Source organism: Canis lupus, chromosome 6 (genome assembly GCF_003254725.2).
Source record: "Canis lupus dingo isolate Sandy chromosome 6, ASM325472v2, whole genome shotgun sequence".
Lineage (NCBI taxonomy): Eukaryota > Metazoa > Chordata > Mammalia > Carnivora > Canidae > Canis > Canis lupus.
This window is the reverse complement of record NC_064248.1, coordinates 21375598-21589587: the sequence shown is the minus strand read 5'-3', so window position 1 is coordinate 21589587 and position 213990 is coordinate 21375598. Positions and strand designations below refer to the sequence as shown.

General features: G+C 44.2%; 1 protein-coding gene, 2 long non-coding RNA genes and 1 pseudogene across 5 annotated transcripts; 2 read left to right on the top strand and 2 right to left on the bottom strand.

The window, feature by feature from the left end:
• Positions 1 to 15398: 15398 nt before the first annotated feature.
• On the top strand, positions 15399 to 100762 carry CACNG3 (calcium voltage-gated channel auxiliary subunit gamma 3). 2 transcript variants are annotated; one of them, XM_025416161.3, is made up of 4 exons: positions 15408 to 16649; positions 89055 to 89138; positions 93868 to 94008; positions 99681 to 100762. In XM_025416161.3, the coding sequence occupies exons 1-4, from the start codon at positions 16439 to 16441 to the stop codon at positions 100190 to 100192; spliced, it is 948 nt and encodes a 315-aa protein (XP_025271946.1). In that variant the 5' UTR covers positions 15408 to 16438; the 3' UTR covers positions 100193 to 100762. The 2 variants fall into 2 exon arrangements, with proteins under 2 accessions (XP_048967238.1, XP_025271946.1); XM_049111281.1 differs by lacking the exon at positions 89055 to 89138 and having other exon boundaries at positions 15399 to 16649.
• A 550-nt stretch (positions 100763 to 101312) lies between these two features.
• LOC118354983 (uncharacterized) lies at positions 101313 to 136190 on the bottom strand. 2 transcript variants are annotated; one of them, XR_004816540.2, is made up of 4 exons: positions 135847 to 136190; positions 107044 to 107181; positions 105650 to 105738; positions 101313 to 103118 (listed from the first exon to the last, which is right to left on the bottom strand). It is a non-coding gene; the product is annotated as an uncharacterized LOC118354983 (long non-coding RNA). The 2 variants fall into 2 exon arrangements; XR_007411232.1 differs by lacking the exon at positions 107044 to 107181 and having other exon boundaries at positions 101314 to 103118; positions 135843 to 136190.
• LOC112679067 (U6 snRNA-associated Sm-like protein LSm3) lies at positions 132338 to 133491 on the bottom strand (annotated as a pseudogene).
• Positions 136191 to 153296: 17106 nt separating the features above from the next.
• On the top strand, positions 153297 to 183526 carry LOC112640228 (uncharacterized). Its single transcript, XR_004816539.2, has 5 exons — positions 153297 to 153727; positions 158179 to 158392; positions 172707 to 174240; positions 180890 to 180998; positions 182955 to 183526. It is a non-coding gene; the product is annotated as an uncharacterized LOC112640228 (long non-coding RNA).
• Positions 183527 to 213990: the final 30464 nt, after the last annotated feature.

Here is a 213990-nt window from a genome sequence, read left to right as displayed (position 1 = left end):
CCCTGGCCACCAACTCACGGCAACCAGGGAGGAACACTGAATAGGCACCACATAGCTGGTCCCAAGTCAATTCTCAGAGCCATGAGAGAAAATAATAAATGACCGATGTTAGGAACAGTTAGTGTGCATTAGTTCCTATAAAAAATCATCAATCTTTGGGTCCTGGCAAAAAAAATAAAAATTAAAAACATAGAAATGAGCTGTTTGACTTGTATGATTTGACTCCAAACTGAATAGATTCTAATCCTACAAAATCTTGTCTGGGCAACTCTCCACTTGCTTCTTTGACAGTGCTTTTAAATTTAAGTAATTGGGATGAAGATGATGAAGATGATGTTGATAATTTGTGCTTCTTGAGGACTCTGTATGTATTACATAGAAAACTAAGGGCTTTACCTACATTATTTCTTTTTTTCTCTCTCTTCACCTTCCTTTCTCTACACCTTCTTCCTTACCTTTCTTTCTCTACACCTTCATGGTATTGTCAGCTTTTCAGATTTGGAACTATGCTCAAGGAGTTCAATTGTCCGAGGCGCACAGTTAGGATGCAGCAAGACCAGGTTGTCATGGATTCCCAGGTCCAGCATGTATGTATTGAGCTACGATGTGCCACAAGCTGTGCAGAGAGCACAGATGAGGTTCGTGCATGCAGACTCCAGGGCAACAGGCAGGTGATAAGGAAACAGACAAGCAAGCAAGTCGATAAACAACAGCATTGCCAACTGTGACCCTTGCTAGGAAGAGTGATGAGACTGGTAGTAAAGAGCTGCCTCCAAGGAGCAGCTTGGGATGCTTTCAAGGAAGAGGTCTTTGAGCAATGTGACATGGCCTCTACATCATGTGACCCTGGAAAAAAAGCATCCTGAGCAGCAGAAATACCCAGAGGGGAGCCAGGGTTGGGTAAGGACTTGGCACATTTCAAGAAATGAAATAAAGAAGCCAATTTTGAGGTGAACAAGAAAAAACAGATGAGGACAAAGAGGGAGGAGAGGCCAGACCTCACATGACCTTCTTGGCCAAGGTTAAGAATGTAGGTCTGTTCTAAGAAACATGGGAAATTTGGAAGCTTTCATTTTTTGATTGTGTAGTGACATGATCTGGTTAGTTTTTTAAAAGTGGCATTTCTGACTGTTCCATGGACCAAACCAATGGGGCAACAGGTAGGCTGAGAAACCCTACTTGGTGTCAATTGAAGAGCCTCCAGTTGTACTAAATAATCCTGAACTGAACTGAACATCAGATCCCTGGGATCCAGGACTTGAATCGCTCCGCCTGACCAGGGCACTCTATCCTGAGTGATAGTTCTCTCTACTGACTCAACAGGAGATCGATGAGACAGTATGTGGAAGAGCCCAAAAGACAAGGTTCTGAATTCAGGACAAGAGAGTGGGCCAGGGGCATGGCAGGGAGAAGGTAGCCATAATAGTTTCCAATAATTAAAAAAAGGAGAAGAGGAGGAGGAATATTAAATATAATAAGCATCCGAACCAAGGAGTCAGAAAAGGAAGTGAGGAGTACCATGTGCAATTCTATGCTAGCAAACTGGAAAATCTGGATGAAAAGTTACCAGCATTCTTTCCAAGTATAATATAGTCTAAATAAAGTAGCGTAGTGGTTAAGAGCGCAGGCTCCCCCATCAGATGGATGTGTGTTCAAATCCAGCCTCCACTGCTTACTACCTGCATGACCTCGGGCAACACTCAATATCTTCCCTTTTAAAATGAGGATAAGCAGAATGAGAAGCATGCAGAATGTATATGAAGAAAGGTCATCCAGGGAATTTAAAACAAGATCAGATGAATGGAATCAAAGGATTATTTCATAATGTCGGTTCTTCCTAAATACATGTATGGGTTTGATGCAATCCTAATAAATATCCCCATACAATTAATTTTGTATTTGCTGTATTTGTTTTCCTTTGGTGGGAAGGGGGAGAATTTGACAGAGTAACTCTAAAATTCAACCAGGTAAATAAATAGCCAAAAGAGCCAAGAACTACTTGAAAGTGGAGAATAATTAGGGGACACAGTGAATACAGATACTAAAATGGACTATAAAGTTTCAAAGATGAAAAAAGCATAGTACATGTAAGTCCTAAAACACAGATCAATGAAATAGAGCAGATAGTGCTGAGACAATCTTTCATGTACCCAACTTTATTAGATAATAAATCAGCTACAAAAAGGCAAGATGAAAAAATATTCAATGACAGTGGGACAATTGATTAATACTTGGGGGGAGGAATAAATAAAGTAAAATTAAATTTTCATCTTGCACTATACATCAATGTAAATTTCAGATTGATTAAGGAGTATGAAGCAATTTAAAACTTAATTGAAACTAATAATCTAGACAAACTTCTGGGGACGAAGGCAACTTGATCACAGGCATCTATCTGGTCCTCCTATCTCCTGGATTCTCATTAAAAAAAAAAATATATATATATAGACACGTATATGTAGACACATTATATATAGTTATATATGGATTTACTTATTTTTTAAAGATTTATTTATTTATTTTAGAGGAGGAAAGGAGGGCCCGAAGGAGAGAAGGAGAGAGAGCCCCAAGCAGACTCCACATTGAGTGCAGAGCCCACATGGGGCTTGATCTCAAGACTCTGAGACCACAACCCAAGCCAAAACCAAGAATCAGATGCTTAACCAGCTGAGCTGATTATGGGTTTATTTCTTTATTTTTAAGATTTTTATTTATTTATTCATGAGAGACACAGAGAAAGAGGCAGAGACATAGGCAGAGGGAGAAGCAGATTCCCTGTGGGGAGCCCAATGTGAGACTCCATCTCAGGACCCCAGGATCGCGACCTGAGCCAAAGGTAAATGCTCAACCACTGAGCCACCCAGGTGCCCTTGATTCACTTATTTTTTAAAGAGAGGTAAATCTGTGCTGGCAATTATGGAAGGCTGTCATCCATATATTTGAAACTTTAAAATATTCACACCCAATATGATATGGATGAGACTAAATTCAAGTGTATCTTTGGTGGGTATCGGGGGTCAATAAGAAAGGAAGAAATCTTTCATTAATCTGATCAAGAAGAAGAGAGACAAGATACCATTAAGAGTAAGAGAAATCATGGGGTGCCTGGGTGGCTCAGTTGGTTGGGTGTCTGCCTTCAGCTCAGGTCATGATCCCAGAGTCTTGGGATTGAGCCCCACATTGGGCTTCATGCTCAGTGGGGAGTCTGCTTCTCTCTCTACCCCTTACCCAGCTCATGCTCTCTCACTCACACCCTCTCTCAAATAAACAAGTAAAATCTTTTTTAAAGAATTAGAGAAATTAGAATTACCATCTAGGAAAATCAATGAAAATAGCAAGATAATATTATGCATAACTTCATATGGACTAGGAAATTGGAAAATTTTGGATGAGATAGCTTATATTATAGGACAGTATAATATATATAGTATAGATGGCCAAAAAAACTGATTCCAAAAGAAGAATCAAAAGAGCAAATACAAAACGGTGGGAAAAATTGAAAAATTAGCCAGAGAACAGCAGTGGGCCCGGTTGGTTTCATGGACAAGATCATACAATTGGGCAAATCGATGGGTGCTGGTGGACTCCATCCTTCCGTGTCTCTGCTTTGTTCTAACCCAGGGGTCTCACTGGAGCCAGGCAAGTGACTTAGAAGTGGTGCAGGTGGAGGACCACAGGGAAGGCTGGGATCTAGGGGAAGCTGAAGCAGGTACCCCTCATTGGAGTGGGCAGATGCCCTTCTCTTCCAACTAATTGCCGGCGGGAACGTGGGCCCACATTCAATTCACTGCAATGCAAATTGTAAAACCAGGTGGGCACAGCCAAACATTAGCAGACCAGCGAGCTACCAATTTACAGGTTCTCCTGGAGACAACTCCAAAATACAGACGGCTTGAGGAGAGGCGACCTCCATACCATTGGAACCATTTTGAAAACTGTTTCTTGGAAGAAATGATGCCTTGAGTTTGTCCTTCGAGGTGGGACATTTCACTGAATAAATTTGCACCAGGAATGAGGTAAGCCAATTGCATAAGACAAAATAAGATTTCATGTTTTACCTCAATCTGAGCACCTCTCGGGTTATGGAAAAAGGAAGTCTGGATTATTTTGAAAACATAATCATTCATTCATTTATTCAACAAATATTTTCCACTACCTACTATGAGCTGTGTGCTACTATAAGCATGGGAATAGAGCGGTGCATAAAGTAGAAAAAGTCTGCATCCATGAAACTTTATGTTCTAAAGATTGTAAAAATAAACAACAGACAGAACCCAGTGCCTTCTGGTCAGTTTCAACGGTAAGAACCTGAATTTTGGGGATCCCTGGGTGGCTCAACAGTTTAGCACCACCTTCAGCCCAGGGCCTGATCCTGGAGACACAGGATCGAGTCCCGCATTGGGCTCCCTGCATGGAGCCTGCTTCTCCCTCTGCCTGTGTCTCTGCCTCTCTCTCTCTCTCTCTCTTGAATAAATAAATAAATCTTAAAAAAAAAAACAAAAAACCTGAATTTTGGAATTAGGACTCACTCGTAGGCATTCAAAAGCCCAACCCAGAAACAATATGATATCTGAGACTTCCTTCAAAATAATCCAGGGAGGAGCGATAGTAGTGGAACATAGAGATGAAACACGATGGGCCATATGTCAGTAATGGCTGCAACCAGTGGGGGGTAGTACAGGGGCACTCATTCATTATATTTTCCTCCCCACTTTTATGCATGTTTGAAAATTTTTCATAATGAAAGTGTTTTTAAGTTCAAGTCCATCAACATCAAAACTTCGACCTCCCATTCAATCCAAACAAAGCCTTTTGCTCTCTCCAGATCCAGCCTGGCCATGAGTGCTGGGCCTCCCTTGCAGTGGGAGGAGGAGGTTGGGCCGTCCTTCTCTGCTCTTCCTCTTTCTCTGGTTGCTGGCTCCTCTGGGACTGAGGACTGGGAAGGGGTGAAGGGCAGAGAGCAAGAAGCAATAGCCAAAAGCCATCTTACTTGGACGGTGTCATGAGTGGTAGCTGGTGATGCTCTGCTGCTGGCACCCGAATGCTGATCTCTTGTGTGAATGGTCCCACGAAGAGAGTTTGAGCTCAGGGACTTTTCTCAGTATCCGTACAGTGCTCAGTGCATCTTTGCAACACCACACCCTGGTTGTCCAGGCTGCCTTTCGGGTGTCCTCTCTCTTCACCCTGTAATGGAGAGGCTCCAGCCAGCATCTTGCCTTCGTAGTTCTCCAGGCAGGAAGAACCAACACCATTCAACACATGCCAATTTCTCTCAAGTGCTCCCTACTGGTGCTCTGCTCCAGCCCACACTTAGTTCCAGGTGCCAGTGTAGAGCATCTGCAGCTCAGCAAGTACTGGCCAGGAAGTGCGGTGTCAGTGTCCCCTCTTGCATATCCATAGTCCCTCCAATGAGTTGATTGAAACTCTTCTCATCTGGATTGATATGTGAGAGCCATCCCTTCCCCCACCATGGAGATGGGACAAAAAGAGCCAAAATAGCTTTCTCTTCCAGGTCCCACTATTTCCCCCACCTCATTGAATCTCACTCTTCAGTCCATATAGTCTAGATGGGAGTTATCAGAGGCAGAACTGCAGGACCTCTCTGGCCATTTCTTCATGATCCTGGGGGAATTACCTGGCAGCTCTTTAGCTTCCCATTCCCAGATACAGGAATTATTTCATGCTTCTTGTTTTCAGCCTTTAAGACTTTGGTCAACATTGCAAGCCATAGGAAAAGTCCTAAACCACATCCTGTTCCAGATTCTAAGATGTCCAAAGGGATATTAAGCCTCTTAGTTATCTATTGACGTGTTTATCTCACCTCTCAATAAAGATGCTTTTTGAATCTTTAACTGCCTCTTGGATCATTTTGCTTTCCTAGTGCAGAATTTTTGTGGAAAGTGATTAACCATGTAATAGTTACCGTTTGTTATTCTGAAGGCAGTAGATTAAAACTAATCTCATTAAGAGGGCTGGCTTCTTTGGCATCATTGTTTTATTTATAGCTACAGCTGACATTTATTGAGCACTTCATATATGCCAGGCACTGTATGTGTTAAGCCTGTATGTGTATTATCATACACAATCCTCATTATATAATAAGGAGCTCATATGGACCAAAGATATAAGTGCTATTATCTTATTTACAAGGAAAGTGTGGCACAGTATTCAGTAATTCTTTCAAGGTCACAAAGCAAGTGATGCAATTAGAACTTGAGTCCAAGTTTCAACTGACTCCAAACCCATACTCTCCACTAATTCTTTCTGCCAGACGCCAATCAAGTATTCGGTGCTTCTGTCCCCAAAACCTGTTTAGGATGATAGAACAAAGGCTCTTTCTCCCAGTTTTCCTAGCAAAGTTTGTTCAGGACACCATTTGGAGGCCTCTATCCTGAGTCTGATAACCTTAGTCAGATCTTGAGGGAAAAGACAGTGCTCTTCCTCCACATACCTCAACCTAGAAGGTGGGAAGGAGAGCAAACGTCCTGGAGAAGCTTGGGGACAAAGGACTCGGCTATTTTCTTGTTATCTTGCTGGTCTATGCTGTAATTTCTATTCCATGGAGCAGGGCCAAGGTTCTGATGCCACACACACACACACACACACACACACACCCTGATCACATCATTCCCTGCTAAAACATCTCAATTCCTCACTGTGGCCCAACTCAGATCACTGGATCTGAGGTCTGCATCTTCATCTCAGCCCTGTCTTCCTATAGCCTGGGCCACTCTTAGACTCACTCTAAGAGGAAAAAGTCATAGTCCTTAGCAACCCTAGTCTGAGATGCCAATACTTCTAGCCTGAATTAAAGCAATAGCCTTCTAATTTGTCTCCAGACCTTCACTCTTGCCCTTATAGAGTCTACTCCCTCCATGGCCAGAGTGAAATTTCCAAAGAATAGATCAGATCATCTTATTCCCCTGCCTGAAATCATGCAGTGGCTTTATGCTGTGAAGAATACCTGTTTACCCTGGCCCCTGGACTACATAATCTGATCCCACCCCACCTCCTTGACCTCACTTGCTATGATTTTTCCTCTTGTTCATGAGATTCCCACCACGCTATCCTTTCTGTCCTTCAATGAACCACATTCATGCTCACTTTAGAGCTCACTTTAGGGTACCTGATAATCCCTCTGTTGGGGGTACTTTCCCTAATCCTTTTAGGGCTGACTCCTCTAGCCCTGACTTTACTCAACTTAGTCACTTCATCAAAATGCACTTCCTGACCATTCTGACAGTCGTCCTTCCTCCACCACCAACAATGGTCAGATCCTATCAGATTACCCAATTTTATATCCTTCACAGATTTTACCACTACCTGCAATCTTTGTTGTTTAGTTACATGATCGGTGGCTGTCTCTCTCACCTAGAATGGAAGTCTCTGAGGGGCAGAGAGTCTGTGTTGTTCACTGCTGTATCCTCAGGAGCTATAGCAGGACCTAGCAAACCAGTAGATCTTAGGAGATAGTCTGTTGAATGATCTAACATGGCTAAAAGACCCTGTGTGATCTGGTATCTTCTTATCTATAGTGCACCTTGGACATCTATCCCATCATCCCATATATCCCATCATCTATTTATCCTTCTTCTGATAACAGCACCTTGATTTCCTCTGAAGAATCAGCCCTTTATCCCACTCTCAGGCTACATGAATTAAGGTGAGGCTGATCTTCCTTCTTGTGTGTCCAGGGACAGAAAGATAGTCCAGACCCCAAAATCAGTGAATCTCATTTCCTGGCTACCACAATGCAGTGGTTATGAACAAAACAGGACAATGAGAAACCTCCCCCAAGACCCTTACTGTGACTACTGATGGAGAAGTGCCCTCTTTCTTCTAGGATTGCTCAACTGGAAAGAAGCAGGCCATGGTACCTGAGAAGAGAGCGAGTCTAAGAGTGGCCCAGGCTAGAGGAAGACAGGGCTGAGATGAAGATGCAGACCTTAGATCCAGTGATCCATGAGCATATCTACTTTGCAATCACGTGCACTGATTGATTGCTTTTGTTTGTTTTATATGCTTGGTGTTGGGCTTCTGTCAACTGTGACTAGAAGCTTCATGACCAATAGACTACTTCTCTAATTTCACTTCTTGTCATCTGTATAAATTGGGATTTATGTTCATCTGCTAAACTTGAAAAGGGATGAAATAAATTGAATCTATTTTTGTCATGTAATAAAAATTTTGGAGATAAGCAGTCCTGGCCTGGAATAAGAGTTCCATTTAAAAGCAGAGACGGAGGTACACGTAGCAGTCAAGGTTCATAGAAATTATCAAATCCAATTGAGTAGGGATGACAAAATTTTCTCTTTCCTGAGAATAGGAGAAGTTTCCTAGTAAGCAAGGAGGAACTCCCTTATATCCTGCTTTCCACCACCCTTCTTTCTGGGAGATTCTCTTTGGTCCATCTTTCTCCCTGGACTCATGTGAAGTGGAATAAGGGAGGACAAGCTCTCAGTTGAGCTCAAGAATCTTTTAGGGATTTTCTTGTTTCAAAGTTTAGTATTCAGAGGTTGCTACATATCAAGCTTGAGAATTACTTGGCAATACAGTTCCTCCGAAAAACTAATAGGCTTCAAATATTTTCTGGAAGAGTATTCATGGCCAAACTATACATAATATTCTGTACATAATATTCTGTACATAATTCAAGCATGAAGAGTCAGCCGCACTGACTCCACATTATACACTTCTTTCATTCCCTCAAATTCATCAGGTACCATCTTTTGAACATGCTAGCCCAATTGCCTGGAACATAATTTCCCCTGCTCTTCACTTGGCTACTCATCCTTAAGGATTCAGTTTAAATGGAACTTCCTCTGTGAAGCCTTCTTCAATGACCCTCAATGACATTAATTGTCCCTGACCTACACTTCCCCTCACAGAGCACTTGTCAATCCTTGTTTTCTCAGGTAGAGTTTCCTAGAAGCAGAGCCTGAGGCAGGATTCAGATATAGGTAACTTATAGAAGGAGTGATCTTTAGGGAAAACCCAAAATGGAGTATGGGGAGCAGCATTAGGAAGGCAGTGATTCTCCACTTGTGATTCCTTAGCACCATTAGCTTCACTCAGGAACTTACTAGAAATGAAAAATTTAAAGAACCATGCTTGAAGCTCAGGGGGTGGAACACAGGGATCTTTTGTTCAGCCGGTCTTTTAAGCAATTCTGACGTACACTAAAAGTTCGAGAACCACAGGGAAAGGGGACAAAGTCACACAAGGGTGTGGGCCCAGGCAAATTCTAGCCCTGGTGTAGCCCATGGAGGACTCTGGAGTATCAGGTGCACCACGTTGTCCCTCTGGCAAGAGGACAGCCTTTTGCAACCTTGTTTCAGCCACTCATTGACTTTAGGCTGCCTCTGAGTGAGGGTCTAGTAGTTCCTTGGGTACAGCTGCTCCTATCACCTGAGAGCAATTCTCCCAAGAACGGGCAGCTGAGAGCAGGCATCGGGGCTAAAGAGCTCAAGATTTGGGTATAAACACACTGACTCAGTAAAGGGGATCTGGACTTCTGGGGGTACCAGCAGCAACTACTACAACTGTGTCTGTCCTCTCTAGTAGACTGGGAGTCCCAGATGATCGAGAACATGTCTGTCTTGCTTATTACTGACTTTGCAACGCCTGTTGCAGTGTGTGAAACATAATGATTCTCTTTATGCAATTAATTGATTAATCAAATGATAATTGAGTGTCTACTATATTCTGGGCACTGTTCCAGGGTCTTCTAATATAAACGTGAACAAGACAAAGCACCCGTCTTCCTGGAATTCTTTTGCTCTAGTTGGGGAGATGACGATAAACACAGAAACTTATATACAGTATGTGTCTACATATGCAGAGGATAATGTCAGATATTAATAAATGCTACGGAGAAAAACAAAACAGAGTGAGAGGACAGAGAGAGGCACAGGGTGTTATTTTGGATAGAGCAGTTAAAAAAGGATTCTGTGAGAAGGTGACATTTGAGCTATGAATGAAGGAAGGGATTGAACCAAGAGACTCTCTGGTGGCAGCAATTTTTATATAAATGCAAAATTATTTCAAAATAAATGTGTTTTTTGTTTGTTTGTTATTTTTGTTTGTTTTTTTTACAAAAAGGATATCCCAGAGAAGAACATTCCAGGCACAGGCAATAGACACATGGGTCACAGGAAACACTGTACCGATAAAGCAAGAGGTGGCTGAGAGAGATGGACAGGTGGCCAGCTGCATACTGTTTTGTTTATTTTTTAAATTGACTTCAAACATTTATCAAAGTATACATGCACAAGATTTTTAAAAACCAAATAGGATGGAGGGCCCTGACTGGTTCCAACAGGCCCATCTCACTCCTATTCATCTCCCCAAGAGTTAACCACAGTTACGCATTTCTGTCTTAGCTCACCTTGCTTCATCCCAAACACAGTTATGGGATACTTTTAGTTCCTCTGTTGGTTAGCTTTGTCACCTTCAATAACATGCTCCAGCCTCTAGTTCTCCTTTCATCAACTCCAGGCAGTATATTTGGGCTGTTGTCCTTATCATATCAGGGTGTCACATCCGTGCCATTGCACCCCCTTCCCCCGTTCCACCATCCTCTGTCCCAACACCTTCGTATGCAGTGGGAACAGCGCTTGCAAGCACTTGGTGTCAGAGAAAGAGAACAGGGGGATTCAGTCACTGAAAGGTTGGCAAGGCTGGAGTTTAAATACTAATGGGAAGATGAGTTTCATAGCTACATTTCATTTTCAGTGTTTTTTCTATAAGTTGAGTCTGAAGGTAGAAAACTAATAAATAGACCATGTGAAAACATTAAGGAGAAACTACAACATGGCAGAGGCTAAGCTGCTCAGTCTGTGTCTGCTTGGTTTTCACCCTCTCATTCACTGACACCCATGTGGTGCCTGTACTTCAGGCAAGTTGAGAAAAGTTTTTATCTTTTCACCTTCATCCCTTGGAATAAAGGCATAGACAAAAGGTGAAGCTGGTTTGGTATCACTGACGCTTAGCCCCGTTCCACTTCTATCAGAGGGCTCCAGTATCTTCAGAGCCCTGCTATCCCGCCATGTCGTCTTCTCACTCATGATCCTGTTTAACTGCTCAGCATCATCATAGAGTGGCTCCAAATATGAATCACATGGACTTTTCGTAGTAGTCTTTTAAGATGTTACAAAAATTCCTCCTACTTGGAGAACTTTCTTTTCCTCCCTTCCTTGGTTCACAGTGGCTGGTCCTGATAGCCATGTTTGTACCGCATGGCCCTGTCTCCATGATGACAGCTGGCTGGACCAAGAAATGGCACATGACACGAGCTAGACCAATCATTTGCTTTCCTGGAGATTTGAAATTGGGACCAAAACTTTCCATTTAAGTAGAGATGATGTAAAAACTCAAAGGGCAGGTTTTATCCTGAAGATTGAAGAATAGAGAAGGCAAAACAATTTTTCTCTTTAAAAAACAAAAAATGGGAACCCTGGGTGGCTGAGTGGTTTGGTGCCTGCCTTTGGCCCAGGGCGTGATCCTGGAGTCCCAGGATCAAGTCCCACATCGGGCTCCCTGCATGGGGCCTGCTTCTCCCTCTGCCTGTGTCTCTGCCTTTCTGTGTCTCTCGTGAATAAATAAATAAAATCTTTTAAAAAATAATAAAATAAAAAACAAAAAAAGGTTCACTTATTGATTCCAGACAACGAGAGAGCAGGTGAATGTGAGCAAGCAGGGGAAGGGGCAGAAGGAGAGAGTCTCAGGCAGACTCTCTGCTGAGCACAGAGTCTGACCAGGGGCTTGATCTCACAACTCTGAGATCATAACCTGAGCCAAAATCAAAAGTGGGATGCTCAACCAACTGAGTTACCCAGGTGCTCTGGTAAAACAATTTTTCTCAACAAAAAAATGAGAAAAGAGGCAGAGATGAAAAAATGAGGTGACTGCCACAGCTCCTGGTGGCTTTTATTTTAACTTCTTGCTGAGGCCTGATTGCATCTTTGCCCTAAGATTCATTGAAACATTACCATATCCTTATAAAAAATCCCCCAATTTCCCAAACTAGCTGCAGTTTCCACTGTTTACAGCCAAATGTAATAACGAGAGACCCCCTACGACACAAGGGACTCCTTGGGGGAGAGGAATCATATCTTCATGTTCTCCAAAGTACTAAGCCTTGCACATAGTGGCCACTCAAGAAGCATTTATTGAATTGAAACGGCTGTCATTAGTCCTTCCTGAATGACACAATCACTTTCAGGGTGCATTGACCCTTCCTGTGCTGAGGGTGACTCCAATACATAAAAGGATACACAAAGGGAAAAAAAAAAAAAAAGCAGGTGTTTCATGCTGGCTACTTCACTAAGAGTCCAATAAAAAAAAAAAAAAAGAAGCCTTAATAAGAGAATCGAATATCAGTTTTAAGCATTTCAATGCCTCCCAATCTCCCACCACAAAAGTAGGATCAGAAAGTAGGTTTGTCAGCAAAAAGAGAGCCTGGCCCCATCACTGCAAGAAGATCACTGCTTTGAATCTCTTGGGTCCCGGATCGATCTGGTGAAAGAGCCCTCTAGTGGTAGAAATGAGCAATTAAATCTAGGCTTAGCCGATTCCACACACCCCGGTACAGCCGCCTACACATTCAATTGAATGAAAGGATGAGGTCACCCCCTAGTAAGTTGGGAGTCATCATGGGGAACCAACCGATGGCCTCCCTACCTCCGCACTCCCACTCCAGACAGGTGTTCTGACTTGCTCCAAATGCAGGTTCAGGACTTCCCACGTTCTGTGATCAGCTTTGGCCGTGAGCAGAAGTTGCAAAAGGGTAATCCTGCCTCATTAAGCCAAAGGCTCAGTACAACGTTCCATCTTATAACAGATGTCCCTTTCTCGCCTTCAGAAAAACTGTCTACATCCTGACCTACAATGATCACCTCCATCTGCGTGAGCTCCTGACCCTCCTCCCCCTACTCCACACTATCCTACTTGGTTACCCAATTCCTTATGCTGGACCTCCTGGGTACAGCACCTTGTTTCTCCGGGTTTATATTACAGAGCTGTGGAGGTGGAGGTGAAGCTGCTCTCATTTTACCACAGGTCTGGTGAATGGAGTGACTGGAGCTCTACTACTCTCCCTAAGCCCAAAGCCCAAAGCCCATTGACCTTCCATCTACATGGTCCTGCTTTGAGAAAAGACCTTTCTCTTCCATGGCTGTTTTGGTCATTTTAAGATTATTTTACATTATTTAAGTTTCTAAGAGGAGGGAAGGAAAATTTCACTAATTTAATAACACCTCCCAGGAAAGACCAACTTTATCTCCAAGTTACAGACATTTTTTCTTAAAAAAAAAAAAAAAAGTCAAAGCAGAACATTTTACAATTTTTTAAAGATTTTTATTTATTTATTCATGAAACACACACACACAGAGAGAGAGAGAGAGAGAGGCAGAGACACAGGCAGAGAGAGAAGCAGGCTCCATACAGGGAGCCCAACGTGGGACTCGATCCTGGGATTCCAGGATCATGCCCTGGGCTGAAGGCAGGCGCTAAACCGCTGAGCCACCCAGGAATCCCCCAAAGCAGAACATTTTAATAAGAAATAAATTTTCTCTTTTAAGAAAAAAAATTAAGGGGATCCCTGGGTGGCGCAGCGGTTTGGCGTCTGCCTTTGGCCCAGGGCGCGATTCTGGAGACCCGGGGTCGAATCCCACATCGGGCTCCCGGTGCATGGAGCCTGCTTCTCCCTCTGCCTGTGTCTCTGCCTCTCTCTCTCTCTCTCTCTCTGACTATCATAAATAAATAAATAAATAAATAAATAATTAATTAATTAATTAAAAAAAAAAGAAAAAAAATTAAGTAACTTATAGAAGGCCTTGAATACCTTCCCCTCATTGTCTCCTGTTCTTTGGGGATAAGGTTAGCCATGGTTCTGGGCCCGAGTTTATCTGTTCCACTTTGGTTATGTGGCAGATTTTTCATATTTCTACTTCCTGCCCATAAAACAGTACTTGTGAACCATGACGTATGCATATGCAATTAAATGAATGTAGGAGCACAAACATACACTATACCTGGACACGAACATGCATGCCCACCCATGCACACAGCCATGCATTTGCAGTAAACATATCCACATGGTCCACAACACTGCCTACAGGTACAAACATATATTTGCATACATCCTTTTCTTCTGCAACTAATTCGCAGCCATTCAGAACTCATAACTATATTGAACACAGTGCAGGTTAACATGTAAACAGTCACACCATGACTGTATATTCAAACCTATGTATGCACAGGTATGTTTATTTAACACCAAGAATCAAGTGACCTGAACACATACACACACGCAAAGTAACAAAGTCACCAAGAAGTTGTGATCTACATCTGAGAACTCTTCAATACATTGCTGCTACTCAGTCTTCTCTATAGAAGCTCACAGAGCCAGAGATGGCACCAGGGGACTATATGTGTCTGTGATTACCTTCCATTATATTTTTGTCCAGTTCAATAACACTCAAACATGACAGTTGGCAGTGGAAACATTTCAGAAACAACCCAAGCAGCCTCAATTCCAAACACCGGGCCTCTGGGTATCCCTTCTATTATGCCGTAGGATAATAATAATAATAATAATAATAATAATAATAATAAAGCCATTCTGTGGACTATCCCTATTCAACTCAGTATATATGCCATGTATATGCCAGAACACATAGTAATAGACAGATGGTCAAGTGCTGATCCTTTGCAACATCGACTATTTCCAAAGGGAGACTCTCATTAGCTTTCAAGTGTGCAATGGCATTTGCACTTTGGACTAACAAGAAAAGCAGACCTAACTTCACGTGCTCCACGGTCTCACTTAGAAAAAGATGTTGACGAATGAACATTCCAGGGACCTTTGGAAAGAACCTGACATTTTCGCGGACTCTCCCACCTTGAATCCATCAACCTGCAGTCTACACAAATATAAGGATGCTGCAATATATGAAGTGGATTCAGATACCAGCATCTCACAACCTGTCGCCCCGAATCTGTGATATGCGTACAGCAGAGTCTACATACACACAGCTCCTTCTGTCTTTTAGGAATACATGATCATATGTATATGAACAGTTCCGGGTCTGATCTGAGCACGTTGTCTCCGGTGTAAACCAGAGCTCCAGAAAAAGGAGGGTAGACATATTGGCTTGTTTTCTGGGGAACCAAATTGAGACAGACTATACACAGATGTGCCTGTGACAACACTTTTTACCCGCCCAAGTGAGACACAGATCCGTCGCCCGGAGTCGCCGGTCCCTTTAAGAAGACTCGGTGTTCCCCAGTGGGCTCCAGCGGAGCCCGCAGCAAAAGGCAAACTTGCCTGGCTCGGGGGTTGGGGGGCGGGGGGGGGGGGGGGAGCCGCGCTGGGTGGGAGCTGAGAGCGCGCCAGAGTGCGCTGCGGGCTTCTTTCCCCTTCCCCTTTCCTTAACCCTTCCGGGAGCGGAGGAGCAGGGTGATGCTGCAGCGCCGACGAGCCGAGCCGGGGCGCTGACTGCCCTGGGCTCCGGAAACTTTGCGCTGAGCGTGGGATTGACTAGGCAGAGCCGAGCCGGCTAGCTGGCCTGGAAAGGGACGGGGGGAGGGCGGCTGGAGGGAGGTGCGACCCTTCAGCACCCCAGGTCTCAAGCCCAGGGGCTAGAGAGGCGGGGGTGCAGCAGCAGCAGCAGCAGCAGCAGCAGCAGCAGCAGCAGCAGCAGGAGCGGAGCTGTCCCTTCAGCACCACGGACCCAACGCCTGGGCGTTAGGGAGGCGGAGGCGGGGCAACAGGCGGGAGCTGTCCCTTCAGCACCGCGGACCTCTGCCCTCCGATGAAACCGCCCGGCCCCCTCCCCAGGACTCTGTCTTTTCTCCAGTTTGAGCGGGGGTGTCAGGAGCAGGCGGAGAGCTTTCCTGGGAGGCTGGGGAAGCAATGAACACTCTTCTCAGCGACTCGCCTCCCAGCAGTGCTATTTTTTGCCATCCGCCCTCACCCCCAGCACACGCGCTCGCACACACACGCACGCACGCACACACACACACACATAGACCTCTCTGGATTTCTTTGCCTTGAGTCTCCCGAGGCTGTGAGGAGCCAGGCGCATCTCAAACCGAACTGGCAGCTCCAGGCTCTGGAGCCATGCCCTGCACGGACCCTCATCTTTACCAAGCTCCTGAGGAATGAAAGGAACCCAGGGATCCTCAGAAGGCAGCAGTGATGTGGACCAACCCCCTGGAGCCTGCACCCTTCCAAGGGCCATAGGCGACCCAGGGAACCGGAGAGAGCTCCAGACAGGAAATCCCAGCTTTCCTAAAGTCTCTGTGGATGCTGACAAAAGGAGACCCGAATTTTTGGAAGAGCCTGCCCTAGGTTACCCAGCTGCAGAGTGATTTTCCCCTCTGGCATTGAACCTACCCCTCCAACCCCCAGCCATCCAGAGTACCATGAAGAATTATGAGGATGTGTGACAGAGGTATCCAGATGTTGATCACCACTGTGGGAGCCTTCGCAGCTTTTAGTTTAATGACCATTGCAGTGGGCACGGACTACTGGTTATATTCCAGAGGTGTGTGCAGGACTAAATCTACAAGTGATAATGAAACCAGCAGGAAGAATGAAGAAGTAATGACCCATTCGGGGCTGTGGAGGACCTGCTGCCTAGAAGGTATTTACAAATTCTTCTCAATGGCCCCAAATAATGCAGTTTCTGATATTCTAATATTCCAGTAGGTGTTTGGGGAAATGGAGGCAGTGATGGGGAAAGATGAATAGTTTGAATTTTTGCTGAGAATGTGCAGATGCCCAGATTGTTCCCAGCAAGACTAATGCTGTGTGGGATGAAGAGGTTTGGTCTTGTTGGTTGTTTTTGGTTTAAGCTTCATGAGATGAGATTTTGTGGCACTCTAGGCAGCTTCTGCAGTTGAGCAAAGTCTTCAAATCCAAAATTCCTAAGCATATTGTGAATTGCTTTGATTTGTGGCTTGAGATGGGGTCTTTGGCTCTGCTTTAATTGCATTTTAGTGGTGGAAGGGGAGGGAAAGTGAAGGAAGAAGAGAGAGGAAGGAAGAGAGAAAGAGAGGGAGGGAGGGAGAGAGAGAGAAGAGACAGAGGGACAGAGACAGGCAGACTGTGACCTAGGCTGGCACATTTTGAGCTATTTCCTTATTTCTAACACAGTCTTAGCAGTTTCTTCTGAGTTTGGTCTAAGTAGATATTTTCATGAACTTACATTGCCAACCAGACAAACGTATGTGAACCCCTACACACACACATTTTAACAAAACTTCTTTATTAATACATGTTTCAAAACAAAACTGAAGTGTTCGTATTTGGTATCCACCTGTCTTCTTTCTTAAGTCCTCTCCAAACTCAACAAATATATTTCCATGACATTTGCATACGATTGATTCTCCAAAAATTACAGCTTCTAATTTTAAAAATTGAGAATTTGCTCTAAATTATGATGAAGAGGGCAGACCAATTTTCAGAATGTGAAGCTCTTGGTTAGACTGTCTCACTATTAAACTCGCTTTCACTACACAAGAAGTCACTCTCAGCATCACTGGGCAATGACTGAATGTCAGTGGTAGTAAATGGAAAGATAGAGAAGAAAATCAAAGCTCTTTCAAGCTTATGTGCCTGAGGGAAGGCACTGGATTAGAGGGGCAGAAGGGAGTTTTATCAGGCTTCTGAGGAATCTGTGAAGCTTGTTACTGTGATGAGCAAGGAAATCTGGGTTTCCTATATGTTCCCCTCTCCTGTTTGCCATTGGTTCTCCATGCCTGCATTCCCACTGGCTGGCATTTGTCAGGGCTTTTTGAGAACTTGCATTTATGTAAATCACTTAGGAAATCATGCTATGACATCACTTGCTAGTGTAATATTGCATCATTCCCTGGCCTTCTTCCCATGTCCTGACACTCTGAACAACTGCTCTCCCGACTGTAGCACTACTACAGTTGATTCTGTTTCCAACACAAATTTGCAACTGGTGGGAATCCCAGGTAGGAAAAGACTACTTTAAATGCAACAAGAATCACTGTACTTGAAGTCAGAAGACTTGGGTAATGCTGCAAACTATCTGTGTGACCTTGGCTAAGACATTTGCCTACTCCAACCCTTTCTTATCAATCTGGGAAATGATTACTTTGGAATAGGTGATCATGAATTAGCACTATCCAAAGCTCTTATTTTATCCAGTGTACCAATGGAAATTTTAGAACAATTATTTCCCAAACATTGATAAAAATCTAATATTTGTAATCATTGGTGATCAGATATGGTGAAGTCATTTACCTTGGGGAAATTCTATAATTCCCTTTACTCTATTGACAACAAAGAATTGAATTACCTTCTGTAAAGCTGTGATTTGGTGGATGCTTTGTTGTCTATATGGTTCTAGGGATGGCATAAAAAATCTGAGCCAGACGAGGTATATATGTAGATCGTGTTTCCGTTATTTCCAGTTCTTCTGCACCTCTTGGAACAAAACCTGGGAATGTACAATTAAAAACCAAATTTGGCTTCCCCCAATAGGGCCTAAAATGCCTAAATCCTTTCTCAGAATTTCTCAACTGATGGTTTCTCTTCTCTCCAACATCATGTCCTACACCCACAGTTTGTACAAGGAATTGGAACCCCACCCAGGCATTCTGTGGGCTTAGTGGGAGAAGTGAGAATTTGAATCAAGATGGAACTGGATGAATCTAAGATATGTTCTTGGTCAGGTGAATTCTTTTGAGAAAATATGTTGCAGTCTTCATACAATTTGACTCAGCCAGGTTTTTGTTTTTGTTTTGTTTTTTACATTTTTTGAAGTATTATATACAGTAACTTTAATGAGTCACAATGAATCTTAAGCTGTATGCACACCCATAGAACCAGCACCTAGATGGGCCTGGCTGGAATCTGAAACCAAGATTTTTCTTCATGTACTGAATATATCAAGTGTTCAAGGAATTTTCAAGGAACCTCTGATTTCCTGCATGCAATAGGCAGACCCCATCCTCTGGATTAAAGGTGTATAATCATCTCTTATTCAGTATATCCCGTCTCCTAGAGTCTCAACATCATCATTTTTCTGGTCCTTTAGAGTCAAAGGATAACTGGAGGTCTTATAGCTCAGTTGTTTTTCTGATATCAAATTAGCAAAGTCTGTTCACCCATACTTTTTAAAGAGCCATGAGAGAATGTGGCGGTTTTGTCCAAAAGAGAATGGTCAGGAGGGACATGACAGCTGTCTGAAAATATCTGAAGAGTTGTCATATGGGAAAGAGATTTGAAATGTTCTATGTGGCCTCAAGGGGGTAGAAGTAAGAGTGAGAGGAAAACAATTTTTGCCTCAGTATAAATGACCATGCAATGTAGAATAGGGAGCTTTAGGTGGTATGGGTTCTCCACCACCAAAGATATTCAGGAATAAGGAAACTACATCAATGTTCCCAAACTTGGCCAGTCATCAGAATCACATGGGGAGCTTTAAAAAAAAAAAAAGATAATTAGGCCTCACAACTAGATTCTCTGCTTCCGTAGGTCTGTGGTGGATCACTGGAATCTGAATTTTCTGAAACTCCTCCAAGCAATTCTGATGTTTAAGCTAACATATATTAAGTATTTACAATGGAGCTGGCAACAATTACATGTGTTAAGAAGGATCACATCACTCAAGCAAGAGAAGGGTTTTTTATTTCTTTAACTCCCCAGAATATCATTTATATTTAGTACATATATAATTGCTAGCACTGTTCTAACAATTTTGAAAAATTAACTTTTTCCTCTTCAAAGGAGCTCATTTAAATCAGTATTATTATTATCCTCATTTTATTGGTGAAGAAACTGAGCCTTAGAGAAATTATATGACTTGCCTGAGGTCACATACCTAAACCCAGCAGGCACTACCTCACCTAAGCCATGTTGCTTCTGGGAGCATTTGCTAAGAACATGAATTCGTGCTCCGGTGGATAGGTTGCTACTGGTACAAACATTAGCTTGTGAGAATGCCCAGACACATGGGTTTTTCCATACAGAAGCTTCAGGTCCCCGAACACTCAGCATGCCTGTGCAATGTCTGCAGGGGTGCAGGCGACATCAGACAGGAACAAATTCAGAGACAGCAAAGGACAGATTTTGAATGAAGAAACAATCGACCTATGTAGAGACACCCACACTCAGAAAGCAGAACGAATGCCTGACTCATTATCTGGAAAGCACACGAGGCATTCACAAAGTAGGGTCCCAACTTGCTGTGTGTTTTCAATGGCAGCATGTGGATTTGAATGAGAACATGCTCAATGTATGGTTCCCTCATTAAGAAGACCCCTTGAAGTCCTAGACATGAGCAAAGTGACGTATTTACATCATGGAAAGACCACTGGCCTGGTAACAAGGAACCCTGAGTACTCATCACACTTCTGTCACTACGAGTTATGTGAATTGTGCATATATCTTCCTCCTTTGGGCCTTAGTTTATCCAATTCTGAAATGAAAGCTTCAGATAAGATTAGGAGTAAACAAATCCAAATGTCCATGTGGACAAGGCAGGTAATGTAGCAGTTGAAACAAGCATTTCACTGTCCTCTTAACTCAATTCTGGGGGTAGGGGGTTGGAGAAGTCACTGCACTTAAAAAGATACCTGGTAGCTGAAACACGGTCTCAGAGTGGAGAACAATAGAGAATAGTGGGGCCTGAGGCAAACCAGAGAGCACAAGCCCCTATCCAAGGGACAAATGCTATGTGACTTGAGTTGATTTTTACTCTTGGGAAACGTGTACCAAATTTATCCCGATATTCCAAATATTAAAAAGCCAGGTATAAAATCTCTTGATTTTTAAAATGTGGGCAACTAAATTAACTTTTTAAAAACACACTGTCTGGGACATTTGGGTGGCTCAGTGGTTGAGCGTCTGCCTTCTGCCCGGGTCATGATCCTGGGGTCCTGGGATTGAGTCTGGCATCGGGCTCCCTCCAGGGAGCCTGCTTTTCCCTCTGCCTGTGTCTCTGCCTCTCTCTGTGTGTCTCTTGTGAATAAATAAATAAAATCTTTTAAAAAACTAATGTCTTTTAAAAATATATAAATAAAATAAAATTTAAAAGTAAATAAAGACACACTGCCTGCCAAGCCAAACCTGCCTCATTGTTGAATTTGACCCATGGGCTGCCAGTTTAAAGGTCTTTTTAATCCAAGGGTCTGATATTTCCATATTTTATTCCTGAATTGTTCTCCATTAGCCAATGATCACTTTTTCAAATCATTTTTTAAGAAAATACTAAGAAAATAAAGTCCACTTAGCTTTTAGGACAAGGAGCTTAAAATTATGGAAAAGAGTCTCAATAAACTGCTATTTCTGCTACAGATGGGCCTGAATGGCATCAAACATCTGTCTGAAAAACTGAAAAAAAAATTAGCCAGTCATTAGAAGTTCCCCCATATTTCCAAATCTCCAGATGGTTGACTCTTTTCAGCCAGATGGGGTTGCAGCTTTATTTATGTGTTCAGAAGCCTTCGGGGAAGCTGCAGAGATGTGATTAAGGACACGGATAAGAGAAGGACATAACATTTGTTGAGTATTTCCTATGTGCCAAGCCCTGTGCTGGGTGCTCTCACATGGTAACTCATATTTTTCATATTTCCTATCTCCCTCCAATAGAAGATAAGGACAGGGATCCTTGTCCATTGGGAGCACTGCTCTACCTCCAGAGCTTAGGAACACTACCAAGTAGTCACTTCTCCACTCCTAGATCTGATGCTGCACTTTCCCTTAGACGTGCGTGCAGAATGCTCTTTCTTCCCTACTCTTGACCTCCTCCCTGTTCCTTTCCCTGCATGGTTCCTCTTTGCCTCTAAAGCCCAAGAGGCAAACAGAGGAGAGAAGTGGACTGGAATCTTAAGGCAGGATGTGGGTGAATGACTATGCCTGTGTTTGTGAGACCAGTCAGGACTGGGGAGGTGGCAGAGGTTGAGGTGTGAACATGATAACATTCAACCAGAACATGTCTGTATAGCCATATTGCTTGTTAAAATGTTGAAATACTTTCCTACTTCTTGGTAAACAGCATCTGGCCCAAGTCCCCAATCAACCCTCCCCCTCCCGCCACCACTATAGTTACCCTAGCCTATTCTGGAACCTCCCAGACATCTATGAGATTTTCCAGTAAAGAGTTAAGACCTGACCCAGCAGGGGCCATCAGGATCCTGGCCCAGCCCTATGGAAGCATCCATTCTGACTGGCTAGTCTCACAGTCCTACCTGTGATTAAATATTCTGAATCTTATTCCCAGTTCTATCATTGGTGGAAAAGACCTACTCCTCTGTTTCCTACCTCAACTCTAGCCCCCTGCCTTTTGACTCTAAGATTCTACCCATTTGAAGAAGCAGATGATTTGAAAATAATTGTTTACTTTGTCACTTGAAATTTCATCTTCTGGATTAGAAAAAAGGCAAGTGATCAACATTCCAAGGTTGGGGAAGCAGTGTGGGTTATTAACATGGTGACGTGTGTGGGTTACTAGCGTGCATCAAGGGAAAAAAATACGCAAAGAAAGGGGACTCTGTCGTTTGTTCTCTTAGAGCCATGTCTGACAATCTTACTGAGGGAGTCATCTGATTCTTTGGTGGAATGTAATTTTATTTGTTTTATTATAGATAAAGGGCCAGTGGTATAGTTAGATGCTACTTGTAGAGAGCTTGGAAAGATGCACATAAATTTGCTCATTAGAGGTGCAAATTATTTCTGCTCATTAGAAGAGATAATTTCAAATGTTGTAGATTTATTGCCACCCTCTAGGACATGAATCAGTTTTACATCTAACTTGACAATCTTACTTCAGAATTTTTTTCCTGAAAAATATATATAACATCCTCCTTTGAACTAGCTTTGTCATTCTGCTAGTTCTCTCATTGATGAGTTGAATAAAACTTGACATGAGCGCATTGTATATTTTAGGAAAATTATGTTTCTAACTATTTAAAAATTATACTCTGACATGTGGAAGCACCCCCAGTGAAAGCAATGTTTCTGAGGTTAAAGAGAAGCCCACAAAACTCCAAAGTCGTTTTGCTTTTTCCTCCATCCACACAATCCTGCCAGAGCCCACTTTTTCATTATAGGAGCAAATGGGCTTTTAGTCATTTATGAATTGGTCTCTGACCACAGAGAATATGAGACAACAGCAGGGGTCTTGAGGTCAGGTAGACCTGGGTTCTTAGCTGGATCTTGCCGTTTACTGGCTGCAAACCCTCGGAAGTTGTTTCACCGCTGAGCATGAGTTTCCTTACCTGTTAAATGAAGAAACACAGCAGCAAGCACTTACAACTTTTTCTACTTTTGTACTTATTGCAACTCCTTTATTCCTTCATACCTCTAAATAATGCATTGACCAGTAGTTCTTAACTCATCCTTTTTAGACAATATCCATTTTCAAAGACAAATGGCAAGCTAGCTTTCTTATACCACCTTCCTTTTTCCCCAAAACTTGAGGTTCCTCAGTGAATTACCTGTGCCCCAAGAAGACTCATTCACAAAGATTGAGGGTGCCTGCAGAAAAGAGAGACTGGCATCACATTCCTGGGATGGACGCTGCTTGTGTGCCTACTTCAGTAAAGAGGCTAAGACAGAGGGAATGGCAATGGGGCAGCCTTTGTGGAATGGGGAAGTTTGTAGGCTGTGTGGATCTGGTGGTGAATAGCTGAACTTGAGCCATTTGGTCATTATCCCATCCAAGAGAGCAGCCCATTAGGCAACAAGACCCTGGTCAGAGCTACATGATGTTCGTGAAGATGTTGCCCTGTCTTGAGAGTTGGCCCCTGTTCCATTCCCCAAACCATGAACCTTGGCCCAAAGCTGAGTCCATCCAAAGGGAGGAGGGCCTTTAAAAAATGTTCACAGGGTGTTGTATGGTTCAACTGCAGGTCCAGCCGCATGGGGACATGAGTTGCCAGTGACAGAAGCCAAAGTGGGATGGAAGAAAGTGAGTCAGACTCAGATATTCCACACTGGGGAGAGAAGTTGCAGTGGGAAGGTCCCCTAGGGCTCTCCAATAATCAATGCTTGTGTCTCCACAAAAAAAGTCAACATGTCCCCTGCCACACAGAGAACCTGATGATCAGTGTTAGCTGGGAAACTAGTAACAATAAACAGTAAAGGTTTGCAACATCACACAGCTAAGCGAAGTGACATTTTGGCCTTATTTTCTTCCTGCTCCCTGCCACAACACACTGAAGGTGCTAGAACCTAAAAGGGGGATGCGCAGGGATAGTGCATTGCAATATGGAAGTTTTAACAGCCAAAAGTAAGTAGAAAGTTATGATCTCCGCCCAAAATATCATTAAGGAAATGAGAGATTGGATATAACACAGTTGAAAGCTAAAAATACAGCCGTTAAACATTCATACTCCACTAATTTGAGATTCTTCAATAAACGGTATATGTCATCATATGTGGTCTCTAAAATTCTAAAGTTGAAAACTCAGTGGTGTATATCCACTGTGATAGATAACTGTATCTCAGCGGTTAGCAAACTATAGCCTATGGGCCAAATTCAGCCTATTGACTATTTTTGTACAACCTACAGACTAAGAATATTTTGTATATTTTTAAGTAGTTGAAAAAATTAAATAATCTCCAATAATGTTTTGTGACATATAAAAATGATGAGAAATTCAAATTTCAGCATCCAAACTTCTGAATGTTGCCAATAAAAATTTTATGGAAATTTGTTTTCTCTCTTGTTACATATGTATAACATATAGTATCCTCAGTTTTGCTGCTTGGCCTGCAAAGCCTAAAATATTTACTGTCTGGCCCTTTACAGAAGAAGTTAAGTTTGCCAACTCCTGTTATATCTCACTGGAGAGGCATGGAGGAATCTATAATAACATTTTATTTCTAGAAGTACCCTTTGTTTTCCCAAGAATATTGGTTGTTGTGGTGGTGGGGGGTGGTTGTACTCTTCGTCTTTATCACAGACTCTTCGTCTGAGCAGGGATTCTGTGAATCCTCTTCTCTTTCCTGGAAAACATGCACTTAGCCCTTTGCCCAGGTAGTTCTTCTTTTCTTCCTGAGACAAGGAGAGGTTGAAAGAAAGTCAGTGAGATCCTTCTCTCATAAAGGGCTCCAGGAAAATGCACCCCCTGCCCAGGTACACAGGGAACAACATCTGTCGGGGCTGGCAAGAGGGGAAAACTTTGGGATCTGGTGTTCTGATGACAATGAACAGGACACTAGAGACAGGGTGAAGTAGACTTGATCAGACATGGTCATCGAGTAAGTAAGGGTAAAGAAATTGACATCCCCAAAAAGGAGGTAGTTGGTATTGGAAGCCTACATAGAAGTCCTCCTCTATTTGCTCCATGGATGAAGTGCCGCATGCTTATGAAACTTCAAGAAAAATATTATGGAAACGGGTGCTTTTATGGAGAGAGTCTCATCCTCCGAAAATGTTAAGAATCACTAATGTAGAACCTAGGGCAGAGATGAAAGCTGGGATGACCTTAGGATCACCCAAACATAGGTGGGAATTGAAGACGTGAAAATACACAAGAAGTGACAGAGAAAACCCAATGGGTATGAAGAGGAAAAATAGCAAAACCCTAAGTGGCATTGACACTTTGGGGGGCAGGAAGAAGAGGAGCTGGTGAAAAATAGAAAGGAAAGCATAGATGAAGAAAAGGTTATCAGGATTTGATTTGCATTTTAAGGGTCTACAGAGGCTTGCTCCAAAATGATGTTGATGAACAGCAAAGTCGGGGCTAGTAGCTCTCCAGCCCAAGAGGTCTGCATGAGAGGACTCACTTCCAGGGCAGGTCTGCTGTTCCTCCTGGAATCAGTAAGCAGGTGACATATCCTTATAGGGGGCTACTTCCAAGGAAGCTGCAGGAGAGGCTGGGCCATGAGAACCCCAGAAAGAAGTGCCAGGAAAATAATAAATAGCTGACAATTAATGAACACCTTCTGTGGGCCAAACTATGATTGCTAGGGCAGAGGGAGCGTTTATTTCCAGACTAACCCCCGAGCATGCATGCATTTGTCTGTTTGTTTATCCATCAGACACGTCCTATATACCAACCACTGTTCTAAGTGGGCACTTGGCAAATATCATTTGATCCTTGTTACATCTTTAGGAGGTAGATATTGTTATTCTCTCCATTTTACAAATGAAAGAACAGAGACCCAAAGAGCACATAGTAAGAGGCAGATCTAGGCTTCCAACCCTACCCTGTGCTGCCTTTCATGACTGTACTCCAGGCACTTGGATGAGCACTTAGTGTAACAGATGCAACTCATAATAGCCCCTTTCTACTAGTAGACTTGCTCCACCCACAGGGAGACTGAAGCTCCTAGAAATGAAGTAGCTTGTGCTAGATCGCCTGCTAGTGTGATCTCCAGAAGCTTCACCGTAAACACCACAACAGCACTACCTTAATAGAAGGACCTGGGCCTGATGAGTGGGTCTCTGTCTCTTCCAGCCTGCTCACTCCTCTGTCAAGGAGGGTTTGGTGGCAGTCACTGGCTCTGAGCCACTCAACAACTGGAATTTTTGTGAAAAATAATTATCTCAACCTTTCCCAATTTCTATTCCAAATCCAGCAAGGTCTGGGGAAAAAATGGTGAAGCTAACAAGATTTAGATATTGTAACACTGAGCTACTGAGAAACACCACCTCTGGAGATCAAATGTAAATTTTCTTTAAATGGCAACACCAATCATTTGGAAGTGAAAAGAGCAGAGTTTCTTAAGGGGTTTCTGATTAGATGCAAGTTGAGCAAACCATTGGAGATTCTTGCATTTTCTATATTGCATTTGGGTGTCTGCAAACTTAGGGATGCCATTAGGTTCGTGGCTATCTCACTTCCCAAGGAGTAAACTTGGCCACAGCATTTGTTTCACTTCTTTGAGCTTTTGGGTCTGTGTCAGGCAGTAATCAACTTCTGGCTTAGGGATCGCAGCCTGATACTCAGGCAGCACTCAGAGAGTCAAAATCATCTTTGAAGAACGCAAATGCCCACTAGCTATGCAATAGACCAAAGTACTACCAGGCCTAGTTCTTGGAGACCTTGGACTTGCAGAAGTCAGAAGTGGACAAGTGGGATGAGTTTGGAACAAGCGAAGCCTGACACTATACATCTACCACTTAACCTGCATGTTGTAAGAAATATCAAAAATCTTGTTGCCACCCAAATACTCTACCGACCATATCTTGCTGAACTGGTGCATAGTAGATGCTCAATAAATATCCATTGAATTTGTTGCTTGAGCTTCTCCTAGTGAACCCACGCTAATCACTACCAATCTCAATTCTGGGCTTAAGTGCTAATAAACCATTCTAAAAATAATATACCCTATAATCTCTGCCGTAACTATTGGTAATTCAGTAGCCTGGATTTTGAGGAAGTCTGACTTCACAGTCTCGAAAACCTCAACATTATTTGTCCATCTCTTATTTTCCATTTTTTTTCCTCAAAGACTACCCAGAGTCGTTCTGTAGTCTCATTTCAAAATTCCCTCAATACTCTGGGTACAAACTTGGGGAAAGAAAAAGTAAATATACGTTGTGTGGACATATTGTGGGCAAATCCAGCAGACACTGTTTCTATTCCTTGTGCTTCAGATTCTATATATATTTGGTTACCTGCATGTTTAGGAAATGGAATCTCCTCTACTCTGTATTCTGCAGCATATGCTATTCAGCATCATGCAAAGCTGCCTTGGAATACAATAATACCTACCTGTTAGAATGATTGCAAAAATCATGGGTAACTGTGGAAGCATCCTCTACCATCTCAACTATTATAAAATTCTACTGGCACCTGTGGAAATTGGTTTTGGCATGCAGCAGTTAATACAGATGCATTATTTACAACAAATCGTTGTGACCCTTCGCAAATTACAGGATGGCAAACCAATTAGCTGTTTATCAGCTTAAAATGCCTTAAAATATATACTTCAAGGAAGTCCTGGTTTTTCAAAATATTACTTTTCACCAAAGATAAATCTGGCTTGTGATCAAAATGCTCTCAGTGTTTAGAGAAAAATAAAAAGATCAAATCAAGAGGCAATGATGTTAATCTGAGTCAAAGGTCTGCTGCACAGCATAATAATTGCTCTGCTCTGCTTTTTCACTCTGTGGTGAGTGATGGCTTAGCTCCTGAGCACTGGGGAGATGGCAGGGTTAGGTTCCAAAAGATAATAAGGTCTGAACCAAGGAAAATTCAGTCTGGGCCACCCCCAAAGATGATTTTCCAGTTTTATCCTGGGGGCTGAGCTGCAGTGTCATCCCTTTGGTTTAGGTAATGGACAGTCCCAGCCCAGGACTATGGACTTTCCCCCAAACTGTCCAAAAGCTCGAAGATGCACTGGAGTGCAAAGGGGGATGAAATTATAAATAGTGTGATTAAGGTAGGCTTCCTTGAGAAGATGACATTTAATTCCAGATATAAAGGAGATGAGGAACCACACCAGGTGACTCTCAGGGGGAAAAAGCATTCCAGATGGGAAAAAGCAGCAAATACAAAGGCCCAGCCAGGGGTAGGACATGGCTGGGGTGTTCAAGGAGCAAGGGAGCCAGTGCAGCTGAAGAGGATGATGAGCTCAGAGGAGGGAGCACGTTGGTTGAGGGGGCTAGACCCCAGATTGTGGAAGGCCTTGAAGGATGTTGTAAGAACTTTGACTTTGACTCTGAGTGAACTGGAAGGCTTTGGATGCTTTGAGCCCAAGACTGACATGGTCTTGAGTTAGCCATATCTAGGTCTTCTCAATGAGTTACTTGCTGCTTGACGGAAGGAGTGCTTTGTCCTGTGACATCCCTTGCTTCCCACAGGCAAGAACTTCATCTCTAGTCTTTAATGTTTCTGCCTCATCTTGCCCTGGTGTTTTTTTTTGAAGACTGGGCACAGTGGAACAGCATCCCTTCACCATCATCTTCCTTCTGCCCCTGAAAACAAGCCCATGGCCTCCCATTGTTTTCAGTATTGCATTTCTTACTGTGAGGAGATGAGGGGATGACAGTGTCATGGGAGTTTCTGATGTTTATTGAATTTTACAAAGTTCTTGGACTTGTCCTTCCCGGTGGGCCACCCCTCCTAACTCAGATTCTCATCCTTCTCCAGCTCAGGTGACATCCACTCCCATGCTGGTCCCCCTTCTCAGAGATCCAATAGGAGGGGTGTGAAGTGAGTGATTTGCATCTGGGGGAACTCCAGCCTGGCTCCTCTGCTCTCTATGTCCTTACTGAGCACCTACTAAGTGCTAGACATGCTAGGTGCTGAGGATTCAGCAGAGAATAAAAATCTTTGTTAAGTTCAGAAATGTAGAGGGAAAATGCTGAGAAACTGCATCCATCTGAATGCAGCAGGATACTCCTGGAACATGAGGTAGGAGTCCTGGATTAGTCAGGGTGGGAGGAGGCTTGCCACAGAATGTTCTCTTAGGGGCTTACATGTCTCCAAAGGGTCTGGCCTACAACAAATACCCAAAACATATTTGCCAAATGCACTGAAAGGCCGTATAGGTTACACAGAGGAGAACTGACCTCTCCTAACTGCTGGAGGCTGGAATGGAAATGAATTCAGAGCTCCTGGTTTCTTATCCTTAAGCAGACAGGAAGGAAAACAAGACAATAGCCTACTTCTAGGAATCCATGGAGACAAATCGAGTGACTACACATTTCTCTTTGTTTAAATTTTTAAGCTCTCTTAAAAAAAAAACACAAAAGCCTGGATATTTGATTTTTGTCATGCTTTTTCAGTGGCATATTTTTCTTATTGTATTTTCTTAAAACTCTTTTAACATAAAAGTAATACAAAAACACATTCTAAATATAAACTTTTAAAACAAAACAGACAAGGCAATATTTCCTCTGTACTCTATCTATATACTCATCCCTTGCCCCCAGATAACTGCTACTTACAATTTGGTGAATGTCCAATAAATATCATTTCCCCATCTTTCTGTTCTATACTATCAAAGAGATTAGAAAGGGTATATTTTTCTCTTCCAGTTCAAATTCTTCACAATTTACTGAAAAGCTTTTAAAAAGTATCATTTAATTTATTAAGACATTTAATCATGCACATTATTTTTAAAATTAAATCATGTCGAAGGGCTTTTAATGACAAGCATGTGTCTCAGGGGTGCTTATGCCCTTTCACCCCAAGTTCTACTGCTCAGAGCAAGGGTTTTTTTTTTTTTTCCTTTTTAACCATTTCTTTTTTTTTTTTTTTATTGGTGTTCAATTTACTAACATACAGAATAACACCCAGTGCCCGTCACCCATTCACTCCCACCCCCCGCCCTCCTCCCCTTCTACCACCCCTAGTTCGTTTCCCAGAGTTAGCAGTCTTTACGTTCTGTCTCCCTTTCTGATATTTCCCACCCATTTCTTCTCCCTTCCCTTATTTTCCCTTTCACTATTATTTATATTCCCCAAATGAATGAGAACATATAATGTTTGTCCTTCTCCGACTGACTTACTTCACTCAGCATAATACCCTCCAGTTCCATCCTCGTTGAAGCAAATGGTGGGTATTTGTCATTTCTAATAGCTGAGTAATATTCCATTGTATACATAAACCACATCTTCTTTATCCATTCATCTTTCGTTGGACACGGAGGCTCCTTCCACAGTTTGGCTATAGTGGCCATTGCTGCTAGAAACATCGGGGTGCAGGTGTCCCGGCGTTTCATTGCATTTGTATCTTTGGGGTAAATCCCCAACAGTGCAATTGCTGGGTCGTAGGGCTTTTTAACCATTTCTGATTCAATTCTTCCAGTGGTTACATCTATTTCTCTAAACAACATATTTATCCTCTGTTTCTTGATTTATAATCTATTGACTTCCTGCCATAATAGGTGAGGATTTAGTTAAATCATTCACCCTCGGTATTGATTACCTTTCCAATTTCTAAAAATAACATAAATCTTTATTAGTTTTCCCATCTACCTTGAGTAGGATGTCTCAACTTCCCACTTTCTAGAATGATGCTGTCCACATTCCCCTTTCCACTTGCCCATGCCCATTAGTTGTATTTTTGCTTTTTCTTTGTCAAGAATTCATTCTGTTTCCATTTGATTCTGTAACTGTGCTAATGCCTCCCATGTTGGGGCTATGGGTGGATTCTGAAGTTTGAAAGCCAATGAAATTATTATGATCAGGTAGAGAATGTTCAGTGCAAAGCTAAGTTGTTTTCTAGGGCTTCATTTTTCTCTTTGTGGTTTCTTTTTTTTTTTTTTTTCTCTCTTTGTGGTTTCAATGTCACAGTCTCCTAGCCATTCAAAAAAACAAACAAAAGGTCCAAATGGAGTAATTTTGTCTAACACTTATCCAGTTGTTCAAAATCATGCCGTATATTTATTTGTGTCACTCTTGGACTTTTTGGTAGAGTTTTCATTTTTCCTGGGGTTTCTGAGTGACTCAAGGGTTTTTTTAACAGGTCATTTGAGGGCAAAATAAATATAAGTCCTGTTGTGGAGGAAAGAATCTTCTGGGGAATCCCTGGGTGGCTCAGCAGTTTAGAGCCTGCCTTCGGCCCAGGGCGTGATCCTGGAGACCTGGGATCGAGTCCCACATCGGGCTCCCAGCATGGAGCCTGCTTCTCCCTCTGCCTGTGTCTCTGCCTCTCTCTCTCTCTCTCTCTCTCTCTCTCTGTGTCTCTCATGAATAAATAAATAAAATCTTCAAAAAAAAAAAAAGGAAAGAATCTTCTGGAAAAATTGTACCTCCCCCCCCCCGCTCACCCCCCCCCCCTTTTTTCTGTTTTCTCAGTACAGTATAGTAGTTAAGAGCTCACCTCTACGGTCAGATTGCTTAGGCTCAAATCCCAGGTCAACAATGCATTACAATGCACAACAGTGTAACAATGCTACTTCACCTCCCTGTGTCTCAGCTTTCATCTGTAAAATGGGAGTATTATTTTCCTACTCATAAGGTTGCTATGAGTATTTGATGAGTTAATATTTGTACAGCACACAGAACAGTGTCTGGCATATACAAGTACTAACTTGGTGTTGGTTGTTACCATCTTCTTGTGACAAGCAGATTGGACTGAATCTGCCCATCTACATCATTCTGCCCACAGCAAGGAACCCTTCAGGACATGGTTACCACCATTCTGCTTAGTCCCCCAAAATTTTCACATCTTTGCTCTCTGGGGGCAAAGCCAGTGATACAGCTGTTGGAGACCCTACTAGAGAATCACATTCACAGTCTCTAGTCACATGTCTTAAGCTTGATTCTTTTCATACTGGTTGCTGAAGTGGTCCAAACCTTAGGGAACCTGTATTCTAGAATATCCCCCAGATAAGCCACATTAAGGAAAGATTAGCCCTTAATAAATAACAAGAGCAATTGCATACCGAGGGCTTACGTGCATTATCTCACTTAGTTGTCTCAAGAACTCCATGGGGTATTATACCCATTTTGCTGATGAGCATATGGAACTCAGGACAGTAACTTTCAAATTATCCCACTAGTGAGTGGTAGAGGTGGGATTCAACCCTGAGTGTTTCAAGTCTGAGAACTGAGGTCCTTAACGCTGATGTGATAGCAGTGTTCTCAGAGCATGTTCTGTTCACCCTGGGGGGACAAGGAAGTCCTCCCAAGACCATTTCACGGGGGTCTACAAGGTCAGAACTATTTCAGAGTAGTAATAAGATACGATTTGCCTTTTTCATGGTGTTGACATCTGCACTGATGATGCCAAAGCAGCAGTGGGTGACACTGCTGGAGTCTGAGCTCCAACAAAAACAGTGGCACCAATATACACTAGTTGTCACTGAATTCATTACTGCCACTCACTCACAGTGAAAGAAAATGCTACTTTCTTTTTGAAAGGTCCTCGGTGAAACAGTAAAAAAGTATTAATCTTTTTAAATTTTATGACATCTCGTACTTTACACATAACAAAATGGGAAGTACACAGAAAGCTCTTTGGTGGCAAGCCAAAGCATACCGTTGGTCTCTAGCACAGCCACTTGTGCAACTGAGTTGCATGCTGAACTAGCTGCATTTTTTCCATGAAACACCGTATTTACTTGAAAGAATGACTGACAGGCAAATTATGGTTATTCAGGCTTGGATATTTGGCAGATATTTTCCCGAAAATGAGCTAAGTGAGCCTGTCACTTCAAGGAAAGCCACTGATGGCATCTATTGCCAAGGATAAAATTCAAGATTTCAAATGAAAATTGCAATTTTGCTTGTGTCTGCCCCCTTGAGTGAATGTGATTTTTTTACATTGTGTCATGAAATGTGCCAAAATGGAAGACCTGTATAACTCAGTGAACCAATTTCCCAAATGGCCAGTGTACGATGTTAAAAATTACCCCCGTGTAAAAGATTCCATCAAGATATAGCTTTAAAACAAGGATTTTAGTGTGCAAAAGAGCATGAAAAGTTAATTAATATGGTTTCAGATTCCTCATTGCAACCAGCCTTTAAAAAACCATTGCTTGTTGAGTTTTGGTGTAGTATCAGAGAAGAATGTCCACAATTCTCTTCAAAGGCTTTCAGAGACTCTTGTCTTTGTCAACCACATATTTGTGTGAGGCTGGGTTTTCTTCCTATGCTTCAACCAAAACATTTGGCAGCAGATCAAGTCCAGAAGCAGATATGAGAATCTGTCTTCTATTAAGCCAGACATTAAAAAGATTTGCAAAAATGTAAAATTAGATACCACTCTTCTACTTTTCTTTTTGGTTTTGGAAAAATATCGTTATTTTTCATATACATATGTTATTTACGTTAACAGGCAGTTGGGTTTAACATTATTTGCAAATGAATTTTAAAAATAAATATTTTTAAGTTTTCTGAGCTTTATTTTCTGGAACTGGAAATATTGGCAAATATAACCCACGTTAACAACAGCTCAATAATTTGCACAAATATAAAGGAGTCCTGGGACGAAAACCCTCAAGAATCCCTGCTACCAGCTATATTTTAAATTCTGTTGACAAACTTCATTCAAATGGTTGAGGAGACAAACTGAAGGAGCCATTTTTGTTACTTTGGTCAGAAGATTTCCTTCTAGTTCTTGCTTATCTTCCCTGCTGGGAGATGAAAGAGTCCCTTGCCATGTTCCAGTCTCTCTGCTCTGAGTTCTCTTTAGCTGCAACTAAGCTCCACCATTGTTCTGCCATCACTGGCATGCAAAAGGCAACGTGAGGTTCCAGCAAGTGCTGAAAGCAGTGCCTTTGATTAAAATGCAACCCTGCTGGTATAAAGTCTGACAGGGCCCGGAGGATTCATCGCGCCTTGTGTCTTTGTTCATGAACACCAACAAAGCTCAACCATGACTCCACAAAGAGCTGCAGGCTCAGGATCTGCGGAGAGATGCTTCACTTATGAGACAAAGCAAAGTGCAGGAAAATGGTCAAGGTCAATTCCTCAGGTTTTTAGTGGATGGGGGCTTGAATTTATAAACTTTCTACCCTCTGCCTATAACTAAAGAACCCTGTGCATGAAGATGGAGAGCTTAGGGAAGGGAGGTGACTGCCAGGCTGCCATTGAACAGGCATTTCTTCAGACCAGAAGCAGAGAGAAATGAGAAGTAGAAGGAAGGCTTGAGGATGTTGCCAGGAATGTCTGTTCTTGTTGGTCTGTTGGTTTGCCACCCCCTCTTTGGGTCGTATTCTGATCTGCTTTCTGGGCTACCATGGAACTCTATCACTCCATCCTCCGTCCATGTGGCTTGAGTGGAACTGACTCCAGCCTGGCTCTTAGGATGCCAGGAATGACCCAGGAATGACCTTGAAGAATATCATGAGGTATCATGAGTTCTTATACTAAGGCAGTGGTTCTAAACACAGAATGGTCTTGTTCACCAGACATTTGACCATGTCTGGTGACACTTTTGGTTGCCATGACTTAGGTGAGGGTGTGGGGTACTATTGGCATGTAGTGGGTGAGGCCAGGGATGATTGATAAACATTCTGCAATGCACAGAACAGCCCCTCACAACAAGGAGCTAGCTATCCAGCCTCTAATGTCAACAATGTCAGTTGGGGTTGAGAGACCTGATTGGAAGATAATGGGAAGCTATGGAAGGCTTTTAAGCAGAGGAGTGATATGTTCTGAACCGATATTCATAAAGTATAGTCAGGTGCCACGTGGAAACAGATTCTAGAGATTAAAAGTGAAGCAGAGAGAGGGGTTCAGTCAGTTAAGCATCCAACTCTTGATCTCAGCTCAGGTCTCAATGTCAGGGTCATGAGTTCAAGCCCCATGTTGAGCTCCATGCTGGGCCTACTTACATAAATAAATAAAATAATAAATAAATAAATAAATAAATAAATAAATAAATAAATAAAATAAAAATAAAAGTGAAGCAGAGAGATAAGCCACAGGGTTATTGCAAAAACCTCCAGTAATAGAAGACTCAAGAAGTTTGATATGGAAATTATATTTTATTTTCTAGGTTTTTTCTAGGTTATTAATTTTATTTATTTGAGAGACAGTGAGAGAGAAAGAACATAGCAGGGGAAGCAGCAGAGGGAGAGGAAGAAGCAGGTTCCTTGCTGAGTAGGGAGCCTGATGCGACCTGGATCCTAGGACCTCGGGATCATGAGCTGAAGGCAGATGCTTATTAACCAACTGAGTCACCCAGGCACCTCTGTAAATTATATTTTGTATATATTTTGCATGATTATATATTCCAAAAATTACATATTTGGAAATTGTCAGTGGCAAAGGTAGAGCCTTGGGTATGAATAAGAGCCTCCAAAAAGTCTGCAAAAAATAAGAGAGCCAAAGGCAAAGTCCTTCAAACATCCATGTATAGCAAGTTAGGTGACAATATCTAACATTGTTTGAGAGTTTATGTGCCAGCTACTATGCTATCATTTACACGATCACTTTTGTTCCTTTGGACCATGCTTATCATCTCCAGTTTGCACATAAGAAAACTTAGGAACAGAGAGGTTAAATAACTAGCCCAAAGTCACACATCTAGTTATTATCTGAGACAGAAATTGAACTCACAACAACACAACTCCATGCCTTTTTCCTTTAACCACCAAACTGCTGCCACCCTGGGCTGAGAAGCACCTTCCAAAAGAAAAAATTACAACTCTCACAAGAGCTGAAGGATGAAAGGGAGTTAGAGAGATGGACAAATGAGCTAGTATTCCAAGAAGAGGAAAGAGCGTGCATGGAGGCCTCAAGGCTAGAGAGAACACAGCTTCATAGAGAAAATCAAGCATTCAGTAATGGCTAGAAAAGGGTATAAATTCACAGGTGGGGTGAATGCCAAGAATAACAGGGGCCATGTCATGCAGATCTGTGGAAGGTATATTAAGTTTATCCTGAGAGCAACAGGAATCCTTTGGAACATTTAGAATGGAAGTTTAAAAATCTGACATATAAGGTTTTCATTTTTGAGGCTCATTCTGGCTGCTGAGTGGACAGTTGATGGGGGAGAGGGAGAAGAATACTTGAAGGCCGGTTAAGAGTCCTTCATCCAATAATCCAGGAGCAATGCTGGATTTCCCTATTGGGGAAGTGACAGTAGTGACAGAGACATTGGCTGTCACTTTGGGAGAGGCTTAAAAACTGGAATCAACAGACTTCCCTCTTTGTTGTACGTAAGGGGCAAGGGGAAATGAGGTCAAGGGACTCCCGTATTTCTGGCATTAGCCTTTGAATGGACGGTGGCACCTTCTACTGATGGAGAATTTGTAGGGGGAGCTGGTAATTAGATTTCAAACATGTTGAACTTGCAGCTTCCCATATAACATTCAAGTAGGGGTGTTAAGAGGGTGACTGGATACACTAATCTTGAACTCATAAGGGATGTTTTATCTAATTACTTCCCCATAGTCATCGCTGTATTTTTTGATCAGGAAACAGTAGAACATGTACATTCCAACCTCTGCTATTCTATTACAGACAGCAGTATAAGGTTATTAGATGAGGCTCTGTGTGACAGAGTAACTGATATTAAAAGTCTGAAGGCAACACCAGGAGGTCATCGCCAGTCTAACTGGGCACAGATAGAGTTTATTGGGTCATGGAAAGCAAGCTGTGTATACCTATTGTTTCATCCCCTTTCCTTCCATTTCTGACTTATCATCTGATTTGGGGTGAACATTAAAGAATCTATTCATAAATGGTGACCTTTTGAAATTTGAAATGATGGTTTCAGCTAATTTCCATCCCAGCCCTGGGGCCGCTGCTTGAAGGTCATGAGCGTGAAGCTACTGACTTGTATCTAGTCCGTGCTCTCCACGAGTATTTGGAAAAGGGCAATGTTGTCTTCATTCTTAAAATGCCCATCATTTGGATGAAGGATCATCATTCATCATTCTGTGATCACACGCTGAGGGTGAAAAACGTACTGAGTGCCGAGTTTGTGTTAACAGCAAGACCCAATCTATTCTGGTGAATTTGGGAGCATGTTGTCTGAGGTCATAATAGTACAGTAATACTGCTGTATCATGTAGAATTAATTCCATTGTAAGTGACAGAAAACCCAATTCTGATTGACTTAAGAGAGACAGACAGAGACAGAGAGATCTCTACTGGCTCACATAACTGGATAGTAAAGGTATGGCTTCACACAGGGATCAAACTCACAGGTACACTATTTCTCTTACCATTCTTTCTCTGCTTCTTCTCTGTTGACTTCATGTCATAGTAATGGATGAATGTTGGTTTGTAAACAGGCCCCCACACCTGGAGGGCAAAGAGAGGCCTGAGAAACAGTCAGACCACTCCAGATTGGAAGGTGGTGGTTTTGACAAGCAAGGGAGCTACATACAGGGCTTGTCTTGAACAGCCGCAAGACAAGTAGTTCTCTGCATCCTCCACCAGAATCTTAAAAGTTTACAGAGAGGCCTTAACTGGGGTTTAGTCACGTTGTCAGTCCAGATGGTCTCAATACCACCTTACTCTCTGAATGCTACCTCCTTGCAAAGGGCTCCCACTCTGGGGACAGTAGTAGAGCATACATTCCAAGGATGAAAGTGGGGGCATGAGGAGCTTCCAATTGCCTGGGTCCAGCTCATAGGTCAACCTGCAACCACGTCCTCTCAATGACCTCCTCCAAAATTGAAAGACTCAAGGATACAATATGGATAATTGCAACCCTCGGGGCTATCTTCTATGCTCGAATCGGACATTAGGGCATGAGTTTCTTTTGTAGCAAGTAAAAGTCTCATTGCATTTCATTGGCTCTGATTAGGTCACATGTCCATTATTGACCTAATCACTACAGACCAGGGGTCTCAAAGGCTGATTGGCTCAGGGCTGTGTCTTGTATTTTAACATTGGAGTAGGAGAGGCATAGACTCCAGAGAGAATTCTGATGATAAACAACGAGTATGCATTGTTCTAAGTAGTATGCTCCTTGTAACAACCCTTTGAGGCACTTACCATTGTTATCACCCTTCTCATGGTGGGGAAAGCCAAAACACAGTGAGCTTAAGTAACTTGCCCAAGGACCCACAACCGGTAAATGATAAGACCAAGATACAGAGAGAGGAAATAACCTTTCCAAGATGCGCAAGTAGATGATGGAGCCCCAATACAAATTAAGGCAACCTCTCACTACAGCCTGGGCTTTTGACGTTAAATTAGGATCCAGTTACCAGATGTTTGCTATCACTCAACTCTTTAGGTTTACAGAGGGCTCTGATATATGACTTCATTTTTCCTCACAACTTTAAGAATGATGCAAGACTTGGGAGCACTACCTTCATTTTCTGATGAAGAAATTGAAGTGCGGGTTGAATGGTTTGCTTGAAGTCAAACGTCAGTGCAACAAGAACTAAAACCCCATGCCAGTCGTTTCTGACCCTGCAATAATGTAGGATTAGGGTTTAATAAATGCTGAGGAAGCCACAAAGGGCTGGAAACTTGTATTGGGCTCATAGCAAGCTGATCCTGAAGACTTTACCCCTCTGCTGCCATGTTACTTCCCTTGTTGTGTTTGTTGTAAGCAGATAGGAGAATCCCAAGAATTTGGACACAAGGTTGCCCTAGATATTTAGACAGCTAATTAAACTATTTATGCATTATGAGATAGTTCAACCACATGAAGTTGAATTATGACCTTTATCTTTTATTAAATCCACACTCACACGTAATAGATCTGTATCTGTTTCTGGATTTCTATTCTTTTCTTTTAATCTTTGTTTCTATTTCTGAGGCTCTATTATACTGTTGTTTGAATTAATATAGCTTATAAGACTCTTCATACCAGAAGGGCATGTTCTTTTTTACCATGCTTCTTTATCAACCTCTTCTCAGTTCTAATGTTTTGATTTTCCCTGTGAATTTTCTGATTATTCTATCAAGTTGCCAGAAATATTGGAATATTAATAAAAAATTTAATTAATAGAGTTATTCGGGCACAATTGACCTCTTTTGAACCTGAGTCTTCCCCTATTTAAAAACACAATATATCTGCTATTTATTATTTACTTCTATGTCTTTTAGAGAAGTTCCATTTTCCTCGTTCAAGCTCATGCATTGATTGAGTTCATTGTTTGTAGGTAGGTTTTATATTTTTGGTTACTAATGTTAATGGGTGGTGTTTCCCAAGATATTTTCCGAGTGGTTAATATTACAGGTATCCGAGGGACCTATTGATCTGTAATGATCTATTTCTTAGTGGTGTCGGCTACATTATAATTAACTTAATTTGGTTTTCCAGGTAAACAGTGATCTCCTCTGCAAATAATAGTACTTTTTCTCCCCCTGCTCTTTCTCTTTTGAGGTTTAGAGAAGAATAGTGTTATATAGTGGTGGTGCTCGAAGACCACCTGGCCTTGCTCCTAACCATAATTGTAATGTCTTGCAAACATGTTTCTCAAAATGTGGTTGCAGATTTGTATATAAATCCCAGAACTTGTGTAAACCTAGTGATCTGCATTTTAACAAAATCCTGGGAGTGATTCCTGTTCCCCCGAAAGTGAGTAACTACTCCAGGGTTTCACCAAGAAGCCCAGCATTTGCTATTGGTTTAAAATGTTTTTGTTATCATACTATGGAGCTTTCCATCAACGTATAACTAAGAAAGAATTTTAACTGGGTATGGAGGTTTCCATGTTTGGATATCCATCGACAGACATTGCAAGCTTTTTGTCCTTTGGCTGGCTAATTGGTGACGTTAATGCATTTCATATTAGCAAACTATCATTCATTCTTGTACAAAATCTTTTTTGAGACATAGTTTATCTTTGACAGTGCTGAAATAAGATATGCTAATAGATAATTTAGATAATAGATAATAGGGTTTTTCTCTATATTTGCCGATGAAACTTGCCTTCTTGTATGCTCTTTGTGTCAAGTTTGGGTATCAGAGTGGTAATAGCTTGATAAAATGATTTTCTATGCCGTGAACTAGATTCCACAGCATGGTGTTTTTCGTATAAAACCTTCTGGGCCTGGGGCCTTTTCGAAGGTAGTTCTTTGACAACTTCTCTCATGTCTTACATGTCTATAGCAGGTCTTTTTCTGGAGTCTTTTTTGTTATCTAGAACATCATTTCACTTCATAGAAAAATAAAAATGTTTTAGTTCAGAGTTGAAAGTTGTTATTGCTTATAGTTTCTTTCAAATCTATCTCCTCCTCCTCCCATTTTCTCATTTTTGTCTCCAGCTACATTATAGTTGATGCTGCTTCTTCCAGGGCTGTGCCATTAAGTTGTCTTTCAATCTTCAGTGTTTAGGCTTTGAGTCTTCAACTCTTGCTGGTATTTTAGGTATTTTTTAAAGAAGTTGCTTGAGGGTAGCTAGCCAAATGTCATTTTGAGCAACACGTTTTTACTCTTGGGACTTTTTAATCCAGATTTAAATTAGCATCTTGTTCAGGTTGGCATCTCTTAAGGTGAAGAGGTCCTTTTAGGGACCCCCAACTGTCACCCAGAAAAGTCACTAGACCTCCCAGCTAAGTGTCATCTGCCACGGTGATTGACTAGCTTGCCACTTCAATTTTCACAGTCTTTGATACGATTACTGAAAAGGAAAAGCTGAAGAACACAGCTCTGTGGTAAAGAATTAACTAAGCATGATCACCATCAGAAGGTTTGTCTGAGTGGAAACTCACTTTGAGTTCAGTGAGTTCCTTGGGAAGTCAGACCCCATAACACAGGCAGAGTCAATGTTCACTCATGTTCTTCACACTCATTGAGGACTTCCTCTGGGTCAGGATAGCCCCGAGCTGGTCTGAGACAAAGAAAGCTGAAATGGTATGACCGCTTTCCTCAGGGACTTCGAGTATCAAGAAAATCCTTTTTTATATGATCCCCTACAGCATATGGTTATCTCACGCTGTTATTATTTTCTTATATCTGCAAATACAGATTAAATTCTTTCTTCAAAAATTATAAGAGCGGGGTGCCTGACCGATTCAGTCAGTAGAGCATGCAGCTCTTGATCCACATTGGAGTGTAGAGATTATTTAAATAAATAAACCTTTAAAAACTTGTGTTTAGGGGCACCTGTGTGGCTCAGTTGGTTAAGCATCTGATTTCAGCTTGGATCATGATCTTGGGGTCCTGGGGTTGAGCCCTACATCAGGCTCCCTGCTCAGTGGGGAGTCTGATTACCCCTTCCCTTTCCTCTGCCCCTCCCTCCCCCGCTTGTGTTTTCTCTATTTCAAGTGAATAAATAAAATCTTAAAAAAAAAAAAGCCCATGTGTTTACTTTAAGCAGTGAAACTATCTAAAAATAGAAAAAGAAGTAGTAATATGCCCTGCTTAATTCCCACCCTGCCCCCTCTCTATTCCACTCCAGAGTAACCAACGTTAATAGCTTAGATGTGTTTCTTCTACATCTTTACCCTCAAAATGCATACATACATGCACAGGGTTGTGGGAGGGATATTGTTTGATTTTAAAAATTGAATCACACTGGAGATACTAGTCTGCCACTTGCTTTTTTTTTTCCCTCAGTATATCATGGAAATCTTTCCACTGATCTAACTCCATCTTTTTAATGGTTGCATAATATTCTACAAAATGGCATCACTTCAGTGTATCCAACTATTTCTCTCTTGATGAGCATCCACCTTGTTTCTGGTTTTGTTTTGTTTTCAGGCATTCTTACACATGTGTTCTTACATTCTAGTGCTTTTGGTTTTATAGGCTACCTACCAAAAGCAAGACTGCTAAATTATAGAGGAATGAGGTTATGATCTTAATAGATATGGACAGGTATTATCCTGAAAGACTATAGCAAGGGTATGTTTATCAGGCAAATGTCTTAATTTTTAAAATAAAATACCCGCACACACACAAAAAATTCAAAGAGTTTACTTTGAAAGGTAAGGATCCCCTAAGGATGCCTGGGTGGTTCAGTTGGTTAAGTCTCTGACTCTTGATTTTGGCTCAGGTCACGGTCTCAGAGTGGTGAGATGGAGACCTGTGCCCTGCTCTGCACTCAGCATAAAGTCTGTTGAGATTCTCTCTCCCTCTCTTTCTGCCCCTCCGCCTGCTCATGTTCACCCTAAGTAAATAAATGAATAAAAATCTTTAAAAATAAAAGAGCAAAAAGAAAGGAGACTCACTAGAATGGGTTGGAAACACAAATATGAGCCTGGGTTTCAATTGTCCTTAGCACCCTCTGTTGTCACCTCCTTGCCAGCCCCCAGGGGGTACTGCTCTGAAAACAATAGAAACAGCAAAACCATGTACTGAGTGATTCCCATGTCCTAAGCTAGTGCCTTAAGGGCATGTTTTTCATTTTACCCTCATTGCCATGTAAGAGATAGATCCTATTAATTATCATCCTCACTTTATAGAAATGAAAATTGAGTCTTAGGAAGTTTAAGTCACTTACTCACGGCCACACATCCAGTAGGTAGCAGAGCTGAGATATGATTCCCATTCTCCATGGCTGCAAACCTGGGCTCTTAATCACTGTGTGGGATTTCTTCCAAGGATTCCATTGCGGCACTGTTTCATCAGAGCCCCAAAGTGATACAAACATCAATGTTCACCTTGAACCATGGCAGGGACCAAGCCCTGCCTCTTACTGTGAAGGAAGAATGCTCCACTATCAGGAGTTTGAACTGATCTTTACCTCCAGATAAGGCCTTCCTTATTCAGAGGAAACTGAGTGAGCTCCCCGGACACTAGGTTTGCTTGCCTCTACTCACAACACAGAAGCCAGCTGTCTTTTCTCTCCCTCTCTCTTTCTTTTTCTGAAGCAATTAAGAAAAATAGAAACCGTTGGTTTCACATCTCCCCATTCTCTCCTGACAGCCAACAGATAGATAGTCATGGTTAAAAATGTAGACTCTGGACTCAGAATGACCTGATTAGAAACCACTTTGTCATCCTTGGGCATATGCCCTGAGACTCTCTAACTTTCTGGTCTTCCTGGAAGCATAACCATCCTACTCAGGGTCTTGCCTTTCCTATTAGAGGATCACCTCCTTGAGTACAGGTCAATGTCCATGCCTCTTGTCTCACAGGCCCTGAGAGAACCTGTATCAAACTGCAAATATTGATTCTCAATAATTAACTTCACTGATGTTTTAAAGTAAAGTTGAGGGTAATATGGAGAAGAAAACTGAATTCACATTTACTGAGAGTCTGTGTGCTGGGCACTGTGCTGGAAGTTAATAAACATTAACTCAACTCTGCGAAGTAGACATAGTCATTCTCATTGTACAGAGGAGAAAAGTGAAACTTGATGGATCAGTCAAACTTGCTAAGTTTGCAGAGCTAGAAATGATGGTGGTGGTGGTGGTGGTGGTGATTGTGATGATGGTGATGATTGTGGTGATGACGATGATGGTGATGATGCTAACAATGATGATGGGAATGAGGATGGTGATGTGGTGATAGCTATTGTTTATTGAACTTTTGCTGTGAGTAATCATGATGCTAAGACCCTTGTTCTCTCATTTAATCCCCACAAAATCCAACAGGTAAATCCTATTATTATCCCCTTCTACAGATAAGAGAACCAAGATCCTAAAAGATTAAGTGACTTGTTAAAGGCATTCAATTAGTCAAGTATTGGGGCTGGAATGTAAATACAGGCCATTTTAATTCCTTAAAAGCATTTCTTCACCTTACTTGAGTAGTGAAGGCCTTCATGGCAATTATTCCTATTTAAACATTCAGCTTTTTGGACTACTCTCAAATGGAGTGTCGGGCAGCTATGCCAAAGGCCAGGCCTCTGGAAAGAAGAAACCAGATTCCATTTCTGCCTGCCTTCATCCCTTCATCTTTTGGGCTCTGTGGGCAACACTTTCATGGCAAGATTCTGCATCCTGTCTCGTGGTCATACGTACCGTCTGTGCTTGGCACAGCCGGCTGTCTCCATGGAACATCTGTGGCTCACTACTACTGTGAGTGATTCTATTTTCCACACATCTCCAGCTCGTTAGAAAGCAAGCCTCCTATTTGTTGGTGGATGTTTGCAATCTGAATCTGAAACACTGCAAAATGATGATTGAGCTGATTCACACTGGGGAAGAGTCTGTGACACATAAACACACGCGCGCGCGCGTGCACAGACACACGAGACACCTAATTAGTGAGAGTTGAGCTGGCACCTGATCCAATAGGGTCTAGTAACTTTGTCCACTGAGGGGCCATCTGGCTCCTGGTGACAGTTGCTGAGCTGGGAGCTTTTCATGCAGTGATGGTGGTCCTCCCTGACCAGGGCTGTGCTCCAAATGTCCTCTGGGCCACCCAACCAGCTGAGGTGTCAGTATTTTAAAGAAACACACTCACTGCTCACCAAAGGTAGCAAGAAAGCTGAAATAAACATCCACCCCAGCAGACCCAGGGGTCTACAGAGAGGAAAGAGCTTCCCCCTCTCCTCTATGAATATGCCTTAGAACTTCCTCAACGTTCCTCTCAGATTTTCCACTTCTGGTCCTTGGCCAAATGCAATCTTTAAAAATACACACTTGGCAAGAATCTGCAAAAAAATCCCTTCAGATTGTTATGTGATGGTGGGGAAAAGACACATTTTTTTTAAACTCTAAAAAAAGCACCTTAGCATTTGTAGGCTTTTATAATTCTGAAACAGCTGAAATGCTAAAACTTTCAAGTTGGCAGGATTGAAACTGAAATCTGCAAAGCCGGTTCAATTTGACAAGAGTGGGAGCCTTGCATTTCAGAGGGTTTTGATGAGCCTGTGGGCCTGAGCCATCAACACAATAGGTGGCCACCCACTCACAGGGAGCCCTTCATGCCTGGGTCCCTGTCTCCCTTCTAGCTACCTGCAGAGCTCACTGTCAGAGACACTCCTGGCTTTGTCCAAGAAGGCTGCCCCATTGCCCTGGTTGCTGCTGGTAGCTTAGCAGAGTGGGTAAGGATTCATTCCGTGGAGCCAGACCACCTGGTTTTGCAGTCCTGATTCCACTGCCTATAAACTGTAGGACATATTCAAGTTACTTAATTCTTCTATACTTCAGCTTCCTTGTCTGTAAGATGGGACTAATGACTACCTAATGGGACTGCTGTAGGGGCTAGGTGAGTTAAGTATTGAAAATGCCTTAGAACAGTGTCAAGTATATGGGAAGCATTCACTAATGTTGGCTATTATTTATTAGCAGAGAAAGCTCCATCACAGAGAAAGATTTGGGGCAATGATGAAGAATGACCAGAAGTCTAGTCCTGGGGAGGTCAGAGAGGCTTAGAATCTAGCAAGTCAGGAGTGAGGTTAGGACAAAAATCACCATAGATGGAATGTAGACCTACTATGTGTCAGAAGCTTTACTGAGATTCAAGAGTAATATTTAATGTATTTGTTGAATGGTAACCATCTTGTTCCAGAAAGGATTTAAGGGGGTTTTGAGGTACACAAAAATAAGAAAAGATAGGTCCAATGTTTAAAATTGGACTAAGAAACAAAAAAAAGGGAACAGGACAGAGCCAAGAATGAGAGTAGAATGCACCTCACGACGAACTACATTCTTGCTCAGGGTGGTTTATAAAGCTGCCTGTGAACCAAGCTTCCTCTCAGCCCCTTGACTAGGGGAAGCCTGGTGAATTGCAAGCCCACAGTGCTCAGAATATGGGAAACCCAGTAGCTTAGCCGACCTGCAATCAAGCTGACCTGGCTCATAGGCTCTGTGGTTTGTCCCCGGGCAAATTGCTTCATCTCTTGGAGTTTGTGTTTCTTCAGTAAAATGGGGATAGTAATTGTAGCCATGATGTTATTTTGAGAGTAAAATGAAATATCATAGATCAAGTGCTTTCATAGCACTGGCCACTTACTTAATAAATAGTTGCTACAATAAATAACTTTTAGAACATAGACACATACCACTCTCCTTGGTACCAAGATCAGATAAGAATGTCTTCCTTCCTAAGAGGATGATGTTTCATATAACAAAACATGGGCTAATGGCAAAACCTCAATGTGGGCTGAAGGCAAAACCCCCAAAGCCACAGTGCTTAGTGCTTAGGAGCATGACAGAAGCATGAGTTCAAGTCCTGGCTCTGCCATTAACTAGCTGTGTGACCCTGGGCGCATGGCTTCACTTTCCTGGTAGATGGGTCCTTTGTCTGTAAGTGGGCAAAATAATAATAACTCCCTTACAGGGTCGTGATGGAAATTAAATGAGATAATAATTGATAAAGCACTTAGCAAAATTTTGGTAGGCATTTACCACCCAATGACTCTGGTGTTTTTGTTGTTGATGTTAACACTGTGTGTCATCCAGCATTAGTCCGGCTTGATCCAGAGGGATATTCAGAACACTTGGGAGGTGGGTGGTCTGCATATCCTGAAACCTTTGCCAAATACTCTCCTCTCAACCGCACTTCTGTACTTCCCGTAACCACCTTGTGACAATGCACTTGAAGACCTCGCTCTCCAGCAAATGTTCAAGAGCAGCTATTTTATCTTATCAACTGAGTACAGACCATGAGGCTTAAATAATCAAGTGAGGGGTAAAAGCAGTATCCTGTAGGAGAAGAGGATAAAGGGCCTTATGAGAACCTGGGCCTGAATGAAAGGCCATTTCAGTATTCTTCTTTAAAAAATGGTGTTGGTGAAAGCCAGGTGTTGAGTTATTTATGGCTTAATGGTCAGAAGCATGCCATTGGGGGGGGAACAGACATTTCTGGGTTCGAGACCTGCTTCCACCATTTACTGTCTGTGTGGCCTAGGACAAGTTGCTTAATCTCTCTGTGCCTCAGTTTCATCATCTATTCAACAAAAGGGAATGGGCAATAATAGCGCCAGCCTCGTATGATTGCGATAAGGATTCAGTGGATGGGCACATGTAACACGCACTGAACAGGGGCACCCAGTAAAGCCAATCTAAGTGTTAGCTGTTAATATCACGGTTATTGACGAGGTAAGGGGGCGACAGACAGACGAGACAGGCTCCTGGGCACAGGTGGAGCGGATAACCGGGTACGCGGAGGTGGAAGGCATTCAGGATGAGCAAGGTGGCAGCTAAGTTTAGTGCTGGAAGGGAGGAATTTGAATATGTATGAACTGTCCTCCCGCTGTGCCAAGCAGCTCAATTTTTCAATCACTCCTCATTGGGAGTCATGAATGGGGAAACAGAGTCAGCAGGAGCCCCCCTGCAGAGTACAGCCTGTGCCTGCTTCCTCTGTGTTCTGGCCACCAGCTTCCCCAAACCCCTTTAGGGGACCTCAGAGAGACCTCCCTTCCCTTTGTTAATGAAACTACCTGTTTAGGGGCAATGGATCAGTAGGGAGCTGGGCACTGATTCCTTTCAGACATAGACCAGGCCTAGTTTGGGGTCAGAGCTTGTACACAACCAGAAGTGGAAAAGAAATCCAGGCTGATTTCCTGTCATCATCCTCCAAACTGGTATTCCTCTATGTCCTGCCCTCCCCTCTTCATCTCTCCCCCATCCCCATTCCCCAGGCTCTCTTCTCTGTCCCTCTTCTCTGGTTCCCTCTGTATCTCTCTCCCACAAATCTATATTCAGTTTCTGTCTTCCAAAAAGAAAAAGTGAGTAGGAGGACAAATTGTTTAAAAGCAATGCAGCTATTTTAACAAAATGCTTTTTCCTTTGAGTCAGTCCTAAGAAATTTGGGTACAGTCTAAGCCAGAATGAACCAAATAATAACCCTAAAAAAATGAAATGGATTAGGGAAAAGAGCCTAAACTCCCGAGACAGGATGGGCAATGGGGAGGGACAGAGAAGACGTGACTCCCATGTGTTGGAGAGGAAACCAAACCAGGGTGTTTGAATAGAAAACCGGAAAGCTGGCAGGGAGAAAGTGAAACATTAGTTCCATGGTTTGGATATCAAGTTTATTCCATGCTGAACATCTGGTTCTCGAAAACATTGAATGATGGTGTAGACCTGGTTTTTCTGAGGTTGGCCACTCTGAACACGGGTTCTCATCCAAGCCAAGAAGTACTTGTCCCTTGGGCTTATTTATTTATATATTTTTTAAAGATTTTTTTTTTATTTGAGAGAGAGAGAGTGTGTGCACATGAGCGGGAGCAGGGATGGAGGGAGAGGGAGACAGGGAATCTCAAGCAGACTCCTCGCTGAGCCCAGAGCCTGACTTGGGGCTTGATCTCAGGACCCTGAGATCATGACCTGAGCTGAAACCAAGAGTCAGACGCTTAACCACCTAAGCCACCAGGTGCCCCTGCCCCTTGAATTTAAAGATTCTGGAGCTGTTGAGAAGATATGTGAAGTCTTCACTGTTAGTAGAGCCAGAATCTTAGCTCTCAGCTGAGCTCTGGCCCATCTTACTCTGTGTCCTGGCATAAATCGTGCGCTTTGGGGGGCACTTCCTTCCTTCTTGACAGAATGAGAAGATTAAATGATCTTAGGGTCCCCAGCTCTCTCATTCAGCCACAGGTTCTCTTGTCACTCTACTGAGCCGGATAGGAGCATAGACTTTGTAGCCTCTCTGCCAGCATCTGAATCCCCCTCTATACCTGGTAGCCGTGAATCCTTGAACAAGAGACTGTGAAACTCTCAGGGGTCATCGGTTTTCTCATCTGCAAAATGGGTGACAGTAGGGTGATTTACTCCACTTTCCTATCCCACCCCACTGAAACAAGTATATCAGAATGCAACTGAGAACAGAGACTGCCCTAATTTGTAAAGATAAGAATACTTCCTTGGGCACCTGGGTGGCTCAGTGGTTGAGCATCTGCCTTTGGCTCAGGTTGTGATCTGGGGGTCTTGGGATCGAATCCTGCCCAAGTCAGGCTCCTCATGGGGAGCCTGATTCTCCCTCTGCCTATATCTCTGCCTCTCTCTCTGTGTGTCTCTCATGAATAAATAAATAAAATCTTTTTAAAAAAAGAGTACCTCCTTTGCCCATTTCAGAACTTACACAATTATCGATAATAAGATTCTCGTGATACCCTCCATAACCAGTTGGGAAATAGTCTCCAACTCCCATCTGGTTCCATTTAAATTTCAGCCTGAGAAAGCTGATGACCAGAGAGGCAAATCTACCTGCCCAGCATCAGCCAGCAGATGTTCTGAGTGCCGGTGGAAAGCACGAAGGGAATCTAAAGAGGAGACGTTCTTCTTCGCCCCCTGACCTTACATCTGATTCCGGGATCCCTACTAGAAACAGGATACATGGAAAAGCAGAGCAAAACAAAACAAAAACCTTGAGTCAAGAGCGTTCCAATCCTCTTGCCTCTTATCCCAACCATCTGATCCCTGGCTCCCTCCTCAGCTGCAGCAATGTGTTTCCATAGAAAACCGCGCTTGCCTTATCTCCCTTCGGAGAAAATTTGCTGTTTCTGAAAAGATACATGCTTCCCACAAACAGTGCTGTGCACCTGTCATAGGTCCAGGAGCAGGAAGGCAAATCTAGGTAGTGAAATTGCCTCCTTTTGCTTATCTGCAAACTCTTAGCTTAGATAGGGCATCGGAAGAAGACACCAGAACATCTTGCCTCTAGGCAGCTGGGCCAGCAATCCCCTTGGCTTAGCAATGAGAAATCCCCTGAATTAGCCGGGGTGAAGGGACACAACACCACCCCTGCTGGCAGCAGAGCCGCCTGTACCAAAGCCGCGGGGTTCCCAGCCGCTGTTCATTAGTGCTGCCCACAGGCCAAGGGAGAAGTCTGTCTCCTCCGCTGGGCAGAAGGTCCAGGTTCCAGGGCACTGGAGGGGATAATTGTCTTCATAGCCAGGAGATGCTTGGCAGGGAGGTCAAGTGACTTTATTCATTCCAAAAAAGTCTAGGCAGACGATGGTGATAAAACCATATTGTCCTTAACTCCTGGCAAAACAAACAAATGAATGATGTTTTGGAAGCAGCAGGCTGTGGCAGAAAGAACGAGAGGGGTCTGAGACCTGGAATCTTGCCAACTATGAGTTGTGTGCCAGTTTATCTGGCAACATTAGAAAAAATGATTCTTGCCTTGCATATTTCATCGGGCTTTTATGACAATTAAGTGGGATACTAGGTATAAAAGGACTTTGAAAAATGTTTCATTCATTCATTCATTCATTCATTCATTCATTCATTCATTGAAATAGAGATGAGTGTGCACTGGATGCCAAGCACTGAGGATGGAGCTGTGCTAGATGGCAACTGCCCTCACATGCAAGCGGTGGAGGACAGGTGTGCCATCGCCCCCTGGGCTGAGGAATGGTTTCTCAGGGGTGCCCCCCAGGGGCCAGGTCCTAGCAGTTCACCTGCCAGTTCAGCGGGATGTCCAGTTTCTTTCCTTAGGTCCCTTCTAAGTCTTCAGGTTGCTGCCTGGGGTCCAAATGGCCAGACCATCTTTCTCCAAGCCACTGCCTGAACTGGAGCCCCAGGAGATTGCTCCTTGGAGGCTACGATGTGTCACAACTGCCACCGTGGATTCTCACTTCAGCAAGGATCCCCATTGCCGAGCCACCCAGCCTGCCTCCCGGGACAGGAAAATCCCAAATAATTTCTCAACTTGCTACTCTTGGCACTGATGGCAGCTAGATTTCAGTCTCCAGAGACAGTGGGATTTCTACCCAAGCTGCTGGGATCCTTTGAGGTGTGAATTTTTTTAAAAGCTGACATTTATTGAGTGACTTAGCAGTTTCTGGGCTGGGTATTATTCTGAGCATGTTTCATACAATAGTTCATTTAATCCTTAAAACAACTCTAAGAGGTAACTGTTACGATTAAACCCATTTTATAGGTAAGGAAGTTGAGGCTTGGAGAGGTTAAGTAACCTCCCAGGTCACCCTATAAGTGACAGCTTCAGGATTTAACCAGAGTCATCACCTCCAAACACCAAGCTCTACTGGAGGAGCTGAGGAGGAGAATTTTGCAAGAGGTACAGCACCCCAAAATAAGACCTACAGATCTTTAGATTCAAGTTCAAGCCTGCCCTCTGGATGGCAAGGTCAGGAGTGTTTCCATCCTCCACCAATCTGTGACTGTCTTTCCTCTGGGGGGGGGGGGGGGAAGAGTATGGGAGCGTGTGTGTGTGTGTGTGTGTGTGTGTGTGTGTGTGTGTGTGTGTCTTTCCTTTTCAATGGCCTCACTTCTGGTCTTGTCTCCCTCTACCCTCGGGGTGGCTTCCATCTCGGATCTGGCTTACCTTCCCACACCAGCAGCTGGGCCAGCTTGCCCCGATAGGGTTCTACAACTTTACATCTTTGTCTCCTCCTATAAATCTGTCCCCTGAATTTGCAGCTTTCCCCGAACCACAGATCAACCTCAACTGTTTCTCTTGCAGAAAACAAAATTAAACCTCTTCCTCACCAGACTCCCAGCTGTGCACAAAAAATTAATCAATTACTTTTGAGATAAGAGCTGCAAAGGAGAAGCTCAAGGGGGTGGTGGCAACACTCCTGCTATCTCTGAAGACACTTCTGAACTATTCTCTGGAAAGGGAGGTTGAGCTTGCAGGGGATGTGTGCTCATCCCAGTGGGTGTTTCAAGAACTACAGGCTCCCCTGGAATGTGTCTCTCTCTCTCCCTCCCTCCCTCCTCTCTCTCTCTCTCTCTCTCTCACACACACACACACACACACACACACACAGATACACACACACACATTCTCTTAAGTGATGATATTAAAGTATTAACCCTCCTCATTCCTTGGTGTGCATGACAACTACTACTGTGTCTGAAGAATGAAATTAGCTTTCTATTATAAAACCAGGATTATTAGAATCCATGGAAGGGAGGAGGGAGGGGCTACCTGGGGTGTATGTGAGTTACAAAAGTCCCAAGGAGGTGAATGCTCTGGACCAGAAAGGACTTGATTGTTCATACAGAGTCTGCTGGTCATTTGGGTCTGCAAACGGTCCTTACCTGCAATGGCCCCTCACACAGGAACTGGAGCTGGGCGGTGCAGGTGGCAGGGCAGGCCTCTGTCCTCACTGCACAGGGAGTGCATGAGCCAGGGAGTGCTCCAAAGCACCAATACCACCCCCTCCTCCAGACCCCCTTAACCCTGAGTCCTAGGCAACAGCTTGTTTTGAAGCGGCTCAGAGAATTGTAATGGGCAGCCGGAAGGAGGACGGCTGTGCTACAGAAAGCAAGGCCTCCAAAAACCAAAATAGAAATCCACTCAACTTAGAACTGTAAACGAGAGAGGACACGGAGCAAGCGGAGCAGAAGATGCACGCGTCCATCCATTCACTCACTGGCTCACTCAGCAAGAGTGTTTATTGAGAACCTACTGCACGCCAGGCAGCTTGGAGAATCCCCCAGACTCAGCAACCTGAACAGATGGAAAGCTCTAGGAGAATCGTCCAAGAAAAGAGCCTAGACATGACAGGGTGAGACGATGGGCAGATCCTTGCAAGGTTCTAGAACCTCTCCACCCACGTGAGCCATTTTGTTCTGTTTCCCAGACGTGTTCTGTAATAAAACCCATGCACTGAAAAGGATCTCCTTGTGTTTTTTCTACTGGCCCTGAGAAAGGGAAAAACCGAATTTTACCGCAAAGCTGCTTGTCACAGTGGTCAAGTGGGGGTTCATGGCCTGGACCTGGAAGGCTATGTTTTCTTTTCTCAAAAACAACAACACACACATATATATGTGCATGTATTTAATACATATATCAACATATACATATTATATTTGTATATAAATATACACATATATGTATTTTATGTATTTTTTGCTATAAGAATCATGTATTATTCACTATTAAAAAACTTAGGAAATAAAAGAATTAATTTGAAAGTAACAACTAATAATTAAACTCATATTCTCCTACCGCAGATACAACCCCCATCAGGTAAATATATTTGTTTTCTACTCTGCATACCTATCCTTTATTTTTAACCAGAATGAGATTATAACATAGATTTTTTGGAATGTATTTTTATTTGCTAAAGCATCCTGTTCATCTTTTCTATATCAACAAATGTTTTACTTCATCATTTAGTGACCAGACAGTATTCCATTTTATGAGCTACCATAATTTAGTCAGCTTGTTGTCTGTTATTGTGTATTTAGTTTGCTTCCAGTTAAAAACCATACATACACACATATATCTTTGTAAATAAATTCTTGCGCATGTTCAGAATTTTTTCATTATGATAGAACTGCTGGAACTGAGAGCACTGAGTCAAAAGATGAGCATATGTTTAAATAAACTTCCGACTTAGCATAGTTTTCAATTTATAGAAAAGCTGCCAAGATAGTACAGAGAGTTCCTGTATATGTACATTCAGTTTCCCCTGGTGTTAAGCTCTTACATTAGGATACATTTGTGGGGCACCTGGGTGGCTCAGTCAGCTGGCTTTTGATTTCAGCTCAGGCCATGATCTGAGGGTCATGGGATGGAGCCTGTGTCAGGCTCCCTGCTCAGCAGGGAATCTGCTTGAGATTCGCTGCCCCTCCCTATCCCTCTCAAATAAATAAGATCTTTTTTATTTTAAAAAAAGAGGGGATCCCTGGGTGGCTTGGCGGTTTGGCGCCTGCCTTTGGCCCAGGGCATGATCCTGGAGTCCCAGGATCGAGTCCCGCATCGGGCTCCTGGTATGGAGCCTGCTTCTCCCTCTGCCTGTATCTCTGCCTCTCTCTCTCTCTCTCTCTCTCTCTGTCTTTGTCTAAAATAAATAAATAAATAAATAAATAAATAAATAAATAAATCTATCTTTAAAAATAAAAAAGATACATTTATTCCAACTAATGAACCAATATATTGACACCTTGTTAACTAAAACCACATTTTATTCTGATTTTCTTAGTTTTTACCTAATGTCGTTTTCTTCTTCCAGGATCCCATCCAGGACACCCAGTTACATTTAGTCATCACATCACCTTCGGCTCCTTTAGGCCGTGGCAGTTTCTCAAACTTTCCTTGTTTTTGATGGCCTTGGTGGTTTTGAGAAGTATGGACCAGGTATTCAGTAGAGTATCCCTCAGTCTGCTTCCATGTATGTTTTTCTCATGATCACATCACAGGGTGTGGGATTTTGAGAGTGAGACCACAAAAAGTCCATTCTCATCACGTTGTATCCAGGGTGTGTGCCATCTACACAACTTGTCACTGATGACAAGTCGACCTTCATCGCCTGGCCAAGGTCACTATTTATTTCATACTTTGGATTATAATCCATTACTCCACTATTTATCTTGTTGCTCAGATGGTCCCAGCTTTGGCCACTGGGAGCTCTTTCAGGTTGGCTCTTATGTCCTCTTGATAGACCCCCATTGGTTGATATCTTGAACATTTTCTTGTTTCCTGGCCTATTAGAAGCTCCAGGTTCATCTTATGTGTTCCCTGCACCAGCCCTGAAAGAAGTCATTTCTCCAAGAAGCCTTGGTTCCCTGATTGGAAACCAAGATCCGGGTACTGGTTATGCTCACTATACCAGCATGCTGTAGCTTCCAGGTCTTGCCAGTATACAGAGCTTGGAAGTGTATGTGTGTATACAAACCCGTGTGTATAGATACATCTAGAAGTATTCCTATATTTCCCTGTCTATACTGATATTAAGCTACATGACTTTATTGTTATGTCTCCAGTACCATAAGGTTCATCCCAGCCTTCTCTCTCCTTGAAGATAACCATATCTTAGAGTCTTTTGATTTGTATGGCCATGTTGCCTTTCATGAACTTTTTTGGGGGGGAAGGACAGGAGGGCGAGAAGTATGCCCTGAACCTATTTGCTGCCCATCAGGCTTTAATGAAGTCGGTTGCACACACACAGAGGGTGGAATGATGCCTCTTAGGATAACATTGCTCATGCTATTTGAGGGACTTACAGTCCTTTTTGCTCAAAGAGATCAAAATCTGAAAGTACTTGTGTGCACGACTCATCCACTTTGAGAACGAGAGACCACTGGCATCAAAGAACTCTGGGTGGAAAGCTGTGGTTATTTCTACATTTATTTCTCACTTTGTAGGCTCCTTTTTTGAGCTATGACTAAGATCTTTGATCTGAGTGGCTTCCAAACTGCTTTTAAGTCCAGATGAAGAGTTAGTCTTTTGTTCCCAACCTGTGGACCTGGGACTTCATGGGGCAAGCGATGGACTCTGGAATCTGGAGACAATGGCCACAAAATCAGGTGCCTACAGAGCCAGATGGGTTATCACGAGGGAAGCAGTTAGGGGGAAGATGGCAAACCAGAAATCACATGACCCGATATAGGAATGTGTGTCCCTTGTTGCCAGGTCCTCTGATTTTTTTGGAAGAAAGCCAAAATTCTAGATTTTTGTGTGAACCCCTGAAGTTTTTAAATGTTGGCTATGATTTCCAAAATGCAGTAAGGGCCAACTAAAATATGTCCTCTGGGAGGATATGACTTTCAGAACCCCAATCTGGGACCTTGGTTTTGTACTCCCTGGTTGCTAGAAAAAAAAAAAAAAAGGCATCATAACTCAATTACCTGGGGATCCCTGACCATCCTTTTATAGTAAAAAAAGGGGTCCCACACACTACAAAGTTTGGATAACATCGAGTTATTTGTCTTGCAAAAACATCCACTTTTCTTTCTTTCCTGGATCAGTGAGTTTCCAGACAAATTGGGATCTTTTCTCTGGAGGTTGAGGGATTAAGCCTGGAATGTTACCAAACCATTGGAGGCAGAACAAGCCAAGCCAGTCACTTCTTTAGCAGTGTTGGGAGGAGTGTGGTGCTCCCCGGCCCTGCCCAGCACAACATGGTCACAGAGAGTGTGTGTGCATGGGAAGACCTCCACCCGCTCTGTGCAGGTGTAGCCTTCATCCCCCACAGTCTTCATGGCATCCTTTGCTTCCCTGGCTCATGACTCTTTCCAGAACTGTGGGGATTGGTTTGAAGGCATTGCCCAAGGCAGGGAGTAGGACTGGGGGATTATTATTCATCCAGCAGGATCAGCTGTCCAAACAAAAATCATACTTCCTTCACTCACCCTGGTGTCTCTTTCACCCAAGAGAGCACTATCAGTTGTCAACAAAAGAGTTGAGACATCAATGATCATTTTCTTATGGTTTAAAACAACTGTACACTTTGCTGGTTCTCTGCACTTCCCTAGACCTCCTACCTCCTTTCTGCTCTGCTGGGGGCATAGATCTGGGTCTGAAAGTCATTACTTACATGAGTTATTCCTCATGGAATAGTTCTGAGTATCTATCTAGTGAGATGACATAGATGAAAGCCTTGGACACTGTAAATTTGTAATCTCTCTCACACTTTCCCAATGCCCACAGCCCCTGGGACCTTGGGCAACTGGAAAAGCAAGAGAAGTCACTCAGCCTTCCCCCTCAATTCCTTTATCCCTTATCTTCCAGCGCCCACTCTTTTCTCCCTCCAATCCATTTTCCGCATTGTCGCCTGAGTAATCTTTTGAAAACATCCAGAAGGTCATGCTATCCTCCTGCTTACTATTCTCCAATGGCTTCCCTGTACTCTTTAAAAATAAGCCTCCTTATCACAGCCCAAAACCTTGCTACTCAAAGTGTGGTCCTTGGACCAGGAGCGTCAGCATCACCTGGGAGCTCGTTAGCAATGCAGCTCCCGAACCCAAACTACTGAATCAGAATCTGCATTTTAACAAGATCCTCTGGTGAGTGGGATGCACATAAAAGTTTAAGAAACTCATGTGTGGGCTTCCAGGCTCCACACCAGGGGCTGTCTCCCATGGTTGCACATTTAATCACCTGGGAGCTTTTTAAACACACTCGTGCCTGGGCTGCATCCCACTTTGGGTGGGGGTGGCTCCAGGCACTGGTTAGTGTTTTTAAGATTTATTTACCTATGTTTTTGGAGAGAGAGAGAGCAAGCAGGGGAAGGGCCAGAGGGAGGGCGAAAGGGAAAGAAGCAGACTCCCCACTGAACATAGAGCCTGACATGGGGCTCGGTCCCAGGACCCTGAGATCATGACCTGAGCCAAAATCTAGATTCAGATGTTTAACCCACTGAGCCACCCAGGCGCCCCCAGACACTGTTGTTTTTGAAGGCTGCCCAGGAGGCTGTGAAGTACTGCTCTGTCCCTTCTGTCCCCGCTCCAAGCTCCAGCTACCTTCCCATTGTTTCTCCCTTACCTCCTCCAGCCACAACCAACCCTTTTCTCACAGTCTAGCAAGTTCTGGGGTCCCTCAGCCTTGCATTCCTGCTGCCTAGAAAGCTCTTCTTGAGGAGGTCGCCTTATCATTTAGGAAATCTACTTGAACGCGAACTTCTCAGGGAACCTTCTCTGACTCCTCACACACACACACCCCTGCCAGCTCCGTACCCCGTTGCCCCATTTGCTCTTCTCCACGGCATTCATTGCTATCCGCAGTCCACTCGTTTCTGCATTAATTTGCCTATGGCATGGCTGCTTTCCTTCATGAGAATTTCAGTTTGGGGAAGACAGAGACCTGGTGGGCTTCAGTTACCATCAGGGCTGGATTCAGAACAAATGAAGCATGTGCTTTGGGCCAGAACACGTGGGGGAGTGGAGAGAGAGAAAAGCTTTTTAAAAATGAGATTTGATATTTCAAAAACTGACCAGAGTAGTCATCACGGAAAAAATTAGAATGTGTTGTACTTTCATATACATATGTTAAGGAGAGTCGTTTTTCTAATTGCACATGGAAAAGGGTACCATCATCCTTTTAGGACTAGAGCTTTTAAATTGTCAAACTTTAAAAAAAAAAAACCCAAAGTGAAATATGAACACAGAGAAATGCATCCCACGCATACAACTTAATGCAGTTTCATAAACTGAACACACCTGTCACCGGCACCTGGCTTAAGAAAGGGCATCTGCTCAGCCTCTCTCCCGCACCGTCTGGTCACCACCAGCTCTGACTTCTAAAAGTGGACACTTTGTTTTTGGAAAGTTTTCAGCCAATGTCATCACCTCCAAGGCCTGGTGACTAAGCAGTGCCCGGCAAATACAAAGATGACTGACCAGTGTCTGTTAAGTCAACTAGGGCCTAATTGATTACTTTCCTCCTATCATCTCATGTACACCCTTTCTGGGGAATCCAGAGTGTGGCTCTCGGAGTCTGAACTAATTTGAATTTTTTAAAAGAGTTTACTTACTTACTTGAGAGACAGCACAAGTATGAATGGCGGGGGGGGGGGGGGCAGGGAAGAGGGAAAAGGAGAAGCCAACTTCCCGCCGAGCAGGGAGCACAACATGACACAGGGCTCCGTCCCAGGACCCTGAGATCATGACCTGGGCCCAAGGCAGATGCTTGATCGACTGAGTGACCCAGGCGCCCTTGAACCAATTTGAACCAAAAAAAGTAGGAGGCTCAGAGCCAACCTGTCTCCTTTTGGACGCCAGGCAACAATGGCACATTTTTGAGGTCCAGTTGGTAAGGAGTCTTTTGACGGAACCAACCAGGCAAATTTCCTTTGGTGCCTGCCCTGGTGCCGTTCAGCTGTGTCTTTGCTGTTGTGGGGATTATCACTCCAGTGGGCTTTTCTCAGAGTCACTATGCTCACTGCCCTTTGATTTCTTTGCATTTGACTGGGGCTTATTTAGCCCCATGGAAGCTCGGGGTTCCTATTCTTCCTTCTAGGCTTTCGCTTTCTCCCTTCTGGCTGATGCAGCTGCCTGCCATGCTGAGCAAGGCAAAAAGTCCGAATGGCAGTTTCAGAAGCAGAAAGGTACTAAACCCTGGTTTCCCATGTTGTGGGAGTGTGGGGCAAAGGGAGGCAGGTGCTGACCCCAAAGGGCTGGTGACCACCTGTTCGTCCGCGGCTCTTTCCCACCACTGGACTATTAACTCTGCACATGTACCTCCTCCACCCCCACACCTTTCTTTATATGGCCAGTTTCTTCAAAATTCAGCCGTCCCTGGCTGTGAGATGCTTTCCCGGACACCACCCTCCACTCCATGCCCCCACCACACACAAATCCCCAGTTCACTTAAGGGTGGTGCTCTGTGCTATCTCAGGCATAATAACGCCCTCTCCTAACTCTGCCAAGCCCTGTGCTACACTCCACCTGCAGCCCCCCATCAGCCCTCACCCCAGCCCTAGGAAGCCCTCCTGGCCTCATCTCTCCTTTACAGAAGGGGAAAATGAGCCTCCCAGAGGTTGACTTACCCAAGGTCTCTCAGCTAGAAAGCGGCAGAGTCAGGCTGGGCACCCCAGTCTGTTTGACCTTTGTGGCAGATGCTAGGGTGCACCTGCACGAGCTCCCCCTCAGCTCTCCTCCTCCCACTGCTGGGATTGCACCTGCTGACCCAGCCCGTTTGCAACTGAGCCACTGTCCCAGAATTACCCTATGCCTAAGGGAGCTGCCCTGGTCCAAGGTCACACACCCTTCCCAGAGGCATCCCGCATCCAGCGGCTGGTCAAGGTGGGGATACAGGGGCCTGCTTCCTGGCCTTCATTCGGGACACTCTAAAATGCCTTCTCCTTCCAGAATCCCCATGGAACTGCTGAGTCCACATAACAACCCCATGGCCATTCCGCTCTCCCTCTCACTCCGCCACCGCTCAGGGATTGTTCCCAAGAGCCCACCCCAATAAACCCCTGGCATACAAGTCTTCCGGAATCTGTGTATTCAGAACACAAACTGCGACAACTCCCAAGTCACACACTAGGCTCTGCTGGAAGCTGTGCCCACGCCCTCTCCGTCACGGTACCCAGGGAACAGAGAAGGCACAGAGCAACCCAAGTCCTGTGTTTCTCCATTCCGCGCACCTCTTGGAAGCACGAGAGGCCCCCTTAACACATACAACAAGATGCTTGTAGGACACAGGCAGCCAGGGAAGAAATTCTGCCTGGGGTGTGACAGGCAGGGGGCTCTTGTCCCCCGGCGGTGGGGGGGGAGTTCATGGCATCCTTCACTTTTTTTTTTTTTTAAGATTTTATTTATTTATTCAAGATAGACACAGAGAGAGAGAGAGAGGCAGAGACACAGGCAGAGGAAGAAGCAGGCCCCATGTAGGGAGCCCGATGTGGGACTCGATCCCAGGATTTCAGGATCATGTCCTGGGATGAAGGCAGGCGCTTAAACTGCTGAGCCACCCAGGCTGTCCATCCTTCACTTTTCTGACTCAGGACTCTACTTCTTGGGGCTGGTGCCATCTCCTGAAAGTGGGAGTGGGTTGCAGAGGCGTGTTGTCTCCCACAGCGCTGGACCTACAATAGAAGGGTCTCTCTGTGTTGGGGCCTCATCCGCCCCGAGGGGGCAATGAGCTTGCCAAGCATCTACCTCCTCTCTGCCCTGAACTCTTGACTTGCTGGCGGACTCTTCTTTGCATCTGCAACTCCTGCCAATGGGACAGAGCCTTTGTCTTTGTGGACACTCAGGAAATGCTGCTTGAATGAACAGATGAGCCAGGGACCCAGGAGGAAGGCCAGCAAAGGTGTTGGGGGTTAGATGCCGGGTCACCCCGGACCACCCCCCATTTTATCCTGGTAGCAGCTCAAGCCCCTAAGGGCAAGTGCAGATATTTCTTGTTGCTCGGCGGCTGGGTGTGGCTGTCTCGGAAGACCTGCTCTTCTAGTGCCTGTAGCTGCCAGGGCTGGGGCCCAACACTCGTTTCCCCCTCATGTGCTGTCTCCTCTGTACCACCTGTGCAAGATCGAGTCTGTAGCCTGGTATTTTTCCGTTCCGTCCATCCTCTCTACAAGCTGTCCTTGTAGGCTGGGCTGTGTCTGTACTCTTACATCTTCTTGTCCAGCCCTGAGCCCATTGTAAGCACATAATTGGTTAATATTATCAGTGGTAAAAGCTCATCGTTTTTAAGCATTGACTATGTGCCACCGGCCGACCCACCTCTGCTGAATGAGCTCACTTTACCTTCATAACAGCTCTATGAATCCTTATTCTCATTTTGTAGCTGTGGAAACTAAGGCACAGAGATGTCAAGCAGCCTGCCTGAGGGCACACGGCTAAGGAAGCAGTGGAGTCAGGCTCGGAGTGCAAACGTTTAACTGCTGCTCTGCATCTCTCCACCGTACACAAAGTTAAGGCAGAGGTCAAAGGACTAACGAAGGAGCGTGTAGGGTAGAAAAAGAGGGCACCAAGCAAGTATTTAGTGCCTAATGGGCTAGCTACTTTCCCGTGCTAATTCATGTCTTTTTCTCCCGACACCAGCAGCATCAGGTAGGGGGGAGGCTCAGAGAGGTTAGGTAATTTGCCCAAGATCATCACAGCAAGCATCAGAGCTGGGATTCAAGCCTGGGCTTCCTGATACCTGTCAGAGCAATTTCACTCTTTACTGGAAATTCTGGGCCATGAAACATTTTCAGCAGAAGAAAACGACCAGATCAGCTTCTAGCTCAGGCTCTGACCTCCTGGTGAGCCAGCATATCACTCCTTTGTCTTGGTTTTGTGCACACTCCCTAACACAATGCCTGTTGAGTGAGCAGATGAATTACAGTTCACGTACTTTCACGCAGGGGTGCCTGGTGCCTGGTGGGACTTCATAGAAACAGTGCAAGAACATGCTGTGTGAGTAATGATTTCTCCACGAAGCAGGGAGAGTGATCTTCAAGAGTAAATCAGATCATGTCCCACCATGAATGGCAAGGAGGGCATCTCTGAAGAGGTGACATTTGAGCTGAGTGGAAAGATGAAGTCAGCCATGTGAAAATATAGAGATGTGTTCCAGGCAGACAGGATGGCATGTGCTAAGGCCCTGGGGCAGTGAAGAGCTCAGTGCATTTGCAGCTGGTGTGACTGAAGCACAGCGACGAAGGGGCTACACAGTAGGAGATGAGCTCTGGAAGTTAGAAGGCATCAGATGACAGAGGGACCATTGGGCCTGGTAGGAACTATAGATGTGGTTCTAAATATGATGGGAAGTCACGTGAAGTGGGTTTTCTCTGTAAAACATCACGATGGGCAGGAAAAGAGGAAAAGTTGAAGCAGGGAGACCTTGTAGGTTCCTGGGGCCATCCAAGTAAGGGATGCTGGTGGCTTGGGCCCACGTGAGGAAGTAGTGTTCCCAACAGTGACCTGCCTTGGAGATTGATGGAATCTGCTGACAAACTGGATGTTTGAGGGCAAGGGTATGATACAGGTCATCCACATTTCTGAGATCAAGAAGACCCAACTGTGAAAGTAGTTATGACCTACACAGTATTGACTATGTGCTTGGCTCTATTGTAATCACTTACCCCCGATGTCACGTTTACTCCTCAGAACTACCCGATGGGATGGGTAAGGATGTTATCCCCATTTTACAGACGGGGGAAACTGAGGTGCAGAGAGGTTACATGACTTTCCCAAGGTCACACAGCTAGTAGGAGGTGCTGCAGAGATTTGAAACTGGGTAGCCTGGCTCCGGGGCCCCTACACTGGAATTTCACCTTGGATTCTCCTCCTCAAGGAGGAAGCTTCCCAAAGCAGGGGACTTTCTGGACTCCTCACATCCTGCTCTGAGATGTTCAGTCAATGCACACAGATCAGGCCATTGGAGCTACTCTCCTGAGGGTGATATTCCTATAGGGGATGAATACTGAGGACTCCACAGCCTCTGCTTCCTGGGCAGCTCTCCAGCATGCACACAGGGGACCCAGATCCTTAGGGCATTCTCATGCTGTTTCCCTTGCATACGTCAGCCACAGAACACTTGAGTTGCCTCTTTCAGCCACAGTATGGGGCAAACATTAAGAGCAAAAGCTCTACAGATAGACCCAAGGCACATTACTGGCAAAATGGCAACAATGTTAGTATCCCATAGGGTTATCATAAGTTAATGTCTGTACAGTGCTATTTAAAAATGCTCAGTACATTTTTTTAAATGCCCAGTACATTTTAACAGCTTTTTAAGTATGTGATTAAAAAAAAAAAAAAAATGGTTGGGGGTGGGAGGGGCACAGGGAAGAGAGAAAGGCTTCTCCAGGACAGGCCTGTCGTCCACAGACCAGTATGTTTCCAGCATGATCAGTCATCATGTCTGTCTGTCCCGGGACTTGACCTATTTGGAAGTTGATTTGGAAAAATGTTAGAGTCGGCCTTCACCAAACTGCTCTAAATATATGAAATCAGAGTCAACAAGAAGGAACAGGGAGCTAAACATTGGTGGCTTGGGCAGTGGGGAAGCCCAGTTTAGACTATAAACCATGGCCTCCTGTTCCGGGGCTGCAGGTGGAAACAGATCAGAGTGTGAACCCAGCACACTGGGCCAGTGTCTACACTTGGATGGTCCACGATCCTCCAATCGACCTGTCCATAATTGAGCTCAGCATCTCCCCCCTCCCCATCAAAACAATCTACAACCCTCCCCGACTTTGCTGAGTCGCATAGCAAGGAGGAGTATAGCGTCCCAGTCTAGAGTTGGGCCCCCTGGTTCGATGCCCAGCTCTGCCACTTATTAGCTGTGCTTCCTTGCATGAGTCACATGCCCTCTCTGTGTGTCAGTTTTCTCATCTATAAAAAACTCGGATGAAAACAACAATATGTATCTACGGCACTCTTGGAAGGATTACATGGAAGTGTGTTTCTAGCACCCAGTAGGCACTGAATAAATAGCAATCACAGTGTATATAACGATTTGCCTTTTTTAAAAAAAATAGTAGTAGCTAAAATTTTCACAATTCTAAGAATTTTGCATATATAAACTCATTGATTTCTTGCAAAGACCCCCTGAGATAAATCTGTATCTCCAATTTATGGATGAGGAAAATGAGGCTCAGAGAGGTAGAGCAACCTGACCAAGGTCACACAGCCTGGGTGGCAGGGTCAGAGTTTGAACCCCAGCACTCTGGCTCTGGAGTCAAGGCTCTTGATCCCTATGTTAGGAGAGGTTCCTTTTCTTAGCACTTTTATGTGTTTAAACCTCTATTTTTGTACTCTTTCAGGTTCGGTGAAAAGATGAAACTGGCCAAAAAGATAGATCTAGTATGTGTTCAATGCCCCCAAATGGAGCTCCTCTCTGGTTGCCTTGTGTGGGCTATAGGACTGGCAGTGTAATTTATGGGGTCTAGAGCTAAATGAAAATGGGGAGTTCCTTGGTCAAAAAAAACGTGAAGAATTTCAGGGCAGTGAGAGCAGAGCATTAAACCAAGCCCTGGCCTGTTCTAAGCCCCCGCACTGGGTATGGACCCCCTCTGCCCCCAGGGCAGCCCAGCAGCCGGCTCACCCAGGGCCTGCTAGGTGAGCGGCCTTGTCCTTCTGCCCCCCACTCCCCGCCCCTCCCCGCAGCTCTCCACCCCCATCCTGTGCTTGCACCACACTGATTTGAAAAATGCAGGAAGCCCTGCCCTTGTGGACGAATCTGGAGACCAGGCTCTTGCTCGGTCTGAGCCCAGTTCTTTCCCCCAGGATTTATTAGCCATCAGAATGTTCTGCATGTGTGGGTGCCACAGCCCTCACGTATAGATATATATGTCCCTGTGTTCCCAACGACTCCCCAGCAGCCATGTGGCAGCTTCATTCTGAAACCCAGCAAATTCTCCAAGGACTCTCACAGCTGCCCGTGCCTCCCCCTCATCCCCCTCCTCTCCCTCCTTCTCCCCCTCCTCTCTCTCTCCCTCCCTCTCCCCCTCTCATTCCTCGCCCCCCTCTTCCTGCCACCCACCCCTGTCCATTTTCATGGCATTCGGAAGCTGCCTCCCACAATCAGGGAATCCAGGTAGTGACAGCAGGTAGGAGCCGGGGGCTCTGGGGCATTATGGTGTCTGAGAAGCCACAGGCCCCATGCACGCCAGGCTGTGAGCCCCTGCCCCCCCCCCGCCCCCCACACACACACCAGGAAGCTGCACTGATCTTTACTCTCTGGGGGGGGGGGGACCTCAGGGAAGCCCTGGAACAAGGGAGTGGCCCACCTGAAGCTCTGGCGGGAAGCCTGCAGCTCCAGGCTGATGCCCGCACTTCCCCTAACTCAGCATCCCCAGCCTCATCCCGAGGCCCCGCAGAATTATTTTTGGAACACTAGTAATTCAACAAGTCTGCACTGAGCGCTTCCCCCGGGCCAGGCCACATTGACATATGGTTGGTTCGCCTTGTTTCTTTGGCCAAGATGTATCCATCTCCGTGCCCTCGCCCAGACATTCTGGGAGAAAGATCCTCTCCAAATCCCAGGAAGGGGGACGTTTGGACTTCTCAGGTGTATTTCTTCAGCTGTCAGAACACATCTGTCACTTTATTTCCTCCTACTCTGATCACCGCCCTCAACATCCCCAGCATTAAATGCTAATTGAGAACATTTATTGACCATGTACTATGTGCCAGGGTGCTCAGTGCTTCGTGGGCCTTCTCTCATCTGACCCTACAGGCACACCTGGGACACTCGTCCTCTTCTGAGGAAACGGCGTTTAGAGAGCGTAAGTGGTCCAAGTGACACAGGGAGCCAGGCGAGAGCGATAACTTGAGGCCTTCCCCACGTGGATCTTGGGAACCCTTTGGACCTTGACGCCGCAGGGTGTTAAGAGCAGGCACAGCCATCCTTTCCAGTCCCTGGCAGGAACCCCCGCCTGGGGATGCCGCTCCTGGAACACGACCGCCCCCACGCCGTCCACATCAGTGCCTTGGCTGGGGACCAGGCCCAGACTTTCCTCAAGCCCAGCCCAATGCCCAGCCCTCTAGAAGCTCCTGTGAACCCTGAGTGCTCACTGCCCTCTCCAAATGGATTCCCCTCTGTGCGTCCGTGCTCTCTCTCCCCAGTGAGACAAAGCTCCCGCGGGAAGGTCCTGGCCCGCTTCCTGACGTCCCCCACAGAGCCAGCATGGTGCGGGCAGCCTTGTTGCTCACTGGGGCGACAACTGATGGAGCCGTCTGTGGCTCCATTCTGCTCTGGGCACCTTTCCAGATGGCCTCCCAGCAGCCCAGCTGAGACACCCCAAGATTCCACTCTGCCCCCAGATGGCCCCCAAGTCCCCAACTTGACCTAGGCTGTGCCTTGTCAGGCTGTGCCTTGGGTCCTGGGAGCGAGTAACAGTTCTGCCCAGCGTGTCCGGCCTCCCCCAAGGTCTTATTATGGTGGCCCACGGGGAAGGGAAACAAACAGACCCAGGTTCAAATTCCAGCTCAGCTACCTGGCTGGGTCTTCCTCCGATCACTTCCTTCACTTCCTTGAGCTGTAGCACCCTCACCAGTGAGACATGGGTCAAAACGCACAGGAACAAACGTAGCAGGGGAAACGCCTCACACAGTCCTGGGACACAGACACCACAGGTAGGGCCAGCTTCCCAGACTGGAACGAGCCCTTCCCCTGTGAATGAAGGGCTCCCCCAAGGGACCTACTGATGCCCAGTGATCATCATCACCATCATTATTGTCCACAGAGCTTCTGTCCCAGGCCCCTGCTAAGTGCCCTGTTTATATGATCTCGTTTATTTGGCCACGCCAACTTTCCAGTTGAGAAAACTAATGCTTAGAGAAACTGAGAAATTTGAACGAGGTGAGGTTGGCACAGGCAAGAAGGGGGTGGGCAGGTTTGGACTTGGGGTTGGCTATTCCTGAGCTTGAGCTCTTAACTACCAAGCTATCCCACCAGGCTGGTTCTCTCTGAGGCCACTGGATGACACCATCATATTATAGAGGAATCAGATGATGGGAGGTGAGGCAGGGAGAACAGAGGGGATGGGTGCCCTCCTCTGCCTGCCTCAGGGACCACAGCACAACGTGGAGGGGTCCCTGCTCGCAGGGGTGGGTGAGACCCCAGAGCAACAGCCCTGGAGGGAACACGAATCTCCTCTTTCTGCTCAGGCCAAGGAGCGGCTCTGGCAAAGGGAGGCCTGGAGAGACCACAGCCTGGTTTTGGCAGATGGAGTGTTCCAAGGTCTGGAAGCCCAAAGAGACAGCACAGCCCCACCACCCTGGGCTGGGGATCCTGTGTCGTAGACGGCCCCCGTGGCTGTAAAGAGCTGAGGGGCTCCTCTCCAGGAGCACTATCCAAGCAGTGGGGACGGGCGGCCCAAATAGTAAGATCCTGGACCAGCAGCAGCAGCATCTCCCGGGAGCTTTGGGCCTTGCTCCAGACCTGCTGGCTCAGAATCTCTATCCGAGCTTGTACTTTGACAAGTGCTCCAGACGATTCTGTACCCCCTGAAGTTTGAGAAGCACTGCCCTTGAGGATTCAGCCTCTGGGCCTTTGCACATGTGAGCCACCCCACCACAATGCCCTCCCTCTCGTTGTTAGCGAGCCTGGCTTATGTTCAGCATCCTGCCTCAGCTCAGACACCCCTGCAAGAGGCTTCGCACCCATCCCACTGTGACTGGAGGTCAGGGCCTCTTATCTATTGCTGAGACTTTGTCCTGAGGGAGGCATCTGCACTGCCCACCCGTGATGGAAGGTGGTTACCTAGCCCCTTCCTTCTACCAAGGGGCTCCCCAACAGCCCACCAGCAGGAGGCTCCCAGGCTCCCATGCTTCATTCAGGTGGCACCTACCTTGCCTGACGCCCAGTATCTGGCCAAGGCACTAAATAACATCCCGCCACATGGTGAGAAAGCTATTTGCTTTTCAATTCACAGCATCTAGCTGGAATTTAATAACATCACTTTGTTTCCATTGTATTTATTTTTGCAATGGACTTCTATTTATGGCCAGCGGTACTCGCTTTCCATTTACAGTCGGGTTATAAAGTTTCCTTTGAAAATAAATCTCAATTTTAAAAAAAAAGTGAGTTGATTTAAAGAGCAATTGAGACAAGACAAATACCCAAACACAGGATAAAAATACACAGAGAAAGGGCTAAGAATGGAAGAATATGAGGTTTGCTGTAGCTGTACCTCTAGTCTCTTCCTCAGATGCATTTCAGGAATGAGAACGGTAGGATTTCAGGAAGGTGCTAGGGGACGTCTCCCGAAGGAGGCTAAACCCCTCTGGAAGGTCAGATAGACACATGCATCACTCAGCAGCAAACCTTGGAAATAGTTGCAACAAGTGAGACCATGAAAGACCACAAATGCTTTCCCACATCAGCTCAGGTCACGTTCTGCTATCTGATGAGTCCACCATGTGACAACCTCACGGTTTTGCTCAGGGCTGCTTGGGATTCAGAATTCTGAATCAGGGATGGTAGCCCTCGGAAAGGATCCTCAAACAAATCCTAGCTGGGAGAGAATGAGTATTTCCCCGCGCTAGCTGCTTCATTCCGACGATTATACCCATTTTCCAGATGAAGAAACTGAGGCCTCAAGGGGTTAAGTCACACAGCTAGCACAATGGTGGAACCCGAATGGGAAGCCAGATGAGTGGGGGGTGGGGAAGCCAAATGGCCCAGAACCCACACAGAGCCACCCTCGTGCCCTACTGATAACTCCCATTCTCCTACTCAGCATCATTCCTCGGGTGAGAAAGAGGAGACACAACCTCCAGGTGCCCCAGAGAAATGCAGCCCGGCCAGCACCTGAGAACAGCTCTGTGATCTTATCAACGCTTCTGTGGAACTCTGGGGCACCCCTGGGTCCCCGCCAGAAACTGCCAGGAGGAGCTGTAAGCTTAGTGGCCATGGTTTCTTTCACCTCTAACCTGTCTCTCTCTCTCCCCTTTAGTTGCCATGTTTATCGAACACAAACCCCACACCAGACAGTGAGTGATCGGTTAGACATTTCTTTACACGTTACCTCTGCTTTTAGAAAGTTTTTATATTTTAAAAATATAGGAAAATGGAGCCAGAAAAGCAAAACTTGCTCATAGTTCACTTTTAAAAATAGAGGCAAAAGTTGTCCTCCCAATTCTGCCAAAAATTCGATCCCTTCTTCACCCCATAGAGATAACCATTGCTGAAAGTAATCTTCTCAATCTTGTCCTATGCCTACTGAGACCCATCTACATCCGGGTCTGTATTCATGACAATTCTCTATCTAAACCAATGTCCACCTATTTAGCTGTCAATCCCCAAAATAACCTATGTACAGCTGCTCAGGTGGTGTACTGCTCAACTCCTGGTGCCACCATTTACATGAACTGCCTTATAATCAATTTGCACATATTTTTTGCCTGCACAAATGAAATGAGATCTTGCATACTGAAGTGCAACTTTTAAAAAATACACCCCTTTATGGATATCTTTCCTGGTCACCCATATAGTCAGAGTAATGGGTCCCTAATAGTCCACAGCATGATGTACCTCAGTGAATCCAACCCTTCCCACCATAAGTTTGTTTATGATTGGGGCACTGGGTGGCACAGTTGGTTAAGCATCCGACTCTTGGTTTCAGCTCAGGACATGATCTCAGGGTCATGAAATTGAGCCCCACATCGAGCTCTGCACTCAGGGTGGAGTCTGCTTGAGATTCTCTCTCTCTTCCTCTGCCCCTCCCAATCTTGCTCTCTCTCTCTCTCCCTCTCTCTAAAATAAATAGGTAAATCTATAAATTTTTTTTTTGTATAAGCTGTTCCCAAGCTTTCTAGCCCCTACTCTGTCCCTTCAACACTTAGAGCAACCCTCCGAAGATGGCATCATTATACCCATTGTAAGCTAAGGAGCTAAAGCTCAGAGAAGTAGAACTTGCCTGAGGATGAACAGCTAGTACGTGGTAGAGCCAGAAGGCAATCCCAGGTTGCTGTGACTCTATGTTTACATAAAGCACATGATACCGAACATGGATCACAGCAACTCTCATTAAATCAAGATCATCATAAATATCAACTCCTCCAGAGAGAGATCTTATCTTGGCCTGGAAGTGCAAAGGAAAGAGAACTAACCTTTATTAAACACCCAGGACGTGTCAGGCACCCTCGTAGATGCTTTATATACAGTATTCTTTTTATTTTATTAATTTATTCATGAGACACACACACACACACACACACACACACAGGCAGAGACACAGGAGGAGGGAGAAGCAGGCTCCATGCAGGGAGCCTGACGTGGGACTCAATCCTGGGTCTCCAGGACCACACCTGGTACTGAAGTTGGTGCTAAGCCACTGAGCCACCCAGGCTGCCCCATATACAATATTTTATAGAATTCTGAGACAACAACAAGGCCTTTTAGAAGGATATTAGTGGGGGTGCCTGGGTGGTTCAGTGGTTGAGCGTCTGCCTTTGGTTCAGGTCATGATCCCAGGGTCCTGGGATCGAGGTCCACATCAGGATCCCTGCAGGGAGCCTGCTTCTCCCTCTGCCTATGTCTCTGCCTCAGTCTGTGTCTCTCATGAATAAATAAATAACAGCTTTAAAGAAGAAGAAGAAGAACTATTTCATTTAAAAAAAAGATACTAGTGTCCTCATTTATAGAAAACTCAAGTTCAAGCAAAGTAAACCACTCCACAGGAAGTGGTGGAGCTGGGATTCGAACCCACTTCTTTGCTTCTACTTCTAATGGATACAGACTGCAGCCCACAAACCCAAGTGTGCGTGAATGCAATTTCAATCTTCTGGCAGTGACCTTAGAGCCTTAATTTCCTTCCTACACCTGCCTCTTGCCCCATCTCCTTTCCTGGTACCGCTAACCAGACCAGTCCCACGGGTGGGAAACTCGGACAACCTTGATGCCTCTTGTCTCCCTCCACATCCACCTCCCTGCAAATCTTGCCAGCTCTGCCTTCAAAATACAGAATCAGCCAATCAGCTTCTCCTGCCTCCTGAGCTGCCTGTTGCCCCCAGGCCACCACCTGCCATCAGCCATCCATGGTTGTCACCAAGGACTGGGTGGCCCCAACTGCCCCCGGTTTCATACCCCCTCTCCCCCTCCCCTCCGGACCATTCTCCACCCAGCAGGTGGCCTGAGGGTCATTTAAAAAGGGTACATTGGGTTGTATCACTCTCCTGCTCAACCTTCCTCCCCGAGCCCCCACCCCATAAAATCTCAGTGCCTTTCCATGCTCCACTAGTTCTTGTCTCCTCCTCCTCCTCCTCCTCCTCCTCCTCCTCCTCCTCCTCCTCCTCCTTCCTGCTCCCTTCCTGCTCCCTTCCTCCTCTCCGTCTCTCATGGCCCCAACTCATTCCCACCAACGGCACCAGTGTTTCCTCTTCCTCTTCCCCCTGCCTTAATGCACTTGGCCCTGATTTGGAAAGGAGCTGGCTCCTTTCCCATTCAGCCCTCGGGCCACACGTCCCTCTGAGAGACACGCTCCCAGATTGGCACCCCGAGCCCCTCATCCTGCTTTAAATCCTTCATAGCTCTGACCACTGTCTGAAATCATTGGTTTAGTTGTCCTCCTGTTCCCTGCAGGAGGGTCCCAGGGTGCTCTCTGGGTCATGCTACAGCAGTCACAGAGCCCAGAGTGGTGCCTGCCATTAGTAGTTAGGGCAGCTAGTAGCTATTTACTGAGTGACCTGAGTGAATGGATTTCTGTTACAAGCCCTGCTCCATTGGAGGAGGGGACAGGAGCTTCATCACAGTCAATGTCTTTCTCTGAAGGGCACCTAAGCTCTGAGGGGCAGGAGGTGTGGGTGCATCTGGTCTGGGTCATCCTGTAGCCATCATCATCTGCTGAGATAGTCGCCATCCCTGGAGCAAAGCAAAGGATGATAACAGTAAGGGTTGGAGAGCATCCACCAATATATCAGACTAAGTCACCCACCACATCCCTTGCCCTGCTTCATTCCTCCACACGCTGGAGATGAAGCACAGTACAGCTCTGCTCCTGGGGGATGATGCTCAGCGCAGCTCCTGTGCCAGGACCAGCAACCCACAGTCTGCAAGTCACCAGGTCTCATCACTTCATTTGATTCCCAGAGCAAGCCTGAGAGGTAGGAAGGGTAGGGTGGGAGATCTGCATTTCACAGACAGACACCAAGACCAGGAAGGGTCATCTGAGTTGTTAGGTTTGCGGTGCAGGTCTGGGACAAAGCCAATAGGACTTTTTGCTCCAGATCTGTTTTGCTCTGGAGTCCACTGGCTTTTTCAATGGGTAGCCTTTCAGACAGTTGCCGAAAACTGAAACCACAGAGCAGTGATGAGAGATCAAATCCTGATGAATTTATCTGAGACCCTGGATCCAGCCGTGCCTGAATCAGCTCCACCTCCTGGATATATCAGTAACAGCTGAAATTTGGTAGCTGCTGACTGCCAACCTGGTCCTTTCGGCTGGAGGCACATTCATTCATTTATGCAAGAAATTTTTAAGAAAGAAGTAAGAAAAACTTAGAGTAAAAGGAAGAGGAGCTTTGGATTCCTAAGGATGATACCCTTACTTAATGAAAGAAAAGGGTCCATGCTGGGCATAGACTGAGAACTCTCATGCCCCAAGAAGACCCCATGGAGGTATTAGGGCCTGGGAGAGCCTGGTTACTGAGCCCCTGCTTAGCTAGTCATGAGATAGCACACTCAGGGAGTCAGCAGGACCTGCATTTAAGTTGTGGGCACTGCTAATTTGGCAAGACACTTAACCTCTCTGAACCTCAATTTATACATTTGTAATAAGGTCATAACAAGAGCTGACGTCTTTCAAGTGTGTGGTATGAGGAGGAAACAGGATAACACGTATCAAACAGTACAGTGAGTGGAGGAGAGAAAAAGAGGCCATGGCAGGATAGCAGTACATGCAGGACTCAGCAGTCAGATTCTGGGTTTGAATCCTGAGTCGGCCATAGATCAGATGGGCCATCTTGGGCAAGTTACTTATTTCTCTATGATTCAGTTTCCTCATCAATAAAATGAGTATATAATAATAGTAGTAGTAATAATAATAATAATAATACCTATCTAATAGGGTTAGATCTAGGGGTTCGTGGGTGGCTCAGTCAGTTAAGCATCTGACTCATCCTCTCAGCTCAGGTCTTGATCTCATGGTAGTGAGTTCAAGCTCTATGGTTGGGCTCCACGCTGGGCATGGAGTCTACTTAAAAATAAATTAATTAATTAACATATTAAATCTAAAGTTCTTAGAACTGGGCTTGGCACATAACAGAATCTCTCATGTCATTTTTTTATTTTATTATTACTCTTTAATTCATGATTATTATCTCATTATTTCATTCTCATTATTATCATTAGTTACGTAGTCAGCATTTGATATAGAAATTATGGTCCCAAAGAGGTGACCACAAATTTGTGAAAACTCTTCAGTTGCAAACGATATAAACCCATCTCAAATAATCATAAGCAGCCAGGGCTGCTGGCTTAAGTAACTGAAACATCTAAGGACTAACTGACTTCAGGCATAGCGGGATCCAGGGGTCCAAATGATGTCATCAGAATTCAGACCTTCAACACCTCTCAGCTCTACATTCTTGCCTTGGATTCACCATTGAGCCTGCCCTCTCCGAGAGGAAGACCTTGGAAGCTCCAGCCTACTCTGTAGCAACCCAACGGGAAAGAACGTTTTTCTTTCACAATAGCCCCAGCCAAGCCTCCAGGACTATCTTCCCCTGCACCAACTAGGTCACGTGACCATCCCTGCCTGACTCAACACTCTGGTTAGGGAGGTGGAATTTGTTGATTGGCTAAATCTAGGTCATGTGCCCTCCCTTCAGCCAACCACAGCAGCCAGGAAAATATGGGACTCATTGGTAATGCCCACCCCTGAGAGGACCCCAGGGTTGCAGCCACCCGCTCGTGCTGCGTTGGAAGAGAAGTGGTTCCCTGTGGTGGAATCAGGGTGCCCTTAGCAGAGGACAGGAGAATGGATACGCCTCAAGCAGCAAGGACAGACATACCCTCCAGAGTACTGGTACTGACTAGTGACCTCAGCCTCTCTGACCATCAGACAGGGACATGCCAGGATCTCTCCCCACGGCCTCCTGGTCCAGAACCCGCCTAGCTCATGACCCCTGATGGTAGGCTCCAGGCCTGAGGCTGGCAGGCCATACCCAGGGGACAGGAAGGAGGCATGGTGAATATGCTATGAGCCTGAGCATGCTCCTCAGGAGGAACCATACATGTCTCTTAAAAAAAAAAAAAAAAGCCGCAGTCCTGGGAGAGGGAAGAGGGTGAGGGGTAAGCCGAGGGCCCAGGCTCTCAAAGGCTCTGGAATAAAAGGAGGGTCTCAGCCAGTGAAGAGATGCCAGCACGAGAAGCTTTGAAAAGAATCTAGATTTGGAGGAAATACTCGATACTCATCCTTTCATTTACTTATTTGTTTATTTAATGACCTTCTGTGTGCCAAGCACTGTAAAGACAGCAGGACACAAGATGAAGATGCGTTCTTGGAATTTATAGTAGTGTAGGACAAACAGACATGTAACTAAACCTATAGTTATTTATTTATAATATGCTCTCCCCCTAACAAAAGCATAGAGTGCAGTGGAAGCAGGTAATTAGGTGGCATCAGCCTGAAGACATGCTTATGATAAGATCTTACAGACAAGGGACGCCCGGGTGTCTCAGCGGTTAAGCATCTGAGTTCAGCCCAGGGAGTGATCCTGGAGACCCGGGGTCGGGTCCCACATCGGGCTTCCTGCCTGGCGCCTGCTTCTCACTCTGCCTCTCTCTCCCTCTGTGTCTCTCGTGAATAAATAAATAAAATCTTTTTAAAAAATCTTACAGACAAATAGGAATAAATCAAATAAAGAATGGATAGAAGAATGATCTATGGGGCAGACAGAGAAGAGGTGCAAAGGCCCTGAGGCAGGTGAGATAAACAAAACCTATGCAAATGGAGTGTGGGTAGAAGCAGCTGCAGGTGGGCGAGGGCCAGATCACACAGAACCACACAGGCCAGGTTAACGACTTTTGTCATTATCCCACAGGAAGCCACCTTGTCTGAGATTCCCTCGGATGCAATGCACAGCAGACAGACATTCGAGAAATACTTACGAATGACCTATTTCGAATGAGATGTCATGGGAGATGTTTGAGATACAGTGGTGCCTCTATTCTAGTGAAGGAGTCAGAAAATAAGGCAATAAATATAAATAATTAGCACACTCATAAACAATCCTAAGCTCTATGAAGGAAGTGACTGGAAGTATTCAAGGCAGACAGAAGAGAACTAAATGCTAAGAATGAGCCAGGCCAGCTCTGCCAAGGGCCGGGAGAGAGTGGTCAAGAGACAGGGCAGCAAATGCAAAAGCCTCACAGACGTAAAATGCATGTTAGAAGAACAGTACAGAGACGAGCAGAGCAGGAGCCGTGCTTCTCAAACCCCTGCACATTGGAATCATCTGGTGGAGCCTCTCAAAAACACCAGGCCACATCCAGAAACTCAGATGCAGCTCTGTGGTAGGGTCCAGCCTACCGCTCCTTCTGGGGTCAGCCAGGACCGAGAGCTGGGCCTGGCTACTCAAAGTGTGGTCCACGGCCCAGCAGCATCAGCAGCACCCAGGAGCAGGTTAGAAATCTCAGAAGGGGGGCAGCCTGGTGGCTCAGCGGTTTAGCGCCGCCTTCAGCCCAGGGCCTGATCCTGGAGACCCGGGATCAAGTCCCACATCAGGCTCCCTGCATGGGGCCTGCTTCTCCCTCTGCCTGTGTCTCTGCCTCTCTCTCTCTCTCTCCTCTCTGTATATTCTCATGAATAACATCTTAAAAAAAAAAAAGAATGTTAAAAAAGAAATCCCAGAAGGGGCAGAAGCTCGGGTCCTCCACTGGACCCCCAGGTTCAGAACCTGCCTTTTCACAGGACGCCGGCTAGTCCTGCACATACTGAAGTTTGAGAAAGGCTGATCTAGAGGACAGCAAGAGGGAGAGCTGAGAGGAGGAGTACAAGGTGCAACGGCAGAGAGGAGAGAAGGGCCAATGGGTTCTGCTCTAAGTGTGTGGTTTCATTCCAAGTGCAACATGGGCACACACACGCCCTCACCAGCCCACACATATGTAGTCACACCCGCACCGAGACCCCTTTCCATTCTCTGCTTTCCTGGAATGCATTTGCATTCACCTAGGCTAATCCCAGATGCCCCCCCTCCGCTTGCACCCCTACCCCATCACACACTCTGCTGCACGTGCTCATCCCACCCAGAGACACCCTGCCACACCTCCATCATACAGCTCAAAAAGACTCTGGTGGGTGAGAGTGGGCCGGGGAATGGGCAATCTAGAAAGGGACACCCGCCTTCTTTCTCCTGCCCCAGGCCCTGAGCCGGGCAAGGGGCCGGGAGGGAAGCTCAGACGCAGGGCAGAAACCACGATGTCCACAGAGGTTGCAAGGTTACCTTGCAGAACTAAATCCCAGTGTGGTGTTTGCTCAAAATGCCCGAACTATTCCTGGATGTCAGGTGCAGTTAATGGTTGCCATGGCAACCACCCATGCTTAATGAATAGAAGAGAGTAAAAGATGCTGGATAAATGTCAGGGCCTGGGATGGATTTGCTTGGGAGCAAATCTGTTAGCGCTGAGCAGAGCTGACCAGTGAAGGTTGAAATGAGCAGTTCAGAGTAGCGGGAAACAGATCCAGGAGGCTCTCTCTCTCTCCCTTTTCTCCATTTAGCAGAGTCAGAATGGCGCAAAATGTCAAAAAGCCTGACTTTCTATATTCACAGTTTAGCATAGGCTCCAATGTTGTAGGTTTGATCTTGCAACATGTTTACAGAGTTTGTAAGGGCAGAAATCTGAGCCCATCTCTCTCAAGAGTTAAAAGATACCACTTTATTTTTTTTAATATTTTATTTTTTATTTATTCATGAGAGACACAGAGAGGAAGAGAGAGAGCAGGAGAGACACAGGCAGAGGGAGAAGCAGGCTCCATGCAGGGAGCCTGACGCAGGGACTCGATCCTGGGTCTCCAGGATCACACCCTGGGCTGACGGTGGCACTAAACCGCTGAGCCACCTGGGCTGCCCAAAAGATGCCACTAAAAAAAAAAAAAAAAAAAAAAAAAAAAACTCTACTGGATTACTGTTTTTTAGTGAAGTGCCAAATCAGTGCTGAAAAAATAAACTTTTGGAAAGACAATGCCAAGAAGATGAGAAGACAAGCGATAGGCTAGGAGAAAATGTTTGCAAACGACACATCTGTTGGGCAGCCCAGGTAGCTCAATGGTTTAGCGCCTGTCTTTGGCTCAGGGCGTGATCCTGGAGACCCAGGATCGAGTCCCATGTCGGACTCCCTGCGTGGAGCCTGCTTCTCCCTCTGCCTGTGTCTCTGCCTCTCTCTCTCTGTGTCTCTCATGAATAAATAAATAAAATCTTAAAAAAAAAAAAGACACATCTGTTAAAAGATTGTGTGGGTTTTTTTAAGATTTTTTTTTTATTTATTTGAGAGAGACAGAGACCATAGCAGGGGCAAAGGGAGAGGGAAGAGCCCCCCGCCCCCGGCCCCGACGACATGAGGCCTCATCCAGGGACCCCTAGATCATGACCTGAGCTGAAGGCGGACACTTAACCGGTCGAGCCACCCAGGCGCCCCTGATAAAGGATTGTTAGCCAAAATATACAAAGTCTTTAAACTCAGCAATAAGAAAATAACCTGATTAAAAAATAAAACAAAGACCAAATCAAAAACATCATCAATGAATCAAATAAGTCATAAGTCAAATAAGTGTATGAGATGGTGCCCCACGTCATATGTCATCAGGCAGTGCAAATTAAAGCAAGATACCTCCACACATTTATTAGAGTGATCAAAATCCAGAACACTGACAGCACCAAATGCTGGCAAGGATGTGGAGCAACAGAAGCTCATTCATTGGGCGCCTGGGTGGCCTAGTCAATTAAATATCTGCCTTCGGCTCAAGTCATGATCCAGAGTCCTGGGATTGAGCCCCAAATTGGGCTCTCTGCTCAGTGGGGCATCTGCTTCTCCCTCGACCCATACACCTGCTCAAGCGTATTCTCTCTCTCTCTCAAATAAATAAATAAAATCTTAAAGAAACAAAGAAAGAAAGGAAAGGAAAGGAAAGGAAAGGAAAGGAAAGGAAAGGAAAGGAAAGGAAAGGAAAGGAAAGGAAAGGAACTTATTCATTGCTAGTGGGAAAGCAAAATGGAACAGCCACTTTGGAAAACAGTCTGGCTAAGTCCTTCCAAGCTAAATTTACTGCTACCATGTGATCCAGCACTTACACACCCTGGTACTTACCCAAGTACTCTTTGGTGTTTATGTCCCTATAACAACCTGGACATGTATATTTATAGCCGCTTTAATTTATAACGGCCCAGACATGGGAACAACCAAGATGTCCTTCAGTAGGTAAAGGGAACGATAAACTGGGGTCCATCCGATAGTGGAATATTATTCAGCACTAGAAAGAAATGAGCTATCAAGCTATGAGGAGACATGGAGGAACCTTAAATGCATATTGCTAAGACAACGAAGCTCATCGGAAAAGACTGCATACTGGATGATTCCAACTCTCTGACATTCTGCAAAAAGGCAGGACTATGGAGATGGTAAAAAGAACAGTGGTTGCCAGGGGTTGGGAGGATGCAGGGATGAGTAGATGGAGCATAGAGGATTTTTAGGGCAGTGAAACCACTCTGTGTAATGGTGGTACGTGCCATTGTACATCTGTCCAATCCATAGGATGTACACACAAGAGTGAACCCTCACGTACCCTTATAGACTTTATGTGGTGATGATGTGCCGAGTTAGGTTCATTGATCGTGACAGATGCCCCACTCTATTGGGGGTCATTGACAGCAGGGAGGCTGTGCAGGTGTGGGGGCAGAGGGCCATGGGAAATCTCTGTACCTCTGCTCAGTTCTGCTATGAACCTAAAACAACTCTTTAAAAACAGTCTAAAGAAGATAAAAAAAAACAACCTTCTGAACCCCACACCTCATTTACATGTTACACACAGGAGTTAGCGAGCAAAGGAGGGGTCCGCTCATGAGGGATAGGTTGGAAGTCTCACACTGAATGTCCCTTGAGTGTCAATGTGTCTCTGTGACCGTAAGCTCACAGCGGGGATCAGGGACTCAGAGCTGTGCGGTGCTCACTTGCTAGAAGACCGCCAACAAATCTCATACATTTCCAGCCTCAGATCTTGTACGAGGGAATCTCTGTCCATAAGCCCCTCACACCTCCAAGCCCATCTTGCTTGTCCTCCAGCCAAGATTTCAAATAGAAGCCACGTTCTTTGTGTGTGTGACGATGACTGTGTGGCACCTGGCTACAGACGGTGGCTCTCAGACTCTGATGTGCATTAGAATCTGAGAGGTGCTTGCTAAGAAGCATGGATTCTCAGACTCTAACTATGCATCCTGTAAGGGGCACAGGAATGCACCCCTCCATCTTTTTCTCTTTTTTTAAGATTTTATTTATTTATTCATGAGACACACAGAGAGAGGCAGAGACATAGGCAGAGGGAGAAGCGATACAGGACTCAATCCCAGAACTCTGGGATCACAACCTGAGCCTAAGGCAAGTGCCTAACCACTGAGCCGCTTAGACATTCCCTCCACCACCACCCTTTTTTTAAACAAGGGCCCAGTTGATTCTTACACAGATGGATCCAACTTCTCCAGGCACCTCTGGAGGAGAGATGTCACCGCCTCAAAGCAATAGAGATGAAGGGGCCACAGGCCTCTCCCCCAAAGCCCCTGCCACAACTACGGCCTCCTCTGTGCTATGGAAACAGGAAGAGTTCTTGACTCCTGTGAGGGCCGACCAAGGCAGGATTAGGAAGGTTTGCAGAAGCTCACAAGTGATTATGGTGACCACCATCCTCCTAGATAATCCACCATTAAAATAAAAACACTAAGCTATTCAATTAGGTAGATAAACACACTTCTGATTTTTTTTCCCATGTTATTTCAGTGCGCTTTGGTAAAAGTCAAATATCAAGTAATTTCCAGTTCGCATTCTCTTTCTGTACCCGTGTTTTGCTGGTACCCCAAAGGCATGCCTCATGGGCCAATCCTGCTCCAGTGCCTATGCAGTTCTAGGTGCTATGTTGGGTGCCATGCTGTGAAGGAAAGCCAGAGGACAGGATGGTAGACCAGAACCACCTCAGCCAGGATGGATGGGGCTCTGGGCTCCGGGACTGGCTAGGACCTGAGCTTTGGGCTAGGCTGGTATTCCAGTTGGACCTGCAGTTAGCCAAATAATTAAGAACCAGGGAAAGCATTTTACCCCAAGCCCCCCCAATGGGCTGATCAAGCAAAGTGCCCAACACCAGCCTCTTCAGAAATAAAGCAAGCCTATCAACTGGGTGCAGAGAAGGACAGGTGGCTCCCATAGTCCCTTTCTCCTGGCTAAATTTTCTGTACTTGGTTCCAAGACAGGACACTCTCTCCATCAGGCATCTCTCTGTGTGGATGTGGGAGGACTCTGGCTGGCTTGCCTTTCCACCCCCAGTCACCAGCTACTTCTTCAAAGGGTTCACTGTGGCTTTCAGGGACTCCTCTGAGCATGCACTCCATTCCCACCCCTGTAAGCCGCTGGTGTCCAAAGAGGTCTTTTAAAACTATAAATCTGACTGTATTTCTCAGCTACTTAAAGCATCATCTGACTCCTTCACAGACCTGCTGTCCCCCTACTTACCTGTCTTGGTTCCAGAAACGCATTGAGCATCATCCTTCCCTAGGGCCTTTGCATATGTGATGCTCTCTTCCTGGAGAGCTCTTTTCTCTTATCTCCCCATGGTTGGCTTCATCTTGTCACTCAGGCCACCTTCTCGGAGGAACTTTTCCTGTCCACCCAATATGATGATTGTCCCTCACTGAGTCACTCCCTCCAAGGTTTATTATTTCCATGATACTGAACACTTTGAAATTACCTTTTTCTTTTTACAGAAACTTTTGTTGCATTTATTCTTTGTTCATGGTAGGTCTCCCTGTTAGCATATAACAGCCTTGGGGCACCTGGGTGGCTTAGTCAGGTAAATGTCTAACTCTTGATTTTGGCTCTGGCCATGATCTCAGGGTCGTGGGATTGAGCCCCATGTCAGGCTTCATGCTCTGCACAGAGTCTGCTGGAGATTCTTTTTCCCTCTCCCTCTGCCCCTGCCTTGCTCGCACTTTCTCTCTCTAAAACAAATAAACAAATAAAAAAAATATACTTCACAGCCTGGAGATCCAGACCTATCTAGTTCACTGATAAACCCCAAGTGCCCACGACAGAGCTTAATGCAAAACAGGCACCTCAGTAGACATCTGGATCAGGATGTGCACTAACGGCAGCTCAGTAACATCAGAAGAGGATGTTTCTTCCTACTGAACTCACTGACTCCTTGGTTCTCTTACTAGAAGCCGTGAGCTGTAATTGTTATACGCCACATGCTCCATCGTGCTCAGACTGATCAGGTTAGTGCAGGGTCCCCACTATCCAGAAATTCATTACCCAAATCCCTACACATGGTAGGTTGCATAGACAAGGAAATTCTATGTACATTAATGGCCTCACCACTTATAAAACCAGGCTCAACGAAAATACCCTTCCAACCCCATTCCACACACACCCCCACCCCATGTCCTACCCTGTAATTCACAGTCTTTGTCTGGCAGCCTCTCTCTGATCGCCAGTTCTTGTCAACATGGGACAATCCAATGCAAATAGAGGCAAAACGATTGCAAAGTGAGATTGCGTATCTAGCAAAATACACAGAGCTTCGTGGTAATGGACGTGAGGAGTGACGTGCTATGCCAGCCGTGGGTCCCCTGGAGCTGGGAAGAGGGACACCCATTAGCAATGCAAGAAGGAAAAACCAACAAAGAAGGATGATGTGCTAGGCACATCCAAGTGATTTGAATATCAAAGGATTAAGAGGAGCTCTTGAGAGAATGATGACGTACTCAAATATTTTTTGCAAAAAGGACCTACTTTCTGATCCTGTTGTGAAAGTCAAACTTTACAATCCGGCTGGGAAAGTGAAGGATTTCATGTGGGACTCTCATGTGATTTTTATCAGGAAAAATTATGTCCTCTTCCCAGTGAAAATCAACACAGTTTACTCTCTTGCTTATCCCAGTGCATAGTTGGAAGAGATAAGACAAAAGAAACATGTTCTTATAAGTGATGGTTTCGTTTTCAAGATGAAAGTGGAAGCACATCTTCAAACATCATTATTTACTATGAAATTAAGGTCCCTACTTTGAAGGGGACTCACCTGACGGGCGGTAGTTCTCAACCTCAGCTGAGCAGTTAGATTCATCTGGGAAGCTTTGAAAACTTTGATACCCAGACGGATTAAGTAGGAATCTTGGGGTAGAACAGAGAGCAGCAGTGTTTTCTAGCCTCCACCCCAGTAATTCCAATATTCAGCCTGTGTTGAAAACCACTGTGTTAAACTCTGTAATAAACACCGGCTGTTATACCAAGAACCCAAACATTCTTACAGTCAGGCAGTTACTTTTGCTGTCTGAAGTATTCCCGGTGCGTAGACAAACCTGATGTTTGTTCTTTCCTGATTCCTCAAGGCAAAGTCCTCACAATGGGGACCTAACAAAAGACTTCTGTCTCTGGACCCAGTGCTCTGGTCTCTAGTTAGCCTTGGTTTTGAGCTCTGAGCTGGACTTTGGGAGTTTGCAATATGGTTGCCCCAGCTGGGCTGGTGGATGTGATGGGTGCCAAGGTCCGGGCACTGGTTTTGGCAGGGTTTCTGGGCTGGACCGGGTTCTGGGCACTGCCGTTGGGCTGGATGCACTGGCTAGGGGTGTCCACCCTCACGCTGAGCACATGGTAACTGTCCAGAGACTATTCAGAAGTGATGTCCCTTTATTAGCTTGAGGGGTGCCACAGCCACCAAATTCTGCCCCAGGACCATCAGTGTGGGTTATTTACAGTCCAAAAGAGGCAGATGTGGAGGGTCTCATCTAGAAAGTTCTGCCGATGTTGGAGGAAGGACATTCAGGGGACAGCAGCCCCTCCGAAGGGTCTCCCTTCAGGACTACAATCTTGAGAAGGTCGGGGAAGTAAAGTAATGCTTCCCCACCCCAGTCTGTCTGCTCTGGATCCAGTATTTCCAGACTTAAGCCCAAAAACACTGAAGCAGAGCTGTCTTTAGATGACCCAGAAAAGCTCTATCTGGCCCTTGCCCAAACTTGGCATAGCAGGTGGTTTAGGCTTGTTCTCTCTACAGTGTGACCCGGTAAATCCGCCACAATAGGGCCCTCATTCACCCCGCTGGCCTCCCTTCTGTTCCTCAAACTAACCAAGCTCATTCCCACCTCAGTGCACTTGCAGCTACCTCCGCCTGGAGAGCCCTTTCCCTGACTCTTCGCATAACTGGCTCCTTCAGTTCATCCAGGTGGGAGCCCAAATTTTCCCCACCAGTACCACCACCATCACTACCACCACCACCACCCTGCCCCAAATGGCTCACCATCTGCCCCTACCCCATGCATGATCACCATCACATCATCCTGTTCTGTTTCCTTCAAAGCCCACAAGGATCTTTTTCATCTCTTTACGAATCTATGAACTCTCCCCAATGAGAATGTAAGTTCTGAGGCCCAGAATCTTCTGCTTTGGCCATTAGTAAATTCCTAGTGAAGGAGAGGGGTGGGAAGGACTAAGGTGGAACCAACCGGTCTTCACACCTGCCCTACCTCAGTTCCCACTGCCTTACCATCTCTCCACTGGAACCACTGGATCCACCTCCTGGACCAACCACCACTGATGCTCTCAACATCCTGGGTTACTCTGTGTTCTCAAATGCCTTTTCCTCTCCCACTCAACAACACTCATGCTATTGCACACTGCCTGAAGCAACGCGCCTCCCTTACTTGACGATCTTTTAACTACCCTTCAGATCTCAGCGTAGACATGATTCACTCAACATTCAGTTAACAGAAATCACTCTACCAAGTAACAGGTGAGTGAATTTTCAGGGATGAGGGAAATGCTTTCACTTTCAATCTTATGCCTTTCTAAATATATTGTTTGAATTTTCCATCTATGAACACCTCTATTTTAATTTAACAGGGATTATCGGAACATGGGATAATGGACTGCTTCTTCTTTTCCCCGTGATACTTCTCTGCATTGAAAACTATTCTAATCAATGTTATTCTTAAATGTCAGTACCACAATGACTTAATTATCACCGCTTCCTTGTGTCATTTAGTATCTTGGAAGAAGCCACCTGACTGAGTTCTTTCATTCATTCTAATGTTTTCTCCAGCAAATTGCCTTGAGCTTTCCAAATAGAGTGTTCTCTCACTTGGAAAAAAATGATAATTTTGTTCTATTTTTTCTATTGCTTGTAACTCTTTATTCTGTTTAATTTCTTCTTGCACTAGAACTTGTAGAACCATAGTAAATAACAGAGGTGATGGTGAGTATTCTATCTCACTCTTGATTTTAATTGGAATATTTCTAGAGTCTGACCTTTTATTTTATTTAGAGACTTATTTATTTATTTAAGCGAGAGAGACAGAGAGAGCACGAGCGAGATGAGCAGAGAGAGAGAGGGGGAGAAAGTCTCAAACAGACTCCCTGCTGAGTGTGGAGCCCAATACAGGGCTTGATCTTGCGACCCAAGCAGGACACCTAACCAACTGAGCCACCCAGGAGCCCCTCTAGGGTCTGACCTTTTAGAAGGATTTTTGGTTGAGAGGAAGTCCCCTCCCCCTTATGAAAGACATGTTCTTCCATTGTCTGAGCCAGAGATGAACCATTGGCATAATCTTTTCTGTGCAGAAAACCAGTCTACAATTTATTCACTTCAACATGTCAGGAACTCTGCCCTGGCTCTATCTGCCATTCCAGACCTCTTCCTAGGGTCCCGGGATCTCATGGTCCTGGGGTCTGTGTGTTCTCTCCTAGCTCTAACATCTGCCCTACCCTGTCTTCCCATCACCTTTCTCCTGTTACCACCAGTTCTGTACCCAGACCAACCACCACTGTTCCTCCTCCTGGTTGACCACATTGCTGGGTTCTGCTTCTTTCTGCCCCAGGGCCTTGGCTTAAACTGTGTTGGGGTCTAGCACTTGTCCCTGTGTCCTGACTTCATCTTTGCAGGGTATATGTTTTCAACATCTCTCTTGGTTCTAGCCTCTGCAGTTTGTGGGCAAGACCAACCCCATCCTATTTTTCTTAGATTTACTGAGATGGGGAAATACTCCTGAGAAAATGTAAGTGAGAAGAACAGCATGATCTCAATTTTATAAAACCATTTGTGTGTGAAAGCATGGAGGGGGGAAGAAAGTCTGGAAGGAAATATACAGAAATGCTAAATAGTGGTTATTTCTGGGAGCTGGCAATATGCTCCTTGTATGAATGGCCAAGTTCACTTTTTGATGAGTATATGACTTGTGATGCCAGCAGCTTCGTCTTCAGCGTGGAGTCTTCCTCGGGGAAATTCTTGATTCCCTTTCATTTTATATTGCTTTTTTAAATCTCATCATGGCACCAATGTGTCTCTTCTGGTCCTAAAATACCTACCAAAACCAATGGTAGTAATAGCTATAATTTATTGAGTTCTTACTATGTGCCAAGAGCTGTACTAAGTGGTTTACGTCATTGTCTGATTAAAAGAGTACGTGCTGAGAATACCGACCGACAGTCTATCTACTCTTAGAGCCTCAGCTAATTCTCGTGACAACTCCACAATGTTGTTATTATTACTATCATCATTCCATAGAAGAAACTGAGGTTTGCAGAGGTTATTTGCCATAGGTACCTCACGCGCCATAGGGCCAGGTGGGGAATTTGGCCAGCTGGAAACTTTGTGCCTGGTCTACAGGGGGCTGCAGGTGCCCAGCTGCAGGGGACTGTTTATACATGGAAATGTGGGACAGAGTTCCCCCTCTTTTTAAGAGAAGCTGCAAATGAGGCTTTCATGTGACAGATCCTGAATTTTAAATTGCAGCAGCATATTGATTTTTTAAAAAAATACAACAAGATAGGCATTAGAACACTGCAGGTAAAAAAATAAAACAAAACAAGCAAAAACACCAAACAAAACATCCCATGACCCAGATTTGCCCTAGACATTATGTCCTTTAGAAGAACCAGCCTGGATTATGTCCTCTGGCTCCCGGAAGGCCCAGCCTCCCCTTTTTTGTGCTACCTCCCAGGACAGGGCTCTTTAGACCACAGATCAGCAAAATTTTCCTCAAGCAGAAAGCAAATACTTTTGCCTTTGTAGTTTCTGCCATAGAGAGTCAGCTGTGCCATATTGGGTGGAAGCCGTAAACAAATGGGTACGGTTGTGTTTCAATACAATCTTGTTTACAAACACTGAAATTTGAATTTCATATAGTTTTTTGCATGTCATGAAACGATATTCTTCTTTTGCTTTTTTTTCCCCAGCCATCTAAATATGCAAAAACCATTCTTAGCTCAGGGGCCTAAGAACAGGTGGCAGGCTGCTTTAGACCCTAAATACTGGTGAGACTTTCTCCAGGAGCTTCTGATGTTTGTGGGCTCTAAGCTCTAGCTTCCAGCTGACCTACACCACATTGGGTAAGGCCCTTTTCACAAGCAAATGCAGGCATGTGTGAGGCTCCTTATTCCCAGGTGGTTCTGACTGGTCTATCTTGGCAGTGTTCACATATCATCTTCAGCTGAACCTTTTCTTCCTATGAAGAAAGCCTCTGTGGGGCACCTGGTGGCTCAGTCAGTTAAGCATCTGCCTTCAGGTCAGGTCACTATCTCAGGCTCCTGGGATCAAGCCCTGCATCCATCTCCCTGCTCAGTGGGGAGTCTGCTTCTCCCTCTCCCTCTGCCCCTCCCCCACTCATTCTTGTGCACTCTCTCTCTCTCTCTCTCAAATAAATAAAAAAAAATTTAAAAAGAAAGCCTTTCTGTTGTATGTCAAAAGACTAACAATAGTTGGTCCCATAACCAACCACTGCCTTTGCCCTGCTGGGTGGCCGGCCCCCAGTGTAGATCATAAAAAAACCATTAGTTGATGGGAACTGGTCCACTGGTCCAGTTCATTGTCACAATCAATAGCTGCAGACAGACCACAAAATTATCATAAAGCCACCTGGCAAAGGACATTTCGGGAAAAGAGTGCAATTCACAATAGTGGTTAAGAACTTTGGTTTTAGAGTAGGGCTGAGTTCCATTTGAGCCTGCCACTGATTGCTGTGTCCCTTCACTACACCTGTTTTCTCACCTGTTAAAAGGGATCAAGATACCACATAGGTATCTCATAAGACTGGTTTTTTTTTAAGATTTTATTTATTTATTCATAGAGACTCAGAGAGAGAGAGAGAGAGGCAAAGACAGAAGTAGGCACCATGCAGAGAGCCTGACGTGGGACTCTATCCAGGGTCTCCAGGATCATGCCCTGGGCTGCAGGTGGCACTAAACCACTGTCATAAGGCTGTTTTGAGAGCTATAGAGGATAAAACACATAAAGGTCTAGGATGGCACCTGGAAGGTGGTATGGGCTCAGCGTGTGTAACTTAATCTGATCTATTATCTAGCTAGCTGGAAGGGAATGGGCTTTATAAACTAAGAGGAGTATGTAAATGGAACTCTAAAATCTAAACAAGAGGGGTGCCTGGGTGGCTCTGTTGGTTAAGTGTCTGCCTTCAGCTCAAGTCATGATCCCAAGGTCCTGGGATCAAGCCCATCATCGGGTTCTCTGCTCAGTGGGGAGCCTGCTTCTCCCTCTACCTCTGCATGCCACTTCCTCTGCTTGTGCTCTCTCTCTCTCTCTCTCTCTCTCTGTGTGTCAAATAAAATCTTTAAAAAAAAATAAGATCTAAACAAGAAAAAAATGAAGTCCTTTTTTTCATATCAGGGAAGAAATTATGAGTGTTTCTTCCAAAAATATCCTTGAGTCCGCAAATCTTTTCTCCAGAACCCCTCTTCCTGGTTCTGAATCCATTTTTTGCCTGGTAGGCAAAGAATCAGAACTGAGGGGATGCTTCACATGTTGCACCGCATTTATTGGGAAATGCCTCTGGCTTGGAGCCTACTTATAGCAGGGGTTAAACGCGTGGTACTCATTATTATAAGATAATTATTGACAGAATAGTAATGGCTGCCATCCATAGTGCAACAGTGGAAACCACAGGCTTTGAAGCTTGGATTCAGATATCGATTCTTCTCCTCTCCAGCTGCGATACCTCAATCTCATCTGTGATCTGGGTTACCTCATCATCAAATGTCAGTATTAATAGGCCCTACCTCCCAGTGCGGTGGACAGGAGTAAATGAGAGAAGGGATGTAAGTTTTCGGCCCTGTGCTTAGCCCACTGGAAGCATTTAATAAATGCTGGCTGCTATTACGGCACACCTAGAGTTTTGCAAAACTATCTCATCTTCATATATAGCCTTATTTAATCCTTACAGTAGCTGAGCTGGAAAAAAAAAAAAAAAGGCTAGATCTGCATGATCAGCAGTCCAGGACACCACCCTGCCCCTCCCCTCCACACCATGTTCTCGGACCAGGACAAGAACAATGATGTATAATTTCATGCTGTGTTATGGTGAGGAGTTCTGAAATTGTTGTCATTTATAAGAACTGGCAGAGCCATTAGATGCCCCAGAGATCAGTTAATTGGCTAGTTAACAAACACCCACAAGGATTATCAAACACCCAGAATGATTTAAGTCAAACTGATATTAAAGAAAGAAGAGGAAGCAAATGCTGGCAGTTTCCCTAAGATGCACCTGTGCATTCTGTGAGGGAAGGGGTGAGGGGACAGTTCTGTGTCAGATATGAGCAGTATCAGGGACAGTGGGCTACTCCTGAATCTATGCCCGGGGTCGACACCTGGGAGTCAGCAGATCTTGACTAGAACGCTGGCTCTACTACGTAGTATGTGAGCTCAAGCAAAATTCTTATGCCTGGTTTCCTCATCTGTAAACGGGAAAACTAGTAGATACGAGTTCCATTTCCTTCTCCTTTTTTCCCTCACCAATTGGTGGTGGTGTGGGGGAGGATAGATAAGAGAAGACAGTCCTCATGATGAATGATTGTGTTCGTAGCTATCTGCCCTTCTCCGTAGATTCCCAACATGATGCAAAATCTAGGAAGCAGATTTTCTAGGAAATAAAGTCTTCTGCTTCTCTCTTCCTTTCTCCTGTACTGGTCTCTCATTTGCGCCCTAGGACACATGCTGATGAGCCAATGTATGCACAGCCCGCAACAACCAGGGAAGGATCTTCACTGGGGGGTGAGGACCCAGGCTCACCCCAAGGGCTCTGGCTCTTCCCACCCCCCCCCGGCTCAAGCCCAATTTGTTTCCACAGGGGCTTTCCGAGGAGTGTGCAAGAAAATCGATCACTTCCCTGAAGACGCTGACTATGAACAAGACACAGCAGAGTACCTCCTGCGTGAGTCCCCACTTCTGGGTCTCCTCTGGATGGGGTGGGGGCGGCCCTGCAGTCACCCAGCTGCCTCTGAGGCTCCTTGGTACCCACCCCTGGAAATGGATACCTCCAAAGGAGCTCCCGGGGACCTTCGCCACTAGGCAGAGACATTCAAGTGATTTTGATATCTAAGTCTTTTTAATGTCAATGAACTAGAAATAGAAGGGGGAAAGTGGGTAAGTCAAAACTGAAAGATTCTTTTTAGTCTGCTTAGGAGAAAAATCTAAGGAGTTTTCAACTAGAATACAAGTTTTCACCTTCCAGAGAGAGCTGAGTTGAGGTGCTAATGGGTGAGGTGCTAATGGGTGAGGTGCTAATGGGCACGGTCCTAAGGGGCAAACCTCGGTAGAATAAACGCAAACCCAAATTCACCTCTCTGCAGTTTCAATCCCATTGTGGCAGGGCCAGAGTCTTCCTGGGGTTATCCCAAGGTTGGTAACCTGGATGCGACATGGGACTGTCATAAATACACACGGGAGGCAGCAGAATGTGGTGGCTTAGTGCAAGGGCTCTGGGTTCTGGTTGACCTGGGCTTTTAGCCCCGTCTGACTCTTTCCTGGCTGCGTTAGACCTGGGTCAAACTGCTTAACCTTTTCGTCTCCCAACTGTCTTCATCTAGTCAGAAATGGAGATGATAACATCATCCACGTGATGGGCTCTTGGAAATTAAATAAGCTCACGCACATTACACTCAGCCCAGGGCCCCGCGTGGAGTCAATGAAGCAATTAGCTTCATTCTTTTTTGTTGCACGGGCCAAGCAATAGCAAAGTCTAGCTGCAGGTATGGCCTTGACGTTGATCCGGGCACAGAGGGACCATGGGACTTAGTGTCATCTACGCGTAACTTCTTCAACAAGAATGTGTGTCAGGTTCACTCAAAAGAGAATTTCAAAGGACTGACTGATTTACTCTGAGGGAATGTCATATGCAAGGTTTGCCTCTTTGGGTTTTTGTCTTTAACCACTCTAATAAATAAAAACTTCAAGAAAGCGTCCTGTTCAGATTAGGTTTGTAACTCATAGCCCAAGAATAGTGGTTTTAAAATTACAACCATTTGCAGCCCTGCTCAGCCCTGTTAGTCTGCAGGTGGGCTGTAGGTCTATACGTGGGCCTTGAACCCTATAACCACATAAGTGGTAGTAGGGTCAAGTAAGAAAGTCATTTTTGAGGAAATTTTTAAAACATAAATATACCATTTCTCTTTTTCTAGTCCTTATGAGACTACTGGGATTTACCCAAATGCCTCCCAGGATTTGTACCAGCTGCTCAGAAAAACGTGGTATGGGGAACACAGGTCACATTTAGAGATGCTGGCTTTCTACTTGGACCTCCTCCGAAGAATGGCTTTACAGTCATGTCCAGTGGGGTTTTACCAAGTGCCCATCATTTGTCTTCGTTTTCTTCCCTGCTTTACTGAAACACTGTGTCGTTTGCCCTGTTGGAGGCGAAACAGAGCTTTAACTTCTATTTCACAACTCTCAGCATTGATTTTCAGTTCTTCACTGATTTTCAGTTCTTCCCAGAGGTGGATTGCTTTTCTGACAATATATTTTGCTCCCCTCTGGGAAAGTGCGGTCCTCGCTGCCATCCCATGGTCCACGCATGCTTCACCATTAGCCACAGGACCAGCCAGGGGCATGTTCCCACAGGGCTCTCTGGCCCCTCCAATGTGTGAGCTACCAGCTTCTGTGGTGACCATGTTGTAGTGGGACTGGGACTCAGCACATTGATTTTTCTGCTGTTTCCTCATTCTCAAGTGCTGTCAGGGCAGGCTACAGCTTTGTCATACAGCATAAGGTTTACTGGCCCATCCTATTGACGAGACACTCTCCATGGTATAGCACTGGACTTAGCCAGGTCCTGCTCCAATGCCTGCTCCAGGTAGAATTATAATGAAACAAGCTGCACCCCTAACTCCTAAGACTTCAACTTAACCCCAGATGGTTTGCAGAGAAGAAACAGTAGACGAAGGAAGGCAAAGAAGGGAAGGGAAGGGCAGAGGGGGTAAGACAGTAAAACCTTTTTATTCTGAAGCTACCATGTGTCCACTGAGCTAAAATAAACATAGAGTAGATCACACTGGCTTGGCAAAAATGGCAGCAGCAAATGTCCTGAGGCAGGCACCTGCAACCATGTATCTCATTTGTGGGGTAAAGAGTGAGCTCTGGCCACCAGTCAGTTGCCACAGGGTTACTGCAGCCACCTTCACACATCTTATAGCCACACATTTCAAATTTGTGCTTTTATAACCAACCCGGTTCAATAGCTTCAGATGTTCAGATTGTTTCCTTTGGGCATAATCATATTTTAATCATACTTTGGAATTAAAAAGACTTTTTGGCTACTTTTAAATCAATTATACTCATTACATTGAATATTGGAGCGATTCCTGCGAATACACAATGTAAAGGAACGCTTTAAAGATTTGTTCACATTTGAGTTCATTTGAAACCACTGGAGGCAGATCAACCCCTGATATTTGTGGGGTCCTGGGGTCCTGGGCTGAGGGTCCAAATGGAAACCCATAGGTCATATGTGTAAATGTTGAGAAGTTATAAATAAGCTATGTCTGCAGTTGGGCTCATGTGCCCACCTAGGACCCCAGGACTCCCCTCCCCAGGGATACCCCTCAACCTAGGGACTAAAGGTAGCAGAGGTCCAGCCTTTCCCAAAACTTCACCATGGAAGCAGAAGGATGGGGAGGACCCTTTTATCAGGCCCTGGGTCTACCCGGATGCCAACACTGGGTGATTTGGGATGGCTATCTTTAAGCAAGCAAAAGGACGCTTTCATTTTCTTCTCATTAAGAGAATATCACCCCTGCGTGCCATCAGACCCTCACCCCACTCCTCCATCTCCCCTCCCAGGCAACCCTGTTAGCTAAAGCAGTTAACAGTCATAACATTATAAAAAGAGGTTGGCAGTTGGCACATAAGCACCTCTGTGCAATAGGGAATAGAAACAAGGAGTTGGGTCACCATGAATACAGGACTTGAAAGCCTTGAACTTTTGGCTTTGAAACGTCTAACGCCAAAAATGAACTTGCAACACTTTCTGCCACCCACTATACCTGCACGTGCCCAGTGGCATTTTGGGTGCCACCATGGGCTCAGCGGCAGAGCACAGACATGGATGTGGTTCTCAGCTCTTGTCGCCCACCATCCACTGCCAATTCAGGTGGCTTTACCTTAGAAATGTATCCACAACTTCTCACCATCTCCAGCCTACCACCCCGGACCCAGCCAGGCCCAGCTCAAGTCTGGTTCACACAGCCCTTGCAGCCACAAGAGCTCACCCTTCCAAGAGCCCTCACAGAGTTCAATGTTCTCCTGTCCCCGTTTTGAAATTTTTAATAATTTTGGAACAAGAGGCCTTACATTTTTGTTTTGCACTGGGTCCTACAAATTATGCAGCTGTTCTGCCTGTCAACTCAACTGGCTTGTGAGCCCCATGAGGCCAGGGACTCTTCTGTATACCAATGAACACAGAATTTAATTCAACTGGTATATTCTGGTCTGGACATACCAGAAAATACCCTTATATACTGGTTGGGCGAATACGGGGATCCGCACCATAGGACCCCTCCCCCAGAACCTTAGGACCTCTCCATGATGCTGCAACTGAAGAGTTAACTCAGGAGCCTCCAGGAGTTGCTTCAGCCCCTCAACCAGCCTCTACTTTGAACAGCAGCACCTGTGCCCTTGTGGTTGTTACACATTTCCACTGGTACCCCAGGACCCAGCACAATGCCTGCCTTCATTCACTGTTGAATGAATAAATAAATTCATTTGTTCACTCAGTGACTGAGTGGATATTGAGTATTGCCAGACCCAGTACTATGCAAATGTAGGTGCATATTGGGAAAGGTTCTGCATTTTGGTGAACAGCGTGTGATCTGATGGGAGTCTCTGGATGCAGAACTGGCACCGTAATTGGCAGGGTCCAGTGCAAATGAAAATCCCAGGCTCCTCAGTCAAAACACAGGCAAAAAAGCTTTTTCTTCTATTCTTTCTTTCTTGATCTGTTATGATACCTTTTATCTGCTATTCAATGTCACACTCCCCCTGGAGGGCACAGAGACACTCAAGGGGTAAACGCATAGCTTTGCAGGTGCCTGGAGCTTGCTCCTAACCCTGATTCTTCCTTTGTTCATGCTCAGCCCCTACCAGGAATGAAGGCTGGCAGTGATCATTGGTTGGGGCAGGAGAATGGGTAGCTAAGGTCCCATCGCAAGGAGAAGGGAGAGTGGGCAGGTGGAGAGATGACGGGTGGTAGGGTCAAAGCTCCAAGCCCCCAGTGCATGCTCCATTGACTCATCAGACTTTACTTATAAAACATAATGCAGGGGGCACCAGTGTGGTTGACTGTGTGACTTTCGATCTCAGCTCAGGTCTAGATCTCAGGGTCATGAGTTCAAACCCTGCATAGGGCTCCACGCTGAGTGTGAAGCCTACTTAAACACACACGCACACACACTTTGAAGATAAAATGATTAAGAATTTCAGGATGGTGACTGTAGAGCATTAGCCTCCAGCACAGGGCCCTGAGCTACCATACTGGTCTCACACCCACGTCAGATACAGGCTCTCTCCTGCTCATGTGCTGTTTTCCCCTTGGGCATCCCATGCCTGGAGTGGGTGGAGCCTGGGGCTGGCCAGAACACAGATGGAACCTTCTCCCCTTCTCTCCACAGGGGCTGTGAGGGCCTCCAGTGTCTTCCCCATCCTCAGCGTCACGCTGCTCTTCTTTGGGGGGCTCTGCGTGGCAGCCAGCGAGTTCCACCGAAGTAGACACAACGTCATCCTCAGCGCGGGCATCTTTTTCGTCTCTGCAGGTGAGCATCTGGACTGAGATCCTCACAGACACCAAACCCAAGCCCAGGCCATGAGGACAATGCTATGCTATTTAGGATTCTGTGCAGGGAAAGAGCTAGAAAACACTCAACCCATGTTTGAGTCAAAGACTTCCATTAGACCCAAAGATGCTGACATGCTAGGGTGGCATGATGGAAAGGCAAGAGGAGATAGAGTGGCAGAGTCAGCTCAGAGACACAGAGAGGCTGGTTAGTAAGAGTGTGAATACAGTTGACCCTGGAACAACACGGGTTTGAACCGTGAGGGTCCACTTATACATGGATTTTTTTCAACAAATACACATGGTCATGTAAATGTATTTTCCCTTCCTTCTGATTTTCTTAGCACATTTTCTTTGCTCTAGCTTACTTTATTGTGAGAATATAGTATAGAAGACATACGACATACAAAGCATGTGTTAATTGACTGTTTGTGTCTGGTAAGGCTCCCAGTCAACAGTAGGCAATTAGTAGTTAAGTTTTTGGAAAACCAAAAGTTAAACACAGATTTTTGACTGGGCGTGAGGGTCAATACCCATAACTCCCCTGTCATTCAAGGGTCAACTGTCTATGCTTGCATATAAGGGGCAGGGGGCATGTGCAGCCTACGAGAGACTGTTCAGTATATTTTAACGGGGGTCAGCTTTCTGTTCTTTTGAGCACATTTCCATATGTCTCTGGCCCTTTGAGACTTGGCACAGCTTTCCAAGGGCTCAAATCCTCATATTGTTCGAGACGTCTCTGGGAACAGGGTAAAAAGCCAGCAGCCCCAGATGCTCTCCAGGAAGACCCCATAATCAATAGCTGGCCTGACCAGAAGGTGGCAAGAGGGATGAGAGACAGTCTTAGTTCACAAAGGGGTCCCAGGCTCTACCTTTTCTCTCCTCCATCTCCGACCCTCCTCCTCCTCCTGCCTCATGTTCCTCTCTTCCCCCTAGATTTCCATCCCTCCTTCCATCTCTTTACCATCCCTTTCCACCCTCACCCCTCAATCAGTGTCATCTGGATGAATGCTTTAGAGAAGCAAAGAACAAGGCAGGGTTGGGTGAAGAGGTTCGACTATGGTGGTGGCCTTCAAACTTGGCCCAGTGAGACTAACTTGGCCAACTATTTATTGGGATGAGAGCAGTGGGAAAGAAAATAAAATGGTGGGTAAGAGGGGCTTACCCTTTGGATGTGAATTCTGACTCACCTGTCGAACCTTGAAAACCTTTCTGACTCCCTATACTCTGGTTTCCTCAACTGTACAATGGGAACTAATAACAGTATCCACTTCATGCTGTTGTTGGAAGGAGTCTGAGCATAAGAAGCACAGTATTATTTTCTTTTTTTTTAGTTAGTTTGTTTGTTTATTTGTTTGTTTTAATCTCTATACCCAATGTGGGGCTCAAACTCACAACTCCAAGATCAAGAGTCGAGGGCTCTTCAGACTGAGCCAGCTGGGGCATCCCAATATTATTTTCTAGTATTGGAAAAGCAAAACAATATAGTTCCAAAGTCTGAGGCCCAGACCCTGCCCCTCTAAGATCTTGCCCCATTCCTTCCCCCACTGCTTCCCCTTCTGGGAAATAAAGAAGCTGGACTGAAACCAGCTCTGAGTCTCTGGGCAATTCCAGCAACAGACCAGGGAGAAAGCTGCCATCTTGCCATGGGGATGTGGTCAGCCCAAAGGTGGCCGTGGGCCCTGACCACGCTCTGTGCAGACTGATGGTAACAACTGGCCAACTCGGATTTGTGTGGCTTTGAGGCACTTTTTAGTCGCTGGTGGCCCATCCACACCCCCTGGGCTCTGACTGACCTGGAGGATAATGCATTGTGCTGACACTCGGGTTTCCCATACAGGAGATCATTATTTTGTCCCCCAAGGGGATTGTCAGGAAGGAGCATGTCACCAGCAATTTTTTTCTCACAAGGGGTGCTCTGAGAGATGGTAGGTGGATCAGACACATGAGAACTGCAAAACATGAGGGGCAGCCATGAAAGCCCTCAGGGGACACCAGAAGCTTGGGGTCTGTTCCTAGACACCCCCCATCTCCCCAAGGAACCTCAAAAAGCTTCGGTTTTTCCACCTATAAAAGTTTCAGAAGATCCCACAGTCTCTAAGGCTCTTTTAATTCTAGCTGTTCTAAGGATCTGTGGTTTGGGCCAAACAGTCAAGAACCATTATTGAGCACCTAGTACAGGGCAAGCACCGTGCATAATGGTGAAAAGCATGAGCTCTGAAGCCAGGCCGCAAGGTACAAATCTTGGCTCTACTACTCCCCAGCTTGGTAGCCTTGAGCAAGTCTCTTAACCTCTCTGTGACTTAGTTTCCTTATCTGAAAAGTAGGGGTAATTATGGCCCAGCCCCTTGAAGCTGTTAAGAGGCTAACATGAGTTGGTACATGTAGAAGGCCTAGGACAGCACCTGGCACACAGTAACTGCTCACTTCATCATAGCAGCTGGTAGATACACTGCACTATTTAATTCTCACGCCAACTCAGTTCACTTACTCATTCAGTAAATCTGCACTGCACTCTTGCTATGGTCAGGGTCTGGGCTAGGACATGGGGCCATAGCAATGAATGAGACCAGCCTAGATCTGTGCTCATGGAGCTGGCAGTCTGGCATCTGGGAGGAAGTGATTGCCCACCTACATCTCATTCTTCCTAAAATCTATTACTGAAATCTAAATCCACCATGGCCAAGAGACAGTCCTGGGTTCAAATCCCACCTCTACCATTTCCTAGCACTGTCAGTGTGGGAAGTGATGTATCTTCTCTGTGGTCAGTTTCCCCACCTAGAAAAGAGGGTTGGGGGCACTTGGCTGGCTCAGGAAGGGCATGCGAATCTCGATCTCAGGGTTGTGAGTTCAAGCCCTATGTTGGGTGTAGAGATCACTAAAAAATAAATAAACTTTGAAAGAGGGTTAACTTTTTTTACGGCAGGTCTGTTGCAATAATTGAGATGGTGCCCATTAAGACTTTGCACAGTGCCTGGCACGTGGTAAGCGCCCTATAAATAAATGGCAACTCACTTGGCTCCCTGCCACCTCTAACGTGGTCTGACATCTAAGTCTCTCTTTGAATTGTTCCCCCTCCTCTCACCTCATCAAGACATCCTTTAGGGGGGCAGCCCTGGTGGCTCAGCGGTTTAGCACCCCTTTGGCCTGGGGCGTGATCCTGGAGACCCAGGATCAAGTCCCAGGATCAAGTCCCACGTCAGGCTCCCTGCATGGAGCCTGCTCCTCTCTCTGCCCGTGTCTTTGTGTCTCTCTGTTTCTTGTGAATAAATAAATAAAATCTTAAAAAAAAAAAAAAAAGACTTACTTTAGGGGCTTCCCAAACTTTGCCACCAAAATTTCGCTGCTGGCAGAGGAGAAAGAAAACGTGGCCCTGGGGAGTTGAGGGGCATCGCTAGAAGCCGCCTTCAGTGAGCTGAAATGTCTTTGAAGTCTGTCTCCCATTTACACTTAAAAATTTATGTGAATTCTGCTCTCTCCTCCTTATTATATCCGTGTTCATTTTAATATAAAAGAATGTGTCTTCCCTACTAATCTTCCAGCCGAATTGACACTCCAGAAAGAGGAGCAGTGTTTTATCCTGTGGTCCTGCAGCCTGACACAGGGCTGTCTGTGTTAGCCCCCATATTTAGAAATAGCTCAGTGACTAGAACTCACTGCCCACCTGCTGGGCGCCTGCGCAGGATAAGCCAAGGGGAGACAGGCAGAAGCAGGCCCCCACCCTGCCTTCTGGAAGCAAGCCCTAGATGGAGAGTGGCCAGAGATCATATTCAAATACTAACTCCCCTTAATGCCTGTGCAACCAGCCAGTCAGAATAGCACTGGAGCAGAGTCCTGCGTCCCCAGCAATGCCTGGCTTTAACCCTTTAGTTGCTGGACTGTGGAGAGATCTTGGGGACCCCCGGGCAGAGTATGGGGCAGTAAGACTGAAGGAGGAACACAGGCGGCCACTGGATATGGTTATTTACCAGCTGGTGCTAGGAACTGTAATGAGGGCCAGCCTCCATTTAGCATCACCTAAATTTGGAGACAAGGAGGTGCCAGCTGATATACCAACCTCCCTGAGTCATTGTTGGTATCAAGGCCTAGATGAGGCCCTTGAAGAAGAGACAAAAAGAGACGTTCCACCTTTGGAATAGTTATGTGAGAAAGATGGGGTGCCTGGGGGGCGCAGTTGGTGAAGCATCCTACTCTTGCCTTTGGTTCAGGTCATGATCTCAGGGTCATGAGATCGAGCCCCGTGTCCGGCACTGGGCTCAGCAAGACTCCTGCTCCAGATTCTCTCTCTCCCTCTCTCTCTTCACTCCTCTCCCCCCTCCACTCACTCTTTCTCAATAAATAAATAAATGAAATCTTTAAAAAAGCATAATGTGAGAAAGGTGGTTAGGGATAATCACAGCCCCTGGGCTCTCAGGTTCTATTGCTTTCTTACCACTCCCTAGAGAATCAATTCACCTCCGAGTGTCTCCTTCCATGCCTCTCCACTGGCACTTGAGGGACGCTAGATCTGGGGGCCCTGCCCACTTGGGACTGCAGCTGCATGCTCCCCAATTCCCAAACGGCGGTTAATCTAAAGCCTTATCTTATCCTCTGCAGATAAAAAGCTTTAGGAAGCTACTGTTCTTTCCCCCTCGGGTTCATTAGTTCCCCAGACAGCAGGGCAGACCCACCTATGTCCACCAGACAGCTGCATTTAGACTCGCCATAAGCACGTCCAGCTCCATTATTCACATCTTTCCCCTTCTCTAAACCTGTTCTCTCTGCTGCCTCTTACTTTAGCTCAAGATGCCACCAACCTCCTCATCAGCCGTGCGAAAACCCTAGCAGGCCATTCTCCATCTCTTCTCGCACCCTATAGTTTTGCATCTCCCAGCGCAACCCTAGCCAATGTCACCTTGTCTTCAAACCCCAGTGGCTTACCTATTCCATCTCCCTTTGCTCCCGAGACATTTTATATGTGTCTCTGATAGAGCCCTTACTGTATTTTGCTCTAATTACATTTATGTGTCAGTCTCTCCTACTAACGGCGAGCAACTCAAGGGCAAGGACCTGTATCTCCTTTCATTTTACTATCCTCGTGATTAATTGCCAAAGAGTAGGGTGTTTGGTTTTTTTTTTTAAGATTTTATTTATTTATTTGAGAGAGAGAGAGAGAGAGAGAAAGACTGAGAGCATGAGTAGGGGGAAGGAGAAGAGGGAGAAGTGGACTCCGTGCTGAGCAGGGACCAGAGCACGAGACTCCATCCCAGGACCCTGGGATCGTGACCCAAACCGAAGGCAGACACTCAACCGACTGAGCCACCCAGGTGCCCCCAACGATTAGGTTTTGATGGAATGAATGGCTTGTAAGAGAAAACACATGCATCCTGAGCTCCCCCACACCTGCTGTAGGAATAGGGTATATTCTGTAGCTGAACCAGGCCACCTGGGAGTGAGCAGAAGAATTCCTCATTTCCCAAGGAACAGACCACTCAAGAAATGGGTGAGACCATGCAAGAAATGGCCGAGAAAACCCAAATGGGTTGGGTTTCCTGGTGATAAATCCATTCTCCTGTCTTCCTGTTCCTGATCTTCTACAAATCTTTCAAGGCTCAAAGAGACAGTTCCCTCGGAGGTGTATAAAAGATGTCTTTTTCTCTTCCCTTCTCCTAGGGTTAAGCAACATCATCGGCATCATAGTTTATATATCAGCCAATGCTGGAGACCCTGGGCAGCGTGACTCCAAAAAAAGCTACTCCTATGGCTGGTCCTTTTATTTCGGGGCCTTCTCTTTCATCATCGCAGAAATTGTGGGAGTCGTTGCCGTGCACATCTATATAGAAAAACATCAGCAGTTACGTGCCAAATCCCACTCGGAGCTCCTGAAGAAATCTACCTTTGCTCGCCTTCCACCCTACAGGTATAGATTCCGGAGGCGGTCAAGTTCCCGCTCCACGGAGCCCAGATCCCGAGACCTGTCCCCCATCAGCAAAGGCTTCCACACCATCCCTTCCACTGACATCTCCATGTTCACCCTCTCCCGGGACCCCTCAAAGATCACCATGGGGACCCTCCTCAATTCCGACCGGGACCACGCTTTTCTACAGTTCCACAATTCCACGCCCAAAGAGTTCAAAGAGTCGCTGCATAATAATCCAGCCAACAGGCGCACCACGCCCGTCTGAACTTGACCTCTGCCCTCTGGCCTCCACCCCAGCACAGCGTCGGGGGGCAGCGTACAGAGGCGGTTTTGAGGTTGCATGGCATGGTCTTCGTGATGGTATTACTTTTTACAAAGAATGAAACCAAATGGACTCAGCCCTCTCCCACACTCGGCCCCTGGCCCTCGGGTCCTAACCCCCCCACCCCTCCATACCTCTCCGCCCCTGGTTCCTCCCCGACTTTTCAAGCCAACCCCACGATGTCATTTCTCTCTCTGTGTATCTGTGCCAGATGTTCTCCTCTCTTCCTTCTTTACTGGAAGGACCTGCACATTCTTCCCTCCTTGGAAGAGGACTTTACTCAAAGTCACGGGTGGTGGCTGGGGGGGATCCCCGATTCCCCAGGCGCGTGCAATTGTCCCCATTGCCCACTCACACAAATCCTCGGGACACCAACCGCCCAGGTGGCCCTGAGGGAGGCATTCACCTTTACGTGTTAGAAAAACATGACCAGAAATCAAAGATGTCAGAGCCCCGAAGCAGCTAATGTAATAAGCACTCATGTTATTAAAGGTTTTGCCTTGTTGTAACCAACCAAGCTGGGGGTGTTTTGTTTCTTCCGGCTTCTTCCTGCACAGACTCGCTGCCTGCTACAGAACTAGCTCACCTGTGTGTTGGAAGCTGAGTTTTGCTCATCACACTCTAACCACCAGGAGGCTTTCCCCGACACCCCATCACCCCTTGAAACCAGCAAAGTGCCCCCACCAATGTCAGAGTCGGTGTGTCCCTCACCTGAATCTCTGGGGTCTAGCTGGGGGCAAGCATGTGTTAAAAAATTTGGCTCTGGGGGCACCTGGGTGGTTCAGTTGGTTAAGCGTCTGCCTTCAGTCAGGGCATGATCCCAGAGTCCTGGGATCGAGCCCCACATCGGGCTCCCCGCTCAGTAGGGAGTCTGCTTCTCCCTCTGCCTCTGCCCCTGCTCATGTGTGCTCGCTCTCTCTCTCTCTCTCTCTCTCTCTCACTCTGTCTTTCAAATAAATAAAATCTTAAAAACAAAAATCTGGCTCTGGCACCCAGTAGCTCTAGGACCTGGGGCAAGTCCATCTAATCTTCAAGCCTCGATCCCCTCATCTGTAAAATGGAACCAATGTAAAATGGAACTCCAATGTAAAATGGAGTTGTGAGGCTCAAATAAACTGCCACATGTAAAATGAGCAGCATGTTGTAAATAATCAATATATATAGTTTTATTTTTGGGAGGTGTTCTAAGCAGAGTGAGCATGATCTTAGCTTGGGCTGCTATAACAAAACACCATAGACAGGGTGGCTGAAACCAGAGACATTTATTTCTCACCATTCTGGAGCCTAGGAAGTCCAAGAGCAGGGAGGGTGCCAGCCCATTTGGTTCTCCGTGAGGGTGCGGATGTCCTGATGAGTAGGGGCTGGTGGCGCAAGCCAGGGAAGACTTCACCCGAGGCAGAACAAGAGGCAAGAGTTTATTGAATACACTGCAAGGGAGCAGCGGGCAGGACAGCAGAGGAGAGCCTGCCTGCCGTGAGGCCGTGGCGAGGAGCCACACTTACGAGGCAGAGGGAAGGGGTATGGGGCAGGTGGGATCCCCCGTCTTTGGTAATCTTAGGTTGGCTGTAAGTAGCCCATCGGTCGGTTAGGGCCTATGGCTTCATGAGCCTGTTTGCATTTAGCCTGGTGGTCATGGTGGGTCCTTTTGCCTGGCTCAACTTTCCACAGTTCAAGGCCCTTGCAGGGAGGGCTTTCTCCTGGCTTGCAGGCGGCCACCTTCTCACTGTCTTCCTACGACCAGAGGAGGGCAGTGCTCCCGCTCTCTATCTGTCTCTGTCTCCCTGTCTCTGTTTCTGTCTCTCTCACTATCTGTCCTTCCTTTGGGAAGCCACCAATCCCAGCGCAGAGGCCCCACCCTCTTGGCTTCATCTACTCCCAGTGACCTCCCAAACACCCCATCTGTAAAACTATCACAACAAGGGGTAAGGATTCAGCATATGACTTTGGGTTGGGGTGGGCTTGGGAGGCACAGCTCAGTCCACAGCAAGCATTACTGCGGGAAGACAGAAGCCAAATGGGAACTGTTGAGGGGGTAGAAATAGTGGGCTTCAAAGGTGCAGGGGAAGTGGGGTGGGGAGTGGAAGGACATTTGAATATTTTGACTATTCCATACCAAAAAGCACGGCTTGTTTGTTTGGCCCGTGCCTCCCGATTCACACTTCCAGAGAGCACCCCCACCTAGGGCTCCAGTTACCGCAGAGGGCACGGTAGGATGCTGAGAGCTCACACTTACCTAGCATTGCCAGGTGCCAGGCTGTGTTCTAGAACTGTACACATCCTCTCGGGATAATCCCCTAGTTTCCAAGGAAAAGACTGAGGCAAGAGGGGTTACATGACTCGCCCAGACTTCATCCCCACCAGAGACTGGGAGCCCCCAGGGAGTGAGACACTTGCTCACCCCACGCAGTCACTTTGCCTGCAGAGCGCAGACGCACACCCATTCATTTCATTTAATACTTAAGAGTCATTGCGTGCAAATCACACTCACGTACATCAAGTTACCTCCTCGAATCCTTAAAACAAGCCTGTATGTGGTAGGAATTCCTCTCCCCATTTTGGCAAGCGATGACACAAGCTCAAAAGAGAACATGTCTTAGGTGCTAATGAGGAGGACTGGCACTGACATACCCAGCCTCGGCTCCCTGATTTGAGTGACTCCCTCATCTTCCAGCATTTTCCAGACCTGTCACCACAGCACCACGACCCCTGCGAAGTTTGTCATAGGCACGTGCCACATCGGCAATTATCTGTCTGACGTTTTTCTTTCAATTGACTGTTGCTTCTTACTTCAATAAGCGTATTAGATAGTGAACTTGATGTCACCACTTTAAAAGGAAAACTGGAATCGCTTGCCACAAGCGAGTGGCACCTGGGAAAATAAATACAATAAAAACAAAACAATCATGCCGTCTTTTCGCCGCTGCTGCCTGATTTTTGTAAAGAGGATGCAACCAACGTGTCAGGGAGACGTTAAAGACACGCACCAGAGGAGACGCTTCCCCCGGCTTCATCCGAAGGATCCAAGGAGCACGGGAAGTGAGTAGCTTTCCCTACTAACGTCTCATCCCTCGCTTTGGGAATCGGGGCTCCAGGCACCCTTGGAGAGGGAAAGAGCTGAGACATGAGCAAGCAGGTGATGAATCCTGCGGGGTGGAACAAAGTGTAACTCCCACCCCCACCCTGCCACCCTGGTTCGTGCAAATCTGAACCAAGACTTTGTCAAAAAACAGGGCATCTCAGGAAGCAGATGGGGATGGAGAGAAAAATCCCAGGGGCTTCATTAGTAGATGCCTGCTCTGGACAAAGTATCAAAGACCAGAGAGCAGGAGGAGTGAAGTAGGCACTGATCCCCTCAGGAGGGACCCCCTGCCTGCCCCTCCCGCGGCCCGCACCATCTAGGTCTGCTCCCTGCAAGCCTTGGCACATGCGGCCTCTGCGGCCTCAGAGGGTTTTTGCTTGAAGCCTGCTCAGCTGGACCTAGCTGGCTGGCATCAAATAAATATTAATATTACCACTCGCAGTTTGCAGCCAGGATCCGGCCAACCCTTGTCATTCAAATCCCTGTGAAGAGTATTCATGGTCACTGGGCCCCTACTCTGCATGCCGTGAACTTCACTTATTTTGTTTTATTTAATCCTCACTTTTGAGGTAGGTACTATTGTTCGACCCACTGGCTAGATGTTGAAACTTGCCAAGACACAGCAAAGCAGGTATGCAACCCCATGTCTGCCTGGCTCCGAAGCATACGAAAAAGGGATGCCTGGGTGGCTCAGCGGTTGAGCGTCTGCCTTCGGCTCAGGGCATGATCCTGGAGTCCAGGATCCAGTCCCGCATCGGGATCCCTGCATGGAGCCTGCCTCTCCCTCTGCCTGTGTCTCTGCCTCTCTCTGTGTGTGTCTCTCATGAAGAAATAAATAAAATCTTTAAAAAAAAACACTCGAAAAAGCCACTCCCTAAGTTATGCTGGTCACACTTCTCAAATCTCTTGCTCCGTTACTAAGATCCTCATGTTCTGTCCCAGGTGCAGCTCCGTTTGCCAGGAAATATAAACAGGGGGCTCTAATTTTGATGGAGGCTCAAGGAGGAGGTCTGCCTAAAGGAAGAGTTAGAGTTAGCCAAGCAAAAAGAGGGACGTGTACAAGGGAAAAGAGCAGCAGGTGCAAAGGCCCTGGGACTGGGGAGACACTCCACCCCCACCCCAACCCCTATCCCACAAAAACCAGCAAAGCTGGAGCTCAGAGTGAAAGAGAAAGTAGCATCAGATGAGTCTTAAGGGAAAGCTAGAACCAAAGGATGTAGCATCACAGGCATGTTAGGGATGTTGAATTTGGACCCTAAGCACAATACATACAATCTGATGTGTATTTTTAGACGTTTAATAAGTTAGGCATCCAGTGAAGTACTAGTTTCTTGACTCTTATCTTTAGAAATACTTCTCCAAGAGGGGCACCTGGGTGACGCAATCCGTTGAGTGTCTAGCTCTTGATTTTGGCTCAGGTCATGATCTCAGGGTCCTGGGATGGAGGCCCAAGTCAGTCTTTGAGCTCAGTGGGGAGCCTGCTTGAGATCCTCCCTCTCCCTCTGCCCCCCCACTTGTGCTTGCTCTCTCTCTAAACTAAATAAATCTTTTTTAAAAAACAAAAGGGGAAAAAAGAATGCTTCTCTAAGAGCTTGTATCATTGCTGCATTGTCCAGTCTTACAGACTTGACCATGAATTGGACATGAACTTGCCCCGGAGCACACCTGGCTAAATCACAGATTATACCCTATCTGCAACTAGCCAATCTATTTATAGGGTGGCCAGTGGTTAGGATTTGTGACTTGACTTTAAAAGGTAAACTGAGCCAACTGGATAATCTCTGCTGGGAATTGTAAGAGACACAGAAAGCAGTTGCTAGTTGGCTAGAGGGAGCAGAACAGAAAAGGTATAAGGAAGACTTGGGGCTGGAGCAGCAACAATGGGCCAAACTTGAGGAAAAAAAAAAAAAAAAACCTGCAAAGGCTTCCCACTGTATGTAAATAAAATCCAAATTTTTGCCATGGTCTCCAAGGTCTTGCAATATCAAGACCTTATTAATCTGCCCAACTTTATTCCATCATTTTTCACCTTGCTGCCTACCCTCCAGTCAAGTGTCCTCTCTTTTCAGTTCCCTGATCCAGCCAATTATATTTCTGCCTCAGGGCCTTTGCAACTGCTGTTCTCATTGCTTGAAATCTCTTCTCTTTATACGGCTGGCCCTTACTCATCTTTCAGATGTAAGCTGGTAAGTCACCTCTTTAGTGAGGGCTTCCATCACTAATTCCTGACCGAAGATCTACATTTTTTTTTGGTAGAGTCCATACTTATTCCCTTGATATTTCAAAAGTCTAAAAACTTTTGTGTGTATTTGTTTACTTACTAGTTCCGTGAGAGGAGCATAGCTGACTCTTGTTCTCCACTGTTGTCCTCTGTGCCAAGCGTGGAGCTATTCATCTAGTGGATGTTCCACTATGTGAAGGAAGCAAGTAGAGAATGTGAATGCATTAAGAACTGCTTAAAGGAAAGCCATCATATCATGAGGAAAGAGTGGCTTCCTTGATTTCTGGGAGCATCTTGCCCCCTTTTTTGGGGGAGAGTTTTTCTATACCCCTTCAGCAACTTCCTTGAGCAAGCCCGAGTGTGTCTCTGTTCCTAGATACCAAATGAGCACTGACTAGACCCTGTGCCTCTGGAAGCTTCCAGAACTGAGGAATGCCCAGCCATATGGGGACAGCTGAGAGTCCTTCTTAGGGACAGCAGGACAGCTGGAGCAGAATGGCATTTAGTCAGGATGTTTATACAAGGGAAATCAGCACCTCCGAGCCAGTTCAGTTAGGAAAGAGCCAAGACAGAAAAAGAACCAGGGACCAGAAACCAGGTGATGGTGTCTGAGGGCTCACAAATCATCAGTCCAGAATCCAAGCCACCATAAAGGCCAAGTCACCAGAGCTGAAAGCAAGGAACTCCTGGGTGGTAGATTAAATTTGTCGAATGCTAATTGCCTCTTTGTAAATAAAAGCAAAACTAGACAAACAAAAGCCAGTTTTGAGATGTATGTTCTGGACTTTATGGGTCCTTCTCTGATGTTTTAAATAAGAATCACTGAGGGCGGGGGATCCCTGGGTGGCTCAGCGGTTTAGCGCCTGCCTTCGGCCCAGGGCGTGATCCTGGAGACATGGGATCGAGTCCCACATCGGGCTCCCTGCATGGAGCCTGCTTCTCCCTCTGCCTGTGTCTCTGCTTCTGTCTTTGTGTGTGTGTGTCTCTCATGAGTAAATAAATAAAATCTTAAAAAAAAAAAAAAAAAAGAATCACTGAAGGGTGCCTGGCTGGCTAGTTGGTGGAACATGCAACTCTTGATCTTGGGGTCATGAGGTTAAGTTCCACGTTGGGTGTAGAGCTTACTTAAATGATAATCATCATCATCATCATCATCATCATCATCTTTGGGCTGCAAGTAACACCCAATTCTAACTCAAATAGCTTGTATTCTTAAAAAAATTATTTATTTATTCATGAGAGACACAGAGAGAGAGAGAGGCAGAGACATAGGTAGAGAGAGAAGCAGACTCCCTGTGGGGTACCTGATGCAGGACTCGATCCCAGGACCCAGGATCACAACCTGAGCCAAAGGCACACGCTCAACCACTGAGCCACCCAGGTGTCCCTTAAATAGCTTGTATTCTTTAGATAGTCAAGGTTATCTATCATAGAAAACAACCCAGATGATTGTTATCAGAGGATTAACCCAACAAATCTTAATTTCTTGCTCACACAAATTCCAATGTTGGTATGCTTGCTGAGCAGCTCTCCTGGATGGCTCTGCTCCAGGCCATAACTCAGGAAACCAAATTGCTTCTGTCTTGTAGTTATGCCATCTTGTGGTTCCAGGGTCGTCCTAATGTTATCCACCTGGGTAGAGGGAGTGAGGGGGACTTTGGGTGTGGGGTGAGGAGGTGAAGGATAGTGCACCTAAACTCAATTGCCCTAACCAAGAAGTAACCCACGTCATGTCACATTCCATTAATGAGAACAAGTCACATGGCTTAATCTGGACTTCAGGGAAGGGGATGCTGAAAATGTCACCCATGGTTGGAGAGTGTCTTCTGTCAGGATGCAAGAATGTCTGGTCCCCTTCGAGGTCCTTCTAGCCAGACTAAGGAGTTAAGTGGACATGAGACAGATTAATAGGAGAAAATCAAATTTAGTAGAATACGTACAGGGAGTCCACACAGACATAGAAAATCCAAAGACAGTCGGGCAAAATAAGGTACACATATTATTCTGAAGTGAGGAAAAGGAGGTAGAGGTCTGGGACTTTAAAGGGGGTGAAAATGTGATTCACAGGGGCATGAAAAAGAGCATGGGTGTGGTAAACAACTGTTTCTGGATCACTCAGAAACAGTGGGACATAAAGGACTTTGACTGAACAGATCATGCTGGGTCCCTCCCTGTCCACCATACCTACTTTCCATCATAATGTGCCCATGCATGATGTTAACTCTCTTCCTGGAGCAGTTTCTCCATCTAAATTCTTTCTAGGCAATTGTGGGGAGGTAAAGAGCTTTTCTTGAATCTTCTGGATTCTGATTATTTTTAATTCAAAATAGTCTCCATTCCAAAGTGGCCTACCTACCGTGGCCTCTACACTTCCAGGTAAGAACTCTATATAAGATAAGATATGCCTGAATCTTTAGCAGGTGACTAGTCATCTCTACCATACAACTTAGGAAACTTGTATCCTTTGTAAAAAGAAATTCCCAGGGATGCCTGGGCAGCTTGGTGGTTGAGTGTCTGCCTTCGGCTCAGTCGTGATCCCAAGATTCTGGGATCGAGTCCCACACTGGGCTCCCTGAAGAGAGCCTGCTCTCCCTCTGCCTATGTCTCTGCCTCTCTGTGTGTGTCTCTCATGAATAAGTAAATAAAATCTTAAAAAATATATCCCAGATAAAGTGATCCCAAGATTAGCTAATTCAGCAGCTCAAAGATTAATTCAAGGACCCAAAATCTTTTCAACTTTCTGTTCCCATCCTTAGTCCAGTATATAATGTATCCAAATACAACATCCAGCAGGAGAACTGCCTCTTTTCTGTGTGTCATTAGGAGTGAAGAAATCTTCCTTAGAAGCATTCCCTTAGACTTTCCCAGCTCTCCAGCCAGGATGGGGTCACACAAATGGGGTCACCTATCTGTGTATGCCTAAATCCATCGCCAATAAGGGGGATGGAATCACCAGGAGGGACCAGGACCAGGGTTCTCAGTTCGAATTGCACATTAGCATCACCTGGAGGAATTTTTTAAAAATACAAATATCTAGACCCCACTGCAGAGATCCTTATTGGATTGGTGTGAAGTGAGCCTGACCAGAAGTCCCCAACTGATAGTTTAAGGACTAAAGTCCATTCGTATTCTTGTGTAGCTTGATCCGTAGGATGTCTCTAAAAATTGAGAATTTAACAACAATAAAGCAAATGGGGCAAATGGTAGAAACTGGTGACTCTGGTTATAGGATATAAGAACTCTTTATACCATTCTTGGAATTTTTTTCTATATAAGCCTGACATTATTTCAAAATTAAAAGTTACCATAAAAAGAGGAAAAGTAGGAACTTGCACATAAAAGCCAGTATCTTTGGTTTCTTTTGAAAATCGGAAAATCTGGGGAAACTGGGCTTGTTTTCCTGCAGAAAATAAAAAGCAGGCCTGGGTAGTCTGGCCCACCCCTCAGATCAAGTACATCCTATGGCAAGGGCCTGAGCATCGGTATTGTTGTCTAGAGCTTAGGTGAATCTGCCAATCAGGCTTGGGAATCACTTCCTGAAGTCTTTTTCATTTGCATCTGTCTTCTTCTATCCTGTTCCATCCTTTTCCAACCTCTAAGTATAGCTTGGCTTATTTTTTGCCAAACGCAGCACCTTACACTTGCCCACACTGAAGCTCATCCTTGGCAATTCCTCTGCCCACTCGCACAGCCTGGTGAGATCTTCCTGCAGCTTATCACCAGTGGCTTGGCATTTCACTACCTGGCACAGCTAAGTGTCACCAGGGAATGTGGGGCTCACACCCCTCACTCCTCCAGAGCAGTTAGGCAAATGTCAAATAAGACCAGCCCCAGCACTGACACCCCACTGTTTTCAATTAATTAATTAACTAACTCATGACAAACCAACCAAGTCTCTGGTTGCAAGCAAAAGAAGCCAACTGTGGTTAACTTAAGCAACAGAGGAATTTCAAGGAGGAAAATCAGGGCTTTGCTCCAGCTGTGCTGTTGACATTTGGGGCTGGATAGCTCTTTGGGGGGTGGGGAGGGGAGATGACTGTCTTGCGCAAAGGCTGTTTAGCAGCATCCCTGGCTTCTACCCACCAGATGCCAGTTGCACAAATCCCCCTCCCCCTCCCCCCAAGTGATGACAGCCAAAAATGTCTCCAGACGTTGCCAAATGTCTGGGGTGGGGGAAGGGGAAGTTAAAGTCTCCCTTTCCAAAGGGAAAGCCAAAGATTCAAATTTTAGGAAAAAATGTGGCGATCTGAATCATCCTAGGGTTCTAGACGGTAAGGACTAATAGATGGTCGGGTTTGAATCCTAGCTGTGTGACTTTGGACGAGTTACTTCACTACCCTATACCTTAATGTCCTCTTCTGCAAAACCAGATCATCAGGATAGGTTGGGTTAGACGGTGGAAACAAGAAACCCCAAGATATCAATAGCTTCAAACACACACTACGTGTCTATTGTGGTCAGCCAGGGCTCTGCTGACCCGCTCCAGGAGACCCAAGCTGGTAGCAGCTCCACCATTTAGACATTGCTGGTCAATGGGATACGATGAAAAGAAAGAGAGGTGATATGCTAGCTTAAACGTGCTGCCTGGAAGTGATACACTTCATTCCAGCTCATAATCCATTGAACAAAACAAGTCACATGGTTCTACTGAAAGTGAAGGGGGACAGCAAAGTGAGAACCTACCACATCCCTAGAGGAAGAAGCGGAAACATGCATCGCTAAGCAGCATTAATGGTGGACACAAGTAATGATAATAACGACTTTATAAATGTGTTGGGAAGGGAAAATACTTAATACGTACAAACGTCTTAAAACAGGGCCTGGTATCTATTAACTGCTCAATACACACTAGCTTCTGTTATTTATTAATTCAGCAAGAGTTTATTGGGTGCTGTAATGGTGAGTTTTATGTGAATAAAGCAATTATTCCATCAAACTTTAATGCAGGTGTTGCTGTGAAGAAATTTTGTAATGTGATTAATGTCTATAATCATCTGACTTTAAGCGATTTATTCTCCAGAATCTGGGTGGGCCTGGTACAATCAGTTGAAGGGCCTTAAGAGCAGAAGTGAGGCTTTTATTTTTTAAAACTTTATTTATTTATTTGACGGGGTCAGGGTTGGGGGGCTGTGTGGAGAGGACGGACTGAAGGTGAGAGAGAGAATCTCAAGCAGGGTCCATACTGAGTTTGGAGCCCAATGTGGGGCTCCATCCAGGGCTGTGAGATCATGACCTGAGCCAAAGTCAAGAGCTTGCCACTTAACCAACTGAGCCACCCAGGCACCCCAGAACTGAGGCTTTTCCAAAAAGAAATTCTACCTGTGGACGGCAGCATAAACCCCTGCCCAAGAGCTTCTAACCTGCACCTCATAATGGCCTGCCCTCCTGATTTCGGAGTCGTCCAGCCAGCCCCACACTCACATTGCAATGAATCTCTTCATAGCTTTAACTCTTAACATCCTGTTCCCTCCCTGCCTCTTCCCCTCTCCCTACTGCTTTGTTAAAAAGCATAAATTCGCCACTTCTGGCGTTGACTCATCTCTGGTTTCTGACCTTTCTGTTCTGACTTCCAGCCTCCTTGACAGAAGTTTCCTGGCTTGACTCACAGGTCCTCATCCTCCCATTTCTTTCTGTCTCCTGCTGCTGCTCATCTCTTTAGAAGTCTAGCAGTTTCTTCCTCTGTGTTGAGCATCCTGAGGGCTAACATGGCTTGGAGGAGCAGAAATTTTGAGCTCCTTGAACTTGACCTCCTTTATCTTTGCCCCCCAAATCGCCTCCCTCCACCCAACCTCACTTTACAGTCATTAAAACAGACCCAGTTCAAGTCCCTGCCCTGTGACCTTGGCCAAATTGCGCCTGATACTTTAGTTTACTCAGCTGCTAGAAGGGATCAGGATAAACCAACTCAAAATATGCCCCACCCCCTTAGCATACAGAAGGATTATTTTGAGCTGAAGGCAATCAAGAAACAGCAGATTTAAGGGAGAAAAAAAAAAAAAAAAACAACTCTACCCTCCCCCTTTCTGCCTAAAAGCAGGGCATAAATTTCCCTTTGTGAAGCTGTCCCCCAACTCCCTATTCCCACACCGGGAAAAGGAAATGATTCTTAACACTGGAGGTGGCACCAACTTGAATCAGTATAAATAAATCTTACTGAAATAACACTAACATTCCATTAGTTTCCCCCATGTATTTAATTTCTCACAATTTACGGCCCTTTGAAGCCCAAACCTCCTTCCTTTTTGTTGTGTCACTTCTCCATAACTTTATCACCCTTTGTGAGAATGGTATATAAGCTCTCAGGCCTAACCACTTTGAGTTTTCATTCCTTTTCTGTGAGCTCTTGGTGTACATGAAACAAATTAAATTATAAGCATCTTCGTCTGTTAACTTATCATCATCAGTTTAATTTACATGACCCAGGTACAGAAAATAAGAAGATAGAAGAAAGCTTTTCCTTCCCTATCCTCCAAAATGGAGATAACAGTAGAATCCACCTCACTGGGCGAGGTGAGGACTAAAGGCGATGCTCATGTGGCACTTAACACATGACCAGCTCATAGCCAGTGCTTGAGAAATGCAAATATATTATGTTGTTACCAATGCTAGTCCTATCCACCCTCAGCCCTAGTATCCTTGCCCCTTAAGGTCTCAGGACGATTTAAAGAAGGCAAAACAGCTCAGTTGCGGAAACTTAGCAGATTTTATTAACCACAAGGAAGCAAGCAATCCCCACTTCAAGTCTCAGGAAGGGGAATTTCTAAAACTCAAAACCAACTGTTTTCTTCCAAACCCCCTCTCCCACCAGGTAATGAGACCCTTCCATTCATCAGGGAGCCAAGGGAGCCAGCTTCTCTCTCCCTACCTCAACCCAGAGTCTCTGGCCCCCCACAGCCAATGTGCTAATATCACCGCCCCAGCAGAGGGGGATCCACAAGAAGACTTGTGCTTTGAAGCGACTCATTTTACCTACACTTTACACATCAAGAGGGAAGAGGACAATCATTATTGGCAAGAAAGATAGGAGTAGCAGCAGAGGTCGAATATTCTGAAGCAATCAGTTGGGACAACATAAGGAACAAAAGGAATGACATTATGCAAATGGCAGCCATTCCACCCTTGAGAAGATAATGTCCTCTCTGAACACAAAGAAAGACGGTTAAAGCAGCCCAGTTCATTCCAATTCTGTTTGAATAGTAAGCTTCCTACTGATTAATATTAGGCCCGGGTAGCATCAGTTCTCTGAAACATTAACACTTTCATATTCCTCAATAATTATGTTAGCTTCGACTGTATTAGATTTTAAATATTTCACAACATTGGGCCGGAGTCTGTACAGTAATAAATCTCACATTTCTCCAAAATAACTCAGAACTGGGTTGAGCCTTATACGGCTCCCCTATTAGGCAGGTTTTTCCCTGTGTAGCCTTTGAGGTCTACCAAAGCAGAGGACGGGGCTTGGGGGTGGGGGGGGCGGTGCGTGTTGGTCTTCGATTAGTAAGTCAATCCTCAGGGAAGCAAATAGTGAGTGGTCTGATTCTGACTAGTTTAGGAGAAAGCAAGCTATAGCTACATTGGAAGAATATGTCCCCTTTGTCCTTGCACCCCTCATCCATGGGGCCAGGACCCTACCTTCTTTCTATGTCGAGAAACCAGAAGAAAGAGATCAGAGCTCATCCCTCCCCACCAGCCAGAAAGCAGAGGCCAGCAGCCACCAGAGTCGGCAGCTCAGGTAGCTGAGGCTTGATTATTTGCTGGACAGGAAGAGGAGATTTTGAGAAAAGGACATCTGGGGACATAGGCAGGCATCAAGAGTGGGAGGAAGTAAGGACAGGATTGAGGGAGTTAAAGAGAAAGCCGGAGGGCCCAAGGTGGAGTCACTTGCAACCAAGACCTAATTGCAGATTCATCCTCTCTCCAGAATTTTAAGCCAATCGATCTGGGATTTTTCTGATCAGCACCAATGAGATTATCTGTAACAAGGGCTCTCCATCCCTCATAGTAAAAAGAGCTAATCCACCTAATGAGCCACCCTTCCCCCTAAGGGAAGGTGACCTTGCCCAAAACCCTTCTTTTCTGTTGCTAACAGCTTCCATCCTTCCCTTCTTCCTATAAAAATTTTCCATCTTGTAGGACTCCTTGGAGCTCCACTCTACTTGCTGGGTGGAACACTGCCTGAGTCATGAATTACTTAATAAAGCCAATTAAATCTTCAAATCTACTCAGTTGAATTTAGTTTTTTAACACTTGAGAAATAATAAATATAGCCTTATTATGCTAAGGACACAGCAACCCCTTTCTTGACTTGGATTTTAATACAATGCTGCCCCATATTTACTGAAAGTGCCTCTTTTACCTTCCAGATACATTATTTTCAACCTGGGCTAAACATTAGAACCACCTTAGGAGTTTCAAAAAAGAGAGACATGCCTATGCCCTGTCTGTAAACACTAAGCATACACTTGCCCAATGTCCTGGTAATTCTACTTGCAATGATATGCCCAAGAAAAACAAACACCCAAAAAATGCGTTCTACCCAAAGACACATACAAAGTGACCCAGGAGCTTTTATTATGATAGTCAAAAATGGAACACAATCAAATTTCTGTCACAAATGATGTGGGAAACAAAGGCAGAAGAAAAAATATTACATTTCCTTACTACCTACAGCCCATTGACAAGTCCTTGAGACAGGTAGAGTGACATTCCTCTAGGGACTCAACCGCTTCGATGTTGACACTTTGCTAAGGACAAAAGCAGCAATCCTAGCCCGACCCTCAGGATCCTGTAAGTCTGCTTTATTTATTATTTTTTTAAGATTTTATTTATTTATTCATGAGAGACCAGAGAGAGAGAGAGAGAGGCAGAGACACAGGTAGAGGGAGAAGCAGGCTCCATGCAGGGAACTCAACATGGGACTCGATCCCGGGTCTCCAGGATCACGTCCTGTGCTGAAGGCAGGTGCTAAAGCGCTGGGCCACCTGGGCTGCCCTGTAAGTCTGCTTTAACATGTAAAAGTTCCTTTAGAAATTTCCTTTAGGAGACAGAACATGAGAGACTCCTAACTCTGGGAAGCAAACAAGGGGTGGTAGAAAGGGAGGTGGGCGGGGGGTGGGGGTGACTGGGTGATGGGCACTGAGGGGGGCACATGATGGGATAAGCAGTGGGTGTTATATGTTGGCAAATTGAACTCCAATTAAAAAATTAAATAAATAAATAAATAAATAAATAAATAAATAAATAAATAAAATTTCCTTTATCTCCAAACCCCCCAACGTGTTGACAATCATCCCCCAAGCACATGGCCCACCCATACACGGTGGGTCTCATGACTCAGGTTTTATTAGACAGTAATAAACGACCTTCTCTCAACAATAGCTAGCCCCTCAAGGTCCTGGAAACCTTATTTCCAAAATTCCTCAGAGACTTACTATCCCTAGCTCTTTCCCAATTTTAAGTACATAATGGGCCACTCCTTATGACCCCCAGGCAGCTCTTTCTGCCCACAGGTCCTGTCTCCGGTGCTTTGATAAAACCACCATTTTGCACCAAAGATGTCTCAAGAATTCTTTCTTGGCCATGGGCTAAGAACCCTAACGTTCTTTTCCTACATCAATAAATAGAATGGATTGATGTATTGGGGCATGTTCAATTAATTGAATGAATTACTGCTGCCCCTGCCAGGTAGATGAATCTCACAGACATTAAAGAGAAAGAAGCTAGATCTAAAAGAATGTGTGGGGATCCCCTGGTGGCTCAGCGGTTTGGCCCAGGGCATGGTCCTGGAGTCCCAGGATCAAGTCCCAGGATCAAGTCCCAGGATCAAGTCCCAGGATCGAGTCCCACATCAGGGTCCCTGCATGGAGCCTGCTTCTCCCTCTGCCTGTGTCTCTGCCTCTCTCTCTCTCTCTCTCTGTCTCTCATAAATAAATACATCTTTTAAAATTAATTAATTAATTAATAAAAGAATGTTTGTACTGCATGGCGCCATTTATATGAAGTTCAAAGTGCAGGCAAACCTAATCTAGGTGAGAGAAATCAGAATAGTGGCTCCCTGGGGTGGCGCGGGGCACAGTTACTCCCTGGGAAAGGCATACGAGAGCTTGGGGGGTCTGTGGGGGGTTGGTGCTAGGAAGTTCTATAGCTTTATCACGATGGTGGTACATGGATATATATTTCTGTAAAAATTCATTAAGCTGTACACTGAAGATTTGTGTATCTGTGTAATATAACTCCACACAAGTGTTTATAATATTAGCAAAATTATATAAAATACAAAATGTCAATCTATGTCAGGACTCTTCCCTGAGAGTCTGATTCACTTGGCTTTGGGTGGGGCCCAGAGAAGGGGATAATTTAAGAGTCTGGGGATTTTTTTTTTCCCTTTTCCCCCCAACTTTATTGAGCTATCATCTACATTAACCCTGTGTAAATTCAAGGCATACAACCTAATGATTTAATATACGGCATACGTTGTGAAATTATCTCCACAACCGGGTTAATTAACACATCCATACCTCGCATAGTCAACATTTCTGTGTGTTTGTGTGATGAGAACTTTTAAGATCTGCTCCCTTAGCAACCTTTGAATATACAAAACAGTCTTGTTAACTGTGGTCACTGTGCTGTGAATAGCAGGGAAATCTAGTTTGAGAATTCTAACCCCGATGAATGGATTTGTGCTCAGATAACTGCTCTCGGACCCTGCAGACTCCCCCTCACAATCCTGGGAAGAAGCAGGGAGAGTCTGGGCATGTGCAGGAAAATCTGGTCAACTGGATGGAAGGAGGCCATTTGGCCTTGAGGCTTAAGAAATTTCTGGCTCCCCTGTATTCCAGATCTTATCGTCAGCTGATCTGTGAGCCAAAAGCAGTGAGCAAAGAAGGAAAAAGAGCAGTAAGGGCAGAAGGGACCTACCCCAAGGAAGGCAGCCTCTGTTCCATTTAACCTTTCTCTGCATAAGAAAGCAGAAAGCCCCTGAGAGAAGAACCAGCCTACCAAGCGCCAGGGCCTGCTCCACCATAGTTCCCAACCTTGGCTGCCCATTCACATCATCTAGGGAGATTTTCTTAAAAATCCCCAATGCCCAGGCTGCACCACAAAGCAATCTTATCAAAATCTCAGGCATCAGCATTTTGTAAAGCTCCCCAGATGATTCCATTGTGTGACCAGAGTCGAGAACCACAACCCCCGCCCCCCATGAACTCCATACTAAAGCACAGTGAGGGATCCCTGGGTGGCGCAGCGGTTTGGCGCCTGCCTTTGGCCCAGGGCGCGATCCTGGAGACCCGGGATCGAATCCCACGTCGGGCTCCCGGTGCATGGAGCCTGCTTCTCCCTCTGCTTCTCTCTCTCTCTCTGTGACTATCATAAATAAATAAAAATTAAAAAAAAAAAATAAAGCACAGTGACCTTGGCCACCATCTGAGAATCCGACCCAGTTCCGTTAGCTTGGAAAGAGATGGACACAGGAATGATATCCAGCTGAAGCAGGAGAGCTTATCTTGTCTTATCGAGTCGAAGAATGAATCTCGCGGACAAAAAGGAGTAAAGCGATAGAGTTTTATTAAGCAAGGATACAGAAAAAGCTCTCAGGAGTAAGAGGGGTCCAGATAGGGTTGCCAACGCAGACCTCCACCAACAATCCTTTATTTAGAACTGACCGGGGATTGTGGCCTTACCATTCTTGTGATGTCTTGGTTTGAGTAAGGACTGGTGATAATATCCTTAGTGGCTTATTTCTTCTGTGGGGTCTGGTTATTCTTTGTTGGTCACAAGATGACTGCCATAGGAAGATCCCACCTCTGATGCCCGGGCAGGGTGGTCTGGTGTGTTCCTTTATCTCTGATTTCCTTACACCTCAGCATTTCTGGGATTTCTGTGAGCCTGATCATGTGGCCCTCTACTATCCCCACCTGCCCCTTACTCAGTGAGACCCTTCAGATGTATGTCGGTGGGTCATATACTTGGGGGATGATGGCCAATGTATATCTTGGGGGGCGGGGGAAGGTACTGTTAAAGGAAGTTTCCAAAGGAATTTTTATATGTAAAAATAGACTTACAGGGTCTTGGGTGGGGTCAGGCGAAGATTGCCTTTTGTCCTTAGCAAAGTGTCAACATCCAGGCAGTTGAGTCCCAAGAGGAAGGTCATTCTGCTTGCCTCTAGGACTTGTCAATGGGCTGCAAGTCATAAGGAAATTTAGTAATTTTTCTTCTGCCTTTGTTTCTCAAATCAGTGAAGAGACCTCCTCCCCATGCCAACTCTGGAAAAGGTGCTAATTTAGGTGTTGTGCAGTTGGAACATACACCGTCTTAAGGGCCCTACATCTTGCGGCTGGAGGGCACAACCCCATGAGCCACATCTAGTGGGCACGGACATTTTTCCACTGTGTTGGATTATTCTATCATCAGCCTATTTAGACTGTGAGGGCCATGCTTCCCAGAATCACCTTCGCTGTGTGGTTCCAAGTTAGAGCTGCCACAGTGAGGCTGTTGGGGTGTGGGAGGCAGCAGTGAAGCAGTAGTGTCGAAGGTTCCAGGCGGTGAGACAGATACAAGAGTGCTGCTGGGTCCCAGCTCATCCCTCTGCTCTCTCCATGCCACATCTAGTCCTTCTTGAACTCCAGCCTTGCTGACCCACAGGGACCTGATCCATCATCGGATGCTTCAGTGTAAATTCACAGAGGCAGCAGCTCCAATGCGCCTACAGCCTTCCATGTGTTTCTATACCAGCCCCTCTATGGTCTCACAACTACAGCCGGACAGGACCGACTTCCAGGCTTCTCTACAAGCTCTGACTCGTTCACCTGTGTCCATGCTTCAAACGAGCACCTTTTCTTGGATTTCCCTACACCTTCTTTTGGACTTTTATTTCCCCCCAGATCATCCGATAGTTGGGTAAGGTCAAATTCTTATCATTTCTGATAATCCAGCTCTCATTGCGGGGCTGGTTTTCTGATTCCACCCTGCCAGACACTCCATAGAAAGGCAGAAGGGAGCCTCCCAAGGATGTCGGAAATGTTCTAAATCTTGATCTGAGTGGTGGTTACATGGGGTCTATATATATACTTAAAAGCTCATCAAATCTTAAGATGCGTACACTTTCCCATTCACATGCTGCATCTTGAGAATTTCTTAAAACAGTGACTCAAAAAAAAAAAAAAAAAAGTGACTCAAGAGGCTTTATCAGCCAAGTAAACAAATTAAAGCGCAACAATACAGAGATTGAATGCAAGCCCTCTGGGGCACCTGCATGAACCACAGACCCCAGCCCTGTGCTTGCTCACGTTCTTCCAGACCCCAGCCACACCTCTCTCTGCTCCTCCTGCTGCTGAATATGTAACAGCCCTTCCAAGGTCCCCTCCGCCTGCTGGCTTTGACAATAACAGATCATGATTACAAACGGCTTTCGACTGGAGAAAGATCTTTGGTCTTCATTAAGGTTTATTTGTGACTGTTCCAATGGTGGTTTCTGAGAGAAGAGAAAGAATGCCGATGGCAATTAGGCTCTCCTAATTGCAGTGCTCACTGATTGCCTGTATTAAAAACATTTGAGGAAGTGTAGCAATTAGAGCTTCGGGAAATATTTAAAAACAAAGTGAAAAGAGGCCTCTAAGTGCAAGGACACAGAGGCAGCCAGGAGCCCCTTGCCCAGCTGGCGTGGACCCTGAGTAACCCTGGACGTCTGGGCAGCTCACCCCCTGGGATGATGGCCATGATGGGTCCAAGGAGAAAGAGATATGTTTCCACCCAGGCACCCTCCAGAGCTGGCCGTGAATCAGCCCATATAGAAATGAGGCAATTTTACAAACAGGATAATAATGTCGGGCATATATATATGTATGGAATGTATATGTATGGAATATATACAACCAACCAACCAACAACATTATTCCTATTTTAAAGGTGAGGAAACTGAAGTTTTCGTCTGCAGAAAAGGTACAAAACTTTCCAAGGTCACACGCACAGCAGGTAGCAGACCCCAACTCAAACCCAGGTCTGCTTGATCTCAAGGCACATGCCCATAACCAGTACATTATTCTATGTCATCCTCAGTCCCCAAACCCTGGATTCCTCTAGCCGCCAGCACCCAGTAAGAAAGACAAACTTGCTTGTGAGTTCACATCACCACATCCCACCAACTCTTTACCATGTCTCCCTCAAGAACCTACTCCCAGACACCAGACTAGGTCAGAGGCCCCCTTGGTCTCTGTCAGCCCTCCCCAGCCTCTCCCCACAAAGCTCCTTGAGCTCTAAGCGTTTCTCCACAACTCTTGCCAGCCAGGATCAAGGACCCAAGGTCTTTCATTTGTCCTTGGAGATCTACCTTGCAGAAGTTACTCATGCTCATCACTATTTATGAAACATGTTTACTACCATCGCCCAAACTTTCTTTTTCCTTTGGCCTCTTGGTCCCCCACTACCCTTACACTAGAATGTAAGCAACAGGAGGGAAGAGATTTGGGTCTATTTTATTTCCTGGTATAATAACCCCAGCACACAGTAGGTGTTCAATACAGTTGCCAAATGAACGAGAGCTTTCTCTTATCCAACCAGAAATACGTCCTCTACATTCTCCCAGGCATGTCTTGGTACATGATGCTTTCTTAATTCCCAGAAATGCATCCTCTATGTTCCTTTTTATCAATCAGTTGCTCTAGATTCATGGCTTCATGCCTTCTAGCCTAGCCCAGATAGATCCGTATGGCCACTGCTAGAGCACAAGAAGCATTTGTACTTCTAAAGCCTGATCTGTAAGATGATGGTCTCTATGTCACTGTTCTAGTGCCACCCCAGGTAAAGGTGTTCTCAAATTCACCTGTGCAGTGCACTGAAGAAAAGCAGTTTTACCACATATTGTACTATGTCCATCAGGAAACAAGATTAAAACTTTATTTCCATCTCCTAATTGGCACTGGCACCCCAAGAGAAATACTGGCCCATTAAGTAAGGAATGCTAATTGCTTACTCACCTCCTGCTGACAGTGATGACAGGCTTGGTTAAGGGTTTTTATTAAGGCCCATTAAAGGGAAGACAATGTGGCAAGCTTCTAGGTTGCTTGGCAGGGAGAGACAGCATATAGATGCTGAGGGGTGCGGTGGGGTGTAAGGTGGAGGAAGGTGCAGGTGAATGAGGAAAGAGGCTTGGGGGCTGGAGGGCTGTTGTAAGATTAGATTGGCTATGAGTAACACAGATCATGTGACTTAAATAGTTTTGAATTTGAAATATATTGTTAATTTAAAACAAATTTAATCCTTACTGATTAATATACCACATTCTAAGCTCTTTCTGTGCATTGTTGCATTTATTTATCCTCATGGCAATCCCACCAGGCAGGAATTATTACCAGCCCCATTTTAGGAATAAGGAAAGTGAGACCTAGAGAGATAAAGTAATGTTCAGAGTCCCTTCACTAGTCTATTTCTATAGCATATCTCCCGAACATTATATTAGGAGAATCAGGACTGAGAGCCTAATGGGCTTTATGGTGTCTGGACGTTTCTCTACCACCCATGTTGATTCAATCTGAGAATAACTTGGTGAATACCTACGATGAACTAATTCCATGCTCTGTACTCAACACCTAAGTAGAGAAGGGAACTCATGTGACAAACTAAGTATAAGCACCCATATCTGGTTTACCCTCAAAGTCCATGAAAGAAATCTATAACAGCATGGGAAAACCAGAAAGTGTCATCAGATGATCAGAAATGTCAAGTAAAAGTTGAAAGCAGGGAAGCAGACAGCACCATGATAAAGTGGGATGAAACCACCACCAAAACCTGCAAAAGAATCTCCAGAGAAGGTATGAATGTGGGGAGAGGGTTCCAAGCTGCATCTGGATAGAAGATGGAAGGGTGGGCCCAGGAGTACTTGTCATGGTGATTAACTGGGGAGATAAAATGAGTATATAAGCCCTGGTAGTAACAATGAGATGCTTACCAGATGAGAGTACTCATAAGTAAGATGAACTGAAAAAGTTCCACACTCAAATACACTATGGTGGAACCATCAAGAATAAAGAGAAAATCCTAAAACTTCCAGAAAGACAAGAAGTTCACTTAAAATCACTGTCCCTTGTCTGTCTCCTGCCTGTTTTTATTTTTAATGGAAGAGACTTTAGATTATAAATATATATGAATAGAAGATAAAGAAGCTAAGGATATGAGAGGGCATCATTCATACAGCATGATGTCTGCTAAAGTGGATTAGATTGAGAAAATCTTCTCTTCCTCTATAGCAGGGGGAAAATTCTAAGCATGGGTGGAGATGCAGCTTAGTTTCAGTGGGGATGGGCAGAGAATTGAGAGACATCATGCCCTGTTAACCTCTGCCTCTCTATTTTGAATAATTACTGAGTGTCAAGCACTGTCCTTTTTTTTTTCTATTTTTTTAAGTTTTATTTATTTATGATAGTCACAGAGAGAGAGAGAGAGAGAGAGAGAGGCAGAGACATAGGCAGAGGGAGAAGCAGGCTCCATGCACCAGGAGCCTGACGTGGGATTCGATCCCGGGTCTCCAGGATCGCGCCCTGGGCCAAAGGCAGGCGCCAAACCGCTGCGCCACCCAGGGATCCCAAGCACTGTCCTTAATACATTATTTCTCATTTGGATCTCAAAACAACCCTACACACAGAGATTAGGATAAAATACAGTGAATTTGTCAAAGGAATAGTATCTAAAACATATAAAGAACTCCTACGAATTAACAATAAAAAACAAACAACTCAATTTTTTAAGGAGTAAAAGCTATGGACAAAATTCACAAGAGACGATACACCAGTGACCCATAAGCACATAGAATTGTGTTCATCATTATTAGCCATCACGGTAATGCCAATTAAGATCTCAATAAAATGTCATTTCAAACCTATTAGAATGACTGAAATAAAAAAGACTGATAACTCCAGAGATCAACAAGGATATGGAGTAACTAGCACTCTCATACATTGCTGTGAGAAGGCAGAGCAGAATAAAGAAAACAAACAACAAAGAATGTAGAGTAGTGTGACCATTTTGAACTATTTGGAAGTTTCTTATAACATTAAATATATATCAACTATGTGGCCTAGAGATTCCAAGCCTAGGTATTTACACATGATATATAAAAAATGTGACTACCAAAAGATTTGCAAACAAATGTTTATAGCAACCTTATTCATAATAATTACAAACTGGAAACTGTTCAAAATGTCCATAAAGTGAAGGATATAGATCCATCAATGGATAACAAATTGTTGTATGTCCACACAATGGAACACTGCACAACAATGCAAAGAAATAAACCACTTATGCCCATAACAACATGGACACACCTTAAAATAGTGTATTGAATAGAAGAAGGTAGTTACAAATGAGAACATACTGTATAATTATTTTTTTAATTTTATTTACTTATTCATGAGAGATACAGATTGAGAAACAGACACATAGGCAGAGGGAGAAGCAGGCTCCCCACAGGGAGCCTGTTGTGGGACTCAATCCCAGGACCCTAGGATCATGCCCTGACCCAAAGGTATCTACTCAACCACTGAGCCACCCAGGCATCCCTGTATAATTGTACTTCTTTGAATATAAGAACAGACTAAAACAATCTTTGGTGATAGAAGAAATAAACTGAGTAGAAAATGATACAAGTGAACTTTCTGGGATGACAGAAATGCTTCATACCATGTTTTGAGATGATTGTTACTCAAATGTATGCAGTAGTCATAACTCACCAAATTGAACACTAAACACCTCTAAATTTTTTCTATATAATTTATACTTTAAAAACACATTTTTTAAAAAGCCCTAAGAGTTGGGTGAAATATCAAAGTTCAAAGAAGTCAAGATTCCAACTTAAAATCACACAGTACATGAGTGGAGTGGAAATTGTAACCAGATATGACTGATTCCAAAGCTCATGATATGCCCCAAAACAACTATGTTAAACCATTTTAAAACTTTTCTGCTAGGGCAATTAGACAAGAAAAAGAAACAAAAGAAAGCTGGACTGGAAAGCAAGAAGTGGAACTGTCTCTATTTGTAGATAACATGATCTCATATATAGAATAGAAAAGTCCTAGAAATATGCAAAACACTATTAGAACTAATGAACAAATAAAGCAACATTGCAGAATGTAAGAGTAATATATAAAAACAATTATAAAGGGGATTCCTGTGTGGCTCAGCAGTTTCGCGCCTGCCTTTGGCCCAGGGCGTGATCCTGGAGCCCGGAATCGAGTCCCGCGTCGGGCTCCTGGCATGGAGCCTGCTTCTCCCTCTGCCTGTATCTCTGCCTCTTTCTCTCTCTGTCTCTCTCTCTCTGTCTATCATAAATAAATAAAAATAAATCTTAAAAAAAACAATTATAAAAAACCTGTTATATTTCTATACAGTAGCAATGAACAATCCAAAAATGAAATTATGAAAACCATTACACTTATAAGAGCATCAAAAAGAGGGGTACATGGGTAGCTCAATGGCTAAGCATCTGCCTTTAGCTCAGATTGTGATCCTGGGGTCCTGGAATCAAGTGCCGCAGGAAGTCTGCTTCTCCCTCTGCCTATGTCTCTGCCTCTCTCTCTTTCATGAATAAATAAATAAAATCTAAAAAAGAGAGAGAGCATCAAAAAGAATTAAATAGTCGGAATAAGTTCAATGAGAGAAGTGCAAGATTTGTACACTGATTACTGAAGAACATTGTTGAAAGAATTAAGGAAGACCTAGAGAAACAAAAAGATAGCCCATATTCATGAATCAGAAGACTTAATATTGTTAAGATGACAATAATCCCCAAACTGATTTACAGATTCAGCACAATCCCTATCAAAATCCAAGATTTTGCGAAAATTGACAGGCTAACCCTAAAAATCATACAGAGAATCAAGGAACTCAGAATAGCCAGAACAATCTCGAAAAAGAACAAAGTTAGAAGACTCATACCTCCTGATTTCCAAACACACTTCAAAGTTACACTATGAAGGCAATGTGGTACGAGCAAGGAGGTAAACATATAGATCAATGAAATAGAATTCAAAAGGGCTAATGATAAGCCCTTACATTTACAGTCAATTGATTTTTGACAAGGACATCAGGACAACTCAATTAAGAAAGAATAGTCTTTCTTGTTTTATTTTTAAGTCATCTCTACACCCAGTGGGGGCCCAAACTGACAATCCCAAGATCCAGAATCATATACTCCACCAACTGAGCCAGCCAGGCACTACAGAAAGAATAGTCTTTCAACAAATGGTGCTGCAACAACTGGATAGCCACATGCAAAAGAATGAAGTCAGAGAGAGGCAGAGATACAGGCAGAGGGAGAAGCAGGCTCCATGCCAGGAGCCCGATGCAGGACTCGATCCCGGACTCCAGGATCACGCCCTGGGCCAAAGGCAGGCGTGAAACTGCTGAGCCACCCAGGGATCCCCTTTATAATTGTTTTTATATATTACTCTTACATTCTGCAATGTTGCTTTATTTGTTCATTAGTTCTAATAGTGTTTTGCATGTTTCTAGGAATTTTCTATATATGAGATCATGTTATCTACAAATAGAGACAGTTCCACTTCTTGTACTGACACATGCTATGACATGGATCAGTGGAGAAACATCATTCTAGTGAAAGAAGCTGGTCACAAAGACCACATACTGTGTGATTCCATTTATATGAAATATCCAGGATAGACAAATCCCATCGAACTAATAGATAGAAAAATTAGATTAGTGGTTGCCAGGGACTGGAGGGGCGGGGGGTGGAGGGGGTGGGGAATGAGGAGTACTTGCTAATGGGTATGGGCCTTCTTTTTGGAGTGATATAAATGTTCTAAAACTAGAGAGTGGTAATGATTGTCCAACTTCATGAATATAATAAAAAATCATTGAATGATACAATCTGAAGGGTTGAATTTTTATGGCAGGGATCCCTGGGTGGCGCAGCGGTTTGGCGCCTGCCTTTGGCCCAGGGCGCGATCCTGGAGACCCGGGATCGAATCCCACGTCAGGCTCCCGGTGCATGGAGCCTGCTTCTCCCTCTGCCTGTGTCTCTGCCTCATTCTCTCTCTCTCTCTGTGACTGTCACAAATAAATAAAAATTTAAAAAAAAAAAAAAAAATTTGAATTTTTATGGCATGTGAATTATATCTCAATAAAGCTGTTATTTAAAAAAATTCATCTTCTGGAGAGGAGGGGAGGATGGGGATGGGATAGTGATTATTGAAGGCTTGAAGTGAGTAATGAGGTTTGAAATCAGTGGCAGGCATATAATAGGATTGCCGAGCAGTGGTAAGGCCCTGTCTGAGACGTAATACCACAAAATTGTAATGGCACCCATCTGCATGGTTGGGAGCATCTCACACCTGTACATTCTAATCTATAACCCACAAGCTCAGCAGTACCAGGCATTAGAGGAAGACCCCCAAAGTGGGCACCAAGTCTGGCAGCATCCAGTAGGAAGAGCTGGGCATAGCCCCCTGCTCCTTCCTGCCCACATCCCAAACACCCCTGTTTTCACACCCAGCAAGAAGAAAAGCTGAGGATTTGGCTAACTATTTCTCAAGTGGAATTTCTAGAACAAAATATCTCCCAAACCTGCTGCCTAAGCATCAGGCAAGGGATGGAATAAAAAGAAAAAAGAAAAGGAAGGCATTTTCCTAGTAATTAAATCTGAATTATTCACAACCTGTTAGACACTTTTTTTCCTCTGATGTAGAATAATACATTTTCATTTCTCCCCTAAGCCCTAAATGCCTTTGCAGTCAAGTTGAATTGGGGGCTGAGGACTTTCACTTTACAGAAGGAGCCAGGGGCATAGACCATGTTCTCACCTCTGTCACCAACAGACCCTCCCTCTGTCCAGCCCCCACCCTCCTACAGCCGCTCAAAGGGGCCAGTTTTACCTACTGCCCTTAATCCTCCCCCCTTTGATTAATTCCTCCAAGGCTTGTATATTATGAGGGTTCTTTAAATTGTTGCAAGTGACCTAGTTTCAGCTAACTGAGGCAAAGTGGGGAATTTATTGACCAAAGTAACTAAACCTTGTGAAGATTAGGGATGCAGCTGCCTTCAAGGAGAATAAAAGTGGGGCCTCACCTACCCCCTGCTCCTATTGAGCACATGACTGCCTACCCATCCCCACCCTCACTGCCACCCCCCCCCCCATATCCCCAACACACACACAACCAATTGGGTGGTACTTTCTTTTTTCCAGACCTGTTTTCTCCATGAATCTGAAAACATGGCAATTTGTAGTGGCCAAGCCCATGCCTCGTCATCTTCGCCCAACATCTTGTAGTTTTAATTCAGAAAATTGCAAGGAAGGCTCGGATTTTCTCAGATCTGATGCCCTGAAGCCAAAGGGCAGGCCGTGTTGTGACTGGCAATCCCCATTAAAACCATATTGTTGGAATGGGAGCAGGAGTAGTTGGTCTCAGAAAGGAAGCAATGGTCTCAGTCAGAAAAGAGTCCAGGGCAAGCAAAGCTAAAGATGGGCAAATCCATGGCAGCCAGATTCCCACAGCCTAGTGCAAGGAGCTTGGGGGGGTAGAGGCAGAACTCGAGTCACTTACAAGCCACGTGATCTTGGGCTCAGTTTCCTTGTCTGTAGAATGGACAGAATAATATTTTCCTTATATGGATGAGTATACGAGGAAGCACAGAACTCTGTTTCTTGGTGACGAGAGCTGCCAAGTATGGAAGGGGACATTGAAATCTACCCCTGTTTGGAAACGGCTAGAAGGAGATGCATCAGGCTGGAGGTGAGGAGACTGGGTAGAAGGAGAGGGGGGAATGGAGTATTCCAGGGAAGTTAGGACCGAGTCTAGCAGTGGGAAGAGGTGGTCAGTGGCATCTGGAGTAATTGGCCTCTTAGTTAAGGACAAGAAAACAGAGACTGATCCAATGAAAGAAGGGAGAGGAATGTTCTAGGTAAAGATACTAGCACACAGAGAAATGCCAAAGTGAGGAAAACATAGTGCATTGAAGTTGCTAGAAGTAGTTCAGTGTGGCTAGAGCATGGACTACCTCTGAGTCTCAGAGGTGAACAGGGACTCAGAAAGTAACTTTTCCAAGTCATGGTGGCAGCTCTGAGCTTTGTCCAAAAGCAGCAGAGAAATGCAGACAGTGGAGCAGGGAAGAAGTATGATCCAATTTATGATTTATGCAAGTGAGATGCTACTGTATATCGATTGGAAGACCTAAAATTTATTTATTTTTTTTAAACTTTTTTTATTTTATTAATGATAGTCATACAGAGAGAGAGAGAGAGAGAGAGGCAGAGACATAGGCAGAGGGAGAAGCAGGCTCCATGCACCGGGAGCCTGATATGGGATTCGATCCTGGGTCTCCAGGATCGCGCCCTGGGCCAAAGGCAGGCGCCAAACCGCTGCGCCACCCAGGGATCCCTAAGACCTAAAATTTAAAACATAGGGGTGCCTGGGTGCCTCAGCAGGTTAAATGTCAGACTCTTGATTTCGGCTCAGGTCATGATCCTGGGGTGGTGAATCGGGTTCCATGTGGGGCTACGCTCAGAGTGTGGAGCCTGCTTGGGATTCTCTCTCCTTTTCCCTCTGCCCTCCTTGCTCACGCTTTTTTTTCTCTCTCTCATTAAAAAAAAAAAAAAAAAAAAAAGATTTAAAATATAGACAATAGTGAGTGTTGGCAAGGTTGTGGAGCAACCGGATGTCAACTGGAATTTTCCGGTACAGTCGCAAACTTTTGGTTTGCGGTGTCTTCTCTGACACAGTGAGATTCTTGAAGTGAGCAAGATTTCTGGCTCATCTTTGTAATCCTCTGCCCCAAGGTGTGCAACACCTAGCTCAGTGGTTCTCAACCTTGCCTACGTCACCTGAAGAGCTTTTTTAAATCCCTGGGCCCAAGGTGCCTGGGTGGCTCAGCCGGTTAAGTCTCTGCCTTCAGCTCAGGTCATGATCCCAGGGTCCTGGGATTGAGTCCCTCAGTGGGCTCCCTGCTCAGTGGGGATCCTGCTTCTCCTGCTCCCTCTGCCTGCCACTCCCCCTGCTTGTGCTCTCCCTCTGTCAAACAAATAAATAAAATCCTTTGGGGAAAAATAAATAAATAAAAATAAATAACTCCCCAGCTGTACCCAGACCAAGTCTCTCTCTACAGGTGGCTCCAGGCAGCAATACTTTTTCTGAAACCCCCTACGTTGCTCTGACGTGCAGCCAAGGCTGAGAATCCCCGATCTACCTCGTTACTTATCACAGTGGTTCTCAACCCTGGCTGCACAATGTCATCACTCAGGAGCTTTTAAAATATACAAACGCCTGGGCTTCACCCCCAGAGATTCAATATTAATTGGCCTGGAGTAGGATCCTTGTATCTGTATTTTTTAAAAACCCTCCAGGTGCTTTTTTTTTCTTGAAGTTTATTTCTTTAAGTAATCTCTGCGTGCAATGTGGGGCTCAAACTCACAACCCTGAGTTCAAGAGTCCCATGCTCTAGCCACTGAGCCAGTCTGGTGCCCCTAAAAGCCCTCCAGGTGCTTTTAATGTGCAGTCAGGGTTGAGAATCATCAGCTATGTAAAGCATTTTAACAAATGTTCACCAGTGACTTCAATCAGTATTTCCATTCCTGCCTCCCTTCTGGCCCCTACCCCTATCAACCCAGTGACCTCCTGCGAACATCCTCCTACTTGAACTCAGTACAGCCAAGACTAAACTTGATCTCCCAGCATGCCTTGCAGGCCAATGAGGGATCCACACCTTTCACTGGGACAGAGGTTCTGGGAGCTGGGCCCAGGTTAGGGAACTACTATTCCCCTGTGGCCGAGAGCAGAGAACAAAGGGTAACAAAAGGGAGTTTTGAGGATGGTGTGAGGCTCAAGGAGCTGAAGAATGAAGTCCAGTTGAGGGCACAGAGTTTAATCGCAGGCAAAAAAAAAAAACAAAAAACAGGAAAATAGTTACAAGTGAAGGAATTTCAGCCTCGTAACCTCATAGGCACCTCCTAGGGACTCAATAAAAGCTTGGTGAAAGAAAGAAACAAATGAACTGGAGGAAGATTCTGGAAGTGTCAGTGTGCCAAGCCTGGCAGACTTTACATGAAAAAGTTAATGGCATTTGCTCACAGCGGGAGTTCTCCATTTTACCCTGCAGAAGACTTCTCTGGAGAATCTCCAGCCGCGTTGGCCTCCTCCTCTTCCTGTGTCACTCCAAGCCAAGTGCTTCCTCAGAGCTGTTGTATCTTCTGTTCCCTCTGCCTGGTGCACTTTTCCCCCCAGATATTCGTGAGATTTCTCTTCAGGTCTTTACTCAAACTTCACCTTCATACTTCCTACCCTCTTTCCTGGCTTGATTTTTCTCCCTAACACTTCTGACTATCGAGTATGCTATATATTTTACTTAACTATCGTGTCTAATCTCGTGTTTCCCTGTTAGCTATAACATCCATGCAAACAGGGATTTTTGCCTGTTTTGTTCCCTGGCATATCCAGAGCCTAGAACAGTGCCTGGCAGACAGTAGACCCCTAGGAGGTGAATGAATAAGTAGAGCAGTTTAAAATTACAGACTCTGTCCCCAGAGATTATAACCCAGCAGGCCCAGGTAGGGTCCAGGAACATACATGTGTACCAGGTGGTTCTACAGGAGGTGGCTGGAGGCCGCACACAAAGAAACATTTCTTAGAGAAAGAACAAAAACAGGGCAGCCATGGTGGTTTAGCGCTGCCTTCAGCCCGAGGTGTGATCCTGGAGACCCGGGATCGAGTCCCACATCAGGCTCCCCGCATGGAGCCTGCTTCTCCCTCTGCCTGTGTCTCTGCCTCTCTCTCTCTCTCTCTCTCTCTCTCTCTCTCTGTGTGTGTCTGTCATGAATAAATAAATAAAAATCTTTAAAGCAAAACAAAAACCCATGGTTTTGTCTGGACACAGCTCCCTTGACAGAACAGGGACAGCAGGAGGCTGAGACTTAAGGGCTCAGGATCCTGGCCATCTTTACCCGTTTCTTTCCTGTGCTGAGACACGTCTCACATCTGGTGATTTGGCAGAGGGAAGCGAGTGTGTGCAGGAGGCAGGGATGTGGGTGGCCAGCTCCTTGAAGGATGCCTCACTGTGAGAGCCAAACTGCACTTCTGGGCAAAGCCCCAGGTGGAAGAAGCACAGTTCCTGCCGCAGGACAGGGCCTTCACGAGGTAGGAATCTGAGCTTGGCAGAGACTAAGCTGGTACCACACAGCAGCACCCTTTTTGCCAAAATCCTGTTTGGACTGCCAGGTTCAGCAATGCTGCTAAATGCTTAACAACCAGCTTAGGTCAGGGGTCAGGGGAAAAGGGAGTGAGGGAATGCATGCATTACAAACCTAAGTCTATTATAAATTTTACTGGTCTAAAGAATGTGCATCACATGCTTTGCAAATAATAATAAGACATCTTCATTGAAAATGACCCATAGCCAATGGTTTCTTTTTAAAATTCGGTTGTGAAAAAAAATAAAATAAAATAAAATAAAATTCAGTTGCGGTAAAAACATTCAACATGAGATCTGCCCTCTTAACGGATTGTTAAGCGTACCACATGACATCTTTGTCTAGAGGCACAATGCTGTACGGCAGACCTCTAGAACATTTTTCATATTGCATAAGTGAAATTTTATACCTGTTGATTAAGAATTCCCCATTTCCCCTTTTCTCCAGCTGCCGGCAACCACAATTCTATTCTTTGCTTCTTTGAAGTTTGACTGTTGTAGATGTCTCATATAAGTGGAATCACGCAGTCCTGGACCAGTTTATTTCACTTCGCATAATATCTTCCAGGTTCCCATAACAGGGTGTAACAGGATTTATATATTGCATTGTTGCATATAGTAGGATATCCTTCTTTTTAAGGCTGAATAATACTCCGTTGAATGTATATACCATCTTTTTTTTTTTTTTTTTTTTTTGTCCAGTCATCCAGTGATGGGCATTCAGGCTTTTTCCACATCTGGGTTATTGTGAACAGTGCTGCAGTGAACATGGAAGTGCTAATATCTCTTCAAGCTCCTGATTTCACTTCTTTGGGATAAATACCAGAAATTGGACCGCTGAATCATATGGTGGTTCTATTTTTAATTTTTTGAGATACGTCCATACTGTTTTCCATAGCAGCTGAACCATTTTACATTCCCAACAACACTGTACAGAAGTTACAATTTTTCCACCTCCTCACCAATGTCTTTCAATTTTTTTTGTAATAGGTGTAAGCTGATAACTCATTGTGGTTTTGATTTGCATTCCCTAATTATTAATGATGTTGAACAATTTTTCATATGCCTACTGGCCATTTCTTATGTCTTGGGAAAAATGTCTGTTCAAGGTCTTAGCCCATTTTAAAATCAGGTTATTAGTGATTTTGTTCTGGAGCTTTAGGAGTTCCTTATATATTTGGAATATTAACCCCTTATCAAATATAAGGTTTGCAAGTATTTTCTCCCATTTTGTAAGTTGCCTTTTCCCTCCATTGATTGTTTTCTTTACTGTGCATTTCATTCTTTTGGAATACTTCTCTTGTATCTGTGGCCAACCTGTGGTTACAATTCAATCATGATGTCACAATATTTTGTGTTATTCACAGTGTAACTGCTACAAATATAACAATACACTTTTTTAAAATAAAGATTTTATTTATTTATTCATGAGAGACACAGAGAGGCAGAGACATAGGCAGAGGGAGAAGCAGGCTCCCTGCAGGGACTCTGATGTGGAACTCGGTCCGGGAGACCAGGATCATGCCCTGAGCCGAAGCAGACGCTCAACCACTGAGCCACCCAGGCGCCCCCATAACAATACACTTTTATGTTTAATCTGCATTATTAAAATTTTCTCTATAACCTTCTAAAGTCTAGACATTTAATAAACAAAACAATAAAACAACCTCTAATTTGAAGAGTTGGCTGATTTCCATAGCATGACTACTCCACTGCAGCTGATTTCAAGTGATCAATACAATGTCACTGAATTCACAGTTGGCAGTTGCAAGAGATGCTCCATAGTACCCCATCTTATATTTCCACAATATTTATGTGAATATATGCCAAATAATATATACTGTGTGTGTTGTATATAAAATATACACATAGAAATGTTATTTATATACTTCGAGAGCATGATAATAGCAAAATGTAAAGTTATCTGGAAGCAGTAAGTTGTTTTTTTCTTTTAAAGATTTTACTTATTGATTCATGAGAGACACAGACAGAGAGAGGCAGAGATACAGGCAGAGGGAGAAGCAGGCTCCATGCGGGGAGCTTGATGTGGGACTCGATCCCAGGACTCCAGGATCACGTCCAGGGCTGAAGGCAGGCACTAAACTGCTGAGCCACCCAGAGATCCCTGGAAGCAGTAAATTTTGAGTATTTATTACCTTTTTCTGTGATCACATTTATTGGAAGGATTGGAAAAAAATTAAAATGCCCTTTAGCTTCAGAATTTTTGAGTTATCTGCAAATTAACTCATTTCAGAAGAATCCTTGGTCATTTCTTAATATTGAAATTTACACAGGGTTCTCTTTTGAATGTCTTCTACATTTAAAGAGGCAATCATACTACATCTCCTATATTCCATACACGATAAATTCTTTGTTTCAGCCAACTCTTAATGGATTGGCAACTAGTATAATACCATCTCCCGGGACCAAAAGCATTGGATTATTCCATTTTGTTGATTTATATATCTCTTCATGTTTCCTCATCAATTTCTATAGTAGTCACAGCTTCTTCCCCATCTCCCAATACCATATTTAAATGCTGATCATAAGCATGTAATCTGCCTCGAAGCTCTCTGTCATTTCTCATTTTCACATAAATTTGCTCATCCAGGCTGAGCCTGATGAGATCCAGGGACTCTTCCACAGTGTTGGTAGTTTGTTGCTGGTCCATGTCGTCCACCATGTTTCAAACCTATTTATTTTCTTTTAAAATATAATTCAGGGGTTCCTGGGTGGCTCAATCGGTTGAGCATCCAACTCCTGATTTCAGCTCAGGTCATGATCTCACGGTTGGGAGGTCAAGCCCCACGTCTGCTCTGCAATTAGGGCAGAGTCTGCTTGTGGTATTCTCTCTCCTTCTCCCTCTGTTCCTCCCTCCAACTGCTCCTGTGCTCTCTCTCTCTAAAATAAATATATAAAATCTTTAAAAAAATAAATAAATGAAATATAATTCAGTTAGGGGTGACTGGGTGGCTCAGTCAGTTACGTATCTGGCTTTTGATTTCAGCTCAGGTCATGATCACATGGGTCATGGGACCAAATCAGACATGGGGCTCCATGCTGAGCCTGGGGCCTCCTTCAGATTCTTTCTCCTTCCCCTTCTACCCCTCCCTGCTCATACTCTCTCTCTCTCTAAAATAAATGAATAAAATCTTTGAAAATACATATATATAATTCAGTTAATCATAAGTTTATATAATTTAATTGTATATAAATTTATTCTATTTATATTTAAAATTTTTAATTTTAATTTAATATAATTTAGTTTTTAATAAAGGCTGTAACAGCCAGCCTTGCAAAAATCCTGAAGATTTAACCATTTCCTCTTGTGAGCTGGTACAAGCAGGCAGCGGCACACCCCATGACAGATCCAGCACTGAAAAGGAATTCAGTCATACATTGGTAGGCGCCCAGATCTCACTCACTTACAGGACCAAGGTAGATTCACTTTAAAGCAGGCTGGGAGGGGCACTTGGCTGGCTCAATCGCTACAACGTTTGACTCCCCACTTCAGGGCTATAAGTCTGACCCTCACGTTGGGTGCAGAGATTATTTTGAAATAAAATCTCTTAGGGACTCCTGGGTGGCTCAGAGGTTGGACATCTGCCTTCAGCTCAGGAAGTGATCCCAGAATCCGGAATCGAGTCCCACACCGGGCTTCTTACAGGGAGCCTGCTTCTCACTTTGCCTGTGTCTCTACCTCTCTCTCATGAATAAATAAATAAAATCTTTAAAAAAAAAAAAAGATTTGAAATAAAATCTTTTAAAGAAAAATAAAAGGGCAGGGGGATCTGGGTGGCTCAGTCAGTTAGGTGTTTGCCCTCAGCTCAGGTCTTGATCCAGGGTCCTGCTTCTCCCCCCTCCCTCTGCTGCTACCCTTGCTTGTGCGTGCTCTCTCTCTCTCTGTCTAATTAATTAATTAATTAATTAATTAAAATATTTAAAAAAAAACAATGGGAGCCAGCATGCAGATTTGGGGTTGGTAAATGCTCTGGTATTCAATAACCATATTTTTCTCATTGTATTTCTCACCCAGGGCTGGCCATTCCCAAGCCTAGAGAATGGCCATGGGGTTAGGGGCCCCAAGACTGGGTTCAAACATCTATGCACAGTAAAGGAAGAAGTGGCAGGGGCAACTCAGTTAGTTAAGCCTCTGCCTTCAGCTCAGGTCATGATCCCAGATTTCTGGGATAGAGTCCTACATTGGGCTTTCTGCTCAGTGGGGAGTCTGTTTCTCCCTCTCCCTCTGTCCCTCCTTCCTACTGTGTACTCTCTCAAATAAATAAAAAAAATCTTTAAAGAAAAAGAAAGAAGAAAAGGAAGAAAGGGGATCTCACTCTATAAGGTATGTGTTGTTTTCTTAAGGTAAAGTAGAAGGACAACTCAATAAAATTATTGCATACCCAAGAGATTTTTAGGAACTTAAAAAGCCATTTGTTCTATAATCCAGGTTTTCTTAAGAGCATCTATGAAGAGGGATTCCAGGCTGGCTCAGCAGTTGAATGCTGCCTTTGGCTCAGGTTGTGATCCTAGGATCTGGGATGATCGAATCCCACATCAAGTTCCCTGTGGGGAGTCTGCTTCTCCCTCTGTCTATATCTCTGCCTCTCTCCTTGTCTCTCATGAATAAATAAATACAACTTTTTAAAAAAGAGCATCTATGAAGAAATAAAATGGCTTCAGACTTTGGTATTTTGGAGATAAATGGTCAGAATTTGAAAGGAGAATATCAGAAATTTGAGGATGAACAGAGTCAGCTTGACAAACAGGTTTTATATTTATAGTCAAGACAGAAATGATAGGAATGCAGGAAGAAAAAGGAAGAAGACACCTGCATCTACAAACAGTGTTAGCCCTACCCTGATAAAAGAGAAAGGAACCATCCTACACAACCAAGTTCACTTGAAAAAGTGTAGGAAGCAGTCCAGAGGAAGCAGCATTGGGTTCTGCTTCAGGAATAATGGTGGTGGACAAGAAAGAATACTTTTGGTACTCCCAAAATAGAGAAAACTTTCTGAAGATTTTGAAAGTCAAAGAATTCCCAAGGAGCCTTAGGTGAAGGTCTGTGTGGCAAAGAGCTAAGACCTTTACCAACAGCCAGCCCCAACTTACCAGCCATGTGAGTGAGGGAGTTATCTTGGAAGTGGATTCTCCAGCCCCCACTCAAACCTTCAGATGACTATACTTTGGTCTGACCTCATGAGAAGATTCCATGCCAGAATCACACAGCTCATCTACTCCTAAGCTCCTGACTCACAAACACTTGTTGAGATAGTGAATGTTTAATTACCATCAATTTATGACAATGCTTATTGTTATTAAAAAAAAAAAAAAAAAAAAAAAAAAAAAAAAAAAAAGCTAAGGAAAAGCAGAGATGGAAGGCACACTGTTCTTTAGAGGCTCCTGAGGACACAAAAGCTCTAGGCTGGAGAAGTGTGGGGAGGGTGGGGAGAGTGTCTCCAGTTCAGACAATTGTGACAACAGGGAGGGGTCCTTAGGGTGGAATGCAGAGGCCCAGTGAATTCCAGAGCAGTAAACAGTTGTTCAGGTCTACCGGGGAACTTGTGATGCAAGTTTAAGATGGGGGTTTGGAGAAGAGCAGAGCCAGCAAATTTTAAGGAAAAATTAAATTTCGTAAATGCAAAGCATGCTGGTCATGAGACAGGGTATAGAGTCCATTTCAAATACCCCTCAACAAGGTTGGTCACATGGTTGGGAGATTATTTTCCCCTATGACAGTGTCCTCAATATCCTTTTATAGTGTATTTGTCCCTGGTGAGTTTTATCTTTCTTTTTTCTGACTTCCCATCTGCCCCAATTTGGTCCTTCCAGTCAACCTAGTAGCCTTTAAACTGTAGCAAATAGCCTTGTGATTGATTAACCTTTCTTTGTACATCTACAGATTGTGCATTCTTTCCTTGAAAGGACAAAGCACTTCCACACGGCAGGAAACAAAAACTAGACCCACTTGCACAACCCCTAGGCACTTAGAAACCAGACCAGCCCCCTTGCACAACATCTGAGCACCGAGATAACATCTACAGCTGACACCAGTCTGCACGTAATCAAGAAATGTTAACAGGCCACTGTACTGCCTTTACTGATTAACTGCCTTAAACCCCTTCAAAATTCCCTGGGCCAGGCAGAAATTCCAGAGTTGACCTTTGGACAATAGTCCACCTTCTCCTCAGGTGGCTGGCTTCCTGAATAAATAAAGCTCATCTTCCTTTCCAGTCAAAACTCATCTCTTGAGTACTGGCCTTTGAGTAAAAGGCAGCAGAGCATGGGGTTTGGTAACAGTAATATGGGTTAGGTTCTGAGAGATTGTGTGAGTGAGTGGAGCAGTGCTTACATTGTGAACTACCAGGGAGATCCCGTCCATTTCCAGGATCTATCTGTGCTTTGGACCAGGGCAGGCACTGCAATAATCTTATTTGTCTAGTCCATCCTCTTCCTCTGTGCTTGTGTATCAGCAGCCATAGGTAGGTATTTAAATTGAAAGTAATTAAAATTAAATGTAATTTAAAATTCCATTTCTTGGTCCCACTAGCTACATTTTGCAGGCTCAATGGCATTTAAGCTCAACGTTCTATATCAGCGTTTCTCCACCTTTTTTTTTCACTATTACTTTCCCAAGAGAAGACTGATACTTCTTCCTCTGGTTGCTACCCCATGAAATTTTAATAACACAGATGTACTATATCTCTGAATATGTACTATCTGTATACCTGTACTTCAAACATAAAACCAGCAGGATTTCCCACCCCACCTCCAACTAGGAACCAATATTTTCCCCCTAGGAGGCAGTATGGCCCCCATAGAGAATCATGTGTCATATGAACAAGGGCCAAGATTAAGGTGAGGCACCTAAGATTCAAAATTTAAGGAGGCAGGGCTTCTGGCTGGCTCGGCCAGTGGAGTATATGACTCCACTCAGTGTTGTGAGTTTGAGCCCCCACTGGGTATAGGGATTACTTAAAAATTAAAAAAATATTATATATATATATATATATAATTTACATATAAAATAAATAAAATAAAAATAAATAAATATTAAAATAAATAAATAAATAGAATAAAAATAAATAAAAAGATTTTATTTTAAGTATATATATATATATATATATATATATATATATATATATACACACACATACACACACACACACCCAGGCACTACATATAAATATATGTATATATGTAGTGTAGTTGGTTGGGCATTGTACTCTTGGTATCAGCTTAGGTCATGATCTCAGGGTGGTAAGATAGAGCCCTGTGTCAGGCTCCATGCTCAGCACAGAGTCTACTAAAGACTCTCCCTCCTTCTCCTCCTGCCCTTCCTCGCTGCATGCTTGCATGCTCTCTCTAATAAATAAATAAATCATTTAAAATACACACACACACACATTTTTTTTTAATTTAAGGAAGCATTCAATCCCAGGGTGGTACAAGTAGAGGGTCGGCTTCTGAAAGTAACAGCCTCCTTAAATTTTGCCTCCTACTTGCCTCAGGTGCCTTATCATTTTTCTAGTCCCTATAGGAACATTTCCATCATCATGGAATGTTCTATCAGATTAGAATTTTAGAAAGTTGGAACCAAGAGACTTGGAATTGGAGAAAATCCATTTGGAAGAGCTGTAGTTTAGCCCATGAACACATCCAGGCCATATGTGAGTAGTTCTTGACCCTGGGTGTCCATCAGAATCATCTGATGAGCTTTAAATCTCCTAGTGCCTGGCCCTGCCCCAGGCCAACGAAGCCTGAATCTCTAGGGATGGGCCTGGTGATGGGGCTTTTTCAAGCTCACAGATAATTCTAATGTATAACCTGGGCTGAGACTCTGCTGTGAGTGCAGAAGAAAGAGCTGGCCATATTTAAGCGGTAAGAAAATAGGAGCTTTAATTACTCTGTGGGAATAAGGGATTACGTTGATAAAAGATTTATAGTGTGAAAAATGTGGAGTAGTGGCATGTCTAGGGAATTTTATGTCATGAGCATTCCATGGTTTGGACCCTGTTTATTATATTAAACACTCTCTGGAGGGTCTGCCTGGACACTATAACTGAACTCCACTGAGATGATAATTAACCCACAGAGGATCCTAGGTCCCATGAAGAATATAGTCTTGTGTTTAATTTATTAACTTATTTCCTGACCTTTTTCAGCAAATTCTGGGGCCAATGCCAAAGATACATTTTTAAAGGGCTCTCATTAAATCTGATGGTCACTTTTCATTGGGTCCAGATAAACAGCATGGAGAAATTGCAGTGACTGAAGTCATGGGTTGAATTTTTATCTCCTCTGATAGGTAACCAAAACAATACCACCCTTGGTTGTCCCAGGTCTGATTGTCAAATTAACTCCAGTTTGAAGGAGTTAATGCAGTTTGAAGGAGTTACTATGCAAGAGGGTATTTGAATTCTAAGTACCATCAAACATCACCTTCACCACAGGCCCACCTCCAACACACAGTCATGCACGCACATCTCAGAAGGATGAGTTTTATGCACTAAGACCTGGGTAGTACAAGCACCAGGCTATTGTGGGGTGATATGAAGAAGAGAGAAGTGAGAAGCACTAGCATTCACTTGGTATTTTCTCTTCTCTTTGGATCCTTATTTATGGATCCCAATCTTGGTTTATTTCTCTGTGATCCAGGTTATTAGTGGGTTAGGAAAGGGCTCCAAGCCCTCTCCTAAGTAGAGGACCAAGGGGATCCAAAGTGGGACGGAGGAAAAGAAGTCCTGAAGTAGGTTATTTAGGCAAATGGTATGCTAGGCTCACAGGCCTATCAGCCTAACTCAACAAAGCAATGACAATTGGAGTCTTTGGCAAAAACTCTCATTGTAATAATAAATAATTCCCCAGAAAATTTTCATCTATGTCTGCAGGGAGTGAGGAGGCTAACCAAGTACGATAGTCGAGGATTTGGGTAGAGGTTCATTTTCCAGCTTTCTCTTAATCATCTCCCCAGATAAAGTACAGGTATCGGTGGCCTTGTATGCCTTAGCTTAGAGGGGGTTGTCAAGGAAACTAAGAATTTGAACATTTACACACTTCCCCCAGCTCTCCCCAAAATCTGTTGTTCCTACTGTGTTCCCTAATTAAATGAAAGCGATCTTCATCGACCCCATCACCTAAGTTCAAAATCTTAAGTCATCATAGACAATTTCCTTTCTATCAGATGCTTTAAGGTCTCTTGATTTTCACTCTTAAACACCTCCTCCTTAAAACAGACAAACAAACAAAACAAAACAAAACTGTAAAATACCTCTCTTTTATCTATTACTGCCATATTACTTCTGGCCACCGTCATCTCTCTTCCACACTTACAACAGTCTGTTTTATTTAATCTTTAGTGTTATAATTAGTGTTAACTGCATAAAATATGAATATATTATCATTCTTTAAAAATTCAAACAATACAGATAATCAAAAATTCAAGATGTAACCATGGTAATCAGTCGGGAGTGTTTTGTGTATTTTCTATGCATATCTACACAGAAAAAAAAAACTTACTATTTTTTGTATGTTGTGTTTTTTTTTAAACATGAATGGTGCCATAAATGGTTTTGCTACTTCCTTTTTTCACTTAACAATATGTCTTGGAGATTTTCCATGTTGGTATATACAGAACTACCTAATTTGGGCTGCTACATAGTATTCTGTGGTGGGTTAGGCTTCCTCTAAGATAACTCCTTTCCTGGTTTCACAGCTTTCTATAATCCCCTCTGTGATCATTGTGATTAATAGCAAGAAATATATATTTGGCCTTTGTCCTGATTCCTGGCACAAAGCTCCTAAAATCCTTGGAATTTCCTGTGATGACAGTAATCAAGGTGTCTTTTGTTATATTAATGATGTGACTTTGGGAAAGGATTCAAGAATGGGGGCTGGTTGCCCAGTGAAGCCAACCATGTGATTAGAGGATTAGAAGTTTCCATCTTACCCCTGCAACCCCAGCCTCTTACCCTCCACCTGTGGCCTTCTGAGAGGGAAGAGGGGCTGGAAGTTGAATTAATCACCAACGACCAATGATTTAATTAGTCATGGCAATGTAATTAAGCTTCCATAAAAACTCAAAAGGAGGGGCTGAGTCGGTTAAGCCTTTAGCTCAGGTCATGATCTCAGGGTCCTGGGATCAAGCTCCAGATTGAGTTCCCTGTTCAGTGGGGAGTCTGCTTCTCCCTCTGCTCCTCCCCCTACTTGTGCTCCTTCTCTCTGAAATATATAAATAAATCTTAAAAAAAAAAAAAAAAACTCAAAAGGACAGGATCTGGAGAGCTTCTGGGTTGGTGAACACATTGAGGTGCTGGGAGGGTGACACACCCTGAGAGGTCATGGGAGCTCCTTACTCCTTCCCACATACTTCTCTTCCAACTGGCTCTTCCTGAGTTACATTCTTTTATAATAAACTGGTGATCGAGTACATAATATGTTCCTGAGCTCTATGAGCCACTCTAGCAAACTAATCAAACCCAAGCAGGGATTGGTGAGAAACCTCTGATCTATAGCCAGTCAGTCAGAAGCATAGGTAACTTGCTGGACTTGTGGTTAGTTTTCTGAAGGTGTGAGATAGGGGGCAATGGTGTAGGACTGAGCCTTTAACTTGTGGGATCTGATGCTACCTCCAGGTAGATTGTGTCAGAATTGAATTGAGTTGAATGGTAGGACAGTCAACTAGCAATGGGAATTCCTTGGTGGTTTTGGAAAACCCACACATAAGAGTTGGTGTCAGAATCATACCCTCACTTTGAGTAACATGTTTCTGTCCAACAGGACATGGCAATGTCGAAGCAATGTCACTTCTGAGATTATAAGGGATTATGACTTCCATCTTGCTAGGTGACTCTGTCGTCTGCTGGCTTTGATGAAGTAAGTTGCCATGTTGGAGAAACTCACATAGATAAGAATAGGTGCCAAGGACCTGAATCCTGCCAATGATTATGTAAATTCGTTTAGTAATGTATCCTTCCCCAGTTGGCTCTTCTGATGAAACTCTAGCACTGGCTAACATCTTGATTGCAACTTCTAGGAAATCATAAAGCAGAGTATGAGGTTAGCCTGTGCCTACAATCCTGACCCACAAACACTGGAAGATGATAAATGTATATGTTTTAAGCTGCTAAGCTTTGGGGCAATATATTACACAGCAATAACTAACTAATAGACATGGTATGGATATACCATATTTTACATAACAGTTCATATAGAGTCTTTTAAGTGGGATACCATCATATAGTCTTTTAAGTGTTTGAATCACTTCAGCTTCTTCCAGAAATACTTTATAAAGCAGAAATCTGATCATGTTATTATTCTGCTTCAAAATTTCATGTGATGTGAATAAGGAGGTTCTAGCGAGGTGGCCAACTAGGTAAACATCCCCAAACTCTCCCATTTGCAATCTGTCCTTGAAGTAACGTAAACACCAAAATAAGAGTTCTGATGGAAACTAGGTATGTGAAGTCAATGGTTGTTCTGAGAGCTCCAGAGGAGAGATGGGTATAGGCCTTCCTTTCTTGGACCAAAGCAAAGATTTTATGACTCCTTGAGAAGAAGAATAGTGGACACGGGGTTCCTGTGGAATGTCCTTGGTGGGGATTGCCCTATCTTGCTGATACCAGTAGACCTGAAATGGAAGTATAATTTGGGTTAATTTTATCTGTTTGAGTGAGTGAAAGAATATCTATCCCCTTTTGGATTCAGACATAGGAGAATATAGCCACCCCATCCCCACAACCCACAATGGAGGTAAAAGCATTTATGGGCTCATTTCCTATCAATCCACACATATATAAAAGGGAATCATTTCAAAATGATAAAGGTTATTTACCAAAAGCCAGCAGTAACTTCAACATTAAGCTGAAATCATTTTCACCAAAATCATCATTCTTAACACTATTTTAGAGACCTTAACTAATGCAATACATTAATTGTTACTTATTTTTATTAATTAAATACTCCATATAAATATTGGAAAAAGAAGAGACAGAAACTGCATAGTTTTCACCCAATATAATTGTGTATTTAGAGAATCCAGAAAAACTCTACCAAGAACTATTTGAAATAATTACTTTGGTAAGGTAAGTGATAGTAGTTAAATATACAAAAATAAAGTCATCACAATCCCTTATAAGAATGAGGCAGAGTCAAGAGAAGGAGATGTGGTAATGAAGACAGAGTTTGTAGGAATGCGCTAAGGTGCCAAGAGCCAAGGAATGCAGGTGGCCTCTAAAGCAAGAAAAGACAAGGAAATGGATTCTCTCTTAGACCCTCCAGAAGGAGCACAGCCCTGATGACTGAAGCCCTTGATTTTATTATTTCTTTTTTTCTTAAGATTTTATTTATTTATTAGAGAGAGAGAGAGAGAAAGTATTAGCATGGGGAAGGGCAGAGGGAGAAGCAGACTCCCTGCTGAGCAATCCCAGGACCCTGGGATCATGACCTAAGCCAAAGGCAGACATTTAACCTACTGAGCCACCCAAGCACCCTAATTTTGTGATTTCTGACCTCCTAAACTATAAGACAATCAATTTGTGTGGTTTTTAAGCCACTAAATTTATGGTAAGTTGTTACAGCAGCAGTAGAAAACTAATATATCATTTATACTAATGATAAAAGCTATTAAATGGCTATGAAAAAATTATTTATAGAAGGTACATGATTTGTATGAAGAACATTAAACTATTATCGAAGGGCATAATATAAGAGCTGGAAACAAATACTACATTTCTGGGTAAGAAAACCTGACACCTTAAAATGCTAATCTTTCACAAATATATATATATATAGTCGGTTAATATATAACTTTAAGTAAGTTGCAATCAGAATTTCAAGAGAGCTTGTTAGGGGAAAGACAAGGGGAATAAGTGGCTAAAATTGTTCTAAATTTCAAATGTAAAAAACAAGAATCTGAGAATAGTCAGAAAAATAATGAAAAAGTAGAGAGTGGTAGGATTTACCTTACCAGGTGGTAAAATTTATAATAAAGTGATTGAAATAAAAATAGTACCATATACTAAAGAGAAATGAGGTTCTGATATTGTACCATAATTTTATAAGATGCTAATTTTGAGAGGAGCTGGATGAACAGAACATGGGACTCTGTACTATTTTCACATCTAACAGTATGTAATGACTTTCAAATAAAAACTGCTATTTTAAGATAATACAAATAGGGACACTTGGGTAGCTCAGTCAGTTAAGCATCCAACTCTTGATTTTGGCTCAGGTCCTGATCTCAAGGTCATGGGATATAGTCCTACATCAAGCTCCAAGCTAGAGATTGCTTGAGATTCTCTCTCTCTTCCTCTCCCTCTGCCCCTCCCCCCTCTGCTGGCAGGCATTCTCTCATGCTCTCTCTTTAAAAAAAAACAAAAATCACAAATAATAACCTGGGAAGGGAATGGAATCTTTGTGAAACATGTGGGTAAAGATTAACAATTACTAATACTCAAAGAGCTCCTACCAATTGACAAGAAAAAGACAACTGAATGGGAAAATGAGTAGGGAATTGACAGAAGGAAAGAGGCAAGTTGTCAGTAAGCATATGGTAAGATGCTCAGTGTCTGTACAAGTCAAGGAAATGCGAATTAAATCAATATAGCCTTTTTATACTCAGTGTATTTGCCAAAATCTACCATTGAAAGGGTGGTACTGTCCAGGTTTGCCTGACAATGTTGAGAAATAGGAATTGCTACAACCTGTTTAAAAGTAATCTGGATACATTTATTAAGATTAAAAATGCAGGGGCACCTGGCTGGTTCAGTCAGTAGAGTGAGCAACTCTTGATCTCAGGGGTTGTGAGTTCCAGTTCCGTGTTGGGTGTAGAGACTACTCAAAAGAAAAAAAATCTTAAAAAAAAATTTTTTTTAATAAATTATTTTTTTATTGGTGTTCAATTTACCAACATACAGAATAACACCCAGTGCTCATCCCGTCAAGTGTCCCCCTCAGTGCCCGTCACCCACTCACCCCCACCCCCCGCCCTCCTCCCCTTCCACCACCCCTAGTTCGTTTCCCAGAGTTAGGAGTCTTTATGTTCTGTCTTCCTTTCTGATATTTCCCACACATTTCTTCTCCCTTCCCTTATATTCCCTTTCACTATTATTTATATTCCCCAAATGAATGAGAACATACACTGTTTGTCCTTCTCTGATTGACTCACTTCACTCAGCATAATACCCTCCAGTTCCATCCACATTGAAGCAAATGGTGGGTATTTGTAAAAAAATATTAAAGGGGTACCTGGGTGGCTCAGTTGTTAAGTGGCTGACTCTTGATTTCGACTCAGGTCTTGATCTGAGGGTCTTGAGATCAAGTCCCACATCAGGCTCCATGCTGGGTGTGGAGGCTGCTTGAGATTCTCTCTCTCCTTCTCCCTCTGCCCATCTTCCCCAATCTAAAAATAAATAAATAAATAATAAATAAATAAATAAATAAATAAATAAATAAATGCAAACATCCATTGATATAGATATCCTGTATTTGGGAATCTATTGTTGAAGTGAACCTCAGTATACTCAGATTCATCCTCAAGGAGTCATTACCACAATATTTTTGTAACCGCTAAAAAACAGACAACTTGAATGTGCATCAATAAGAGAATAGTAGAATAAATAAACAGGTTCAATCTAACTTATTTAGAAAAATGTCCCTATACTGTGAAGGGGAAAGAAGCAATTTCCAGAGTCATGATAATAGTACCATCTTCATACCATTTTTGTAATCCACCCCAGATCAAATAAGCAAACCAACCAAATCTGCATAAGACTCGATCACTAAGCCACAGCTACCTCCAGTATACAGAGGGCAGAAATCATGATCCTTTTTTAACTTTTTAAAAAATATTTTATTTATTCATTTAGAGAAGGAGAGTATATGTGTTGGTGCCTGAGTGGGGGGAGAGGCAGAGGGAGGCGAGGAGAAAGAATTTCCAGCAGATTTCCTGTTGAGCACAGAGCCAGATATGGGGCTCAGTCCCATGACCCTGAGAGCATGACCTCAGCTGAAACCAAGAGTCAGGCACTTAACTGACTGAGCCACTCAGACGTCCCATTTTTTAAATTTTTCTGTAATTTTTTGAACTCTTTAAAATAAGCATGTATTATTTTAATTCTTAAAAATCTAATAAGGGGCACCTGGGTGGCTCAGTCTGTTGGGTGACCAACTCTTGATCTCAGCTCAGGTCTTGATCTCAAGATTGTGAGTTCAAGTCCCCATTAGGCTCCAATCTGGGCGTGGAGTCAACTTAAAAAAAAAAATGAAATAAACATTGTTGATGTCTCCCAATTGCCTGCAGAGGGCAAACTCCTCAATGTCACATGTAAGGCCCCCATGGTCTAGCCCCTGCCTCTTCTATGATCTCGTCTCTTTTCGTATTCTTCCCATAGTCAACGTTTCACCATACCAATCTGCAGTGTGCTAACTCCTTATGGTTGCCTAAACATGGCACCATGTAACTTCTCTCCCAAACCTCACATACTCCTCCTGAAAAGTGACTATTTCTCTTTTCCACCTAGTAAACTCCTACTCATTCTTTAAGACCCAGCTTAAATGACCTCACCTCCATCCTGTCTGTACCTCAGTGGCAATATTTGGACTCTGTTGCAATCATCTGAGTGTATATGTGTGTCATATCTGTGATGTCACCCTTCGTTGTGCTTGGTTGGCATAACGTTTTTAAAGCTGAATGAATTAAAAACTAATCGAAGTGATGTTTTACAACTTCTGTGGTTTTTGACTTGATGATAAGCATCGTTCTGGCTGCATTCTGATGGTTTATGCTTTTGATGCGCCAAGGTGGGTACAACACTTTATAACTAGGCTAATACAGTTTGATCGAATATTCTGTCAAAGGCTGAGACACCTGCAATCATAGTTTTCTAAGAGCTAGAATTCATTTTTAGCTTGGGCTCAATTCCTGAATAGGGAATAAAATGTGAATGAGAGAATGCAGTTGTGCTGCTGTGAAAGTTCAATCAGTAATCCACTTCCTTTTCTCTCCCCCAGAAGCTGTGTCGTTTCAGTCCTGGGCCTGTGTGGGCTCAGCCCTATCAAAGCTCTTCTCTTGCTCTGCTCTGAGTTGCACAAAGGCTGACTCTGAAAGCCTGCTTCTCTAGGCTCTAGTCCCCACTGACTGCTAGCTGAGCTCAGCTGATCAACAACAAGCCCTGGTGGGAAGATTGGAGGTAGGAGTTAGAGGGGAGAAATCAGGGTATTTGTCTCCCTCTCTGCTTCAATCAACTGCCTTTCTTGCATCTCCTCTGTGCCTCTCTGCCTGTATGGGACACCCCTGCCCTTATGCCTTTTCTTTTGGGTGCTCTGGTTACAGGAGGCTGCAGTTTTTACATTGCCTCCTCCCTTTGTCTTCACAGCCTAAGACAGTAGTGGCTCCCTGCTGCTGTTAATCTCTGGGTTACTTGGAGTGCCAGTTGGCCTTTGTTGTGAAACAAACTATCCCAAATGTAATGATTTAAAACAACCACCATTTATGTGTAGCTCACAATTCATGAGGTAGCAATTTAGACTGGGATCAGCTGGGCAATTCCGCCTGGTCTTGGCCAGGCATGCTCAAGCATCTACAGTCAGCTGCCAAGTCAGCAGGGGGCTCTACACTGGCAGCTGGCTGGCTATCATCTGGGTTGGTGGTGGGTTCATGTGTCTCTCAGCATCCAACAGTCTAGCTCAGGCATATTCGGAAGGCAGCTGGTTCCAAGAAAGAGTGGGGTAATAGGAAAAGCCTCTTGCGTCTCAAGTTTGGAACTTGTGCAATATTACTTCCTCCCAAAGAGTCAGGATCTGCCCAGATTCAAGGGGTAAAGAGACTCCAATTCTTGATGCAAGAGTAAAATGTGCAGCTACACCTTACCATGATCTCTCCAACATTAACCAAGTCCTGGCATAAATTTCCTCTGTATTAAGTACTGGAAGTCATTACTGTTTCCCTAGTTAGACCCTGTGTGTATGTTTGAATGTGTTTGGGAGATAGGGGTTAAGGAAAACAGGAAATATCTGTTTCTAACAGGGTCCCTTTGGATTCATATTTTTCTAAATGTCACTTGCCTGGGCTTTTTTTTTAGAATATGACAATAGGCATGATGCTAAGTACTATAGGCCATGCGGGGCAGAGCAGTGCACAAGACATGGTGCCTGCCTTACATGACTTAACATGGAGTGCATGAAGAGCCCAGGCAGTGGCATGTAGGGTTTAGTTTAGGAGAAGGAAGACCGCTGTGATGGTAACTCGGTTCACAACCTAGTGCAGGAGATTAAAAAAAAAAAAAAAAAAAACAAAAAAAAAAAAAACTTTGGTAATGAGGTTTTTTGGTCTATCTCTATAACCTAGAAAGAAAGTTCCATGAAACCTCAGTCACTCATCACTGTCACTGTGTCTCCTCTGCCTAACAAAAGACCAGCACATGGTAACTGGTAGATAAATATTTACTGAGTGTAGGAGTGAAAGGTCTTTACACAATGCTAACAGAGCGCTGATGAGAAAGAAGGTAATTCTGAGACCAGGGGAAAGCTTCATGAGAACAGATGATTTCTAAAATTTAGACTGAGAATGAGTTGTTAAATTTTGGCCACAGAGAAGGGGACTGGAAGGAAAACCAAAAGGCTAACATGAGCAATGTCAGGAGTGTCCGGGTGGGCTAACTTCCTGGAGAGGAGACAGCTGCTGTAGGGGTCATCCTGGTATGAGCATCACCCCCATGCATACCCTCAAGGCTCATCAGTGCTGTTGCTCTGAGCCCATCGCACTGAGTGTTCTGAAGTAATTTGAGGCCTGAACTACTCAGATTTGGCAAAGGATAACTGCACTGACTTTCAGGCTTCTGTAAAAAGTCCCCCTCAGTATAGCTGGGGGCAGCTCTACGTAGATGGGTACATTGTGAGTTTGGACACACTCTTCCTTGTAGTTTGGGTGTTTTTGAATGTGTGCCCAGAGGCTGCTGCAATAAATCTCTTTTTAGAATCTAGGCAAGCACACAGGGATGGGGGAAAGCCAGAGGCAGTGGAAATGCCTGGGGAAGGGGGGTGGCAGTTTGGTTGACAGAGGACATCTGGACCAGGAGAAGAGGGATCCTGGCAAGAGTCAGAGCTTTTAGCTCAAAGACCTTCACTCAGCCTGCTTCTCCAGCAGAGAAATAAATCAAATCTTTCTTTCTTCTTTCTTTCTTTCTTTCTTTCTTTCTTTCTTTCTTTCTTTCTTTCTTTCTTTCTTTCTTTCTCCCCAGAAAAGGCCAAGAAAAGCTCCACATAGGATAGCACAACTCAGCTGGGAGACCCTCCACATAGGCTAGCACAATCCAGCCCCCTGCGGTAGACCCGGCAGGATGTGAGATCATTTAGAGAAATGGAAATGTTAGCAGTCAACAGTTTCAGTTGAAGCCAGTGCTTCAAGTTCAAGGTAATTCAGAGCTTTACGTTCTCAGCCTTGAGGCTTAAACCTTAGACTGATGTTCAGTTTCTCTGCCAACGTCATGCTGCCAAACTCTATTCCTTCTTAATAGTGTCCCTAACCTACTGCCCTTTAGGTTTTCTGTAGATTAGAGATTCACAAATTGGGTGGGGTTTCTGGTCTTATGCCAAGAGACTGAAATCAGAGATTGGACTAAATGAGGGGGCTGAAGAATGGTGCAGAGAACAGAGTGGAGTGAGCATGGCTTCACTGACCAACCTTGTTCGGAACATTGGATGTGGTTGCTTTGGGCATTGCAGGCAGCTCCCCTGGATAGCTCTTTGTTTGTTTGTTTGTTTGCTTATTTACATGAGGTGATTTCTTAAAAAAAAAAAAAGAAAGAAAGAAAGAAAGATTTTATTTATTCATTTGAGAGAGAGAGATCATGAGCAGGGAGGAAGGGTAGAGGGAGAAGCAGACTCCCCACTGAGCAGGGACCCCAATGCAGGACTTGGTCCGATGACCCTAGGATCATGACCTGAGCCAAAGGCAGACACTTAACCAACTGAGCCACCCAGGAGCCCTACATGAGGTGATTTCTAAAACAGATTATCATACCTTCCTCTCAGAAGGTAGAGCTACACAACTGTGTTTACTTCATATGGTACCCAACTGATGTTCCCTTTTTTATTATCTGCACGAAAGCAAGAATAGACAACTATGGAAAAGGAACACCACGAATAGGAAAATGACCTGAAAAAGAGAAAACCTCATTTGTGAATTTTTTATGTGAGTAGAAGCAAGGAAGAACGACTTTTCTGTGGTGGCATAAAAATAAATAAGTGGCTTAAGCTCAAGAAAATCTCCTAGGATCTCTTTATTTTCTTTAGAATAAAGGGATAAAAATTCTTAGAATACAGATAAGAGGGATGCCTGGGTAGCTCAGTGGTTGAGCGACTGCCTTGAGCTCAGGTCATGATCCTGGGGTCCCGGGATCAAGTCTGGCATCCAACTCCCTGCGGGGAGCCTGCTTCTCCCTCTGCCTATGTCTCTGCCTCTCTCTGTGTGTCTCATGAATAAATAAATACAATCCTAAAAAAAAAAAAAAAAAAACCAGATAAGAGACATAAAAGGTAGTATTTGCTATCCAAAATATATATATAATAGCTATTTCAGAATAGCTATTATAAACTATTTCAGAGAACAGAAAAGCCAGAACTGTAGCATTCAGCAATTTAGCATAGATTTTATGAGAACAGACATCAGACTCAAGAGATACCCAGGCTTGATTCTGAGCACAGGTGCTTATCACGATGTAAAGTTGGACAATTTCCTTAACCTCTCTGTTTCAGTTTTTTGGTTTTATAAAATGAGTTATAATAATAGAATAGACTTTTATAGGGTAGTTGGGAAAATCATGTGAGGTGATGTTCATAAAATAATTTGCATGAGGCTAATACATAAAAATCACTCAATAAATGTCACTGGTTAGGGGTTGAATTGTGTCCCCTCCAAAATTCATACATCAATGTCCCAATCCCTTGTATCTCAGGACATGATTATATTTGGAGATAGGGCCTTTAAAAAGGCAATTAATTTTTTTTTTTTTTTTTTTTTTATTTATGATAGTCACACAGAGAGAGAGAGGCAGAGACACAGGCAAAGGGAAAAGCAGGCTCCATGCACTGGGAGCCCGACGTGGGATCCGATCCCAGGTCTCCAGGATCGCGCCCTGGGCCAAAGGCAGGCGCTAAACCACTGCGCCACCCAGGGATCCCAAAAGGCAATTAAGTTAAAATGAGACCATTGGAGTAGGCCCAAATCCAATCGAACTGGTGCTGTTATAAGAAGAGGAAGTTTGGCCACACCAACACCAGGATGCATGCAGACAGAGGAGAGGCCATGTAAGGACACAGCAAGAAGGTCACCATCTGCAAGTCAAGGAGAGAGGCCTCAAGAGAGACACCTTGACCTTGGACTTTTAGCCTCTAGAACTGTGAGAAAATAAGTCTCCAGTTTAAGTCCTTAGCCTGTTTTGTTATGGCAGCACTAGCAAACAAATACATCCTCTATTGTTATGGTTTTTTTGTAAATGCAGATGAAAAGCTGGGGACCCCATTGGGCTGTTAGGGTTAGGGTTTTCCATACCTACAAAGTCTTCCAAACCAAATGTACAGGGGAATCCAAAGTCCACATTCCTTTTCCACCCTGTCACATTGGCCAAGGCACTGCAGAGACCCTCACTATATGACTCGAGGGGTTTCTGGTTTCAGCGCAGGGCATGTATCTCTTTAGAGATCAGCTGACAGTTGCTATGAGTCAACAGCAGGGAAGTCCCTGAGATTCGAAGACCTGCTTCCTTCCCCAGCCCCTAGCTCATTTGGGCATGCTGAGAGCATGTCCCCCAAAATAATGAGGCTCTTTCTTGATTTGTAAATCATCACACTTGCTCCTTTTGAAGGTCAGAAGGTCAGATTCCCACCAAAAGCTGCCACAGATGTGGTTTTAAAATAGTCCCTTCAGAAGCCCACAATTAAAGCCTAATTGCACATCCTTGCCAATTAGTGAAGGAGTTGCCCTTTCTAGTTATGGCAAAGTCCCCAAAATTCCATAGTCTGAAAAAAAAAAGTTGTTTGCTCTTCCCTTCTCTCCCAGCAACCCACTCTTTCTTCAATGGCAGAGACCTCAGGAACCTCTGGCATTATCTGTAACCTTTGAAAAGTTGCTTAACCTCCGATCCTGATGAATGACCTATAGGCTGGTACTAACAACACCTGTCATTTGAAGGATCAAATAAGATCACTCATTCATTCATTCAACCAATATTTATTTATTTTTAAAGATTTTATTTATTTATTCATGAGAGACCCAGAGAAAGAGGCAGAGACATAGGCAGAGGGAGAAGCAGGCTCCATGCAGGGAACCCCGATACAGGACTCGATTCCAGGACGCTGGGATCATGCCCTGAGCTGAAGGCAGAGGCTAAACCACTGAGCCACCCAGGTGCCTCACAACTGATATTTATTGAGTTACCTACTCTACACTCAATTCTTTCATTCAACAAACATTTACTGAATATTTGCTTCCTAGCAGCCCCATGGGGATAGAGCAATGGGTAATATCTAGGACGTCTCAGCTCCCACCAAGCTTACCTTCTGGGAGGGAGACAAAGAACAAGCGCAGACAAATCAGTGAGATAACTTCCGATGGTGACTTGATAAACAACAATAAATGCAGGAAGGAAATGGGAAATAACAAGGTGCAAATAAGAGGTGGTATGTCCTAGTAGGGTTCTCAGAGGTCTGAATAAGTTGGGACATGGGAGGACCTGGGGAAAGAATGTGTCACCAGAAGTGGCCAAAGGAAACCACAGGGGCAGAGGCTCTGAAAGATGTGTTTAAGGAATAGGAAGGAACAGAAGGGCAGAGGAAGTGAGGGGGTAGAGGTCCAGGTGAGACTGGAGAGATGGGCAGAGGCTGGTTCATATAGGATCTTCCAGGACTCAGTGGAAAGCATGGAAAGTTTTTCTGGTCCATACAGACCAAAGAGCTACACCACAGTAACTGAACTTGAGTTAAGGCAGAGAGTGGGTGTTTGAAGATGGGGTCTGAGATCAAGCAGGTCCTCTTTGGCTGGGGTCAGAAGTTCAGATTTAATTCAGGTTGTAACACAGTAGTTCTTTTTTTAAATTTGTGGTTTTTTTTTTTTTAATAATCTCTAAACCCAGCATGGGGCTGGAACCTACAGAGTTGCATACTCTACCAACTGAGCCAGCCAGGAGCCCCACTAATGCATTGGTTCTTAACATTGACTACACACTGAAATCACCTAGGAAGCTTTAAATAAATGCTGATGTCCGGGTTCCACCTTCACCAATTCTGGGGTGCACCCTGGCATTTAGAGTTTTTTTTTTCCTGAGAGAGAGAGAGCACACAAGCCAGAGGGAGGGACAGAGCGAGAGGGAGAGAGAGTCTTAAGAAGGGTCCATGCTAGGAGTGGAACTCAATCTCATGATCCTGAGATCGTGACCTTAGCTGAGATCATGACCTGAACTGAAATCCAGAGGCAAACACTTAACGGACTGAGCCACCCAGGCACCCTGGGGATTTTTTAAAGCCCTCCAATGACTCTAATGGCCAGCCAAGGTTGAGAAGCCACTGCAGGAGGCTTTTAAGCAGAATGTGACATGATTTCAATTTTCTTTACGAGAGATACGCTGGCTGCCACCTAAATTCATGATGCTCCCACAGTGGTACCCAGGACATGGTTGATATTTGATGTTTTCTTCCTTCCCTCCTTTCAATCATTCAGAAATTGGGAATTGCTGAACATTGCAGAGAGAGACAGAGAGAGAGAGCCCAACCAGATACCAAGAGGGAAGTATCTCAGCGAATCTGCCTCCAGCTAGTGACTGTTTTTTTACCTTCTTCTGTTCTTGGAGTTGTCCATTTATCTCCCACTTCCAGACCTGGAGCCTCGCCTCCTGTTTTTCAGACCCAAACTTCGCATCATCTTTGACAGCCCTGAGGACCCCTCCACCCAGCACTCCCCCAAGCAGAGTAGCTCCGAGGCACACTCAGAAGCAACTTGGTGAGTTTATTTTGATGAAATACAATAATTATCATGCTTAGCAGCTGTTGCCATTTAAAATAAGAAAAACCTGGGCTTGAATTTAAACTGTTTGGTAAAGCATGTGCCCCGCCAATCTGGTCCAACGAAATCAGACATTATGAAATCCACAGAAAAACTGGAGCTTGTTACAGGAAGTTAAGATGCAAATCATATTTTGTTTCAAATGAGCCCGATGAATGCATAATTTTCCACAAAGAAATACTTTTGTGTCAGGATCCTTCTGCCAAGAATCGAAGTTTTGGGGCTGCAGCTGTTAGCAGTGTCTGATTGTCCATTTCAAACTGCAGGCAGTTCTGCTTTTCTAAGGAGGATTTGGAGCAAAGACAGGAAGAGGACAGAGCTGTGCTCATCAATTGTCTTCCAGAATATTCTCTGTGAGCTCCGCCTATGCTTCCCAGATGATCATACTTAACCCTTAGAATCTGTAGAGACTGATCCCCAAAGGTGAATCAATAGCTATTCCCAACATACTGTTCACCCATAAAGGGATTTTTCCCCCTTTCCTCCAGCACTTCTCTGAGTATTAATTCCATCTGCCAGTAGTCTTTTGATTTCAAGTGGAAGAAACCCAATTCAAATGAAATAAATCACAAAGAAAGGCAGGAGGGGAATTATTTGTTCTTTTACCTGGAAAGTCCAAACATGATCTGCCTTCAGATACCCTGGATGCAGGTAGAGGGCTGGACAGGAGAAGAAATTGGTCTCACACAAGAGAAAGAATTAATGTGCAAAACCACGGACCCTGCATTTGTTATCACGAATTTGCAAGGTACCACTTTTCAAGTTGTGTGATTTTTCTCCAGATGTAGGTGCAGAAATGACTGAGTAAAGAATTTGGACTATTTTGGACTCAGCAGGGATGATAAAAAGATAGAATCAAGAAGTATAAGGGAAATGAGCATTCAGATGACCATCCCTGAAACAGATCTGCATGGAGAAGGGAGCAAAGTAGATCAGACATGGCCCAGTGGACCAGCAGAGAATGTTGCACTGGACATCACTATCGAGCAGAAGGTCAGGTGTTGTAAGAGGAATGGGAACAAAAGTTCTGGAAGGATATGTGATGATGAACACTAAGAGGTATGCTAAGGACAAATCATGTGATAAGTATTTACAACCTCCCGCCCATCCCCACCCCCACTTTCCAAGGAATTTTTTGAATGTCTGATCTGCTGGGATAGGGCTATGGATAAAGATGCGGAACATATGAAAAGTCGTCCACAAGGGCATTTTAGAAAGACAGAGATCCAACTTGAGGCAGAGAAGAAAAAGACAATGGGAGGAGGAAGCAAAGAGGGGGAAGGGGGCAAAGGAGACAATTAAGTAGGCTGGGAGTTTTGAGCAGGATAGAAGGAGCAGAAATAAGGAACAGTCCTAAGATTGAGATTTTGGGGAGAGAGATGATAAAGGCCATTAGGAAGTCTTCTCATATATCCTGTAATGTACCTTTCCCCTCTGACATTGTCTCAAGACCCCTTTAATAAAAACTCAGAGTATTTTTCATGGCTCTTTGGAGATGTAGCATTTTTTTATTTGTGATACCAGGCTAAGATTTGAGAAAACATGGGTTTCCTGTATTTGGGGTCAGATTGCAAGCTTTGAGATTTTTAACATAGAACCTATGTGACCCCAGGCTGGAGCTGTGGAAAAGGGCTGCAGTGAGGTGGAGGTAAAAATCAAAAGAATCAAGGTCAAAGGAATTTTAAACTAGAATTCCAGATGAACAATGCAGGTGACTGTCAGTATTTGACTTGAACATGAAGACAGTGGGGCAGGTCCCAAAGTCTTCAATGAACAAAGTGGAGGATCTAGGAGGCAAGTGAGTGACAGCAATGAGATGGAGGATGTAGTATAATCAGATGGCAGGAGCGGGGACATTTAAACACCATGGAGAGAGCACTAGGGAAAGGCTCCAACAACCCCCCACCCTTCGCACCCAGAATTAACAGGGTGTACTTAATGACCAACCAATATTTGCAAGAGCCACAAGGGGAAGTGATATCCTGGAAAGAGAGTCATTTGCAGTGAAAACAGGTTCATGGAGTTGTGGAAGATGTCTTCCTTGGAACTGAGCACAGGGTGAAGAGTTAGGATGGAAGGGAGTGATGGGGAATTTGGATCAGCAAAGCAGAATTAGAGAGTTGGCTTTTCACATGGTTGGCTCTTTCTCAGTACGCAGTTTACCTCCTTGACCCTGCTGCCTAAAGGAGCCCTGCCTCCCCAGGTGCTATACAGCATTTCTCCCTTTATATTTTCTTCCTATTACTTAATATTGAATGAATGAATAAATGAATGGTCTGGCTCCCCAGTCAGCAGCCTCCATCTCCACTGAACTGTAAACTCCATGAAAATAGGGAGCTTGCCTATTTATTCACTGCCTTATCCCCAGTGCCTGGCACTTGGTAAACACTCAATAAATATATGTTAAATCAGTTAGTTAATGAATGGATGAATGAGTGGCAGCCCTATGAGGTTGAGAGGATAGAAGAGCACAGATGTCCACAAAGCTCTCACATTTGGTGTAGTGCCCTAGGATGAAGGGGTGTACACCTGGTGTGCCCGGAGTCTCCCTCTTGACTCCTGGGGACAGGTCTCTCCTGGCCTTGTTGCTGTGTCCTGGGAAGTAAATATTAAGGAGAGATACTTGCTTAAATCCACAGTCGTGCATTGGGATTTGTTAGCTCCAAGTTCTAGCCTAAAAATACTCCTCTCTGATATCAAGGACAAAATTTATAAACATGAAAGTGGTTATTATGGTTTAATCACAGGCTTGGTGGTAGTGACTCTTGGCAATCTCTCTGGGGTATTAACAAGAACAGAGTAAATATGTCATGTAGGCAGTATTTTTAGTCTCACCCACCCTTCCAACCCAAATGGGAACATCCCTGCAGAAGATCCTTGTGACTCCCTGAGCCCCACCCCAGCCCTTGCGGCCCAGAAAACATAGTCATGGGGGCTATGGTGGCAGCCACCAAACAGAATGAGGAAGACAGGTGAGTGGCTTTGCCTGAGGAAGGCAGCTCACTCCTTGTCAAATGGGCACCTGAGTCCCGGCCCCCGGGTCAGCAATCAACCTATGCTTCCTAATTTCTGTGGCCAACTCCCACACCTGTACCCCAGAATGAGGCTTGGCTGAAAGTCAAATGTGTCCCGTGGGAATGAGAAGGCCTATTCTGTGAACTTCTTCCCCAGGATTGACAGCTTCAAAAAAAAATTGACAGATAATCCCCAACTGAGCCACAAATCCAACCAAAAGAGTTTCCCAAATTACATCTTTTCTGAAGGTTTTGAACATGAAGTTTACACTCCATTCTGAAGTTGGGCTCCACAGCAGGCACCACACAGACATTAGACAGGTTGTTGTCGGAGTCAACAACCGGGATTAGACCTTCTCTCCCCACCCCCTTGCAAGGCAGGTGGGATTCTGAACCTGGCCGGCTCTCTCCAGAGCCCAGGCCCTTACACAAGATGGGGTTCTATCTGAGCAGCCCATCTACTCTCCCCAGGAGTTTATGTTGTATGGAAGATGTTGTTTTGGGCTCTACGGCAATATTGACCTCACTTCTGTTTGCTTTTATTGGGAACACACTTCTCTCACTTGAAGAACATGGGGTTCAATGGGGCTGACTCTGGCTTCAGCTCCAGAGGTGGCCTATGACCAGCCCTGACCTACCGTTTCCCTAGCCCCAGAGCGATCAGTAGGATTGGTCCTGGGATGGCCCTATGGTTCTAAAAGAGACCATACAGATCCCTGAGGCCACCAGCTTTACTGATTTGCCGTAAGGTTTTGCTGGGAGACATTTATCTCTGTGGGTGTCTGTTTATAAATATTACACATCATCAAAGCTACTCACCCTGTGACCAGGGCCGTATCAGCATCACCTATAAGTTTGATAGAGATGCAGATTCTTAGGCCCTACCCAGACCATCTCTATCTGAATTTCTAGGGGAGGTGACCAGAAATGATATGCTTTAGAGAATCCTCCAAGAGAGTCTGATGCTCACTGAAGTTTGGGAAGCATTGGATAAGTCAGTTTCTGAGTCTATGCATTTGTCAACCATTTATAAAGAAAATCAGGAAAAATAGATAAGGAGGGGCGCCTGGGGGGCTCAGTTGGTGGAGTGTCTGACTTTGGCTCAGGTCACGATCCCAGGGTCCTGGGATGGAGCCCCAAATAGGGCTCCCCATCCAGCAGGGAGTCTGCTTCACCCTCTGCCCCTCCCCTTCCCCATACTTGCTCAATCTCTCTCTCAAATAAATGAATAAATTTTTTAAGTATATATATATTTTTTAAAAAAAAACACACAGATAAGGAAAGCTCCATCATCATCCATCATTCTGTCTCCCTCTTTTTTTTTTTTTTTTCCCTTCCAATTTTGGTTACTACCATCTTCTACTCTCCTCACAGAGGCCCTCCCACGCCACTCCGGGGCAGCAGTAAGTGTGTGGAGAGCCTCATGCCCTTTCTGCGTTGCTGCCACCAAGCCAGCATTCCTACGCTCTGGCTGTCACAGCATGCCAGCACCCCCGATAGATGGAGAATGCAAGCAGGAGTCACATCTGCTAGTTCACAGCTCTCTCCTTGGCTCCTACAACAGTGCCTGGCATCTGGCTGGCCCCCAGTAAGTATTTGCTGAGTGAATGACCATGAGGTCTGCTTCGCCAAGGCCCCTGGGGTGCGACAGAGTAATTCCCAGACCTGTCTTGGAGTCTGTATTAGCCTGCCTGGGCTGCTATAACAAAAATTGATAGACTACATGGCTCAAACAATAGAAATTTATTTTCCCACCGTTTTGGAGGCTAGGAAGCCCAAAGTCAAGGTCCAGCAGGCTCAATTTCTGGTGAGGGGTCTTCCTGGGGCGAAGACAGTCACTGCTTGCTATTTTCTCACATGGCTTTTTCTCCGTTTGTGTACATGTTGACAGAGGAAGCAAGTTCTTCAGGGTCTCTCTTTTTTTTTTTTAAGATTTTATTTATTTATTCATGAGAGACACAGAGAGAGAGAGAGAGAGGCAAAGACACAGACAGAGGGAGAAGCAGGCTCCGTGCAGGAAGCCTGACGTGGGACTTGATTCCGGGTCTCCAGGATCACACCCTGGGCTGCAGGCGGCGCTAAACTGCTGCGCCACCGGGGCTGCCCTCCAGTGTCTCTTCTTATGACATGAATCTTACTGGATCAGACCCCTGCCCTTATGATCTCATTTAACCTTATACTATGTTTTTATTAATTTTTAATTTTTTTTCTTTTTTCCCCATTTTTTACTTCCTTTTTCTTCTTTTTTTCCTCCCTTGTCATCTAACCTTAATTACTTCCTTATTACAAATGTAGCCATACTGGGATTAGGACTCCAGCATGCAAATTTCAGGAAGGGCATGAGCATTCGGTCTCTAACAGAATCCTATTAATTTCCCTATTCCACCTCAAAAGCCCACACCTCTGCCTCATTCTGCTGTTCTCTTCTTCCCTTCACCTCTGCCCCAGAACAAGGCAGTTTTATCTTCTTTACAGCAGGAAAATTGAGTAAGCAAATCAACTTCTAAACTACAGTATAGACTGTGATCTCAGCCCAGGAATCTCAAATGCCAGAAGGGAGCTGTGACCCTGTCCCTCAAGGCAACAGGTGCTTTTTTTCTGGTTGTCCAGATGGAAGAGGCTGAGGGGGAGCTACAAGAGGGGGAAGAAACATCAGAGCAGAATAGTACCCCTGTATATAAATAATCAAAATATAAAATGTGGAATAAGCAGTGGAAGTAGATGATTTTTATCCATGTAAGTTAGGAGGAAAAAACAAAGAAAACGAAATTTAAAATGAGAATGATCATGCTATGTAAAAGCAAAAACAATCTGCAGAACATCAAGAATGGTGTGATCTCATTTTTATTAAAATAAATGAATATGTGAGCAGTAATACATTTATGTGATATATCGGTTTAGAGGAAAAAAAAACAAAACCTGAATGGAGCAGATACTCAACCGTTCACAGTGGATACCTCTAGGGAATGTAATTAGAGAGGGAGGATTTTTACTTTTTATTTTATACACATCTGCATTTAAATAAGTCTATTAAATGTTGCATGTGAATAATGGAATGCTAAAATGGGATGAGAGAGACAATGGAAAGAAAAGACTCCACACCTAAGATACAATGATTCTTTTATTAAGATTCCAGTAAAACAAGGCTGAGATTTTTTAAAAGGCAAGGACAGACATGGTTTGAGATAAAAGAATGAAAATCAATGTGAAGAAATTATAACAATCACACATGCAAAGTTAAAAAAGAAGAAGAAGAAGGAAAAGAGACATCTTACAAAAAGTTAAAGATGTAACAATGAGGAAAGCAGTATAATCTACATTGAAAAAAAAATGTGTAGGAGAAAAAAAAAAAAAACAACCAAAGACCAAAGGTGAGAGGCATAGAAGGCCAAGGAAGAAATTGCTAGAAGTAACTAAGGGTAGGAGGGCTTGGATGGCTCAGGTCATGATCTCAGGGTCTTGGGATCAAGCCATGAGTGGGGCTCCCTCCTCAGTGGGGAGTCTGCTTCTCCCTCTCCCTCCGCCTATCTGCCTCTCTACCCCACTCATTTCTCTAAAATAAGTAAATAAAATCCTAAAAAAAAAAAAAAAAGAATCAGCTAAGGGTTGAAGCTTTGTTGTCATGAATTTTGTCTGGCTTTCCTACTGACCCATCTCCTGCCAGGATTACTTTGTCCCAAAACACCCTCAGCCCCTTCTACCTCCACCTCACAATCTCTGAGTTTCCAAATTCTGTCTCCTGTTGACTTGTTGAGCACCTCCTTGTGAACACACGATGTGGCTCCTTAAATCAACAACAACGAAAAAAGGGGGTTGAGCTAGTGGATCCTGAGCCAGAGAAGATGCACTTCTGTCCTTTGCAGTCTTAGCTCTCAGAGGAAATGAGCACTCACCCTCCCTGGGGCAAAGCAGAATGAGTTGAAATCCCAGGCAAATGACCTTTCTGCACTTCCATTTTTGTAAAGTAGGGGAAGTAAGAACCTACCTCTTAGAACAGTTAGGAGAACTGAACACACAAAGAGCATTAGAAACCACTCACATAAGACCAATGCTCTCCTTTTGTAAAGAGTAGAATATGGTTTGAAGATTTCTCCACCAGCACACAGCAAGAATGTAGAGAGTTTATATTGAACTCTATGTCCTCTCTCTCCAGGGATTTTTTTCATTATGCTAGCTTGGTTTGGGGATTACATTTTGTGTTTGTTTGATGTCCTCACGGGACGTTTTTGGTTATACGCCTTCAGAGTTTCCAAGGAGCAGAGCTTTTCAGAGAGAGGCTGTCACTTGTGCCCCAAAAGTATACACAGTAGGATCAGCTGAGCCCCTTGATGCCAGGACAGAAGTTCAGCTTTCATTCAAAGGGCTTTTCTGGGGGCACCTGGGTGGCTCAGTGGTTGAGTGTCTGCCTTTGGCTCATGTCATGATCCCGGGGTTCTGGGATCAAGTCCTGTATTAGGCTCCTCGCAGGGAGCCTGCTTCTCCCTCTGCCTATGTTCTGCCTTTCTCTCTGTGTCTCTCATGAATAAATAAATAAAATATTTTTTAAAAGACAACAACAACAACAAAAAAGACAACAAGAACAACAACAACAACAAAAAAGACAAAAACAAAGGGCTTTTCCAACATTAAAGAGAGGAAGACTCATGTGTCCTCCCCTGGGGAGGAGAGAGCACCTCACCTTTCATTTTGCTGTCATCCCTGTTGCCATATTGGAAGACAGATTCAAAGGTTAGAAGGGCAATGTAATAGAGCTGTCTTTTTGTAAAATGAGTTGAAATGATATTTTTGGCATATTGGGTTGCCAAAAATGGACCAAATAGCCATTAAGCAATCAGGAACTGCCACCTGCCTACCCATGGCCGCTAGAAACCCTCTTCATGCCTGGCCTTACAGCCAAGAATGGAATTAACATGGAAGAAAGCGGAGCCAAGAGATGGAGAGTGTGAGATGCTGGAGATGGAGAGCGTGAGAAACTTGATGATGTCCCTTCTGAGTCACCAGAGCCAGATACTACTGAACTCTTCCATTACATGAGCCCGTATCTTGCTTTGAAGCCATTTTGCTTGGTACCTGCCTGTTTCATAGAAAAGGTATTATAAATATACCTACCCTTTGCCAACTCTTCCTGAAAGGTTTTCAGGGTAAATTTCCCTGCCTCACCAGTGCCTTCCCCATCCAATACCCAATGTCTCATCTTAGAGATAAATGGGGATAAAATCCCAGTGGTTTCCAGCATCATCTTTGGGGGTATCCTAAAGGCCAGCAGGGTCATCAGGTCATCATGGTACCATTCAGCTATTGATTTACCAACCATAATGAGAAGGGGACTTCAGGTGCTAGGAGTAGTTAGCTATTGCATTAGAATTTAAATAATGGTAGGCAAAGTCTCCAAAATATAATTGGCCAGGCAGGGGTCCACCTTCACAGGTTGTTCCTCATCCAATGGATGGTTAGCACCATCTGTCAAATGACAGGATACTTCCTTCTTTATTTTTTTATTTTTTTTATTTTTTTAAAGATTTTATTTATTTATTCATGAGAGACGGTGGGGGGGGGCAGAGACACAGGCAGAGGGAGAAGCAGGCTCCATGCAGGGAGCCCGACGTGGGACTTGATCCTGGATCTCCAGGATCACACCCTGGCCTGAAGGCGGTGCTAAACCGCTGGGCCACTGGGGCTGCCCCATTTATTTTTTTTTTTTAATATTTTATTTATTTATTTGGGAGAGAGAGAGTGAGCTGGGGGAGGAGCAGAGGGAAAGGGAGAAGCAGACTCTCCGCTGAGCAGGGAGACTAGTGCAGGGCTCCATCCCAGGGTACTGGGATCATGACCTGAGCTGAAGGCAGACTGAACCACCCAGGCACTCAGGACACTTCCTTCTTGTGTGTCTCTAAGAGTTCTCAAAATGAGCCAGGTCTCTCACGGAAGATAGGCTTCCTCATGCAGCCTGGGAGTCACTTTGCACCAGCTCTAGCCCTCTTCATTCCCTGTGTCTTTGTTGTCATTGCTTGGCCAGCACAAGCCCTAGTACATGGTACTGTTGACAGAGTGCTCAGCCATCTGTGCAGTGGCCTGCCCACTCTTCACCACCATGCCACTCTCTTTGGTGCATGGCCACTTACATGTCTTGCTATTTTCCATGGCCTCTGTGGTTCTCCATTACCTGTATCTCTCTCTGGCTGGTAGGAAAATGCCTGTTCCTCCAACATCCAGACTTTTCCAAGATGGGTCATCTTCACTGAGAGGTTCAGGCTCTTGATGGCATCCTTATTCCAATTTACTGTCCAATGCCTCTGGAAGATCCCCCCATTATGGTGACTCAGGCCACAGGTGAGGCAGTTCCTCTAATTCCACCAGGCCTTTCCTTCTCAGACAGCATGAGCCTCTAGCCTGGCCTACACCCAGAATCCCTGCTCCCTCAACTTCCTGACCCTTCCACAGAGCCCAGACCCTAAAAAATTGTGCCTCTCTGAATCTGGAGATGGATGTTGGGGAGGAAAAAATTTTTTCTACCCTGCAAAGACTCTTCTGGCTGGTCTACAAATTAAATCAACATAAGAGTAGACTAAAAGGAGAAAATAAAATTTAATTTTGTACACACAGGAACCTCACATCCATGAGAGGTTCAAAGACAGAGAGGTAAAATGAGATATATCTGCCATCCTGAGCCTGGGACTTCAAAGGGGAAGAGGGTTATTTACAGGGCAATAAGAAGAGCTGATGTTTGGTAATTAGATGTTTGCCCTGTGATACAGATGGGTCACTCAAATAAAATTTATCTCCAGTAATAACTCTTACTCTGGGAAAGACTCCCAATTTGGATTCTCCTAGGTGGTTAAGGGAAGGGCAAAAATTTCTCTTGAGCCTACAGAGTCTCAATTTGCTTTCAGCTCAAAATAGTCCACATGCCAAAGTGGCATATTTTGGAGAGACTTATCTTGCACCTCTTCATTGTTTAGGAGTCTCTGTTGCCCCTTCTTCCAAGCAAGTATCTATCAGATACACTCCAAGTTCCTTAGACATGTCTGAATGTGTCTGGTCACCCAAACTGCAACCGACACCATCCTCAGCAAGAACTCCAGACCCCCAAGCAACGATGAGATTCATCTTCCATTTCCTACCTGACTCTCCCAGTTGCTCTGTCTCTGCTCTCTCTGCTCTCTCTTCAATAAACTCTGCTCTCACTTTCTGTTGACTGATGTTTGATTCCCATCCTTTGTAAAGCCAAGGATCCTTTGGCTAGTCCTGTGGGACCCCTACCAGCCTGCTTGCACCAGAAATAATCAGAAATACCCTGCTACACACACACACACACACACACACACACACACACACACACAACTATTTACGTGATGTTTGAGACCAAATAAAAGTTAAAAAATTTTTGTACCTTATATTATTTCCTTAATAATATGCCATGAGCACTTCTTCCTTGTCATTAAACATTCATCCAAAAATTCACCTTGTTACACTGTGTGCATGTACCATAATATATTTTTTTCCTTTTTTAAAAGATTTTATGTATTTATTCATGAGAGACACACAGAGAGAGGCAGAGACATAGGCAGAGGGAGAAGCAGACTCCCTGTGTGAAGCCTAATATAAGACTCGATCCCAGGACCCCAGGATCACAACCTAAGCCAAAGGCAGAGGCTCAACTACTGAGCTACCCACATGCCCCTATTTTTTCCTTTTTGTTGGGCATGCAGGTTGTGTTTTATTTTCGCTCTTACTAGAGCATCATTGATGACAGCTACACATAATCTCTTTTTGTTTGTCTGTTTCTCTCCTCCGGATAGATTCCTAGAAGTAGAATTGTTAAGCCAAAGGATATAAGCTTTTTCCAGGCATATATTGCCAATTTTTTCCAGGTACATATTGCCAGATTGCTTTCTACAAGGTTTTCCAAGTTTATATCTTCACCAAGAATGTGAAAGGGTGGATCTTTCTTCAACTTCTTCAGGAACTTTTCCAAAATTCATCATTATATGGTTAGTTTCTCTTTAATCTTTGCTTATTTGATAGGGACAATTGTTTTTCATTGTTTTCCTATGCATTTATCTCATTGTTAGCGAGGTTAAACTATTTTATTGTTTATTACCTAGTTATAGGTACACCAAGAATCTTTGTCCTTTGCTGATTTTTCATGTTTGATTATTTGGGGCTTTCTTATAGAATTGCAAGACTATTTTTCATATTATACTTTTTTGCCACAGTTCCTTTTGCCTTTTCATTTTGTTTAACACAGATTTGATTCACAGACACTTGAAGAATAATGTAGTAAAATCAATCATTGTCTTCATGGCTCTTTCCATTATTTTTATGTTTAGCAGAGTTCTCCTTGTTTCCTAGTAATTTTTCTAAGCACTGTTTTGAATTTATGGAATAAAACCCAAGGGTATTCCTCTTCACGGTTTTCATGTTGTTTTGTTTTTGCTGTTAAGCACCAAAAGCCTTTCCTCTTCCCTAGGATCTCACAAAATAATTTTCTCATGGTTCTTTCAGGGTTTCATGTTTATGGATTAACTTTTCCTGAATGAATTAGAAATTAATAATGTTTCATTAAGAAAAGAACGTTTGTGGGGTGCCTGGGTGGCTCAGTTGGTTGGGTATCTGCCTATGGCTCAGATCATGATCCGAGGGTCCTGGGATCCAGCCTGGCATCAGGTTCCCTGCTCAGTGAGGAGCCTGCTTTTCCTTCTCCCACTCCCCCTGCTTGTGCTCATGCTTTCTCTCTCTCTGTTAAATAAATAAATAAAATCTAAAAAACAAACAGAAAGAAAACATTTATGACAAAATTTGTATCTATTTTGTGATATTTAGGAATGATAGTTTAGTAAATAAAGAAGAATTTAAATGGTGTATGATCCCAGTAATGAGATTTAAACACTCTTTTAGCATTGTCTACTAAAGAGCATATATTAATTCTTTAATAATTATTTTGGGGCTTCTTAATGCCCCCAGGCTAATGTTTAATATTTTTATCTTAGTATACAAAGTCTTTCTTAAATTTGCCCCCAGGCTAATATTTAATATTTTTATCTTGATTTACAAAGCCCTTCTTAAATTTGGTCTTTGTCTCCAATTTCTGGCCCAAAATTCCTAAAGCCCTTTGAATTTCCTGAGTGTGAGAGTGCCTTTTAAACTCAGAAAGAGCCTTTTTGAACGCCCCCTCAGTTTATCCTAATGAGGTGACAGGGTAGGGCCTCTAGATAGCCTCAGGATGAGGCTGGTCTCCAGAAAGACCAAGAGATTAGAGGAATAGAACTTTCAGCCCCACCCACGCACCTCTGGGGAAAGGAAGGAGTGGGGGTGCTGCAGAACCCGCTCAATTAAAAACTCCTCAACAATGCAATTTGCAGAGCTTCCAGGTTAGTGAACACATGAACCTCTCTGCAGAGACGTGGTGGACCCCAGTTCCTTGGGGACAGAAGCTCCTGAGCTCAGGACTCTCTCAGACTTTGCTCTCTCTGAATCTGGCTGTTCATCTGCATCATTTATCCTTTATCATAAATGGGCAACTGGACATAAACATTTCCCGAGTTCTGTGAGCCGCACTAGGAAATCAAGCCTACAGAAGGAGTCTAGGGACCTCCAGTTTCTAGCCAGTCGGTCAGAAGCACAGGTGACGACGGACTTGCGATTGGCATGTGAAAGTGGGCAGTCGTCTGGGACCGAGCTCCTAACTTGGGAGATCTGATGTTATCTCCAGGTAGATAGTGTCAGAATTGAATTGAATTGAATTTAAAGGGCACCCTATCAGTGTCCACTGAGGATTGGAGAATTGCTTGGGGGTCCATTCCTACTTCTCACTACCAGATAAACTTCTGCCCTATTTATGCTTCCTGGTGCTCCAAGTCCTTTAAAGAAGCCTGTCCTTCCCTCTACTGCAGGGCTTCTCACCCTTGGCACTATTGATATTAGGGGCCACATAGCTGTTATAGGGGCTGTCCTGTGCCTTGGAGGATGTTAGCGGCATCCCCGGCCTCTATCCACTCATGCTAATAGCAGACCTACCCCTGCTTGCCCCACCTTACGCCTCACCAAGTATTGCAAAAACTAAAAATGTCCCCAGACATTGACTAATAGAGAAGGAGATGAGAACCACTGCCCTTGGCCTTCCTTCCAAGGATAAGGGTCCTACTTATCCTCTGAGACTCAGGTCAAGACTTACCTCTGCCTAAAATTGTTCCCTGATCTTCCCAGATGAGCAAGATACAACACATTCCCACGAAGAGGGTGCAACCTCTTTTCTTCCTCTCTTGTTTACTAAACCATTCTGTGATCTTGGAGATTACCTCCCCCACTGGACTGTGAGCTCCCGGAGCATCTGCATCCCCAAGCATGGTGCACAATGAGTGTTTGTAGAATATATGCAAAAATTCTAAAAAAAAAAAAAAAATTCTATGCAGTTACAGCCCATTATCAAATGTCGTCTGTCTGTATACAGGAGGTGGGTGACAGGCAATGGAAAAATTAAAAGTTTTGAGGCCAAACAGGATGGATACATTGATCAGCCTCCTGGCCATGAAATTAAATCTGCATCTCTATGAAGATACACTGGGGAATCTATAAACTGTGTGCAATCTCTCCCAAGCTTATGCAACTCCCGCCATAGAGCAGGGGATGATAAGGCTTTCCCTCCACCTTGGGTGACAATAAAGAGACTGCCAGCCAATCAACGAGTAGAGCACAACTCCCTACAGAAATAACTTATAATAAGAGCATTCCTTTTTAAAAAATATTAATGAAACCTTGTTGCCATAAGCTTATTGCGGCAGGATTCCATGAAAATAAACATCATCTAAGTTCCACAGAACTCCTCAACTTTCCTTCCTGGATCTGGTGCAGGCAACTGCCCTGGACTTCATGCAGGATCTGGAGATCTTTTTTTCCAGAAAGTTAGTATTGATACTTTGCATATACCTGGGTGATGGACATTAAGGAGGGCACGTGGTATAGTGAGCACTGGGTGTTATATGCAACTGATGAATCACTGAACTCTACCTCTGAAACCAATAATACATTTATCTGTTAATTAATTGAACTTAAATTTTTTTTTTTATAATTTTTATTTATTTATGATAGCCACACAGAGAGAGAGAGAGAGAGAGGCAGAGACACAGGCAGAGGGAGAAGCAGGCTCCATGCACCGGGAGCCCGACGTGGGATTCGATCCCGGGTCTCCAGAATCGCGCCCCGGGCCAAAGGCAGGCGCCAAACCGCTGCGCCACCCAGGGATCCCCGAACTTAAATTTTTTTAATGAAAAAAACTTTCAGTATGACAAGAAACATTTCCTTCTCAAGTCAATAACTGATACCTTTTCCTTTTTTGCTATTACTGGAAATCTGAATAGAATACGATTTTCTTCTGAGTGGGTAAAAGCGATCTTAGCCTAAGAAAATAAATAAATAAATAAAAAGAAACAAAAAAAATGTTGACACCTTTTTCTTTTCTTTCTATTTTCATGTGTATGAGAATTTTTTTAAGATTTTATTTATTTATTTGACACATAGAAAGAGCACAAGTAGGTGGGGTGGCAGGCAGAGGAAGAGGAAGAAGCAGACTTTCCACTGAACAGAGACTTGAGGCTCAATCCCAGGTCCCCAGGATCATGACCTGAGCTGAAGGCAGATGTTTAACCCACTGAGCCACACAGGTGCCCCTGTGTGGGAATTTTTAATGCAAAACAGGAACATAAAGCATTCATGTGAGTCAAAGTGTTAGGTAGGTAATTCTGTAATATCATTAATAAACCAGTTCAGTATTTTCTTGCTCAGGCCAGCACTGGGATTTTTAAGACAATTAGCTTTCTTTCTTTCCTCCCTCAATCTCTCTTTCACAGTAGAAAGATGGAATTTATTTGAAGTTTAGAGATAAAACATATAATTTCAAAGAAATGCCAGACTTTCAGAGAGCAGTTGGCCAGCTTCACAGTATCCACTCCCACTCTCACAATATTAGAGACACATCCATGAAAACGTCTAAAAAGCATTCAAATGGGATTTTTAAAGTTACCATCATAAAAAGTAATTGGTAAGTACTTCTAGTACTGATTAGAGAGACCAGAAAACAATACATCAAATTTAGTAAAATATATATTAGCTGATACTGGTGACCTACCTGGATACTTTTAACTTGGACAAGGAACACTACACCCAGCTCCTATAAGTACTGGCTGCCCACAGCTGCCTCATTTTGTGACAATTGCCTTCCTCTGAGGAGAGCCATCCTTTTTTTCTTTTTTTTTTCAAGATTTTTATTTATTTATTTGAGACAGAGAGAGACAGCTCAAGCAGGAGGGAGGGGCAGAGGGAGAAGGAAAAGCAGACTCCCCACTGAGCAGGGAGCCCAGCATGGGGCCCCATCCCAGGACTCTGGGATCACAACCAGATACTTAACTGACTGAGCCACCCAGGTGTCCCAGAAGATCTATCTTAACCTGGTACATTTCTTATCAGTGAAGCCAAATGATGTTTCTAGCACTTTGACTGAACAGTAGATTCCATTCATGCACTTTTTTTTTTTTAATTTTTATTTATTTATGATAGTCACACACAGAGAGAGCGAGAGAGGCAGAGACACAGGCAGAGGGAGAAGCAGGCTCCATACACTGGGAGCCTGACGTGGGATTCGATCCCGGGTCTCCAGGATCGCGCCCTGGGCCAAAGGCAGGCGCTAAACCGCTGTGCCACCCAGGGATCCCCCATTCATGCACTTTAAAAAAGCAAGTCATGCTACGTGTAAGTAGATGTTTTTAATGTATTTTCTGTTGCTCCTGTGGGTTTGTTATTAAAATGCAGTGGATTGAATGCATGGATATTATTTTTAACGCCATGTGGAAGCTAGACAGTTTTTATTTTACTAATAAGCTGCAACCTGGGAGGTTTAGAACAGTGCTTCAAAAACTATATTGTGCATCCAAATCACTAGGGAGTCATTAAAATGCAAATTATAGTTCAGTTGGTCTGGGCTGGGACCTTAGATTCCACATGTCTAACAAGCTCCCAGGTTGACGCTGATGGGGCTGGTCTGGGGACCACACTTGGAGAGTCAGGATTCATAATGATAAAACCCACACAGCTAGTTTGTGGCCTCGCAGGGACAAGGATGCAGGTCTCCTGACTCTTCCTCTGGTTCTCTTTCAACAATACTGCATGGATTTTAATAAGGTAACCATAAAATTTATCATATAAACCGAGATTTTTTATTTTTAATGTAAAAGGGGGCACTGTTAACAATCACCCGGCATCAAGCAGGACCGTCCAAGGCAAATAGGGACTTATGGTGATCTGAGCTTTAGCAGAAGTGGAGATTGCCTTCCAGTGAACAATTAAACGTTTAGTCCAAATCTATTGGGAAGAAGTACAGTCCAAGAGGAAGTCAGTTCGTTTTACCATTGCCAGAGATGTTTGGAAGCGTAAATAAAAAGAGCAAGGATAAGAGGGATAAATTTAATTTATGTAGTTGTTCAAAAGGCTATTGATAAGATTCTCCAGTAAACGCTGATAAAGATGAGTCAGCAGAGGGGTGGAAGGAATGTTTCCTTGTGATAGGAAACTGACTTAGGGCCCAGAAACAAAGGCTGGGGATAAACAGGCACTTATCTCTGCTGGGGTGGGTGGCAAGCTGCTGCAGCACCGGGGAGACAGGAGTGATGGGATTGGCTCCAAGGAGCCAAGAATGTGCACTTGGCTTAGAATAAGGAAATGAGTGTATTAAAAAAGCAGTTTCAAGGTGCTGCAGTTTAGGAGCGAGTAAAAAGGAAGCTGGAATAAACGTCAGATAAGATACCATCTTGATGAGGACTGGACTTTTTTACTCAAAGGGAGACTCACTTCAAGGCAAGTGCAATTAAGAATAAAATGCTCAGCTTGTCAGTTTGGATGAATATTTAGGGCAAAGTGTGTGACACAGTGGGGAAGCTGCAGAAATTGCACCAAGATAGTGTGGTTTTAACAGGAGGCTCTCAATGCACGTCGCCATCGCTTAGGCCTGCAGACCGCTCCCCCCCCCCCCCAAGCCTGGATCTGTTCAATCAGAATCTTAAGAGGATGGGCTCAGGCATCCATGTTTTGGGGAAAGAAATACTCCATTGGAGATTCTGGTATGCAGGCAGGGCTGAACACCAATGAGTTGACTAATAAGAATGATATAGAAATAAAGGTTAATGTTGTCAACCAAAGAAAAGTGTTTACAATCAGTTAATGGAGCATAATAGCATAATGCATGATTCTTAATATTCATTTTTATTCAACATTTTATTGAGAAATAGAATGCACTCTCTGTGCATAACACACGCTTGTACAACTTAACAAATTGTGTAATGAATACCCATGAAGCTGTATCAGCTCAAGAAATGAGAAAATTGTCCACACCCCAGATGTCCCTTGTGTGCCCCCCTCCCAATTCTACTACCCTCCCTGCACTCTGGAGGCAAAACAATCCTGGCCTTTTAAATGATCAATTCTGGGGTGCCCAGGTGACTCAGTCTGTTAATCATCTATCTCTTGGTTTTGGCTCAAGTCATGATCTCAGGGTCATGAGATCCAGCCCCACGTGATGCTCCGTGCTCAACAGGGAGTCTGCTTGCAGATTCTCTCTCTCTCTCTCCCTCTGCCCCTCTCCTCACTCATATTCTCTCTCTCTCTCTCTCTCTCAAATAAATAAATAAATCTTAAGCTTTTTTTCTTTTTTTCTTTTTATTTATTTATGATAGTCACAGAGAGAGAGAGAGAGAGGCAGAGATATAGGCAGAGGGAGAAGCAGGCTCCATGCACCGGGAGCCTGATGTGGGATTCGATCCCGGGTCTCCAGGATCGCGCCCTGGGCCAAAGGCAGGCGCCAAACCGCTGCGCCACCCAGGGATCCCTTTTTCTTTTTTTAAAAGATATATCCATGTTGTTGCTTGTGGCTGTGGTCTTTCTGTTCATGATGCCAAGCAAGGCTCAGAAAACTCCCTGCCCTTGGGCCAAATCCTGCCTACCGCCTGTTCTGCAAAGTACTTTGTATGAGAGACCCGCATGACACTGAAAGGTCAGGACACAATAATATTTGAGTTGTATGCACTTGCTTATTCTTATATAACACTGTTGTTTTCAAATTTTATTTCCTAATGGAAATATTTTTTCCAAAAAGCCCTTTTCAAAGCCTCCAGTAAAAAACAAATAATACTTGCACTTGAAGCAGGATTGAAGTTGTGGCAATTTTACATCTCTCCCAGCCTCCAACTCACCCCTTGAAGTTCCCGTAGAACATAACAGAGTTCCCAAAAGAAAAGATGTGGCTCGAGAATTGCAGATCCATTGAATATGAAATTCTGGGACATTTTGTAATGGAAACAGTACTTGGAAAGATGAGTCTCTCTCTCTCTCTCTCTCTCTCTCTCTCTCTCTCTCTCTCTCTCTCCCTTCCCTCCTTCTTTCTTTCCAGCTAGTAAATTACCCTGAAATAATTTGCCCAAAGTAAGTAGGCATGGGTGATGCTGAACTCCAAGAAATGTTATTTGATTGGGGGAGAAAATATAAACTGAACCAAAGCAGATAGATTTTTGCAGTCAGAGAGAAGTCGGAATGTTAAAAAAAAAAAGAGCCAAATTATACAGCTCCAGTCGGTGTGAGCCTTCTATCTCTGGTCAGCTCAGCAGTTAAAATCCAGTTCTTGAAATGCTTTTATGTTCTAAGACTTCCTTTATTCCATAGAAAAAGGCAAAGGTGATTCCCGTTAAAGCCAAAAAACAGCAGTGAGTTTGATGTTTAACTGCTCCCAGTTCACTTTCCAAGCAACTCTAGAAGAAACATATTCATTTCACATTTTAATAATACATTTTAAAAGGGCAGAAAGGATCCCTTTGTTCGTGTTCAAGAAGAATTAACAAGTGTGGCTTCATCTGTTCCTTTAGGAAAGAAGTTGAAGAGGAGATGGTACCATGTGAAGTCATTGCTGCTGTCAAACCCAGAAGGTTCGATCGTCTGGTAATAAGGCTTGCCCGAAGGAAGTAGTCCAAGTGGTTCTCGATGTTAGTTAATGACTGTTGGCACCCTTTTCCTTTTCACAATCGTATGGACACATTTATGCAGCAAGAGAAGCAAGGTCAAAAATCTACCCACGCTCTGCCTCATTTAGGATGCTTTTGCCTGCAAATAACATATCCATCTCAAATAGCTTTAACTTGGGGGATTTATTCTCTCACATACCAAGAAGGATGGAGGTAGGGTGGGCATTCGAGGAGTCAAAGGGCATCATCAAGGACCCAGGTTCCTTCTAGCTTCTTATCCTCCCTCTGCAGTGAGTCTGCTAGTCCTCAGCTAACCATCCCCCACCCCCCAACCACCACCACCACCCCGCCTCCTGCCCTGGTCCCAAGTTGCCTGCCACGATCATAGTCATTACCGGCACCAGAATGGAGACTTTCCCGTATGTCTCTCCTTTTCAATGAGGAAAATCTCCCCAGATGCACCCCAGTGGGTGTCTCGATGTTTCATGGCCAGAAGGACTGTACACGCCCACGCCTGAACCAAGCACTGACAAGGAATGGGGCACAGTGGCCAGTTTGGACTAACCAGGATTTGCCTCTGAGTCTTGGGGGAGACACCCACTTTGCCTATACAAGTGACTGTACAGAAAGAAAGAGGACCCTTAAAATCGGGATGACCAACAGCACATGCTGCAGGCTACAACTCTGTGTGCAAAACATGAGCTTTCTCATCTGTCTGTAAATATCTTGCTCGTGAGTGCCCATCCCACCGACGGCAAAGGTGGGAAAATCTTAACTTCCAATTAAGGTAACTCGGTCACTGTTTGGAGCAGTCTCTCTCAAGGCTCAATTTCTTTTGGATAAATATTTAATCCATTTTATGGGTCAGATTGGCTCCCAGGGCTATCTCTCTATTCTCCGGGGTTAATTCCTCATTCTCCCTGTCGAGACACCATCCAGGTACCTGGACAGCCTTACGCTTTCTTCTGATGATGGGGGTTGGGGAGGAAGGAGGTCCTCATGCTCCTAATACTGGCTCTGAGATCTTCACTGCCCTCCACAGAGATGTCCTGCATCATCACTGACACGTCTTCAGGCCTCTCTACTGCTGATTACCAAGTCAGTGGAGCTCACGGTCAGTCCTTCTACTTGGGTATATGCCTGGGTGGCTAGACATGACCCACCTTAGTTTCCTGCTGGCTCTGCAGATCCCTCTGGGACTTGGTTGTGACTTCAATTCAGTCTCCCTGGCCTGGGTAATCCATCCTGCAGCTCTTGGCTACAGGATCACTTTGACCTTGTAATAAAAGGACAGCTAACACATTCAATTGCTTTCCTTGTCCTTTCAGTGATGGTGAAGGGGGACGCTGGATAATTGTCAGAGACTCAAGACATTGGCACAGACCCTCTCTGCATGAGCACATGACACCACCAATGGTAATGCAGCCCCCCCGCCCAGGTTGGTGCAGAGCTCCTTATGACTTACCGTTATCCAAGGGTCCCAAAGGCGGATTAGGGCCCAAAGGCCACTGCTCTAGCATTTCCTGCAAATGCCTCTAACTATTTCTTTTTTTTTTTTTTTAAGATTTTATTTATTTATTCATGAGAGACACACAGAGAGAGGTAGAGACACAGGCAGAGGGAGAAGCAGGCTCCAGGCAGGGAGCCCAATGTGGGACTCGATCCCAGGACACCAGGATCACAACCCGAGCCAAAGGCAGATGTTCAACCACTGAGCCACCCAGGCGACCCGGCTCTAGCTATTTCTAAACCACATCCTCCACCAACTCAGCAGGAGTTCAAGACCAGAGAGGGGAAGAGAAGCACACTTTTCTGACCCTTTGTCCTCTCTCCTTGCCTCTTACATCCAACCCCCAAGACCAAAAGGTAGACACATGTTCTGCTTCCCTCCCTATCTGTTCAGAATGCCCCTGTGCATCAAATTGCCTTTCTTCCCTATCCTATGGCTGCCAGGTGTTTGTACCTCTCCTCTTGCCTGGGAAAACAAATCTCATGAGCTAGTCTCAGTAGAGACAATGGTTTCCCTTAATAGGGAAAATGACCCAGATTACTGAAAGAGGAAAAACATGTCTGTTTCCAAAACAGCATTCATTGGCATGAGTATTTTAAAAATGTTACTCCTGTTCCATCACTTGTCAATTGTCTGTGTCAAATGCATGCTTTGCAGCTTGAAACAGGCAATGCTTTGTTAAAGAAGATTGCTTTCACAAGCTTATTTATAATGAGCATTCAAACCAGTGACTCAGAAGCCAGGAATTCATTCACACAGTTCTTGTATATCCGGTACCAATGTATTCTATTAATTGGCTTAGTTTAGTGGGTCATTATGAGAGATATCCCTTACTGAGCACCTACTATGTGCCAAAAATTTTACATTCATTCATTCAACTACCTTAATTCTAATTCCATATCTGTAAGGTAGTCATATTTTCATCTTCTATCTTACTAAGGCTCAGAGAGCTTGAGTAACTTTCCCCAAGTCACAGTGCCAAATCTAGAATTCAAGTCCAAGTTTTTCCAACTCCCAAATCTGAGTCCTTTCTTCCTCAGCAGAAGCATAGTGACAGTATAACATGACCAAAAGGCACAGACTCTGGAATCTTACCAACCTGAATTCTAGTTCCTAGCCACCGTCCACCATATGACCTTGAACTGTGTGACCTCCTTTACCTTCAATTTTCTCATCTCTAAGAGGGATCGGTAATAGTTCACACCTCATAGAGTTGTTGTGAAGATTGAATGAGATAAAATACTGTATACATTAGAGTTTAGGGCAGTATCCAATGAGTACTCGATAATTACTTTTGGCCATAATTGTTGTTATGTACTGCCTCTCCAATGGGTCTTCATGCTGAAAAGAACTTAGACAGCATCTATTCTTACTGCACAATTTTACAAACAAGAAGACGCCAAAAGTTTATTCTACTTCTCCATATTAACATATATATGTGCATATACATGCAATTTTTGGTATATACAGTTTTAGTCTCCAAAGCCTGTGATATATATGTCCAGGCTTTAGGGACAAAATTTATTGTTCTTTCAAAGACAAATACTACAGAGTCCCTGAGTGGCTCAGTTGGTTAAGCAACTGCCTTTGACTCAGGTCATGATCCTAGGGTCCTGGGATCAAGTCTCCTGACAGGCTCCCTGCTCAGTGGAGAGTCTGCTTCTCCTTCTCCCTCTGCTCCTCCCCCTACTCTGCTTGTGCTCTGTCTCTTTCAAATAAATAAAATATTTTTTAAAAATTGAAAAAAAATTTAGAAAGACAAATACTGGGCAGCCCAGGTAGCTCAGCATTTTAGCGCCGCCTTCTGCCCGGGGTGTAATCCTGGAGACCCGGGATCCAAGTCCCACGTTGGGCTCCCTACATGGAGCCTGCTTCTCCCTCTGCCTGTGTCTCTGCCTCTCTCTCTGTCTCGCATGAATAAATAAACAAATCTTAAAAATAAATAAATAAATAAATAAATAAATAAATAAATAAATAAATAAAGTAAAAAGACAAATACTACAAGTTCAAAAATCTGTGGATCTCTAAAGGTTGTTCTTCAATTCATTGGTTTGAGAGTGTCTTACGAACCTGTGGGTCAGAAAGACACCACCAATGCCATGGGGGAGCAAAGCATTCACTGGTCCAGGCAAAGCAAGAAAAGGAAGCTTGAGAAGTCAGCTTTGGAGGATATGAAGGAAAACTGCCAGACCCATGATTAGTTCATCTATCATCGGAAGAAGTCAGTTCATAATTTCAAAAAACAAATCAAAATTGGGCCATAATTAGGCCCAATTAACTCATCCTTCAAACACATTCTTTGTGGTGGACATCTGTTGTTTTGGCTGCCTTTCTGATAACTACAACCCAGTTTCCCTTCAGAGGAACTATATGACTGCCATATAGTTATTTGGGGGTGACCCCATCCTTAGCTACAGGAATGGGTCCTAATTGGCTTAAGCCAATCAGCTAACCTTGTCCCCCAAATTGAAGTTCAGAGACAGGCACATAACGTACCAGAGTGACTGGGACTTGAAGTGGTGTCTGGGGGAGCAGCAGCTTTCACTCTTCTGAGTATGTCACAACCATTTTGCTTCCATGTAGAGGTGGCCTGAGGCTGAAGCTGACCTACAGAGAAAGACAGAGTCAGGGTGGTCACACTGTGTGAAACTGAATGTAGATCACATCCTAAATTTCTCAGTACTGTGAGCCAGTATGGATCTACATGCTTAGGACATATATCATTACACACCCCAGTGAGAGATACAGTACAACCCCATTCTCCAGGAAACCCAAGATTCAGATAAATTAGAACTGTCTAGTGTCCCAGAAGCCAGGATTTCCACTCAGTTCTCTCTGCATGCTTCTACAATCCTCACAACAACACTCAAGAGTTTAAGTAACATGCCCAAAGAGACACAGAAGGCAGATAAATGGAGGTGGGTCTCTCATTCAGAATTTTTTGTCTCCAAAGCCTGTGTACTTAGCTCTAACTTTAAACTATAAGGTGATTTTGAGTCAGATAGAACAAACAAAATTAGCACATGCATTTTATTTTATTTTATTTTATTTTATTTTATTTTATTTTATTGATTAACACATGCTTTTAGGAGTTAGTTTCCAGATCCCATAAGACTAAATAAATTCCAGATGATTTATATTTTATTCTTTTTTTTTTTAATTTTTGTTTATTTATTTGACAGAAAGAGAGAGAGCAAACACAAGTAGGGGGAGCAGCAGAGGGAGAGGGAGAAGCAGGCTCCCCACCAAGCTGGGAGCCTGACGTGGGGCTCAATTCCAGGACCCTGGAATCATGACCTGAGCCAAAGGCAGATGCTTAACCAACAGATTCATCCAGGAGCCTCTATTTTATTCTCTCTCTCTCTCTCTTTCTCTTTTTTAAAGATTTTATTTATTTATTCATGAAAGACACAGAGAGAGAGAGAGAGAGAGGCAGAGACACAGGCAGAGGGAGAAGCAGACTCCATGCAGGGAGCCCCATGTGGGACCCGATCCCGGGACTCCAGGATCATGCCCTGGGCTGAAGACAGATGCTCAACCACAGAGCCAATCAGGCATCCCAGTTATTCTTTCTTTTTTAAAAAAATATTTATTTATTTGAGAGAAAGACACCCATGCATGTATGGGGCTGGGAGAAGAGGGAGAGAAACTTCAAACTACCCGAAGCCCCAGGTAGGGCTCCACCCCCTGAGATTATAACCTGAGCAGGAACCAAGAGTAAGATGCTCAACTGACTGAGCCACCCAGGCCCCCCATATTTTATTCTTGAATTCACCCACTGATATGGTATAGGAAGAGAAACAAGGAAGGTAAATATGATAACCTCACTATGCAACGACAGACACCCCCCCTGGGTTTATCTCCTGCTTGAAGGGTCCATAGGACCCACTAGGTCTCTGGCAAACCCATTCTCTCCATCGTTCTGGGTATGCTGCTGAACATACATTTCCCAGCGTCCCTTGCAGGGAGGTGTTATCACATGATTTGGCTCCTGCCAGTGGAATTCTGGTGGAGGTACTGTGTGCCTAGGCCTTAGGCAGGGGACGTGGCTCCTGGTCCTTGGCACTGGGGTTAATGCAGCCACCTGGCCAGGCTCTGTGATGGAAGGAACATGGGTCCCTGAAAGACTGTGCAGACTAGAGTCCCTCCAGCGATGGAACTGCTTATCTCCTAGCTGCTATCATGAGTGTCCTTAAGCCATGTTTTACTGGATATTTTTGTAATAGCAGCTTAGCTTTTGTACCCTAAGACAAGGGTCTAGAGGTCTTGGAAAAGAATTAGTCATCCTGCAGCTGAGGTCTGGGCTAGTAAATAAGCTCTAGCTGTCTACCTCAGGTTGACAGCTCGAGTTTTATGCCTCCCTGTTAGTTTCTCAGTGTGAGCACACGCTGCAAGTGTGTAAATAAAACAAGCATCGGGCAGGAACTGTGGCAGGCTGCAGAGTCCTTAAAGCATAGAGCCACCATCTGCAGCAGACGGCAGATGAAGAGGGCCACATGGCTCAGGAGCATGTCCTGAAATCCTGGGGTGTGGGCAAAGCCTTGGGGACAACAAGTCGACCCCGGGAACATTTGTTACATGAAGACTGAAGACCAAAGATGAGAGGTCTCCTCTTCATAGGGGAAGCTTCCAAAATATTACTGTGATGGGGCTTCTTAGAAAAGGAATCAAACAGGCCAATAATTCACCAGTAACCAATAAGTAGAACTTCTTTTGTCTTTCTCTCTCTCTCTCTCATCGTAGCCCTGCTCAGAAAGCACCTTTGGCTGCATCAATTTTCCTAGTCAAAACAGTGTATTTCAAACTCCCTTTGCACAGATAAATATCGCCTGTTGTGGAAAAACACTCAGAGAAATGACCGTGTTGTCATCTGCTGCTCAGAATGTTAAAAAAAAAAAAAAAGCACAGTGGTCAGGGACTAGGACTCAGAAGCCAGCTCTGCCACTTACTAGCACTGGGGCCTGGGCAACTGCGTGTGACTCAGCTTCCTCATCTGTAAACTGGGGATGATGATAATAATAGTACCTACAGCATCTTATCATGATGAGGATTTACAAGTCTCGGAGTAGTACCTGGCATGTAGTAAGCACCACGTAAAAATCTGTTAAGTGTGAATACCACCTTTCAGGACAGGGTTTTTACAATGTGCATCAAAAGCCCTGAGCTAGCAATTCTATGTCTAAGAATTTTTCCTAAAGGGATCATTATGGATGTGTGCAAAGATTTATCTTCAAAGAAGCTCATTGCAGTAATAAGTGATCATCAATAGGGCACTGGGCTAAATCAATGGCAGTAGAGGACAGTCATATTTTATGCAAGGGGTTGTATTGCTGAAGATCTCACAGAATGCAAAACTCATGTTACGCAAGATTAAATTTCCTACAAAAATGAAATGCAAGGCAGGATTCACATTACTTCAGATTTTGCCCATAAAGCAAAGTTTAATTAATATTTTATATCCTACTATTTCAAACTGTGTAATTCAAATTTGCATTAAATGTAACCTGACTGTATATTTATTATGGAGCTGCACAAAAATTTATGTTACAGAAGAATAAGCCATGGCTGAGGAGGACATCCATGATACATCAATTTTAAAGAGTGTGACCTCATTTTCTTCAGATAGACATCTTTTAAATGCTGGCAAAATAGACATCAAATTTAAAGCGTACTAGATTCCCTGCAATGTGGTTCCTTCTTTTTATCACCCTATATTTTCTAAATGTTCTACAAGGAAGGTATTATTTTTGTAACAAGAAACAATAAAAGGAACTTTTAAAGAATAAATGTAACATTGATATTAACTTAATTTTGAAACAAATAGCTACTCAGACAAATGGGTACGTAAAAGAGGATAATTCCAACCCGTTAACTGATGTCTACAGCCTTAGTGAATTGGAGATTTGCTTTTTCTCAAATACTTGGTCCCAGGGATTGGTCTGGACGGGAAATAGCATATCCGACCGGAGTTCACACTAAAGTTCCATTGGCCTAATCCAGAACCCAGTAAATCTTTCAGAATATAACAAAGAACACTTTAGAAGCCCAGTTACACTGGACCATTTATTCAACAAGTCTGTGTATACTTCTTTTGAGATTTGACAATATCCTTTATATATATATATGTGTGTGTGTGTGTGTGTGTGTGTGTGTATAATGGATATTTATCTTAAAGATCTATTTATTATGGATATATTTTTAAATGTATGGATATATATATATATATATATATATATATCAAGACACCTGGGTGGCTCAGTTAGTTGAGTGTCTGCCTTCAGCTCCGGTCATGATCCCAGGGTCCTGGGATCAAGCCCTGCATCGGGCTCTCTGCTCAGTGGGGAGTCTGCTTCTCACTCTCCTTCTGCCACTCCCCGTGCTTATGCTCTTTCACTGTCAAATAAATAAAATCTTAAAGTATATTGAGCCATTTTGGTGACTCAAAAAAGTGCAAAGAACATGAAGAAACTTCAGTCAACTTCTCTTTGCTCAGTTTCCCTGACCATAACTGGCACATTCCATGTAGAATAGAAAAGAAAAGGAAGCCGTACCTCTTTATTCACTTCCTCCTTTCCAGGGAAAGAGCAGGAGTTCTGGGAAGATATCCAAGGGACCTGAGGGAAGCAAAGTTTCTTCAGACAGCTCAGAGTAGGCTGTGGCCTCCTGAACCTTCTGTCCCACAGTTGGTAAGTAGTGGTGTTAATGCTCATTCCAGACAGACAAGACCTTACCTCTCCCCACACCAGCCATTCTGAATCCATCTGAGGTTTTCATTTATTTTTCACTTTGAACAAACATTCTGTGCTAAATGAACAGGTGCACATGGGCTGTCTGGTTTGACCATCACAAAAGGCCAATGAACTTTCAACTATAAGATGAGTAAGGTCTGAGGATCTAATGTATCAACTGTAGTTGATATCACTGTACTACTGTATAATTAAAATTTGCCAAGAGAGGGATCCCTGGGTGGCGCAGCAGTTTGGCACCTGCCTTTGGCCCGGGGCATGATCCTGGAGACCCGAGATCGAGTCCTGAATGGGGCTCCCTGCATGGAACCTGCTTCTCCCTCTGCCTGTGTCTCTGCCTCTCTCTCTCTCTCTCTCTCTCTGTCTATCATGAATAAATGAATAAAATCTTTTTAAAAAATTTGCCAAGAGAGTAGATCTTTTTTTTAAAAAAAATCATTTATTTATTTATGATAGACATACATACGGAGAGAGAGAGAGAGAATCAGAGACACAGGCAGAGGGAGAAGCAGGCTCCATGCCAGGAGCCCGACGCAGGACTTGATTCCGTGTCTCCAGGTTCACGCCCTGGGCCAAAGGCAGGCACTAAACCGCTGAGCCACCCAGGAATCCCGAAAGTAGATCTTAAATGTTCTCACCACTGCTCTCCAAATCATAAATATGTGAGGTGATGGATGAGTTCATTAAGTAGGTGGGGGAAATTCTTTCAAAACATACACAAATATCAAATCATCATGTACACTTTTACAATTGTATTTGTCCATTATACATCAATAAAGCTGGAATTTTAGGGGTGCCTGGCTGGCTCAGTTGGTAGAGTGTGCAACTCTTGATCTTGGGGTTGTGAGTTCAAGCCCCCACATTGGATGTAGATATTGCTTAAAAGTAAAATCTTAAAAACAAAAAAAACACCAAACTGAAATTTTAAAAGTTTTTTAAAAAGCCTATGTAGCAAAACACAATCATTTCCTCATTCCTATGGTGTTGAGAGAGGCGGAAGCATATGGACGCTAAGAGCTTGGGCTCTGGTTTGAATCCTGGATCTCCCAAGTTTCTTTGCTATGTAAGCTGCAGCAAGTTACATAAGTTTTCTGTGCCTCATCCTTCCGTTATCCTCATCCGTAAAACGGAGGCAGTAATAACAGCACCTACATAGTTTTGTCATGGAAAGGTCTTAGAACAGTGCCTGATACAGAACACATGCTCAATATACATTAGCTATATGCATCAAATGAGGAAATCTGGCTCAGACAGATGAATTAACTTGCCCGTGGTTACACAGCAAGTGTTAGAGCCAAGATTTGCTTGGGTTTCCTTGCGATTCTCGGATCTTGAAGTTTGATTTGGGTCTGTTTTATATCTCCCACGCCTCCTGTTAACATGCTCTTGCTTCCCTGTCCCTTCTTGAGCATATGGAGTGTGTTTCTAATGGCTGCTTTAACGTCCTTGTCTATTAATTCCATCATCTGTGACATTTCTGGATCTGTTTCTATTGATCGATTTTTCTCCTCATTATAGCTCATATTTTGCTGCTTTGCGTGCCAGGTAATTTTTTATTGGATGCCAGACATTTCGAATTTCACATTGCAGAGCGCTAAAATTTTTTGTTTTCCTTTAAATATTTGGGGGTTTTGTTTTAGGATGGCGCAGTTGCATTAGTGGAAACAATTTGAATCTTTTGAGGCCTGTTTTTAAGATTGCCGAGCAGGTCCAGAACAGTCTTTAGTCTAGGGCTAATTTGGTGACTACTGAGGCAATATGTTTCTCGGGATTCTGCTGGATATCCTACATGTTAGATGTTCTTCCCTTTCTGGTTGATGAGGACAGAAATAATGCCCGACCCTGTGTAAGCTCCAGCTGATTCTTTTTTTTTTTTTTTTTTTTTTTTTTTTTTAGCTCCAGCTGATTCTAATGGGTGGTCTTTCCTTGGCCTCCGGTACTGTCCTCGCATGCGTGCACTGATCAACACTCAGCTGCAGATTTGAAGGGAACTCTCTGCAGACCTCCTGAGTCCTCTCTCCGTAGAGAGAATCCGCTCCCATTCCCCCTGGACCTTGAACAGCCCTTGAATGGGATCTTGAGCCAATGAAGTTTTCCATAAGTAGTAGTTGTTGCATGAATAAATATCCCGTTGCTCTCCATGTGTTAAGTGAACTTGGGTCAGGGCCTAGTATTTGCCTTCCAGAAAACATCTCACAAACCAAGGCCAGATTCTCCACTAAAAGAGAACAAAGCTCATTTCTCCTGAGGAGGTTAAGCTGTAGATAAACATAGCCCTGAGACTTAGAGCCACCGGCTAACCCTCCCGACCCTACCCTGGTCCGTCCGGGACAGAGATTCCAGGGCCTTGGGCTGCTGTGTCCAATAAGCACCCACAGGGCATGTGTGGCTATTGAGCACTTGAAATATAGTTGAGATGTGATTGTAAGTATAAAATACTAAAGAGATTTAGTATGAAAAAAAGAATGTAATGGATTCATCTGCTGAGAATGTGTTGAAGCAATGATAGTTTAGGCATACTGGCTTAAATAAAACATTATTAAAATCAATTCCACTGTGTCTTTTTACCTTTTCAAAAAGAGTGGTTACTAGAAAGTTTAAAATGACATGTGTGGCTCATGTCTTCTTTCTATTAGCTGTGGATGGAGAGTCTTAAACCCCATAGCCAAGACTTGAGGCTAGCGGAAAGTAGAATGAGTGAAAAAGCAGGACACACAGAGACAGATGTGATATATTCAGTTTCTTGTTACTCTGACGCATTTCCCCACCCCATCCCCCAAGCAGTTTAACATGAGTCACAGACGAGTTGCCTTAGGGAGAAAGTTGTCAGCAGAAAACCAGAGAACAATGGAAACAATGTCTGAGTTTATAAGATCAAAGGCCAAAGAAAAAGTCCTACTCCAGACTAAATAAAGCCACCATGGCCTTCATCTCTTCACAACATCCAAGAAAGGAGGGTTGGTGACCTGCGACCAAGGACTTAGATTTGTCCAACTCAGTTTCTTTTTTTTTTTTTTTTTTTTTAATTTTTATTTATTTATGATAGTCACAGAGAGAGAGAGAGAGAAAGGCAGAGACACAGGCAGAGGGAGAAGCAGGCTCCATGCACCGGGAGCCTGACGTGGGATTCGATCCCGGGTCTCCAGGATCGCGCCCTGGGCCAAAGGCAGGCGCTAAACCACTGCGCCACCCAGGGATCCCTAACTCAGTTTCTTTTTCTGTGAATGGGCTGATGACATCGCCCACCTCACAGGGCCGCCATGGGGGTTAATTTTTACAAGGACTTGAAACAATGGCCCCCAGCAAGCACGGCCAAATTCGCTATTACCTGTGAATGAGCCCTACCCAGTGTCATGACTGAAAGGCCGTGTACCTGGTCCAGGAAGGACAGCAGTAGATGCCATGTTGCTGATTGATTATCGTTGGGAGCAATGTCCGTACGTGCTCCAGTCAATGCTCGAGGTACATCTGATCAACCTCCTGATGGCAAACCTGCCTACCTCTCAGTGAACCAGAACTTGCAGACCCCTCTCAAAGAATAGTCAGGCTCTGGATTCCTAATGGTAGGGGTCCCCTGAGGCAATCTCCTCCGGGGCCGTAATACACTCCTTTGTAATGAGACTTTCTCCCTGCAGTCCCCAGACTCCCCATCATTTGCAGAAGGCTTCAGGCCTTAAAACGAACCGGTATGACTGGGTTATAACACATCCATTTGAATTTAGGATCTAAGGCTGTGTACAACATGTCCAAGTGTGGTTGGCTTTCAAGCAATCAATTTTAGGAACATTAGAGGTTACCTGGACCAGGGAGGCCTGACTCCTCCTTGCTTCTCCATTCAAATAGGAGCTCAGACTCTAGCCAGCCTGTGTGTGGCCATCTATCCAGGGCATCTTCTCCCAGTTCTTGCCACTGATGAGACTGTCTAGCTCATGGGGTACTCTCCCCTTAGCAGAAGAGGCCACAGAGAGTTCTGCTTCTAAGGTGACAAGGGTCAAGTACATAGGAAACTCAATGGACATTAGAGGCAGTGGGGAAGAGACTACTGAGATCTGAACTCATCATTGCCGGCGGGTCTCATCGTGGACTTGAAGCTCTCAAGAGCAGACATCTTAAAACTCTTGATGGACCCAGAACTTATCAGAATAGAAGCACAACAGGGTTTTGGAATGAATGAATGAGTGAATGAATGAATGAATGGCTTAACAGTCACTAGGAAATGACTGAAATCATGCACTCTCTGTGAGAATATAGAAGGGGAGACATGTCCACTTTAAGGGGCATTCAGCAGGGAGAGTCAGGCAACCATCCACAAATGTTTCCTGAGCACCTACTATGTGTCAGGCCCTGTCCTAGGCATCAGAAAGAATGTACTAAACAAGAAGAAAGACTCTTCCCTCCAGAAACTCACATTCCAGAGGAGATAGAAGAAGAGTCAAAGAGGTTGGAGAGTCACCAGTGAACAAGGTTCTAGGTCTCTCAGAGGGGGAAACAGAGGCTCACCAAGGGGCAGACTTGCCCAGACCCCACAGCTGGCAAGCAGCAGTGCTAGGATTCGAACCTATGTCTGTGTGACCCCCAATGAACCACATACAGAAAGGAGGGAGAGAGGGATCAGGTGCTTGCCCTGGCCCAACACACCAAGAGGATGCAGCCCAAAGACATACAGAAACAGCCAGCACCTGGGAAGAACTCGGAGCCTGTAGCGGTTCACAGATCGCAGGCCAGAAAACCATCGGCTGCTTCTTAGCGGCAGTTGGGCCTGGGCCCAGGCGAATCTCACTCGCCTGTGTCCCTATGCCAGCTTCTCATCTGTGAAATGAAACTAATGATACCCACCCCACACAGCTTTTAAATGCCTTTTAAGGGGCACCTGGGTGCCTCAGTGGTTGAGCGTCTGCCTTCGGCTCAGGTCGTGATCCCAGGATCCTGGGATCGAGGTCCACATCAGGCTCCCATGGGGAACCCGCCTCTACTTCTCTCTCTCTCTCTCTCTCTCTCTCTCTCTGTCTCTCGTGAATAAATTTTTTTAACCCTCTTTTAAAAGTTCCCAACACACAGTTAACACTCAGAAGCTGTTTTTATTACTTCCCGTTTCTCTATTTTTTTTTTTTTTTGCCCCTTTTTTTTCCCTGGTGAGTTCTCAGAAGTAACTCAACTGCATTTGCCCTCAGTGGGAACTTCCCATCCTCTCAGCCCAGTGATAAAATCCGCTTGCTGGTGAACAGGGACAGAGACACACCTTGGAAGGCGTCTGTCCGGATTCCGAGGTTTTGCCTCTGGACGCAGGTTAAGAGGCTTTGAACTTTGGGGTTAGCCTGACCTCTAGTGGTCAAGCAGAAAACTGAGCAGAACGCTGGTCGCAGTCACCCCAATGCTGGAAGGCTAAGGCTGGGCCCCCCCGCGAGGAGCTCTCCTGGGCCGCCCTTCCGCAGGGCTCACTAGATACTGAACCGAGCTAACCCACCGGGAAGTTACATTTAGACGTGGCAGGGCTGGGTCTGGCTCCTATCCTGCCTGGCTCTAGAACCTTCTTGTTTGCCCACAAGGCACCATTCCTGGCTGGAGAGAACCATCTATTTTTTTTTTAAGCTTTTATTTATTTATTCACAACAGACACACAGAGAGAGGCAGAGACACAAGCAGAGGGAGAAGCAAGCTCCCCGTGGGGAGCCCAATGCAGGACTCGATCCCAGGACCCCAGGATCATGACCTGAGCCAAAGGCAGGTGGTCAACCACTGAGCCTCCCAGATGCCCCAGAACCATCATTCGTATTCAGACAGATAATCCGGCCTACAAAGCTCTTCGCTGCCATCACTGCTACGACCCAAACATCCTGACAAAGGTTTTTACGCCTATTTCTTACATCTGGAACCTGCAGTTCTAAAGGGCCCGCCCCTAGAGTCATGCCCAGTCCTCTAATCAATGCATATTTATCCATCTGCGTTGGGCACTACAGTAGACTCTGGCAAATGATGGAAGGCAAAACACAGGGCCCTGCCCGCAGGAACTTAGAGACCAAGGAGTTAGTTCCAGAATGGAGGTTCCCCGCTCCCCATGCAAATGCTCTTCTCCCTAGGACACTCGAAACACTGCCATGGAAACTGCTCATTTTAGGGCACTGGGCTTCCCACCTGGACTAGAAACTCAGCAAAAGCAGGGATGCCACGGTTCTGTCTCCACTTGCTCCATCCACGAAGCCTCCTATGGGGCCTTCCTTGCAGTCAGCTGGGAGCTCAGGAGGCCCCTTTGGTTACACCGGGTTGGAGGGTTTCTGCACGTTACTGAGATGGTACAGCCAGGACTTGAATCTACATCTGCCTGACTCCGAATCCCACACTTTGAAGAGTGTCCTCTATCCTCTCCCACCTCTGCCTGCCTTCTGGGTATCAAAGCTTGATCTGTAGAACTCTGTGTACCCCATTCCCTACATGTTGTTGGCCTGAGAGATGGGATCTGAGTGCAAATAGTTTATTTGGGAAGTGATCTCAGGAGGCACTGAGAGAGGATTGGGCAAATGTATAACAAAATACCACTCACTGCGTGGGCTGACACAACAATTTATTTTTTCCCAGTCCTGGGGGCTAGAAACCAAGATCAAGGGGCCAGATCAGTTGGTTTCTCTAAGGTCTCTCTCCTTGGCTTGCAAATAGCTGCCTTTTGGCATGTCCCTGGGTGTCCCCTGGTGTCCCTAACCTTCTCTTCTTCAAGGACATCAATCGGATTGGATGAGGTCCCACCCTAATAGCCTCATTTTAACTTAATCACCTCTTGAAAGGCCCCATATCACCAGCACATTCTGAGATCCTAGAGGGTAGGGGGGTTGGGGTGAATGGGTAACGGGCACTGAGGGGGGCACTTGACGGGATGAGCACTGGGTGTTATTCTGTATGTTGGTAAATTGAACACCAATAAAAAATTAATTTATTTAAAAAAAAAAAAAAAGAGGGTAGAGTTTCAATATAGAAATTGGGTCTCGGGCAGCCCGGGTGGCTCAGCGGTTTAGCGCTGCCTTCAGCCCAAGGCCTGATTCTGGAGATCCTGGATCGAGTCCCACGTCAGGCTCCCTGCATGGAGCCTGCTTTTGTCTCTGCCTCTTTCTCTGTGTGTGTCTCTCATGAATAAATAAATAAAATCTTTAAAAAAAGAAAAAGAAAGAAATTGGGTCTCAGGAGGGGCAATTCGATCCATAACAGGAAGTAAGACAAGGGAGAAGGGAAGAAGCAAATGAAGGGGTGCATTACTGATTAGGTTACAGCTCTGGCAAGTGGGGCTCTGACCCCACTGAGGGCATGTGGGAGATGGTGTAAAACCTCCTCAGAGTTATCCTGTCCAGCTAGCAAGCTAATGGCTGCTGTGGAGCATTAACTCTCCAGCCCTCCTGGTCCAGGAGGAAGCATTCAGACTCAGATGCAGCCCATTGCAGAAGGATATAGTCAACACGTAATGGAATGGTGAATGCCAAGGGCATAGGGGTGTCTGCTGTGTCAGCTATGCCATCACGACCACCCCCATCTACTGAGTCCATTGGATTCTTACTCTATACTACCTGGCTCCAACTCAACCCTAGAGTTTCAACCGCTTAAACTGGTCTTAAAATGATCTTTCTAGGGGCACCTGGGTGGCTCAGTGACTGAGCGTCTGCCTTTGGCTCAGGTCATATGCCGGGGTCCTAGGATGGAGTCCCACATCGGGCTCCCTGCATGGAGCCTGCTTCTCCCTCTGCTTATGTCTCTGCCTCTCTCTGTGTCTCTCATGAATAAATCAATAAAATTTTTTTTAAAAAAACGGTCTTTCCACAATTACATATGTTTACGAGCGACAAAGTAAAGTCAGAGCCCTTCCATCAGAGCCTGCTCAGTTTCCAGTTTTTGCTGCTCTTCCCATCATAGGCCAGGAGCCATTTCACTTCCACATCTTCCAGTGCAACCTTGTAAGAGGCAGGATTCTGATCGCAAATGGCAGAACCTCAGTTCAAATGGGTTTTAGAATAAAGGACCGGGGGAGTTCTGGGCTCACGTCACTGAAGACACCAGCACTGCTGGAATGGGCATTCGAAAAACAGCCTGGGGAATTTGTCTTTCTAAACCTCAAGCCACCTGAGTGGCTCAGTCAGTTAAGCATCTGCCTTCGGCCCAGGGCATGATCCCGGTGTCCTGGGATCGAGTCCCATGTTGGGCTCCCCGCAAAGAGCCTGCTTCTTCCTCTCCCTGTGTCTCTGCCTCTCTCTGTGTGTGTCTCTAGTGAATAAATAAATAAAGTCTTTCAAAAAATAAAAACAAATTTTAAAAAAGAAAAAAAAAACTAGAAATTACTGAAATGAACACCAACATACTTTCTGCTACACCTAAACCAAGAAATCCCAGACAGCTGATTGAAATGAGATAAATCCATACGTACTCATGTGGAAAGACTACTACATTTTTTATTAAATGAAACTATAAACATTTTACTAAGTGAAAAAGCAAAGTAAAACGTAGTGTATGGAGCACGAACACTTGTGTACATTTTTTAAAGTATATATTTGTATGTGTGTGTATGTGTATAACTGCAAAGAATGTAATTTCCAGTATATTATAAACATTGTAGTTTTAAAAACCATTCTGTCATTCCTCCAAAGCTATGCAATGGAATGCAAATACCATATTGACTTTCATATATATACCCAAAAATTTTTTTTAAGATTTTATTTATTTACTTGAAAGAGAGAGAGCACGAGCAGGGGAGGGGCAGAGGAAGCAGATTCCCCACTGAGCAGGGAGCCCAAGGTGGTGCTCGATCCCAGACCCTGAGATCATGACCTGAGCTGAAGGCAGATGCTTAGCCAACTGAGCCACCCAGGCGCCCCAACATATGAGCTTTTACAGTATCTATTCTTGACCTCTCCTACACTACACAGAATCCCAAGTGACCTTTTACAATGCAAATGCAATTATATCACTTCCCTGATCAAAATCCCTCAAAGCCCCCTGCTTTTTGGAAATCTTCACCAGCACAGACAAACACCTCCTCTCTACTGAGTGCATCTGTTGACCTGGCTGGTGAGTTTTTTTCAATCCCCATCAGAGAGGAGGATCCGGAGCAGTTCAGTTCCACTTGTCCAAAGCTATACCAACTCCCCTGCTCCTTGTGACAATGTAGTGCCAAGGGAACTTGATCTTCTGCACATCCCACAGAATATCACTCTGGTCCATTATACTAATGACACCATGCTAATCAGGCCTGGTGAGCAGGAAGTTCAAAATCCCTGAACATTCTGACATGCTGCAGGACAGGAGATGAACTCAACAAAGATTCAGGAGCTTGCTGCATTCGTGAAGTTTTCCTTCCAGTGGGGTAGTCCAGGACCTACTGGAATGGTAGCAAAGCATGCCATTCAAGATAAAGGAAAGGATACTGCACCCTGCCCTTCATATCATTAAGAAGACTTAGGCCCAGAGAAAAATAAAGCTTTGCTTTAAGGTTTTTATAGTGCAAGTCGATTTGCAATTTGACCCATAGAACACGGCAGATCCCATGGCATAGAAGTATCCATGATAGAAAGTGAGACCGTGCGGATATCTAGCAAACTCCAATAGGAGCATTGCAGCACAGACCTCTAAGGCCATGCCATGTGCAGCAGAGAACTCTTTATTATTTGAAGAAGCAGTCCCTACCATGCTACTATGCTCTACTAGAAACTGAGTACCTTACCATGGGACATCCACCATGAGCTGACTACCGTTAGACCCACTGAGTCATAAGATTGGGCAAGCGAGGCAGAAATTCATAGTACGGTGGAAATGGCACATTTGGGATCAGTCCTGAGCAGTCCAGGGGGCTTGATTAGGTTATGCATACATGTGGTCCAGATATCCCTGTATCTACCTGTATTGCTCCAATACTCTTCCTCAGCCCATGCCTATGTCTCCAAGAAGGGTTTCCTACATACCTCCTACAGAAAGAGAAAATCCAAGCCAAGCTCATGGATAGATTGGCTCAGTATATTGCTGTGAGCTGAAAATGTATTTCTCCTGAACTACATCCCCACTTGGGGGCAGCTTTGAAGGACTGGACAGAGCTCTGTCTGAGGACAGTGGACCTGGTCATCAACTTTGTGAGAAGTAAGAAGTACTCTGTGTTAAGATATATGCTGACTTCTTCACGGCGGTGAATGGCTTAAATGTTTGGTCAGGAGCCCTGAAGGAGCAAGATAATAAGATCAGAGATCTTGAGGCAGAATTATGTAAATAGATCTGTTGAAGAGACACAGAGTACGCAGGTCCTTGTGCCTCAGGTCTGTAACCATCACAGAGCATCCATCATCAAAAGAAACCAACTGCATGACAATGGGGCAGACAGGGCAACTTGTCCTGGAGATCAACCAGCCTCTTTCCTCAGCTATAACTGTGCCATAACTGGGAGCCTTTGAGTGGAATAACTATGTGGCAGAGTTGGAGGCTCAGCAAGGATTCAACAGCATGCACTCCCTCCAAAGGTGGATCCAGCCACGGCTGCAGCATCATCAGTTGACACTGACCTCTTAGTATGGTGCCATCTCTGGAAAAAAACAACCAGCCAACTGGTGGCAAATTGATTGCATTGGACAATTTCTAACCCAGAGCAGGCAGTGATGTCTTCCCACTTAGGATTCATGTGGATTCCAAGTATGGGTTAATCTACCTTTCCTGTCACCAGTGCCTAGCACCAGTAACCAGAGGTTCACATGTCTGATTTTCCATCATGGGATCCTGAATGACAAAGTCTTAAGTCAAGGGATTCCTACTTTATGATGAAAGAGAGGTGACCACGGATGTGATGTTCCATGCTACTCAGAAGCTGCCTATCTAATAAAACACTGAAATGGGGGAATCCCTGGGTGGCTCAGAGGTTTAGCGCCTGCCTTCGGCCCAGGGAGTGATCTTGGAGTCCCGGGATCGAGTCCTGCATCAGGCTCCCTACATGGAGCCTGCTTCTACCTCTGCCTGTGTCTCTGCCTCTCTCCCCCTCTCTCTGTGTATCTCATTGATAAATAAATGAAATCTTAAAAAAACAAACAAAAATGGTTTCTTAAAAGCACAGCTAAGACACCAGCTTGGGGATGACGCCTTGGGGGAAGGTGGGGTTAGGATGCTATCCCTCAAGATGCAGTATGTACTTTGCCCCAATAGCCATTATATGGTAGTACATACCTAATAATAAAGTTATAATGCGTGGGTCTGAGAGACAAGAATAGCATTACTACCCCTCCACCATCACTCCCAGTGACCCACTTAAGGAATCTCTGTTTCCTCTTCCTGCAACTTTAAGCTCTGCTAAACGAAAGGCCCTCATCCCTACAGGTGACACACTAACCATTCCATTTACTGAAAGCTAAGCTGCTACCTGGTCATTTTGGGCTCCTTATGCCAGTAGCCCAGCAGGCAGAAAAAGCAGTTACTGTATTAGCTGAGCTAATTGACTCTCATTATCACTGGGACATAGGATTGCAGCTACATAATGAGGACAGAGAAGAGGATTCTGAAACTCAGAGGATTTGCTGGGGTGCCCGTTGGTGCTCCCATGCCCAATTTTAACTGTGAGGAGGCAATTCCAACAACCCCGGCCTCCTCCAGGCACAGAAACCAGGGGCTCAGAGCCCTAGGGATGAAGATCGAGGCTAAACCACCAGACAAGCAAAATTGGTGGCCAAAATAAGCACATGAAAAGATGCTCAGCATCATCAGTCTTCAGGGAAATGCAAATCAAAACCAAAATGAGATACCACTTTACACCCACCAGGATGGCCATAATCAAAAAGAAAAAGAAGTGTTGGTGAGAAAGTGAAAAAAATTGGAACCCTCATACATCGCTGGTGGGAATGCAAAATAGTACAGCTGCTTTGGAAAACAGTTTGGCTGTTTCTCAAAAAGTTAAATTATGAGTTACCACATCACTAAGCAATTCCACTCCTAGGTATAGACCCAAGAGAAATGAAAACACCTGTCCGTATGAAAACTTGTACATGAGTATTCCTGGCAGCATTGTTCATCATGGCCGAAAAGTGGAAATAACCCAAATGTCCATCCCAGATGGGTAAACAAAATAGTATATTCATGCAGGAGAATCACCCAACCATGAAGGAACAAGGTACTGATCCATGCTACAGCGTGGATGAACCTTGGAAATATTATGTCAATTGAAAGAAGCCAGACACAAAAGACCACACATGGTCTGATTCTGTGTACATGAAATGTCCAGAAGAGGCAAGTCCAAGGAGACAAGAAAGTAGCTTAGTGGTTGCCAGGAGTTGGGTAGGGGGGGGAAGCGGAAGTGAGTGGGGGTTTGACCGCTAGTGCTGTCTTTTTGGGGTGATGCAAGTGTTCTGAACTTAGTGGTAATGGTTGCGCAACTTTGTGAATACACTAAAAACCATGACGCTGTACACTGCCAAAGAGCGAGTTTCATAGTTTGTGAGTTATATCTCAATAAAAGGAAATTTGTGAGAAAAAAAAATTGCTGGCCAAAAGTTGGGGAGACAAGTGCTCGCTTCGGCAGCACATATACAAAAGTTGGGGAGACTTGACAATGGATATTGAAGATAAATTATGGACCAACTGAAACAGTGGAGCTGGAGTTTATCCTACCAACACTCCTTTTGGTGATCTTTTTTTAAGAAACTGTGATGATGGGCCACCATCCAGAGGGACAAGTGACAGGAAAGAGTGAAGAATGAATTAATATGAAGCATGAGGGAATCTAGGTGCCCAGCTGTCACATTAGCCTCCAATGCAAACAGCTGCAATTCTTTGCCTGGGACTCTCTCTGGCCAGTGAGGCCATGTGGTCTACCTGCAGGAAAGGCTGAGCATACCCTCAAATGCTGATAAAAATGGAGGGACTGGGTACCCCTGGGTGGCTCAGTTGGTTAAGCATCCAACTTGATCTTGGCTCAGGTCATGATCTCAGGATTGTGAGATTGAGCCCGGTGTAGGGCTTTTGTTCAGCAGGGAGAGTGCTTGAGCATCTCTCTCCTTCTCTGTTTGCCTCTCTTCCCCTTAAATAAATCTTAAAAAAAAAAAAAAAAGGTAGATGGCTTACTCCCCATCTCTGTCTCTCTTGTGGTCAAGATAATTCTATGATGTGTGTTCTGTACCATCTCCCAGAGTCCCCATTGGGGTTCATACCAGTTGCTCACAGCAATAACCTGTTCCATAAAGCACTCCTAATTGGCTGGCTTGCTTCCCTCCAGTGTCAATCCCCTAGTGATGCTTCCTGGGATCAATTGCCAAATTGACTAGTTGCACTCACAACCTTATTGTGGGATCTGCTTCCAGAGGAATTCTTCTGGAGACAACTCCACTCCAGGCAGGGTCTCCCCAGTGGCCATCAGTAAATTCAAGTTTACTACTCATCTTTTCAGCAACCTAACTGTAGGAAAGAGACAGACTGTTTCTTCTGAATTACTTTAGGGTCCCCGGGGGAGGTAGGTAAAGTAAGGATCTCTGAGGGATTTTCAAGTAGAAAAGAAACTCTCAAGTAGAAACTCTTTGAGATTTCCAGAATTTCCTTGGCCTCAGTACATTTCCAGCAGCTGCCAATGTTCCCTAGACTACTTTGCCATGTAAGAAGCTACCAGTGTCTTGAAAGAATTTTCATGTCCTTGGAGTGGAATCATGGACTGTGAAATTTTCCCCAGACTCTTCTTGTAGGGGAACATTTCAAGATGTCTCTAGCATGCTGACAAATGTTTCTAGATATAGTCAATCTACCATAACCCCATAACCAAGACAATATACATGATATACAGCAGAGTGTTTTAAGTGGAGGGGCAAAGTAAGCCATTGCAAGCTGCCCTGGAAGCCTAGAATTTTAAAAAATATTTAATTTATTTATTCATGAGAGACTCAGAGAGAGAGAGAGGCAGAGACATAGGCAGAGAGAGAAATAGGCTCCCTGCAGGGAGCCTGATGGGGGACTCCATCTCAGGACCCTGGGATCATGACCTGAGCCAAAGGCAGACGCTCAATCACTGAGCCACCCAGCCACCCCGGTGTCCCTGGAAGTCTAGATTTTTGATGGCCCCATGAAGTTCCTCTGAGATGTAGGGACCAGGGGGAGCTGAAAGCAGAATTGGAGGCTGCCAGGTCCTGGCAAACACTAAGAGGCCCGGTTCTTTTTTTCTTCCTTTTTTTTTTTTTTTTTTTGGTGGTTTTGGGGATGGGGGCGGGGCATGAATAGCGTCTCTGCAGAGAGGGGAAGCACTTAATAAACCAACTCTAATTTGCCAGGTATGGTTTCTAGATAAGTCAAGTGTTAGTTCGCCTTAGGCCTAGGCTAAGGCAGGCCTGCCTGGGAATGACCTCGGGTCTCTGAGTTCTTACAGTGCAGTTTCTTTGGAAAACAAAGATTTAAGATAAATATGGTATGCTGTGGCAGTTTCTTCTATCTGGGCATGCTCCTGTATCAGAAGCTCTCTGAGTCAGATCTTGTGACTAGTAGGGCATCAGAGATTGGTGATAAGTCAAGGCAGAGGCTTCTCTGTATAAAGGTGATTTATGCACACCTCGGAACTCTTGTCATTGCAGCTTTGTGCATGAAGAGGCAAGAGAAGCTACGTACATGGGTACCGCTGGCCCTCCTGATGAGATAAAGACACTGTGCAAGCTACCTCTCCTGCTTTGTATCCCTCTATTACAGTACTTCTCAACTGAGGGCTATTTTGTCCCCCACAAAGTATTTGGCAACATCTGGGGACATTTTTCGCTGTCACAAGTAAGGGAAGGATGCTACTGACATCTAATGAGCAGAGGCCAAGAATGTTCTTAAACATCCTACAATGCACAGGACAGCCCTCCCCCCATAACAAAAGATTATCCTGTCCAAAATGTCAATAGTGCTGGGGTTGAGAAATTGTACTGGATTAATCCTGTCGTGCCTTTTAAATCTGATAGCCTGTGCTCGCTTCGGCAGCACATATACTAAATCTGATAGCCCAAACTTGTAACCAAAGCATGATGGTACAGGCTGACCTCGATCAGTCCCCAAAAGTGTACTTATGATGCCAAGGTAAGCATGCCATTTCTTTAGTGAGGATTATCAATTTGTTTGTTCTCTCCTGGAAGCAGATGCTAATACAGAGCTGAGGCCTTGCCCTCCTGCAGGAAAGAGCTCAGCGCACAGAGGGGGATTTTCTAACAATCCAATAGAAGCAGTCTTGCAGGAATCCACTAGGGGGCAGCCATCTGCAGCATCCTCTCGTGAAGGTAGTTTAAAATTAAATTAAAAAATACAATAAAACAAAAAAGATCTGCTGCCTGTCACCATGCTGTCCTAAAGAGAAGCAAAAGAGCCTGGAGTAAGAGAGACACATGAGTTAAAATTCTATCTCTGCCATTCACCCATATTTGCCAAAAACTATAAGACACTCAGATGGGCAGCACATCCTACTTTTTCAAGGAAAAATATATGTAAGCATTGTCAACATCTTTGTATGGAAAATTATTTTAAAGTGGCTTTATAGAGATCCCCAGATGGTTCGGCGGTTTGGTGCCTGCCTTCAGCCCAGAGCGTGATACTGGAGACCTGGGATCAAGTCTCGCATTGGGCTCCCTGCATGGAGCCTGCTTTTCCCTCTGCCTGTGTCTCTGCCTCTCTCTCTCTATCTGTGTGTCTCTCATGAACAAATAAATTAAAAAATATATATATTCGTAAATAAATAAATAAGTAAATAAGTAAATAAAGTGGCTTTATAGGGGATCCCTGGGTGGCTCCGTGGTTAGTGCCTGCCTTCGGCCTGGGGCCTCATCCTGGAGTCCCAGGATCGAGTCCCACGTTGGGTTCCTTTCTGCTTCTCCCTCTGCCTGTGTCTCTGCTTCTCTCTCTGTGTCTCTCATGGGTGAATAAATAAAATCTTTAAAATAAAAAAATAATAAAGTGGCTTTATAAAGACAAGTTTTCTTTTAAAAACACATAGTGAGGGATCCCTGGGTGGCGCAGCAGTTTAGCGCCTGCCTTTGGCCCAGGGCGCGATCCTGGAGAACCGGGATCGAATCCCACGTCAGGCTCCCGGTGCATGGAGCCTGCTTCTCCCTCTGCCTATGTCTCTGCCTCTCTCTCTCTCTCTCTCTCTGTGTGACTATCATAAATAAATAAAAATTAAAAAAAATAAAAACACATAGTGTAAGTTTCATCAGGCACTTGGGTGGCTCAGTCAATTAAGTGTCTGCCTTCGGCTCAGGGCATAATCTCAGGATCCTGGTATCAAGCTCCACTCATGCTCTCTCTCTTTCTCTTGCTCTCTCTCTCTCTCTCAAAAAAAAAAAAAAAACATAGTGTAAGTTTCATAATTGCATATGCACATGGAACAAAATTCCAAACACACAAAAGAATACACAATGGAAAGCAGATCTCTATCATACATCTGTAAAGTTGGCCAAAAAAAAATTAAAAGTGTTATCATCCTATTTGCTGATGCAGATGTAGAGCTGGTGGGAGTACAAGTGGGTACAGCCACTCTGGAAAACAGTATGACATTCTTCAAGTTGAAGATGTACAATTCCTCTCCTCATGAAGATATACACCAGGAGACATATTCAAGGTTATTCATAAGAGCATTATTCTCAATGCTGTTGGGAAACATCCCATATGTCCGTCTACAGTAAGATGTATAAATAAATTGTGGCATATTCATATAATGAATATGATACAGCAGTGATTGTCAACCTTTTTAAAAAGATTTTTATTTATTTATTTTTGAGAGAGAGTGAGAGACAGAGCACAGAGGGAGAGGGAGAAGCAGGGTCCCTCCTGAGCAGGAAGCATGACAGGGGGCTGGATCCCAGGACCCTGACATTGTGACCTGAGCTGAAGGCAGACACTTAAATGACTGAGCCTGTCAATCTTTAAAAAGATTGTCAATCTTTAAAATCTCAGGACTTCTTCACTTTTTTTTTTAATTTTCATTTATTTATGATAGTCACAGAGAGAGAGAGAGGCAGAGACATAGGCAGACGGAGAAGCAGGCTCCATGCCCTGGGAGCCCGACATGGGACTTGATCCCAGGTCTCCAGGATTGCACCCTGGGCCAAAGGCAGGCGCTAAACCACTGCGCCACCCAGGGATCCCTTCTTTACTTGTTAAAAACTACCAACTGTTCCCAAAGAGCTTCTGTTTACATGAGTTATATCTCTATGTACCTACCAAATGAGAAATTTAAGCTGAGAAACTTTTTTTTTTTAATTTTTATTTATTTATGATAGTCACAGAGAGAGAAAGAGAGGCAGAGACACAGGCAGAGAGAAGCAGGCTCCATGCACCGGGAGCCCGACGTGGGAATCGATCCTGGGTCTCCAGGATCGCGCCCTAGGCCAAAGGCAGGCGCCAAACCGCTGCGCCACCCAGGGATCCCTGAGAAACTTTTTTTAAGGTTTTTTTTTTTAATTTTTATTTATTTATGATAGTCACAGAGAGAGAAAGAGAGGCAGAGACACAGGCAGAGAGAAGCAGGCTCCATGCACCGGGAGCCCGACGTGGGATTCGATTCCGGGTCTCCAGGATCGCGCCCTGGGCCAAAGGCAGGCGCTAAACCACTGCGCCACCCAGGGATCCCTTAAGGTTTTATTTTTAAGCAATCTCCACACCCATGTGGGGCTCGAACCCACAACCCCAATATCAAGAGTCTCATGGTTAACCAACTGACCCAGCCAGGTACCCCTAAACTGAGAAACTTTTAATAATTCTATTTATTCATTTTTAAAATAATAAACATATGACATAACAAATCATATTGGTATGAAAAATAACTTGTTCTTTTCTAAAAAAAAAAAAAACTAGGAAGAATGGCAGTATTATGTCACATTTTTTAACATCTCTTTAATGTCTTCCTTAATGGAAGATAAATGAGTTCTTATATCTGCTTCTGCATGCAGTCTGTTGCAATGTTACATATGATATATGTATAACTATATGAGATAGTTTCTCAAAACTATACAGTACCCTCATGAGAGAAGGAAGATTAAAAAAAGACAAATAACTTCTCAGTATTTATATACTACATATGTGTAGTTGGTAGTAGGAAAATAGTTTTGTCTTCTTGGATGGTCTGATTTTGAGAAGCACCACAATATAGCAATGAAAATGAATGAGCGACATCATTGGGTGGGATGTCACAGAGAGCTCGCACAAATATCATATTGAACAAAAGAAGCAAGATACATAAGAACACATTTGTGGGGGAGGAAGAAATGGGAGTTATTGCTTAGTGGGTGCAGAGTTTCAGCTTTTCAAGGTGAAAAGTATTCTGAAGATGGACCATGGTGATGGTTGCACAGCATTGTGGAACACTGAATACCAGTGAAATGTACACTCACAAAGGGTTAACATGGTGAATCTTATGTTACAAGTGTTTTACAACAATTAAAAATTTTAAAAGAATACACTCAGTAAGATTCCATACATGTAATAACATTTCAAAACAGTCAAAACTAAACTAAATTACTTAAGGACACATGCATGCATAGCAAATTTAAGAATGAGGGAATTATTACTACAAAACCAAGATGGTCAGTACTCTTGGAGAAAAGAATGGGGTTGTCCTTGGAGACTGACCTGAGTAGTACTGTATATAATTACTCTTTTTTTTAAAGATTTAAAAAAAAATTTAAGTAATCTTTACACTCAGTGTGGGGCTCAAACCCACAACCTGAGACCAAGAGTCACATCCTCCATCAACTGAGCCAGCCAGGTCCCCTTGTACATACTCTTTAAATTGAACATATTTTATGCACTTTACATATATATATGTATATATATGTGTATATATATTTATATATATATATACACATATACACTTTATATATATACATATAAGCATATATATGTATACGTGTGTATATATATGTACATGTGTATATATGTATATATATATATATATAACAAAGGAAAAAATATATATATATAATGGATTGCTCTCAACAAAAGTCAAAAGGCATTTGGGGAGAAAGGACATTGGGGAAAGGACAGCCTATTGAGCAAACAGTACTATAACACTATAACTGTAACACCCACAAATCCAAAATAACAAAACAAAGTCTTTTCCATAATCAAAAATTTACTCAAAATGAGGATGCCTGGGTGGCTTAGTTAAGCACCTGACTCTTAATTTCAGCTCAGGTCATGATCTCAAGGATGTGATCTCAGGGTCATGATCTCAGGGTTGTGGGATTGAGCCCTACGTCAGGCTCTACACCCAGTGGAGAGTCTGCTTGAGATTCTTTCTCCCTCTCTCTGCCCCTTCCCACCCCATGTTCTCCCTCTCTCAAAATAAATAATAAATATTTTTTAAAAATTAACTTGATTGGGACGACTGGGTGGCTCAGTGGTTGAGCATTTGCCTTTGGCTCAGGGCATGACCCAAGTCCTGGGATCAAGTCCCACATTGGGCTTCCCGTGTGGAGCCTGCTTCTCCTTCTGCATGTGTTTCTGCCTCTCTCTTTCTCTCCCTCTGTGTCTCTCATGAGTAAATAAATAAAATATTTTTAAATAAATAAATAAATAAAATTTAAAATTAACATGAAATGGAGGACATTTAATGTAAAACCTTGAACTACAAAAACACTCAGAAGAAAACATAAAAGAAAACCTCTGTTATCCTGAGTTATGCAAATGCAAAAATTTCTTAGATAAGACAGAAAAAGCAAAATCCACAAAAGAAAAATTTGATGTATTGAACTTCATCAAATTTTTGAAACTTCTGGGGTGCCTGGGTGGCTCAGTCAGTTAAGTGTCCAACTCTCGGTTTCAGTTCAGGTTACAATCTCAGGGTCATGATCTCAGGATCATGGGTTCAAGCCCCACGTCCAGCTCCACATTCAGTGGGAAGTCTGTTTGTGATTCTTTCCCTCTCCTTAGGCCCTTCCCCCTACTCGTGCACACTCTGTCTCTCAAATAAATCCTTAAAAATAATAATAATAAAAAGGGGCAAAATATTTGAATAGACAGTTCACTAAAGAAGATATATAGACTGTCAATGAACAATCTGAAAATGAAATTAACTAAGGAAATGAAAAGACAAGCCACAGACTAGGAGACAATATTTGAAAACTACATTCTATATACACAGGAAAAATACAAAGAACTTGTGAAACTCCATATTAAGAAAATGAACAACACAGTTTAAAAATGGGCAAAATATTTGAATAGACAATTCATTGAAGAAGATACAGACTATCAATGAACAATGTAAAAAATGAAGTTAAGAAAACAATTCCATTTACAATAGCATCAAAAAGAATAAAGTACTTAGGAATAAATTCAACAACAGAAGAACGAGATTTGTACAGTGACTATTACAAGCATTGTTGAATATAATTGAAGATCTAAATAAATAGGAAGACATTCTGTCTTCACAGATGAGAAGTCTTTTTTTTTTTTTAAGGATCTTATTTATTTATTCATGATAGACACAGAGAGAGAGAGAGGCAGAGACACAGGCAGAGGAAGAGCCTGATATGGGACTCAATCCTGGGATCCCAGGACCATACCCCGGAGCCAAGGCAGGCACTTAACTGCTGAGCCACCCAGGCGTCCCAATCAGAAATCTTAATACTGTTAAGATGGCAATACTCCTGATTGGCAAATTCAATACATCTGCATCAAAACTCTAGCTGGATTTTTTTTTTTTGCAGAAATTGATAAGCTAATCATGAAATTCATACCTTGAATGTCCAAAACAATCTTGAAAAAGAAGAACAAAGTTGAAGGACTCACACTTACTTGTTTCAAAATTTACTATAAAGCTATAGTAATCAATAAAGTGTGGTACAGGTTTAAGGGTAGACTTATAGATCAGCAGACTAGATTTAAGAGTTCAGAAATAAGGGACACCTGGGTGGCTCAGTGGTTGAGTGTCTGCCTTTGGCTCAGGTCATGATCCTGAGGTCCTGGGATCAAGTCCTGTATCAGACTCCCCATAGGGAGCCTGCTTCTCCCTCTGCCTATGTCTCTGCCTTTCTCTCTCTGTGTCTCTCATGAATAAATAAATAAAATATTTTTTAAAAAGAGTTCAGAAATAAACTCATATTCATGGCTAATTGATTTTCAACAAAGGTGCAAAGGCTACCTAATGAGGAAAGAATACTCTTAACTGAAGATGAATTATAGACCTAAATAGAAATAGAAATATAAAACTCCTAGAAGAAAATATAGGAATAAATCTTTGTGACTGTAGATCAGGCAATGGTTTCTTAGATATGATACTAAAGGAAAAATAGAAGTTTTTCATCAAAATGAAAAAAGTTTTTTTTTCCCTTCAAAGGACATCATCAAGAAAGTAAAAAGGCAAATCACATCATGGGAGAAAATATTTGCAAATTATATGTCTCATAAGGAATCTGTATCCAGACTATATAAGAACTCTTAATATTCAATAACAAAAATACAAATAACCCCCCCAAAATACAAATAACCTAATTTTAAAATGTTCAAAGTAGGGACACCTAGGTGGCTCAGTGGTTGAGCGTCTGCCTTTGGATCAGGGCATGATCCCAGAGTCCTGGGATCGAGTCCCATATCAGGCTTCCTGCATGCAGCCTGCTTCTCCTTCTGCCTATGTCTTCCCCCCACCCCCACCCCATCTCTGTGTCTCTCATAAATAAATAAATAAAATCTTTAAAAAAATAAAATAAAAATAAAATGTTCAAAGTATTTGAATACATACATCTCTAAGGAAAATATACACATGGCCAATATGCACATGAAAAGACCTTCAATATCATTAGTCACTAAGGAAATGAAAATCAAAACCACAATACAATAGGACTTTATACCTACCCACTAGATGGCTGCAATCAAAAAGGAGGACAATAGGGATCCCTGGGTGGCGCAGTGGTTTGGCGCCTGCCTTTGGCCCAGGGTGCGATCCTGGAGACCCGGGATCGAATCCCACGTCGGGCTCCCAGTGCATGGAGCCTGCTTCTCCCTCTGCCTGTGTCTCTGCCTCTCTCTCTCTCTCTGTGTGACTATCATAAAATTAAAAAAAAAAAAAGGAGGACAATAATAAATGTTTGTGAGGATGTGAGAAACAGGAATCCCAATACATTGCTGATGCAAATGTAAAAGAGTATAGTTGCTGTGGATGATAGCCTGGTAGTTCCTCAAGAAGTTAAACATATGCTTACCATGTGGCCTGATAACACATTCTTAGTTATCTACCAAAGAGATGAAAACTTATTCTCATGGAGTATGGAGATTCCTCAAAAAGTTAAAAACAGAGCTACCTTATGACCCAGCAATTGCACTACTAGGTATTTACCCAAAGGATACAAACAGTGATCCGAAGGGGCACCTGCACCCCAATGTTCATAACAGCAGTGCCCACAATAACCAAACAATGGAAAGAGCCCAGATGCCCATCAACAGAGGAATGGATAAAGGAGATAAAGGAGAAGGATAAAGACTCACACTTACTTGCTTCAAAATTTACTATAAAGCTATAGTAATCAAGAAAGTGTGGTACAGGGAGGGGTATCACTGAAGAAGATACAGACTATCAATGAACAATGTGAAAAATGAAGTTAAGAAAACAATTCCATTTACAATAGCATCAAAAAGAATAAAGTACTTAGGAATAAATTCAACAACAGAAGAACGAGATTTGTACTGTATATATATATATATATATATATAATCGAATATAACTCAGCCACTAGAAAATGAAATCTTGCTATTTGCAATGATGTAGATGGAACTAGAGGATATTATGATAACTGCAATAACCCAGTCAGAGAAAGGCAGTTATCATATGATCTCACTCATATGTGGAATTTAAGAAATAAAACAGATGAACATTGGGGAAGGGAGGGAAAAATAAAATAAGAGAAAAATCAGAGAGTGAGACAAATCATAAGAGACCCTTAACTCTAGGAAACAAACTGAGGGTCGCTGGAGGGGAGAGGTTGGAGGGAAGGGGTGACTAGGTGATGGACATTAAGGAAGGCTCGTGTTGTAATGAGCACTGGGTATTATATGCAACTGATGAATCACTGAATTCGACCCCTGAAACTAATAATACGCTGTATGTTAATTAACTGAATTTAAATTTAAAGAAAAGACAATTTATCTTCATGGGAAAACCTACACATTAATTTTGTAGCAGTGTTATTGATGATTGCCAGAACAGGAGATAACCCAAATATTCAACTGATGAGTCAACCAACCATGGTGCATCCATACAATGAAAGATTAGTCAGCGACAGAAGGGAACGAACTGTTGGTTTTACAGCAAGATGGATGCATTTCAAGTGCAATATGCTAAGTGAAAGGAGCCAGCCTCAAAGGCAACATACTATATAGTTCTATTTACATGATTAACTGGAAAAGACCCATTTGTAGGAACAGAAAGCAGGTCAATGCGTGTCAGGGGCTGGGAGTAGACGGCAAAGGAGCGCACAGAAATTTTGGAGGCTGATGGAAACATTCTATATCTGGCCTGTGGTGGTTGCTACGTGATTGTGTTTGCCAGAAATCAGACAAATGTAAACTAAAAAGCAGTGAATGTTTCTGTATGTAAATTACACTTCAATGAATCTGACTTAAAAAAAACCACAAAGGGAAAAAGTGATTCTTGCTCTACATCGCTGGGCCAACGACTCAATTCTATTTTCCCTTCCCAGAAGACCATCACTGTTACTAGTTTATAGATCCTTTCAGCTTCTCAGAAATTTTCTAGATATATACAAGTGCATATGGCTACATGTATGTGTATATACATTCACATTTATATACATTTACATATACAAATATGTGTGTGTATACACACACACGCACATATATAAATAGTTTTGGAAGCATATTATGCACCAATCTTTGCTTTGCATCTAACTATATATTTTGAATACCCTTCCATATCAGTATATAACAGCCTGTCTCATCCTTTTTTTTCTTTTTATTTTTTAAAAGATCTTAATTATTTATTTGAGAGAGAGAGAGAGAGAACACAAGCAGTGGGGAGGGGGAGAAGCAGACTCCCCACTGAGCAGAGAACCAGATGCGGGACTCCATCTCAGGATCCTGGGGTCATGGCCTGAGCTGAAGCAGATGCTTAACCGACTGAGCCACCCAGGCAACTCTTTTCTTTTTTTAAAACAGGCAGTTAATTTGGCTAAACTCAAATTGCAGACTGCCTCATGGGGGTGAGTGGCAGCTGAAGTCCTGTATTAAGTGCTCTGCTAGAGATGCCCAGGTGGCTCAGTGGTTGAACATCTGTCTTTGGCCCAAGAGGTGATTCTGGGTCCCAGGATCGAGTCCCACATCGGGCTCCCTGCATGGAGCCTGCTTCTCCCTCTGCCTGTGTCTCTGCCTCTCTCTCTCTCTCTCTCTCTCATTCTCTGTGTCTCATGAATAAATAAATAAAAGTTTTTTTTTAAGTGCTCTGCTAGAGATATGGGCAGAGCTCATACATAGAATCTGGATTCCCCTTCTCTGAATCTTCTTTTTCCAGGATTCCCAACTCAACGTCCAAAGGCTGTGTTTGCACATTCCCTGCTCTCTGGTTCTTCAGACCAGTAAAACCAGATATTCTGGCAGAGTTTTGGCCACTGTCCCTTGGCATGGATTTGCTCTGCCTTTGAAAACGGGACACTCAGCCTGGACTGTCCCTTTCTTCCAAGTGACAACACCTCTCTATCTAGCACCTGCCTGTTTTTTTATTGTTTTACGGCTATTTTAATTTTGTGGGGGGGGCTTTTGTGTGTGTCTTTTGTGTGTCTTTTGTTTTTTTTTTTTAATTTTTATTTATTTATGATAGGCACACAGTGAGAGAGAGAGAGGCAGAGACACAGGCAGAGGGAGAAGCAGGCTCCATGCACCGGGAGCCCGACGTGGGTTTCGATCCCAGGTCTCCAGGATCGCGCCCTGGGCCAAAGGCAGGCGCCAAACCGCTGCGCCACCCAGGGATCCCTGTCTTTTGTTTTTTGTAGTTCGTCCAGAGATTATAGTTGTTATGTGCAGGACCCACCAGTAAGAAGTTACTCAGCCGTGACTGGGAGAAGAATTTTGCCTCACTCTTGAACTACCACATTTCCCCTTCGAGGAAACCCTGCAAGAAAGGTGGTCCTCTGCCTCCTGTCTGCAGCGCAATGGGTACAATGGCTCCACCGGGGCCCAGATGATTTGAGCATTTGGGGATGAACTATATTTTTTTTTCTTTTCTCCTTTTTTTTTTTTTTTTTTTTTGAGTAAAACTTTTTCAGTATGACCTTGGAAAGGTCACTTCACCTCAGTTCTCATTTCTAAATCTGAATAATAATGATACTTTCCTCACAAGGCAGTCCTGAAGGGCAATGAAATAGTACAACGAAGGCCAACGTCTGTGTGGTGCTTACTCTGGGCAGGAACTGCCCTAGGGTGCTTTATTCCTTGCCACAGCCTATGAATGAGGTACTATTATTATTAGCTCCATTTGACAGTGAGTAAACTGGGGCAGTGAGCTTATGCCACTTGCTCAGCACCCCTCATGGCGTATGTGGCAGAGCCGGGCTTTACACAGAGGCTGTATACCTGCATCTGTGCCCTTAGCCACGTGCATCCTAAAATGTGGTGGGTCTTTAATCCTGGCTGTGCATCAAGATCACCTGCACAGCCTGCAAAGACCTGCTGAATCAGACTCTCCAGCTTCTGCGTTTAAAACAATCTCTGTGCCTTGGCACAATCAGTGTTGGAATATAGGCATTCCCTTCTCCTCCCTGTCTTCCTTTTCCTGACTCACCAGCTCTTTACCAAGTCATAGGACTAGATTATCAGGGTTACCTTTGACCCGTTCCTGACAGAGCTTTGTCACCAGCCTGCATGACAGGTAGAACTGGTTCTAGGAGCTGCAGGAAGAGACAGCTGTCACTGGGATCATCCTTCCCCTCCTGTCTGAAGCCACAACCCTGGTCATATGACCACTGGGAAAGATGCTATGAGCCATGGTGGATGTGTCACCCAATCTCTGCCTTTTATATAAATCACACTTGACAACACCTTGCCCCTTCAGGATACCAGAAACTTCTAGGATGTTTCGGGGAGGTATATGATTCAGCTGTAACTTGGGTCATGGGAACCCATGGTAACAGCCATTTGTCGAATTAGCCCTGAACTTTGAAATAAGATGGCCCTGAGTTCTCCTACCCTTCTAGGACTTTCCTGTCTCAAATCAAACTTTGTTTAAATGGCTTTTGTGGTTTTACATGATCTGGCCTCTGCTAATCTCTCTGACCTGAGCCCAGTCACTCCCCATGATGATCCACACTTGAGCCACACCAGGCCTTTGACTGTGATGGCTCACACCTCTAGATTCTTGCACTTGTTATTCATCCTACTTAGAAAATTCTTCCCTAGAACCCACATGGCTAGCTCATTCTTGTCACTCAAATGTCAACTCCAATGTCGCCTCCTCACAGAGGCCATTCAGTGTAAATCCTCCTCTGCCCTCCCCCTTCATTCTCCATCTTGCTAACTTTGTTTTATTTTCTTCACAATACTTAAAGCATTCCATAGCCATCTCTCCCCTTTGTCTAGGTGCTTATTTTACCTCTCTAACACTGGAATGGAAAACCCAGGATAGAAAAAGCTTTGCCTGCCATGGTCACTGCTGTGTCCCGTGTGCCAGAAGCCTGCCAGGAACCATGCCTAGAACACTCCATAAGTATCTAGGAGATGAATGAGAGCCTTTGTCATTAGCACTTTCTCTCATCCCCCCACTCCTCCAGGAGCAAAGCCAGCAAACTGAAGGCAAAGTGTGCACCTGAGAAAGGCACAGGTGTAACAGAGGCCACCAGGACCACCTGACAGGGAGCATAAGCTCCCAACTGGATTTGAATCCTGACTCCATCACTACCGGCTATAACCCTGGCCTCACCTCCCCGGTGTGTGACCTTGGGCTTCCCGCTCTGAGCCTGTTTTCTTCCTGTGTAAAATCAGGAAAAGGATCAGACCTACCTCACAGGGTCACGGTAAGGTGAAATGAGATAGCACACGTCAAGCACGTAGCAGAGTGCCAAGTCTCTCAGATCAGATCACTGATCCTGGATGCGGAGTAGGGGAGCCCTCCCCCCCCCCCCCCCCCCCCCCCGCGCGCACAGAGCCTGCAAGGCGTCCCTATTTGCACTTCCTCCAGAGAGGTTTCTAAGTATGAGGGGACATTCAAGGCCACTGCCGTGCTTTAATCTACCAAGCTTGTTACTGCTGGAGAAGCCAAGCAGAACCACTTATCAAGAGTCATTTTTGGGCTCCCCAAATAATTACCAAGCACCTGCCAGGTGACTTAGGAAAGGCATAGAGGAGGCAAATGATGCGGTCTGAGAACGTAGTCTAGGGGCAGAGACAGGATCAAAACCCAGGACCAGGGACGCCTGGGTGGCTCAGCGGTTGAGCATCTGCCTTTGGCTCAGGGCGTGATCCTGGAGACCTGGGATCAAGTCCCACATCGGGCTCCCTACATGGAGCCTGCTTCTCCCTCTGCCTGTGTCTCTGCCCCCCCCCCTCTGTGTTTCTCATGAATAGATAAATCAAATCCTAAAACAACAACAACAACAACAAAAACAGGACCAAAGAGGATAAGTGGAAGCCAGAGGGAGGAGGGCCAGGGCAGTCTGCGGCTTTGCTTCTGGTACCTGAAGAGAGGGCACCTCTCCATGGGCCCCTCTGGAGGAGTGCTTCCACAGTAAAATCGAGTCAGTGGTTAGAGAGTGCCCTTCCCATTCAGGCACACCCCTTTTTAAATTGCAACTCCTATGTGACCAAGCCTATGATGTCACCTCTCTGAACCTCATTGCTTCATTTAAGAATCCTTTTTTTTTTTTAATTTTTTATTTATTTATGATAGTCACACAGAGAGAGAGAGAGGCAGAGACATAGGCAGAGGGAGAAGCAGGCTCCATGCACCGGGAGCCCGATGTGGGATTCGATCCCGGGTCTCCAGGATCGCGCCCTGGGCCAAAGGCAGGCGCCAAACCACTGCGCCACCCAGGGATCATTGCTTCATTTATAAAATAGGGAGAATATCCAGGACCTATTCACTGGGTTCTTGAGAGGATTTAAGGAAGTCTGTATCCAAAGTACTTGTCACCGGGCAGTGAATAGTAAATGTGTGGCAAATGCTAGCCACAGTTGTTTTGTTATGTTCATCCAAGATGGAAGCACTTCAACTTCAAAGAAAACTCTCTAGCACTTGCCACTTAAATTTATTTTCTAAACAACATTTATGTGGTGCTTCTGTGCCAGACTCGGTCATGGATTTATCTTAACAACCTTATAAGGAAGGTACTATTTTGGGGTCTTTTTTTTTTTTACACATAACATAAAATTTGCCATTTTAACCATTTTTAAGTGTATAGTTCAGTAGTGTTAAGTATAATCATACTGTTATTCAACAGATCTCTAAAACATTTTTGTTCTTTTTTTGTTTTTGAAAATGCGAAACTCTATACCCATTTGGACATCATCTCCTCACTTCCCCTTCCTGTAAACCTTGGTTTCTGTTTCGAGGAAGGTACTATTTTAACTCTGTTTCACAAGTCAAGAAACCAAGATCAGCTACATAATTTGTGGGACTTGGTGCAAAATGAAAATGAAAATTATGAGGAATGGTTAAGATGACCACAGCAGAGCGCTGCATGAAGCACAATCACACAGGACCCATGAAACAAGCCCTGCAGGAAACCAAGGGCCAGAGAAGTTAAGTTACTTTCCCAAGGTCACACAGCAAGTTTTGGAGCCTCTAAAATCCTTTATTTATTTTAAACTCCCTGCAGGCAGGGGCTTTGATTTGTTCACCACAGAGTGCCCAGCACCCAGCATAGTGCCTGGCACACATGGTCCCTCATTACATCATTCATATCTGGGCAAATGAATAAATAGGTCACATTCACCTGACAGAGAAGGGCTTTGTCCAAGGATCTGTGCTTTGCCTGGGCTCTGGCACAATAGCATTCCCATTCTTGCTCCTCCTTTGTGTTTACCTAGAGCCCTGGAATTTCTAGGAGAAGCAAGCATGGCGTGTGTCTTTCTATATATAACATCTCCTGGCACTTTTATGAGGCCTCTCCTTTTCAAAACATTCCTGGTCTCGAGTCCCACCTTACTATGGTGGAGGGGAGTTAGAAGTCACTGGATAGGAGCACCTGGATGGTTCAGTTGGTTAAGCATCTGCCTTTGGCTCAGGTCATGATGTCCGGGTCCTGAGATGGAGCCCTGCGTTGGGCTCCCTGCCCAGCAGGGAACCTATTTCTCTCTCTCTTCCCCGCTTGTGCTAGCTCTGTCTCTCTCTCAAATAAATAAATAAAATCTCAACAAAAAAAAAAGTCACTGGATAAAGAAAGATCACTGGTGGCGTGTTCTGACCCCAGGTCCCCAGGTCCCCAGGAGTCTGATGGCCAAGAACCCTTCTTTATCTCAACATCAGAAAACAAACCAAATTATAATAGTATAAACTAAACACGAGTTTCATTTACAGTTATGGCATTCAGTGCTACAAAGGAGTTTAGGGAGCTTGTTCCTCTGAAAGGGATTTCATTTCTTCTGTCTGACCATGAGAGTCTTTGCTGGTAGTGGGAAGAAGGAGAGATGAAATGTCAGGGACACATCAATGGATTAATCATACTCCTAATCTCATGACCTCTCACTGTTTTGTGCATTATTTCCTTTTAGTTTAACTATTCTTTATGTGTTCATTTGCAGGATACTAATGATTACCTGTGAACCCGCCCAAGAACTAGCTCTTTGCGGATAGCTCCTACCTCCTCTGGGCTCCTCGTCTCATCCTTCCATCTCAGAGGTAATCGCTATCCTGAATGTGGTGTCTCCTGGTTCCCAATTTTCAGGTGTGTTACCTTTGTATGCTTCGCTAAATAATGTATTGTTTGCTTTTAGTTGTTTTTGAAATTCATAGGAAGGGTATGGTATGTCAGCTTCTGAGACTTGCTTTTCTGACTCCAGAACAGTCAAAAAGATCCCATTGCCTTGTCATTACACATACTGTTATTTTATGTTTATTATTGCACAATACTCCACTGTCTGGATAGATTATCACATATTTATTCATTCCCCCTTTCAAGGGCATTTGGGTTGTTTCAGCTTTTTGCTACATTAAAGAAAGCACCCATGAAATTCTCATGCAAGTACCTGAGTTAAATTTTGCCTTGGATATATTTAAGCAGGAGTGCAATGACCGATTCATAGGGTATAGGAATTGCAAGAGGATGCCAAATCATTTCCCAAAATTACTGTTCCAAACTCCCCAGTGATCATAGGGGATCCCATTGATCCACATCTCTTACATATGGTATTGTCAACCTTTTTAATTTTGCCAGTTGAATGAATGAATGAATGAATAACGGGGAAACAAAAAAAATCAGTTCATATGCCAGATTAATGACCTTTAGCTTTAAACAAATTAAGTGCGGTTTAAAATGTTGCCAAGGGGGGATCCCTGGGTGGCGCAGTGGTTTAGCGCCTGCCTTTGGCCCAGGGCGCGATCCTGGAGACCCGGGATCGAATCCCACGTCAGGCTCCCGGTGAATGGAGCCTGCTTCTCCCTCTGCCTGTGTCTCTGCCTCTCTCTCTCTCTCTCTCTGTGACTATCATAAATAAATAAAAATTTAAAAAATAAAAATAAAAATAAATAAATAAATAAAATGTTGCCAAGGGGCATCTGAGTGGCTCAGTTAGCATCTGCCTTCAGCTCAGGTCATGATCTCAGGGTCCTGGGATGGAGCCCTGAGTGGGGCTCCCTGCTCAGTGGGAAGTCTGTTAGGATCCTCTTTCTTCCTCTGCCCCTCGCCCTGCTTGCTCATGCTCTCAGATAAATAAATAAATCTTAAAAAAAATAAAATAAAATGTTGCAAGGAAGAGAAAATGAAAAGTTTCAAGTAAAATGTTTCAAAAATTTTAAACTCAAATCATTCAATCTATTATCAATTGCCATAAAATATAGTTAAAAACAAAAGAAACTCCCTTTATAAGACACATGTATAATTTGCATCAAACCATAATACATATTTTATGCTTTTTTTTTCTTTACTAACAATATATTCCACAATTTAAAAAGGGATAAAATGGCCTTCACTTTATATTACACCCTATATACAAAAAAATTCAAATCGATTACAGAGTTTAATTTAAAATCATGATGCCTGGGACACCTGGGTGGTTCAGCAGTTGAACGTCTGACTTTGGCTCAGAGAGTGGTCCTGGAGGTCCAGGGATGGAGTCCCATATCGGGCTCTCTGCATGGAGCCTGCTTCTCCCTCTGCTTCTGTCTCTGCCCCTCTCTCTCTCTCTCTGTGTCTCTCATGAATAAATAAATAAATAAAATCTTTAAAAAAAATCATAATGCCCAAACATAAACTGGAAGGAAACATAAGCAAACAAATATCTAAGGCGGGTTCTGAGTGGCTAGGAACTATTTTTTACAGCATATGAGTAAAGACCATGAGGTAAAAAGACTGATGGACTTTATTACATAAAAAATGCAAAACTTTTTGTAGGCTTCAGTATTAAATAAAGAAAATATAAATATTTCCCCATTTGGGGAAGATACATTGGTGATATAAAGATATAAAAGATGGGATCCCTGGGTGGTGCAGCGGTTTGACGCCTGCCTTTGGCCCAGGGCGCGATCCTGGAGACCCAGGATCGAATCCCACGTCAGGCTCCCGGTGCATGGAGCCTGCTTCTCCCTCTGCCTGTGTCTCTGCCTCTCTCTCTCTCTCTGTGTGACTATCATAAATAAATAAAAAAAAATTTAAAAAAAAAAGATATAAAAGATATCTATCTTTTGTGAACTTGGGCTGAAAACATGGAGGCCAGACTCAGAATCTGTGATGTGCCTGCTGTTGGGAGTACTTGCTGAGATTAGATTATAGGAGTATATAGCAGCCTGGGTGGGGTAGATCTCATTCTAACTTCCGGAGCCTGGATAGCAGCACAAGTGCCCTGTAGCGGACCGGCAGATTTTCTTGGGTCTCCCAATTCTGTTCTCTGAAACTAAAATGTTGGCATACTAAAATAAGGTAGGGGGTCTACTAGACGTATGTGTTTGGTGGAAATGTGAGGGTACAGTGGGTTTGAGAGTGACAAAGGTTTAAAATCCTAGGAGGTGGGAGCTCAGGAGATGCTACCTACCAGAAGTTTGGAAAGGTAGGTACAATACAAGGGCTTTCCAGGGCTTATATGGATATTGGGGTGGGGGTGAGGGGAGAAGTGTCAGGGAGAGAAGCTCCATATTACCAACAGAAATTTTGGGGCACCTGGGTGGCTCAGCTGGTTAAGTGTCTGCCTTAGCCTCAGGTCATGATCCTGAGGTCCTGGGATTGAACCCTGGCATTGAACCCCCCTGCTGAGTGGGGAGCTTGCGTCTCCTTCTCCCTCTGCTGCTCCCCCTGCTTGTGCTCTTTCTCTGTCAAATGAATAAATAAAATCTTAAAAAAGAAAAATTCACATAGTTGAGATCCACTGAGGAATTTAATGGAATGAACCAAAGGTAACATTTTGTCAATTAGGCAAGCAACTGAATTAAATCCCATCACGAGCGCTTTTAATGCAGGTTGTGGGTGAATTTTGACCTGTTTGATGTGTTATAAGGTAAAGTCTCCAAAAGCATGGTAAAGGGCTCTTGGCTGAGAACCATTGGACCAAACGATAACATTGACTATATTCTTTCCAAGGACACATACTCCTCTTCTGGCAGGATTCTAATCCACTCTACCACAGGGATGTGGCCTCCTTTGTGTCCCATCAGGATGACTAAATTAATATTGAATTAAGTGTGAAGGGATTAGGCAAAGACTAGTGAAGGAACATAGATTTACCACTTTAGAGGTGTGAATACCAGTACAATACCCCATTTTCCTGTCCACCTTTTCTTTCATTAGATGTAATTACCCCCCCTTGGTTCATACAGGTTTTTCAAGAAAAGTGGCCATTCGGAAGTGGACCC

Excerpts from the sequence above, each read along its gene's own strand:
- CACNG3 (XM_025416161.3), top strand. The coding sequence starts at position 16,439 with ATGAGGATGTGTGACAGAGGTATCCAGATGTTGATCACCACTGTGGGA. Across the intron at positions 16,650-89,054 it reads GAGGACCTGCTGCCTAGAAG|GGGCTTTCCGAGGAGTGTGC; the intron begins GTATTTACAAAT and ends TTGTTTCCACAG. Across the intron at positions 89,139-93,867 it reads CACAGCAGAGTACCTCCTGC|GGGCTGTGAGGGCCTCCAGT; the intron begins GTGAGTCCCCAC and ends TTCTCTCCACAG.